This window comes from Lepisma saccharinum, unplaced genomic scaffold, assembly GCF_977018435.1.
Source record: "Lepisma saccharinum unplaced genomic scaffold, izLepSacc3.1 HAP1_SCAFFOLD_35, whole genome shotgun sequence".
Lineage (NCBI taxonomy): Eukaryota > Metazoa > Arthropoda > Insecta > Zygentoma > Lepismatidae > Lepisma > Lepisma saccharinum.
Genome location: NW_028142899.1, coordinates 2229994 through 2518351, shown reverse-complemented (window position 1 = coordinate 2518351; position 288358 = coordinate 2229994).

Genomic DNA, 288358 nt, shown 5'->3' with positions numbered 1-288358 from the left:
AGGAATCACGTTGTACAAAAACATTATATAAAATTTCAAACTCATATATCTCCGTTACTATAGAAGACACAGCTGTGATTTTACACTCAATGTAATCAGGTCGAAGCTCTCTATTGGCTCATACGAAAAAATTTAATCCATGTGTAATATTCATGCTTAGTTACCATGGAAACTCACATAACAATAAAGTAAACAATCTATTTGTGCATGATTGTAGTCGTCGTCGTGGAGATTTGAAATAACCACTTTGATTGTTGAAACAATGTAATACATCCTTGGAAACATGTTTTACAAAAACATTATATAAAATTTCAAACTCATATATCTCCGTTACTATAGAAGATACAGCTGTGATTTTACACTCAATGTAATCAGGTCGAAGCTCTCTATTGGCTCATACGAAAAAATTTAATCCATGTGTAATATTCATGCTTAGTTACCATGGAAACTCTCATAACAATAAAGTAAACAATCTATTTGTGCATGATTGTAGTCGTCGTCGTGGAGATTTGAAATAACCACTTTGATTGTTGAAACAATGTAATACATCCTAAGGAATCACGTTGTACAAAAACATTATATAAAATTTCAAACTCATATATCTCCATTACTATAGAAGATACAGCTGTGATTTTACACTCAATGTAATCAGGTCGAAGCTCTCTATTGGCTCATACGAAAAAATTTAATCCATGTGTAATATTCATGCTTAGTTACCATGGAAACTCCCATAACAATAAAGTAAACAATCAATTTGTGCATGATTGTAGTCGTCGTCGTGGAGATTTGAAATAACCACTTTGATTGTTGAAACAATGTAATACATCCTTAGAAACATGTTTTACAAAAACATTATATAAAATTTCAAACTCATATATCTCCGTTACTATAGAAGATACAGCTGTGATTTTACACTCAATGTAATCAGGTCGAAGCTCTCTATTGGCTCATACGAAAAAATTTAATCCATGTGTAATATTCATGCTTAGTTACCATGGAAACTCTCATAACAATAAAGTAAACAATCTATTTGTGCATGATTGTAGTCGTCGTCGTGGAGATTTGAAATAACCACTTTGATTGTTGAAACAATGTAATACATCCTTGGAAACATGTTTTACAAAAACATTATATAAAATTTCAAACTCATATATCTCCGTTACTATAGAAGATACAGCTGTGATTTTACACTCAATGTAATCAGGTCGAAGCTCTCTATTGGCTCATACGAAAAAATTTAATCCATGTGTAATATTCTTGCTTAGTTACCATGGAAACTCTCATAACAATAAAGTAAACAATCTATTTGTGCATGATTGTAGTCGTCGTCGTGGAGATTTGAAATAACCACTTTGATTGTTGAAACAATGTAATACATCCTAAGGAATCACGTTGTACAAAAACATTATATAAAATTTCAAACTCATATATCTCCATTACTATAGAAGATACAGCTGTGATTTTACACTCAATGTAATCAGGTCGAAGCTCTCTATTGGCTCATACGAAAAAATTTAATCCATGTGTAATATTCATGCTTAGTTACCATGGAAACTCTCATAACAATAAAGTAAACAATCTATTTGTGCATGATTGTAGTCGTCGTCGTGGAGATTTGAAATAACCACTTTGATTGTTGAAACAATGTAATACATCCTTGGAAACATGTTTTACAAAAACATTATATAAAATTTCAAACTCATATATCTCCGTTACTATAGAAGATACAGCTGTAATTTTACACTGAATGTAATCAGGTCGAAGCTCTCTATTTGCTCATACCAAAAAATTTAATCCATGTGTAATATTCATGCTTAGTTACCATGGAAACTCCCATAACAATAAAGTAAACAATCAATTTGTGCATGATTGTAGTCGTCGTCGTGGAGATTTGAAATAACCACTTTGATTGTTGAAACAATGTAATACATCCTAAGGAATCACGTTGTACAAAAACATTATATAAAATTTCAAACTCATATATCTCCGTTACTATAGAAGACACAGCTGTGATTTTACACTCAATGTAATCAGGTCGAAGCTCTCTATTGGCTCATACGAAAAAATTTAATCCATGTGTAATATTCATGCTTAGTTACCATGGAAACTCACATAACAATAAAGTAAACAATCTATTTGTGCATGATTGTAGTCGTCGTCGTGGAGATTTGAAATAACCACTTTGATTGTTGAAACAATGTAATACATCCTTGGAAACATGTTTTACAAAAACATTATATAAAATTTCAAACTCATATATCTCCGTTACTATAGAAGATACAGCTGTGATTTTACACTCAATGTAATCAGGTCGAAGCTCTCTATTGGCTCATACGAAAAAATTTAATCCATGTGTAATATTCATGCTTAGTTACCATGGAAACTCTCATAACAATAAAGTAAACAATCTATTTGTGCATGATTGTAGTCGTCGTCGTGGAGATTTGAAATAACCACTTTGATTGTTGAAACAATGTAATACATCCTAAGGAATCACGTTGTACAAAAACATTATATAAAATTTCAAACTCATATATCTCCGTTACTATAGAAGACACAGCTGTGATTTTACACTCAATGTAATCAGGTCGAAGCTCTCTATTGGCTCATACGAAAAAATTTAATCCATGTGTAATATTCTTGCTTAGTTACCATGGAAACTCTCATAACAATAAAGTAAACAATCTATTTGTGCATGATTGTAGTCGTCGTCGTGGAGATTTGAAATAACCACTTTGATTGTTGAAACAATGTAATACATCCTAAGGAATCACGTTGTACAAAAACATTATATAAAATTTCAAACTCATATATCTCCATTACTATAGAAGATACAGCTGTGATTTTACACTCAATGTAATCAGGTCGAAGCTCTCTATTGGCTCATACGAAAAAATTTAATCCATGTGTAATATTCATGCTTAGTTACCATGGAAACTCCCATAACAATAAAGTAAACAATCAATTTGTGCATGATTGTAGTCGTCGTCGTGGAGATTTGAAATAACCACTTTGATTGTTGAAACAATGTAATACATCCTTAGAAACATGTTTTACAAAAACATTATATAAAATTTCAAACTCATATATCTCCGTTACTATAGAAGATACAGCTGTGATTTTACACTCAATGTAATCAGGTCGAAGCTCTCTATTGGCTCATACGAAAAAATTTAATCCATGTGTAATATTCATGCTTAGTTACCATGGAAACTCTCATAACAATAAAGTAAACAATCTATTTGTGCATGATTGTAGTCGTCGTCGTGGAGATTTGAAATAACCACTTTGATTGTTGAAACAATGTAATACATCCTTGGAAACATGTTTTACAAAAACATTATATAAAATTTCAAACTCATATATCTCCGTTACTATAGAAGATACAGCTGTGATTTTACACTCAATGTAATCAGGTCGAAGCTCTCTATTGGCTCATACGAAAAAATTTAATCCATGTGTAATATTCATGCTTAGTTACCATGGAAACTCACATAACAATAAAGTAAACAATCTATTTGTGCATGATTGTAGTCGTCGTCGTGGAGATTTGAAATAACCACTTTGATTGTTGAAACAATGTAATACATCCTTGGAAACATGTTTTACAAAAACATTATATAAAATTTCAAACTCATATATCTCCGTTACTATAGAAAATACAGCTGTGATTTTACACTCAATGTAATCAGGTCGAAGCTCTCTATTGGCTCATACGAAAAAATTTAATCCATGTGTAATATTCATGCTTAGTTACCATGGAAACTCTCAAAACAATAAAGTAAACAATCTATTTGTGCATGATTGTAGTCGTCGTCGTGGAGATTTGAAATAACCACTTTGATTGTTGAAACAATGTAATACATCCTAAGGAATCACGTTGTACAAAAACATTATATAAAATTTCAAACTCATATATCTCCTTTACTATAGAAGATACAGCTGTGATTTTACACTCAATGTAATCAGGTCGAAGCTCTCTATTGGCTCATACGAAAAAATTTAATCCATGTGTAATATTCATGCTTAGTTACCATGGAAACTCCCATAACAATAAAGTAAACAATCAATTTGTGCATGATTGTAGTCGTCGTCGTGGAGATTTGAAATAACCACTTTGATTGTTGAAACAATGTAATACATCCTTGGAAACATGTTTTACAAAAACATTATATAAAATTTCAAACTCATATATCTCCGTTACTATAGAAGATACAGCTGTGATTTTACACTCAATGTAATCAGGTCGAAGCTCTCTATTGGCTCATACGAAAAAATTTAATCCATGTGTAATATTCATGCTTAGTTACCATGGAAACTCTCATAACAATAAAGTAAACAATCTATTTGTGCATGATTGTAGTCGTCGTCGTGGAGATTTGAAATAACCACTTTGATTGTTGAAACAATGTAATACATCCTTGGAAACATGTTTTACAAAAACATTATATAAAATTTTAAACTCATATATCTCCGTTACTATAGAAGATACAGCTGTAATTTTACACTGAATGTAATCAGGTCGAAGCTCTCTATTTGCTCATACCAAAAAATTTAATCCATGTGTAATATTCATGCTTAGTTACCATGGAAACTCCCATAACAATAAAGTAAACAATCAATTTGTGCATGATTGTAGTCGTCGTTGTGGAGATTTGAAATAACCACTTTGATTGTTGAAACAATGTAATACATCCTAAGGAATCACGTTGTACAAAAACATTATATAAAATTTCAAACTCATATATCTCCGTTACTATAGAAGACACAGCTGTGATTTTACACTCAATGTAATCAGGTCGAAGCTCTCTATTGGCTCATACGAAAAAATTTAATCCATGTGTAATATTCATGCTTAGTTACCATGGAAACTCACATAACAATAAAGTAAACAATCTATTTGTGCATGATTGTAGTCGTCGTCGTGGAGATTTGAAATAACCACTTTGATTGTTGAAACAATGTAATACATCCTAAGGAATCACGTTGTACAAAAACATTATATAAAATTTCAAACTCATATATCTCCGTTACTATAGAAGACACAGCTGTGATTTTACACTCAATGTAATCAGGTCGAAGCTCTCTATTGGCTCATACGAAAAAATTTAATCCATGTGTAATATTCTTGCTTAGTTACCATGGAAACTCTCATAACAATAAAGTAAACAATCTATTTGTGCATGATTGTAGTCGTCGTCGTGGAGATTTGAAATAACCACTTTGATTGTTGAAACAATGTAATACATCCTAAGGAATCACGTTGTACAAAAACATTATATAAAATTTCAAACTCATATATCTCCATTACTATAGAAGATACAGCTGTGATTTTACACTCAATGTAATCAGGTCGAAGCTCTCTATTGGCTCATACGAAAAAATTTAATCCATGTGTAATATTCATGCTTAGTTACCATGGAAACTCCCATAACAATAAAGTAAACAATCAATTTGTGCATGATTGTAGTCGTCGTCGTGGAGATTTGAAATAACCACTTTGATTGTTGAAACAATGTAATACATCCTTGGAAACATGTTTTACAAAAACATTATATAAAATTTCAAACTCATATATCTCCGTTACTATAGAAGATACAGCTGTGATTTTACACTCAATGTAATCAGGTCGAAGCTCTCTATTGGCTCATACGAAAAAATTTAATCCATGTGTAATATTCATGCTTAGTTACCATGGAAACTCTCATAACAATAAAGTAAACAATCTATTTGTGCATGATTGTAGTCGTCATCGTGGAGATTTGAAATAACCACTTTGATTGTTGAAACAATGTAATACATCCTTGGAAACATGTTTTACAAAAACATTATATAAAATTTCACACTCATATATCTCCGTTACTATAGAAGATACAGTTGTGATTTTACACTCAATGTAATCAGGTCGAAGCTCTCTATTGGCTCATACGAAAAAATTTAATCCATGTGTAATATTCATGCTTAGTTACCATGGAAACTCTCAAAACAATAAAGTAAACAATCTATTTGTGCATGATTGTAGTCGTCGTCGTGGAGATTTGAAATAACCACTTTGATTGTTGAAACAATGTAATACATCCTAAGGAATCACGTTGTACAAAAACATTATATAAAATTTCAAACTCATATATCTCCATTACTATAGAAGATACAGCTGTGATTTTACACTCAATGTAATCAGGTCGAAGCTCTCTATTGGCTCATACGAAAAAATTTAATCCATGTGTAATATTCATGCTTAGTTACCATGGAAACTCCCATAACAATAAAGTAAACAATCAATTTGTGCATGATTGTAGTCGTCGTCTTGGAGATTTGAAATAACCACTTTGATTGTTGAAACAATGTAATACATCCTTGGAAACATGTTTTACAAAAACATTATATAAAATTTCAAACTCATATATCTCCGTTACTATAGAAGATACAGCTGTGATTTTACACTCAATGTAATCAGGTCGAAGCTCTCTATTGGCTCATACCAAAAAATTTAATCCATGTGTAATATTCATGCTTAGTTACCATGGAAACTCACATAACAATAAAGTAAACAATCTATTTGTGCATGATTGTAGTCGTCGTCGTGGAGATTTGAAATAACCACTTTGATTGTTGAAACAATGTAATACATCCTTGGAAACATGTTTTACAAAAACATTATATAAAATTTCAAACTCATATATCTCCGTTACTATAGAAGATAGAGCTGTGATTTTACACTGAATGTAATCAGGTCGAAGCTCTCTATTTGCTCATACCAAAAAATTTAATCCATGTGTAATATTCATGCTTAGTTACCATGGAAACTCCCATAACAATAAAGTAAACAATCAATTTGTGCATGATTGTAGTCGTCGTCGTGGAGATTTGAAATAACCACTTTGATTGTTGAAACAATGTAATACATCCTAAGGAATCACGTTGTACAAAAACATTATATAAAATTTCAAACTCATATATCTCCGTTACTATAGAAGACACAGCTGTGATTTTACACTCAATGTAATCAGGTCGAAGCTCTCTATTGGCTCATACGAAAAAATTTAATCCATGTGTAATATTCATGCTTAGTTACCATGGAAACTCACATAACAATAAAGTAAACAATCTATTTGTGCATGATTGTAGTCGTCGTCGTGGAGATTTGAAATAACCACTTTGATTGTTGAAACAATGTAATACATCCTTGGAAACATGTTTTACAAAAACATTATATAAAATTTCAAACTCATATATCTCCGTTACTATAGAAGATACAGCTGTGATTTTACACTCAATGTAATCAGGTCGAAGCTCTCTATTGGCTCATACGAAAAAATTTAATCCATGTGTAATATTCATGCTTAGTTACCATGGAAACTCTCATAACAATAAAGTAAACAATCTATTTGTGCATGATTGTAGTCGTCGTCGTGGAGATTTGAAATAACCACTTTGATTGTTGAAACAATGTAATACATCCTTGGAAACATGTTTTACAAAAACATTATATAAAATTTTAAACTCATATATCTCCGTTACTATAGAAGATACAGCTGTAATTTTACACTGAATGTAATCAGGTCGAAGCTCTCTATTTGCTCATACCAAAAAATTTAATCCATGTGTAATATTCATGCTTAGTTACCATGGAAACTCCCATAACAATAAAGTAAACAATCAATTTGTGCATGATTGTAGTCGTCGTTGTGGAGATTTGAAATAACCACTTTGATTGTTGAAACAATGTAATACATCCTAAGGAATCACGTTGTACAAAAACATTATATAAAATGTCAAACTCATATATCTCCGTTACTATAGAAGACACAGCTGTGATTTTACACTCAATGTAATCAGGTCGAAGCTCTCTATTGGCTCATACGAAAAAATTTAATCCATGTGTAATATTCATGCTTAGTTACCATGGAAACTCACATAACAATAAAGTAAACAATCTATTTGTGCATGATTGTAGTCGTCGTCGTGGAGATTTGAAATAACCACTTTGATTGTTGAAACAATGTAATACATCCTAAGGAATCACGTTGTACAAAAACATTATATAAAATTTCAAACTCATATATCTCCGTTACTATAGAAGACACAGCTGTGATTTTACACTCAATGTAATCAGGTCGAAGCTCTCTATTGGCTCATACGAAAAAATTTAATCCATGTGTAATATTCTTGCTTAGTTACCATGGAAACTCTCATAACAATAAAGTAAACAATCTATTTGTGCATGATTGTAGTCGTCGTCGTGGAGATTTGAAATAACCACTTTGATTGTTGAAACAATGTAATACATCCTAAGGAATCACGTTGTACAAAAACATTATATAAAATTTCAAACTCATATATCTCCATTACTATAGAAGATACAGCTGTGATTTTACACTCAATGTAATCAGGTCGAAGCTCTCTATTGGCTCATACGAAAAAATTTAATCCATGTGTAATATTCATGCTTAGTTACCATGGAAACTCCCATAACAATAAAGTAAACAATCAATTTGTGCATGATTGTAGTCGTCGTCGTGGAGATTTGAAATAACCACTTTGATTGTTGAAACAATGTAATACATCCTTGGAAACATGTTTTACAAAAACATTATATAAAATTTCAAACTCATATATCTCCGTTACTATAGAAGATACAGCTGTGATTTTACACTCAATGTAATCAGGTCGAAGCTCTCTATAGGCTCATACGAAAAAATTTAATCCATGTGTAATATTCATGCTTAGTTACCATGGAAACTCTCATAACAATAAAGTAAACAATCTATTTGTGCATGATTGTAGTCGTCATCGTGGAGATTTGAAATAACCACTTTGATTGTTGAAACAATGTAATACATCCTTGGAAACATGTTTTACAAAAACATTATATAAAATTTCACACTCATATATCTCCGTTACTATAGAAGATACAGTTGTGATTTTACACTCAATGTAATCAGGTCGAAGCTCTCTATTGGCTCATACGAAAAAATTTAATCCATGTGTAATATTCATGCTTAGTTACCATGGAAACTCTCAAAACAATAAAGTAAACAATCTATTTGTGCATGATTGTAGTCGTCGTCGTGGAGATTTGAAATAACCACTTTGATTGTTGAAACAATGTAATACATCCTAAGGAATCACGTTGTACAAAAACATTATATAAAATTTCAAACTCATATATCTCCATTACTATAGAAGATACAGCTGTGATTTTACACTCAATGTAATCAGGTCGAAGCTCTCTATTGGCTCATACGAAAAAATTTAATCCATGTGTAATATTCATGCTTAGTTACCATGGAAACTCCCATAACAATAAAGTAAACAATCAATTTGTGCATGATTGTAGTCGTCGTCTTGGAGATTTGAAATAACCACTTTGATTGTTGAAACAATGTAATACATCCTTGGAAACATGTTTTACAAAAACATTATATAAAATTTCAAACTCATATATCTCCGTTACTATAGAAGATACAGCTGTGATTTTACACTCAATGTAATCAGGTCGAAGCTCTCTATTGGCTCATACCAAAAAATTTAATCCATGTGTAATATTCATGCTTAGTTACCATGGAAACTCACATAACAATAAAGTAAACAATCTATTTGTGCATGATTGTAGTCGTCGTCGTGGAGATTTGAAATAACCACTTTGATTGTTGAAACAATGTAATACATCCTTGGAAACATGTTTTACAAAAACATTATATAAAATTTCAAACTCATATATCTCCGTTACTATAGAAGATACAGCTGTGATTTTACACTGAATGTAATCAGGTCGAAGCTCTCTATTTGCTCATACCAAAAAATTTAATCCATGTGTAATATTCATGCTTAGTTACCATGGAAACTCCCATAACAATAAAGTAAACAATCAATTTGTGCATGATTGTAGTCGTCGTCGTGGAGATTTGAAATAACCACTTTGATTGTTGAAACAATGTAATACATCCTAAGGAATCACGTTGTACAAAAACATTATATAAAATTTCAAACTCATATATCTCCGTTACTATAGAAGACACAGCTGTGATTTTACACTCAATGTAATCAGGTCGAAGCTCTCTATTGGCTCATACGAAAAAATTTAATCCATGTGTAATATTCATGCTTAGTTACCATGGAAACTCACATAACAATAAAGTAAACAATCTATTTGTGCATGATTGTAGTCGTCGTCGTGGAGATTTGAAATAACCACTTTGATTGTTGAAACAATGTAATACATCCTTGGAAACATGTTTTACAAAAACATTATATAAAATTTCAAACTCATATATCTCCGTTACTATAGAAGATACAGCTGTGATTTTACACTCAATGTAATCAGGTCGAAGCTCTCTATTGGCTCATACGAAAAAATTTAATCCATGTGTAATATTCATGCTTAGTTACCATGGAAACTCTCATAACAATAAAGTAAACAATCTATTTGTGCATGATTGTAGTCGTCGTCGTGGAGATTTGAAATAACCACTTTGATTGTTGAAACAATGTAATACATCCTAAGGAATCACGTTGTACAAAAACATTATATAAAATTTCAAACTCATATATCTCCGTTACTATAGAAGACACAGCTGTGATTTTACACTCAATGTAATCAGGTCGAAGCTCTCTATTGGCTCATACGAAAAAATTTAATCCATGTGTAATATTCTTGCTTAGTTACCATGGAAACTCTCATAACAATAAAGTAAACAATCTATTTGTGCATGATTGTAGTCGTCGTCGTGGAGATTTGAAATAACCACTTTGATTGTTCAAACAATGTAATACATCCTAAGGAATCACGTTGTACAAAAACATTATATAAAATTTCAAACTCATATATCTCCATTACTATAGAAGATACAGCTGTGATTTTACACTCAATGTAATCAGGTCGAAGCTCTCTATTGGCTCATACGAAAAAATTTAATCCATGTGTAATATTCATGCTTAGTTACCATGGAAACTCCCATAACAATAAAGTAAACAATCAATTTGTGCATGATTGTAGTCGTCGTCGTGGAGATTTGAAATAACCACTTTGATTGTTGAAACAATGTAATACATCCTTAGAATGAATGTTTTACATTAAACATATTATAAATCTTACTATAGATCTCCGTCTTAGATACACTGATTGTAATCAGGTCAGTTAGTTCAGTCTCTCAATTGCTCATGTCGAAAATTTAATCCATGTCGTAATATTTCATGCTTAGTTACCATGGAAACTCTCATAACAATAAAGTAAACAATCTATTTGTGCATGATTGTAGTCGTCGTCGTGGAGATTTGAAATAACCACTTTGATTGTTGAAACAATGTAATACATCCTTGGAAACATGTTTTACAAAAACATTATATAAAATTTCAAACTCATATATCTCCGTTACTATAGAAGATACAGCTGTAATTTTACACTGAATGTAATCAGGTCGAAGCTCTCTATTTGCTCATACCAAAAAATTTAATCCATGTGTAATATTCATGCTTAGTTACCATGGAAACTCCCATAACAATAAAGTAAACAATCAATTTGTGCATGATTGTAGTCGTCGTCGTGGAGATTTGAAATAACCACTTTGATTGTTGAAACAATGTAATACATCCTAAGGAATCACGTTGTACAAAAACATTATATAAAATTTCAAACTCATATATCTCCGTTACTATAGAAGACACAGCTGTGATTTTACACTCAATGTAATCAGGTCGAAGCTCTCTATTGGCTCATACGAAAAAATTTAATCCATGTGTAATATTCATGCTTAGTTACCATGGAAACTCACATAACAATAAAGTAAACAATCTATTTGTGCATGATTGTAGTCGTCGTCGTGGAGATTTGAAATAACCACTTTGATTGTTGAAACAATGTAATACATCCTTGGAAACATGTTTTACAAAAACATTATATAAAATTTCAAACTCATATATCTCCGTTACTATAGAAGATACAGCTGTGATTTTACACTCAATGTAATCAGGTCGAAGCTCTCTATTGGCTCATACGAAAAAATTTAATCCATGTGTAATATTCATGCTTAGTTACCATGGAAACTCTCATAACAATAAAGTAAACAATCTATTTGTGCATGATTGTAGTCGTCATCGTGGAGATTTGAAATAACCACTTTGATTGTTGAAACAATGTAATACATCCTTGGAAACATGTTTTACAAAAACATTATATAAAATTTCACACTCATATATCTCCGTTACTATAGAAGATACAGTTGTGATTTTACACTCAATGTAATCAGGTCGAAGCTCTCTATTGGCTCATACGAAAAAATTTAATCCATGTGTAATATTCATGCTTAGTTACCATGGAAACTCTCAAAACAATAAAGTAAACAATCTATTTGTGCATGATTGTAGTCGTCGTCGTGGAGATTTGAAATAACCACTTTGATTGTTGAAACAATGTAATACATCCTAAGGAATCACGTTGTACAAAAACATTATATAAAATTTCAAACTCATATATCTCCATTACTATAGAAGATACAGCTGTGATTTTACACTCAATGTAATCAGGTCGAAGCTCTCTATTGGCTCATACGAAAAAATTTAATCCATGTGTAATATTCATGCTTAGTTACCATGGAAACTCCCATAACAATAAAGTAAACAATCAATTTGTGCATGATTGTAGTCGTCGTCTTGGAGATTTGAAATAACCACTTTGATTGTTGAAACAATGTAATACATCCTTGGAAACATGTTTTACAAAAACATTATATAAAATTTCAAACTCATATATCTCCGTTACTATAGAAGATACAGCTGTGATTTTACACTCAATGTAATCAGGTCGAAGCTCTCTATTGGCTCATACCAAAAAATTTAATCCATGTGTAATATTCATGCTTAGTTACCATGGAAACTCACATAACAATAAAGTAAACAATCTATTTGTGCATGATTGTAGTCGTCGTCGTGGAGATTTGAAATAACCACTTTGATTGTTGAAACAATGTAATACATCCTTGGAAACATGTTTTACAAAAACATTATATAAAATTTCAAACTCATATATCTCCGTTACTATAGAAGATAGAGCTGTGATTTTACACTGAATGTAATCAGGTCGAAGCTCTCTATTTGCTCATACCAAAAAATTTAATCCATGTGTAATATTCATGCTTAGTTACCATGGAAACTCCCATAACAATAAAGTAAACAATCAATTTGTGCATGATTGTAGTCGTCGTCGTGGAGATTTGAAATAACCACTTTGATTGTTGAAACAATGTAATACATCCTAAGGAATCACGTTGTACAAAAACATTATATAAAATTTCAAACTCATATATCTCCGTTACTATAGAAGACACAGCTGTGATTTTACACTCAATGTAATCAGGTCGAAGCTCTCTATTGGCTCATACGAAAAAATTTAATCCATGTGTAATATTCATGCTTAGTTACCATGGAAACTCACATAACAATAAAGTAAACAATCTATTTGTGCATGATTGTAGTCGTCGTCGTGGAGATTTGAAATAACCACTTTGATTGTTGAAACAATGTAATACATCCTTGGAAACATGTTTTACAAAAACATTATATAAAATTTCAAACTCATATATCTCCGTTACTATAGAAGATACAGCTGTGATTTTACACTCAATGTAATCAGGTCGAAGCTCTCTATTGGCTCATACGAAAAAATTTAATCCATGTGTAATATTCATGCTTAGTTACCATGGAAACTCTCATAACAATAAAGTAAACAATCTATTTGTGCATGATTGTAGTCGTCGTCGTGGAGATTTGAAATAACCACTTTGATTGTTGAAACAATGTAATACATCCTTGGAAACATGTTTTACAAAAACATTATATAAAATTTTAAACTCATATATCTCCGTTACTATAGAAGATACAGCTGTAATTTTACACTGAATGTAATCAGGTCGAAGCTCTCTATTTGCTCATACCAAAAAATTTAATCCATGTGTAATATTCATGCTTAGTTACCATGGAAACTCCCATAACAATAAAGTAAACAATCAATTTGTGCATGATTGTAGTCGTCGTTGTGGAGATTTGAAATAACCACTTTGATTGTTGAAACAATGTAATACATCCTAAGGAATCACGTTGTACAAAAACATTATATAAAATTTCAAACTCATATATCTCCGTTACTATAGAAGACACAGCTGTGATTTTACACTCAATGTAATCAGGTCGAAGCTCTCTATTGGCTCATACGAAAAAATTTAATCCATGTGTAATATTCATGCTTAGTTACCATGGAAACTCACATAACAATAAAGTAAACAATCTATTTGTGCATGATTGTAGTCGTCGTCGTGGAGATTTGAAATAACCACTTTGATTGTTGAAACAATGTAATACATCCTAAGGAATCACGTTGTACAAAAACATTATATAAAATTTCAAACTCATATATCTCCGTTACTATAGAAGACACAGCTGTGATTTTACACTCAATGTAATCAGGTCGAAGCTCTCTATTGGCTCATACGAAAAAATTTAATCCATGTGTAATATTCTTGCTTAGTTACCATGGAAACTCTCATAACAATAAAGTAAACAATCTATTTGTGCATGATTGTAGTCGTCGTCGTGGAGATTTGAAATAACCACTTTGATTGTTGAAACAATGTAATACATCCTAAGGAATCACGTTGTACAAAAACATTATATAAAATTTCAAACTCATATATCTCCATTACTATAGAAGATACAGCTGTGATTTTACACTCAATGTAATCAGGTCGAAGCTCTCTATTGGCTCATACGAAAAAATTTAATCCATGTGTAATATTCATGCTTAGTTACCATGGAAACTCCCATAACAATAAAGTAAACAATCAATTTGTGCATGATTGTAGTCGTCGTCGTGGAGATTTGAAATAACCACTTTGATTGTTGAAACAATGTAATACATCCTTGGAAACATGTTTTACAAAAACATTATATAAAATTTCAAACTCATATATCTCCGTTACTATAGAAGATACAGCTGTGATTTTACACTCAATGTAATCAGGTCGAAGCTCTCTATTGGCTCATACGAAAAAATTTAATCCATGTGTAATATTCATGCTTAGTTACCATGGAAACTCTCATAACAATAAAGTAAACAATCTATTTGTGCATGATTGTAGTCGTCATCGTGGAGATTTGAAATAACCACTTTGATTGTTGAAACAATGTAATACATCCTTGGAAACATGTTTTACAAAAACATTATATAAAATTTCACACTCATATATCTCCGTTACTATAGAAGATACAGTTGTGATTTTACACTCAATGTAATCAGGTCGAAGCTCTCTATTGGCTCATACGAAAAAATTTAATCCATGTGTAATATTCATGCTTAGTTACCATGGAAACTCTCAAAACAATAAAGTAAACAATCTATTTGTGCATGATTGTAGTCGTCGTCGTGGAGATTTGAAATAACCACTTTGATTGTTGAAACAATGTAATACATCCTAAGGAATCACGTTGTACAAAAACATTATATAAAATTTCAAACTCATATATCTCCATTACTATAGAAGATACAGCTGTGATTTTACACTCAATGTAATCAGGTCGAAGCTCTCTATTGGCTCATACGAAAAAATTTAATCCATGTGTAATATTCATGCTTAGTTACCATGGAAACTCCCATAACAATAAAGTAAACAATCAATTTGTGCATGATTGTAGTCGTCGTCTTGGAGATTTGAAATAACCACTTTGATTGTTGAAACAATGTAATACATCCTTGGAAACATGTTTTACAAAAACATTATATAAAATTTCAAACTCATATATCTCCGTTACTATAGAAGATACAGCTGTGATTTTACACTCAATGTAATCAGGTCGAAGCTCTCTATTGGCTCATACCAAAAAATTTAATCCATGTGTAATATTCATGCTTAGTTACCATGGAAACTCACATAACAATAAAGTAAACAATCTATTTGTGCATGATTGTAGTCGTCGTCGTGGAGATTTGAAATAACCACTTTGATTGTTGAAACAATGTAATACATCCTTGGAAACATGTTTTACAAAAACATTATATAAAATTTCAAACTCATATATCTCCGTTACTATAGAAGATACAGCTGTGATTTTACACTGAATGTAATCAGGTCGAAGCTCTCTATTTGCTCATACCAAAAAATTTAATCCATGTGTAATATTCATGCTTAGTTACCATGGAAACTCCCATAACAATAAAGTAAACAATCAATTTGTGCATGATTGTAGTCGTCGTCGTGGAGATTTGAAATAACCACTTTGATTGTTGAAACAATGTAATACATCCTAAGGAATCACGTTGTACAAAAACATTATATAAAATTTCAAACTCATATATCTCCGTTACTATAGAAGACACAGCTGTGATTTTACACTCAATGTAATCAGGTCGAAGCTCTCTATTGGCTCATACGAAAAAATTTAATCCATGTGTAATATTCATGCTTAGTTACCATGGAAACTCACATAACAATAAAGTAAACAATCTATTTGTGCATGATTGTAGTCGTCGTCGTGGAGATTTGAAATAACCACTTTGATTGTTGAAACAATGTAATACATCCTTGGAAACATGTTTTACAAAAACATTATATAAAATTTCAAACTCATATATCTCCGTTACTATAGAAGATACAGCTGTGATTTTACACTCAATGTAATCAGGTCGAAGCTCTCTATTGGCTCATACGAAAAAATTTAATCCATGTGTAATATTCATGCTTAGTTACCATGGAAACTCTCATAACAATAAAGTAAACAATCTATTTGTGCATGATTGTAGTCGTCGTCGTGGAGATTTGAAATAACCACTTTGATTGTTGAAACAATGTAATACATCCTAAGGAATCACGTTGTACAAAAACATTATATAAAATTTCAAACTCATATATCTCCGTTACTATAGAAGACACAGCTGTGATTTTACACTCAATGTAATCAGGTCGAAGCTCTCTATTGGCTCATACGAAAAAATTTAATCCATGTGTAATATTCTTGCTTAGTTACCATGGAAACTCTCATAACAATAAAGTAAACAATCTATTTGTGCATGATTGTAGTCGTCGTCGTGGAGATTTGAAATAACCACTTTGATTGTTCAAACAATGTAATACATCCTAAGGAATCACGTTGTACAAAAACATTATATAAAATTTCAAACTCATATATCTCCATTACTATAGAAGATACAGCTGTGATTTTACACTCAATGTAATCAGGTCGAAGCTCTCTATTGGCTCATACGAAAAAATTTAATCCATGTGTAATATTCATGCTTAGTTACCATGGAAACTCCCATAACAATAAAGTAAACAATCAATTTGTGCATGATTGTAGTCGTCGTCGTGGAGATTTGAAATAACCACTTTGATTGTTGAAACAATGTAATACATCCTTAGAAACATGTTTTACAAAAACATTATATAAAATTTCAAACTCATATATCTCCGTTACTATAGAAGATACAGCTGTGATTTTACACTCAATGTAATCAGGTCGTAGCTCTCTATTGGCTCATACGAAAAAATTTAATCCATGTGTAATATTCATGCTTAGTTACCATGGAAACTCTCATAACAATAAAGTAAACAATCTATTTGTGCATGATTGTAGTCGTCGTCGTGGAGATTTGAAATAACCACTTTGATTGTTGAAACAATGTAATACATCCTTGGAAACATGTTTTACAAAAACATTATATAAAATTTCAAACTCATATATCTCCGTTACTATAGAAGATACAGCTGTAATTTTACACTGAATGTAATCAGGTCGAAGCTCTCTATTTGCTCATACCAAAAAATTTAATCCATGTGTAATATTCATGCTTAGTTACCATGGAAACTCCCATAACAATAAAGTAAACAATCAATTTGTGCATGATTGTAGTCGTCGTCGTGGAGATTTGAAATAACCACTTTGATTGTTGAAACAATGTAATACATCCTAAGGAATCACGTTGTACAAAAACATTATATAAAATTTCAAACTCATATATCTCCGTTACTATAGAAGACACAGCTGTGATTTTACACTCAATGTAATCAGGTCGAAGCTCTCTATTGGCTCATACGAAAAAATTTAATCCATGTGTAATATTCATGCTTAGTTACCATGGAAACTCACATAACAATAAAGTAAACAATCTATTTGTGCATGATTGTAGTCGTCGTCGTGGAGATTTGAAATAACCACTTTGATTGTTGAAAAAATGTAATACATCCTAAGGAATCACGTTGTACAAAAACATTATATAAAATTTCAAACTCATATATCTCCGTTACTATAGAAGACACAGCTGTGATTTTACACTCAATGTAATCAGGTCGAAGCTCTCTATTGGCTCATACGAAAAAATTTAATCCATGTGTAATATTCTTGCTTAGTTACCATGGAAACTCTCATAACAATAAAGTAAACAATCTATTTGTGCATGATTGTAGTCGTCGTCGTGGAGATTTGAAATAACCACTTTGATTGTTGAAACAATGTAATACATCCTAAGGAATCACGTTGTACAAAAACATTATATAAAATTTCAAACTCATATATCTCCATTACTATAGAAGATACAGCTGTGATTTTACACTCAATGTAATCAGGTCGAAGCTCTCTATTGGCTCATACGAAAAAATTTAATCCATGTGTAATATTCATGCTTAGTTACCATGGAAACTCCCATAACAATAAAGTAAACAATCAATTTGTGCATGATTGTAGTCGTCGTCGTGGAGATTTGAAATAACCACTTTGATTGTTGAAACAATGTAATACATCCTTGGAAACATGTTTTACAAAAACATTATATAAAATTTCAAACTCATATATCTCCGTTACTATAGAAGATACAGCTGTGATTTTACACTCAATGTAATCAGGTCGAAGCTCTCTATTGGCTCATACGAAAAAATTTAATCCATGTGTAATATTCATGCTTAGTTACAATGGAAACTCCCATAACAATAAAGTAAACAATCAATTTGTGCATGATTGTAGTCGTCGTCGTGGAGATTTGAAATAACCACTTTGATTGTTGAAACAATGTAATACATCCTAAGGAATCACGTTGTACAAAAACATTATATAAAATTTCAAACTCATATATCTCCGTTACTATAGAAGACACAGCTGTGATTTTACACTCAATGTAATCAGGTCGAAGCTCTCTATTGGCTCATACGAAAAAATTTAATCCATGTGTAATATTCATGCTTAGTTACCATGGAAACTCTCATAACAATAAAGTAAACAATCTATTTGTGCATGATTGTAGTCGTCGTCGTGGAGATTTGAAATAACCACTTTGATTGTTGAAACAATGTAATACATCCTTGGAAACATGTTTTACAAAAACATTATATAAAATTTCAAACTCATATATCTCCGTTACTATAGAAGATACAGCTGTGATTTTACACTCAATGTAATCAGGTCGAAGCTCTCTATTGGCTCATACGAAAAAATTTAATCCATGTGTAATATTCATGCTTAGTTACCATGGAAACTCCCATAACAATAAAGTAAACAATCAATTTGTGCATGATTGTAGTCGTCGTCTTGGAGATTTGAAATAACCACTTTGATTGTTGAAACAATGTAATACATCCTTGGAAACATGTTTTACAAAAACATTATATAAAATTTCAAACTCATATGTCTCCGTTACTATAGAAGATACAGCTGTGATTTTACACTCAATGTAATCAGGTCGAAGCTCTCTATTGGCTCATACGAAAAAATTTAATCCATGTGTAATATTCATGCTTAGTTACCATGGAAACTCTCATAACAATAAAGTAAACAATCTATTTGTGCATGATTGTAGTCGTCGTCGTGGAGATTTGAAATAACCACTTTGATTGTTGAAACAATGTAATACATCCTTGGAAACATGTTTTACAAACACATTTTATAAAATTTCAAACTCATATATCTCCGTTACTATAGAAGATACAGCTGTAATTTTACACTGAATGTAATCAGGTCGAAGCTCTCTATTTGCTCATACCAAAAAATTTAATCCATGTGTAATATTCATGCTTAGTTACCATGGAAACTCCCATAACAATAAAGTAAACAATCAATTTGTGCATGATTGTAGTCGTCGTCGTGGAGATTTGAAATAACCACTTTGATTGTTGAAACAATGTAATACATCCTAAGGAATCACGTTGTACAAAAACATTATATAAAATTTCAAACTCATATATCTCCGTTACTATAGAAGACACAGCTGTGATTTTACACTCAATGTAATCAGGTCGAAGCTCTCTATTGGCTCATACGAAAAAATTTAATCCATGTGTAATATTCATGCTTAGTTACCATGGAAACTCACATAACAATAAAGTAAACAATCTATTTGTGCATGATTGTAGTCGTCGTCGTGGAGATTTGAAATAACCACTTTGATTGTTGAAACAATGTAATACATCCTTGGAAACATGTTTTACAAAAACATTATATAAAATTTCAAACTCATATATCTCCGTTACTATAGAAGATACAGCTGTGATTTTACACTCAATGTAATCAGGTCGAAGCTCTCTATTGGCTCATACGAAAAAATTTAATCCATGTGTAATATTCATGCTTAGTTACCATGGAAACTCTCATAACAATAAAGTAAACAATCTATTTGTGCATGATTGTAGTCGTCGTCGTGGAGATTTGAAATAACCACTTTGATTGTTGAAACAATGTAATACATCCTAAGGAATCACGTTGTACAAAAACATTATATAAAATTTCAAACTCATATATCTCCGTTACTATAGAAGACACAGCTGTGATTTTACACTCAATGTAATCAGGTCGAAGCTCTCTATTGGCTCATACGAAAAAATTTAATCCATGTGTAATATTCTTGCTTAGTTACCATGGAAACTCTCATAACAATAAAGTAAACAATCTATTTGTGCATGATTGTAGTCGTCGTCGTGGAGATTTGAAATAACCACTTTGATTGTTCAAACAATGTAATACATCCTAAGGAATCACGTTGTACAAAAACATTATATAAAATTTCAAACTCATATATCTCCATTACTATAGAAGATACAGCTGTGATTTTACACTCAATGTAATCAGGTCGAAGCTCTCTATTGGCTCATACGAAAAAATTTAATCCATGTGTAATATTCATGCTTAGTTACCATGGAAACTCCCATAACAATAAAGTAAACAATCAATTTGTGCATGATTGTAGTCGTCGTCGTGGAGATTTGAAATAACCACTTTGATTGTTGAAACAATGTAATACATCCTTAGAAACATGTTTTACAAAAACATTATATAAAATTTCAAACTCATATATCTCCGTTACTATAGAAGATACAGCTGTGATTTTACACTCAATGTAATCAGGTCGAAGCTCTCTATTGGCTCATACGAAAAAATTTAATCCATGTGTAATATTCATGCTTAGTTACCATGGAAACTCTCATAACAATAAAGTAAACAATCTATTTGTGCATGATTGTAGTCGTCGTCGTGGAGATTTGAAATAACCACTTTGATTGTTGAAACAATGTAATACATCCTTGGAAACATGTTTTACAAAAACATTATATAAAATTTCAAACTCATATATCTCCGTTACTATAGAAGATACAGCTGTAATTTTACACTGAATGTAATCAGGTCGAAGCTCTCTATTTGCTCATACCAAAAAATTTAATCCATGTGTAATATTCATGCTTAGTTACCATGGAAACTCCCATAACAATAAAGTAAACAATCAATTTGTGCATGATTGTAGTCGTCGTCGTGGAGATTTGAAATAACCACTTTGATTGTTGAAACAATGTAATACATCCTAAGGAATCACGTTGTACAAAAACATTATATAAAATTTCAAACTCATATATCTCCGTTACTATAGAAGACACAGCTGTGATTTTACACTCAATGTAATCAGGTCGAAGCTCTCTATTGGCTCATACGAAAAAATTTAATCCATGTGTAATATTCATGCTTAGTTACCATGGAAACTCACATAACAATAAAGTAAACAATCTATTTGTGCATGATTGTAGTCGTCGTCGTGGAGATTTGAAATAACCACTTTGATTGTTGAAACAATGTAATACATCCTAAGGAATCACGTTGTACAAAAACATTATATAAAATTTCAAACTCATATATCTCCGTTACTATAGAAGACACAGCTGTGATTTTACACTCAATGTAATCAGGTCGAAGCTCTCTATTGGCTCATACGAAAAAATTTAATCCATGTGTAATATTCTTGCTTAGTTACCATGGAAACTCTCATAACAATAAAGTAAACAATCTATTTGTGCATGATTGTAGTCGTCGTCGTGGAGATTTGAAATAACCACTTTGATTGTTGAAACAATGTAATACATCCTAAGGAATCACGTTGTACAAAAACATTATATAAAATTTCAAACTCATATATCTCCATTACTATAGAAGAAACAGCTGTGATTTTACACTCAATGTAATCAGGTCGAAGCTCTCTATTGGCTCATACGAAAAAATTTAATCCATGTGTAATATTCATGCTTAGTTACCATGGAAACTCCCATAACAATAAAGTAAACAATCAATTTGTGCATGATTGTAGTCGTCGTCGTGGAGATTTGAAATAACCACTTTGATTGTTGAAACAATGTAATACATCCTTGGAAACATGTTTTACAAAAACATTATATAAAATTTCAAACTCATATATCTCCGTTACTATAGAAGATACAGCTGTGATTTTACACTCAATGTAATCAGGTCGAAGCTCTCTATTGGCTCATACGAAAAAATTTAATCCATGTGTAATATTCATGCTTAGTTACAATGGAAACTCCCATAACAATAAAGTAAACAATCAATTTGTGCATGATTGTAGTCGTCGTCGTGGAGATTTGAAATAACCACTTTGATTGTTGAAACAATGTAATACATCCTAAGGAATCACGTTGTACAAAAACATTATATAAAATTTCAAACTCATATATCTCCGTTACTATAGAAGACACAGCTGTGATTTTACACTCAATGTAATCAGGTCGAAGCTCTCTATTGGCTCATACGAAAAAATTTAATCCATGTGTAATATTCATGCTTAGTTACCATGGAAACTCTCATAACAATAAAGTAAACAATCTATTTGTGCATGATTGTAGTCGTCGTCGTGGAGATTTGAAATAACCACTTTGATTGTTGAAACAATGTAATACATCCTTGGAAACATGTTTTACAAAAACATTATATAAAATTTCAAACTCATATATCTCCGTTACTATAGAAGATACAGCTGTGATTTTACACTCAATGTAATCAGGTCGAAGCTCTCTATTGGCTCATACGAAAAAATTTAATCCATGTGTAATATTCATGCTTAGTTACCATGGAAACTCTCATAACAATAAAGTAAACAATCTATTTGTGCATGATTGTAGTCGTCGTCGTGGAGATTTGAAATAACCACTTTGATTGTTGAAACAATGTAATACATCCTTGGAAACATGTTTTACAAAAACATTATATAAAATTTCACACTCATATATCTCCGTTACTATAGAAGATACAGTTGTGATTTTACACTCAATGTAATCAGGTCGAAGCTCTCTATTGGCTCATACGAAAAAATTTAATCCATGTGTAATATTCATGCTTAGTTACCATGGAAACTCTCATAACAATAAAGTAAACAATCTATTTGTGCATGATTGTAGTCGTCGTCGTGGAGATTTGAAATAACCACTTTGATTGTTGAAACAATGTAATACATCCTTGGAAACATGTTTTACAAAAACATTATATAAAATTTCAAACTCATATATCTCCGTTACTATAGAAGATACAGCTGTAATTTTACACTGAATGTAATCAGGTCGAAGCTCTCTATTTGCTCATACCAAAAAATTTAATCCATGTGTAATATTCATGCTTAGTTACCATGGAAACTCCCATAACAATAAAGTAAACAATCAATTTGTGCATGATTGTAGTCGTCGTCGTGGAGATTTGAAATAACCACTTTGATTGTTGAAACAATGTAATACATCCTAAGGAATCACGTTGTACAAAAACATTATATAAAATTTCAAACTCATATATCTCCGTTACTATAGAAGACACAGCTGTGATTTTACACTCAATGTAATCAGGTCGAAGCTCTCTATTGGCTCATAAGAAAAAATTTAATCCATGTGTAATATTCATGCTTAGTTACCATGGAAACTCACATAACAATAAAGTAAACAATCTATTTGTGCATGATTGTAGTCGTCGTCGTGGAGATTTGAAATAACCACTTTGATTGTTGAAACAATGTAATACATCCTTGGAAACATGTTTTACAAAAACATTATATAAAATTTCAAACTCATATATCTCCGTTACTATAGAAGATACAGCTGTGATTTTACACTCAATGTAATCAGGTCGAAGCTCTCTATTGGCTCATACGAAAAAATTTAATCCATGTGTAATATTCATGCTTAGTTACCATGGAAACTCTCATAACAATAAAGTAAACAATCTATTTGTGCATGATTGTAGTCGTCGTCGTGGAGATTTGAAATAACCACTTTGATTGTTGAAACAATGTAATACATCCTAAGGAATCACGTTGTACAAAAACATTATATAAAATTTCAAACTCATATATCTCCGTTACTATAGAAGACACAGCTGTGATTTTACACTCAATGTAATCAGGTCGAAGCTCTCTATTGGCTCATACGAAAAAATTTAATCCATGTGTAATATTCTTGCTTAGTTACCATGGAAACTCTCATAACAATAAAGTAAACAATCTATTTGTGCATGATTGTAGTCGTCGTCGTGGAGATTTGAAATAACCACTTTGATTGTTGAAACAATGTAATACATCCTAAGGAATCACGTTGTACAAAAACATTATATAAAATTTCAAACTCATATATCTCCATTACTATAGAAGATACAGCTGTGATTTTACACTCAATGTAATCAGGTCGAAGCTCTCTATTGGCTCATACGAAAAAATTTAATCCATGTGTAATATTCATGCTTAGTTACCATGGAAACTCCCATAACAATAAAGTAAACAATCAATTTGTGCATGATTGTAGTCGTCGTCGTGGAGATTTGAAATAACCACTTTGATTGTTGAAACAATGTAATACATCCTTGGAAACATGTTTTACAAAAACATTATATAAAATTTCAAACTCATATATCTCCGTTACTATAGAAGATACAGCTGTGATTTTACACTCAATGTAATCAGGTCGAAGCTCTCTATTGGCTCATACGAAAAAATTTAATCCATGTGTAATATTCATGCTTAGTTACCATGGAAACTCCCATAACAATAAAGTAAACAATCAATTTGTGCATGATTGTAGTCGTCGTCGTGGAGATTTGAAATAACCACTTTGATTGTTGAAACAATGTAATACATCCTTGGAAACATGTTTTACAAAAACATTATATAAAATTTCAAACTCATATATCTCCGTTACTATAGAAGACACAGCTGTGATTTTACACTCAATGTAATCAGGTCGAAGCTCTCTATTGGCTCATACGAAAAAATTTAATCCATGTGTAATATTCATGCTTAGTTACCATGGAAACTCCCATAACAATAAAGTAAACAATCAATTTGTGCATGATTGTAGTCGTCGTCGTGGAGATTTGAAATAACCACTTTGATTGTTGAAACAATGTAATACATCCTTGGAAACATGTTTTACAAAAACATTATATAAAATTTCAAACTCATATATCTCCGTTACTATAGAAGATACAGCTGTGATTTTACACTCAATGTAATCAGGTCGAAGCTCTCTATTGGCTCATACGAAAAAATTTAATCCATGTGTAATATTCATGCTTAGTTACCATGGAAACTCTCATAACAATAAAGTAAACAATCTATTTGTGCATGATTGTAGTCGTCGTCGTGGAGATTTGAAATAACCACTTTGATTGTTGAAACAATGTAATACATCCTTGGAAACATGTTTTACAAAAACATTATATAAAATTTCAAACTCATATATCTCCGTTACTATAGAAGATACAGCTGTAATTTTACACTGAATGTAATCAGGTCGAAGCTCTCTATTTGCTCATACCAAAAAATTTAATCCATGTGTAATATTCATGCTTAGTTACCATGGAAACTCCCATAACAATAAAGTAAACAATCAATTTGTGCATGATTGTAGTCGTCGTTGTGGAGATTTGAAATAACCACTTTGATTGTTGAAACAATGTAATACATCCTAAGGAATCACGTTGTACAAAAACATTATATAAAATTTCAAACTCATATATCTCCGTTACTATAGAAGACACAGCTGTGATTTTACACTCAATGTAATCAGGTCGAAGCTCTCTATTGGCTCATACGAAAAAATTTAATCCATGTGTAATATTCATGCATAGTTACCATGGAAACTCACATAACAATAAAGTAAACAATCTATTTGTGCATGATTGTAGTCGTCGTCGTGGAGATTTGAAATAACCACTTTGATTGTTGAAACAATGTAATACATCCTAAGGAATCACGTTGTACAAAAACATTATATAAAATTTCAAACTCATATATCTCTGTTACTATAGAAGACACAGCTGTGATTTTACACTCAATGTAATCAGGTCGAAGCTCTCTATTGGCTCATACGAAAAAATTTAATCCATGTGTAATATTCTTGCTTAGTTACCATGGAAACTCTCATAACAATAAAGTAAACAATCTATTTGTGCATGATTGTAGTCGTCGTCGTGGAGATTTGAAATAACCACTTTGATTGTTGAAACAATGTAATACATCCTAAGGAATCACGTTGTACAAAAACATTATATAAAATTTCAAACTCATATATCTCCATTACTATAGAAGATACAGCTGTGATTTTACACTCAATGTAATCAGGTCGAAGCTCTCTATTGGCTCATACGAAAAAATTTAATCCATGTGTAATATTCATGCTTAGTTACCATGGAAACTCCCATAACAATAAAGTAAACAATCAATTTGTGCATGATTGTAGTCGTCGTCGTGGAGATTTGAAATAACCACTTTGATTGTTGAAACAATGTAATACATCCTTGGAAACATGTTTTACAAAAACATTATATAAAATTTCAAACTCATATATCTCCGTTGCTATAGAAGATACAGCTGTGATTTTACACTCAATGTAATCAGGTCGAAGCTCTCTATTGGCTCATACGAAAAAATTTAATCCATGTGTAATATTCATGCTTAGTTACCATGGAAACTCTCATAACAATAAAGTAAACAATCTATTTGTGCATGATTGTAGTCGTCATCGTGGAGATTTGAAATAACCACTTTGATTGTTGAAACAATGTAATACATCCTTGGAAACATGTTTTACAAAAACATTATATAAAATTTCACACTCATATATCTCCGTTACTATAGAAGATACAGTTGTGATTTTACACTCAATGTAATCAGGTCGAAGCTCTCTATTGGCTCATACGAAAAAATTTAATCCATGTGTAATATTCATGCTTAGTTACCATGGAAACTCTCAAAACAATAAAGTAAACAATCTATTTGTGCATGATTGTAGTCGTCGTCGTGGAGATTTGAAATAACCACTTTGATTGTTGAAACAATGTAATACATCCTAAGGAATCACGTTGTACAAAAACATTATATAAAATTTCAAACTCATATATCTCCATTACTATAGAAGATACAGCTGTGATTTTACACTCAATGTAATCAGGTCGAAGCTCTCTATTGGCTCATACGAAAAAATTTAATCCATGTGTAATATTCATGCTTAGTTACCATGGAAACTCCCATAACAATAAAGTAAACAATCAATTTGTGCATGATTGTAGTCGTCGTCGTGGAGATTTGAAATAACCACTTTGATTGTTGAAACAATGTAATACATCCTTGGAAACATGTTTTACAAAAACATTATATAAAATTTCAAACTCATATATCTCCGTTACTATAGAAGATACAGCTGTGATTTTACACTCAATGTAATCAGGTCGAAGCTCTCTATTGGCTCATACGAAAAAATTTAATCCATGTGTAATATTCATGCTTAGTTACCATGGAAACTCTCATAACAATAAAGTAAACAATCTATTTGTGCATGATTGTAGTCGTCGTCGTGGAGATTTGAAATAACCACTTTGATTGTTGAAACAATGTAATACATCCTTGGAAACATGTTTTACAAAAACATTATATAAAATTTCAAACTCATATATCTCCGTTACTATAGAAGATACAGCTGTAATTTTACACTGAATGTAATCAGGTCGAAGCTCTCTATTTGCTCATACCAAAAAATTTAATCCATGTGTAATATTCATGCTTAGTTACCATGGAAACTCCCATAACAATAAAGTAAACAATCAATTTGTGCATGATTGTAGTCGTCGTCGTGGAGATTTGAAATAACCACTTTGATTGTTGAAACAATGTAATACATCCTAAGGAATCACGTTGTACAAAAACATTATATAAAATTTCAAACTCATATATCTCCGTTACTATAGAAGACACAGCTGTGATTTTACACTCAATGTAATCAGGTCGAAGCTCTCTATTGGCTCATACGAAAAAATTTAATCCATGTGTAATATTCATGCTTAGTTACTATGGAAACTCACATAACAATAAAGTAAACAATCTATTTGTGCATGATTGTAGTCGTCGTCGTGGAGATTTGAAATAACCACTTTGATTGTTGAAACAATGTAATACATCCTAAGGAATCACGTTGTACAAAAACATTATATAAAATTTCAAACTCATATATCTCCGTTACTATAGAAGACACAGCTGTGATTTTACACTCAATGTAATCAGGTCGAAGCTCTCTATTGGCTCATACGAAAAAATTTAATCCATGTGTAATATTCTTGCTTAGTTACCATGGAAACTCTCATAACAATAAAGTAAACAATCTATTTGTGCATGATTGTAGTCGTCGTCGTGGAGATTTGAAATAACCACTTTGATTGTTGAAACAATGTAATACATCCTAAGGAATCACGTTGTACAAAAACATTATATAAAATTTCAAACTCATATATCTCCATTACTATAGAAGATACAGCTGTGATTTTACACTCAATGTAATCAGGTCGAAGCTCTCTATTGGCTCATACGAAAAAATTTAATCCATGTGTAATATTCATGCTTAGTTACCATGGAAACTCCCATAACAATAAAGTAAACAATCAATTTGTGCATGATTGTAGTCGTCGTCGTGGAGATTTGAAATAACCACTTTGATTGTTGAAACAATGTAATACATCCTTAGAAACATGTTTTACAAAAACATTATATAAAATTTCAAACTCATATATCTCCGTTACTATAGAAGATACAGCTGTGATTTTACACTCAATGTAATCAGGTCGAAGCTCTCTATTGGCTCATACGAAAAAATTTAATCCATGTGTAATATTCATGCTTAGTTACCATGGAAACTCTCATAACAATAAAGTAAACAATCTATTTGTGCATGATTGTAGTCGTCGTCGTGGAGATTTGAAATAACCACTTTGATTGTTGAAACAATGTAATACATCCTTGGAAACATGTTTTACAAAAACATTATATAAAATTTCAAACTCATATATCTCCGTTACTATAGAAGATACAGCTGTAATTTTACACTGAATGTAATCAGGTCGAAGCTCTCTATTTGCTCATACCAAAAAATTTAATCCATGTGTAATATTCATGCTTAGTTACCATGGAAACTCCCATAACAATAAAGTAAACAATCAATTTGTGCATGATTGTAGTCGTCGTCGTGGAGATTTGAAATAACCACTTTGATTGTTGAAACAATGTAATACATCCTAAGGAATCACGTTGTACAAAAACATTATATAAAATTTCAAACTCATATATCTCCGTTACTATAGAAGACACAGCTGTGATTTTACACTCAATGTAATCAGGTCGAAGCTCTCTATTGGCTCATACGAAAAAATTTAATCCATGTGTAATATTCATGCTTAGTTACCATGGAAACTCACATAACAATAAAGTAAACAATCTATTTGTGCATGATTGTAGTCGTCGTCGTGGAGATTTGAAATAACCACTTTGATTGTTGAAACAATGTAATACATCCTAAGGAATCACGTTGTACAAAAACATTATATAAAATTTCAAACTCATATATCTCCGTTACTATAGAAGACACAGCTGTGATTTTACACTCAATGTAATCAGGTCGAAGCTCTCTATTGGCTCATACGAAAAAATTTAATCCATGTGTAATATTCTTGCTTAGTTACCATGGAAACTCTCATAACAATAAAGTAAACAATCTATTTGTGCATGATTGTAGTCGTCGTCGTGGAGATTTGAAATAACCACTTTGATTGTTGAAACAATGTAATACATCCTTGGAAACATGTTTTACAAAAACATTATATAAAATTTCAAACTCATATATCTCCGTTACTATAGAAGATACAGCTGTGATTTTACACTCAATGTAATCAGGTCGAAGCTCTCTATTGGCTCATACGAAAAAATTTAATCCATGTGTAATATTCATGCTTAGTTACCATGGAAACTCTCATAACAATAAAGTAAACAATCTATTTGTGCATGATTGTAGTCGTCATCGTGGAGATTTGAAATAACCACTTTGATTGTTGAAACAATGTAATACATCCTTGGAAACATGTTTTACAAAAACATTATATAAAATTTCAAACTCATATATCTCCGTTACTATAGAAGATACAGCTGTAATTTTACACTGAATGTAATCAGGTCGAAGCTCTCTATTTGCTCATACCAAAAAATTTAATCCATGTGTAATATTCATGCTTAATTACCATGGAAACTCCCATAACAATAAAGTAAACAATCAATTTGTGCATGATTGTAGTCGTCGTCGTGGAGATTTGAAATAACCACTTTGATTGTTGAAACAATGTAATACATCCTAAGGAATCACGTTGTACAAAAACATTATATAAAATTTCAAACTCATATATCTCCGTTACTATAGAAGACACAGCTGTGATTTTACACTCAATGTAATCAGGTCGAAGCTCTCTATTGGCTCATACGAAAAAATTTAATCCATGTGTAATATTCATGCTTAGTTACCATGGAAACTCACATAACAATAAAGTAAACAATCTATTTGTGCATGATTGTAGTCGTCGTCGTGGAGATTTGAAATAACCACTTTGATTGTTGAAACAATGTAATACATCCTTGGAAACATGTTTTACAAAAACATTATATAAAATTTCAAACTCATATATCTCCGTTACTATAGAAGATACAGCTGTGATTTTACACTCAATGTAATCAGGTCGAAGCTCTCTATTGGCTCATACGAAAAAATTTAATCCATGTGTAATATTCATGCTTAGTTACCATGGAAACTCTCATAACAATAAAGTAAACAATCTATTTGTGCATGATTGTAGTCGTCGTCGTGGAGATTTGAAATAACCACTTTGATTGTTGAAACAATGTAATACATCCTAAGGAATCACGTTGTACAAAAACATTATATAAAATTTCAAACTCATATATCTCCGTTACTATAGAAGACACAGCTGTGATTTTACACTCAATGTAATCAGGTCGAAGCTCTCTATTGGCTCATACGAAAAAATTTAATCCATGTGTAATATTCTTGCTTAGTTACCATGGAAACTCTCATAACAATAAAGTAAACAATCTATTTGTGCATGATTGTAGTCGTCGTCGTGGAGATTTGAAATAACCACTTTGATTGTTGAAACAATGTAATACATCCTAAGGAATCACGTTGTACAAAAACATTATATAAAATTTCAAACTCATATATCTCCATTACTATAGAAGATACAGCTGTGATTTTACACTCAATGTAATCAGGTCGAAGCTCTCTATTGGCTCATACGAAAAAATTTAATCCATGTGTAATATTCATGCTTAGTTACCATGGAAACTCCCATAACAATAAAGTAAACAATCAATTTGTGCATGATTGTAGTCGTCGTCGTGGAGATTTGAAATAACCACTTTGATTGTTGAAACAATGTAATACATCCTTGGAAACATGTTTTACAAAAACATTATATAAAATTTCAAACTCATATATCTCCGTTACTATAGAAGATACAGCTGTGATTTTACACTCCATGTAATCAGGTCGAAGCTCTCTATTGGCTCATACGAAAAAATTTAATCCATGTGTAATATTCATGCTTAGTTACCATGGAAACTCTCATAACAATAAAGTAAACAATCTATTTGTGCATGATTGTAGTCGTCGTCGTGGAGATTTGAAATAACCACTTTGATTGTTGAAACAATGTAATACATCCTTGGAAACATGTTTTACAAAAACATTATATAAAATTTCAAACTCATATATCTCCGTTACTATAGAAGATACAGCTGTAATTTTACACTGAATGTAATCAGGTCGAAGCTCTCTATTTGCTCATACCAAAAAATTTAATCCATGTGTAATATTCATGCTTAGTTACCATGGAAACTCCCATAACAATAAAGTAAACAATCAATTTGTGCATGATTGTAGTCGTCGTCGTGGAGATTTGAAATAACCACTTTGATTGTTGAAACAATGTAATACATCCTAAGGAATCACGTTGTACAAAAACATTATATAAAATTTCAAACTCATATATCTCCGTTACTATAGAAGACACAGCTGTGATTTTACACTCAATGTAATCAGGTCGAAGCTCTCTATTGGCTCATACGAAAAAATTTAATCCATGTGTAATATTCATGCTTAGTTACCATGGAAACTCACATAACAATAAAGTAAACAATCTATTTGTGCATGATTGTAGTCGTCGTCGTGGAGATTTGAAATAACCACTTTGATTGTTGAAACAATGTAATACATCCTTGGAAACATGTTTTACAAAAACATTATATAAAATTTCAAACTCATATATCTCCGTTACTATAGAAGATACAGCTGTGATTTTACACTCAATGTAATCAGGTCGAAGCTCTCTATTGGCTCATACGAAAAAATTTAATCCATGTGTAATATTCATGCTTAGTTACCATGGAAACTCTCATAACAATAAAGTAAACAATCTATTTGTGCATGATTGTAGTCGTCGTCGTGGAGATTTGAAATAACCACTTTGATTGTTGAAACAATGTAATACATCCTAAGGAATCACGTTGTACAAAAACATTATATAAAATTTCAAACTCATATATCTCCGTTACTATAGAAGACACAGCTGTGATTTTACACTCAATGTAATCAGGTCGAAGCTCTCTATTGGCTCATACGAAAAAATTTAATCCATGTGTAATATTCTTGCTTAGTTACCATGGAAACTCTCATAACAATAAAGTAAACAATCTATTTGTGCATGATTGTAGTCGTCGTCGTGGAGATTTGAAATAACCACTTTGATTGTTGAAACAATGTAATACATCCTAAGGAATCACGTTGTACAAAAACATTATATAAAATTTCAAACTCATATATCTCCATTACTATAGAAGATACAGCTGTGATTTTACACTCAATGTAATCAGGTCGAAGCTCTCTATTGGCTCATACGAAAAAATTTAATCCATGTGTAATATTCATGCTTAGTTACCATGGAAACTCCCATAACAATAAAGTAAACAATCAATTTGTGCATGATTGTAGTCGTCGTCGTGGAGATTTGAAATAACCACTTTGATTGTTGAAACAATGTAATACATCCTTAGAAACATGTTTTACAAAAACATTATATAAAATTTCAAACTCATATATCTCCGTTACTATAGAAGATACAGCTGTGATTTTACACTCAATGTAATCAGGTCGAAGCTCTCTATTGGCTCATACGAAAAAATTTAATCCATGTGTAATATTCATGCTTAGTTACCATGGAAACTCTCATAACAATAAAGTAAACAATCTATTTGTGCATGATTGTAGTCGTCGTCGTGGAGATTTGAAATAACCACTTTGATTGTTGAAACAATGTAATACATCCTTGGAAACATGTTTTACAAAAACATTATATAAAATTTCAAACTCATATATCTCCGTTACTATAGAAGATACAGCTGTGATTTTACACTCAATGTAATCAGGTCGAAGCTCTCTATTGGCTCATACGAAAAAATTTAATCCATGTGTAATATTCATGCTTAGTTACCATGGAAACTCACATAACAATAAAGTAAACAATCTATTTGTGCATGATTGTAGTCGTCGTCGTGGAGATTTGAAATAACCACTTTGATTGTTGAAACAATGTAATACATCCTTGGAAACATGTTTTACAAAAACATTATATAAAATTTCAAACTCATATATCTCCGTTACTATAGAAGATACAGCTGTGATTTTACACTCAATGTAATCAGGTCGAAGCTCTCTATTGGCTCATACGAAAAAATTTAATCCATGTGTAATATTCTTGCTTAGTTACCATGGAAACTCTCATAACAATAAAGTAAACAATCTATTTGTGCATGATTGTAGTCGTCGTCGTGGAGATTTGAAATAACCACTTTGATTGTTGAAACAATGTAATACATCCTAAGGAATCACGTTGTACAAAAACATTATATAAAATTTCAAACTCATATATCTCCATTACTATAGAAGATACAGCTGTGATTTTACACTCAATGTAATCAGGTCGAAGCTCTCTATTGGCTCATACGAAAAAATTTAATCCATGTGTAATATTCATGCTTAGTTACCATGGAAACTCCCATAACAATAAAGTAAACAATCAATTTGTGCATGATTGTAGTCGTCGTCGTGGAGATTTGAAATAACCACTTTGATTGTTGAAACAATGTAATACATCCTTGGAAACATGTTTTACAAAAACATTATATAAAATTTCAAACTCATATATCTCCGTTACTATAGAAGATACAGCTGTGATTTTACACTCAATGTAATCAGGTCGAAGCTCTCTATTGGCTCATACGAAAAAATTTAATCCATGTGTAATATTCGTGCTTAGTTACCATGGAAACTCTCATAACAATAAAGTAAACAATCTATTTGTGCATGATTGTAGTCGTCGTCGTGGAGATTTGAAATAACCACTTTGATTGTTGAAACAATGTAATACATCCTTGGAAACATGTTTTACAAAAACATTATATAAAATTTCACACTCATATATCTCCGTTACTATAGAAGATACAGTTGTGATTTTACACTCAATGTAATCAGGTCGAAGCTCTCTATTGGCTCATACGAAAAAATTTAATCCATGTGTAATATTCATGCTTAGTTACCATGGAAACTCTCAAAACAATAAAGTAAACAATCTATTTGTGCATGATTGTAGTCGTCGTCGTGGAGATTTGAAATAACCACTTTGATTGTTGAAACAATGTAATACATCCTAAGGAATCACGTTGTACAAAAACATTATATAAAATTTCAAACTCATATATCTCCATTACTATAGAAGATACAGCTGTGATTTTACACTCAATGTAATCAGGTCGAAGCTCTCTATTGGCTCATACGAAAAAATTTAATCCATGTGTAATATTCATGCTTAGTTACCATGGAAACTCCCATAACAATAAAGTAAACAATCAATTTGTGCATGATTGTAGTCGTCGTCGTGGAGATTTGAAATAACCACTTTGATTGTTGAAACAATGTAATACATCCTTGGAAACATGTTTTACAAAAACATTATATAAAATTTCAAACTCATATATCTCCGTTACTATAGAAGACACAGCTGTGATTTTACACTCAATGTAATCAGGTCGAAGCTCTCTATTGGCTCATACGAAAAAATTTAATCCATGTGTAATATTCATGCTTAGTTACCATGGAAACTCTCATAACAATAAAGTAAACAATCTATTTGTGCATGATTGTAGTCGTCGTCGTGGAGATTTGAAATAACCACTTTGATTGTTGAAACAATGTAATACATCCTTGGAAACATGTTTTACAAAAACATTATATAAAATTTCAAACTCATATATCTCCGTTACTATAGAAGATACAGCTGTAATTTTACACTGAATGTAATCAGGTCGAAGCTCTCTATTTGCTCATACCAAAAAATTTAATCCATGTGTAATATTCATGCTTAGTTACCATGGAAACTCCCATAACAATAAAGTAAACAATCAATTTGTGCATGATTGTAGTCGTCGTCGTGGAGATTTGAAATAACCACTTTGATTGTTGAAACAATGTAATACATCCTAAGGAATCACGTTGTACAAAAACATTATATAAAATTTCAAACTCATATATCTCCGTTACTATAGAAGACACAGCTGTGATTTTACACTCAATGTAATCAGGTCGAAGCTCTCTATTGGCTCATACGAAAAAATTTAATCCATGTGTAATATTCATGCTTAGTTACCATGGAAACTCACATAACAATAAAGTAAACAATCTATTTGTGCATGATTGTAGTCGTCGTCGTGGAGATTTGAAATAACCACTTTGATTGTTGAAACAATGTAATACATCCTAAGGAATCACGTTGTACAAAAACATTATATAAAATTTCAAACTCATATATCTCCGTTACTATAGAAGACACAGCTGTGATTTTACACTCAATGTAATCAGGTCGAAGCTCTCTATTGGCTCATACGAAAAAATTTAATCCATGTGTAATATTCTTGCTTAGTTACCATGGAAACTCTCATAACAATAAAGTAAACAATCTATTTGTGCATGATTGTAGTCGTCGTCGTGGAGATTTGAAATAACCACTTTGATTGTTGAAACAATGTAATACATCCTTGGAAACATGTTTTACAAAAACATTATATAAAATTTCAAACTCATATATCTCCGTTACTATAGAAGATACAGCTGTGATTTTACACTCAATGTAATCAGGTCGAAGCTCTCTATTGGCTCATACGAAAAAATTTAATCCATGTGTAATATTCATGCTTAGTTACCATGGAAACTCTCATAACAATAAAGTAAACAATCTATTTGTGCATGATTGTAGTCGTCATCGTGGAGATTTGAAATAACCACTTTGATTGTTGAAACAATGTAATACATCCTTGGAAACATGTTTTACAAAAACATTATATAAAATTTCAAACTCATATATCTCCGTTACTATAGAAGATACAGCTGTAATTTTACACTGAATGTAATCAGGTCGAAGCTCTCTATTTGCTCATACCAAAAAATTTAATCCATGTGTAATATTCATGCTTAATTACCATGGAAACTCCCATAACAATAAAGTAAACAATCAATTTGTGCATGATTGTAGTCGTCGTCGTGGAGATTTGAAATAACCACTTTGATTGTTGAAACAATGTAATACATCCTAAGGAATCACGTTGTACAAAAACATTATATAAAATTTCAAACTCATATATCTCCGTTACTATAGAAGACACAGCTGTGATTTTACACTCAATGTAATCAGGTCGAAGCTCTCTATTGGCTCATACGAAAAAATTTAATCCATGTGTAATATTCATGCTTAGTTACCATGGAAACTCACATAACAATAAAGTAAACAATCTATTTGTGCATGATTGTAGTCGTCGTCGTGGAGATTTGAAATAACCACTTTGATTGTTGAAACAATGTAATACATCCTTGGAAACATGTTTTACAAAAACATTATATAAAATTTCAAACTCATATATCTCCGTTACTATAGAAGATACAGCTGTGATTTTACACTCAATGTAATCAGGTCGAAGCTCTCTATTGGCTCATACGAAAAAATTTAATCCATGTGTAATATTCATGCTTAGTTACCATGGAAACTCTCATAACAATAAAGTAAACAATCTATTTGTGCATGATTGTAGTCGTCGTCGTGGAGATTTGAAATAACCACTTTGATTGTTGAAACAATGTAATACATCCTAAGGAATCACGTTGTACAAAAACATTATATAAAATTTCAAACTCATATATCTCCGTTACTATAGAAGACACAGCTGTGATTTTACACTCAATGTAATCAGGTCGAAGCTCTCTATTGGCTCATACGAAAAAATTTAATCCATGTGTAATATTCTTGCTTAGTTACCATGGAAACTCTCATAACAATAAAGTAAACAATCTATTTGTGCATGATTGTAGTCGTCGTCGTGGAGATTTGAAATAACCACTTTGATTGTTGAAACAATGTAATACATCCTAAGGAATCACGTTGTACAAAAACATTATATAAAATTTCAAACTCATATATCTCCATTACTATAGAAGATACAGCTGTGATTTTACACTCAATGTAATCAGGTCGAAGCTCTCTATTGGCTCATACGAAAAAATTTAATCCATGTGTAATATTCATGCTTAGTTACCATGGAAACTCCCATAACAATAAAGTAAACAATCAATTTGTGCATGATTGTAGTCGTCGTCGTGGAGATTTGAAATAACCACTTTGATTGTTGAAACAATGTAATACATCCTTGGAAACATGTTTTACAAAAACATTATATAAAATTTCAAACTCATATATCTCCGTTACTATAGAAGATACAGCTGTGATTTTACACTCCATGTAATCAGGTCGAAGCTCTCTATTGGCTCATACGAAAAAATTTAATCCATGTGTAATATTCATGCTTAGTTACCATGGAAACTCTCATAACAATAAAGTAAACAATCTATTTGTGCATGATTGTAGTCGTCGTCGTGGAGATTTGAAATAACCACTTTGATTGTTGAAACAATGTAATACATCCTTGGAAACATGTTTTACAAAAACATTATATAAAATTTCAAACTCATATATCTCCGTTACTATAGAAGATACAGCTGTAATTTTACACTGAATGTAATCAGGTCGAAGCTCTCTATTTGCTCATACCAAAAAATTTAATCCATGTGTAATATTCATGCTTAGTTACCATGGAAACTCCCATAACAATAAAGTAAACAATCAATTTGTGCATGATTGTAGTCGTCGTCGTGGAGATTTGAAATAACCACTTTGATTGTTGAAACAATGTAATACATCCTAAGGAATCACGTTGTACAAAAACATTATATAAAATTTCAAACTCATATATCTCCGTTACTATAGAAGACACAGCTGTGATTTTACACTCAATGTAATCAGGTCGAAGCTCTCTATTGGCTCATACGAAAAAATTTAATCCATGTGTAATATTCATGCTTAGTTACCATGGAAACTCACATAACAATAAAGTAAACAATCTATTTGTGCATGATTGTAGTCGTCGTCGTGGAGATTTGAAATAACCACTTTGATTGTTGAAACAATGTAATACATCCTTGGAAACATGTTTTACAAAAACATTATATAAAATTTCAAACTCATATATCTCCGTTACTATAGAAGATACAGCTGTGATTTTACACTCAATGTAATCAGGTCGAAGCTCTCTATTGGCTCATACGAAAAAATTTAATCCATGTGTAATATTCATGCTTAGTTACCATGGAAACTCTCATAACAATAAAGTAAACAATCTATTTGTGCATGATTGTAGTCGTCGTCGTGGAGATTTGAAATAACCACTTTGATTGTTGAAACAATGTAATACATCCTAAGGAATCACGTTGTACAAAAACATTATATAAAATTTCAAACTCATATATCTCCGTTACTATAGAAGACACAGCTGTGATTTTACACTCAATGTAATCAGGTCGAAGCTCTCTATTGGCTCATACGAAAAAATTTAATCCATGTGTAATATTCTTGCTTAGTTACCATGGAAACTCTCATAACAATAAAGTAAACAATCTATTTGTGCATGATTGTAGTCGTCGTCGTGGAGATTTGAAATAACCACTTTGATTGTTGAAACAATGTAATACATCCTAAGGAATCACGTTGTACAAAAACATTATATAAAATTTCAAACTCATATATCTCCATTACTATAGAAGATACAGCTGTGATTTTACACTCAATGTAATCAGGTCGAAGCTCTCTATTGGCTCATACGAAAAAATTTAATCCATGTGTAATATTCATGCTTAGTTACCATGGAAACTCCCATAACAATAAAGTAAACAATCAATTTGTGCATGATTGTAGTCGTCGTCGTGGAGATTTGAAATAACCACTTTGATTGTTGAAACAATGTAATACATCCTTAGAAACATGTTTTACAAAAACATTATATAAAATTTCAAACTCATATATCTCCGTTACTATAGAAGATACAGCTGTGATTTTACACTCAATGTAATCAGGTCGAAGCTCTCTATTGGCTCATACGAAAAAATTTAATCCATGTGTAATATTCATGCTTAGTTACCATGGAAACTCTCATAACAATAAAGTAAACAATCTATTTGTGCATGATTGTAGTCGTCGTCGTGGAGATTTGAAATAACCACTTTGATTGTTGAAACAATGTAATACATCCTTGGAAACATGTTTTACAAAAACATTATATAAAATTTCAAACTCATATATCTCCGTTACTATAGAAGATACAGCTGTAATTTTACACTGAATGTAATCAGGTCGAAGCTCTCTATTTGCTCATACCAAAAAATTTAATCCATGTGTAATATTCATGCTTAGTTACCATGGAAACTCCCATAACAATAAAGTAAACAATCAATTTGTGCATGATTGTAGTCGTCGTCGTGGAGATTTGAAATAACCACTTTGATTGTTGAAACAATGTAATACATCCTAAGGAATCACGTTGTACAAAAACATTATATAAAATTTCAAACTCATATATCTCCGTTACTATAGAAGACACAGCTGTGATTTTACACTCAATGTAATCAGGTCGAAGCTCTCTATTGGCTCATACGAAAAAATTTAATCCATGTGTAATATTCATGCTTAGTTACCATGGAAACTCACATAACAATAAAGTAAACAATCTATTTGTGCATGATTGTAGTCGTCGTCGTGGAGATTTGAAATAACCACTTTGATTGTTGAAACAATGTAATACATCCTAAGGAATCACGTTGTACAAAAACATTATATAAAATTTCAAACTCATATATCTCCGTTACTATAGAAGACACAGCTGTGATTTTACACTCAATGTAATCAGGTCGAAGCTCTCTATTGGCTCATACGAAAAAATTTAATCCATGTGTAATATTCTTGCTTAGTTACCATGGAAACTCTCATAACAATAAAGTAAACAATCTATTTGTGCATGATTGTAGTCGTCGTCGTGGAGATTTGAAATAACCACTTTGATTGTTGAAACAATGTAATACATCCTTGGAAACATGTTTTACAAAAACATTATATAAAATTTCAAACTCATATATCTCCGTTACTATAGAAGATACAGCTGTGATTTTACACTCAATGTAATCAGGTCGAAGCTCTCTATTGGCTCATACGAAAAAATTTAATCCATGTGTAATATTCATGCTTAGTTACCATGGAAACTCTCATAACAATAAAGTAAACAATCTATTTGTGCATGATTGTAGTCGTCATCGTGGAGATTTGAAATAACCACTTTGATTGTTGAAACAATGTAATACATCCTTGGAAACATGTTTTACAAAAACATTATATAAAATTTCAAACTCATATATCTCCGTTACTATAGAAGATACAGCTGTAATTTTACACTGAATGTAATCAGGTCGAAGCTCTCTATTTGCTCATACCAAAAAATTTAATCCATGTGTAATATTCATGCTTAATTACCATGGAAACTCCCATAACAATAAAGTAAACAATCAATTTGTGCATGATTGTAGTCGTCGTCGTGGAGATTTGAAATAACCACTTTGATTGTTGAAACAATGTAATACATCCTAAGGAATCACGTTGTACAAAAACATTATATAAAATTTCAAACTCATATATCTCCGTTACTATAGAAGACACAGCTGTGATTTTACACTCAATGTAATCAGGTCGAAGCTCTCTATTGGCTCATACGAAAAAATTTAATCCATGTGTAATATTCATGCTTAGTTACCATGGAAACTCACATAACAATAAAGTAAACAATCTATTTGTGCATGATTGTAGTCGTCGTCGTGGAGATTTGAAATAACCACTTTGATTGTTGAAACAATGTAATACATCCTTGGAAACATGTTTTACAAAAACATTATATAAAATTTCAAACTCATATATCTCCGTTACTATAGAAGATACAGCTGTGATTTTACACTCAATGTAATCAGGTCGAAGCTCTCTATTGGCTCATACGAAAAAATTTAATCCATGTGTAATATTCATGCTTAGTTACCATGGAAACTCTCATAACAATAAAGTAAACAATCTATTTGTGCATGATTGTAGTCGTCGTCGTGGAGATTTGAAATAACCACTTTGATTGTTGAAACAATGTAATACATCCTAAGGAATCACGTTGTACAAAAACATTATATAAAATTTCAAACTCATATATCTCCGTTACTATAGAAGACACAGCTGTGATTTTACACTCAATGTAATCAGGTCGAAGCTCTCTATTGGCTCATACGAAAAAATTTAATCCATGTGTAATATTCTTGCTTAGTTACCATGGAAACTCTCATAACAATAAAGTAAACAATCTATTTGTGCATGATTGTAGTCGTCGTCGTGGAGATTTGAAATAACCACTTTGATTGTTGAAACAATGTAATACATCCTAAGGAATCACGTTGTACAAAAACATTATATAAAATTTCAAACTCATATATCTCCATTACTATAGAAGATACAGCTGTGATTTTACACTCAATGTAATCAGGTCGAAGCTCTCTATTGGCTCATACGAAAAAATTTAATCCATGTGTAATATTCATGCTTAGTTACCATGGAAACTCCCATAACAATAAAGTAAACAATCAATTTGTGCATGATTGTAGTCGTCGTCGTGGAGATTTGAAATAACCACTTTGATTGTTGAAACAATGTAATACATCCTTGGAAACATGTTTTACAAAAACATTATATAAAATTTCAAACTCATATATCTCCGTTACTATAGAAGATACAGCTGTGATTTTACACTCCATGTAATCAGGTCGAAGCTCTCTATTGGCTCATACGAAAAAATTTAATCCATGTGTAATATTCATGCTTAGTTACCATGGAAACTCTCATAACAATAAAGTAAACAATCTATTTGTGCATGATTGTAGTCGTCGTCGTGGAGATTTGAAATAACCACTTTGATTGTTGAAACAATGTAATACATCCTTGGAAACATGTTTTACAAAAACATTATATAAAATTTCAAACTCATATATCTCCGTTACTATAGAAGATACAGCTGTAATTTTACACTGAATGTAATCAGGTCGAAGCTCTCTATTTGCTCATACCAAAAAATTTAATCCATGTGTAATATTCATGCTTAGTTACCATGGAAACTCCCATAACAATAAAGTAAACAATCAATTTGTGCATGATTGTAGTCGTCGTCGTGGAGATTTGAAATAACCACTTTGATTGTTGAAACAATGTAATACATCCTAAGGAATCACGTTGTACAAAAACATTATATAAAATTTCAAACTCATATATCTCCGTTACTATAGAAGACACAGCTGTGATTTTACACTCAATGTAATCAGGTCGAAGCTCTCTATTGGCTCATACGAAAAAATTTAATCCATGTGTAATATTCATGCTTAGTTACCATGGAAACTCACATAACAATAAAGTAAACAATCTATTTGTGCATGATTGTAGTCGTCGTCGTGGAGATTTGAAATAACCACTTTGATTGTTGAAACAATGTAATACATCCTTGGAAACATGTTTTACAAAAACATTATATAAAATTTCAAACTCATATATCTCCGTTACTATAGAAGATACAGCTGTGATTTTACACTCAATGTAATCAGGTCGAAGCTCTCTATTGGCTCATACGAAAAAATTTAATCCATGTGTAATATTCATGCTTAGTTACCATGGAAACTCTCATAACAATAAAGTAAACAATCTATTTGTGCATGATTGTAGTCGTCGTCGTGGAGATTTGAAATAACCACTTTGATTGTTGAAACAATGTAATACATCCTAAGGAATCACGTTGTACAAAAACATTATATAAAATTTCAAACTCATATATCTCCGTTACTATAGAAGACACAGCTGTGATTTTACACTCAATGTAATCAGGTCGAAGCTCTCTATTGGCTCATACGAAAAAATTTAATCCATGTGTAATATTCTTGCTTAGTTACCATGGAAACTCTCATAACAATAAAGTAAACAATCTATTTGTGCATGATTGTAGTCGTCGTCGTGGAGATTTGAAATAACCACTTTGATTGTTGAAACAATGTAATACATCCTAAGGAATCACGTTGTACAAAAACATTATATAAAATTTCAAACTCATATATCTCCATTACTATAGAAGATACAGCTGTGATTTTACACTCAATGTAATCAGGTCGAAGCTCTCTATTGGCTCATACGAAAAAATTTAATCCATGTGTAATATTCATGCTTAGTTACCATGGAAACTCCCATAACAATAAAGTAAACAATCAATTTGTGCATGATTGTAGTCGTCGTCGTGGAGATTTGAAATAACCACTTTGATTGTTGAAACAATGTAATACATCCTTAGAAACATGTTTTACAAAAACATTATATAAAATTTCAAACTCATATATCTCCGTTACTATAGAAGATACAGCTGTGATTTTACACTCAATGTAATCAGGTCGAAGCTCTCTATTGGCTCATACGAAAAAATTTAATCCATGTGTAATATTCATGCTTAGTTACCATGGAAACTCTCATAACAATAAAGTAAACAATCTATTTGTGCATGATTGTAGTCGTCGTCGTGGAGATTTGAAATAACCACTTTGATTGTTGAAACAATGTAATACATCCTTGGAAACATGTTTTACAAAAACATTATATAAAATTTCAAACTCATATATCTCCGTTACTATAGAAGATACAGCTGTGATTTTACACTCAATGTAATCAGGTCGAAGCTCTCTATTGGCTCATACGAAAAAATTTAATCCATGTGTAATATTCATGCTTAGTTACCATGGAAACTCACATAACAATAAAGTAAACAATCTATTTGTGCATGATTGTAGTCGTCGTCGTGGAGATTTGAAATAACCACTTTGATTGTTGAAACAATGTAATACATCCTTGGAAACATGTTTTACAAAAACATTATATAAAATTTCAAACTCATATATCTCCGTTACTATAGAAGATACAGCTGTGATTTTACACTCAATGTAATCAGGTCGAAGCTCTCTATTGGCTCATACGAAAAAATTTAATCCATGTGTAATATTCTTGCTTAGTTACCATGGAAACTCTCATAACAATAAAGTAAACAATCTATTTGTGCATGATTGTAGTCGTCGTCGTGGAGATTTGAAATAACCACTTTGATTGTTGAAACAATGTAATACATCCTAAGGAATCACGTTGTACAAAAACATTATATAAAATTTCAAACTCATATATCTCCATTACTATAGAAGATACAGCTGTGATTTTACACTCAATGTAATCAGGTCGAAGCTCTCTATTGGCTCATACGAAAAAATTTAATCCATGTGTAATATTCATGCTTAGTTACCATGGAAACTCCCATAACAATAAAGTAAACAATCAATTTGTGCATGATTGTAGTCGTCGTCGTGGAGATTTGAAATAACCACTTTGATTGTTGAAACAATGTAATACATCCTTGGAAACATGTTTTACAAAAACATTATATAAAATTTCAAACTCATATATCTCCGTTACTATAGAAGATACAGCTGTGATTTTACACTCAATGTAATCAGGTCGAAGCTCTCTATTGGCTCATACGAAAAAATTTAATCCATGTGTAATATTCGTGCTTAGTTACCATGGAAACTCTCATAACAATAAAGTAAACAATCTATTTGTGCATGATTGTAGTCGTCGTCGTGGAGATTTGAAATAACCACTTTGATTGTTGAAACAATGTAATACATCCTTGGAAACATGTTTTACAAAAACATTATATAAAATTTCACACTCATATATCTCCGTTACTATAGAAGATACAGTTGTGATTTTACACTCAATGTAATCAGGTCGAAGCTCTCTATTGGCTCATACGAAAAAATTTAATCCATGTGTAATATTCATGCTTAGTTACCATGGAAACTCTCAAAACAATAAAGTAAACAATCTATTTGTGCATGATTGTAGTCGTCGTCGTGGAGATTTGAAATAACCACTTTGATTGTTGAAACAATGTAATACATCCTAAGGAATCACGTTGTACAAAAACATTATATAAAATTTCAAACTCATATATCTCCATTACTATAGAAGATACAGCTGTGATTTTACACTCAATGTAATCAGGTCGAAGCTCTCTATTGGCTCATACGAAAAAATTTAATCCATGTGTAATATTCATGCTTAGTTACCATGGAAACTCCCATAACAATAAAGTAAACAATCAATTTGTGCATGATTGTAGTCGTCGTCGTGGAGATTTGAAATAACCACTTTGATTGTTGAAACAATGTAATACATCCTTGGAAACATGTTTTACAAAAACATTATATAAAATTTCAAACTCATATATCTCCGTTACTATAGAAGACACAGCTGTGATTTTACACTCAATGTAATCAGGTCGAAGCTCTCTATTGGCTCATACGAAAAAATTTAATCCATGTGTAATATTCATGCTTAGTTACCATGGAAACTCTCATAACAATAAAGTAAACAATCTATTTGTGCATGATTGTAGTCGTCGTCGTGGAGATTTGAAATAACCACTTTGATTGTTGAAACAATGTAATACATCCTTGGAAACATGTTTTACAAAAACATTATATAAAATTTCAAACTCATATATCTCCGTTACTATAGAAGATACAGCTGTAATTTTACACTGAATGTAATCAGGTCGAAGCTCTCTATTTGCTCATACCAAAAAATTTAATCCATGTGTAATATTCATGCTTAGTTACCATGGAAACTCCCATAACAATAAAGTAAACAATCAATTTGTGCATGATTGTAGTCGTCGTCGTGGAGATTTGAAATAACCACTTTGATTGTTGAAACAATGTAATACATCCTAAGGAATCACGTTGTACAAAAACATTATATAAAATTTCAAACTCATATATCTCCGTTACTATAGAAGACACAGCTGTGATTTTACACTCAATGTAATCAGGTCGAAGCTCTCTATTGGCTCATACGAAAAAATTTAATCCATGTGTAATATTCTTGCTTAGTTACCATGGAAACTCTCATAACAATAAAGTAAACAATCTATTTGTGCATGATTGTAGTCGTCGTCGTGGAGATTTGAAATAACCACTTTGATTGTTGAAACAATGTAATACATCCTAAGGAATCACGTTGTACAAAAACATTATATAAAATTTCAAACTCATATATCTCCATTACTATAGAAGATACAGCTGTGATTTTACACTCAATGTAATCAGGTCGAAGCTCTCTATTGGCTCATACGAAAAAATTTAATCCATGTGTAATATTCATGCTTAGTTACCATGGAAACTCCCATAACAATAAAGTAAACAATCAATTTGTGCATGATTGTAGTCGTCGTCGTGGAGATTTGAAATAACCACTTTGATTGTTGAAACAATGTAATACATCCTTAGAAACATGTTTTACAAAAACATTATATAAAATTTCAAACTCATATATCTCCGTTACTATAGAAGATACAGCTGTGATTTTACACTCAATGTAATCAGGTCGAAGCTCTCTATTGGCTCATACGAAAAAATTTAATCCATGTGTAATATTCATGCTTAGTTACCATGGAAACTCTCATAACAATAAAGTAAACAATCTATTTGTGCATGATTGTAGTCGTCGTCGTGGAGATTTGAAATAACCACTTTGATTGTTGAAACAATGTAATACATCCTTGGAAACATGTTTTACAAAAACATTATATAAAATTTCAAACTCATATATCTCCGTTACTATAGAAGATACAGCTGTAATTTTACACTGAATGTAATCAGGTCGAAGCTCTCTATTTGCTCATACCAAAAAATTTAATCCATGTGTAATATTCATGCTTAGTTACCATGGAAACTCCCATAACAATAAAGTAAACAATCAATTTGTGCATGATTGTAGTCGTCGTCGTGGAGATTTGAAATAACCACTTTGATTGTTGAAACAATGTAATACATCCTAAGGAATCACGTTGTACAAAAACATTATATAAAATTTCAAACTCATATATCTCCGTTACTATAGAAGACACAGCTGTGATTTTACACTCAATGTAATCAGGTCGAAGCTCTCTATTGGCTCATACGAAAAAATTTAATCCATGTGTAATATTCATGCTTAGTTACCATAGAAACTCACATAACAATAAAGTAAACAATCTATTTGTGCATGATTGTAGTCGTCGTCGTGGAGATTTGAAATAACCACTTTGATTGTTGAAACAATGTAATACATCCTAAGGAATCACGTTGTACAAAAACATTATATAAAATTTCAAACTCATATATCTCCGTTACTATAGAAGACACAGCTGTGATTTTACACTCAATGTAATCAGGTCGAAGCTCTCTATTGGCTCATACGAAAAAATTTAATCCATGTGTAATATTCTTGCTTAGTTACCATGGAAACTCTCATAACAATAAAGTAAACAATCTATTTGTGCATGATTGTAGTCGTCGTCGTGGAGATTTGAAATAACCACTTTGATTGTTGAAACAATGTAATACATCCTTGGAAACATGTTTTACAAAAACATTATATAAAATTTCAAACTCATATATCTCCGTTACTATAGAAGATACAGCTGTGATTTTACACTCAATGTAATCAGGTCGAAGCTCTCTATTGGCTCATACGAAAAAATTTAATCCATGTGTAATATTCATGCTTAGTTACCATGGAAACTCTCATAACAATAAAGTAAACAATCTATTTGTGCATGATTGTAGTCGTCATCGTGGAGATTTGAAATAACCACTTTGATTGTTGAAACAATGTAATACATCCTTGGAAACATGTTTTACAAAAACATTATATAAAATTTCAAACTCATATATCTCCGTTACTATAGAAGATACAGCTGTAATTTTACACTGAATGTAATCAGGTCGAAGCTCTCTATTTGCTCATACCAAAAAATTTAATCCATGTGTAATATTCATGCTTAGTTACCATGGAAACTCCCATAACAATAAAGTAAACAATCAATTTGTGCATGATTGTAGTCGTCGTCGTGGAGATTTGAAATAACCACTTTGATTGTTGAAACAATGTAATACATCCTAAGGAATCACGTTGTACAAAAACATTATATAAAATTTCAAACTCATATATCTCCGTTACTATAGAAGACACAGCTGTGATTTTACACTCAATGTAATCAGGTCGAAGCTCTCTATTGGCTCATACGAAAAAATTTAATCCATGTGTAATATTCATGCTTAGTTACCATGGAAACTCACATAACAATAAAGTAAACAATCTATTTGTGCATGATTGTAGTCGTCGTCGTGGAGATTTGAAATAACCACTTTGATTGTTGAAACAATGTAATACATCCTTGGAAACATGTTTTACAAAAACATTATATAAAATTTCAAACTCATATATCTCCGTTACTATAGAAGATACAGCTGTGATTTTACACTCAATGTAATCAGGTCGAAGCTCTCTATTGGCTCATACGAAAAAATTTAATCCATGTGTAATATTCATGCTTAGTTACCATGGAAACTCTCATAACAATAAAGTAAACAATCTATTTGTGCATGATTGTAGTCGTCGTCGTGGAGATTTGAAATAACCACTTTGATTGTTGAAACAATGTAATACATCCTAAGGAATCACGTTGTACAAAAACATTATATAAAATTTCAAACTCATATATCTCCGTTACTATAGAAGACACAGCTGTGATTTTACACTCAATGTAATCAGGTCGAAGCTCTCTATTGGCTCATACGAAAAAATTTAATCCATGTGTAATATTCTTGCTTAGTTACCATGGAAACTCTCATAACAATAAAGTAAACAATCTATTTGTGCATGATTGTAGTCGTCGTCGTGGAGATTTGAAATAACCACTTTGATTGTTGAAACAATGTAATACATCCTAAGGAATCACGTTGTACAAAAACATTATATAAAATTTCAAACTCATATATCTCCATTACTATAGAAGATACAGCTGTGATTTTACACTCAATGTAATCAGGTCGAAGCTCTCTATTGGCTCATACGAAAAAATTTAATCCATGTGTAATATTCATGCTTAGTTACCATGGAAACTCCCATAACAATAAAGTAAACAATCAATTTGTGCATGATTGTAGTCGTCGTCGTGGAGATTTGAAATAACCACTTTGATTGTTGAAACAATGTAATACATCCTTGGAAACATGTTTTACAAAAACATTATATAAAATTTCAAACTCATATATCTCCGTTACTATAGAAGATACAGCTGTGATTTTACACTCAATGTAATCAGGTCGAAGCTCTCTATTGGCTCATACGAAAAAATTTAATCCATGTGTAATATTCATGCTTAGTTACCATGGAAACTCCCATAACAATAAAGTAAACAATCAATTTGTGCATGATTGTAGTCGTCGTCGTGGAGATTTGAAATAACCACTTTGATTGTTGAAACAATGTAATACATCCTTGGAAACATGTTTTACAAAAACATTATATAAAATTTCAAACTCATATATCTCCGTTACTATAGAAGATACAGCTGTGATTTTACACTCAATGTAATCAGGTCGAAGCTCTCTATTGGCTCATACGAAAAAATTTAATCCATGTGTAATATTCATGCTTAGTTACCATGGAAACTCTCATAACAATAAAGTAAACAATCTATTTGTGCATGATTGTAGTCGTCGTCGTGGAGATTTGAAATAACCACTTTGATTGTTGAAACAATGTAATACATCCTTGGAAACATGTTTTACAAAAACATTATATAAAATTTCAAACTCATATATCTCCGTTACTATAGAAGATACAGCTGTAATTTTACACTGAATGTAATCAGGTCGAAGCTCTCTATTTGCTCATACCAAAAAATTTAATCCATGTGTAATATTCATGCTTAGTTACCATGGAAACTCCCATAACAATAAAGTAAACAATCAATTTGTGCATGATTGTAGTCGTCGTCGTGGAGATTTGAAATAACCACTTTGATTGTTGAAACAATGTAATACATCCTAAGGAATCACGTTGTACAAAAACATTATATAAAATTTCAAACTCATATATCTCCGTTACTATAGAAGACACAGCTGTGATTTTACACTCAATGTAATCAGGTCGAAGCTCTCTATTGGCTCATACGAAAAAATTTAATCCATGTGTAATATTCATGCTTAGTTACCATGGAAACTCACATAACAATAAAGTAAACAATCTATTTGTGCATGATTGTAGTCGTCGTCGTGGAGATTTGAAATAACCACTTTGATTGTTGAAACAATGTAATACATCCTTGGAAACATGTTTTACAAAAACATTATATAAAATTTCAAACTCATATATCTCCGTTACTATAGAAGATACAGCTGTGATTTTACACTCAATGTAATCAGGTCGAAGCTCTCTATTGGCTCATACGAAAAAATTTAATCCATGTGTAATATTCATGCTTAGTTACCATGGAAACTCTCATAACAATAAAGTAAACAATCTATTTGTGCATGATTGTAGTCGTCGTCGTGGAGATTTGAAATAACCACTTTGATTGTTGAAACAATGTAATACATCCTAAGGAATCACGTTGTACAAAAACATTATATAAAATTTCAAACTCATATATCTCCGTTACTATAGAAGACACAGCTGTGATTTTACACTCAATGTAATCAGGTCGAAGCTCTCTATTGGCTCATACGAAAAAATTTAATCCATGTGTAATATTCTTGCTTAGTTACCATGGAAACTCTCATAACAATAAAGTAAACAATCTATTTGTGCATGATTGTAGTCGTCGTCGTGGAGATTTGAAATAACCACTTTGATTGTTGAAACAATGTAATACATCCTAAGGAATCACGTTGTACAAAAACATTATATAAAATTTCAAACTCATATATCTCCATTACTATAGAAGATACAGCTGTGATTTTACACTCAATGTAATCAGGTCGAAGCTCTCTATTGGCTCATACGAAAAAATTTAATCCATGTGTAATATTCATGCTTAGTTACCATGGAAACTCCCATAACAATAAAGTAAACAATCAATTTGTGCATGATTGTAGTCGTCGTCGTGGAGATTTGAAATAACCACTTTGATTGTTGAAACAATGTAATACATCCTTAGAAACATGTTTTACAAAAACATTATATAAAATTTCAAACTCATATATCTCCGTTACTATAGAAGATACAGCTGTGATTTTACACTCAATGTAATCAGGTCGAAGCTCTCTATTGGCTCATACGAAAAAATTTAATCCATGTGTAATATTCATGCTTAGTTACCATGGAAACTCTCATAACAATAAAGTAAACAATCTATTTGTGCATGATTGTAGTCGTCGTCGTGGAGATTTGAAATAACCACTTTGATTGTTGAAACAATGTAATACATCCTTGGAAACATGTTTTACAAAAACATTATATAAAATTTCAAACTCATATATCTCCGTTACTATAGAAGATACAGCTGTGATTTTACACTCAATGTAATCAGGTCGAAGCTCTCTATTGGCTCATACGAAAAAATTTAATCCATGTGTAATATTCATGCTTAGTTACCATGGAAACTCACATAACAATAAAGTAAACAATCTATTTGTGCATGATTGTAGTCGTCGTCGTGGAGATTTGAAATAACCACTTTGATTGTTGAAACAATGTAATACATCCTTGGAAACATGTTTTACAAAAACATTATATAAAATTTCAAACTCATATATCTCCGTTACTATAGAAGATACAGCTGTAATTTTACACTGAATGTAATCAGGTCGAAGCTCTCTATTTGCTCATACCAAAAAATTTAATCCATGTGTAATATTCATGCTTAGTTACCATGGAAACTCCCATAACAATAAAGTAAACAATCAATTTGTGCATGATTGTAGTCGTCGTCGTGGAGATTTGAAATAACCACTTTGATTGTTGAAACAATGTAATACATCCTAAGGAATCACGTTGTACAAAAACATTATATAAAATTTCAAACTCATATATCTCCGTTACTATAGAAGACACAGCTGTGATTTTACACTCAATGTAATCAGGTCGAAGCTCTCTATTGGCTCATACGAAAAAATTTAATCCATGTGTAATATTCATGCTTAGTTACCATGGAAACTCACATAACAATAAAGTAAACAATCTATTTGTGCATGATTGTAGTCGTCGTCGTGGAGATTTGAAATAACCACTTTGATTGTTGAAACAATGTAATACATCCTTGGAAACATGTTTTACAAAAACATTATATAAAATTTCAAACTCATATATCTCCGTTACTATAGAAGATACAGCTGTGATTTTACACTCAATGTAATCAGGTCGAAGCTCTCTATTGGCTCATACGAAAAAATTTAATCCATGTGTAATATTCATGCTTAGTTACCATGGAAACTCTCATAACAATAAAGTAAACAATCTATTTGTGCATGATTGTAGTCGTCGTCGTGGAGATTTGAAATAACCACTTTGATTGTTGAAACAATGTAATACATCCTAAGGAATCACGTTGTACAAAAACATTATATAAAATTTCAAACTCATATATCTCCGTTACTATAGAAGACACAGCTGTGATTTTACACTCAATGTAATCAGGTCGAAGCTCTCTATTGGCTCATACGAAAAAATTTAATCCATGTGTAATATTCTTGCTTAGTTACCATGGAAACTCTCATAACAATAAAGTAAACAATCTATTTGTGCATGATTGTAGTCGTCGTCGTGGAGATTTGAAATAACCACTTTGATTGTTGAAACAATGTAATACATCCTAAGGAATCACGTTGTACAAAAACATTATATAAAATTTCAAACTCATATATCTCCATTACTATAGAAGATACAGCTGTGATTTTACACTCAATGTAATCAGGTCGAAGCTCTCTATTGGCTCATACGAAAAAATTTAATCCATGTGTAATATTCATGCTTAGTTACCATGGAAACTCCCATAACAATAAAGTAAACAATCAATTTGTGCATGATTGTAGTCGTCGTCGTGGAGATTTGAAATAACCACTTTGATTGTTGAAACAATGTAATACATCCTTAGAAACATGTTTTACAAAAACATTATATAAAATTTCAAACTCATATATCTCCGTTACTATAGAAGATACAGCTGTGATTTTACACTCAATGTAATCAGGTCGAAGCTCTCTATTGGCTCATACGAAAAAATTTAATCCATGTGTAATATTCATGCTTAGTTACCATGGAAACTCTCATAACAATAAAGTAAACAATCTATTTGTGCATGATTGTAGTCGTCGTCGTGGAGATTTGAAATAACCACTTTGATTGTTGAAACAATGTAATACATCCTTGGAAACATGTTTTACAAAAACATTATATAAAATTTCAAACTCATATATCTCCGTTACTATAGAAGATACAGCTGTGATTTTACACTCAATGTAATCAGGTCGAAGCTCTCTATTGGCTCATACGAAAAAATTTAATCCATGTGTAATATTCATGCTTAGTTACCATGGAAACTCACATAACAATAAAGTAAACAATCTATTTGTGCATGATTGTAGTCGTCGTCGTGGAGATTTGAAATAACCACTTTGATTGTTGAAACAATGTAATACATCCTTGGAAACATGTTTTACAAAAACATTATATAAAATTTCAAACTCATATATCTCCGTTACTATAGAAGATACAGCTGTGATTTTACACTCAATGTAATCAGGTCGAAGCTCTCTATTGGCTCATACGAAAAAATTTAATCCATGTGTAATATTCATGCTTAGTTACCATGGAAACTCACATAACAATAAAGTAAACAATCTATTTGTGCATGATTGTAGTCGTCGTCGTGGAGATTTGAAATAACCACTTTGATTGTTGAAACAATGTAATACATCCTTGGAAACATGTTTTACAAAAACATTATATAAAATTTCAAACTCATATATCTCCGTTACTATAGAAGATACAGCTGTAATTTTACACTGAATGTAATCAGGTCGAAGCTCTCTATTTGCTCATACCAAAAAATTTAATCCATGTGTAATATTCATGCTTAGTTACCATGGAAACTCCCATAACAATAAAGTAAACAATCAATTTGTGCATGATTGTAGTCGTCGTCGTGGAGATTTGAAATAACCACTTTGATTGTTGAAACAATGTAATACATCCTAAGGAATCACGTTGTACAAAAACATTATATAAAATTTCAAACTCATATATCTCCGTTACTATAGAAGACACAGCTGTGATTTTACACTCAATGTAATCAGGTCGAAGCTCTCTATTGGCTCATACGAAAAAATTTAATCCATGTGTAATATTCATGCTTAGTTACCATGGAAACTCACATAACAATAAAGTAAACAATCTATTTGTGCATGATTGTAGTCGTCGTCGTGGAGATTTGAAATAACCACTTTGATTGTTGAAACAATGTAATACATCCTTGGAAACATGTTTTACAAAAACATTATATAAAATTTCAAACTCATATATCTCCGTTACTATAGAAGATACAGCTGTGATTTTACACTCAATGTAATCAGGTCGAAGCTCTCTATTGGCTCATACGAAAAAATTTAATCCATGTGTAATATTCATGCTTAGTTACCATGGAAACTCTCATAACAATAAAGTAAACAATCTATTTGTGCATGATTGTAGTCGTCGTCGTGGAGATTTGAAATAACCACTTTGATTGTTGAAACAATGTAATACATCCTAAGGAATCACGTTGTACAAAAACATTATATAAAATTTCAAACTCATATATCTCCGTTACTATAGAAGACACAGCTGTGATTTTACACTCAATGTAATCAGGTCGAAGCTCTCTATTGGCTCATACGAAAAAATTTAATCCATGTGTAATATTCTTGCTTAGTTACCATGGAAACTCTCATAACAATAAAGTAAACAATCTATTTGTGCATGATTGTAGTCGTCGTCGTGGAGATTTGAAATAACCACTTTGATTGTTGAAACAATGTAATACATCCTAAGGAATCACGTTGTACAAAAACATTATATAAAATTTCAAACTCATATATCTCCATTACTATAGAAGATACAGCTGTGATTTTACACTCAATGTAATCAGGTCGAAGCTCTCTATTGGCTCATACGAAAAAATTTAATCCATGTGTAATATTCATGCTTAGTTACCATGGAAACTCCCATAACAATAAAGTAAACAATCAATTTGTGCATGATTGTAGTCGTCGTCGTGGAGATTTGAAATAACCACTTTGATTGTTGAAACAATGTAATACATCCTTAGAAACATGTTTTACAAAAACATTATATAAAATTTCAAACTCATATATCTCCGTTACTATAGAAGATACAGCTGTGATTTTACACTCAATGTAATCAGGTCGAAGCTCTCTATTGGCTCATACGAAAAAATTTAATCCATGTGTAATATTCATGCTTAGTTACCATGGAAACTCTCATAACAATAAAGTAAACAATCTATTTGTGCATGATTGTAGTCGTCGTCGTGGAGATTTGAAATAACCACTTTGATTGTTGAAACAATGTAATACATCCTTGGAAACATGTTTTACAAAAACATTATATAAAATTTCAAACTCATATATCTCCGTTACTATAGAAGATACAGCTGTGATTTTACACTCAATGTAATCAGGTCGAAGCTCTCTATTGGCTCATACGAAAAAATTTAATCCATGTGTAATATTCATGCTTAGTTACCATGGAAACTCACATAACAATAAAGTAAACAATCTATTTGTGCATGATTGTAGTCGTCGTCGTGGAGATTTGAAATAACCACTTTGATTGTTGAAACAATGTAATACATCCTTGGAAACATGTTTTACAAAAACATTATATAAAATTTCAAACTCATATATCTCCGTTACTATAGAAGATACAGCTGTGATTTTACACTCAATGTAATCAGGTCGAAGCTCTCTATTGGCTCATACGAAAAAATTTAATCCATGTGTAATATTCTTGCTTAGTTACCATGGAAACTCTCATAACAATAAAGTAAACAATCTATTTGTGCATGATTGTAGTCGTCGTCGTGGAGATTTGAAATAACCACTTTGATTGTTGAAACAATGTAATACATCCTAAGGAATCACGTTGTACAAAAACATTATATAAAATTTCAAACTCATATATCTCCATTACTATAGAAGATACAGCTGTGATTTTACACTCAATGTAATCAGGTCGAAGCTCTCTATTGGCTCATACGAAAAAATTTAATCCATGTGTAATATTCATGCTTAGTTACCATGGAAACTCCCATAACAATAAAGTAAACAATCAATTTGTGCATGATTGTAGTCGTCGTCGTGGAGATTTGAAATAACCACTTTGATTGTTGAAACAATGTAATACATCCTTGGAAACATGTTTTACAAAAACATTATATAAAATTTCAAACTCATATATCTCCGTTACTATAGAAGATACAGCTGTGATTTTACACTCAATGTAATCAGGTCGAAGCTCTCTATTGGCTCATACGAAAAAATTTAATCCATGTGTAATATTCGTGCTTAGTTACCATGGAAACTCTCATAACAATAAAGTAAACAATCTATTTGTGCATGATTGTAGTCGTCGTCGTGGAGATTTGAAATAACCACTTTGATTGTTGAAACAATGTAATACATCCTTGGAAACATGTTTTACAAAAACATTATATAAAATTTCACACTCATATATCTCCGTTACTATAGAAGATACAGTTGTGATTTTACACTCAATGTAATCAGGTCGAAGCTCTCTATTGGCTCATACGAAAAAATTTAATCCATGTGTAATATTCATGCTTAGTTACCATGGAAACTCTCAAAACAATAAAGTAAACAATCTATTTGTGCATGATTGTAGTCGTCGTCGTGGAGATTTGAAATAACCACTTTGATTGTTGAAACAATGTAATACATCCTAAGGAATCACGTTGTACAAAAACATTATATAAAATTTCAAACTCATATATCTCCATTACTATAGAAGATACAGCTGTGATTTTACACTCAATGTAATCAGGTCGAAGCTCTCTATTGGCTCATACGAAAAAATTTAATCCATGTGTAATATTCATGCTTAGTTACCATGGAAACTCCCATAACAATAAAGTAAACAATCAATTTGTGCATGATTGTAGTCGTCGTCGTGGAGATTTGAAATAACCACTTTGATTGTTGAAACAATGTAATACATCCTTGGAAACATGTTTTACAAAAACATTATATAAAATTTCAAACTCATATATCTCCGTTACTATAGAAGATACAGCTGTGATTTTACACTCAATGTAATCAGGTCGAAGCTCTCTATTGGCTCATACGAAAAAATTTAATCCATGTGTAATATTCATGCTTAGTTACCATGGAAACTCTCATAACAATAAAGTAAACAATCTATTTGTGCATGATTGTAGTCGTCGTCGTGGAGATTTGAAATAACCACTTTGATTGTTGAAACAATGTAATACATCCTTGGAAACATGTTTTACAAAAACATTATATAAAATTTCAAACTCATATATCTCCGTTACTATAGAAGATACAGCTGTAATTTTACACTGAATGTAATCAGGTCGAAGCTCTCTATTTGCTCATACCAAAAAATTTAATCCATGTGTAATATTCATGCTTAGTTACCATGGAAACTCCCATAACAATAAAGTAAACAATCAATTTGTGCATGATTGTAGTCGTCGTCGTGGAGATTTGAAATAACCACTTTGATTGTTGAAACAATGTAATACATCCTAAGGAATCACGTTGTACAAAAACATTATATAAAATTTCAAACTCATATATCTCCGTTACTATAGAAGACACAGCTGTGATTTTACACTCAATGTAATCAGGTCGAAGCTCTCTATTGGCTCATACGAAAAAATTTAATCCATGTGTAATATTCTTGCTTAGTTACCATGGAAACTCTCATAACAATAAAGTAAACAATCTATTTGTGCATGATTGTAGTCGTCGTCGTGGAGATTTGAAATAACCACTTTGATTGTTGAAACAATGTAATACATCCTAAGGAATCACGTTGTACAAAAACATTATATAAAATTTCAAACTCATATATCTCCATTACTATAGAAGATACAGCTGTGATTTTACACTCAATGTAATCAGGTCGAAGCTCTCTATTGGCTCATACGAAAAAATTTAATCCATGTGTAATATTCATGCTTAGTTACCATGGAAACTCCCATAACAATAAAGTAAACAATCAATTTGTGCATGATTGTAGTCGTCGTCGTGGAGATTTGAAATAACCACTTTGATTGTTGAAACAATGTAATACATCCTTAGAAACATGTTTTACAAAAACATTATATAAAATTTCAAACTCATATATCTCCGTTACTATAGAAGATACAGCTGTGATTTTACACTCAATGTAATCAGGTCGAAGCTCTCTATTGGCTCATACGAAAAAATTTAATCCATGTGTAATATTCATGCTTAGTTACCATGGAAACTCTCATAACAATAAAGTAAACAATCTATTTGTGCATGATTGTAGTCGTCGTCGTGGAGATTTGAAATAACCACTTTGATTGTTGAAACAATGTAATACATCCTTGGAAACATGTTTTACAAAAACATTATATAAAATTTCAAACTCATATATCTCCGTTACTATAGAAGATACAGCTGTAATTTTACACTGAATGTAATCAGGTCGAAGCTCTCTATTTGCTCATACCAAAAAATTTAATCCATGTGTAATATTCATGCTTAGTTACCATGGAAACTCCCATAACAATAAAGTAAACAATCAATTTGTGCATGATTGTAGTCGTCGTCGTGGAGATTTGAAATAACCACTTTGATTGTTGAAACAATGTAATACATCCTAAGGAATCACGTTGTACAAAAACATTATATAAAATTTCAAACTCATATATCTCCGTTACTATAGAAGACACAGCTGTGATTTTACACTCAATGTAATCAGGTCGAAGCTCTCTATTGGCTCATACGAAAAAATTTAATCCATGTGTAATATTCATGCTTAGTTACCATGGAAACTCACATAACAATAAAGTAAACAATCTATTTGTGCATGATTGTAGTCGTCGTCGTGGAGATTTGAAATAACCACTTTGATTGTTGAAACAATGTAATACATCCTTGGAAACATGTTTTACAAAAACATTATATAAAATTTCAAACTCATATATCTCCGTTACTATAGAAGATACAGCTGTGATTTTACACTCAATGTAATCAGGTCGAAGCTCTCTATTGGCTCATACGAAAAAATTTAATCCATGTGTAATATTCATGCTTAGTTACCATGGAAACTCTCATAACAATAAAGTAAACAATCTATTTGTGCATGATTGTAGTCGTCGTCGTGGAGATTTGAAATAACCACTTTGATTGTTGAAACAATGTAATACATCCTAAGGAATCACGTTGTACAAAAACATTATATAAAATTTCAAACTCATATATCTCCGTTACTATAGAAGACACAGCTGTGATTTTACACTCAATGTAATCAGGTCGAAGCTCTCTATTGGCTCATACGAAAAAATTTAATCCATGTGTAATATTCTTGCTTAGTTACCATGGAAACTCTCATAACAATAAAGTAAACAATCTATTTGTGCATGATTGTAGTCGTCGTCGTGGAGATTTGAAATAACCACTTTGATTGTTGAAACAATGTAATACATCCTAAGGAATCACGTTGTACAAAAACATTATATAAAATTTCAAACTCATATATCTCCATTACTATAGAAGATACAGCTGTGATTTTACACTCAATGTAATCAGGTCGAAGCTCTCTATTGGCTCATACGAAAAAATTTAATCCATGTGTAATATTCATGCTTAGTTACCATGGAAACTCCCATAACAATAAAGTAAACAATCAATTTGTGCATGATTGTAGTCGTCGTCGTGGAGATTTGAAATAACCACTTTGATTGTTGAAACAATGTAATACATCCTTGGAAACATGTTTTACAAAAACATTATATAAAATTTCAAACTCATATATCTCCGTTACTATAGAAGATACAGCTGTGATTTTACACTCAATGTAATCAGGTCGAAGCTCTCTATTGGCTCATACGAAAAAATTTAATCCATGTGTAATATTCATGCTTAGTTACCATGGAAACTCCCATAACAATAAAGTAAACAATCAATTTGTGCATGATTGTAGTCGTCGTCGTGGAGATTTGAAATAACCACTTTGATTGTTGAAACAATGTAATACATCCTTGGAAACATGTTTTACAAAAACATTATATAAAATTTCAAACTCATATATCTCCGTTACTATAGAAGATACAGCTGTGATTTTACACTCAATGTAATCAGGTCGAAGCTCTCTATTGGCTCATACGAAAAAATTTAATCCATGTGTAATATTCATGCTTAGTTACCATGGAAACTCTCATAACAATAAAGTAAACAATCTATTTGTGCATGATTGTAGTCGTCGTCGTGGAGATTTGAAATAACCACTTTGATTGTTGAAACAATGTAATACATCCTAAGGAATCACGTTGTACAAAAACATTATATAAAATTTCAAACTCATATATCTCCGTTACTATAGAAGACACAGCTGTGATTTTACACTCAATGTAATCAGGTCGAAGCTCTCTATTGGCTCATACGAAAAAATTTAATCCATGTGTAATATTCTTGCTTAGTTACCATGGAAACTCTCATAACAATAAAGTAAACAATCTATTTGTGCATGATTGTAGTCGTCGTCGTGGAGATTTGAAATAACCACTTTGATTGTTGAAACAATGTAATACATCCTAAGGAATCACGTTGTACAAAAACATTATATAAAATTTCAAACTCATATATCTCCATTACTATAGAAGATACAGCTGTGATTTTACACTCAATGTAATCAGGTCGAAGCTCTCTATTGGCTCATACGAAAAAATTTAATCCATGTGTAATATTCATGCTTAGTTACCATGGAAACTCCCATAACAATAAAGTAAACAATCAATTTGTGCATGATTGTAGTCGTCGTCGTGGAGATTTGAAATAACCACTTTGATTGTTGAAACAATGTAATACATCCTTAGAAACATGTTTTACAAAAACATTATATAAAATTTCAAACTCATATATCTCCGTTACTATAGAAGATACAGCTGTGATTTTACACTCAATGTAATCAGGTCGAAGCTCTCTATTGGCTCATACGAAAAAATTTAATCCATGTGTAATATTCATGCTTAGTTACCATGGAAACTCTCATAACAATAAAGTAAACAATCTATTTGTGCATGATTGTAGTCGTCGTCGTGGAGATTTGAAATAACCACTTTGATTGTTGAAACAATGTAATACATCCTTGGAAACATGTTTTACAAAAACATTATATAAAATTTCAAACTCATATATCTCCGTTACTATAGAAGATACAGCTGTGATTTTACACTCAATGTAATCAGGTCGAAGCTCTCTATTGGCTCATACGAAAAAATTTAATCCATGTGTAATATTCATGCTTAGTTACCATGGAAACTCTCATAACAATAAAGTAAACAATCTATTTGTGCATGATTGTAGTCGTCGTCGTGGAGATTTGAAATAACCACTTTGATTGTTGAAACAATGTAATACATCCTTGGAAACATGTTTTACAAAAACATTATATAAAATTTCAAACTCATATATCTCCGTTACTATAGAAGATACAGCTGTGATTTTACACTCAATGTAATCAGGTCGAAGCTCTCTATTGGCTCATACGAAAAAATTTAATCCATGTGTAATATTCTTGCTTAGTTACCATGGAAACTCTCATAACAATAAAGTAAACAATCTATTTGTGCATGATTGTAGTCGTCGTCGTGGAGATTTGAAATAACCACTTTGATTGTTGAAACAATGTAATACATCCTAAGGAATCACGTTGTACAAAAACATTATATAAAATTTCAAACTCATATATCTCCATTACTATAGAAGATACAGCTGTGATTTTACACTCAATGTAATCAGGTCGAAGCTCTCTATTGGCTCATACGAAAAAATTTAATCCATGTGTAATATTCATGCTTAGTTACCATGGAAACTCCCATAACAATAAAGTAAACAATCTATTTGTGCATGATTGTAGTCGTCGTCGTGGAGATTTGAAATAACAACTTTGATTGTTGAAACAATGTAATACATCCTTGGAAACATGTTTTACAAAAACATTATATAAAATTTCACACTCATATATCTCCGTTACTATAGAAGATACAGTTGTGATTTTACACTCAATGTAATCAGGTCGAAGCTCTCTATTGGCTCATACGAAAAAATTTAATCCATGTGTAATATTCATGCTTAGTTACCATGGAAACTCTCAAAACAATAAAGTAAACAATCTATTTGTGCATGATTGTAGTCGTCGTCGTGGAGATTTGAAATAACCACTTTGATTGTTGAAACAATGTAATACATCCTAAGGAATCACGTTGTACAAAAACATTATATAAAATTTCAAACTCATATATCTCCATTACTATAGAAGATACAGCTGTGATTTTACACTCAATGTAATCAGGTCGAAGCTCTCTATTGGCTCATACGAAAAAATTTAATCCATGTGTAATATTCATGCTTAGTTACCATGGAAACTCCCATAACAATAAAGTAAACAATCAATTTGTGCATGATTGTAGTCGTCGTCGTGGAGATTTGAAATAACCACTTTGATTGTTGAAACAATGTAATACATCCTTGGAAACATGTTTTACAAAAACATTATATAAAATTTCAAACTCATATATCTCCGTTACTATAGAAGATACAGCTGTAATTTTACACTCAATGTAATCAGGTCGAAGCTCTCTATTGGCTCATACGAAAAAATTTAATCCATGTGTAATATTCATGCTTAGTTACCATGGAAACTCTCATAACAATAAAGTAAACAATCTATTTGTGCATGATTGTAGTCGTCGTCGTGGAGATTTGAAATAACCACTTTGATTGTTGAAACAATGTAATACATCCTTGGAAACATGTTTTACAAAAACATTATATAAAATTTCAAACTCATATATCTCCGTTACTATAGAAGATACAGCTGTAATTTTACACTGAATGTAATCAGGTCGAAGCTCTCTATTTGCTCATACCAAAAAATTTAATCCATGTGTAATATTCATGCTTAGTTACCATGGAAACTCCCATAACAATAAAGTAAACAATCAATTTGTGCATGATTGTAGTCGTCGTCGTGGAGATTTGAAATAACCACTTTGATTGTTGAAACAATGTAATACATCCTAAGGAATCACGTTGTACAAAAACATTATATAAAATTTCAAACTCATATATCTCCGTTACTATAGAAGACACAGCTGTGATTTTACACTCAATGTAATCAGGTCGAAGCTCTCTATTGGCTCATACGAAAAAATTTAATCCATGTGTAATATTCTTGCTTAGTTACCATGGAAACTCTCATAACAATAAAGTAAACAATCTATTTGTGCATGATTGTAGTCGTCGTCGTGGAGATTTGAAATAACCACTTTGATTGTTGAAACAATGTAATACATCCTAAGGAATCACGTTGTACAAAAACATTATATAAAATTTCAAACTCATATATCTCCATTACTATAGAAGATACAGCTGTGATTTTACACTCAATGTAATCAGGTCGAAGCTCTCTATTGGCTCATACGAAAAAATTTAATCCATGTGTAATATTCATGCTTAGTTACCATGGAAACTCCCATAACAATAAAGTAAACAATCAATTTGTGCATGATTGTAGTCGTCGTCGTGGAGATTTGAAATAACCACTTTGATTGTTGAAACAATGTAATACATCCTTGGAAACATGTTTTACAAAAACATTATATAAAATTTCAAACTCATATATCTCCGTTACTATAGAAGACACAGCTGTGATTTTACACTCAATGTAATCAGGTCGAAGCTCTCTATTGGCTCATACGAAAAAATTTAATCCATGTGTAATATTCATGCTTAGTTACCATGGAAACTCTCATAACAATAAAGTAAACAATCTATTTGTGCATGATTGTAGTCGTCATCGTGGAGATTTGAAATAACCACTTTGATTGTTGAAACAATGTAATACATCCTTGGAAACATGTTTTACAAAAACATTATATAAAATTTCACACTCATATATCTCCGTTACTATAGAAGATACAGCTGTAATTTTACACTCAATGTAATCAGGTCGAAGCTCTCTATTGGCTCATACGAAAAAATTTAATCCATGTGTAATATTCATGCTTAGTTACCATGGAAACTCCCATAACAATAAAGTAAACAATCAATTTGTGCATGATTGTAGTCGTCGTCGTGGAGATTTGAAATAACCACTTTGATTGTTGAAACAATGTAATACATCCTTGGAAACATGTTTTACAAAAACATTATATAAAATTTCAAACTCATATATCTCCGTTACTATAGAAGATACAGCTGTGATTTTACACTCAATGTAATCAGGTCGAAGCTCTCTATTGGCTCATACGAAAAAATTTAATCCATGTGTAATATTCATGCTTAGTTACCATGGAAACTCTCATAACAATAAAGTAAACAATCTATTTGTGCATGATTGTAGTCGTCGTCGTGGAGATTTGAAATAACCACTTTGATTGTTGAAACAATGTAATACATCCTTGGAAACATGTTTTACAAAAACATTATATAAAATTTCAAACTCATATATCTCCGTTACTATAGAAGATACAGCTGTAATTTTACACTGAATGTAATCAGGTCGAAGCTCTCTATTTGCTCATACCAAAAAATTTAATCCATGTGTAATATTCATGCTTAGTTACCATGGAAACTCCCATAACAATAAAGTAAACAATCAATTTGTGCATGATTGTAGTCGTCGTCGTGGAGATTTGAAATAACCACTTTGATTGTTGAAACAATGTAATACATCCTAAGGAATCACGTTGTACAAAAACATTATATAAAATTTCAAACTCATATATCTCCGTTACTATAGAAGACACAGCTGTGATTTTACACTCAATGTAATCAGGTCGAAGCTCTCTATTGGCTCATACGAAAAAATTTAATCCATGTGTAATATTCATGCTTAGTTACCATGGAAACTCCCATAACAATAAAGTAAACAATCAATTTGTGCATGATTGTAGTCGTCGTCGTGGAGATTTGAAATAACCACTTTGATTGTTGAAACAATGTAATACATCCTAAGGAATCACGTTGTACAAAAACATTATATAAAATTTCAAACTCATATATCTCCGTTACTATAGAAGACACAGCTGTGATTTTACACTCAATGTAATCAGGTCGAAGCTCTCTATTGGCTCATACGAAAAAATTTAATCCATGTGTAACATTCATGCTTAGTTACCATGGAAACTCCCATAACAATAAAGTAAACAATCAATTTGTGCATGATTGTAGTCGTCGTCGTGGAGATTTGAAATAACCACTTTGATTGTTGAAACAATGTAATACATCCTTGGAAACATGTTTTACAAAAACATTATATAAAATTTCAAACTCATATATCTCCGTTACTATAGAAGACACAGCTGTGATTTTACACTCAATGTAATCAGGTCGAAGCTCTCTATTGGCTCATACGAAAAAATTTAATCCATGTGTAATATTCATGCTTAGTTACCATGGAAACTCTCATAACAATAAAGTAAACAATCTATTTGTGCATGATTGTAGTCGTCATCGTGGAGATTTGAAATAACCACTTTGATTGTTGAAACAATGTAATACATCCTTGGAAACATGTTTTACAAAAACATTATATAAAATTTCACACTCATATATCTCCGTTACTATAGAAGATACAGCTGTAATTTTACACTCAATGTAATCAGGTCGAAGCTCTCTATTGGCTCATACGAAAAAATTTAATCCATGTGTAATATTCATGCTTAGTTACCATGGAAACTCCCATAACAATAAAGTAAACAATCAATTTGTGCATGATTGTAGTCGTCGTCGTGGAGATTTGAAATAACCACTTTGATTGTTGAAACAATGTAATACATCCTTGGAAACATGTTTTACAAAAACATTATATAAAATTTCAAACTCATATATCTCCGTTACTATAGAAGATACAGCTGTGATTTTACACTCAATGTAATCAGGTCGAAGCTCTCTATTGGCTCATACGAAAAAATTTAATCCATGTGTAATATTCATGCTTAGTTACCATGGAAACTCTCATAACAATAAAGTAAACAATCTATTTGTGCATGATTGTAGTCGTCGTCGTGGAGATTTGAAATAACCACTTTGATTGTTGAAACAATGTAATACATCCTTGGAAACATGTTTTACAAAAACATTATATAAAATTTCAAACTCATATATCTCCGTTACTATAGAAGATACAGCTGTAATTTTACACTGAATGTAATCAGGTCGAAGCTCTCTATTTGCTCATACCAAAAAATTTAATCCATGTGTAATATTCATGCTTAGTTACCATGGAAACTCCCATAACAATAAAGTAAACAATCAATTTGTGCATGATTGTAGTCGTCGTCGTGGAGATTTGAAATAACCACTTTGATTGTTGAAACAATGTAATACATCCTAAGGAATCACGTTGTACAAAAACATTATATAAAATTTCAAACTCATATATCTCCGTTACTATAGAAGACACAGCTGTGATTTTACACTCAATGTAATCAGGTCGAAGCTCTCTATTGGCTCATACGAAAAAATTTAATCCATGTGTAATATTCATGCTTAGTTACCATGGAAACTCACATAACAATAAAGTAAACAATCTATTTGTGCATGATTGTAGTCGTCGTCGTGGAGATTTGAAATAACCACTTTGATTGTTGAAACAATGTAATACATCCTTGGAAACATGTTTTACAAAAACATTATATAAAATTTCAAACTCATATATCTCCGTTACTATAGAAGATACAGCTGTGATTTTACACTCAATGTAATCAGGTCGAAGCTCTCTATTGGCTCATACGAAAAAATTTAATCCATGTGTAATATTCATGCTTAGTTACCATGGAAACTCTCATAACAATAAAGTAAACAATCTATTTGTGCATGATTGTAGTCGTCGTCGTGGAGATTTGAAATAACCACTTTGATTGTTGAAACAATGTAATACATCCTAAGGAATCACGTTGTACAAAAACATTATATAAAATTTCAAACTCATATATCTCCGTTACTATAGAAGACACAGCTGTGATTTTACACTCAATGTAATCAGGTCGAAGCTCTCTATTGGCTCATACGAAAAAATTTAATCCATGTGTAATATTCTTGCTTAGTTACCATGGAAACTCTCATAACAATAAAGTAAACAATCTATTTGTGCATGATTGTAGTCGTCGTCGTGGAGATTTGAAATAACCACTTTGATTGTTGAAACAATGTAATACATCCTTGGAAACATGTTTTACAAAAACATTATATAAAATTTCAAACTCATATATCTCCGTTACTATAGAAGATACAGCTGTGATTTTACACTCAATGTAATCAGGTCGAAGCTCTCTATTGGCTCATACGAAAAAATTTAATCCATGTGTAATATTCATGCTTAGTTACCATGGAAACTCTCATAACAATAAAGTAAACAATCTATTTGTGCATGATTGTAGTCGTCGTCGTGGAGATTTGAAATAACCACTTTGATTGTTGAAACAATGTAATACATCCTTGGAAACATGTTTTACAAAAACATTATATAAAATTTCAAACTCATATATCTCCGTTACTATAGAAGATACAGCTGTAATTTTACACTGAATGTAATCAGGTCGAAGCTCTCTATTTGCTCATACCAAAAAATTTAATCCATGTGTAATATTCATGCTTAGTTACCATGGAAACTCCCATAACAATAAAGTAAACAATCAATTTGTGCATGATTGTAGTCGTCGTCGTGGAGATTTGAAATAACCACTTTGATTGTTGAAACAATGTAATACATCCTAAGGAATCACGTTGTACAAAAACATTATATAAAATTTCAAACTCATATATCTCCGTTACTATAGAAGACACAGCTGTGATTTTACACTCAATGTAATCAGGTCGAAGCTCTCTATTGGCTCATACGAAAAAATTTAATCCATGTGTAATATTCATGCTTAGTTACCATGGAAACTCTCATAACAATAAAGTAAACAATCTATTTGTGCATGATTGTAGTCGTCATCGTGGAGATTTGAAATAACCACTTTGATTGTTGAAACAATGTAATACATCCTTGGAAACATGTTTTACAAAAACATTATATAAAATTTCACACTCATATATCTCCGTTACTATAGAAGATACAGCTGTAATTTTACACTCAATGTAATCAGGTCGAAGCTCTCTATTGGCTCATACGAAAAAATTTAATCCATGTGTAATATTCATGCTTAGTTACCATGGAAACTCCCATAACAATAAAGTAAACAATCAATTTGTGCATGATTGTAGTCGTCGTCGTGGAGATTTGAAATAACCACTTTGATTGTTGAAACAATGTAATACATCCTTGGAAACATGTTTTACAAAAACATTATATAAAATTTCAAACTCATATATCTCCGTTACTATAGAAGATACAGCTGTGATTTTACACTCAATGTAATCAGGTCGAAGCTCTCTATTGGCTCATACGAAAAAATTTAATCCATGTGTAATATTCATGCTTAGTTACCATGGAAACTCTCATAACAATAAAGTAAACAATCTATTTGTGCATGATTGTAGTCGTCGTCGTGGAGATTTGAAATAACCACTTTGATTGTTGAAACAATGTAATACATCCTTGGAAACATGTTTTACAAAAACATTATATAAAATTTCAAACTCATATATCTCCGTTACTATAGAAGATACAGCTGTAATTTTACACTGAATGTAATCAGGTCGAAGCTCTCTATTTGCTCATACCAAAAAATTTAATCCATGTGTAATATTCATGCTTAGTTACCATGGAAACTCCCATAACAATAAAGTAAACAATCAATTTGTGCATGATTGTAGTCGTCGTCGTGGAGATTTGAAATAACCACTTTGATTGTTGAAACAATGTAATACATCCTAAGGAATCACGTTGTACAAAAACATTATATAAAATTTCAAACTCATATATCTCCGTTACTATAGAAGACACAGCTGTGATTTTACACTCAATGTAATCAGGTCGAAGCTCTCTATTGGCTCATACGAAAAAATTTAATCCATGTGTAATATTCATGCTTAGTTACCATGGAAACTCCCATAACAATAAAGTAAACAATCAATTTGTGCATGATTGTAGTCGTCGTCGTGGAGATTTGAAATAACCACTTTGATTGTTGAAACAATGTAATACATCCTAAGGAATCACGTTGTACAAAAACATTATATAAAATTTCAAACTCATATATCTCCGTTACTATAGAAGACACAGCTGTGATTTTACACTCAATGTAATCAGGTCGAAGCTCTCTATTGGCTCATACGAAAAAATTTAATCCATGTGTAACATTCATGCTTAGTTACCATGGAAACTCCCATAACAATAAAGTAAACAATCAATTTGTGCATGATTGTAGTCGTCGTCGTGGAGATTTGAAATAACCACTTTGATTGTTGAAACAATGTAATACATCCTTGGAAACATGTTTTACAAAAACATTATATAAAATTTCAAACTCATATATCTCCGTTACTATAGAAGACACAGCTGTGATTTTACACTCAATGTAATCAGGTCGAAGCTCTCTATTGGCTCATACGAAAAAATTTAATCCATGTGTAATATTCATGCTTAGTTACCATGGAAACTCTCATAACAATAAAGTAAACAATCTATTTGTGCATGATTGTAGTCGTCATCGTGGAGATTTGAAATAACCACTTTGATTGTTGAAACAATGTAATACATCCTTGGAAACATGTTTTACAAAAACATTATATAAAATTTCACACTCATATATCTCCGTTACTATAGAAGATACAGCTGTAATTTTACACTCAATGTAATCAGGTCGAAGCTCTCTATTGGCTCATACGAAAAAATTTAATCCATGTGTAATATTCATGCTTAGTTACCATGGAAACTCCCATAACAATAAAGTAAACAATCAATTTGTGCATGATTGTAGTCGTCGTCGTGGAGATTTGAAATAACCACTTTGATTGTTGAAACAATGTAATACATCCTTGGAAACATGTTTTACAAAAACATTATATAAAATTTCAAACTCATATATCTCCGTTACTATAGAAGATACAGCTGTGATTTTACACTCAATGTAATCAGGTCGAAGCTCTCTATTGGCTCATACGAAAAAATTTAATCCATGTGTAATATTCATGCTTAGTTACCATGGAAACTCTCATAACAATAAAGTAAACAATCTATTTGTGCATGATTGTAGTCGTCGTCGTGGAGATTTGAAATAACCACTTTGATTGTTGAAACAATGTAATACATCCTTGGAAACATGTTTTACAAAAACATTATATAAAATTTCAAACTCATATATCTCCGTTACTATAGAAGATACAGCTGTAATTTTACACTGAATGTAATCAGGTCGAAGCTCTCTATTTGCTCATACCAAAAAATTTAATCCATGTGTAATATTCATGCTTAGTTACCATGGAAACTCCCATAACAATAAAGTAAACAATCAATTTGTGCATGATTGTAGTCGTCGTCGTGGAGATTTGAAATAACCACTTTGATTGTTGAAACAATGTAATACATCCTAAGGAATCACGTTGTACAAAAACATTATATAAAATTTCAAACTCATATATCTCCGTTACTATAGAAGACACAGCTGTGATTTTACACTCAATGTAATCAGGTCGAAGCTCTCTATTGGCTCATACGAAAAAATTTAATCCATGTGTAATATTCATGCTTAGTTACCATGGAAACTCACATAACAATAAAGTAAACAATCTATTTGTGCATGATTGTAGTCGTCGTCGTGGAGATTTGAAATAACCACTTTGATTGTTGAAACAATGTAATACATCCTTGGAAACATGTTTTACAAAAACATTATATAAAATTTCAAACTCATATATCTCCGTTACTATAGAAGATACAGCTGTGATTTTACACTCAATGTAATCAGGTCGAAGCTCTCTATTGGCTCATACGAAAAAATTTAATCCATGTGTAATATTCATGCTTAGTTACCATGGAAACTCTCATAACAATAAAGTAAACAATCTATTTGTGCATGATTGTAGTCGTCGTCGTGGAGATTTGAAATAACCACTTTGATTGTTGAAACAATGTAATACATCCTAAGGAATCACGTTGTACAAAAACATTATATAAAATTTCAAACTCATATATCTCCGTTACTATAGAAGACACAGCTGTGATTTTACACTCAATGTAATCAGGTCGAAGCTCTCTATTGGCTCATACGAAAAAATTTAATCCATGTGTAATATTCTTGCTTAGTTACCATGGAAACTCTCATAACAATAAAGTAAACAATCTATTTGTGCATGATTGTAGTCGTCGTCGTGGAGATTTGAAATAACCACTTTGATTGTTGAAACAATGTAATACATCGTTGGAAACATGTTTTACAAAAACATTATATAAAATTTCAAACTCATATATCTCCGTTACTATAGAAGATACAGCTGTGATTTTACACTCAATGTAATCAGGTCGAAGCTCTCTATTGGCTCATACGAAAAAATTTAATCCATGTGTAATATTCATGCTTAGTTACCATGGAAACTCTCATAACAATAAAGTAAACAATCTATTTGTGCATGATTGTAGTCGTCGTCGTGGAGATTTGAAATAACCACTTTGATTGTTGAAACAATGTAATACATCCTTGGAAACATGTTTTACAAAAACATTATATAAAATTTCAAACTCATATATCTCCGTTACTATAGAAGATACAGCTGTAATTTTACACTGAATGTAATCAGGTCGAAGCTCTCTATTTGCTCATACCAAAAAATTTAATCCATGTGTAATATTCATGCTTAGTTACCATGGAAACTCCCATAACAATAAAGTAAACAATCAATTTGTGCATGATTGTAGTCGTCGTCGTGGAGATTTGAAATAACCACTTTGATTGTTGAAACAATGTAATACATCCTAAGGAATCACGTTGTACAAAAACATTATATAAAATTTCAAACTCATATATCTCCGTTACTATAGAAGACACAGCTGTGATTTTACACTCAATGTAATCAGGTCGAAGCTCTCTATTGGCTCATACGAAAAAATTTAATCCATGTGTAATATTCATGCTTAGTTACCATGGAAACTCTCATAACAATAAAGTAAACAATCTATTTGTGCATGATTGTAGTCGTCGTCGTGGAGATTTGAAATAACCACTTTGATTGTTGAAACAATGTAATACATCCTAAGGAATCACGTTGTACAAAAACATTATATAAAATTTCAAACTCATATATCTCCATTACTATAGAAGATACAGCTGTGATTTTACACTCAATGTAATCAGGTCGAAGCTCTCTATTGGCTCATACGAAAAAATTTAATCCATGTGTAATATTCATGCTTAGTTACCATGGAAACTCCCATAACAATAAAGTAAACAATCAATTTGTGCATGATTGTAGTCGTCGTCGTGGAGATTTGAAATAACCACTTTGATTGTTGAAACAATGTAATACATCCTTGGAAACATGTTTTACAAAAACATTATATAAAATTTCAAACTCATATATCTCCGTTACTATAGAAGACACAGCTGTGATTTTACACTCAATGTAATCAGGTCGAAGCTCTCTATTGGCTCATACGAAAAAATTTAATCCATGTGTAATATTCATGCTTAGTTACCATGGAAACTCTCATAACAATAAAGTAAACAATCTATTTGTGCATGATTGTAGTCGTCATCGTGGAGATTTGAAATAACCACTTTGATTGTTGAAACAATGTAATACATCCTTGGAAACATGTTTTACAAAAACATTATATAAAATTTCACACTCATATATCTCCGTTACTATAGAAGATACAGCTGTAATTTTACACTCAATGTAATCAGGTCGAAGCTCTCTATTGGCTCATACGAAAAAATTTAATCCATGTGTAATATTCATGCTTAGTTACCATGGAAACTCCCATAACAATAAAGTAAACAATCAATTTGTGCATGATTGTAGTCGTCGTCGTGGAGATTTGAAATAACCACTTTGATTGTTGAAACAATGTAATACATCCTTGGAAACATGTTTTACAAAAACATTATATAAAATTTCAAACTCATATATCTCCGTTACTATAGAAGATACAGCTGTGATTTTACACTCAATGTAATCAGGTCGAAGCTCTCTATTGGCTCATACGAAAAAATTTAATCCATGTGTAATATTCATGCTTAGTTACCATGGAAACTCTCATAACAATAAAGTAAACAATCTATTTGTGCATGATTGTAGTCGTCGTCGTGGAGATTTGAAATAACCACTTTGATTGTTGAAACAATGTAATACATCCTTGGAAACATGTTTTACAAAAACATTATATAAAATTTCAAACTCATATATCTCCGTTACTATAGAAGATACAGCTGTAATTTTACACTGAATGTAATCAGGTCGAAGCTCTCTATTTGCTCATACCAAAAAATTTAATCCATGTGTAATATTCATGCTTAGTTACCATGGAAACTCCCATAACAATAAAGTAAACAATCAATTTGTGCATGATTGTAGTCGTCGTCGTGGAGATTTGAAATAACCACTTTGATTGTTGAAACAATGTAATACATCCTAAGGAATCACGTTGTACAAAAACATTATATAAAATTTCAAACTCATATATCTCCGTTACTATAGAAGACACAGCTGTGATTTTACACTCAATGTAATCAGGTCGAAGCTCTCTATTGGCTCATACGAAAAAATTTAATCCATGTGTAATATTCTTGCTTAGTTACCATGGAAACTCTCATAACAATAAAGTAAACAATCTATTTGTGCATGATTGTAGTCGTCGTCGTGGAGATTTGAAATAACCACTTTGATTGTTGAAACAATGTAATACATCCTAAGGAATCACGTTGTACAAAAACATTATATAAAATTTCAAACTCATATATCTCCATTACTATAGAAGATACAGCTGTGATTTTACACTCAATGTAATCAGGTCGAAGCTCTCTATTGGCTCATACGAAAAAATTTAATCCATGTGTAATATTCATGCTTAGTTACCATGGAAACTCCCATAACAATAAAGTAAACAATCAATTTGTGCATGATTGTAGTCGTCGTCGTGGAGATTTGAAATAACCACTTTGATTGTTGAAACAATGTAATACATCCTTGGAAACATGTTTTACAAAAACATTATATAAAATTTCAAACTCATATATCTCCGTTACTATAGAAGACACAGCTGTGATTTTACACTCAATGTAATCAGGTCGAAGCTCTCTATTGGCTCATACGAAAAAATTTAATCCATGTGTAATATTCATGCTTAGTTACCATGGAAACTCTCATAACAATAAAGTAAACAATCTATTTGTGCATGATTGTAGTCGTCATCGTGGAGATTTGAAATAACCACTTTGATTGTTGAAACAATGTAATACATCCTTGGAAACATGTTTTACAAAAACATTATATAAAATTTCACACTCATATATCTCCGTTACTATAGAAGATACAGCTGTAATTTTACACTCAATGTAATCAGGTCGAAGCTCTCTATTGGCTCATACGAAAAAATTTAATCCATGTGTAATATTCATGCTTAGTTACCATGGAAACTCCCATAACAATAAAGTAAACAATCAATTTGTGCATGATTGTAGTCGTCGTCGTGGAGATTTGAAATAACCACTTTGATTGTTGAAACAATGTAATACATCCTTGGAAACATGTTTTACAAAAACATTATATAAAATTTCAAACTCATATATCTCCGTTACTATAGAAGATACAGCTGTGATTTTACACTCAATGTAATCAGGTCGAAGCTCTCTATTGGCTCATACGAAAAAATTTAATCCATGTGTAATATTCATGCTTAGTTACCATGGAAACTCTCATAACAATAAAGTAAACAATCTATTTGTGCATGATTGTAGTCGTCGTCGTGGAGATTTGAAATAACCACTTTGATTGTTGAAACAATGTAATACATCCTTGGAAACATGTTTTACAAAAACATTATATAAAATTTCAAACTCATATATCTCCGTTACTATAGAAGATACAGCTGTAATTTTACACTGAATGTAATCAGGTCGAAGCTCTCTATTTGCTCATACCAAAAAATTTAATCCATGTGTAATATTCATGCTTAGTTACCATGGAAACTCCCATAACAATAAAGTAAACAATCAATTTGTGCATGATTGTAGTCGTCGTCGTGGAGATTTGAAATAACCACTTTGATTGTTGAAACAATGTAATACATCCTAAGGAATCACGTTGTACAAAAACATTATATAAAATTTCAAACTCATATATCTCCGTTACTATAGAAGACACAGCTGTGATTTTACACTCAATGTAATCAGGTCGAAGCTCTCTATTGGCTCATACGAAAAAATTTAATCCATGTGTAATATTCATGCTTAGTTACCATGGAAACTCACATAACAATAAAGTAAACAATCTATTTGTGCATGATTGTAGTCGTCGTCGTGGAGATTTGAAATAACCACTTTGATTGTTGAAACAATGTAATACATCCTTGGAAACATGTTTTACAAAAACATTATATAAAATTTCAAACTCATATATCTCCGTTACTATAGAAGATACAGCTGTGATTTTACACTCAATGTAATCAGGTCGAAGCTCTCTATTGGCTCATACGAAAAAATTTAATCCATGTGTAATATTCATGCTTAGTTACCATGGAAACTCTCATAACAATAAAGTAAACAATCTATTTGTGCATGATTGTAGTCGTCGTCGTGGAGATTTGAAATAACCACTTTGATTGTTGAAACAATGTAATACATCCTAAGGAATCACGTTGTACAAAAACATTATATAAAATTTCAAACTCATATATCTCCGTTACTATAGAAGACACAGCTGTGATTTTACACTCAATGTAATCAGGTCGAAGCTCTCTATTGGCTCATACGAAAAAATTTAATCCATGTGTAATATTCTTGCTTAGTTACCATGGAAACTCTCATAACAATAAAGTAAACAATCAATTTGTGCATGATTGTAGTCGTCGTCGTGGAGATTTGAAATAACCACTTTGATTGTTGAAACAATGTAATACATCCTAAGGAATCACGTTGTACAAAAACATTATATAAAATTTCAAACTCATATATCTCCGTTACTATAGAAGACACAGCTGTGATTTTACACTCAATGTAATCAGGTCGAAGCTCTCTATTGGCTCATACGAAAAAATTTAATCCATGTGTAATATTCATGCTTAGTTACCATGGAAACTCACATAACAATAAAGTAAACAATCTATTTGTGCATGATTGTAGTCGTCGTCGTGGAGATTTGAAATAACCACTTTGATTGTTGAAACAATGTAATACATCCTAAGGAATCACGTTGTACAAAAACATTATATAAAATTTCAAACTCATATATCTCCGTTACTATAGAAGACACAGCTGTGATTTTACACTCAATGTAATCAGGTCGAAGCTCTCTATTGGCTCATACGAAAAAATTTAATCCATGTGTAATATTCTTGCTTAGTTACCATGGAAACTCTCATAACAATAAAGTAAACAATCTATTTGTGCATGATTGTAGTCGTCGTCGTGGAGATTTGAAATAACCACTTTGATTGTTGAAACAATGTAATACATCCTAAGGAATCACGTTGTACAAAAACATTATATAAAATTTCAAACTCATATATCTCCATTACTATAGAAGATACAGCTGTGATTTTACACTCAATGTAATCAGGTCGAAGCTCTCTATTGGCTCATACGAAAAAATTTAATCCATGTGTAATATTCATGCTTAGTTACCATGGAAACTCCCATAACAATAAAGTAAACAATCAATTTGTGCATGATTGTAGTCGTCGTCGTGGAGATTTGAAATAACCACTTTGATTGTTGAAACAATGTAATACATCCTTGGAAACATGTTTTACAAAAACATTATATAAAATTTCAAACTCATATATCTCCGTTACTATAGAAGATACAGCTGTGATTTTACACTCAATGTAATCAGGTCGAAGCTCTCTATTGGCTCATACGAAAAAATTTAATCCATGTGTAATATTCATGCTTAGTTACCATGGAAACTCTCATAACAATAAAGTAAACAATCTATTTGTGCATGATTGTAGTCGTCATCGTGGAGATTTGAAATAACCACTTTGATTGTTGAAACAATGTAATACATCCTTGGAAACATGTTTTACAAAAACATTATATAAAATTTCACACTCATATATCTCCGTTACTATAGAAGATACAGCTGTAATTTTACACTCAATGTAATCAGGTCGAAGCTCTCTATTGGCTCATACGAAAAAATTTAATCCATGTGTAATATTCATGCTTAGTTACCATGGAAACTCCCATAACAATAAAGTAAACAATCAATTTGTGCATGATTGTAGTCGTCGTCGTGGAGATTTGAAATAACCACTTTGATTGTTGAAACAATGTAATACATCCTTGGAAACATGTTTTACAAAAACATTATATAAAATTTCAAACTCATATATCTCCGTTACTATAGAAGATACAGCTGTGATTTTACACTCAATGTAATCAGGTCGAAGCTCTCTATTGGCTCATATGAAAAAATTTAATCCATGTGTAATATTCATGCTTAGTTACCATGGAAACTCTCATAACAATAAAGTAAACAATCTATTTGTGCATGATTGTAGTCGTCGTCGTGGAGATTTGAAATAACCACTTTGATTGTTGAAACAATGTAATACATCCTTGGAAACATGTTTTACAAAAACATTATATAAAATTTCAAACTCATATATCTCCGTTACTATAGAAGATACAGCTGTAATTTTACACTGAATGTAATCAGGTCGAAGCTCTCTATTTGCTCATACCAAAAAATTTAATCCATGTGTAATATTCATGCTTAGTTACCATGGAAACTCCCATAACAATAAAGTAAACAATCAATTTGTGCATGATTGTAGTCGTCGTCGTGGAGATTTGAAATAACCACTTTGATTGTTGAAACAATGTAATACATCCTAAGGAATCACGTTGTACAAAAACATTATATAAAATTTCAAACTCATATATCTCCGTTACTATAGAAGACACAGCTGTGATTTTACACTCAATGTAATCAGGTCGAAGCTCTCTATTGGCTCATACGAAAAAATTTAATCCATGTGTAATATTCATGCTTAGTTACCATGGAAACTCTCATAACAATAAAGTAAACAATCTATTTGTGCATGATTGTAGTCGTCGTCGTGGAGATTTGAAATAACCACTTTGATTGTTGAAACAATGTAATACATCCTAAGGAATCACGTTGTACAAAAACATTATATAAAATTTCAAACTCATATATCTCCGTTACTATAGAAGACACAGCTGTGATTTTACACTCAATGTAATCAGGTCGAAGCTCTCTATTGGCTCATACGAAAAAATTTAATCCATGTGTAATATTCTTGCTTAGTTACCATGGAAACTCTCATAACAATAAAGTAAACAATCTATTTGTGCATGATTGTAGTCGTCGTCGTGGAGATTTGAAATAACCACTTTGATTGTTGAAACAATGTAATACATCCTAAGGAATCACGTTGTACAAAAACATTATATAAAATTTCAAACTCATATATCTCCATTACTATAGAAGATACAGCTGTGATTTTACACTCAATGTAATCAGGTCGAAGCTCTCTATTGGCTCATACGAAAAAATTTAATCCATGTGTAATATTCATGCTTAGTTACCATGGAAACTCCCATAACAATAAAGTAAACAATCAATTTGTGCATGATTGTAGTCGTCGTCGTGGAGATTTGAAATAACCACTTTGATTGTTGAAACAATGTAATACATCCTTAGAAACATGTTTTACAAAAACATTATATAAAATTTCAAACTCATATATCTCCGTTACTATAGAAGATACAGCTGTAATTTTACACTGAATGTAATCAGGTCGAAGCTCTCTATTTGCTCATACCAAAAAATTTAATCCATGTGTAATATTCATGCTTAGTTACCATGGAAACTCCCATAACAATAAAGTAAACAATCAATTTGTGCATGATTGTAGTCGTCGTCGTGGAGATTTGAAATAACCACTTTGATTGTTGAAACAATGTAATACATCCTAAGGAATCACGTTGTACAAAAACATTATATAAAATTTCAAACTCATATATCTCCGTTACTATAGAAGACACAGCTGTGATTTTACACTCAATGTAATCAGGTCGAAGCTCTCTATTGGCTCATACGAAAAAATTTAATCCATGTGTAATATTCATGCTTAGTTACCATGGAAACTCACATAACAATAAAGTAAACAATCTATTTGTGCATGATTGTAGTCGTCGTCGTGGAGATTTGAAATAACCACTTTGATTGTTGAAACAATGTAATACATCCTAAGGAATCACGTTGTACAAAAACATTATATAAAATTTCAAACTCATATATCTCCGTTACTATAGAAGACACAGCTGTGATTTTACACTCAATGTAATCAGGTCGAAGCTCTCTATTGGCTCATACGAAAAAATTTAATCCATGTGTAATATTCTTGCTTAGTTACCATGGAAACTCTCATAACAATAAAGTAAACAATCTATTTGTGCATGATTGTAGTCGTCGTCGTGGAGATTTGAAATAACCACTTTGATTGTTGAAACAATGTAATACATCCTAAGGAATCACGTTGTACAAAAACATTATATAAAATTTCAAACTCATATATCTCCATTACTATAGAAGATACAGCTGTGATTTTACACTCAATGTAATCAGGTCGAAGCTCTCTATTGGCTCATACGAAAAAATTTAATCCATGTGTAATATTCATGCTTAGTTACCATGGAAACTCCCATAACAATAAAGTAAACAATCAATTTGTGCATGATTGTAGTCGTCGTCGTGGAGATTTGAAATAACCACTTTGATTGTTGAAACAATGTAATACATCCTTGGAAACATGTTTTACAAAAACATTATATAAAATTTCAAACTCATATATCTCCGTTACTATAGAAGATACAGCTGTGATTTTACACTCAATGTAATCAGGTCGAAGCTCTCTATTGGCTCATACGAAAAAATTTAATCCATGTGTAATATTCATGCTTAGTTACCATGGAAACTCTCATAACAATAAAGTAAACAATCTATTTGTGCATGATTGTAGTCGTCATCGTGGAGATTTGAAATAACCACTTTGATTGTTGAAACAATGTAATACATCCTTGGAAACATGTTTTACAAAAACATTATATAAAATTTCACACTCATATATCTCCGTTACTATAGAAGATACAGTTGTGATTTTACACTCAATGTAATCAGGTCGAAGCTCTCTATTGGCTCATACGAAAAAATTTAATCCATGTGTAATATTCATGCTTAGTTACCATGGAAACTCTCAAAACAATAAAGTAAACAATCTATTTGTGCATGATTGTAGTCGTCGTCGTGGAGATTTGAAATAACAACTTTGATTGTTGAAACAATGTAATACATCCTAAGGAATCACGTTGTACAAAAACATTATATAAAATTTCAAACTCATATATCTCCATTACTATAGAAGATACAGCTGTGATTTTACACTCAATGTAATCAGGTCGAAGCTCTCTATTGGCTCATACGAAAAAATTTAATCCATGTGTAATATTCATGCTTAGTTACCATGGAAACTCCCATAACAATAAAGTAAACAATCAATTTGTGCATGATTGTAGTCGTCGTCGTGGAGATTTGAAATAACCACTTTGATTGTTGAAACAATGTAATACATCCTTGGAAACATGTTTTACAAAAACATTATATAAAATTTCAAACTCATATATCTCCGTTACTATAGAAGATACAGCTGTGATTTTACACTCAATGTAATCAGGTCGAAGTTCTCTATTGGCTCATACGAAAAAATTTAATCCATGTGTAATATTCATGCTTAGTTACCATGGAAACTCTCATAACAATAAAGTAAACAATCTATTTGTGCATGATTGTAGTCGTCGTCGTGGAGATTTGAAATAACCACTTTGATTGTTGAAACAATGTAATACATCCTTGGAAACATGTTTTACAAAAACATTATATAAAATTTCAAACTCATATATCTCCGTTACTATAGAAGATTCAGCTGTAATTTTACACTGAATGTAATCAGGTCGAAGCTCTCTATTTGCTCATACCAAAAAATTTAATCCATGTGTAATATTCATGCTTAGTTACCATGGAAACTCCCATAACAATAAAGTAAACAATCAATTTGTGCATGATTGTAGTCGTCGTCGTGGAGATTTGAAATAACCACTTTGATTGTTGAAACAATGTAATACATCCTAAGGAATCACGTTGTACAAAAACATTATATAAAATTTCAAACTCATATATCTCCGTTACTATAGAAGACACAGCTGTGATTTTACACTCAATGTAATCAGGTCGAAGCTCTCTATTGGCTCATAGGAAAAAATTTAATCCATGTGTAATATTCATGCTTAGTTACCATGGAAACTCACATAACAATAAAGTAAACAATCTATTTGTGCATGATTGTAGTCGTCGTCGTGGAGATTTGAAATAACCACTTTGATTGTTGAAACAATGTAATACATCCTAAGGAATCACGTTGTACAAAAACATTATATAAAATTTCAAACTCATATATCTCCGTTACTATAGAAGACACAGCTGTGATTTTACACTCAATGTAATCAGGTCGAAGCTCTCTATTGGCTCATACGAAAAAATTTAATCCATGTGTAATATTCTTGCTTAGTTACCATGGAAACTCTCATAACAATAAAGTAAACAATCTATTTGTGCATGATTGTAGTCGTCGTCGTGGAGATTTGAAATAACCACTTTGATTGTTGAAACAATGTAATACATCCTAAGGAATCACGTTGTACAAAAACATTATATAAAATTTCAAACTCATATATCTCCATTACTATAGAAGATACAGCTGTGATTTTACACTCAATGTAATCAGGTCGAAGCTCTCTATTGGCTCATACGAAAAAATTTAATCCATGTGTAATATTCATGCTTAGTTACCATGGAAACTCACATAACAATAAAGTAAACAATCTATTTGTGCATGATTGTAGTCGTCGTCGTGGAGATTTGAAATAACCACTTTGATTGTTGAAACAATGTAATACATCCTAAGGAATCACGTTGTACAAAAACATTATATAAAATTTCAAACTCATATATCTCCGTTACTATAGAAGACACAGCTGTGATTTTACACTCAATGTAATCAGGTCGAAGCTCTCTATTGGCTCATACGAAAAAATTTAATCCATGTGTAATATTCTTGCTTAGTTACCATGGAAACTCTCATAACAATAAAGTAAACAATCTATTTGTGCATGATTGTAGTCGTCGTCGTGGAGATTTGAAATAACCACTTTGATTGTTGAAACAATGTAATACATCCTAAGGAATCACGTTGTACAAAAACATTATATAAAATTTCAAACTCATATATCTCCATTACTATAGAAGATACAGCTGTGATTTTACACTCAATGTAATCAGGTCGAAGCTCTCTATTGGCTCATACGAAAAAATTTAATCCATGTGTAATATTCATGCTTAGTTACCATGGAAACTCCCATAACAATAAAGTAAACAATCAATTTGTGCATGATTGTAGTCGTCGTCGTGGAGATTTGAAATAACCACTTTGATTGTTGAAACAATGTAATACATCCTTGGAAACATGTTTTACAAAAACATTATATAAAATTTCAAACTCATATATCTCCGTTACTATAGAAGATACAGCTGTGATTTTACACTCAATGTAATCAGGTCGAAGCTCTCTATTGGCTCATACGAAAAAATTTAATCCATGTGTAATATTCATGCTTAGTTACCATGGAAACTCTCATAACAATAAAGTAAACAATCTATTTGTGCATGATTGTAGTCGTCATCGTGGAGATTTGAAATAACCACTTTGATTGTTGAAACAATGTAATACATCCTTGGAAACATGTTTTACAAAAACATTATATAAAATTTCACACTCATATATCTCCGTTACTATAGAAGATACAGTTGTGATTTTACACTCAATGTAATCAGGTCGAAGCTCTCTATTGGCTCATACGAAAAAATTTAATCCATGTGTAATATTCATGCTTAGTTACCATGGAAACTCTCAAAACAATAAAGTAAACAATCTATTTGTGCATGATTGTAGTCGTCGTCGTGGAGATTTGAAATAACAACTTTGATTGTTGAAACAATGTAATACATCCTAAGGAATCACGTTGTACAAAAACATTATATAAAATTTCAAACTCATATATCTCCATTACTATAGAAGATACAGCTGTGATTTTACACTCAATGTAATCAGGTCGAAGCTCTCTATTGGCTCATACGAAAAAATTTAATCCATGTGTAATATTCATGCTTAGTTACCATGGAAACTCCCATAACAATAAAGTAAACAATCAATTTGTGCATGATTGTAGTCGTCGTCGTGGAGATTTGAAATAACCACTTTGATTGTTGAAACAATGTAATACATCCTTGGAAACATGTTTTACAAAAACATTATATAAAATTTCAAACTCATATATCTCCGTTACTATAGAAGATACAGCTGTGATTTTACACTCAATGTAATCAGGTCGAAGTTCTCTATTGGCTCATACGAAAAAATTTAATCCATGTGTAATATTCATGCTTAGTTACCATGGAAACTCTCATAACAATAAAGTAAACAATCTATTTGTGCATGATTGTAGTCGTCGTCGTGGAGATTTGAAATAACCACTTTGATTGTTGAAACAATGTAATACATCCTTGGAAACATGTTTTACAAAAACATTATATAAAATTTCAAACTCATATATCTCCGTTACTATAGAAGATTCAGCTGTAATTTTACACTGAATGTAATCAGGTCGAAGCTCTCTATTTGCTCATACCAAAAAATTTAATCCATGTGTAATATTCATGCTTAGTTACCATGGAAACTCCCATAACAATAAAGTAAACAATCAATTTGTGCATGATTGTAGTCGTCGTCGTGGAGATTTGAAATAACCACTTTGATTGTTGAAACAATGTAATACATCCTAAGGAATCACGTTGTACAAAAACATTATATAAAATTTCAAACTCATATATCTCCGTTACTATAGAAGACACAGCTGTGATTTTACACTCAATGTAATCAGGTCGAAGCTCTCTATTGGCTCATAGGAAAAAATTTAATCCATGTGTAATATTCATGCTTAGTTACCATGGAAACTCACATAACAATAAAGTAAACAATCTATTTGTGCATGATTGTAGTCGTCGTCGTGGAGATTTGAAATAACCACTTTGATTGTTGAAACAATGTAATACATCCTAAGGAATCACGTTGTACAAAAACATTATATAAAATTTCAAACTCATATATCTCCGTTACTATAGAAGACACAGCTGTGATTTTACACTCAATGTAATCAGGTCGAAGCTCTCTATTGGCTCATACGAAAAAATTTAATCCATGTGTAATATTCTTGCTTAGTTACCATGGAAACTCTCATAACAATAAAGTAAACAATCTATTTGTGCATGATTGTAGTCGTCGTCGTGGAGATTTGAAATAACCACTTTGATTGTTGAAACAATGTAATACATCCTAAGGAATCACGTTGTACAAAAACATTATATAAAATTTCAAACTCATATATCTCCATTACTATAGAAGATACAGCTGTGATTTTACACTCAATGTAATCAGGTCGAAGCTCTCTATTGGCTCATACGAAAAAATTTAATCCATGTGTAATATTCATGCTTAGTTACCATGGAAACTCCCATAACAATAAAGTAAACAATCAATTTGTGCATGATTGTAGTCGTCGTCGTGGAGATTTGAAATAACCACTTTGATTGTTGAAACAATGTAATACATCCTTAGAAACATGTTTTACAAAAACATTATATAAAATTTCAAACTCATATATCTCCGTTACTATAGAAGATACAGCTGTAATTTTACACTGAATGTAATCAGGTCGAAGCTCTCTATTTGCTCATACCAAAAAATTTAATCCATGTGTAATATTCATGCTTAGTTACCATGGAAACTCCCATAACAATAAAGTAAACAATCAATTTGTGCATGATTGTAGTCGTCGTCGTGGAGATTTGAAATAACCACTTTGATTGTTGAAACAATGTAATACATCCTAAGGAATCACGTTGTACAAAAACATTATATAAAATTTCAAACTCATATATCTCCGTTACTATAGAAGACACAGCTGTGATTTTACACTCAATGTAATCAGGTCGAAGCTCTCTATTGGCTCATAGGAAAAAATTTAATCCATGTGTAATATTCATGCTTAGTTACCATGGAAACTCACATAACAATAAAGTAAACAATCTATTTGTGCATGATTGTAGTCGTCGTCGTGGAGATTTGAAATAACCACTTTGATTGTTGAAACAATGTAATACATCCTAAGGAATCACGTTGTACAAAAACATTATATAAAATTTCAAACTCATATATCTCCGTTACTATAGAAGACACAGCTGTGATTTTACACTCAATGTAATCAGGTCGAAGCTCTCTATTGGCTCATACGAAAAAATTTAATCCATGTGTAATATTCTTGCTTAGTTACCATGGAAACTCTCATAACAATAAAGTAAACAATCTATTTGTGCATGATTGTAGTCGTCGTCGTGGAGATTTGAAATAACCACTTTGATTGTTGAAACAATGTAATACATCCTAAGGAATCACGTTGTACAAAAACATTATATAAAATTTCAAACTCATATATCTCCATTACTATAGAAGATACAGCTGTGATTTTACACTCAATGTAATCAGGTCGAAGCTCTCTATTGGCTCATACGAAAAAATTTAATCCATGTGTAATATTCATGCTTAGTTACCATGGAAACTCCCATAACAATAAAGTAAACAATCAATTTGTGCATGATTGTAGTCGTCGTCGTGGAGATTTGAAATAACCACTTTGATTGTTGAAACAATGTAATACATCCTTAGAAACATGTTTTACAAAAACATTATATAAAATTTCAAACTCATATATCTCCGTTACTATAGAAGATACAGCTGTAATTTTACACTGAATGTAATCAGGTCGAAGCTCTCTATTTGCTCATACCAAAAAATTTAATCCATGTGTAATATTCATGCTTAGTTACCATGGAAACTCCCATAACAATAAAGTAAACAATCAATTTGTGCATGATTGTAGTCGTCGTCGTGGAGATTTGAAATAACCACTTTGATTGTTGAAACAATGTAATACATCCTAAGGAATCACGTTGTACAAAAACATTATATAAAATTTCAAACTCATATATCTCCGTTACTATAGAAGACACAGCTGTGATTTTACACTCAATGTAATCAGGTCGAAGCTCTCTATTGGCTCATACGAAAAAATTTAATCCATGTGTAATATTCATGCTTAGTTACCATGGAAACTCACATAACAATAAAGTAAACAATCTATTTGTGCATGATTGTAGTCGTCGTCGTGGAGATTTGAAATAACCACTTTGATTGTTGAAACAATGTAATACATCCTAAGGAATCACGTTGTACAAAAACATTATATAAAATTTCAAACTCATATATCTCCGTTACTATAGAAGACACAGCTGTGATTTTACACTCAATGTAATCAGGTCGAAGCTCTCTATTGGCTCATACGAAAAAATTTAATCCATGTGTAATATTCTTGCTTAGTTACCATGGAAACTCTCATAACAATAAAGTAAACAATCTATTTGTGCATGATTGTAGTCGTCGTCGTGGAGATTTGAAATAACCACTTTGATTGTTGAAACAATGTAATACATCCTAAGGAATCACGTTGTACAAAAACATTATATAAAATTTCAAACTCATATATCTCCATTACTATAGAAGATACAGCTGTGATTTTACACTCAATGTAATCAGGTCGAAGCTCTCTATTGGCTCATACGAAAAAATTTAATCCATGTGTAATATTCATGCTTAGTTACCATGGAAACTCCCATAACAATAAAGTAAACAATCAATTTGTGCATGATTGTAGTCGTCGTCGTGGAGATTTGAAATAACCACTTTGATTGTTGAAACAATGTAATACATCCTTGGAAACATGTTTTACAAAAACATTATATAAAATTTCAAACTCATATATCTCCGTTACTATAGAAGATACAGCTGTGATTTTACACTCAATGTAATCAGGTCGAAGCTCTCTATTGGCTCATACGAAAAAATTTAATCCATGTGTAATATTCATGCTTAGTTACCATGGAAACTCTCATAACAATAAAGTAAACAATCTATTTGTGCATGATTGTAGTCGTCATCGTGGAGATTTGAAATAACCACTTTGATTGTTGAAACAATGTAATACATCCTTGGAAACATGTTTTACAAAAACATTATATAAAATTTCACACTCATATATCTCCGTTACTATAGAAGATACAGTTGTGATTTTACACTCAATGTAATCAGGTCGAAGCTCTCTATTGGCTCATACGAAAAAATTTAATCCATGTGTAATATTCATGCTTAGTTACCATGGAAACTCTCAAAACAATAAAGTAAACAATCTATTTGTGCATGATTGTAGTCGTCGTCGTGGAGATTTGAAATAACAACTTTGATTGTTGAAACAATGTAATACATCCTAAGGAATCACGTTGTACAAAAACATTATATAAAATTTCAAACTCATATATCTCCATTACTATAGAAGATACAGCTGTGATTTTACACTCAATGTAATCAGGTCGAAGCTCTCTATTGGCTCATACGAAAAAATTTAATCCATGTGTAATATTCATGCTTAGTTACCATGGAAACTCCCATAACAATAAAGTAAACAATCAATTTGTGCATGATTGTAGTCGTCGTCGTGGAGATTTGAAATAACCACTTTGATTGTTGAAACAATGTAATACATCCTTGGAAACATGTTTTACAAAAACATTATATAAAATTTCAAACTCATATATCTCCGTTACTATAGAAGATACAGCTGTGATTTTACACTCAATGTAATCAGGTCGAAGTTCTCTATTGGCTCATACGAAAAAATTTAATCCATGTGTAATATTCATGCTTAGTTACCATGGAAACTCTCATAACAATAAAGTAAACAATCTATTTGTGCATGATTGTAGTCGTCGTCGTGGAGATTTGAAATAACCACTTTGATTGTTGAAACAATGTAATACATCCTTGGAAACATGTTTTACAAAAACATTATATAAAATTTCAAACTCATATATCTCCGTTACTATAGAAGATTCAGCTGTAATTTTACACTGAATGTAATCAGGTCGAAGCTCTCTATTTGCTCATACCAAAAAATTTAATCCATGTGTAATATTCATGCTTAGTTACCATGGAAACTCCCATAACAATAAAGTAAACAATCAATTTGTGCATGATTGTAGTCGTCGTCGTGGAGATTTGAAATAACCACTTTGATTGTTGAAACAATGTAATACATCCTAAGGAATCACGTTGTACAAAAACATTATATAAAATTTCAAACTCATATATCTCCGTTACTATAGAAGACACAGCTGTGATTTTACACTCAATGTAATCAGGTCGAAGCTCTCTATTGGCTCATAGGAAAAAATTTAATCCATGTGTAATATTCATGCTTAGTTACCATGGAAACTCACATAACAATAAAGTAAACAATCTATTTGTGCATGATTGTAGTCGTCGTCGTGGAGATTTGAAATAACCACTTTGATTGTTGAAACAATGTAATACATCCTTGGAAACATGTTTTACAAAAACATTATATAAAATTTCAAACTCATATATCTCCGTTACTATAGAAGATACAGCTGTGATTTTACACTCAATGTAATCAGGTCGAAGCTCTCTATTGGCTCATACGAAAAAATTTAATCCATGTGTAATATTCATGCTTAGTTACCATGGAAACTCTCATAACAATAAAGTAAACAATCTATTTGTGCATGATTGTAGTCGTCGTCGTGGAGATTTGAAATAACCACTTTGATTGTTGAAACAATGTAATACATCCTAAGGAATCACGTTGTACAAAAACATTATATAAAATTTCAAACTCATATATCTCCGTTACTATAGAAGACACAGCTGTGATTTTACACTCAATGTAATCAGGTCGAAGCTCTCTATTGGCTCATACGAAAAAATTTAATCCATGTGTAATATTCTTGCTTAGTTACCATGGAAACTCTCATAACAATAAAGTAAACAATCTATTTGTGCATGATTGTAGTCGTCGTCGTGGAGATTTGAAATAACCACTTTGATTGTTGAAACAATGTAATACATCCTAAGGAATCACGTTGTACAAAAACATTATATAAAATTTCAAACTCATATATCTCCATTACTATAGAAGATACAGCTGTGATTTTACACTCAATGTAATCAGGTCGAAGCTCTCTATTGGCTCATACGAAAAAATTTAATCCATGTGTAATATTCATGCTTAGTTACCATGGAAACTCCCATAACAATAAAGTAAACAATCAATTTGTGCATGATTGTAGTCGTCGTCGTGGAGATTTGAAATAACCACTTTGATTGTTGAAACAATGTAATACATCCTTGGAAACATGTTTTACAAAAACATTATATAAAATTTCACACTCATATATCTCCGTTACTATAGAAGATACAGTTGTGATTTTACACTCAATGTAATCAGGTCGAAGCTCTCTATTGGCTCATACGAAAAAATTTAATCCATGTGTAATATTCATGCTTAGTTACCATGGAAACTCTCAAAACAATAAAGTAAACAATCTATTTGTGCATGATTGTAGTCGTCGTCGTGGAGATTTGAAATAACCACTTTGATTGTTGAAACAATGTAATACATCCTAAGGAATCACGTTGTACAAAAACATTATATAAAATTTCAAACTCATATATCTCCATTACTATAGAAGATACAGCTGTGATTTTACACTCAATGTAATCAGGTCGAAGCTCTCTATTGGCTCATACGAAAAAATTTAATCCATGTGTAATATTCATGCTTAGTTACCATGGAAACTCCCATAACAATAAAGAAACAATCAATTTGTGCATGATTGTAGTCGTCATCGTGGAGATTTGAAATAACCACTTTGATTGTTGAAACAATGTAATACATCCTTGGAAACATGTTTTACAAAAACATTATATAAAATTTCACACTCATATATCTCCGTTACTATAGAAGATACAGCTGTAATTTTACACTCAATGTAATCAGGTCGAAGCTCTCTATTGGCTCATACGAAAAAATTTAATCCATGTGTAATATTCATGCTTAGTTACCATGGAAACTCCCATAACAATAAAGTAAACAATCAATTTGTGCATGATTGTAGTCGTCGTCGTGGAGATTTGAAATAACCACTTTGATTGTTGAAACAATGTAATACATCCTTGGAAACATGTTTTACAAAAACATTATATAAAATTTCAAACTCATATATCTCCGTTACTATAGAAGATACAGCTGTGATTTTACACTCAATGTAATCAGGTCGAAGCTCTCTATTGGCTCATACGAAAAAATTTAATCCATGTGTAATATTCATGCTTAGTTACCATGGAAACTCTCATAACAATAAAGTAAACAATCTATTTGTGCATGATTGTAGTCGTCGTCGTGGAGATTTGAAATAACCACTTTGATTGTTGAAACAATGTAATACATCCTTGGAAACATGTTTTACAAAAACATTATATAAAATTTCAAACTCATATATCTCCGTTACTATAGAAGATACAGCTGTAATTTTACACTGAATGTAATCAGGTCGAAGCTCTCTATTTGCTCATACCAAAAAATTTAATCCATGTGTAATATTCATGCTTAGTTACCATGGAAACTCCCATAACAATAAAGTAAACAATCAATTTGTGCATGATTGTAGTCGTCGTCGTGGAGATTTGAAATAACCACTTTGATTGTTGAAACAATGTAATACATCCTAAGGAATCACGTTGTACAAAAACATTATATAAAATTTCAAACTCATATATCTCCGTTACTATAGAAGACACAGCTGTGATTTTACACTCAATGTAATCAGGTCGAAGCTCTCTATTGGCTCATACGAAAAAATTTAATCCATGTGTAATATTCATGCTTAGTTACCATGGAAACTCACATAACAATAAAGTAAACAATCTATTTGTGCATGATTGTAGTCGTCGTCGTGGAGATTTGAAATAACCACTTTGATTGTTGAAACAATGTAATACATCCTTGGAAACATGTTTTACAAAAACATTATATAAAATTTCAAACTCATATATCTCCGTTACTATAGAAGATACAGCTGTGATTTTACACTCAATGTAATCAGGTCGAAGCTCTCTATTGGCTCATACGAAAAAATTTAATCCATGTGTAATATTCATGCTTAGTTACCATGGAAACTCTCATAACAATAAAGTAAACAATCTATTTGTGCATGATTGTAGTCGTCGTCGTGGAGATTTGAAATAACCACTTTGATTGTTGAAACAATGTAATACATCCTAAGGAATCACGTTGTACAAAAACATTATATAAAATTTCAAACTCATATATCTCCGTTACTATAGAAGACACAGCTGTGATTTTACACTCAATGTAATCAGGTCGAAGCTCTCTATTGGCTCATACGAAAAAATTTAATCCATGTGTAATATTCTTGCTTAGTTACCATGGAAACTCTCATAACAATAAAGTAAACAATCTATTTGTGCATGATTGTAGTCGTCGTCGTGGAGATTTGAAATAACCACTTTGATTGTTGAAACAATGTAATACATCCTAAGGAATCACGTTGTACAAAAACATTATATAAAATTTCAAACTCATATATCTCCATTACTATAGAAGATACAGCTGTGATTTTACACTCAATGTAATCAGGTCGAAGCTCTCTATTGGCTCATACGAAAAAATTTAATCCATGTGTAATATTCATGCTTAGTTACCATGGAAACTCCCATAACAATAAAGTAAACAATCAATTTGTGCATGATTGTAGTCGTCGTCGTGGAGATTTGAAATAACCACTTTGATTGTTGAAACAATGTAATACATCCTTAGAAACATGTTTTACAAAAACATTATATAAAATTTCAAACTCATATATCTCCGTTACTATAGAAGATACAGCTGTGATTTTACACTCAATGTAATCAGGTCGAAGCTCTCTATTGGCTCATACGAAAAAATTTAATCCATGTGTAATATTCATGCTTAGTTACCATGGAAACTCTCATAACAATAAAGTAAACAATCTATTTGTGCATGATTGTAGTCGTCGTCGTGGAGATTTGAAATAACCACTTTGATTGTTGAAACAATGTAATACATCCTTGGAAACATGTTTTACAAAAACATTATATAAAATTTCAAACTCATATATCTCCGTTACTATAGAAGATACAGCTGTAATTTTACACTGAATGTAATCAGGTCGAAGCTCTCTATTTGCTCATACCAAAAAATTTAATCCATGTGTAATATTCATGCTTAGTTACCATGGAAACTCCCATAACAATAAAGTAAACAATCAATTTGTGCATGATTGTAGTCGTCGTCGTGGAGATTTGAAATAACCACTTTGATTGTTGAAACAATGTAATACATCCTAAGGAATCACGTTGTACAAAAACATTATATAAAATTTCAAACTCATATATCTCCGTTACTATAGAAGACACAGCTGTGATTTTACACTCAATGTAATCAGGTCGAAGCTCTCTATTGGCTCATACGAAAAAATTTAATCCATGTGTAATATTCATGCTTAGTTACCATGGAAACTCACATAACAATAAAGTAAACAATCTATTTGTGCATGATTGTAGTCGTCGTCGTGGAGATTTGAAATAACCACTTTGATTGTTGAAACAATGTAATACATCCTAAGGAATCACGTTGTACAAAAACATTATATAAAATTTCAAACTCATATATCTCCGTTACTATAGAAGACACAGCTGTGATTTTACACTCAATGTAATCAGGTCGAAGCTCTCTATTGGCTCATACGAAAAAATTTAATCCATGTGTAATATTCTTGCTTAGTTACCATGGAAACTCTCATAACAATAAAGTAAACAATCTATTTGTGCATGATTGTAGTCGTCGTCGTGGAGATTTGAAATAACCACTTTGATTGTTGAAACAATGTAATACATCCTAAGGAATCACGTTGTACAAAAACATTATATAAAATTTCAAACTCATATATCTCCATTACTATAGAAGATACAGCTGTGATTTTACACTCAATGTAATCAGGTCGAAGCTCTCTATTGGCTCATACGAAAAAATTTAATCCATGTGTAATATTCATGCTTAGTTACCATGGAAACTCCCATAACAATAAAGTAAACAATCAATTTGTGCATGATTGTAGTCGTCGTCGTGGAGATTTGAAATAACCACTTTGATTGTTGAAACAATGTAATACATCCTTGGAAACATGTTTTACAAAAACATTATATAAAATTTCAAACTCATATATCTCCGTTACTATAGAAGATACAGCTGTGATTTTACACTCAATGTAATCAGGTCGAAGCTCTCTATTGGCTCATACGAAAAAATTTAATCCATGTGTAATATTCATGCTTAGTTACCATGGAAACTCTCATAACAATAAAGTAAACAATCTATTTGTGCATGATTGTAGTCGTCATCGTGGAGATTTGAAATAACCACTTTGATTGTTGAAACAATGTAATACATCCTTGGAAACATGTTTTACAAAAACATTATATAAAATTTCACACTCATATATCTCCGTTACTATAGAAGATACAGTTGTGATTTTACACTCAATGTAATCAGGTCGAAGCTCTCTATTGGCTCATACGAAAAAATTTAATCCATGTGTAATATTCATGCTTAGTTACCATGGAAACTCTCAAAACAATAAAGTAAACAATCTATTTGTGCATGATTGTAGTCGTCGTCGTGGAGATTTGAAATAACAACTTTGATTGTTGAAATCATGTAATACATCCTAAGGAATCACGTTGTACAAAAACATTATATAAAATTTCAAACTCATATATCTCCATTACTATAGAAGATACAGCTGTGATTTTACACTCAATGTAATCAGGTCGAAGCTCTCTATTGGCTCATACGAAAAAATTTAATCCATGTGTAATATTCATGCTTAGTTACCATGGAAACTCCCATAACAATAAAGTAAACAATCAATTTGTGCATGATTGTAGTCGTCGTCGTGGAGATTTGAAATAACCACTTTGATTGTTGAAACAATGTAATACATCCTTGGAAACATGTTTTACAAAAACATTATATAAAATTTCAAACTCATATATCTCCGTTACTATAGAAGATACAGCTGTGATTTTACACTCAATGTAATCAGGTCGAAGCTCTCTATTGGCTCATACCAAAAAGTTTAATCCATGTGTAATATTCATGCTTAGTTACCATGGAAACTCCCATAACAATAAAGTAAACAATCAATTTGTGCATGATTGTAGTCGTCGTCGTGGAGATTTGAAATAACCACTTTGATTGTTGAAACAATGTAATACATCCTAAGGAATCACGTTGTACAAAAACATTATATAAAATTTCAAACTCATATATCTCCGTTACTATAGAAGACACAGCTGTGATTTTACACTCAATGTAATCAGGTCGAAGCTCTCTATTGGCTCATAGGAAAAAATTTAATCCATGTGTAATATTCATGCTTAGTTACCATGGAAACTCACATAACAATAAAGTAAACAATCTATTTGTGCATGATTGTAGTCGTCGTCGTGGAGATTTGAAATAACCACTTTGATTGTTGAAACAATGTAATACATCCTTGGAAACATGTTTTACAAAAACATTATATAAAATTTCAAACTCATATATCTCCGTTACTATAGAAGATACAGCTGTGATTTTACACTCAATGTAATCAGGTCGAAGCTCTCTATTGGCTCATACGAAAAAATTTAATCCATGTGTAATATTCATGCTTAGTTACCATGGAAACTCTCATAACAATAAAGTAAACAATCTATTTGTGCATGATTGTAGTCGTCGTCGTGGAGATTTGAAATAACCACTTTGATTGTTGAAACAATGTAATACATCCTAAGGAATCACGTTGTACAAAAACATTATATAAAATTTCAAACTCATATATCTCCGTTACTATAGAAGACACAGCTGTGATTTTACACTCAATGTAATCAGGTCGAAGCTCTCTATTGGCTCATACGAAAAAATTTAATCCATGTGTAATATTCTTGCTTAGTTACCATGGAAACTCTCATAACAATAAAGTAAACAATCTATTTGTGCATGATTGTAGTCGTCGTCGTGGAGATTTGAAATAACCACTTTGATTGTTGAAACAATGTAATACATCCTAAGGAATCACGTTGTACAAAAACATTATATAAAATTTCAAACTCATATATCTCCATTACTATAGAAGATACAGCTGTGATTTTACACTCAATGTAATCAGGTCGAAGCTCTCTATTGGCTCATACGAAAAAATTTAATCCATGTGTAATATTCATGCTTAGTTACCATGGAAACTCCCATAACAATAAAGTAAACAATCAATTTGTGCATGATTGTAGTCGTCGTCGTGGAGATTTGAAATAACCACTTTGATTGTTGAAACAATGTAATACATCCTTGGAAACATGTTTTACAAAAACATTATATAAAATTTCACACTCATATATCTCCGTTACTATAGAAGATACAGTTGTGATTTTACACTCAATGTAATCAGGTCGAAGCTCTCTATTGGCTCATACGAAAAAATTTAATCCATGTGTAATATTCATGCTTAGTTACCATGGAAACTCTCAAAACAATAAAGTAAACAATCTATTTGTGCATGATTGTAGTCGTCGTCGTGGAGATTTGAAATAACCACTTTGATTGTTGAAACAATGTAATACATCCTAAGGAATCACGTTGTACAAAAACATTATATAAAATTTCAAACTCATATATCTCCATTACTATAGAAGATACAGCTGTGATTTTACACTCAATGTAATCAGGTCGAAGCTCTCTATTGGCTCATACGAAAAAATTTAATCCATGTGTAATATTCATGCTTAGTTACCATGGAAACTCCCATAACAATAAAGAAACAATCAATTTGTGCATGATTGTAGTCGTCGTCGTGGAGATTTGAAATAACCACTTTGATTGTTGAAACAATGTAATACATCCTTGGAAACATGTTTTACAAAAACATTATATAAAATTTCAAACTCATATATCTCCGTTACTATAGAAGATACAGTTGTGATTTTACACTCAATGTAATCAGGTCGAAGCTCTCTATTGGCTCATACGAAAAAATTTAATCCATGTGTAATATTCATGCTTAGTTACCATGGAAACTCCCATAACAATAAAGTAAACAATCAATTTGTGCATGATTGTAGTCGTCGTCGTGGAGATTTGAAATAACCACTTTGATTGTTGAAACAATGTAATACATCCTTGGAAACATGTTTTACAAAAACATTATATAAAATTTCAAACTCATATATCTCCGTTACTATAGAAGATACAGCTGTGATTTTACACTCAATGTAATCAGGTCGAAGCTCTCTATTGGCTCATACGAAAAAATTTAATCCATGTGTAATATTCATGCTTAGTTACCATGGAAACTCTCATAACAATAAAGTAAACAATCTATTTGTGCATGATTGTAGTCGTCGTCGTGGAGATTTGAAATAACCACTTTGATTGTTGAAACAATGTAATACATCCTTGGAAACATGTTTTACAAAAACATTATATAAAATTTCAAACTCATATATCTCCGTTACTATAGAAGATACAGCTGTAATTTTACACTGAATGTAATCAGGTCGAAGCTCTCTATTTGCTCATACCAAAAAATTTAATCCATGTGTAATATTCATGCTTAGTTACCATGGAAACTCCCATAACAATAAAGTAAACAATCAATTTGTGCATGATTGTAGTCGTCGTCGTGGAGATTTGAAATAACCACTTTGATTGTTGAAACAATGTAATACATCCTAAGGAATCACGTTGTACAAAAACATTATATAAAATTTCAAACTCATATATCTCCGTTACTATAGAAGACACAGCTGTGATTTTACACTCAATGTAATCAGGTCGAAGCTCTCTATTGGCTCATACGAAAAAATTTAATCCATGTGTAATATTCATGCTTAGTTACCATGGAAACTCACATAACAATAAAGTAAACAATCTATTTGTGCATGATTGTAGTCGTCGTCGTGGAGATTTGAAATAACCACTTTGATTGTTGAAACAATGTAATACATCCTTGGAAACATGTTTTACAAAAACATTATATAAAATTTCAAACTCATATATCTCCGTTACTATAGAAGATACAGCTGTGATTTTACACTCAATGTAATCAGGTCGAAGCTCTCTATTGGCTCATACGAAAAAATTTAATCCATGTGTAATATTCATGCTTAGTTACCATGGAAACTCTCATAACAATAAAGTAAACAATCTATTTGTGCATGATTGTAGTCGTCGTCGTGGAGATTTGAAATAACCACTTTGATTGTTGAAACAATGTAATACATCCTAAGGAATCACGTTGTACAAAAACATTATATAAAATTTCAAACTCATATATCTCCGTTACTATAGAAGACACAGCTGTGATTTTACACTCAATGTAATCAGGTCGAAGCTCTCTATTGGCTCATACGAAAAAATTTAATCCATGTGTAATATTCTTGCTTAGTTACCATGGAAACTCTCATAACAATAAAGTAAACAATCTATTTGTGCATGATTGTAGTCGTCGTCGTGGAGATTTGAAATAACCACTTTGATTGTTGAAACAATGTAATACATCCTAAGGAATCACGTTGTACAAAAACATTATATAAAATTTCAAACTCATATATCTCCATTACTATAGAAGATACAGCTGTGATTTTACACTCAATGTAATCAGGTCGAAGCTCTCTATTGGCTCATACGAAAAAATTTAATCCATGTGTAATATTCATGCTTAGTTACCATGGAAACTCCCATAACAATAAAGTAAACAATCAATTTGTGCATGATTGTAGTCGTCGTCGTGGAGATTTGAAATAACCACTTTGATTGTTGAAACAATGTAATACATCCTTAGAAACATGTTTTACAAAAACATTATATAAAATTTCAAACTCATATATCTCCGTTACTATAGAAGATACAGCTGTAATTTTACACTGAATGTAATCAGGTCGAAGCTCTCTATTTGCTCATACCAAAAAATTTAATCCATGTGTAATATTCATGCTTAGTTACCATGGAAACTCCCATAACAATAAAGTAAACAATCAATTTGTGCATGATTGTAGTCGTCGTCGTGGAGATTTGAAATAACCACTTTGATTGTTGAAACAATGTAATACATCCTAAGGAATCACGTTGTACAAAAACATTATATAAAATTTCAAACTCATATATCTCCGTTACTATAGAAGACACAGCTGTGATTTTACACTCAATGTAATCAGGTCGAAGCTCTCTATTGGCTCATACGAAAAAATTTAATCCATGTGTAATATTCATGCTTAGTTACCATGGAAACTCACATAACAATAGTGTAAACAATCTATTTGTGCATGATTGTAGTCGTCGTCGTGGAGATTTGAAATAACCACTTTGATTGTTGAAACAATGTAATACATCCTAAGGAATCACGTTGTACAAAAACATTACATAAAATTTCAAACTCATATATCTCCGTTACTATAGAAGACACAGCTGTGATTTTACACTCAATGTAATCAGGTCGAAGCTCTCTATTGGCTCATACGAAAAAATTTAATCCATGTGTAATATTCTTGCTTAGTTACCATGGAAACTCTCATAACAATAAAGTAAACAATCTATTTGTGCATGATTGTAGTCGTCATCGTGGAGATTTGAAATAACCACTTTGATTGTTGAAACAATGTAATACATCCTTGGAAACATGTTTTACAAAAACATTATATAAAATTTCACACTCATATATCTCCGTTACTATAGAAGATACAGTTGTGATTTTACACTCAATGTAATCAGGTCGAAGCTCTCTATTGGCTCATACGAAAAAATTTAATCCATGTGTAATATTCATGCTTAGTTACCATGGAAACTCTCAAAACAATAAAGTAAACAATCTATTTGTGCATGATTGTAGTCGTCGTCGTGGAGATTTGAAATAACAACTTTGATTGTTGAAACAATGTAATACATCCTAAGGAATCACGTTGTACAAAAACATTATATAAAATTTCAAACTCATATATCTCCATTACTATAGAAGATACAGCTGTGATTTTACACTCAATGTAATCAGGTCGAAGCTCTCTATTGGCTCATACGAAAAAATTTAATCCATGTGTAATATTCATGCTTAGTTACCATGGAAACTCCCATAACAATAAAGTAAACAATCAATTTGTGCATGATTGTAGTCGTCGTCGTGGAGATTTGAAATAACCACTTTGATTGTTGAAACAATGTAATACATCCTTGGAAACATGTTTTACAAAAACATTATATAAAATTTCAAACTCATATATCTCCGTTACTATAGAAGATACAGCTGTGATTTTACACTCAATGTAATCAGGTCGAAGCTCTCTATTGGCTCATACCAAAAAATTTAATCCATGTGTAATATTCATGCTTAGTTACCATGGAAACTCCCATAACAATAAAGTAAACAATCAATTTGTGCATGATTGTAGTCGTCGTTGTGGAGATTTGAAATAACCACTTTGATTGTTGAAACAATGTAATACATCCTAAGGAATCACGTTGTACAAAAACATTATATAAAATTTCAAACTCATATATCTCCGTTACTATAGAAGACACAGCTGTGATTTTACACTCAATGTAATCAGGTCGAAGCTCTCTATTGGCTCATACGAAAAAATTTAATCCATGTGTAATATTCATGCTTAGTTACCATGGAAACTCCCATAACAATAAAGTAAACAATCAATTTGTGCATGATTGTAGTCGTCGTCGTGGAGATTTGAAATAACCACTTTGATTGTTGAAACAATGTAATACATCCTTGGAAACATGTTTTACAAAAACATTATATAAAATTTCACACTCATATATCTCCGTTACTATAGAAGATACAGTTGTGATTTTACACTCAATGTAATCAGGTCGAAGCTCTCTATTGGCTCATACGAAAAAATTTAATCCATGTGTAATATTCATGCTTAGTTACCATGGAAACTCTCAAAACAATAAAGTAAACAATCTATTTGTGCATGATTGTAGTCGTCGTCGTGGAGATTTGAAATAACCACTTTGATTGTTGAAACAATGTAATACATCCTAAGGAATCACGTTGTACAAAAACATTATATAAAATTTCAAACTCATATATCTCCATTACTATAGAAGATACAGCTGTGATTTTACACTCAATGTAATCAGGTCGAAGCTCTCTATTGGCTCATACGAAAAAATTTAATCCATGTGTAATATTCATGCTTAGTTACCATGGAAACTCCCATAACAATAAAGAAACAATCAATTTGTGCATGATTGTAGTCGTCGTCGTGGAGATTTGAAATAACCACTTTGATTGTTGAAACAATGTAATACATCCTTGGAAACATGTTTTACAAAAACATTATATAAAATTTCAAACTCATATATCTCCGTTACTATAGAAGATACAGTTGTGATTTTACACTCAATGTAATCAGGTCGAAGCTCTCTATTGGCTCATACGAAAAAATTTAATCCATGTGTAATATTCATGCTTAGTTACCATGGAAACTCCCATAACAATAAAGTAAACAATCAATTTGTGCATGATTGTAGTCGTCGTCGTGGAGATTTGAAATAACCACTTTGATTGTTGAAACAATGTAATACATCCTTGGAAACATGTTTTACAAAAACATTATATAAAATTTCAAACTCATATATCTCCGTTACTATAGAAGATACAGCTGTGATTTTACACTCAATGTAATCAGGTCGAAGCTCTCTATTGGCTCATACGAAAAAATTTAATCCATGTGTAATATTCATGCTTAGTTACCATGGAAACTCTCATAACAATAAAGTAAACAATCTATTTGTGCATGATTGTAGTCGTCGTCGTGGAGATTTGAAATAACCACTTTGATTGTTGAAACAATGTAATACATCCTTGGAAACATGTTTTACAAAAACATTATATAAAATTTCAAACTCATATATCTCCGTTACTATAGAAGATACAGCTGTAATTTTACACTGAATGTAATCAGGTCGAAGCTCTCTATTTGCTCATACCAAAAAATTTAATCCATGTGTAATATTCATGCTTAGTTACCATGGAAACTCCCATAACAATAAAGTAAACAATCAATTTGTGCATGATTGTAGTCGTCGTCGTGGAGATTTGAAATAACCACTTTGATTGTTGAAACAATGTAATACATCCTAAGGAATCACGTTGTACAAAAACATTATATAAAATTTCAAACTCATATATCTCCGTTACTATAGAAGACACAGCTGTGATTTTACACTCAATGTAATCAGGTCGAAGCTCTCTATTGGCTCATACGAAAAAATTTAATCCATGTGTAATATTCATGCTTAGTTACCATGGAAACTCACATAACAATAAAGTAAACAATCTATTTGTGCATGATTGTAGTCGTCGTCGTGGAGATTTGAAATAACCACTTTGATTGTTGAAACAATGTAATACATCCTTGGAAACATGTTTTACAAAAACATTATATAAAATTTCAAACTCATATATCTCCGTTACTATAGAAGATACAGCTGTGATTTTACACTCAATGTAATCAGGTCGAAGCTCTCTATTGGCTCATACGAAAAAATTTAATCCATGTGTAATATTCATGCTTAGTTACCATGGAAACTCTCATAACAATAAAGTAAACAATCTATTTGTGCATGATTGTAGTCGTCGTCGTGGAGATTTGAAATAACCACTTTGATTGTTGAAACAATGTAATACATCCTAAGGAATCACGTTGTACAAAAACATTATATAAAATTTCAAACTCATATATCTCCGTTACTATAGAAGACACAGCTGTGATTTTACACTCAATGTAATCAGGTCGAAGCTCTCTATTGGCTCATACGAAAAAATTTAATCCATGTGTAATATTCTTGCTTAGTTACCATGGAAACTCTCATAACAATAAAGTAAACAATCTATTTGTGCATGATTGTAGTCGTCGTCGTGGAGATTTGAAATAACCACTTTGATTGTTGAAACAATGTAATACATCCTAAGGAATCACGTTGTACAAAAACATTATATAAAATTTCAAACTCATATATCTCCATTACTATAGAAGATACAGCTGTGATTTTACACTCAATGTAATCAGGTCGAAGCTCTCTATTGGCTCATACGAAAAAATTTAATCCATGTGTAATATTCATGCTTAGTTACCATGGAAACTCCCATAACAATAAAGTAAACAATCAATTTGTGCATGATTGTAGTCGTCGTCGTGGAGATTTGAAATAACCACTTTGATTGTTGAAACAATGTAATACATCCTTAGAAACATGTTTTACAAAAACATTATATAAAATTTCAAACTCATATATCTCCGTTACTATAGAAGATACAGCTGTGATTTTACACTCAATGTAATCAGGTCGAAGCTCTCTATTGGCTCATACGAAAAAATTTAATCCATGTGTAATATTCATGCTTAGTTACCATGGAAACTCTCATAACAATAAAGTAAACAATCTATTTGTGCATGATTGTAGTCGTCGTCGTGGAGATTTGAAATAACCACTTTGATTGTTGAAACAATGTAATACATCCTTGGAAACATGTTTTACAAAAACATTATATAAAATTTCAAACTCATATATCTCCGTTACTATAGAAGATACAGCTGTAATTTTACACTGAATGTAATCAGGTCGAAGCTCTCTATTTGCTCATACCAAAAAATTTAATCCATGTGTAATATTCATGCTTAGTTACCATGGAAACTCCCATAACAATAAAGTAAACAATCAATTTGTGCATGATTGTAGTCGTCGTCGTGGAGATTTGAAATAACCACTTTGATTGTTGAAACAATGTAATACATCCTAAGGAATCACGTTGTACAAAAACATTATATAAAATTTCAAACTCATATATCTCCGTTACTATAGAAGACACAGCTGTGATTTTACACTCAATGTAATCAGGTCGAAGCTCTCTATTGGCTCATACGAAAAAATTTAATCCATGTGTAATATTCATGCTTAGTTACCATGGAAACTCACATAACAATAAAGTAAACAATCTATTTGTGCATGATTGTAGTCGTCGTCGTGGAGATTTGAAATAACCACTTTGATTGTTGAAACAATGTAATACATCCTAAGGAATCACGTTGTACAAAAACATTATATAAAATTTCAAACTCATATATCTCCGTTACTATAGAAGACACAGCTGTGATTTTACACTCAATGTAATCAGGTCGAAGCTCTCTATTGGCTCATACGAAAAAATTTAATCCATGTGTAATATTCTTGCTTAGTTACCATGGAAACTCTCATAACAATAAAGTAAACAATCTATTTGTGCATGATTGTAGTCGTCGTCGTGGAGATTTGAAATAACCACTTTGATTGTTGAAACAATGTAATACATCCTAAGGAATCACGTTGTACAAAAACATTATATAAAATTTCAAACTCATATATCTCCATTACTATAGAAGATACAGCTGTGATTTTACACTCAATGTAATCAGGTCGAAGCTCTCTATTGGCTCATACGAAAAAATTTAATCCATGTGTAATATTCATGCTTAGTTACCATGGAAACTCCCATAACAATAAAGTAAACAATCAATTTGTGCATGATTGTAGTCGTCGTCGTGGAGATTTGAAATAACCACTTTGATTGTTGAAACAATGTAATACATCCTTGGAAACATGTTTTACAAAAACATTATATAAAATTTCAAACTCATATATCTCCGTTACTATAGAAGATACAGCTGTGATTTTACACTCAATGTAATCAGGTCGAAGCTCTCTATTGGCTCATACGAAAAAATTTAATCCATGTGTAATATTCATGCTTAGTTACCATGGAAACTCTCATAACAATAAAGTAAACAATCTATTTGTGCATGATTGTAGTCGTCATCGTGGAGATTTGAAATAACCACTTTGATTGTTGAAACAATGTAATACATCCTTGGAAACATGTTTTACAAAAACATTATATAAAATTTCACACTCATATATCTCCGTTACTATAGAAGATACAGTTGTGATTTTACACTCAATGTAATCAGGTCGAAGCTCTCTATTGGCTCATACGAAAAAATTTAATCCATGTGTAATATTCATGCTTAGTTACCATGGAAACTCTCAAAACAATAAAGTAAACAATCTATTTGTGCATGATTGTAGTCGTCGTCGTGGAGATTTGAAATAACAACTTTGATTGTTGAAACAATGTAATACATCCTAAGGAATCACGTTGTACAAAAACATTATATAAAATTTCAAACTCATATATCTCCATTACTATAGAAGATACAGCTGTGATTTTACACTCAATGTAATCAGGTCGAAGCTCTCTATTGGCTCATACGAAAAAATTTAATCCATGTGTAATATTCATGCTTAGTTACCATGGAAACTCCCATAACAATAAAGTAAACAATCAATTTGTGCATGATTGTAGTCGTCGTCGTGGAGATTTGAAATAACCACTTTGATTGTTGAAACAATGTAATACATCCTTGGAAACATGTTTTACAAAAACATTATATAAAATTTCAAACTCATATATCTCCGTTACTATAGAAGATACAGCTGTAATTTTACACTGAATGTAATCAGGTCGAAGCTCTCTATTTGCTCATACCAAAAAATTTAATCCATGTGTAATATTCATGCTTAGTTACCATGGAAACTCCCATAACAATAAAGTAAACAATCTATTTGTGCATGATTGTAGTCGTCATCGTGGAGATTTGAAATAACCACTTTGATTGTTGAAACAATGTAATACATCCTTGGAAACATGTTTTACAAAAACATTATATAAAATTTCAAACTCATATATCTCCGTTACTATAGAAGATACAGCTGTAATTTTACACTCAATGTAATCAGGTCGAAGCTCTCTATTGGCTCATACGAAAAAATTTAATCCATGTGTAATATTCATGCTTAGTTACCATGGAAACTCTCATAACAATAAAGTAAACAATCTATTTGTGCATGATTGTAGTCGTCATCGTGGAGATTTGAAATAACCACTTTGATTGTTGAAACAATGTAATACATCCTTGGAAACATGTTTTACAAAAACATTATATAAAATTTCACACTCATATATCTCCGTTACTATAGAAGATACAGTTGTGATTTTACACTCAATGTAATCAGGTCGAAGCTCTCTATTGGCTCATACGAAAAAATTTAATCCATGTGTAATATTCATGCTTAGTTACCATGGAAACTCTCAAAACAATAAAGTAAACAATCTATTTGTGCATGATTGTAGTCGTCGTCGTGGAGATTTGAAATAACAACTTTGATTGTTGAAACAATGTAATACATCCTAAGGAATCACGTTGTACAAAAACATTATATAAAATTTCAAACTCATATATCTCCATTACTATAGAAGATACAGCTGTGATTTTACACTCAATGTAATCAGGTCGAAGCTCTCTATTGGCTCATACGAAAAAATTTAATCCATGTGTAATATTCATGCTTAGTTACCATGGAAACTCTCATAACAATAAAGTAAACAATCTATTTGTGCATGATTGTAGTCGTCGTCGTGGAGATTTGAAATAACCACTTTGATTGTTGAAACAATGTAATACATCCTTGGAAACATGTTTTACAAAAACATTATATAAAATTTCAAACTCATATATCTCCGTTACTATAGAAGATACAGCTGTAATTTTACACTGAATGTAATCAGGTCGAAGCTCTCTATTTGCTCATACCAAAAAATTTAATCCATGTGTAATATTCATGCTTAGTTACCATGGAAACTCCCATAACAATAAAGTAAACAATCAATTTGTGCATGATTGTAGTCGTCGTCGTGGAGATTTGAAATAACCACTTTGATTGTTGAAACAATGTAATACATCCTAAGGAATCACGTTGTACAAAAACATTATATAAAATTTCAAACTCATATATCTCCGTTACTATAGAAGACACAGCTGTGATTTTACACTCAATGTAATCAGGTCGAAGCTCTCTATTGGCTCATAGGAAAAAATTTTATCCATGTGTAATATTCATGCTTAGTTACCATGGAAACTCACATAACAATAAAGTAAACAATCTATTTGTGCATGATTGTAGTCGTCGTCGTGGAGATTTGAAATAACCACTTTGATTGTTGAAACAATGTAATACATCCTTGGAAACATGTTTTACAAAAACATTATATAAAATTTCAAACTCATATATCTCCGTTACTATAGAAGATACAGCTGTGATTTTACACTCAATGTAATCAGGTCGAAGCTCTCTATTGGCTCATACGAAAAAATTTAATCCATGTGTAATATTCATGCTTAGTTACCATGGAAACTCTCATAACAATAAAGTAAACAATCTATTTGTGCATGATTGTAGTCGTCGTCGTGGAGATTTGAAATAACCACTTTGATTGTTGAAACAATGTAATACATCCTAAGGAATCACGTTGTACAAAAACATTATATAAAATTTCAAACTCATATATCTCCGTTACTATAGAAGACACAGCTGTGATTTTACACTCAATGTAATCAGGTCGAAGCTCTCTATTGGCTCATACGAAAAAATTTAATCCATGTGTAATATTCATGCTTAGTTACCATGGAAACTCTCATAACAATAAAGTAAACAATCTATTTGTGCATGATTGTAGTCGTCGTCGTGGAGATTTGAAATAACCACTTTGATTGTTGAAACAATGTAATACATCCTAAGGAATCACGTTGTACAAAAACATTATATAAAATTTCAAACTCATATATCTCCATTACTATAGAAGATACAGCTGTGATTTTACACTCAATGTAATCAGGTCGAAGCTCTCTATTGGCTCATACGAAAAAATTTAATCCATGTGTAATATTCATGCTTAGTTACCATGGAAACTCCCATAACAATAAAGTAAACAATCAATTTGTGCATGATTGTAGTCGTCGTCGTGGAGATTTGAAATAACCACTTTGATTGTTGAAACAATGTAATACATCCTTGGAAACATGTTTTACAAAAACATTATATAAAATTTCACACTCATATATCTCCGTTACTATAGAAGATACAGTTGTGATTTTACACTCAATGTAATCAGGTCGAAGCTCTCTATTGGCTCATACGAAAAAATTTAATCCATGTGTAATATTCATGCTTAGTTACCATGGAAACTCTCAAAACAATAAAGTAAACAATCTATTTGTGCATGATTGTAGTCGTCGTCGTGGAGATTTGAAATAACCACTTTGATTGTTGAAACAATGTAATACATCCTAAGGAATCACGTTGTACAAAAACATTATATAAAATTTCAAACTCATATATCTCCATTACTATAGAAGATACAGCTGTGATTTTACACTCAATGTAATCAGGTCGAAGCTCTCTATTGGCTCATACGAAAAAATTTAATCCATGTGTAATATTCATGCTTAGTTACCATGGAAACTCCCATAACAATAAAGAAACAATCAATTTGTGCATGATTGTAGTCGTCGTCGTGGAGATTTGAAATAACCACTTTGATTGTTGAAACAATGTAATACATCCTTGGAAACATGTTTTACAAAAACATTATATAAAATTTCAAACTCATATATCTCCGTTATTATAGAAGATACAGTTGTGATTTTACACTCAATGTAATCAGGTCGAAGCTCTCTATTGGCTCATACGAAAAAATTTAATCCATGTGTAATATTCATGCTTAGTTACCATGGAAACTCTCATAACAATAAAGTAAACAATCTATTTGTGCATGATTGTAGTCGTCGTCGTGGAGATTTGAAATAACCACTTTGATTGTTGAAACAATGTAATACATCCTTGGAAACATGTTTTACAAAAACATTATATAAAATTTCAAACTCATATATCTCCGTTACTATAGAAGATACAGCTGTAATTTTACACTGAATGTAATCAGGTCGAAGCTCTCTATTGGCTCATACGAAAAAATTTAATCCATGTGTAATATTCATGCTTAGTTACCATGGAAACTCTCAAAACAATAAAGTAAACAATCTATTTGTGCATGATTGTAGTCGTCGTCGTGGAGATTTGAAATAACCACTTTGATTGTTGAAACAATGTAATACATCCTAAGGAATCACGTTGTACAAAAACATTATATAAAATTTCAAACTCATATATCTCCGTCACTATAGAAGACACAGCTGTGATTTTACACTCAATGTAATCAGGTCGAAGCTCTCTATTGGCTCATAGGAAAAAATTTAATCCGTGTGTAATATTCATGCTTAGTTATCATGGAAACTCTCATAACAATAAAGTAAACAATCAATTTGTGCATGATTGTAGTCGTCGTCGTGGAGATTTGAAATAACCACTTTGATTGTTGAAACAATGTAATACGTCCTTGGAAACATGTTTTACAAAAACATTATATAAAATTTCAAACTCATATATCTACGTTACTATAGAAGATACAGCTGTGATTTTACACTCAATGTAATCAGGTCGAAGCTCTCTATTGGCTCATACGAAAAAATTTAATCCATGTGTAATATTCATGCTTAGTTACCATGGAAACTCTCAAAACAATAAAGTAAACAATCTATTTGTGCATGATTGTAGTCGTCGTCGTGGAGATTTGAAATAACCACTTTGATTGTTGAAACAATGTAATACATCCTTGGAAACATGTTTTACAAAAACATTATATAAAATTTCACACTCATATATCTCCGTTACTATAGAAGATACAGTTGTGATTTTACACTCAATGTAATCAGGTCGAAGCTCTCTATTGGCTCATACGAAAAAATTTAATCCATGTGTAATATTCATGCTTAGTTACCATGGAAACTCTCAAAACAATAAAGTAAACAATCTATTTGTGCATGATTGTAGTCGTCGTCGTGGAGATTTGAAATAACAACTTTGATTGTTGAAACAATGTAATACATCCTAAGGAATCACGTTGTACAAAAACATTATATAAAATTTCAAACTCATATATCTCCATTACTATAGAAGATACAGCTGTGATTTTACACTCAATGTAATCAGGTCGAAGCTCTCTATTGGCTCATACGAAAAAATTTAATCCATGTGTAATATTCATGCTTAGTTACCATGGAAACTCCCATAACAATAAAGTAAACAATCAATTTGTGCATGATTGTAGTCGTCGTCGTGGAGATTTGAAATAACCACTTTGATTGTTGAAACAATGTAATACATCCTTGGAAACATGTTTTACAAAAACATTATATAAAATTTCAAACTCATATATCTCCGTTACTATAGAAGATACAGCTGTGATTTTACACTCAATGTAATCAGGTCGAAGCTCTCTATTGGCTCATACGAAAAAATTTAATCCATGTGTAATATTCATGCTTAGTTACCATGGAAACTCTCATAACAATAAAGTAAACAATCTATTTGTGCATGATTGTAGTCGTCGTCGTGGAGATTTGAAATAACCACTTTGATTGTTGAAACAATGTAATACATCCTTGGAAACATGTTTTACAAAAACATTATATAAAATTTCAAACTCATATATCTCCGTTACTATAGAAGATACAGCTGTAATTTTACACTGAATGTAATCAGGTCGAAGCTCTCTATTTGCTCATACCAAAAAATTTAATCCATGTGTAATATTCATGCTTAGTTACCATGGAAACTCCCATAACAATAAAGTAAACAATCAATTTGTGCATGATTGTAGTCGTCGTCGTGGAGATTTGAAATAACCACTTTGATTGTTGAAACAATGTAATACATCCTAAGGAATCACGTTGTACAAAAACATTATATAAAATTTCAAACTCATATATCTCCGTTACTATAGAAGACACAGCTGTGATTTTACACTCAATGTAATCAGGTCGAAGCTCTCTATTGGCTCATAGGAAAAAATTTAATCCATGTGTAATATTCATGCTTAGTTACCATGGAAACTCACATAACAATAAAGTAAACAATCTATTTGTGCATGATTGTAGTCGTCGTCGTGGAGATTTGAAATAACCACTTTGATTGTTGAAACAATGTAATACATCCTTGGAAACATGTTTTACAAAAACATTATATAAAATTTCAAACTCATATATCTCCGTTACTATAGAAGATACAGCTGTGATTTTACACTCAATGTAATCAGGTCGAAGCTCTCTATTGGCTCATACGAAAAAATTTAATCCATGTGTAATATTCATGCTTAGTTACCATGGAAACTCTCATAACAATAAAGTAAACAATCTATTTGTGCATGATTGTAGTCGTCGTCGTGGAGATTTGAAATAACCACTTTGATTGTTGAAACAATGTAATACATCCTAAGGAATCACGTTGTACAAAAACATTATATAAAATTTCAAACTCATATATCTCCGTTACTATAGAAGACACAGCTGTGATTTTACACTCAATGTAATCAGGTCGAAGCTCTCTATTGGCTCATACGAAAAAATTTAATCCATGTGTAATATTCTTGCTTAGTTACCATGGAAACTCTCATAACAATAAAGTAAACAATCTATTTGTGCATGATTGTAGTCGTCGTCGTGGAGATTTGAAATAACCACTTTGATTGTTGAAACAATGTAATACATCCTAAGGAATCACGTTGTACAAAAACATTATATAAAATTTCAAACTCATATATCTCCATTACTATAGAAGATACAGCTGTGATTTTACACTCAATGTAATCAGGTCGAAGCTCTCTATTGGCTCATACGAAAAAATTTAATCCATGTGTAATATTCATGCTTAGTTACCATGGAAACTCCCATAACAATAAAGTAAACAATCAATTTGTGCATGATTGTAGTCGTCGTCGTGGAGATTTGAAATAACCACTTTGATTGTTGAAACAATGTAATACATCCTTGGAAACATGTTTTACAAAAACATTATATAAAATTTCACACTCATATATCTCCGTTACTATAGAAGATACAGTTGTGATTTTACACTCAATGTAATCAGGTCGAAGCTCTCTATTGGCTCATACGAAAAAATTTAATCCATGTGTAATATTCATGCTTAGTTACCATGGAAACTCTCAAAACAATAAAGTAAACAATCTATTTGTGCATGATTGTAGTCGTCGTCGTGGAGATTTGAAATAACCACTTTGATTGTTGAAACAATGTAATACATCCTAAGGAATCACGTTGTACAAAAACATTATATAAAATTTCAAACTCATATATCTCCATTACTATAGAATATACAGCTGTGATTTTACACTCAATGTAATCAGGTCGAAGCTCTCTATTGGCTCATACGAAAAAATTTAATCCATGTGTAATATTCATGCTTAGTTACCATGGAAACTCCCATAACAATAAAGAAACAATCAATTTGTGCATGATTGTAGTCGTCGTCGTGGAGATTTGAAATAACCACTTTGATTGTTGAAACAATGTAATACATCCTTGGAAACATGTTTTACAAAAACATTATATAAAATTTCAAACTCATATATCTCCGTTACTATAGAAGATACAGTTGTGATTTTACACTCAATGTAATCAGGTCGAAGCTCTCTATTGGCTCATACGAAAAAATATAATCCATGTGTAATATTCATGCTTAGTTACCATGGAAACTCTCATAACAATAAAGTAAACAATCTATTTGTGCATGATTGTAGTCGTCGTCGTGGAGATTTGAAATAACCACTTTGATTGTTGAAACAATGTAATACATCCTTGGAAACATGTTTTACAAAAACATTATATAAAATTTCAAACTCATATATCTCCGTTACTATAGAAGATACAGCTGTAATTTTACACTGAATGTAATCAGGTCGAAGCTCTCTATTGGCTCATACGAAAAAATTTAATCCATGTGTAATATTCATGCTTAGTTACCATGGAAACTCTCAAAACAATAAAGTAAACAATCTATTTGTGCATGATTGTAGTCGTCGTCGTGGAGATTTGAAATAACCACTTTGATTGTTGAAACAATGTAATACATCCTAAGGAATCACGTTGTACAAAAACATTATATAAAATTTCAAACTCATATATCTCCGTCACTATAGAAGACACAGCTGTGATTTTACACTCAATGTAATCAGGTCGAAGCTCTCTATTGGCTCATAGGAAAAAATTTAATCCGTGTGTAATATTCATGCTTAGTTATCATGGAAACTCTCATAACAATAAAGTAAACAATCAATTTGTGCATGATTGTAGTCGTCGTCGTGGAGATTTGAAATAACCACTTTGATTGTTGAAACAATGTAATACGTCCTTGGAAACATGTTTTACAAAAACATTATATAAAATTTCAAACTCATATATCTACGTTACTATAGAAGATACAGCTGTGATTTTACACTCAATGTAATCAGGTCGAAGCTCTCTATTGGCTCATACGAAAAAATTTAATCCATGTGTAATATTCATGCTTAGTTACCATGGAAACTCTCAAAACAATAAAGTAAACAATCTATTTGTGCATGATTGTAGTCGTCGTCGTGGAGATTTGAAATAACCACTTTGATTGTTGAAACAATGTAATACATCCTTGGAAACATGTTTTACAAAAACATTATATAAAATTTCAAACTCATATATCTCCGTTACTATAGAAGATACAGCTGTGATTTTACACTCAATGTAATCAGGTCGAAGCTCTCTATTGGCTCATACGAAAAAATTTAATCCATGTGTAATATTCATGCTTAGTTACCATGGAAACTCTCATAACAATAAAGTAAACAATCTATTTGTGCATGATTGTAGTCGTCGTCGTGGAGATTTGAAATAACCACTTTGATTGTTGAAACAATGTAATACATCCTAAGGAATCACGTTGTACAAAAACATTATATAAAATTTCAAACTCATATATCTCCGTTACTATAGAAGACACAGCTGTGATTTTACACTCAATGTAATCAGGTCGAAGCTCTCTATTGGCTCATACGAAAAAATTTAATCCATGTGTAATATTCTTGCTTAGTTACCATGGAAACTCTCATAACAATAAAGTAAACAATCTATTTGTGCATGATTGTAGTCGTCGTCGTGGAGATTTGAAATAACCACTTTGATTGTTGAAACAATGTAATACATCCTAAGGAATCAGGTTGTACAAAAACATTATATAAAATTTCAAACTCATATATCTCCATTACTATAGAAGATACAGCTGTGATTTTACACTCAATGTAATCAGGTCGAAGCTCTCTATTGGCTCATACGAAAAAATTTAATCCATGTATAATATTCATGCTTAGTTACCATGGAAACTCCCATAACAATAAAGTAAACAATCAATTTGTGCATGATTGTAGTCGTCGTCGTGGAGATTTGAAATAACCACTTTGATTGTTGAAACAATGTAATACATCCTTGGAAACATGTTTTACAAAAACATTATATAAAATTTCAAACTCATATATCTCCGTTACTATAGAAGATACAGCTGTGATTTTACACTCAATGTAATCAGGTCGAAGCTCTCTATTGGCTCATACGAAAAAATTTAATCCATGTGTAATATTCATGCTTAGTTACCATGGAAACTCTCATAACAATAAAGTAAACAATCTATTTGTGCATGATTGTAGTCGTCGTCGTGGAGATTTGAAATAACCACTTTGATTGTTGAAACAATGTAATACATCCTTGGAAACATGTTTTACAAAAACATTATATAAAATTTCAAACTCATATATCTCCGTTACTATAGTAGATACAGCTGTAATTTTACACTGAATGTAATCAGGTCGAAGCTCTCTATTGGCTCATACGAAAAAATTTAATCCATGTGTAATATTCATGCTTAGTTACCATGGAAACTCTCAAAACAATAAAGTAAACAATCTATTTGTGCATGATTGTAGTCGTCGTCGTGGAGATTTGAAATAACCACTTTGATTGTTGAAACAATGAAATACATCCTAAGGAATCACGTTGTACAAAAACATTATATAAAATTTCAAACTCATATATCTCCGTTACTATAGAAGACACAGCTGTGATTTTACACTCAATGTAATCAGGTCGAAGCTCTCTATTGGCTCATACGAAAAAATTTAATCCATGTGTAATATTCATGCTTAGTTACCATGGAAACTCTCATAACAATAAAGTAAACAATCTATTTGTGCATGATTGTAGTCGTCGTCGTGGAGATTTGAAATAACCACTTTGATTGTTGAAACAATGTAATACATCCTTGGAAACATGTTTTACAAAAACATTATATAAAATTTCACACTCATATATCTCCGTTACTATAGAAGATACAGTTGTGATTTTACACTCAATGTAATCAGGTCGAAGCTCTCTATTGGCTCATACGAAAAAATTTAATCCATGTGTAATATTCATGCTTAGTTACCATGGAAACTCTCATAACAATAAAGTAAACAATCTATTTGTGCATGATTGTAGTCGTCGTCGTGGAGATTTGAAATAACCACTTTGATTGTTGAAACAATGTAATACATCCTTGGAAACATGTTTTACAAAAACATTATATAAAATTTCAAACTCATATATCTCCGTTACTATAGAAGATACAGCTGTAATTTTACACTCAATGTAATCAGGTCGAAGCTCTCTATTGGCTCATACGAAAAAATTTAATCCATGTGTAATATTCATGCTTAGTTACCATGGAAACTCTCAAAACAATAAAGTAAACAATCTATTTGTGCATGATTGTAGTCGTCGTCGTGGAGATTTGAAATAACCACTTTGATTGTTGAAACAATGTAATACATCCTAAGGAATCACGTTGTACAAAAACATTATATAAAATTTCAAACTCATATATCTCCGTTACTATAGAAGACACAGCTGTGATTTTACACTCAATGTAATCAGGTCGAAGCTCTCTATTGGCTCATAGGAAGAAATTTAATCCGTGTGTAATATTCATGCTTAGTTATCATGGAAACTCTCATAACAATAAAGTAAACAATCAATTTGTGCATGATTGTAGTCGTCGTCGTGGAGATTTGAAATAACCACTTTGATTGTTGAAACAATGTAATACGTCCTTGGAAACATGTTTTACAAAAACATTATATAAAATTTCAAACTCATATATCTACGTTACTATAGAAGATACAGCTGTGATTTTACACTCAATGTAATCAGGTCGAAGCTCTCTATTGGCTCATACGAAAAAATTTAATCCATGTGTAATATTCATGCTTAGTTACCATGGAAACTCTCAAAACAATAAAGTAAACAATCTATTTGTGCATGATTGTAGTCGTCGTCGTGGAGATTTGAAATAACCACTTTGATTGTTGAAACAATGTAATACATCCTAAGGAATCACGTTGTACAAAAACATTATATAAAATTTCAAACTCATATATCTCCATTACTATAGAAGATACAGCTGTGATTTTACACTCAATGTAATCAGGTCGAAGCTCTCTATTGGCTCATACGAAAAAATTTAATCCATGTGTAATATTCATGCTTAGTTACCATGGAAACTCCCATAACAATAAAGTAAACAATCAATTTGTGCATGATTGTAGTCGTCGTCGTGGAGATTTGAAATAACCACTTTGATTGTTGAAACAATGTAATACATCCTTGGAAACATGTTTTACAAAAACATTATATAAAATTTCACACTCATATATCTCCGTTACTATAGAAGATACAGTTGTGATTTTACACTCAATGTAATCAGGTCGAAGCTCTCTATTGGCTCATACGAAAAAATTTAATCCATGTGTAATATTCATGCTTAGTTACCATGGAAACTCTCAAAACAATAAAGTAAACAATCTATTTGTGCATGATTGTAGTCGTCGTCGTGGAGATTTGAAATAACCACTTTGATTGTTGAAACAATGTAATACATCCTAAGGAATCACGTTGTACAAAAACATTATATAAAATTTCAAACTCATATATCTCCATTACTATAGAATATACAGCTGTGATTTTACACTCAATGTAATCAGGTCGAAGCTCTCTATTGGCTCATACGAAAAAATTTAATCCATGTGTAATATTCATGCTTAGTTACCATGGAAACTCCCATAACAATAAAGAAACAATCAATTTGTGCATGATTGTAGTCGTCGTCGTGGAGATTTGAAATAACCACTTTGATTGTTGAAAAAATGTAATACATCCTTGGAAACATGTTTTACAAAAACATTATATAAAATTTCAAACTCATATATCTCCGTTACTATAGAAGATACAGTTGTGATTTTACACTCAATGTAATCAGGTCGAAGCTCTCTATTGGCTCATACGAAAAAATTTAATCCATGTGTAATATTCATGCTTAGTTACCATGGAAACTCTCAAAACAATAAAGTAAACAATCTATTTGTGCATGATTGTAGTCGTCGTCGTGGAGATTTGAAATAACCACTTTGATTGTTGAAACAATGTAATACATCCTAAGGAATCACGTTGTACAAAAACATTATATAAAATTTCAAACTCATATATCTCCGTCACTATAGAAGACACAGCTGTGATTTTACACTCAATGTAATCAGGTCGAAGCTCTCTATTGGCTCATAGGAAAAAATTTAATCCGTGTGTAATATTCATGCTTAGTTATCATGGAAACTCTCATAACAATAAAGTAAACAATCAATTTGTGCATGATTGTAGTCGTCGTCGTGGAGATTTGAAATAACCACTTTGATTGTTGAAACAATGTAATACGTCCTTGGAAACATGTTTTACAAAAACATTATATAAAATTTCAAACTCATATATCTACGTTACTATAGAAGATACAGCTGTGATTTTACACTCAATGTAATCAGGTCGAAGCTCTCTATTGGCTCATACGAAAAAATTTAATCCATGTGTAATATTCATGCTTAGTTACCATGGAAACTCTCAAAACAATAAAGTAAACAATCTATTTGTGCATGATTGTAGTCGTCGTCGTGGAGATTTGAAATAACCACTTTGATTGTTGAAACAATGTAATACATCCTTGGAAACATGTTTTACAAAAACATTATATAAAATTTCAAACTCATATATCTCCGTTACTATAGAAGATACAGCTGTGATTTTACACTCAATGTAATCAGGTCGAAGCTCTCTATTGGCTCATACGAAAAAATTTAATCCATGTGTAATATTCATGCTTAGTTACCATGGAAACTCTCATAACAATAAAGTAAACAATCTATTTGTGCATGATTGTAGTCGTCGTCGTGGAGATTTGAAATAACCACTTTGATTGTTGAAACAATGTAATACATCCTAAGGAATCACGTTGTACAAAAACATTATATAAAATTTCAAACTCATATATCTCCGTTACTATAGAAGACACAGCTGTGATTTTACACTCAATGTAATCAGGTCGAAGCTCTCTATTGGCTCATACGAAAAAATTTAATCCATGTGTAATATTCTTGCTTAGTTACCATGGAAACTCTCATAACAATAAAGTAAACAATCTATTTGTGCATGATTGTAGTCGTCGTCGTGGAGATTTGAAATAACCACTTTGATTGTTGAAACAATGTAATACATCCTAAGGAATCACGTTGTACAAAAACATTATATAAAATTTCAAACTCATATATCTCCATTACTATAGAAGATACAGCTGTGATTTTACACTCAATGTAATCAGGTCGAAGCTCTCTATTGGCTCATACGAAAAAATTTAATCCATGTATAATATTCATGCTTAGTTACCATGGAAACTCCCATAACAATAAAGTAAACAATCAATTTGTGCATGATTGTAGTCGTCGTCGTGGAGATTTGAAATAACCACTTTGATTGTTGAAACAATGTAATACATCCTTGGAAACATGTTTTACAAAAACATTATATAAAATTTCAAACTCATATATCTCCGTTACTATAGAAGATACAGCTGTGATTTTACACTCAATGTAATCAGGTCGAAGCTCTCTATTGGCTCATACGAAAAAATTTAATCCATGTGTAATATTCATGCTTAGTTACCATGGAAACTCTCATAACAATAAAGTAAACAATCTATTTGTGCATGATTGAAGTCGTCGTCGTGGAGATTTGAAATAACCACTTTGATTGTTGAAACAATGTAATACATCCTTGGAAACATGTTTTACAAAAACATTATATAAAATTTCAAACTCATATATCTCCGTTACTATAGTAGATACAGCTGTAATTTTACACTGAATGTAATCAGGTCGAAGCTCTCTATTGGCTCATACGAAAAAATTTAATCCATGTGTAATATTCATGCTTAGTTACCATGGAAACTCTCAAAACAATAAAGTAAACAATCTATTTGTGCATGATTGTAGTCGTCGTCGTGGAGATTTGAAATAACCACTTTGATTGTTGAAACAATGAAATACATCCTAAGGAATCACGTTGTACAAAAACATTATATAAAATTTCAAACTCATATATCTCCGTTACTATAGAAGACACAGCTGTGATTTTACACTCAATGTAATCAGGTCGAAGCTCTCTATTGGCTCATACGAAAAAATTTAATCCATGTGTAATATTCATGCTTAGTTACCATGGAAACTCTCATAACAATAAAGTAAACAATCTATTTGTGCATGATTGTAGTCGTCGTCGTGGAGATTTGAAATAACCACTTTGATTGTTGAAACAATGTAATACATCCTTGGAAACATGTTTTACAAAAACATTATATAAAATTTCACACTCATATATCTCCGTTACTATAGAAGATACAGTTGTGATTTTACACTCAATGTAATCAGGTCGAAGCTCTCTATTGGCTCATACGAAAAAATTTAATCCATGTGTAATATTCATGCTTAGTTACCATGGAAACTCTAATAACAATAAAGTAAACAATCTATTTGTGCATGATTGTAGTCGTCGTCGTGGAGATTTGAAATAACCACTTTGATTGTTGAAACAATGTAATACATCCTTGGAAACATGTTTTACAAAAACATTATATAAAATTTCAAACTCATATATCTCCGTTACTATAGAAGATACAGCTGTAATTTTACACTCAATGTAATCAGGTCGAAGCTCTCTATTGGCTCATACGAAAAAATTTAATCCATGTGTAATATTCATGCTTAGTTACCATGGAAACTCTCAAAACAATAAAGTAAACAATCTATTTGTGCATGATTGTAGTCGTCGTCGTGGAGATTTGAAATAACCACTTTGATTGTTGAAACAATGTAATACATCCTAAGGAATCACGTTGTACAAAAACATTATATAAAATTTCAAACTCATATATCTCCGTTACTATAGAAGACACAGCTGTGATTTTACACTCAATGTAATCAGGTCGAAGCTCTCTATTGGCTCATAGGAAGAAATTTAATCCGTGTGTAATATTCATGCTTAGTTATCATGGAAACTCTCATAACAATAAAGTAAACAATCAATTTGTGCATGATTGTAGTCGTCGTCGTGGAGATTTGAAATAACCACTTTGATTGTTGAAACAATGTAATACGTCCTTGGAAACATGTTTTACAAAAACATTATATAAAATTTCAAACTCATATATCTACGTTACTATAGAAGATACAGCTGTGATTTTACACTCAATGTAATCAGGTCGAAGCTCTCTATTGGCTCATACGAAAAAATTTAATCCATGTGTAATATTCATGCTTAGTTACCATGGAAACTCTCAAAACAATAAAGTAAACAATCTATTTGTGCATGATTGTAGTCGTCGTCGTGGAGATTTGAAATAACCACTTTGATTGTTGAAACAATGTAATACATCCTAAGGAATCACGTTGTACAAAAACATTATATAAAATTTCAAACTCATATATCTCCATTACTATAGAAGATACAGCTGTGATTTTACACTCAATATAATCAGGTCGAAGCTCTCTATTGGCTCATACGAAAAAATTTAATCCATGTGTAATATTCATGCTTAGTTACCATGGAAACTCTCATAACAATAAAGTAAACAATCTATTTGTGCATGATTGTAGTCGTCGTCGTGGAGATTTGAAATAACCACTTTGATTGTTGAAACAATGTAATACATCCTTGGAAACATGTTTTACAAAAACATTATATAAAATTTCACACTCATATATCTCCGTTACTATAGAAGATACAGTTGTGATTTTACACTCAATGTAATCAGGTCGAAGCTCTCTATTGGCTCATACGAAAAAATTTAATCCATGTGTAATATTCATGCTTAGTTACCATGGAAACTCTCATAACAATAAAGTAAACAATCTATTTGTGCATGATTGTAGTCGTCGTCGTGGAGATTTGAAATAACCACTTTGATTGTTGAAACAATGTAATACATCCTTGGAAACATGTTTTACAAAAACATTATATAAAATTTCAAACTCATATATCTCCGTTACTATAGTAGATACAGCTGTAATTTTACACTGAATGTAATCAGGTCGAAGCTCTCTATTGGCTCATACGAAAAAATTTAATCCATGTGTAATATTCATGCTTAGTTACCATGGAAACTCTCAAAACAATAAAGTAAACAATCTATTTGTGCATGATTGTAGTCGTCGTCGTGGAGATTTGAAATAACCACTTTGATTGTTGAAACAATGAAATACATCCTAAGGAATCACGTTGTACAAAAACATTATATAAAATTTCAAACTCATATATCTCCGTTACTATAGAAGACACAGCTGTAATTTTACACTGAATGTAATCAGGTCGAAGCTCTCTATTGGCTCATACGAAAAAATTTAATCCATGTGTAATATTCATGCTTAGTTACCATGGAAACTCTCAAAACAATAAAGTAAACAATCTATTTGTGCATGATTGTAGTCGTCGTCGTGGAGATTTGAAATAACCACTTTGATTGTTGAAACAATGTAATACATCCTAAGGAATCACGTTGTACAAAAACATTATATAAAATTTCAAACTCATATATCTCCGTCACTACAGAAGACACAGCTGTGATTTTACACTCAATGTAATCAGGTCGAAGCTCTCTATTGGCTCATAGGAAAAAAATTAATCCGTGTGTAATATTCATGCTTAGCTATCATGGAAACTCTCATAACAATAAAGTAAACAATCAATTTGTGCATGATTGTAGTCGTCGTCGTGGAGATTTGAAATAACCACTTTGATTGTTGAAACAATGTAATACGTCCTTGGAAACATGTTTTACAAAAACATTATATAAAATTTCAAACTCATATATCTACGTTACTATAGAAGATACAGCTGTGATTTTACACTCAATGTAATCAGGTCGAAGCTCTCTATTGGCTCATACGAAAAAATTTAATCCATGTGTAATATTCATGCTTAGTTACCATGGAAACTCTCAAAACAATAAAGTAAACAATCTATTTGTGCATGATTGTAGTCGTCGTCGTGGAGATTTGAAATAACCACTTTGATTGTTGAAACAATGTAATACATCCTTGGAAACATGTTTTACAAAAACATTATATAAAATTTCAAACTCATATATCTCCGTTACTATAGAAGATACAGCTGTGATTTTACACTCAATGTAATCAGGTCGAAGCTCTCTATTGGCTCATACGAAAAAATTTAATCCATGTGTAATATTCATGCTTAGTTACCATGGAAACTCTCATAACAATAAAGTAAACAATCTATTTGTGCATGATTGTAGTCGTCGTCGTGGAGATTTGAAATAACCACTTTGATTGTTGAAACAATGTAATACATCCTAAGGAATCACGTTGTACAAAAACATTATATAAAATTTCAAACTCATATATCTCCGTTACTATAGAAGACACAGCTGTGATTTTACACTCAATGTAATCAGGTCGAAGCTCTCTATTGGCTCATACGAAAAAATTTAATCCATGTGTAATATTCTTCCTTAGTTACCATGGAAACTCTCATAACAATAAAGTAAACAATCTATTTGTGCATGATTGTAGTCGTCGTCGTGGAGATTTGAAATAACCACTTTGATTGTTGAAAAAATGTAATACATCCTAAGGAATCACGTTGTACAAAAACATTATATAAAATTTCAAACTCATATATCTCCATTACTATAGAAGATACAGCTGTGATTTTACACTCAATGTAATCAGGTCGAAGCTCTCTATTGGCTCATACGAAAAAATTTAATCCATGTGTAATATTCATGCTTAGTTACCATGGAAACTCTCATAACAATAAAGTAAACAATCTATTTGTGCATGATTGTAGTCGTCGTCGTGGAGATTTGAAATAACCACTTTGATTGTTGAAACAATGTAATACATCCTTGGAAACATGTTTTACAAAAACATTATATAAAATTTCAAACTCATATATCTCCGTTACTATAGAAGATACAGCTGTAATTTTACACTCAATGTAATCAGGTCGAAGCTCTCTATTGGCTCATACGAAAAAATTTAATCCATGTGTAATATTCATGCTTAGTTACCATGGAAACTCTCAAAACAATAAAGTAAACAATCTATTTGTGCATGATTGTAGTCGTCGTCGTGGAGATTTGAAATAACCACTTTGATTGTTGAAACAATGTAATACATCCTTGGAAACATGTTTTACAAAAACATTATATAAAATTTCAAACTCATATATCTCCGTTACTATAGAAGATACAGTTGTGATTTTACACTCAATGTAATCAGGTCGAAGCTCTCTATTGGCTCATACGAAAAAATTTAATCCATGTGTAATATTCATGCTTAGTTACCATGGAAACTCTCATAACAATAAAGTAAACAATCTATTTGTGCATGATTGTAGTCGTCGTCGTGGAGATTTGAAATAACCACTTTGATTGTTGAAACAATGTAATACATCCTTGGAAACATGTTTTACAAAAACATTATATAAAATTTCAAACTCATATATCTCCGTTACTATAGAAGATACAGCTGTAATTTTACACTGAATGTAATCAGGTCGAAGCTCTCTATTGGCTCATACGAAAAAATTTAATCCATGTGTAATATTCATGCTTAGTTACCATGGAAACTCTCAAAACAATAAAGTAAACAATCTATTTGTGCATGATTGTAGTCGTCGTCGTGGAGATTTGAAATAACCACTTTGATTGTTGAAACAATGTAATACATCCTAAGGAATCACGTTGTACAAAAACATTATATAAAATTTCAAACTCATATATCTCCGTCACTACAGAAGACACAGCTGTGATTTTACACTCAATGTAATCAGGTCGAAGCTCTCTATTGGCTCATAGGAAAAAAATTAATCCGTGTGTAATATTCATGCTTAGCTATCATGGAAACTCTCATAACAATAAAGTAAACAATCAATTTGTGCATGATTGTAGTCGTCGTCGTGGAGATTTGAAATAACCACTTTGATTGTTGAAACAATGTAATACGTCCTTGGAAACATGTTTTACAAAAACATTATATAAAATTTCAAACTCATATATCTACGTTACTATAGAAGATACAGCTGTGATTTTACACTCAATGTAATCAGGTCGAAGCTCTCTATTGGCTCATACGAAAAAATTTAATCCATGTGTAATATTCATGCTTAGTTACCATGGAAACTCTCAAAACAATAAAGTAAACAATCTATTTGTGCATGATTGTAGTCGTCGTCGTGGAGATTTGAAATAACCACTTTGATTGTTGAAACAATGTAATACATCCTTGGAAACATGTTTTACAAAAACATTATATAAAATTTCAAACTCATATATCTCCGTTACTATAGAAGATACAGCTGTGATTTTACACTCAATGTAATCAGGTCGAAGCTCTCTATTGGCTCATACGAAAAAATTTAATCCATGTGTAATATTCATGCTTAGTTACCATGGAAACTCTCATAACAATAAAGTAAACAATCTATTTGTGCATGATTGTAGTCGTCGTCGTGGAGATTTGAAATAACCACTTTGATTGTTGAAACAATGTAATACATCCTAAGGAATCACGTTGTACAAAAACATTATATAAAATTTCAAACTCATATATCTCCGTTACTATAGAAGACACAGCTGTGATTTTACACTCAATGTAATCAGGTCGAAGCTCTCTATTGGCTCATACGAAAAAATTTAATCCATGTGTAATATTCTTGCTTAGTTACCATGGAAACTCTCATAACAATAAAGTAAACAATCTATTTGTGCATGATTGTAGTCGTCGTCGTGGAGATTTGAAATAACCACTTTGATTGTTGAAAAAATGTAATACATCCTAAGGAATCACGTTGTACAAAAACATTATATAAAATTTCAAACTCATATATCTCCATTACTATAGAAGATACAGCTGTGATTTTACACTCAATGTAATCAGGTCGAAGCTCTCTATTGGCTCATACGAAAAAATTTAATCCATGTGTAATATTCATGCTTAGTTACCATGGAAACTCTCAAAACAATAAAGTAAACAATCTATTTGTGCATGATTGTAGTCGTCGTCGTGGAGATTTGAAATAACCACTTTGATTGTTGAAACAATGTAATACATCCTAAGGAATCACGTTGTACAAAAACATTATATAAAATTTCAAACTCATATATCTCCATTACTATAGAAGATACAGCTGTGATTTTACACTCAATATAATCAGGTCGAAGCTCTCTATTGGCTCATACGAAAAAATTTAATCCATGTGTAATATTCATGCTTAGTTACCATGGAAACTCTCATAACAATAAAGTAAACAATCTATTTGTGCATGATTGTAGTCGTCGTCGTGGAGATTTGAAATAACCACTTTGATTGTTGAAACAATGTAATACATCCTTGGAAACATGTTTTACAAAAACATTATATAAAATTTCACACTCATATATCTCCGTTACTATAGAAGATACAGTTGTGATTTTACACTCAATGTAATCAGGTCGAAGCTCTCTATTGGCTCATACGAAAAAATTTAATCCATGTGTAATATTCATGCTTAGTTACCATGGAAACTCTCATAACAATAAAGTAAACAATCTATTTGTGCATGATTGTAGTCGTCGTCGTGGAGATTTGAAATAACCACTTTGATTGTTGAAACAATGTAATACATCCTTGGAAACATGTTTTACAAAAACATTATATAAAATTTCAAACTCATATATCTCCGTTACTATAGTAGATACAGCTGTAATTTTACACTGAATGTAATCAGGTCGAAGCTCTCTATTGGCTCATACGAAAAAATTTAATCCATGTGTAATATTCATGCTTAGTTACCATGGAAACTCTCAAAACAATAAAGTAAACAATCTATTTGTGCATGATTGTAGTCGTCGTCGTGGAGATTTGAAATAACCACTTTGATTGTTGAAACAATGAAATACATCCTAAGGAATCACGTTGTACAAAAACATTATATAAAATTTCAAACTCATATATCTCCGTTACTATAGAAGACACAGCTGTGATTTTACACTCAATGTAATCAGGTCGAAGCTCTCTATTGGCTCATACGAAAAAATTTAATCCATGTGTAATATTCATGCTTAGTTACCATGGAAACTCTCATAACAATAAAGTAAACAATCTATTTGTGCATGATTGTAGTCGTCGTCGTGGAGATTTGAAATAACCACTTTGATTGTTGAAACAATGTAATACATCCTTGGAAACATGTTTTACAAAAACATTATATAAAATTTCACACTCATATATCTCCGTTACTATAGAAGATACAGTTGTGATTTTACACTCAATGTAATCAGGTCGAAGCTCTCTATTGGCTCATACGAAAAAATTTAATCCATGTGTAATATTCATGCTTAGTTACCATGGAAACTCTCATAACAATAAAGTAAACAATCTATTTGTGCATGATTGTAGTCGTCGTCGTGGAGATTTGAAATAACCACTTTGATTGTTGAAACAATGTAATACATCCTTGGAAACATGTTTTACAAAAACATTATATAAAATTTCAAACTCATATATCTCCGTTACTATAGAAGACACAGCTGTGATTTTACACTTAATGTAATCAGGTCGAAGCTCTCTATTGGCTCATACGAAAAAATTTAATCCATGTGTAATATTCTTGCTTAGTTACCATGGAAACTCTCATAACAATAAAGTAAACAATCTATTTGTGCATGATTGTAGTCGTCGTCGTGGAGATTTGAAATAACCACTTTGATTGTTGAAACAATGTAATACATCCTAAGGAATCACGTTGTACAAAAACATTATATAAAATTTCAAACTCATATATCTCCATTACTATAGAAGATACAGCTGTGATTTTACACTCAATGTAATCAGGTCGAAGCTCTCTATTGGCTCATACGAAAAAATTTAATCCATGTGTAATATTCATGCTTAGTTACCATGGAAACTCCCATAACAATAAAGTAAACAATCAATTTGTGCATGATTGTAGTCGTCGTCGTGGAGATTTGAAATAACCACTTTGATTGTTGAAACAATGTAATACATCCTTGGAAACATGTTTTACAAAAACATTATATAAAATTTCAAACTCATATATCTCCGTTACTATAGAAGATACAGCTGTGATTTTACACTCAATGTAATCAGGTCGAAGCTCTCTATTGGCTCATACGAAAAAATTTAATCCATGTGTAATATTCATGCTTAGTTACCATGGAAACTCTCATAACAATAAAGTAAACAATCTATTTGTGCATGATTGTAGTCGTCGTCGTGGAGATTTGAAATAACCACTTTGATTGTTGAAACAATGTAATACATCCTTGGAAACATGTTTTACAAAAACATTATATAAAATTTCACACTCATATATCTCCGTTACTATAGAAGATACAGTTGTGATTTTACACTCAATGTAATCAGGTCGAAGCTCTCTATTGGCTCATACGAAAAAATTTAATCCATGTGTAATATTCATGCTTAGTTACCATGGAAACTCTCAAAACAATAAAGTAAACAATCTATTTGTGCATGATTGTAGTCGTCGTCGTGGAGATTTGAAATAACCACTTTGATTGTTGAAACAATGTAATACATCCTAAGGAATCACGTTGTACAAAAACATTATATAAAATTTCAAACTCATATATATCTCCATTACTATAGAAGATACAGCTGTGATTTTACACTCAATGTAATCAGGTCGAAGCTCTCTATTGGCTCATACGAAAAAATTTAATCCATGTGTAATATTCATGCTTAGTTACCATGGAAACTCCCATAACAATAAAGTAAACAATCAATTTGTGCATGATTGTAGTCGTCGTCGTGGAGATTTGAAATAACCACTTTGATTGTTGAAACAATGTAATACATCCTTGGAAACATGTTTTACAAAAACATTATATAAAATTTCAAACTCATATATCTCCGTTACTATAGAAGATACAGTTGTGATTTTACACTCAATGTAATCAGGTCGAAGCTCTCTATTGGCTCATACGAAAAAATTTAATCCATGTGTAATATTCATGCTTAGTTACCATGGAAACTCTCATAACAATAAAGTAAACAATCTATTTGTGCATGATTGTAGTCGTCGTCGTGGAGATTTGAAATAACCACTTTGATTGTTGAAACAATGTAATACATCCTTGGAAACATGTTTTACAAAAACATTATATAAAATTTCAAACTCATATATCTCCGTTACTATAGAAGATACAGCTGTAATTTTACACTGAATGTAATCAGGTCGAAGCTCTCTATTGGCTCATACGAAAAAATTTAATCCATGTGTAATATTCATGCTTAGTTACCATGGAAACTCTCAAAACAATAAAGTAAACAATCTATTTGTGCATGATTGTAGTCGTCGTCGTGGAGATTTGAAATAACCACTTTGATTGTTGAAACAATGTAATACATCCTAAGGAATCACGTTGTACAAAAACATTATATAAAATTTCAAACTCATATATCTCCGTCACTACAGAAGACACAGCTGTGATTTTACACTCAATGTAATCAGGTCGAAGCTCTCTATTGGCTCATAGGAAAAAAATTAATCCGTGTGTAATATTCATGCTTAGCTATCATGGAAACTCTCATAACAATAAAGTAAACAATCAATTTGTGCATGATTGTAGTCGTCGTCGTGGAGATTTGAAATAACCACTTTGATTGTTGAAACAATGTAATACGTCCTTGGAAACATGTTTTACAAAAACATTATATAAAATTTCAAACTCATATATCTACGTTACTATAGAAGATACAGCTGTGATTTTACACTCAATGTAATCAGGTCGAAGCTCTCTATTGGCTCATACGAAAAAATTTAATCCATGTGTAATATTCATGCTTAGTTACCATGGAAACTCTCAAAACAATAAAGTAAACAATCTATTTGTGCATGATTGTAGTCGTCGTCGTGGAGATTTGAAATAACCACTTTGATTGTTGAAACAATGTAATACATCCTTGGAAACATGTTTTACAAAAACATTATATAAAATTTCAAACTCATATATCTCCGTTACTATAGAAGATACAGCTGTGATTTTACACTCAATGTAATCAGGTCGAAGCTCTCTATTGGCTCATACGAAAAAATTTAATCCATGTGTAATATTCATGCTTAGTTACCATGGAAACTCTCATAACAATAAAGTAAACAATCTATTTGTGCATGATTGTAGTCGTCGTCGTGGAGATTTGAAATAACCACTTTGATTGTTGAAACAATGTAATACATCCTAAGGAATCACGTTGTACAAAAACATTATATAAAATTTCAAACTCATATATCTCCGTTACTATAGAAGACACAGCTGTGATTTTACACTCAATGTAATCAGGTCGAAGCTCTCTATTGGCTCATACGAAAAAATTTAATCCATGTGTAATATTCTTGCTTAGTTACCATGGAAACTCTCATAACAATAAAGTAAACAATCTATTTGTGCATGATTGTAGTCGTCGTCGTGGAGATTTGAAATAACCACTTTGATTGTTGAAAAAATGTAATACATCCTAAGGAATCACGTTGTACAAAAACATTATATAAAATTTCAAACTCATATATCTCCATTACTATAGAAGATACAGCTGTGATTTTACACTCAATGTAATCAGGTCGAAGCTCTCTATTGGCTCATACGAAAAAATTTAATCCATGTGTAATATTCATGCTTAGTTACCATGGAAACTCTCATAACAATAAAGTAAACAATCTATTTGTGCATGATTGTAGTCGTCGTCGTGGAGATTTGAAATAACCACTTTGATTGTTGAAACAATGTAATACATCCTTGGAAACATGTTTTACAAAAACATTATATAAAATTTCAAACTCATATATCTCCGTTACTATAGAAGATACAGCTGTAATTTTACACTCAATGTAATCAGGTCGAAGCTCTCTATTGGCTCATACGAAAAAATTTAATCCATGTGTAATATTCATGCTTAGTTACCATGGAAACTCTCAAAACAATAAAGTAAACAATCTATTTGTGCATGATTGTAGTCGTCGTCGTGGAGATTTGAAATAACCACTTTGATTGTTGAAACAATGTAATACATCCTTGGAAACATGTTTTACAAAAACATTATATAAAATTTCAAACTCATATATCTCCGTTACTATAGAAGATACAGTTGTGATTTTACACTCAATGTAATCAGGTCGAAGCTCTCTATTGGCTCATACGAAAAAATTTAATCCATGTGTAATATTCATGCTTAGTTACCATGGAAACTCTCATAACAATAAAGTAAACAATCTATTTGTGCATGATTGTAGTCGTCGTCGTGGAGATTTGAAATAACCACTTTGATTGTTGAAACAATGTAATACATCCTTGGAAACATGTTTTACAAAAACATTATATAAAATTTCAAACTCATATATCTCCGTTACTATAGAAGATACAGCTGTAATTTTACACTGAATGTAATCAGGTCGAAGCTCTCTATTGGCTCATACGAAAAAATTTAATCCATGTGTAATATTCATGCTTAGTTACCATGGAAACTCTCAAAACAATAAAGTAAACAATCTATTTGTGCATGATTGTAGTCGTCGTCGTGGAGATTTGAAATAACCACTTTGATTGTTGAAACAATGTAATACATCCTAAGGAATCACGTTGTACAAAAACATTATATAAAATTTCAAACTCATATATCTCCGTCACTACAGAAGACACAGCTGTGATTTTACACTCAATGTAATCAGGTCGAAGCTCTCTATTGGCTCATAGGAAAAAATTTAATCCGTGTGTAATATTCATGCTTAGTTATCATGGAAACTCTCATAACAATAAAGTAAACAATCAATTTGTGCATGATTGTAGTCGTCGTCGTGGAGATTTGAAATAACCACTTTGATTGTTGAAACAATGTAATACGTCCTTGGAAACATGTTTTACAAAAACATTATATAAAATTTCAAACTCATATATCTACGTTACTATAGAAGATACAGCTGTGATTTTACACTCAATGTAATCAGGTCGAAGCTCTCTATTGGCTCATACGAAAAAATTTAATCCATGTGTAATATTCATGCTTAGTTACCATGGAAACTCTCAAAACAATAAAGTAAACAATCTATTTGTGCATGATTGTAGTCGTCGTCGTGGAGATTTGAAATAACCACTTTGATTGTTGAAACAATGTAATACATCCTTGGAAACATGTTTTACAAAAACATTATATAAAATTTCAAACTCATATATCTCCGTTACTATAGAAGATACAGCTGTGATTTTACACTCAATGTAATCAGGTCGAAGCTCTCTATTGGCTCATACGAAAAAATTTAATCCATGTGTAATATTCATGCTTAGTTACCATGGAAACTCTCATAACAATAAAGTAAACAATCTATTTGTGCATGATTGTAGTCGTCGTCGTGGAGATTTGAAATAACCACTTTGATTGTTGAAACAATGTAATACATCCTAAGGAATCACGTTGTACAAAAACATTATATAAAATTTCAAACTCATATATCTCCGTTACTATTGAAGACACAGCTGTGATTTTACACTCAATGTAATCAGGTCGAAGCTCTCTATTGGCTCATACGAAAAAATTTAATCCATGTGTAATATTCTTGCTTAGTTACCATGGAAACTCTCATAACAATAAAGTAAACAATCTATTTGTGCATGATTGTAGTCGTCGTCGTGGAGATTTGAAATAACCACTTTGATTGTTGAAACAATGTAATACATCCTAAGGAATCACGTTGTACAAAAACATTATATAAAATTTCAAACTCATATATCTCCATTACTATAGAAGATACAGCTGTGATTTTACACTCAATGTAATCAGGTCGAAGCTCTCTATTGGCTCATACGAAAAAATTTAATCCATGTGTAATATTCATGCTTAGTTACCATGGAAACTCCCATAACAATAAAGTAAACAATCAATTTGTGCATGATTGTAGTCGTCGTCGTGGAGATTTGAAATAACCACTTTGATTGTTGAAACAATGTAATACATCCTTGGAAACATGTTTTACAAAAACATTATATAAAATTTCAAACTCATATATCTCCGTTACTATAGAAGATACAGCTGTGATTTTACACTCAATGTAATCAGGTCGAAGCTCTCTATTGGCTCATACGAAAAAATTTAATCCATGTGTAATATTCATGCTTAGTTACCATGGAAACTCTCATAACAATAAAGTAAACAATCTATTTGTCCATGATTGTAGTCGTCGTCGTGGAGATTTGAAATAACCACTTTGATTGTTGAAACAATGTAATACATCCTTGGAAACATGTTTTACAAAAACATTATATAAAATTTCAAACTCATATATCTCCGTTACTACAGAAGACACAGCTGTGATTTTACACTCAATGTAATCAGGTCGAAACTCTCTATTGGCTCATACGAAAAAATTTAATCCATGTGTAATATTCATGCTTAGTTACCATGGAAACTCTCATAACAATAAAGTAAACAATCTATTTGTGCATGATTGTAGTCGTCGTCGTGGAGATTTGAAATAACCACTTTGATTGTTGAAACAATGTAATACATCCTTGGAAACATGTTTTACAAAAACATTATATAAAATTTCACACTCATATATCTCCGTTACTATAGAAGATACAGTTGTGATTTTACACTCAATGTAATCAGGTCGAAGCTCTCTATTGGCTCATACGAAAAAATTTAATCCATGTGTAATATTCATGCTTAGTTACCATGGAAACTCTCATAACAATAAAGTAAACAATCTATTTGTGCATGATTGTAGTCGTCGTCGTGGAGATTTGAAATAACCACTTTGATTGTTGAAACAATGTAATACATCCTTGGAAACATGTTTTACAAAAACATTATATAAAATTTCAAACTCATATATCTCCGTTACTATAGAAGATACATCTGTAATTTTACACTCAATGTAATCAGGTCGAAGCTCTCTATTGGCTCATACGAAAAAATTTAATCCATGTGTAATATTCATGCTTAGTTACCATGGAAACTCTCAAAACAATAAAGTAAACAATCTATTTGTGCATGATTGTAGTCGTCGTCGTGGAGATTTGAAATAACCACTTTGATTGTTGAAACAATGTAATACATCCTTGGAAACATGTTTTACAAAAACATTATATAAAATTTCAAACTCATATATCTCCGTTACTATAGAAGACACAGCTGTGATTTTACACTCAATGTAATCAGGTCGAAGCTCTCTATTGGCTCATAGGAAGAAATTTAATCCGTGTGTAATATTCATGCTTAGTTATCATGGAAACTCTCATAACAATAAAGTAAACAATCAATTTGTGCATGATTGTAGTCGTCGTCGTGGAGATTTGAAATAACCACTTTGATTGTTGAAACAATGTAATACGTCCTTGGAAACATGTTTTACAAAAACATTATATAAAATTTCAAACTCATATATCTACGTTACTATAGAAGATACAGCTGTGATTTTACACTCAATGTAATCAGGTCGAAGCTCTCTATTGGCTCATACGAAAAAATTTAATCCATGTGTAATATTCATGCTTAGTTACCATGGAAACTCTCAAAACAATAAAGTAAACAATCTATTTGTGCATGATTGTAGTCGTCGTCGTGGAGATTTGAAATAACCACTTTGATTGTTGAAACAATGTAATACATCCTTGGAAACATGTTTTACAAAAACATTATATAAAATTTCAAACTCATATATCTCCGTTACTATAGAAGATACAGCTGTGATTTTACACTCAATGTAATCAGGTCGAAGCTCTCTATTGGCTCATACGAAAAAATTTAATCCATGTGTAATATTCTTGCTTAGTTACCATGGAAACTCTCATAACAATAAAGTAAACAATCTATTTGTGCATGATTGTAGTCGTCGTCGTGGAGATTTGAAATAACCACTTTGATTGTTGAAACAATGTAATACATCCTAAGGAATCACGTTGTACAAAAACATTATATAAAATTTCAAACTCATATATCTCCATTACTATAGAAGATACAGCTGTGATTTTACACTCAATGTAATCAGGTCGAAGCTCTCTATTGGCTCATACGAAAAAATTTAATCCATGTGTAATATTCATGCTTAGTTACCATGGAAACTCCCATAACAATAAAGTAAACAATCAATTTGTGCATGATTGTAGTCGTCGTCGTGGAGATTTGAAATAACCACTTTGATTGTTGAAACAATGTAATACATCCTTGGAAACATGTTTTACAAAAACATTATATAAAATTTCACACTCATATATCTCCGTTACTATAGAAGATACAGTTGTGATTTTACACTCAATGTAATCAGGTCGAAGCTCTCTATTGGCTCATACGAAAAAATTTAATCCATGTGTAATATTCATGCTTAGTTACCATGGAAACTCTCATAACAATAAAGTAAACAATCTATTTGTGCATGATTGTAGTCGTCGTCGTGGAGATTTGAAATAACCACTTTGATTGTTGAAACAATGTAATACATCCTTGGAAACATGTTTTACAAAAACATTATATAAAATTTCAAACTCATATATCTCCGTTACTATAGTAGATACAGCTGTAATTTTACACTGAATGTAATCAGGTCGAAGCTCTCTATTGGCTCATACGAAAAAATTTAATCCATGTGTAATATTCATGCTTAGTTACCATGGAAACTCTCAAAACAATAAAGTAAACAATCTATTTGTGCATGATTGTAGTCGTCGTCGTGGAGATTTGAAATAACCACTTTGATTGTTGAAACAATGAAATACATCCTAAGGAATCACGTTGTACAAAAACATTATATAAAATTTCAAACTCATATATCTCCGTTACTACAGAAGACACAGCTGTGATTTTACACTCAATGTAATCAGGTCGAAACTCTCTATTGGCTCATACGAAAAAATTTAATCCATGTGTAATATTCATGCTTAGTTACCATGGAAACTCTCATAACAATAAAGTAAACAATCTATTTGTGCATGATTGTAGTCGTCGTCGTGGAGATTTGAAATAACCACTTTGATTGTTGAAACAATGTAATACATCCTTGGAAACATGTTTTACAAAAACATTATATAAAATTTCACACTCATATATCTCCGTTACTATAGAAGATACAGTTGTGATTTTACACTCAATGTAAACAGGTCGAAGCTCTCTATTGGCTCATACGAAAAAATTTAATCCATGTGTAATATTCATGCTTAGTTACCATGGAAACTCTCATAACAATAAAGTAAACAATCTATTTGTGCATGATTGTAGTCGTCGTCGTGGAGATTTGAAATAACCACTTTGATTGTTGAAACAATGTAATACATCCTTGGAAACATGTTTTACAAAAACATTATATAAAATTTCAAACTCATATATCTCCGTTACTATAGAAGATACAGCTGTGATTTTACACTCAATGTAATCAGGTCGAAGCTCTCTATTGGCTCATACGAAAAAATTTAATCCATGTGTAATATTCATGCTTAGTTACCATGGAAACTCTCATAACAATAAAGTAAACAATCTATTTGTGCATGATTGTAGTCGTCGTCGTGGAGATTTGAAATAACCACTTTGATTGTTGAAACAATGTAATACATCCTAAGGAATCACGTTGTACAAAAACATTATATAAAATTTCAAACTCATATATCTCCGTTACTATAGAAGACACAGCTGTGATTTTACACTCAATGTAATCAGGTCGAAGCTCTCTATTGGCTCATAGGAAGAAATTTAATCCGTGTGTAATATTCATGCTTAGTTATCATGGAAACTCTCATAACAATAAAGTAAACAATCAATTTGTGCATGATTGTAGTCGTCGTCGTGGAGATTTGAAATAACCACTTTGATTGTTGAAACAATGTAATACATCCTTGGAAACATGTTTTACAAAAACATTATATAAAATTTCAAACTCATATATCTCCGTTACTATAGAAGATACAGTTGTGATTTTACACTCAATGTAATCAGGTCGAAGCTCTCTATTGGCTCATAGGAAAAAATTTAATCCGTGTGTAATATTCATGCTTAGTTATCATGGAAACTCTCATAACAATAAAGTAAACAATCAATTTGTGCATGATTGTAGTCGTCGTCGTGGAGATTTGAAATAACCACTTTGATTGTTGAAACAATGTAATACGTCCTTGGAAACATGTTTTACAAAAACATTATATAAAATTTCAAACTCATATATCTACGTTACTATAGAAGATACAGCTGTGATTTTACACTCAATGTAATCAGGTCGAAGCTCTCTATTGGCTCATACGAAAAAATTTAATCCATGTGTAATATTCATGCTTAGTTACCATGGAAACTCTCAAAACAATAAAGTAAACAATCTATTTGTGCATGATTGTAGTCGTCGTCGTGGAGATTTGAAATAACCACTTTGATTGTTGAAACAATGTAATACATCCTTGGAAACATGTTTTACAAAAACATTATATAAAATTTCAAACTCATATATCTCCGTTACTATAGAAGATACAGCTGTGATTTTACACTCAATGTAATCAGGTCGAAGCTCTCTATTGGCTCATACGAAAAAATTTAATCCATGTGTAATATTCATGCTTAGTTACCATGGAAACTCTCATAACAATAAAGTAAACAATCTATTTGTGCATGATTGTAGTCGTCGTCGTGGAGATTTGAAATAACCACTTTGATTGTTGAAACAATGTAATACATCCTAAGGAATCACGTTGTACAAAAACATTATATAAAATTTCAAACTCATATATCTCCGTTACTATAGAAGACACAGCTGTGATTTTACACTCAATGTAATCAGGTCGAAGCTCTCTATTGGCTCATACGAAAAAATTTAATCCATGTGTAATATTCTTGCTTAGTTACCATGGAAACTCTCATAACAATAAAGTAAACAATCTATTTGTGCATGATTGTAGTCGTCGTCGTGGAGATTTGAAATAACCACTTTGATTGTTGAAACAATGTAATACATCCTAAGGAATCACGTTGTACAAAAACATTATATAAAATTTCAAACTCATATATCTCCATTACTATAGAAGATACAGCTGTGATTTTACACTCAATGTAATCAGGTCGAAGCTCTCTATTGGCTCATACGAAAAAATTTAATCCATGTGTAATATTCATGCTTAGTTACCATGGAAACTCCCATAACAATAAAGTAAACAATCAATTTGTGCATGATTGTAGTCGTCGTCGTGGAGATTTGAAATAACCACTTTGATTGTTGAAACAATGTAATACATCCTTGGAAACATGTTTTACAAAAACATTATATAAAATTTCAAACTCATATATCTCCGTTACTATAGAAGATACAGCTGTGATTTTACACTCAATGTAATCAGGTCGAAGCTCTCTATTGGCTCATACGAAAAAATTTAATCCATGTGTAATATTCATGCTTAGTTACCATGGAAACTCTCATAACAATAAAGTAAACAATCTATTTGTCCATGATTGTAGTCGTCGTCGTGGAGATTTGAAATAACCACTTTGATTGTTGAAACAATGTAATACATCCTTGGAAACATGTTTTACAAAAACATTATATAAAATTTCAAACTCATATATCTCCGTTACTATAGTAGATACAGCTGTAATTTTACACTGAATGTAATCAGGTCGAAGCTCTCTATTGGCTCATACGAAAAAATTTAATCCATGTGTAATATTCATGCTTAGTTACCATGGAAACTCTCAAAACAATAAAGTAAACAATCTATTTGTGCATGATTGTAGTCGTCGTCGTGGAGATTTGAAATAACCACTTTGATTGTTGAAACAATGAAATACATCCTAAGGAATCACGTTGTACAAAAACATTATATAAAATTTCAAACTCATATATCTCCGTTACTACAGAAGACACAGCTGTGATTTTACACTCAATGTAATCAGGTCGAAACTCTCTATTGGCTCATACGAAAAAATTTAATCCATGTGTAATATTCATGCTTAGTTACCATGGAAACTCTCATAACAATAAAGTAAACAATCTATTTGTGCATGATTGTAGTCGTCGTCGTGGAGATTTGAAATAACCACTTTGATTGTTGAAACAATGTAATACATCCTTGGAAACATGTTTTACAAAAACATTATATAAAATTTCAAACTCATATATCTCCGTTACTATAGAAGATACAGCTGTAATTTTACACTGAATGTAATCAGGTCGAAGCTCTCTATTGGCTCATACGAAAAAATTTAATCCATGTGTAATATTCATGCTTAGTTACCATGGAAACTCTCAAAACAATAAAGTAAACAATCTATTTGTGCATGATTGTAGTCGTCGTCGTGGAGATTTGAAATAACCACTTTGATTGTTGAAACAATGTAATACATCCTAAGGAATCACGTTGTACAAAAACATTATATAAAATTTCAAACTCATATATCTCCGTCACTACAGAAGACACAGCTGTGATTTTACACTCAATGTAATCAGGTCGAAGCTCTCTATTGGCTCATAGGAAAAAATTTAATCCGTGTGTAATATTCATGCTTAGTTATCATGGAAACTCTCATAACAATAAAGTAAACAATCAATTTGTGCATGATTGTAGTCGTCGTCGTGGAGATTTGAAATAACGACTTTGATTGTTGAAACAATGTAATACGTCCTTGGAAACATGTTTTACAAAAACATTATATAAAATTTCAAACTCATATATCTACGTTACTATAGAAGATACAGCTGTGATTTTACACTCAATGTAATCAGGTCGAAGCTCTCTATTGGCTCATACGAAAAAATTTAATCCATGTGTAATATTCATGCTTTGTTACCATGGAAACTCTCAAAACAATAAAGTAAACAATCTATTTGTGCATGATTGTAGTCGTCGTCGTGGAGATTTGAAATAACCACTTTGATTGTTGAAACAATGTAATACATCCTTGGAAACATGTTTTACAAAAACATTATATAAAATTTCAAACTCATATATCTCCGTTACTATAGAAGATACAGCTGTGATTTTACACTCAATGTAATCAGGTCGAAGCTCTCTATTGGCTCATACGAAAAAATTTAATCCATGTGTAATATTCATGCTTAGTTACCATGGAAACTCTCATAACAATAAAGTAAACAATCTATTTGTGCATGATTGTAGTCGTCGTCGTGGAGATTTGAAATAACCACTTTGATTGTTGAAACAATGTAATACATCCTAAGGAATCACGTTGTACAAAAACATTATATAAAATTTCAAACTCATATATCTCCGTTACTATAGAAGACACAGCTGTGATTTTACACTCAATGTAATCAGGTCGAAGCTCTCTATTGGCTCATACGAAAAAATTTAATCCATGTGTAATATTCTTGCTTAGTTACCATGGAAACTCTCATAACAATAAAGTAAACAATCTATTTGTGCATGATTGTAGTCGTCGTCGTGGAGATTTGAAATAACCACTTTGATTGTTGAAACAATGTAATACATCCTAAGGAATCACGTTGTACAAAAACATTATATAAAATTTCAAACTCATATATCTCCATTACTATAGAAGATACAGCTGTGATTTTACACTCAATGTAATCAGGTCGAAGCTCTCTATTGGCTCATACGAAAAAATTTAATCCATGTGTAATATTCATGCTTAGTTACCATGGAAACTCCCATAACAATAAAGTAAACAATCAATTTGTGCATGATTGTAGTCGTCGTCGTGGAGATTTGAAATAACCACTTTGATTGTTGAAACAATGTAATACATCCTTGGAAACATGTTTTACAAAAACATTATATAAAATTTCAAACTCATATATCTCCGTTACTATAGAAGATACAGCTGTGATTTTACACTCAATGTAATCAGGTCGAAGCTCTCTATTGGCTCATACGAAAAAATTTAATCCATGTGTAATATTCATGCTTAGTTACCATGGAAACTCTCATAACAATAAAGTAAACAATCTATTTGTCCATGATTGTAGTCGTCGTCGTGGAGATTTGAAATAACCACTTTGATTGTTGAAACAATGTAATACATCCTTGGAAACATGTTTTACAAAAACATTATATAAAATTTCAAACTCATATATCTCCGTTACTATAGTAGATACAGCTGTAATTTTACACTGAATGTAATCAGGTCGAAGCTCTCTATTGGCTCATACGAAAAAATTTAATCCATGTGTAATATTCATGCTTAGTTACCATGGAAACTCTCAAAACAATAAAGTAAACAATCTATTTGTGCATGATTGTAGTCGTCGTCGTGGAGATTTGAAATAACCACTTTGATTGTTGAAACAATGAAATACATCCTAAGGAATCACGTTGTACAAAAACATTATATAAAATTTCAAACTCATATATCTCCGTTACTACAGAAGACACAGCTGTGATTTTACACTCAATGTAATCAGGTCGAAACTCTCTATTGGCTCATACGAAAAAATTTAATCCATGTGTAATATTCATGCTTAGTTACCATGGAAACTCTCATAACAATAAAGTAAACAATCTATTTGTGCATGATTGTAGTCGTCGTCGTGGAGATTTGAAATAACCACTTTGATTGTTGAAACAATGTAATACATCCTTGGAAACATGTTTTACAAAAACATTATATAAAATTTCACACTCATATATCTCCGTTACTATAGAAGATACAGTTGTGATTTTACACTCAATGTAATCAGGTCGAAGCTCTCTATTGGCTCATACGAAAAAATTTAATCCATGTGTAATATTCATGCTTAGTTACCATGGAAACTCTCATAACAATAAAGTAAACAATCTATTTGTGCATGATTGTAGTCGTCGTCGTGGAGATTTGAAATAACCACTTTGATTGTTGAAACAATGTAATACATCCTTGGAAACATGTTTTACAAAAACATTATATAAAATTTCAAACTCATATATCTCCGTTACTATAGAAGATACAGCTGTAATTTTACACTCAATGTAATCAGGTCGAAGCTCTCTATTGGCTCATACGAAAAAATTTAATCCATGTGTAATATTCATGCTTAGTTACCATGGAAACTCTCAAAACAATAAAGTAAACAATCTATTTGTGCATGATTGTAGTCGTCGTCGTGGAGATTTGAAATAACCACTTTGATTGTTGAAACAATGTAATACATCCTAAGGAATCACGTTGTACAAAAACATTATATAAAATTTCAAACTCATATATCTCCGTTACTATAGAAGACACAGCTGTGATTTTACACTCAATGTAATCAGGTCGAAGCTCTCTATTGGCTCATAGGAAGAAATTTAATCCGTGTGTAATATTCATGCTTAGTTATCATGGAAACTCTCATAACAATAAAGTAAACAATCAATTTGTGCATGATTGTAGTCGTCGTCGTGGAGATTTGAAATAACCACTTTGATTGTTGAAACAATGTAATACGTCCTTGGAAACATGTTTTACAAAAACATTATATAAAATTTCAAACTCATATATCTACGTTACTATAGAAGATACAGCTGTGATTTTACACTCAATGTAATCAGGTCGAAGCTCTCTATTGGCTCATACGAAAAAATTTAATCCATGTGTAATATTCATGCTTAGTTACCATGGAAACTCTCAAAACAATAAAGTAAACAATCTATTTGTGCATGATTGTAGTCGTCGTCGTGGAGATTTGAAATAACCACTTTGATTGTTGAAACAATGTAATACATCCTTGGAAACATGTTTTACAAAAACATTATATAAAATTTCAAACTCATATATCTCCGTTACTATAGAAGATACAGCTGTGATTTTACACTCAATGTAATCAGGTCGAAGCTCTCTATTGGCTCATACGAAAAAATTTAATCCATGTGTAATATTCTTGCTTAGTTACCATGGAAACTCTCATAACAATAAAGTAAACAATCTATTTGTGCATGATTGTAGTCGTCGTCGTGGAGATTTGAAATAACCACTTTGATTGTTGAAACAATGTAATACATCCTAAGGAATCACGTTGTACAAAAACATTATATAAAATTTCAAACTCATATATCTCCATTACTATAGAAGATACAGCTGTGATTTTACACTCAATGTAATCAGGTCGAAGCTCTCTATTGGCTCATACGAAAAAATTTAATCCATGTGTAATATTCATGCTTAGTTACCATGGAAACTCCCATAACAATAAAGTAAACAATCAATTTGTGCATGATTGTAGTCGTCGTCGTGGAGATTTGAAATAACCACTTTGATTGTTGAAACAATGTAATACATCCTTGGAAACATGTTTTACAAAAACATTATATAAAATTTCACACTCATATATCTCCGTTACTATAGAAGATACAGTTGTGATTTTACACTCAATGTAATCAGGTCGAAGCTCTCTATTGGCTCATACGAAAAAATTTAATCCATGTGTAATATTCATGCTTAGTTACCATGGAAACTCTCAAAACAATAAAGTAAACAATCTATTTGTGCATGATTGTAGTCGTCGTCGTGGAGATTTGAAATAACCACTTTGATTGTTGAAACAATGAAATACATCCTAAGGAATCACGTTGTACAAAAACATTATATAAAATTTCAAACTCATATATCTCCGTTACTACAGAAGACACAGCTGTGATTTTACACTCAATGTAATCAGGTCGAAACTCTCTATTGGCTCATACGAAAAAATTTAATCCATGTGTAATATTCATGCTTAGTTACCATGGAAACTCTCATAACAATAAAGTAAACAATCTATTTGTGCATGATTGTAGTCGTCGTCGTGGAGATTTGAAATAACCACTTTGATTGTTGAAACAATGTAATACATCCTTGGAAACATGTTTTACAAAAACATTATATAAAATTTCACACTCATATATCTCCGTTACTATAGAAGATACAGTTGTGATTTTACACTCAATGTAATCAGGTCGAAGCTCTCTATTGGCTCATACGAAAAAATTTAATCCATGTGTAATATTCATGCTTAGTTACCATGGAAACTCTCATAACAATAAAGTAAACAATCTATTTGTGCATGATTGTAGTCGTCGTCGTGGAGATTTGAAATAACCACTTTGATTGTTGAAACAATGTAATACATCCTTGGAAACATGTTTTACAAAAACATTATATAAAATTTCAAACTCATATATCTCCGTTACTATAGAAGATACAGCTGTAATTTTACACTCAATGTAATCAGGTCGAAGCTCTCTATTGGCTCATACGAAAAAATTTAATCCATGTGTAATATTCATGCTTAGTTACCATGGAAACTCTCAAAACAATAAAGTAAACAATCTATTTGTGCATGATTGTAGTCGTCGTCGTGGAGATTTGAAATAACCACTTTGATTGTTGAAACAATGTAATACATCCTTGGAAACATGTTTTACAAAAACATTATATAAAATTTCAAACTCATATATCTCCGTTACTATAGAAGACACAGCTGTGATTTTACACTCAATGTAATCAGGTCGAAGCTCTCTATTGGCTCATAGGAAGAAATTTAATCCGTGTGTAATATTCATGCTTAGTTATCATGGAAACTCTCATAACAATAAAGTAAACAATCAATTTGTGCATGATTGTAGTCGTCGTCGTGGAGATTTGAAATAACCACTTTGATTGTTGAAACAATGTAATACGTCCTTGGAAACATGTTTTACAAAAACATTATATAAAATTTCAAACTCATATATCTACGTTACTATAGAAGATACAGCTGTGATTTTACACTCAATGTAATCAGGTCGAAGCTCTCTATTGGCTCATACGAAAAAATTTAATCCATGTGTAATATTCATGCTTAGTTACCATGGAAACTCTCAAAACAATAAAGTAAACAATCTATTTGTGCATGATTGTAGTCGTCGTCGTGGAGATTTGAAATAACCACTTTGATTGTTGAAACAATGTAATACATCCTTGGAAACATGTTTTACAAAAACATTATATAAAATTTCAAACTCATATATCTCCGTTACTATAGAAGATACAGTTGTGATTTTACACTCAATGTAATCAGGTCGAAGCTCTCTATTGGCTCATACGAAAAAATTTAATCCATGTGTAATATTCTTGCTTAGTTACCATGGAAACTCTCATAACAATAAAGTAAACAATCTATTTGTGCATGATTGTAGTCGTCGTCGTGGAGATTTGAAATAACCACTTTGATTGTTGAAACAATGTAATACATCCTAAGGAATCACGTTGTACAAAAACATTATATAAAATTTCAAACTCATATATCTCCATTACTATAGAAGATACAGCTGTGATTTTACACTCAATGTAATCAGGTCGAAGCTCTCTATTGGCTCATACGAAAAAATTTAATCCATGTGTAATATTCATGCTTAGTTACCATGGAAACTCCCATAACAATAAAGTAAACAATCAATTTGTGCATGATTGTAGTCGTCGTCGTGGAGATTTGAAATAACCACTTTGATTGTTGAAACAATGTAATACATCCTTGGAAACATGTTTTACAAAAACATTATATAAAATTTCACACTCATATATCTCCGTTACTATAGAAGATACAGTTGTGATTTTACACTCAATGTAATCAGGTCGAAGCTCTCTATTGGCTCATACGAAAAAATTTAATCCATGTGTAATATTCATGCTTAGTTACCATGGAAACTCTCATAACAATAAAGTAAACAATCTATTTGTGCATGATTGTAGTCGTCGTCGTGGAGATTTGAAATAACCACTTTGATTGTTGAAACAATGTAATACATCCTTGGAAACATGTTTTACAAAAACATTATATAAAATTTCAAACTCATATATCTCCGTTACTATAGTAGATACAGCTGTAATTTTACACTGAATGTAATCAGGTCGAAGCTCTCTATTGGCTCATACGAAAAAATTTAATCCATGTGTAATATTCATGCTTAGTTACCATGGAAACTCTCAAAACAATAAAGTAAACAATCTATTTGTGCATGATTGTAGTCGTCGTCGTGGAGATTTGAAATAACCACTTTGATTGTTGAAACAATGAAATACATCCTAAGGAATCACGTTGTACAAAAACATTATATAAAATTTCAAACTCATATATCTCCGTTACTACAGAAGACACAGCTGTGATTTTACACTCAATGTAATCAGGTCGAAACTCTCTATTGGCTCATACGAAAAAATTTAATCCATGTGTAATATTCATGCTTATTTACCATGGAAACTCTCATAACAATAAAGTAAACAATCTATTTGTGCATGATTGTAGTCGTCGTCGTGGAGATTTGAAATAACCACTTTGATTGTTGAAACAATGTAATACATCCTTGGAAACATGTTTTACAAAAACATTATATAAAATTTCACACTCATATATCTCCGTTACTATAGAAGATACAGTTGTGATTTTACACTCAATGTAATCAGGTCGAAGCTCTCTATTGGCTCATACGAAAAAATTTAATCCATGTGTAATATTCATGCTTAGTTACCATGGAAACTCTCATAACAATAAAGTAAACAATCTATTTGTGCATGATTGTAGTCGTCGTCGTGGAGAATTGAAATAACCACTTTGATTGTTGAAACAATGTAATACATCCTTGGAAACATGTTTTACAAAAACATTATATAAAATTTCAAACTCATATATCTCCGTTACTATAGAAGATACAGCTGTAATTTTACACTCAATGTAATCAGGTCGAAGCTCTCTATTGGCTCATACGAAAAAATTTAATCCATGTGTAATATTCATGCTTAGTTACCATGGAAACTCTCAAAACAATAAAGTAAACAATCTATTTGTGCATGATTGTAGTCGTCGTCGTGGAGATTTGAAATAACCACTTTGATTGTTGAAACAATGTAATACATCCTAAGGAATCACGTTGTACAAAAACATTATATAAAATTTCAAACTCATATATCTCCGTTACTATAGAAGACACAGCTGTGATTTTACACTCAATGTAATCAGGTCGAAGCTCTCTATTGGCTCATAGGAAGAAATTTAATCCGTGTGTAATATTCATGCTTAGTTATCATGGAAACTCTCATAACAATAAAGTAAACAATCAATTTGTGCATTATTGTAGGCGTCGTCGTGGAGATTTGAAATAACCACTTTGATTGTTGAAACAATGTAATACGTCCTTGGAAACATGTTTTACAAAAACATTATATAAAATTTCAAACTCATATATCTACGTTACTATAGAAGATACAGCTGTGATTTTACACTCAATGTAATCAGGTCGAAGCTCTCTATTGGCTCATACGAAAAAATTTAATCCATGTGTAATATTCATGCTTAGTTACCATGGAAACTCTCAAAACAATAAAGTAAACAATCTATTTGTGCATGATTGTAGTCGTCGTCGTGGAGATTTGAAATAACCACTTTGATTGTTGAAACAATGTAATACATCCTTGGAAACATGTTTTACAAAAACATTATATAAAATTTCAAACTCATATATCTCCGTTACTATAGAAGATACAGCTGTGATTTTACACTCAATGTAATCAGGTCGAAGCTCTCTATTGGCTCATACGAAAAAATTTAATCCATGTGTAATATTCATGCTTAGTTACCATGGAAACTCTCATAACAATAAAGTAAACAATCTATTTGTGCATGATTGTAGTCGTCGTCGTGGAGATTTGAAATAACCACTTTGATTGTTGAAACAATGTAATACATCCTAAGGAATCACGTTGTACAAAAACATTATATAAAATTTCAAACTCATATATCTCCATTACTATAGAAGATACAGCTGTGATTTTACACTCAATGTAATCAGGTCGAAGCTCTCTATTGGCTCATACGAAAAAATTTAATCCATGTGTAATATTCATGCTTAGTTACCATGGAAACTCCCATAACAATAAAGTAAACAATCAATTTGTGCATGATTGTAGTCGTCGTCGTGGAGATTTGAAATAACCACTTTGATTGTTGAAACAATGTAATACATCCTTGGAAACATGTTTTACAAAAACATTATATAAAATTTCAAACTCATATATCTCCGTTACTATAGAAGATACAGCTGTGATTTTACACTCAATGTAATCAGGTCGAAGCTCTCTATTGGCTCATACGAAAAAATTTAATCCATGTGTAATATTCATGCTTAGTTACCATGGAAACTCTCATAACAATAAAGTAAACAATCTATTTGTGCATGATTGTAGTCGTCGTCGTGGAGATTTGAAATAACCACTTTGATTGTTGAAACAATGTAATACATCCTTGGAAACATGTTTTACAAAAACATTATATAAAATTTCACACTCATATATCTCCGTTACTATAGAAGATACAGTTGTGATTTTACACTCAATGTAATCAGGTCGAAGCTCTCTATTGGCTCATACGAAAAAATTTAAGCCATGTGTAATATTCATGCTTAGTTACCATGGAAACTCTCATAACAATAAAGTAAACAATCTATTTGTGCATGATTGTAGTCGTCGTCGTGGAGATTTGAAATAACCACTTTGATTGTTGAAACAATGTAATACATCCTTGGAAACATGTTTTACAAAAACATTATATAAAATTTCTCACTCGTATATCTCCGTTACTATAGAAGATACAGTTGTGATTTTACACTCAATGTAATCAGGTCGAAGCTCTCTATTGGCTCATACGAAAAAATTTAATCCATGTGTAATATTCATGCTTAGTTACCATGGAAACTCTCATAACAATAAAGTAAACAATCTATTTGTGCATGATTGTAGTCGTCGTCGTGGAGATTTGAAATAACCACTTTGATTGTTGAAACAATGTAATACATCCTTGGAAACATGTTTTACAAAAACATTATATAAAATTTCAAACTCATATATCTCCGTTACTATAGAAGATACAGCTGTAATTTTACACTGAATGTAATCAGGTCGAAGCTCTCTATTGGCTCATACGAAAAAATTTAATCCATGTGTAATATTCATGCTTAGTTACCATGGAAACTCTCAAAACAATAAAGTAAACAATCTATTTGTGCATGATTGTAGTCGTCGTCGTGGAGATTTGAAATAACCACTTTGATTGTTGAAACAATGTAATACATCCTAAGGAATCACGTTGTACAAAAACATTATATAAAATTTCAAACTCATATATCTCCGTTACTATAGAAGACACAGCTGTGATTTTACACTCAATGTAATCAGGTCGAAGCTCTCTATTGGCTCATAGGAAAAAATTTAATCCGTGTGTAATATTCATGCTTAGTTATCATGGAAACTCTCATAACAATAAAGTAAACAATCTATTTGTGCATGATTGTAGTCGTCGTCGTGGAGATTTGAAATAACCACTTTGATTGTTGAAACAATGTAATACATCCTTGGAAACATGTTTTACAAAAACATTATATAAAATTTCAAACTCATATATCTCCGTTACTATAGAAGATACAGCTGTGATTTTACACTCAATGTAATCAGGTCGAAGCTCTCTATTGGCTCATACGAAAAAATTTAATCCATGTGTAATATTCATGCTTAGTTACCATGGAAACTCTCATAACAATAAAGTAAACAATCTATTTGTGCATGATTGTAGTCGTCGTCGTGGAGATTTGAAATAACCACTTTGATTGTTGAAACAATGTAATACATCCTTGGAAACATGTTTTACAAAAACATTATATAAAATTTCAAACTCATATATCTCCGTTACTATAGAAGATACAGCTGTGATTTTACACTCAATGTAATCAGGTCGAAGCTCTCTATTGGCTCATACGAAAAAATTTAATCCATGTGTAATATTCTTGCTTAGTTACCATGGAAACTCTCATAACAATAAAGTAAACAATCTATTTGTGCATGATTGTAGTCGTCGTCGTGGAGATTTGAAATAACCACTTTGATTGTTGAAACAATGTAATACATCCTAAGGAATCACGTTGTACAAAAACATTATATAAAATTTCAAACTCATATATCTCCATTACTATAGAAGATACAGCTGTGATTTTACACTCAATGTAATCAGGTCGAAGCTCTCTATTGGCTCATACGAAAAAATTTAATCCATGTGTAATATTCATGCTTAGTTACCATGGAAACTCCCATAACAATAAAGTAAACAATCAATTTGTGCATGATTGTAGTCGTCGTCGTGGAGATTTGAAATAACCACTTTGATTGTTGAAACAATGTAATACATCCTTGGAAACATGTTTTACAAAAACATTATATAAAATTTCAAACTCATATATCTCCGTTACTATAGAAGATACAGCTGTGATTTTACACTCAATGTAATCAGGTCGAAGCTCTCTATTGGCTCATACGAAAAAATTTAATCCATGTGTAATATTCATGCTTAGTTACCATGGAAACTCTCATAACAATAAAGTAAACAATCTATTTGTGCATGATTGTAGTCGTCGTCGTGGAGATTTGAAATAACCACTTTGATTGTTGAAACAATGTAATACATCCTTGGAAACATGTTTTACAAAAACATTATATAAAATTTCACACTCATATATCTCCGTTACTATAGAAGATACAGTTGTGATTTTACACTCAATGTAATCAGGTCGAAGCTCTCTATTGGCTCATACGAAAAAATTTAAGCCATGTGTAATATTCATGCTTAGTTACCATGGAAACTCTCATAACAATAAAGTAAACAATCTATTTGTGCTTGATTGTAGTCGTCGTCGTGGAGATTTGAAATAACCACTTTGATTGTTGAAACAATGTAATACATCCTTGGAAACATGTTTTACAAAAACATTATATAAAATTTCACACTCATATATCTCCGTTACTATAGAAGATACAGTTGTGATTTTACACTCAATGTAATCAGGTCGAAGCTCTCTATTGGCTCATACGAAAAAATTTAATCCATGTGTAATATTCATGCTTAGTTACCATGGAAACTCTCATAACAATAAAGTAAACAATCTATTTGTGCATGATTGTAGTCGTCGTCGTGGAGATTTGAAATAACCACTTTGATTGTTGAAACAATGTAATACATCCTAAGGAATCACGTTGTACAAAAACATTATATAAAATTTCAAACTCATATATCTCCGTTACTATAGAAGACACAGCTGTGATTTTACACTCAATGTAATCAGGTCGAAGCTCTCTATTGGCTCATAGGAAAAAATTTAATCCGTGTGTAATATTCATGCTTAGTTATCATGGAAACTCTCATAACAATAAAGTAAACAATCTATTTGTGCATGATTGTAGTCGTCGTCGTGGAGATTTGAAATAACCACTTTGATTGTTGAAACAATGTAATACATCCTTGGAAACATGTTTTACAAAAACATTATATAAAATTTCAAACTCATATATCTCCGTTACTATAGAAGATACAGCTGTGATTTTACACTCAATGTAATCAGGTCGAAGCTCTCTATTGGCTCATACGAAAAAATTTAATCCATGTGTAATATTCATGCTTAGTTACCATGGAAACTCTCATAACAATAAAGTAAACAATCTATTTGTGCATGATTGTAGTCGTCGTCGTGGAGATTTGAAATAACCACTTTGATTGTTGAAACAATGTAATACATCCTTGGAAACATGTTTTACAAAAACATTATATAAAATTTCAAACTCATATATCTCCGTTACTATAGAAGATACAGCTGTGATTTTACACTCAATGTAATCAGGTCGAAGCTCTCTATTGGCTCATACGAAAAAATTTTATCCATGTGTAATATTCATGCTTAGTTACCATGGAAACTCTCAAAACAATAAAGTAAACAATCTATTTGTGCATGATTGTAGTCGTCGTCGTGGAGATTTGAAATAACCACTTTGATTGTTGAAACAATGTAATACATCCTAAGGAATCACGTTGTACAAAAACATTATATAAAATTTCAAACTCATATATCTCCGTTACTATAGAAGACACAGCTGTGATTTTACACTCAATGTAATCAGGTCGAAGCTCTCTATTGGCTCATAGGAAAAAATTTAATCCGTGTGTAATATTCATGCTTAGTTATCATGGAAACTCTCATAACAATAAAGTAAACAATCTATTTGTGCATGATTGTAGTCGTCGTCGTGGAGATTTGAAATAACCACTTTGATTGTTGAAACAATGTAATACATCCTTGGAAACATGTTTTACAAAAACATTATATAAAATTTCAAACTCATATATCTCCGTTACTATAGAAGATACAGCTGTGATTTTACACTCAATGTAATCAGGTCGAAGCTCTCTATTGGCTCATACGAAAAAATTTAATCCATGTGTAATATTCATGCTTAGTTACCATGGAAACTCTCATAACAATAAAGTAAACAATCTATTTGTGCATGATTGTAGTCGTCGTCGTGGAGATTTGAAATAACCACTTTGATTGTTGAAACAATGTAATACATCCTAAGGAATCACGTTGTACAAAAACGTTATATAAAATTTCAAACTCATATATCTCCATTACTATAGAAGATACAGCTGTGATTTTACACTCAATGTAATCAGGTCGAAGCTCTCTATTGGCTCATACGAAAAAATTTAATCCATGTGTAATATTCATGCTTAGTTACCATGGAAACTCCCATAACAATAAAGTAAACAATCAATTTGTGCATGATTGTAGTCGTCGTCGTGGAGATTTGAAATAACCACTTTGATTGTTGAAACAATGTAATACATCCTTGGAAACATGTTTTACAAAAACATTATATAAAATTTCAAACTCATATATCTCCGTTACTATAGAAGATACAGCTGTGATTTTACACTCAATGTAATCAGGTCGAAGCTCTCTATTGGCTCATACGAAAAAATTTAATCCATGTGTAATATTCATGCTTAGTTACCATGGAAACTCTCATAACAATAAAGTAAACAATCTATTTGTGCATGATTGTAGTCGTCGTCGTGGAGATTTGAAATAACCACTTTGATTGTTGAAACAATGTAATACATCCTTGGAAACATGTTTTACAAAAACATTATATAAAATTTCACACTCATATATCTCCGTTACTATAGAAGATACAGTTGTGATTTTACACTCAATGTAATCAGGTCGAAGCTCTCTATTGGCTCATACGAAAAAATTTAATCCATGTGTAATATTCATGCTTAGTTACCATGGAAACTCTCATAACAATAAAGTAAACAATCTATTTGTGCATGATTGTAGTCGTCGTCGTGGAGATTTGAAATAACCACTTTGATTGTTGAAACAATGTAATACATCCTTGGAAACATGTTTTACAAAAACATTATATAAAATTTCAAACTCATATATCTCCGTTACTATAGTAGATACAGCTGTAATTTTACACTGAATGTAATCAGGTCGAAGCTCTCTATTGGCTCATACGAAAAAATTTAATCCATGTGTAATATTCATGCTTAGTTACCATGGAAACTCTCAAAACAATAAAGTAAACAATCTATTTGTGCATGATTGTAGTCGTCGTCGTGGAGATTTGAAATAACCACTTTGATTGTTGAAACAATGAAATACATCCTAAGGAATCACGTTGTACAAAAACATTATATAAAATTTCAAACTCATATATCTCCGTTACTATAGAAGACACAGCTGTGATTTTACACTCAATGTAATCAGGTCGAAGCTCTCTATTGGCTCATACGAAAAAATTTAATCCATGTGTAATATTCATGCTTAGTTACCATGGAAACTCTCATAACAATAAAGTAAACAATCTATTTGTGCATGATTGCAGTCGTCGTCGTGGAGATTTGAAATAACCACTTTGATTGTTGAAACAATGTAATACATCCTTGGAAACATGTTTTACAAAAACATTATATAAAATTTCACACTCATATATCTCCGTTACTATAGAAGATACAGTTGTGATTTTACACTCAATGTAATCAGGTCGAAGCTCTCTATTGGCTCATACGAAAAAATTTAATCCATGTGTAATATTCATGCTTAGTTACCATGGAAACTCTCATAACAATAAAGTAAACAATCTATTTGTGCATGATTGTAGTCGTCGTCGTGGAGATTTGAAATAACCACTTTGATTGTTGAAACAATGTAATACATCCTTGGAAACATGTTTTACAAAAACATTATATAAAATTTCAAACTCATATATCTCCGTTACTATAGAAGATACAGCTGTGATTTTACACTCAATGTAATCAGGTCGAAGCTCTCTATTGGCTCATACGAAAAAATTTAATCCATGTGTAATATTCATGCTTAGTTACCATGGAAACTCTCAAAACAATAAAGTAAACAATCTATTTGTGCATGATTGTAGTCGTCGTCGTGGAGATTTGAAATAACCACTTTGATTGTTGAAACAATGTAATACATCCTAAGGAATCACGTTGTACAAAAACATTATATAAAATTTCAAACTCATATATCTCCGTTACTATAGAAGACACAGCTGTGATTTTACACTCAATGTAATCAGGTCGAAGCTCTCTATTGGCTCATAGGAAAAAATTTAATCCGTGTGTAATATTCATGCTTAGTTATCATGGAAACTCTCATAACAATAAAGTAAACAATCTATTTGTGCATGATTGTAGTCGTCGTCGTGGAGATTTGAAATAACCACTTTGATTGTTGAAACAATGTAATACATCCTTGGAAACATGTTTTACAAAAACATTATATAAAATTTCAAACTCATATATCTCCGTTACTATAGAAGATACAGCTGTGATTTTACACTCAATGTAATCAGGTCGAAGCTCTCTATTGGCTCATACGAAAAAATTTAATCCATGTGTAATATTCATGCTTAGTTACCATGGAAACTCTCATAACAATAAAGTAAACAATCTATTTGTGCATGATTGTAGTCGTCGTCGTGGAGATTTGAAATAACCACTTTGATTGTTGAAACAATGTAATACATCCTAAGGAATCACGTTGTACAAAAACATTATATAAAATTTCAAACTCATATATCTCCGTTACTATAGAAGACACAGCTGTGATCTTACACTCAATGTAATCAGGTCGAAGCTCTCTATTGGCTCATACGAAAAAATTTAATCCATGTGTAATATTCTTGCTTAGTTACCATGGAAACTCTCATAACAATAAAGTAAACAATCTATTTGTGCATGATTGTAGTCGTCGTCGTGGAGATTTGAAATAACCACTTTGATTGTTGAAACAATGTAATACATCCTAAGGAATCACGTTGTACAAAAACGTTATATAAAATTTCAAACTCATATATCTCCATTACTATAGAAGATACAGCTGTGATTTTACACTCAATGTAATCAGGTCGAAGCTCTCTATTGGCTCATACGAAAAAATTTAATCCATGTGTAATATTCATGCTTAGTTACCATGGAAACTCCCATAACAATAAAGTAAACAATCAATTTGTGCATGATTGTAGTCGTCGTCGTGGAGATTTGAAATAACCACTTTGATTGTTGAAACAATGTAATACATCCTTGGAAACATGTTTTACAAAAACATTATATAAAATTTCAAACTCATATATCTCCGTTACTATAGAAGATACAGCTGTGATTTTACACTCAATGTAATCAGGTCGAAGCTCTCTATTGGCTCATACGAAAAAATTTAATCCATGTGTAATATTCATGCTTAGTTACCATGGAAACTCTCATAACAATAAAGTAAACAATCTATTTGTGCATGATTGTAGTCGTCGTCGTGGAGATTTGAAATAACCACTTTGATTGTTGAAACAATGTAATACATCCTTGGAAACATGTTTTACAAAAACATTATATAAAATTTCACACTCATATATCTCCGTTACTATAGAAGATACAGTTGTGATTTTACACTCAATGTAATCAGGTCGAAGCTCTCTATTGGCTCATACGAAAAAATTTAATCCATGTGTAATATTCATGCTTAGTTACCATGGAAACTCTCATAACAATAAAGTAAACAATCTATTTGTGCATGATTGTAGTCGTCGTCGTGGAGATTTGAAATAACCACTTTGATTGTTGAAACAATGTAATACATCCTTGGAAACATGTTTTACAAAAACATTATATAAAATTTCAAACTCATATATCTCCGTTACTATAGTAGATACAGCTGTAATTTTACACTGAATGTAATCAGGTCGAAGCTCTCTATTGGCTCATACGAAAAAATTTAATCCATGTGTAATATTCATGCTTAGTTACCATGGAAACTCTCAAAACAATAAAGTAAACAATCTATTTGTGCATGATTGTAGTCGTAGTCGTGGAGATTTGAAATAACCACTTTGATTGTTGAAACAATGAAATACATCCTAAGGAATCACGTTGTACAAAAACATTATATAAAATTTCAAACTCATATATCTCCGTTACTATAGAAGACACAGCTGTGATTTTACACTCAATGTAATCAGGTCGAAGCTCTCTATTGGCTCATACGAAAAAATTTAATCCATGTGTAATATTCATGCTTAGTTACCATGGAAACTCTCATAACAATAAAGTAAACAATCTATTTGTGCATGATTGCAGTCGTCGTCGTGGAGATTTGAAATAACCACTTTGATTGTTGAAACAATGTAATACATCCTTGGAAACATGTTTTACAAAAACATTATATAAAATTTCACACTCATATATCTCCGTTACTATAGAAGATACAGTTGTGATTTTACACTCAATGTAATCAGGTCGAAGCTCTCTATTGGCTCATACGAAAAAATTTAATCCATGTGTAATATTCATGCTTAGTTACCATGGAAACTCTCATAACAATAAAGTAAACAATCTATTTGTGCATGATTGTAGTCGTCGTCGTGGAGATTTGAAATAACCACTTTGATTGTTGAAACAATGTAATACATCCTTGGAAACATGTTTTACAAAAACATTATATAAAATTTCAAACTCATATATCTCCGTTACTATAGAAGATACAGCTGTAATTTTACACTGAATGTAATCAGGTCGAAGCTCTCTATTGGCTCATACGAAAAAATTTAATCCATGTGTAATATTCATGCTTAGTTACCATGGAAACTCTCAAAACAATAAAGTAAACAATCTATTTGTGCATGATTGTAGTCGTCGTCGTGGAGATTTGAAATAACCACTTTGATTGTTGAAACAATGTAATACATCCTAAGGAATCACGTTGTACAAAAACATTATATAAAATTTCAAACTCATATATCTCCGTTACTATAGAAGACACAGCTGTGATTTTACACTCAATGTAATCAGGTCGAAGCTCTCTATTGGCTCATAGGAAAAAATTTAATCCGTGTGTAATATTCATGCTTAGTTATCATGGAAACTCTCATAACAATAAAGTAAACAATCTATTTGTGCATGATTGTAGTCGTCGTCGTGGAGATTTGAAATAACCACTTTGATTGTTGAAACAATGTAATACATCCTTGGAAACATGTTTTACAAAAACATTATATAAAATTTCAAACTCATATATCTCCGTTACTATAGAAGATACAGCTGTGATTTTACACTCAATGTAATCAGGTCGAAGCTCTCTATTGGCTCATACGAAAAAATTTAATCCATGTGTAATATTCATGCTTAGTTACCATGGAAACTCTCATAACAATAAAGTAAACAATCTATTTGTGCATGATTGTAGTCGTCGTCGTGGAGATTTGAAATAACCACTTTGATTGTTGAAACAATGTAATACATCCTAAGGAATCACGTTGTACAAAAACATTATATAAAATTTCAAACTCATATATCTCCGTTACTATAGAAGACACAGCTGTGATTTTACACTCAATGTAATCAGGTCGAAGCTCTCTATTGGCTCATACGAAAAAATTTAATCCATGTGTAATATTCATGCTTAGTTACCATGGAAACTCTCATAACAATAAAGTAAACAATCTATTTGTGCATGATTGTAGTCGTCGTCGTGGAGATTTGAAATAACCACTTTGATTGTTGAAACAATGTAATACATCCTTGGAAACATGTTTTACAAAAACATTATATAAAATTTCAAACTCATATATCTCCGTTACTATAGTAGATACAGCTGTAATTTTACACTGAATGTAATCAGGTCGAAGCTCTCTATTGGCTCATACGAAAAAATTTAATCCATGTGTAATATTCATGCTTAGTTACCATGGAAACTCTCAAAACAATAAAGTAAACAATCTATTTGTGCATGATTGTAGTCGTCGTCGTGGAGATTTGAAATAACCACTTTGATTGTTGAAACAATGAAATACATCCTAAGGAATCACGTTGTACAAAAACATTATATAAAATTTCAAACTCATATATCTCCGTTACTATAGAAGACACAGCTGTGATTTTACACTCAATGTAATCAGGTCGAAGCTCTCTATTGGCTCATACGAAAAAATTTAATCCATGTGTAATATTCATGCTTAGTTACCATGGAAACTCTCATAACAATAAAGTAAAAAATCTATTTGTGCATGATTGCAGTCGTCGTCGTGGAGATTTGAAATAACCACTTTGATTGTTGAAACAATGTAATACATCCTTGGAAACATGTTTTACAAAAACATTATATAAAATTTCACACTCATATATCTCCGTTACTATAGAAGATACAGTTGTGATTTTACACTCAATGTAATCAGGTCGAAGCTCTCTATTGGCTCATACGAAAAAATTTAATCCATGTGTAATATTCATGCTTAGTTACCATGGAAACTCTCATAACAATAAAGTAAACAATCTATTTGTGCATGATTGTAGTCGTCGTCGTGGAGATTTGAAATAACCACTTTGATTGTTGAAACAATGTAATACATCCTTGGAAACATGTTTTACAAAAACATTATATAAAATTTCAAACTCATATATCTCCGTTACTATAGAAGATACAGCTGTAATTTTACACTGAATGTAATCAGGTCGAAGCTCTCTATTGGCTCATACGAAAAAATTTAATCCATGTGTAATATTCATGCTTAGTTACCATGGAAACTCTCAAAACAATAAAGTAAACAATCTATTTGTGCATGATTGTAGTCGTCGTCGTGGAGATTTGAAATAACCACTTTGATTGTTGAAACAATGTAATACATCCTAAGGAATCACGTTGTACAAAAACATTATATAAAATTTCAAACTCATATATCTCCGTTACTATAGAAGACACAGCTGTGATTTTACACTCAATGTAATCAGGTCGAAGCTCTCTATTGGCTCATAGGAAAAAATTTAATCCGTGTGTAATATTCATGCTTAGTTATCATGGAAACTCTCATAACAATAAAGTAAACAATCAATTTGTGCATGATTGTAGTCGTCGTCGTGGAGATTTGAAATAACCACTTTGATTGTTGAAACAATGTAATACATCCTTGGAAACATGTTTTACAAAACATTATATAAAATTTCAAACTCATATATCTCCGTTACTATAGAAGATACAGCTGTGATTTTACACTCAATGTAATCAGGTCGAAGCTCTCTATTTGCTCATACCAAAAAATTTAATCCATGTGTAATATTCATGCTTAGTTACCATGGAAACTCCCATAACAATAAAGTAAACAATCAATTTGTGCATGATTGTAGTCGTCGTCGTGGAGATTTGAAATAACCACTTTGATTGTTGAAACAATGTAATACATCCTAAGGAATCACGTTGTACAAAAACATTATATAAAATTTCAAACTCATATATCTCCGTTACTATAGAAGACACAGCTGTGATTTTACACTCAATGTAATCAGGTCGAAGCTCTCTATTGGCTCATACGAAAAAATTTAATCCATGTGTAATATTCATGCTTAGTTACCATGGAAACTCTCATAACAATAAAGTAAACAATCTATTTGTGCATGATTGTAGTCGTCGTCGTGGAGATTTGAAATAACCACTTTGATTGTTGAAACAATGTAATACATCCTTGGAAACATGTTTTACAAAAACATTATATAAAATTTCAAACTCATATATCTCCGTTACTATAGTAGATACAGCTGTAATTTTACACTGAATGTAATCAGGTCGAAGCTCTCTATTGGCTCATACGAAAAAATTTAATCCATGTGTAATATTCATGCTTAGTTACCATGGAAACTCTCAAAACAATAAAGTAAACAATCTATTTGTGCATGATTGTAGTCGTAGTCGTGGAGATTTGAAATAACCACTTTGATTGTTGAAACAATGAAATACATCCTAAGGAATCACGTTGTACAAAAACATTATATAAAATTTCAAACTCATATATCTCCGTTACTATAGAAGACACAGCTGTGATTTTACACTCAATGTAATCAGGTCGAAGCTCTCTATTGGCTCATACGAAAAAATTTAATCCATGTGTAATATTCATGCTTAGTTACCATGGAAACTCTCATAACAATAAAGTAAACAATCTATTTGTGCATGATTGCAGTCGTCGTCGTGGAGATTTGAAATAACCACTTTGATTGTTGAAACAATGTAATACATCCTTGGAAACATGTTTTACAAAAACATTATATAAAATTTCACACTCATATATCTCCGTTACTATAGAAGATACAGTTGTGATTTTACACTCAATGTAATCAGGTCGAAGCTCTCTATTGGCTCATACGAAAAAATTTAATCCATGTGTAATATTCATGCTTAGTTACCATGGAAACTCTCATAACAATAAAGTAAACAATCTATTTGTGCATGATTGTAGTCGTCGTCGTGGAGATTTGAAATAACCACTTTGATTGTTGAAACAATGTAATACATCCTTGGAAACATGTTTTACAAAAACATTATATAAAATTTCAAACTCATATATCTCCGTTACTATAGAAGATACAGCTGTAATTTTACACTGAATGTAATCAGGTCGAAGCTCTCTATTGGCTCATACGAAAAAATTTAATCCATGTGTAATATTCATGCTTAGTTACCATGGAAACTCTCAAAACAATAAAGTAAACAATCTATTTGTGCATGATTGTAGTCGTCGTCGTGGAGATTTGAAATAACCACTTTGATTGTTGAAACAATGTAATACATCCTAAGGAATCACGTTGTACAAAAACATTATATAAAATTTCAAACTCATATATCTCCGTTACTATAGAAGACACAGCTGTGATTTTACACTCAATGTAATCAGGTCGAAGCTCTCTATTGGCTCATAGGAAAAAATTTAATCCGTGTGTAATATTCATGCTTAGTTATCATGGAAACTCTCATAACAATAAAGTAAACAATCTATTTGTGCATGATTGTAGTCGTCGTCGTGGAGATTTGAAATAACCACTTTGATTGTTGAAACAATGTAATACATCCTTGGAAACATGTTTTACAAAAACATTATATAAAATTTCAAACTCATATATCTCCGTTACTATAGAAGATACAGCTGTGATTTTACACTCAATGTAATCAGGTCGAAGCTCTCTATTGGCTCATACGAAAAAATTTAATCCATGTGTAATATTCATGCTTAGTTACCATGGAAACTCTCATAACAATAAAGTAAACAATCTATTTGTGCATGATTGTAGTCGTCGTCGTGGAGATTTGAAATAACCACTTTGATTGTTGAAACAATGTAATACATCCTAAGGAATCACGTTGTACAAAAACATTATATAAAATTTCAAACTCATATATCTCCGTTACTATAGAAGACACAGCTGTGATTTTACACTCAATGTAATCAGGTCGAAGCTCTCTATTGGCTCATACGAAAAAATTTAATCCATGTGTAATATTCATGCTTAGTTACCATGGAAACTCTCATAACAATAAAGTAAACAATCTATTTGTGCATGATTGTAGTCGTCGTCGTGGAGATTTGAAATAACCACTTTGATTGTTGAAACAATGTAATACATCCTTGGAAACATGTTTTACAAAAACATTATATAAAATTTCAAACTCATATATCTCCGTTACTATAGTAGATACAGCTGTAATTTTACACTGAATGTAATCAGGTCGAAGCTCTCTATTGGCTCATACGAAAAAATTTAATCCATGTGTAATATTCATGCTTAGTTACCATGGAAACTCTCAAAACAATAAAGTAAACAATCTATTTGTGCATGATTGTAGTCGTCGTCGTGGAGATTTGAAATAACCACTTTGATTGTTGAAACAATGAAATACATCCTAAGGAATCACGTTGTACAAAAACATTATATAAAATTTCAAACTCATATATCTCCGTTACTATAGAAGACACAGCTGTGATTTTACACTCAATGTAATCAGGTCGAAGCTCTCTATTGGCTCATACGAAAAAATTTAATCCATGTGTAATATTCATGCTTAGTTACCATGGAAACTCTCATAACAATAAAGTAAAAAATCTATTTGTGCATGATTGCAGTCGTCGTCGTGGAGATTTGAAATAACCACTTTGATTGTTGAAACAATGTAATACATCCTTGGAAACATGTTTTACAAAAACATTATATAAAATTTCACACTCATATATCTCCGTTACTATAGAAGATACAGTTGTGATTTTACACTCAATGTAATCAGGTCGAAGCTCTCTATTGGCTCATACGAAAAAATTTAATCCATGTGTAATATTCATGCTTAGTTACCATGGAAACTCTCATAACAATAAAGTAAACAATCTATTTGTGCATGATTGTAGTCGTCGTCGTGGAGATTTGAAATAACCACTTTGATTGTTGAAACAATGTAATACATCCTTGGAAACATGTTTTACAAAAACATTATATAAAATTTCAAACTCATATATCTCCGTTACTATAGAAGATACAGCTGTAATTTTACACTGAATGTAATCAGGTCGAAGCTCTCTATTGGCTCATACGAAAAAATTTAATCCATGTGTAATATTCATGCTTAGTTACCATGGAAACTCTCAAAACAATAAAGTAAACAATCTATTTGTGCATGATTGTAGTCGTCGTCGTGGAGATTTGAAATAACCACTTTGATTGTTGAAACAATGTAATACATCCTAAGGAATCACGTTGTACAAAAACATTATATAAAATTTCAAACTCATATATCTCCGTTACTATAGAAGACACAGCTGTGATTTTACACTCAATGTAATCAGGTCGAAGCTCTCTATTGGCTCATAGGAAAAAATTTAATCCGTGTGTAATATTCATGCTTAGTTATCATGGAAACTCTCATAACAATAAAGTAAACAATCAATTTGTGCATGATTGTAGTCGTCGTCGTGGAGATTTGAAATAACCACTTTGATTGTTGAAACAATGTAATACATCCTTGGAAACATGTTTTACAAAACATTATATAAAATTTCAAACTCATATATCTCCGTTACTATAGAAGATACAGCTGTGATTTTACACTCAATGTAATCAGGTCGAAGCTCTCTATTTGCTCATACCAAAAAATTTAATCCATGTGTAATATTCATGCTTAGTTACCATGGAAACTCCCATAACAATAAAGTAAACAATCAATTTGTGCATGATTGTAGTCGTCGTCGTGGAGATTTGAAATAACCACTTTGATTGTTGAAACAATGTAATACATCCTAAGGAATCACGTTGTACAAAAACATTATATAAAATTTCAAACTCATATATCTCCGTTACTATAGAAGACACAGCTGTGATTTTACACTCAATGTAATCAGGTCGAAGCTCTCTATTGGCTCATACGAAAAAATTTAATCCATGTGTAATATTCATGCTTAGTTACCATGGAAACTCTCATAACAATAAAGTAAACAATCTATTTGTGCATGATTGTAGTCGTCGTCGTGGAGATTTGAAATAACCACTTTGATTGTTGAAACAATGTAATACATCCTTGGAAACATGTTTTACAAAAACATTATATAAAATTTCAAACTCATATATCTCCGTTACTATAGTAGATACAGCTGTAATTTTACACTGAATGTAATCAGGTCGAAGCTCTCTATTGGCTCATACGAAAAAATTTAATCCATGTGTAATATTCATGCTTAGTTACCATGGAAACTCTCAAAACAATAAAGTAAACAATCTATTTGTGCATGATTGTAGTCGTCGTCGTGGAGATTTGAAATAACCACTTTGATTGTTGAAACAATGAAATACATCCTAAGGAATCACGTTGTACAAAAACATTATATAAAATTTCAAACTCATATATCTCCGTTACTATAGAAGACACAGCTGTGATTTTACACTCAATGTAATCAGGTCGAAGCTCTCTATTGGCTCATACGAAAAAATTTAATCCATGTGTAATATTCATGCTTAGTTACCATGGAAACTCTCATAACAATAAAGTAAACAATCTATTTGTGCATGATTGTAGTCGTCGTCGTGGAGATTTGAAATAACCACTTTGATTGTTGAAACAATGTAATACATCCTTGGAAACATGTTTTACAAAAACATTATATAAAATTTCAAACTCATATATCTCCGTTACTATAGAAGATACAGCTGTAATTTTACACTGAATGTAATCAGGTCGAAGCTCTCTATTGGCTCATACGAAAAAATTTAATCCATGTGTAATATTCATGCTTAGTTACCATGGAAACTCTCAAAACAATAAAGTAAACAATCTATTTGTGCATGATTGTAGTCGTCGTCGTGGAGATTTGAAATAACCACTTTGATTGTTGAAACAATGTAATACATCCTAAGGAATCACGTTGTACAAAAACATTATATAAAATTTCAAACTCATATATCTCCGTTACTATAGAAGACACAGCTGTGATTTTACACTCAATGTAATCAGGTCGAAGCTCTCTATTGGCTCATAGGAAAAAATTTAATCCGTGTGTAATATTCATGCTTAGTTATCATGGAAACTCTCATAACAATAAAGTAAACAATCAATTTGTGCATGATTGTAGTCGTCGTCGTGGAGATTTGAAATAACCACTTTGATTGTTGAAACAATGTAATACATCCTTGGAAACATGTTTTACAAAACATTATATAAAATTTCAAACTCATATATCTCCGTTACTATAGAAGATACAGCTGTGATTTTACACTCAATGTAATCAGGTCGAAGCTCTCTATTTGCTCATACCAAAAAATTTAATCCATGTGTAATATTCATGCTTAGTTACCATGGAAACTCCCATAACAATAAAGTAAACAATCAATTTGTGCATGATTGTAGTCGTCGTCGTGGAGATTTGAAATAACCACTTTGATTGTTGAAACAATGTAATACATCCTAAGGAATCACGTTGTACAAAAACATTATATAAAATTTCAAACTCATATATCTCCGTTACTATAGAAGACACAGCTGTGATTTTACACTCAATGTAATCAGGTCGAAGCTCTCTATTGGCTCATAGGAAAAAAATTAATCCGTGTGTAATATTCATGCTTAGTTATCATGGAAACTCTCATAACAATAAAGTAAACAATCAATTTGTGCATGATTGTAGTCGTCGTCGTGGAGATTTGAAATAACCACTTTGATTGTTGAAACAATGTAATACATCCTTGGAAACATGTTTTACAAAACATTATATAAAATTTCAAACTCATATATCTCCGTTACTATAGAAGATACAGCTGTGATTTTACACTCAATGTAATCAGGTCGAAGCTCTCTATTTGCTCATACCAAAAAATTTAATCCATGTGTAATATTCATGCTTAGTTACCATGGAAACTCCCATAACAATAACGTAAACAATCAATTTGTGCATGATTGTAGTCGTCGTCGTGGAGATTTGAAATAACCACTTTGATTGTTGAAACAATGTAATACATCCTTGGAAACATGTTTTACAAAAACATTATATAAAATTTCACACTCATATATCTCCGTTACTATAGAAGATACAGTTGTGATTTTACACTCAATGTAATCAGGTCGAAGCTCTCTATTGGCTCATACGAAAAAATTTAATCCATGTGTAATATTCATGCTTAGTTACCATGGAAACTCTCATAACAATAAAGTAAACAATCTATTTGTGCATGATTGTAGTCGTCGTCGTGGAGATTTGAAATAACCACTTTGATTGTTGAAACAATGTAATACATCCTTGGAAACATGTTTTACAAAAACATTATATAAAATTTCACACTCATATATCTCCGTTACTATAGAAGATACAGTTGTGATTTTACACTCAATGTAATCAGGTCGAAGCTCTCTATTGGCTCATACGAAAAAATTTAATCCATGTGTAATATTCATGCTTAGTTACCATGGAAACTCTCATAACAATAAAGTAAACAATCTATTTGTGCATGATTGTAGTCGTCGTCGTGGAGATTTGAAATAACCACTTTGATTGTTGAAACAATGTAATACATCCTTGGAAACATGTTTTACAAAAACATTATATAAAATTTCAAACTCATATATCTCCGTTACTATAGTAGATACAGCTGTAATTTTACACTGAATGTAATCAGGTCGAAGCTCTCTATTGGCTCATACGAAAAAATTTAATCCATGTGTAATATTCATGCTTAGTTACCATGGAAACTCTCAAAACAATAAAGTAAACAATCTATTTGTGCATGATTGTAGTCGTCGTCGTGGAGATTTGAAATAACCACTTTGATTGTTGAAACAATGAAATACATCCTAAGGAATCACGTTGTACAAAAACATTATATAAAATTTCAAACTCATATATCTCCGTTACTATAGAAGACACAGCTGTGATTTTACACTCAATTTAATCAGGTCGAAGCTCTCTATTGGCTCATACGAAAAAATTTAATCCATGTGTAATATTCATGCTTAGTTACCATGGAAACTCTCATAACAATAAAGTAAACAATCTATTTGTGCATGATTGCAGTCGTCGTCGTGGAGATTTGAAATAACCACTTTGATTGTTGAAACAATGTAATACATCCTTGGAAACATGTTTTACAAAAACATTATATAAAATTTCACACTCATATATCTCCGTTACTATAGAAGATACAGTTGTGATTTTACACTCAATGTAATCAGGTCGAAGCTCTCTATTGGCTCATACGAAAAAATTTAATCCATGTGTAATATTCATGCTTAGTTACCATGGAAACTCTCATAACAATAAAGTAAACAATCTATTTGTGCATGATTGTAGTCGTCGTCGTGGAGATTTGAAATAACCACATTGATTGTTGAAACAATGTAATACATCCTTCGAAACATGTTTTACAAAAACATTATATAAAATTTCAAACTCATATATCTCCGTTACTATAGAAGATACAGCTGTGATTTTACACTCAATGTAATCAGGTCGAAGCTCTCTATTGGCTCATACGAAAAAATTTAATCCATGTGTAATATTCATGCTTAGTTACCATGGAAACTCTCAAAACAATAAAGTAAACAATCTATTTGTGCATGATTGTAGTCGTCGTCGTGGAGATTTGAAATAACCACTTTGATTGTTGAAACAATGTAATACATCCTAAGGAATCACGTTGTACAAAAACATTATATAAAATTTCAAACTCATATATCTCCGTTACTATAGAAGACACAGCTGTGATTTTACACTCAATGTAATCAGGTCGAAGCTCTCTATTGGCTCATAGGAAAAAATTTAATCCGTGTGTAATATTCATGCTTAGTTATCATGGAAACTCTCATAACAATAAAGTAAACAATCTATTTGTGCATGATTGTAGTCGTCGTCGTGGAGATTTGAAATAACCACTTTGATTGTTGAAACAATGTAATACATCCTTGGAAACATGTTTTACAAAAACATTATATAAAATTTCAAACTCATATATCTCCGTTACTATAGAAGATACAGCTGTGATTTTACACTCAATGTAATCAGGTCGAAGCTCTCTATTGGCTCATACGAAAAAATTTAATCCATGTGTAATATTCATGCTTAGTTACCATGGAAACTCTCATAACAATAAAGTAAACAATCTATTTGTGCATGATTGTAGTCGTCGTCGTGGAGATTTGAAATAACCACTTTGATTGTTGAAACAATGTAATACATCCTAAGGAATCACGTTGTACAAAAACATTATATAAAATTTCAAACTCATATATCTCCGTTACTATAGAAGACACAGCTGTGATCTTACACTCAATGTAATCAGGTCGAAGCTCTCTATTGGCTCATACGAAAAAATTTAATCCATGTGTAATATTCTTGCTTAGTTACCATGGAAACTCTCATAACAATAAAGTAAACAATCTATTTGTGCATGATTGTAGTCGTCGTCGTGGAGATTTGAAATAACCACTTTGATTGTTGAAACAATGTAATACATCCTAAGGAATCACGTTGTACAAAAACGTTATATAAAATTTCAAACTCATATATCTCCATTACTATAGAAGATACAGCTGTGATTTTACACTCAATGTAATCAGGTCGAAGCTCTCTATTGGCTCATACGAAAAAATTTAATCCATGTGTAATATTCATGCTTAGTTACCATGGAAACTCCCATAACAATAAAGTAAACAATCAATTTGTGCATGATTGTAGTCGTCGTCGTGGAGATTTGAAATAACCACTTTGATTGTTGAAACAATGTAATACATCCTTGGAAACATGTTTTACAAAAACATTATATAAAATTTCAAACTCATATATCTCCGTTACTATAGAAGATACAGCTGTGATTTTACACTCAATGTAATCAGGTCGAAGCTCTCTATTGGCTCATACGAAAAAATTTAATCCATGTGTAATATTCATGCTTAGTTACCATGGAAACTCTCATAACAATAAAGTAAACAATCTATTTGTGCATGATTGTAGTCGTCGTCGTGGAGATTTGAAATAACCACTTTGATTGTTGAAACAATGTAATACATCCTTGGAAACATGTTTTACAAAAACATTATATAAAATTTCACACTCATATATCTCCGTTACTATAGAAGATACAGTTGTGATTTTACACTCAATGTAATCAGGTCGAAGCTCTCTATTGGCTCATACGAAAAAATTTAATCCATGTGTAATATTCATGCTTAGTTACCATGGAAACTCTCATAACAATAAAGTAAACAATCTATTTGTGCATGATTGTAGTCGTCGTCGTGGAGATTTGAAATAACCACTTTGATTGTTGAAACAATGTAATACATCCTTGGAAACATGTTTTACAAAAACATTATATAAAATTTCAAACTCATATATCTCCGTTACTATAGTAGATACAGCTGTAATTTTACACTGAATGTAATCAGGTCGAAGCTCTCTATTGGCTCATACGAAAAAATTTAATCCATGTGTAATATTCATGCTTAGTTACCATGGAAACTCTCAAAACAATAAAGTAAACAATCTATTTGTGCATGATTGTAGTCGTAGTCGTGGAGATTTGAAATAACCACTTTGATTGTTGAAACAATGAAATACATCCTAAGGAATCACGTTGTACAAAAACATTATATAAAATTTCAAACTCATATATCTCCGTTACTATAGAAGACACAGCTGTGATTTTACACTCAATGTAATCAGGTCGAAGCTCTCTATTGGCTCATACGAAAAAATTTAATCCATGTGTAATATTCATGCTTAGTTACCATGGAAACTCTCATAACAATAAAGTAAACAATCTATTTGTGCATGATTGCAGTCGTCGTCGTGGAGATTTGAAATAACCACTTTGATTGTTGAAACAATGTAATACATCCTTGGAAACATGTTTTACAAAAACATTATATAAAATTTCACACTCATATATCTCCGTTACTATAGAAGATACAGTTGTGATTTTACACTCAATGTAATCAGGTCGAAGCTCTCTATTGGCTCATACGAAAAAATTTAATCCATGTGTAATATTCATGCTTAGTTACCATGGAAACTCTCATAACAATAAAGTAAACAATCTATTTGTGCATGATTGTAGTCGTCGTCGTGGAGATTTGAAATAACCACTTTGATTGTTGAAACAATGTAATACATCCTTGGAAACATGTTTTACAAAAACATTATATAAAATTTCAAACTCATATATCTCCGTTACTATAGAAGATACAGCTGTAATTTTACACTGAATGTAATCAGGTCGAAGCTCTCTATTGGCTCATACGAAAAAATTTAATCCATGTGTAATATTCATGCTTAGTTACCATGGAAACTCTCAAAACAATAAAGTAAACAATCTATTTGTGCATGATTGTAGTCGTCGTCGTGGAGATTTGAAATAACCACTTTGATTGTTGAAACAATGTAATACATCCTAAGGAATCACGTTGTACAAAAACATTATATAAAATTTCAAACTCATATATCTCCGTTACTATAGAAGACACAGCTGTGATTTTACACTCAATGTAATCAGGTCGAAGCTCTCTATTGGCTCATAGGAAAAAATTTAATCCGTGTGTAATATTCATGCTTAGTTATCATGGAAACTCTCATAACAATAAAGTAAACAATCTATTTGTGCATGATTGTAGTCGTCGTCGTGGAGATTTGAAATAACCACTTTGATTGTTGAAACAATGTAATACATCCTTGGAAACATGTTTTACAAAAACATTATATAAAATTTCAAACTCATATATCTCCGTTACTATAGAAGATACAGCTGTGATTTTACACTCAATGTAATCAGGTCGAAGCTCTCTATTGGCTCATACGAAAAAATTTAATCCATGTGTAATATTCATGCTTAGTTACCATGGAAACTCTCATAACAATAAAGTAAACAATCTATTTGTGCATGATTGTAGTCGTCGTCGTGGAGATTTGAAATAACCACTTTGATTGTTGAAACAATGTAATACATCCTAAGGAATCACGTTGTACAAAAACATTATATAAAATTTCAAACTCATATATCTCCGTTACTATAGAAGACACAGCTGTGATTTTACACTCAATGTAATCAGGTCGAAGCTCTCTATTGGCTCATACGAAAAAATTTAATCCATGTGTAATATTCATGCTTAGTTACCATGGAAACTCTCATAACAATAAAGTAAACAATCTATTTGTGCATGATTGTAGTCGTCGTCGTGGAGATTTGAAATAACCACTTTGATTGTTGAAACAATGTAATACATCCTTGGAAACATGTTTTACAAAAACATTATATAAAATTTCAAACTCATATATCTCCGTTACTATAGTAGATACAGCTGTAATTTTACACTGAATGTAATCAGGTCGAAGCTCTCTATTGGCTCATACGAAAAAATTTAATCCATGTGTAATATTCATGCTTAGTTACCATGGAAACTCTCAAAACAATAAAGTAAACAATCTATTTGTGCATGATTGTAGTCGTCGTCGTGGAGATTTGAAATAACCACTTTGATTGTTGAAACAATGAAATACATCCTAAGGAATCACGTTGTACAAAAACATTATATAAAATTTCAAACTCATATATCTCCGTTACTATAGAAGACACAGCTGTGATTTTACACTCAATGTAATCAGGTCGAAGCTCTCTATTGGCTCATACGAAAAAATTTAATCCATGTGTAATATTCATGCTTAGTTACCATGGAAACTCTCATAACAATAAAGTAAAAAATCTATTTGTGCATGATTGCAGTCGTCGTCGTGGAGATTTGAAATAACCACTTTGATTGTTGAAACAATGTAATACATCCTTGGAAACATGTTTTACAAAAACATTATATAAAATTTCACACTCATATATCTCCGTTACTATAGAAGATACAGTTGTGATTTTACACTCAATGTAATCAGGTCGAAGCTCTCTATTGGCTCATACGAAAAAATTTAATCCATGTGTAATATTCATGCTTAGTTACCATGGAAACTCTCATAACAATAAAGTAAACAATCTATTTGTGCATGATTGTAGTCGTCGTCGTGGAGATTTGAAATAACCACTTTGATTGTTGAAACAATGTAATACATCCTTGGAAACATGTTTTACAAAAACATTATATAAAATTTCAAACTCATATATCTCCGTTACTATAGAAGATACAGCTGTAATTTTACACTGAATGTAATCAGGTCGAAGCTCTCTATTGGCTCATACGAAAAAATTTAATCCATGTGTAATATTCATGCTTAGTTACCATGGAAACTCTCAAAACAATAAAGTAAACAATCTATTTGTGCATGATTGTAGTCGTCGTCGTGGAGATTTGAAATAACCACTTTGATTGTTGAAACAATGTAATACATCCTAAGGAATCACGTTGTACAAAAACATTATATAAAATTTCAAACTCATATATCTCCGTTACTATAGAAGACACAGCTGTGATTTTACACTCAATGTAATCAGGTCGAAGCTCTCTATTGGCTCATAGGAAAAAATTTAATCCGTGTGTAATATTCATGCTTAGTTATCATGGAAACTCTCATAACAATAAAGTAAACAATCAATTTGTGCATGATTGTAGTCGTCGTCGTGGAGATTTGAAATAACCACTTTGATTGTTGAAACAATGTAATACATCCTTGGAAACATGTTTTACAAAACATTATATAAAATTTCAAACTCATATATCTCCGTTACTATAGAAGATACAGCTGTGATTTTACACTCAATGTAATCAGGTCGAAGCTCTCTATTTGCTCATACCAAAAAATTTAATCCATGTGTAATATTCATGCTTAGTTACCATGGAAACTCCCATAACAATAAAGTAAACAATCAATTTGTGCATGATTGTAGTCGTCGTCGTGGAGATTTGAAATAACCACTTTGATTGTTGAAACAATGTAATACATCCTAAGGAATCACGTTGTACAAAAACATTATATAAAATTTCAAACTCATATATCTCCGTTACTATAGAAGACACAGCTGTGATTTTACACTCAATGTAATCAGGTCGAAGCTCTCTATTGGCTCATAGGAAAAAATTTAATCCGTGTGTAATATTCATGCTTAGTTATCATGGAAACTCTCATAACAATAAAGTAAACAATCAATTTGTGCATGATTGTAGTCGTCGTCGTGGAGATTTGAAATAACCACTTTGATTGTTGAAACAATGTAATACATCCTTGGAAACATGTTTTACAAAACATTATATAAAATTTCAAACTCATATATCTCCGTTACTATAGAAGATACAGCTGTGATTTTACACTCAATGTAATCAGGTCGAAGCTCTCTATTTGCTCATACCAAAAAATTTAATCCATGTGTAATATTCATGCTTAGTTACCATGGAAACTCCCATAACAATAAAGTAAACAATCAATTTGTGCATGATTGTAGTCGTCGTCGTGGAGATTTGAAATAACCACTTTGATTGTTGAAACAATGTAATACATCCTTGGAAACATGTTTTACAAAAACATTATATAAAATTTCACACTCATATATCTCCGTTACTATAGAAGATACAGTTGTGATTTTACACTCAATGTAATCAGGTCGAAGCTCTCTATTGGCTCATACGAAAAAATTTAATCCATGTGTAATATTCATGCTTAGTTACCATGGAAACTCTCATAACAATAAAGTAAACAATCTATTTGTGCATGATTGTAGTCGTCTTCGTGGAGATTTGAAATAACCACTTTGATTGTTGAAACAATGTAATACATCCTTGGAAACATGTTTTACAAAAACATTATATAAAATTTCAAACTCATATATCTCCGTTACTATAGTAGATACAGCTGTAATTTTACACTGAATGTAATCAGGTCGAAGCTCTCTATTGGCTCATACGAAAAAATTTAATCCATGTGTAATATTCATGCTTAGTTACCATGGAAACTCTCAAAACAATAAAGTAAACAATCTATTTGTGCATGATTGTAGTCGTCGTCGTGGAGATTTGAAATAACCACTTTGATTGTTGAAACAATGAAATACATCCTAAGGAATCACGTTGTACAAAAACATTATATAAAATTTCAAACTCATATATCTCCGTTACTATAGAAGACACAGCTGTGATTTTACACTCAATGTAATCAGGTCGAAGCTCTCTATTGGCTCATACGAAAAAATTTAATCCATGTGTAATATTCATGCTTAGTTACCATGGAAACTCTCATAACAATAAAGTAAACAATCTATTTGTGCATGATTGCAGTCGTCGTCGTGGAGATTTGAAATAACCACTTTGATTGTTGAAACAATGTAATACATCCTTGGAAACATGTTTTACAAAAACATTATATAAAATTTCACACTCATATATCTCCGTTACTATAGAAGATACAGTTGTGATTTTACACTCAATGTAATCAGGTCGAAGCTCTCTATTGGCTCATACGAAAAAATTTAATCCATGTGTAATATTCATGCTTAGTTACCATGGAAACTCTCATAACAATAAAGTAAACAATCTATTTGTGCATGATTGTAGTCGTCGTCGTGGAGATTTGAAATAACCACTTTGATTGTTGAAACAATGTAATACATCCTTGGAAACATGTTTTACAAAAACATTATATAAAATTTCAAACTCATATATCTCCGTTACTATAGAAGATACAGCTGTAATTTTACACTGAATGTAGTCAGGTCGAAGCTCTCTATTGGCTCATACGAAAAAATTTAATCCATGTGTAATATTCATGCTTAGTTACCATGGAAACTCTCAAAACAATAAAGTAAACAATCTATTTGAGCATGATTGTAGTCGTCGTCGTGGAGATTTGAAATAACCACTTTGATTGTTGAAACAATGTAATACATCCTAAGGAATCACGTTGTACAAAAACATTATATAAAATTTCAAACTCATATATCTCCGTTACTATAGAAGACACAGCTGTGATTTTACACTCAATGTAATCAGGTCGAAGCTCTCTATTGGCTCATAGGAAAAAATTTAATCCGTGTGTAATATTCATGCTTAGTTATCATGGAAACTCTCATAACAATAAAGTAAACAATCAATTTGTGCATGATTGTAGTCGTCGTCGTGGAGATTTGAAATAACCACTTTGATTGTTGAAACAATGTAATACATCCTTGGAAACATGTTTTACAAAACATTATATAAAATTTCAAACTCATATATCTCCGTTACTATAGAAGATACAGCTGTGATTTTACACTCAATGTAATCAGGTCGAAGCTCTCTATTTGCTCATACCAAAAAATTTAATCCATGTGTAATATTCATGCTTAGTTACCATGGAAACTCCCATAACAATAAAGTAAACAATCAATTTGTGCATGATTGTAGTCGTCGTCGTGGAGATTTGAAATAACCACTTTGATTGTTGAAACAATGTAATACATCCTAAGGAATCACGTTGTACAAAAACATTATATAAAATTTCAAACTCATATATCTCCGTTACTATAGAAGACACTGCTGTGATTTTACACTCAATGTAATCAGGTCGAAGCTCTCTATTGGCTCATACGAAAAAATTTAATCCATGTGTAATATTCATGCTTAGTTACCATGGAAACTCTCAAAACAATAAAGTAAACAATCTATTTGTGCATGATTGTAGTCGTCGTCGTGGAGATTTGAAATAACCACTTTGATTGTTGAAACAATGTAATACATCCTAAGGAATCACGTTGTACAAAAACATTATATAAAATTTCAAACTCATATATCTCCATTACTATAGAAGATACAGCTGTGATTTTACACTCAATGTAATCAGGTCGAAGCTCTCTATTGGCTCATACGAAAAAATTTAATCCATGTGTAATATTCATGCTTAGTTATCATGGAAACTCTCATAACAATAAAGTAAACAATCTATTTGTGCATGATTGTAGTCGTCGTCGTGGAGATTTGAAATAACCACTTTGATTGTTAAAACAATGTAATACATCCTTGGAAACATGTTTTACAAAAACATTATATAAAATTTCAAACTCATATATCTCCGTTACTATAGAAGATACAGCTGTGATTTTACACTCAATGTAATCAGGTCGAAGCTCTCTATTGGCTCATACGAAAAAATTTAATCCATGTGTAATATTCATGCTTAGTTACCATGGAAACTCTCATAACAATAAAGTAAACAATCTATTTGTGCATGATTGTAGTCGTCGTCGTGGAGATTTGAAATAACCACTTTGATTGTTGAAACAATGTAATACATCCTTGGAAACATGTTTTACAAAAACATTATATAAAATTTCAAACTCATATATCTCCGTTACTATAGAAGATACAGCTGTGATTTTACACTCAATGTAATCAGGTCGAAGCTCTCTATTGGCTCATACGAAAAAATTTAATCCATGTGTAATATTCATGCTTAGTTACCATGGAAACTCTCAAAACAATAAAGTAAACAATCTATTTGTGCATGATTGTAGTCGTCGTCGTGGAGATTTGAAATAACCACTTTGATTGTTGAAACAATGTAATACATCCTAAGGAATCACGTTGTACAAAAACATTATATAAAATTTCAAACTCATATATCTCCGTTACTATAGAAGACACAGCTGTGATTTTACACTCAATGTAATCAGGTCGAAGCTCTCTATTGGCTCATAGGAAAAAATTTAATCCGTGTGTAATATTCATGCTTAGTTATCATGGAAACTCTCATAACAATAAAGTAAACAATCTATTTGTGCATGATTGTAGTCGTCGTCGTGGAGATTTGAAATAACCACTTTGATTGTTGAAACAATGTAATACATCCTTGGAAACATGTTTTACAAAAACATTATATAAAATTTCAAACTCATATATCTCCGTTACTATAGAAGATACAGCTGTGATTTTACACTCAATGTAATCAGGTCGAAGCTCTCTATTGGCTCATACGAAAAAATTTAATCCATGTGTAATATTCATGCTTAGTTACCATGGAAACTCTCATAACAATAAAGTAAACAATCTATTTGTGTATGATTGTAGTCGTCGTCGTGGAGATTTGAAATAACCACTTTGATTGTTGAAACAATTTAATACATCCTAAGGAATCACGTTGTACAAAAACATTATATAAAATTTCAAACTCATATATCTCCATTACTATAGAAGATACAGCTGTGATTTTACACTCAATGTAATCAGGTCGAAGCTCTCTATTGGCTCATACGAAAAAATTTAATCCATGTGTAATATTCATGCTTAGTTACCATGGAAACTCCCATAACAATAAAGTAAACAATCAATTTGTGCATGATTGTAGTCGTCGTCGTGGAGATTTGAAATAACCACTTTGATTGTTGAAACAATGTAATACATCCTTGGAAACATGTTTTACAAAAACATTATATAAAATTTCACACTCATATATCTCCGTTACTATAGAAGATACAGTTGTGATTTTACACTCAATGTAATCAGGTCGAAGCTCTCTATTGGCTCATACGAAAAAATTTAATCCATGTGTAATATTCATGCTTAGTTACCATGGAAACTCTCATAACAATAAAGTAAACAATCTATTTGTGCATGATTGTAGTCGTCGTCGTGGAGATTTGAAATAACCACTTTGATTGTTGAAACAATGTAATACATCCTTGGAAACATGTTTTACAAAAACATTATATAAAATTTCACACTCATATATCTCCGTTACTATAGAAGATACAGTTGTGATTTTACACTCAATGTAATCAGGTCGAAGCTCTCTATTGGCTCATACGAAAAAATTTAATCCATGTGTAATATTCATGCTTAGTTACCATGGAAACTCTCATAACAATAAAGTAAACAATCTATTTGTGCATGATTGTAGTCGTCGTCGTGGAGATTTGAAATAACCACTTTGATTGTTGAAACAATGAAATACATCCTAAGGAATCACGTTGTACAAAAACATTATATAAAATTTCAAAACTCATATATCTCCGTTACTATAGAAGACACAGCTGTGATTTTACACTCAATGTAATCAGGTCGAAGCTCTCTATTGGCTCATACGAAAAAATTTAATCCATGTGTAATATTCATGCTTAGTTACCATGGAAACTCTCATAACAATAAAGTAAACAATCTATTTGTGCATGATTGTAGTCGTCGTCGTGGAGATTTGAAATAACCACTTTGATTGTTGAAACAATGTAATACATCCTTGGAAACATGTTTTACAAAAACATTATATAAAATTTCAAACTCATATATCTCCGTTACTATAGAAGATACAGCTGTGATTTTACACTCAATGTAATCAGGTCGAAGCTCTCTATTGGCTCATACGAAAAAATTTAATCCATGTGTAATATTCATGCTTAGTTACCATGGAAACTCTCATAACAATAAAGTAAACAATCTATTTGTGCATGATTGTAGTCGTCGTCGTGGAGATTTGAAATAACCACTTTGATTGTTGAAACAATGTAATACATCCTTGGAAACATGTTTTACAAAAACATTATATAAAATTTCAAACTCATATATCTCCGTTACTATAGAAGATACAGCTGTGATTTTACACTCAATGTAATCAGGTCGAAGCTCTCTATTGGCTCATACGAAAAAATTTAATCCATGTGTAATATTCATGCTTAGTTACCATGGAAACTCTCAAAACAATAAAGTAAACAATCTATTTGTGCATGATTGTAGTCGTCGTCGTGGAGATTTGAAATAACCACTTTGATTGTTGAAACAATGTAATACATCCTAAGGAATCACGTTGTACAAAAACATTATATAAAATTTCAAACTCATATATCTCCGTTACTATAGAAGACACAGCTGTGATTTTACACTCAATGTAATCAGGTCGAAGCTCTCTATTGGCTCATAGGAAAAAATTTAATCCGTGTGTAATATTCATGCTTAGTTATCATGGAAACTCTCATAACAATAAAGTAAACAATCTATTTGTGCATGATTGTAGTCGTCGTCGTGGAGATTTGAAATAACCACTTTGATTGTTGAAACAATGTAATACATCCTTGGAAACATGTTTTACAAAAACATTATATAAAATTTCAAACTCATATATCTCCGTTACTATAGAAGATACAGCTGTGATTTTACACTCAATGTAATCAGGTCGAAGCTCTCTATTGGCTCATACGAAAAAATTTAATCCATGTGTAATATTCTTGCTTAGTTACCATGGAAACTCTCATAACAATAAAGTAAACAATCTATTTGTGCATGATTGTAGTCGTCGTCGTGGAGATTTGAAATAACCACTTTGATTGTTGAAACAATGTAATACATCCTAAGGAATCACGTTGTACAAAAACATTATATAAAATTTCAAACTCATATATCTCCATTACTATAGAAGATACAGCTGTGATTTTACACTCAATGTAATCAGGTCGAAGCTCTCTATTGGCTCATACGAAAAAATTTAATCCATGTGTAATATTCATGCTTAGTTACCATGGAAACTCCCATAACAATAAAGTAAACAATCAATTTGTGCATGATTGTAGTCGTCGTCGTGGAGATTTGAAATAACCACTTTGATTGTTGAAACAATGTAATACATCCTTGGAAACATGTTTTACAAAAACATTATATAAAATTTCACACTCATATATCTCCGTTACTATAGAAGATACAGTTGTGATTTTACACTCAATGTAATCAGGTCGAAGCTCTCTATTGGCTCATACGAAAAAATTTAATCCATGTGTAATATTCATGCTTAGTTACCATGGAAACTCTCATAACAATAAAGTAAACAATCTATTTGTGTATGATTGTAGTCGTCGTCGTGGAGATTTGAAATAACCACTTTGATTGTTGAAACAATTTAATACATCCTAAGGAATCACGTTGTACAAAAACATTATATAAAATTTCAAACTCATATATCTCCATTACTATAGAAGATACAGCTGTGATTTTACACTCAATGTAATCAGGTCGAAGCTCTCTATTGGCTCATACGAAAAAATTTAATCCATGTGTAATATTCATGCTTAGTTACCATGGAAACTCCCATAACAATAAAGTAAACAATCAATTTGTGCATGATTGTAGTCGTCGTCGTGGAGATTTGAAATAACCACTTTGATTGTTGAAACAATGTAATACATCCTTGGAAACATGTTTTACAAAAACATTATATAAAATTTCACACTCATATATCTCCGTTACTATAGAAGATACAGTTGTGATTTTACACTCAATGTAATCAGGTCGAAGCTCTCTATTGGCTCATACGAAAAAATTTAATCCATGTGTAATATTCATGCTTAGTTACCATGGAAACTCTCATAACAATAAAGTAAACAATCTATTTGTGCATGATTGTAGTCGTCGTCGTGGAGATTTGAAATAACCACTTTGATTGTTGAAACAATGTAATACATCCTTGGAAACATGTTTTACAAAAACATTATATAAAATTTCACACTCATATATCTCCGTTACTATAGAAGATACAGTTGTGATTTTACACTCAATGTAATCAGGTCGAAGCTCTCTATTGGCTCATACGAAAAAATTTAATCCATGTGTAATATTCATGCTTAGTTACCATGGAAACTCTCATAACAATAAAGTAAACAATCTATTTGTGCATGATTGTAGTCGTCGTCGTGGAGATTTGAAATAACCACTTTGATTGTTGAAACAATGAAATACATCCTAAGGAATCACGTTGTACAAAAACATTATATAAAATTTCAAAACTCATATATCTCCGTTACTATAGAAGACACAGCTGTGATTTTACACTCAATGTAATCAGGTCGAAGCTCTCTATTGGCTCATACGAAAAAATTTAATCCATGTGTAATATTCATGCTTAGTTACCATGGAAACTCTCATAACAATAAAGTAAACAATCTATTTGTGCATGATTGTAGTCGTCGTCGTGGAGATTTGAAATAACCACTTTGATTGTTGAAACAATGTAATACATCCTAAGGAATCACGTTGTACAAAAACATTATATAAAATTTCAAACTCATATATCTCCATTACTATAGAAGATACAGCTGTGATTTTACACTCAATGTAATCAGGTCGAAGCTCTCTATTGGCTCATACGAAAAAATTTAATCCATGTGTAATATTCATGCTTAGTTACCATGGAAACTCCCATAACAATAAAGTAAACAATCAATTTGTGCATGATTGTAGTCGTCGTCGTGGAGATTTGAAATAACCACTTTGATTGTTGAAACAATGTAATACATCCTTGGAAACATGTTTTACAAAAACATTATATAAAATTTCAAACTCATATATCTCCGTTACTATAGAAGATACAGCTGTGATTTTACACTCAATGTAATCAGGTCGAAGCTCTCTATTGGCTCATACGAAAAAATTTAATCCATGTGTAATATTCATGCTTAGTTACCATGGAAACTCTCAAAACAATAAAGTAAACAATCTATTTGTGCATGATTGTAGTCGTCGTCGTGGAGATTTGAAATAACCACTTTGATTGTTGAAACAATGTAATACATCCTAAGGAATCACGTTGTACAAAAACATTATATAAAATTTCAAACTCATATATCTCCGTTACTATAGAAGACACAGCTGTGATTTTACACTCAATGTAATCAGGTCGAAGCTCTCTATTGGCTCATAGGAAAAAATTTAATCCGTGTGTAATATTCATGCTTAGTTATCATGGAAACTCTCATAACAATAAAGTAAACAATCTATTTGTGCATGATTGTAGTCGTCGTCGTGGAGATTTGAAATAACCACTTTGATTGTTGAAACAATGTAATACATCCTTGGAAACATGTTTTACAAAAACATTATATAAAATTTCAAACTCATATATCTCCGTTACTATAGAAGATACAGCTGTGATTTTACACTCAATGTAATCAGGTCGAAGCTCTCTATTGGCTCATACGAAAAAATTTAATCCATGTGTAATATTCTTGCTTAGTTACCATGGAAACTCTCATAACAATAAAGTAAACAATCTATTTGTGCATGATTGTAGTCGTCGTCGTGGAGATTTGAAATAACCACTTTGATTGTTGAAACAATGTAATACATCCTAAGGAATCACGTTGTACAAAAACATTATATAAAATTTCAAACTCATATATCTCCATTACTATAGAAGATACAGCTGTGATTTTACACTCAATGTAATCAGGTCGAAGCTCTCTATTGGCTCATACGAAAAAATTTAATCCATGTGTAATATTCATGCTTAGTTACCATGGAAACTCCCATAACAATAAAGTAAACAATCAATTTGTGCATGATTGTAGTCGTCGTCGTGGAGATTTGAAATAACCACTTTGATTGTTGAAACAATGTAATACATCCTTGGAAACATGTTTTACAAAAACATTATATAAAATTTCACACTCATATATCTCCGTTACTATAGAAGATACAGTTGTGATTTTACACTCAATGTAATCAGGTCGAAGCTCTCTATTGGCTCATACGAAAAAATTTAATCCATGTGTAATATTCATGCTTAGTTACCATGGAAACTCTCATAACAATAAAGTAAACAATCTATTTGTGTATGATTGTAGTCGTCGTCGTGGAGATTTGAAATAACCACTTTGATTGTTGAAACAATTTAATACATCCTAAGGAATCACGTTGTACAAAAACATTATATAAAATTTCAAACTCATATATCTCCATTACTATAGAAGATACAGCTGTGATTTTACACTCAATGTAATCAGGTCGAAGCTCTCTATTGGCTCATACGAAAAAATTTAATCCATGTGTAATATTCATGCTTAGTTACCATGGAAACTCCCATAACAATAAAGTAAACAATCAATTTGTGCATGATTGTAGTCGTCGTCGTGGAGATTTGAAATAACCACTTTGATTGTTGAAACAATGTAATACATCCTTGGAAACATGTTTTACAAAAACATTATATAAAATTTCACACTCATATATCTCCGTTACTATAGAAGATACAGTTGTGATTTTACACTCAATGTAATCAGGTCGAAGCTCTCTATTGGCTCATACGAAAAAATTTAATCCATGTGTAATATTCATGCTTAGTTACCATGGAAACTCTCATAACAATAAAGTAAACAATCTATTTGTGCATGATTGTAGTCGTCGTCGTGGAGATTTGAAATAACCACTTTGATTGTTGAAACAATGTAATACATCCTTGGAAACATGTTTTACAAAAACATTATATAAAATTTCACACTCATATATCTCCGTTACTATAGAAGATACAGTTGTGATTTTACACTCAATGTAATCAGGTCGAAGCTCTCTATTGGCTCATACGAAAAAATTTAATCCATGTGTAATATTCATGCTTAGTTACCATGGAAACTCTCATAACAATAAAGTAAACAATCTATTTGTGCATGATTGTAGTCGTCGTCGTGGAGATTTGAAATAACCACTTTGATTGTTGAAACAATGAAATACATCCTAAGGAATCACGTTGTACAAAAACATTATATAAAATTTCAAAACTCATATATCTCCGTTACTATAGAAGACACAGCTGTGATTTTACACTCAATGTAATCAGGTCGAAGCTCTCTATTGGCTCATACGAAAAAATTTAATCCATGTGTAATATTCATGCTTAGTTACCATGGAAACTCTCATAACAATAAAGTAAACAATCTATTTGTGCATGATTGTAGTCGTCGTCGTGGAGATTTGAAATAACCACTTTGATTGTTGAAACAATGTAATACATCCTAAGGAATCACGTTGTACAAAAACATTATATAAAATTTCAAACTCATATATCTCCATTACTATAGAAGATACAGCTGTGATTTTACACTCAATGTAATCAGGTCGAAGCTCTCTATTGGCTCATACGAAAAAATTTAATCCATGTGTAATATTCATGCTTAGTTACCATGGAAACTCCCATAACAATAAAGTAAACAATCAATTTGTGCATGATTGTAGTCGTCGTCGTGGAGATTTGAAATAACCACTTTGATTGTTGAAACAATGTAATACATCCTTGGAAACATGTTTTACAAAAACATTATATAAAATTTCACACTCATATATCTCCGTTACTATAGAAGATACAGTTGTGATTTTACACTCAATGTAATCAGGTCGAAGCTCTCTATTGGCTCATACGAAAAAATTTAATCCATGTGTAATATTCATGCTTAGTTACCATGGAAACTCTCATAACAATAAAGTAAACAATCTATTTGTGTATGATTGTAGTCGTCGTCGTGGAGATTTGAAATAACCACTTTGATTGTTGAAACAATTTAATACATCCTAAGGAATCACGTTGTACAAAAACATTATATAAAATTTCAAACTCATATATCTCCATTACTATAGAAGATACAGCTGTGATTTTACACTCAATGTAATCAGGTCGAAGCTCTCTATTGGCTCATACGAAAAAATTTAATCCATGTGTAATATTCATGCTTAGTTACCATGGAAACTCCCATAACAATAAAGTAAACAATCAATTTGTGCATGATTGTAGTCGTCGTCGTGGAGATTTGAAATAACCACTTTGATTGTTGAAACAATGTAATACATCCTTGGAAACATGTTTTACAAAAACATTATATAAAATTTCACACTCATATATCTCCGTTACTATAGAAGATACAGTTGTGATTTTACACTCAATGTAATCAGGTCGAAGCTCTCTATTGGCTCATACGAAAAAATTTAATCCATGTGTAATATTCATGCTTAGTTACCATGGAAACTCTCATAACAATAAAGTAAACAATCTATTTGTGCATGATTGTAGTCGTCGTCGTGGAGATTTGAAATAACCACTTTGATTGTTGAAACAATGTAATACATCCTTGGAAACATGTTTTACAAAAACATTATATAAAATTTCACACTCATATATCTCCGTTACTATAGAAGATACAGTTGTGATTTTACACTCAATGTAATCAGGTCGAAGCTCTCTATTGGCTCATACGAAAAAATTTAATCCATGTGTAATATTCATGCTTAGTTACCATGGAAACTCTCATAACAATAAAGTAAACAATCTATTTGTGCATGATTGTAGTCGTCGTCGTGGAGATTTGAAATAACCACTTTGATTGTTGAAACAATGAAATACATCCTAAGGAATCACGTTGTACAAAAACATTATATAAAATTTCAAAACTCATATATCTCCGTTACTATAGAAGACACAGCTGTGATTTTACACTCAATGTAATCAGGTCGAAGCTCTCTATTGGCTCATACGAAAAAATTTAATCCATGTGTAATATTCATGCTTAGTTACCATGGAAACTCTCATAACAATAAAGTAAACAATCTATTTGTGCATGATTGTAGTCGTCGTCGTGGAGATTTGAAATAACACTTTGATTGTTGAAACAATGTAATACATCCTTGGAAACATGTTTTACAAAAACATTATATAAAATTTCAAACTCATATATCTCCGTTACTATAGAAGATACAGCTGTGATTTTACACTCAATGTAATCAGGTCGAAGCTCTCTATTGGCTCATACGAAAAAATTTAATCCATGTGTAATATTCATGCTTAGTTACCATGGAAACTCTCATAACAATAAAGTAAACAATCTATTTGTGCATGATTGTAGTCGTCGTCGTGGAGATTTGAAATAACCACTTTGATTGTTGAAACAATGTAATACATCCTTGGAAACATGTTTTACAAAAACATTATATAAAATTTCAAACTCATATATCTCCGTTACTATAGAAGATACAGCTGTGATTTTACACTCAATGTAATCAGGTCGAAGCTCTCTATTGGCTCATACGAAAAAATTTAATCCATGTGTAATATTCATGCTTAGTTACCATGGAAACTCTCAAAACAATAAAGTAAACAATCTATTTGTGCATGATTGTAGTCGTCGTCGTGGAGATTTGAAATAACCACTTTGATTGTTGAAACAATGTAATACATCCTAAGGAATCACGTTGTACAAAAACATTATATAAAATTTCAAACTCATATATCTCCGTTACTATAGAAGACACAGCTGTGATTTTACACTCAATGTAATCAGGTCGAAGCTCTCTATTGGCTCATAGGAAAAAATTTAATCCGTGTGTAATATTCATGCTTAGTTATCATGGAAACTCTCATAACAATAAAGTAAACAATCTATTTGTGCATGATTGTAGTCGTCGTCGTGGAGATTTGAAATAACCACTTTGATTGTTGAAACAATGTAATACATCCTTGGAAACATGTTTTACAAAAACATTATATAAAATTTCAAACTCATATATCTCCGTTACTATAGAAGATACAGCTGTGATTTTACACTCAATGTAATCAGGTCGAAGCTCTCTATTGGCTCATACGAAAAAATTTAATCCATGTGTAATATTCTTGCTTAGTTACCATGGAAACTCTCATAACAATAAAGTAAACAATCTATTTGTGCATGATTGTAGTCGTCGTCGTGGAGATTTGAAATAACCACTTTGATTGTTGAAACAATGTAATACATCCTAAGGAATCACGTTGTACAAAAACATTATATAAAATTTCAAACTCATATATCTCCATTACTATAGAAGATACAGCTGTGATTTTACACTCAATGTAATCAGGTCGAAGCTCTCTATTGGCTCATACGAAAAAATTTAATCCATGTGTAATATTCATGCTTAGTTACCATGGAAACTCCCATAACAATAAAGTAAACAATCAATTTGTGCATGATTGTAGTCGTCGTCGTGGAGATTTGAAATAACCACTTTGATTGTTGAAACAATGTAATACATCCTTGGAAACATGTTTTACAAAAACATTATATAAAATTTCACACTCATATATCTCCGTTACTATAGAAGATACAGTTGTGATTTTACACTCAATGTAATCAGGTCGAAGCTCTCTATTGGCTCATACGAAAAAATTTAATCCATGTGTAATATTCATGCTTAGTTACCATGGAAACTCTCATAACAATAAAGTAAACAATCTATTTGTGCATGATTGTAGTCGTCGTCGTGGAGATTTGAAATAACCACTTTGATTGTTGAAACAATGTAATACATCCTTGGAAACATGTTTTACAAAAACATTATATAAAATTTCACACTCATATATCTCCGTTACTATAGAAGATACAGTTGTGATTTTACACTCAATGTAATCAGGTCGAAGCTCTCTATTGGCTCATACGAAAAAATTTAATCCATGTGTAATATTCATGCTTAGTTACCATGGAAACTCTCATAACAATAAAGTAAACAATCTATTTGTGCATGATTGTAGTCGTCGTCGTGGAGATTTGAAATAACCACTTTGATTGTTGAAACAATGTAATACATCCTTGGAAACATGTTTTACAAAAACATTATATAAAATTTCAAACTCATATATCTCCGTTACTATAGTAGATACAGCTGTAATTTTACACTGAATGTAATCAGGTCGAAGCTCTCTATTGGCTCATACGAATAAATTTAATCCATGTGTAATATTCATGCTTAGTTACCATGGAAACTCTCAAAACAATAAAGTAAACAATCTATTTGTGCATGATAGTAGTCGTCGTCGTGGAGATTTGAAATAACCACTTTGATTGTTGAAACAATGAAATACATCCTAAGGAATCACGTTGTACAAAAACATTATATAAAATTTCAAAACTCATATATCTCCGTTACTATAGAAGACACAGCTGTGATTTTACACTCAATGTAATCAGGTCGAAGCTCTCTATTGGCTCATACGAAAAAATTTAATCCATGTGTAATATTCATGCTTAGGTACCATGGAAACTCTCATAACAATAAAGTAAACAATCTATTTGTGCATGATTGTAGTCGTCGTCGTGGAGATTTGAAATAACCACTTTGATTGTTGAAACAATGTAATACATCCTTGGAAACATGTTTTACAAAAACATTATATAAAATTTCACACTCATATATCTCCGTTACTATAGAAGATACAGTTGTGATTTTACACTCAATGTAATCAGGTCGAAGCTCTCTATTGGCTCATACGAAAAAATTTAATCCATGTGTAATATTCATGCTTAGTTACCATGGAAACTCTCATAACAATAAAGTAAACAATCTATTTGTGCATGATTGTAGTCGTCGTCGTGGAGATTTGAAATAACCACTTTGATTGTTGAAACAATGTAATACATCCTTGGAAACATGTTTTACAAAAACATTATATAAAATTTCAAACTCATATATCTCCGTTACTATAGAAGATACAGCTGTAATTTTACACTGAATGTAATCAGGTCGAAGCTCTCTATTGGCTCATACGAAAAAATTTAATCCATGTGTAATATTCATGCTTAGTTACCATGGAAACTCTCAAAACAATAAAGTAAACAATCTATTTGTGCATGATTGTAGTCGTCGTCGTGGAGATTTGAAATAACCACTTTGATTGTTGAAACAATGTAATACATCCTAAGGAATCACGTTGTACAAAAACATTATATAAAATTTCAAACTCATATATCTCCGTTACTATAGAAGACACAGCTGTGATTTTACACTCAATGTAATCAGGTCGAAGCTCTCTATTGGCTCATAGGAAAAAATTTAATCCGTGTGTAATATTCATGCTTAGTTATCATGGAAACTCTCATAACAATAAAGTAAACAATCAATTTGTGCATGATTGTAGTCGTCGTCGTGGAGATTTGAAATAACCACTTTGATTGTTGAAACAATGTAATACGTCCTTGGAAACATGTTTTACAAAAACATTATATAAAATTTCAAACTCATATATCTACGTTACTATAGAAGATACAGCTGTGATTTTACACTCAATGTAATCAGGTCGAAGCTCTCTATTGGCTCATACGAAAAAATTTAATCCATGTGTAATATTCATGCTTAGTTACCATGGAAACTCTCAAAACAATAAAGTAAACAATCTATTTGTGCATGATTGTAGTCGTCGTCGTGGAGATTTGAAATAACCACTTTGATTGTTCAAACAATGTAATACATCCTAAGGAATCACGTTGTACAAAAACATTATATAAAATTTCAAACTCATATATCTCCGTTACTATAGAAGATACAGCTGTGATTTTACACTCAATGTAATCAGGTCGAAGCTCTCTATTGGCTCATACGAAAAAATTTAATCCATGTGTAATATTCATGCTTAGTTAACATGGAAACTCTCATAACAATAAAGTAAACAATCTATTTGTGCATGATTGTAGTCGTCGTCGTGGAGATTTGAAATAACCACTTTGATTGTTGAAACAATGTAATACGTCCTTGGAAACATGTTTTACAAAACATTATATAAAATTTCAAACTCATATATCTCCGTTACTATAGAAGATACAGCTGTGATTTTACACTCAATGTAATCAGGTCGAAGCTCTCTATTTGCTCATAATAAAAAATTTAATCCATGTGTAATATTCATGCTTAGTTACCATGGAAACTCCCATAACAATAAAGTAAACAATCAATTTGTGCATGATTGTAGTCGTCGTCGTGGAGATATGAAATAACCACTTTGATTGTTGAAACAATGTAATACATCCTAAGGAATCACGTTGTACAAAAACATTATATAAAATTTCAAACTCATATATCTCCGTTACTATAGAAGACACAGCTGTGATTTTACACTCAATGTAATCAGGTCGAAGCTCTCTATTGGCTCATACGAAAAAATTTAATCCATGTGTAATATTCATGCTTAGTTACCATGGAAACTCTCAAAACAATAAAGTAAACAATCTATTTGTGCATGATTGTAGTCGTCGTCGTGGAGATTTGAAATAACCACTTTGATTGTTGAAACAATGTAATACATCCTAAGGAATCACGTTGTACAAAAACATTATATAAAATTTCAAACTCATATATCTCCATTACTATAGAAGATACAGCTGTGATTTTACACTCAATGTAATCAGGTCGAAGCTCTCTATTGGCTCATACGAAAAAATTTAATCCATGTGTAATATTCATGCTTAGGTACCATGGAAACTCTCATAACAATAAAGTAAACAATCTATTTGTGCATGATTGTAGTCGTCGTCGTGGAGATTTGAAATAACCACTTTGATTGTTGAAACAATGTAATACATCCTTGGAAACATGTTTTACAAAAACATTATATAAAATTTCACACTCATATATCTCCGTTACTATAGAAGATACAGTTGTGATTTTACACTCAATGTAATCAGGTCGAAGCTCTCTATTGGCTCATACGAAAAAATTTAATCCATGTGTAATATTCATGCTTAGTTACCATGGAAACTCTCATAACAATAAAGTAAACAATCTATTTGTGCATGATTGTAGTCGTCGTCGTGGAGATTTGAAATAACCACTTTGATTGTTGAAACAATGTAATACATCCTTGGAAACATGTTTTACAAAAACATTATATAAAATTTCAAACTCATATATCTCCGTTACTATAGAAGATACAGCTGTAATTTTACACTGAATGTAATCAGGTCGAAGCTCTCTATTGGCTCATACGAAAAAATTTAATCCATGTGTAATATTCATGCTTAGTTACCATGGAAACTCTCAAAACAATAAAGTAAACAATCTATTTGTGCATGATTGTAGTCGTCGTCGTGGAGATTTGAAATAACCACTTTGATTGTTGAAACAATGTAATACATCCTAAGGAATCACGTTGTACAAAAACATTATATAAAATTTCAAACTCATATATCTCCGTTACTATAGAAGACACAGCTGTGATTTTACACTCAATGTAATCAGGTCGAAGCTCTCTATTGGCTCATAGGAAAAAATTTAATCCGTGTGTAATATTCATGCTTAGTTATCATGGAAACTCTCATAACAATAAAGTAAACAATCAATTTGTGCATGATTGTAGTCGTCGTCGTGGAGATTTGAAATAACCACTTTGATTGTTGAAACAATGTAATACGTCCTTGGAAACATGTTTTACAAAAACATTATATAAAATTTCAAACTCATATATCTACGTTACTATAGAAGATACAGCTGTGATTTTACACTCAATGTAATCAGGTCGAAGCTCTCTATTGGCTCATACGAAAAAATTTAATCCATGTGTAATATTCATGCTTAGTTACCATGGAAACTCTCAAAACAATAAAGTAAACAATCTATTTGTGCATGATTGTAGTCGTCGTCGTGGAGATTTGAAATAACCACTTTGATTGTTCAAACAATGTAATACATCCTAAGGAATCACGTTGTACAAAAACATTATATAAAATTTCAAACTCATATATCTCCGTTACTATAGAAGATACAGCTGTGATTTTACACTCAATGTAATCAGGTCGAAGCTCTCTATTGGCTCATACGAAAAAATTTAATCCATGTGTAATATTCATGCTTAGTTAACATGGAAACTCTCATAACAATAAAGTAAACAATCTATTTGTGCATGATTGTAGTCGTCGTCGTGGAGATTTGAAATAACCACTTTGATTGTTGAAACAATGTAATACGTCCTTGGAAACATGTTTTACAAAACATTATATAAAATTTCAAACTCATATATCTCCGTTACTATAGAAGATACAGCTGTGATTTTACACTCAATGTAATCAGGTCGAAGCTCTCTATTTGCTCATAATAAAAAATTTAATCCATGTGTAATATTCATGCTTAGTTACCATGGAAACTCCCATAACAATAAAGTAAACAATCAATTTGTGCATGATTGTAGTCGTCGTCGTGGAGATATGAAATAACCACTTTGATTGTTGAAACAATGTAATACATCCTAAGGAATCACGTTGTACAAAAACATTATATAAAATTTCAAACTCATATATCTCCGTTACTATAGAAGACACAGCTGTGATTTTACACTCAATGTAATCAGGTCGAAGCTCTCTATTGGCTCATACGAAAAAATTTAATCCATGTGTAATATTCATGCTTAGTTACCATGGAAACTCTCAAAACAATAAAGTAAACAATCTATTTGTGCATGATTGTAGTCGTCGTCGTGGAGATTTGAAATAACCACTTTGATTGTTGAAACAATGTAATACATCCTAAGGAATCACGTTGTACAAAAACATTATATAAAATTTCAAACTCATATATCTCCATTACTATAGAAGATACAGCTGTGATTTTACACTCAATGTAATCAGGTCGAAGCTCTCTATTGGCTCATACGAAAAAATTTAATCCATGTGTAATATTCATGCTTAGTTACCATGGAAACTCTCAAAACAATAAAGTAAACAATCTATTTGTGCATGATTGTAGTCGTCGTCGTGGAGATTTGAAATAACCACTTTGATTGTTGAAACAATGTAATACATCCTAAGGAATCACGTTGTACAAAAACATTATATAAAATTTCAAACTCATATATCTCCGTTACTATAGAAGACACAGCTGTGATTTTACACTCAATGTAATCAGGTCGAAGCTCTCTATTGGCTCATAGGAAAAAATTTAATCCGTGTGTAATATTCATGCTTAGTTATCATGGAAACTCTCATAACAATAAAGTAAACAATCTATTTGTGCATGATTGTAGTCGTCGTCGTGGAGATTTGAAATAACCACTTTGATTGTTGAAACAATGTAATACATCCTTGGAAACATGTTTTACAAAAACATTATATAAAATTTCAAACTCATATATCTCCATTACTATAGAAGATACAGCTGTGATTTTACACTCAATGTAATCAGGTCGAAGCTCTCTATTGGCTCATACGAAAAAATTTAATCCATGTGTAATATTCATGCTTAGTTACCATGGAAACTCCCATAACAATAAAGTAAACAATCAATTTGTGCATGATTGTAGTCGTCGTCGTGGAGATTTGAAATAACCACTTTGATTGTTGAAACAATGTAATACATCCTTGGAAACATGTTTTACAAAAACATTATATAAAATTTCACACTCATATATCTCCGTTACTATAGAAGATACAGTTGTGATTTTACACTCAATGTAATCAGGTCGAAGCTCTCTATTGGCTCATACGAAAAAATTTAATCCATGTGTAATATTCATGCTTAGTTACCATGGAAACTCTCATAACAATAAAGTAAACAATCTATTTGTGCATGATTGTAGTCGTCGTCGTGGAGATTTGAAATAACCACTTTGATTGTTGAAACAATGTAATACATCCTTGGAAACATGTTTTACAAAAACATTATATAAAATTTCACACTCATATATCTCCGTTACTATAGAAGATACAGTTGTGATTTTACACTCAATGTAATCAGGTCGAAGCTCTCTATTGGCTCATACGAAAAAATTTAATCCATGTGTAATATTCATGCTTAGTTACCATGGAAACTCTCATAACAATAAAGTAAACAAACTATTTGTGCATGATTGTAGTCGTCGTCGTGGAGATTTGAAATAACCACTTTGATTGTTGAAACAATGTAATACATCCTTGGAAACATGTTTTACAAAAACATTATATAAAATTTCAAACTCATATATCTCCGTTACTATAGTAGATACAGCTGTAATTTTACACTGAATGTAATCAGGTCGAAGCTCTCTATTGGCTCATACGAAAAAATTTAATCCATGTGTAATATTCATGCTTAGTTACCATGGAAACTCTCAAAACAATAAAGTAAACAATCTATTTGTGCATGATAGTAGTCGTCGTCGTGGAGATTTGAAATAACCACTTTGATTGTTGAAACAATGAAATACATCCTAAGGAATCACGTTGTACAAAAACATTATATAAAATTTCAAAACTCATATATCTCCGTTACTATAGAAGACACAGCTGTGATTTTACACTCAATGTAATCAGGTCGAAGCTCTCTATTGGCTCATACGAAAAAATTTAATCCATGTGTAATATTCATGCTTAGTTACCATGGAAACTCTCATAACAATAAAGTAAACAATCTATTTGTGCATGATTGTAGTCGTCGTCGTGGAGATTTGAAATAACCACTTTGATTGTTGAAACAATGTAATACATCCTTGGAAACATGTTTTACAAAAACATTATATAAAATTTCAAACTCATATATCTCCGTTACTATAGAAGATACAGCTGTGATTTTACACTCAATGTAATCAGGTCGAAGCTCTCTATTGGCTCATACGAAAAAATTTAATCCATGTGTAATATTCATGCTTAGTTACCATGGAAACTCTCATAACAATAAAGTAAACAATCTATTTGTGCATGATTGTAGTCGTCGTCGTGGAGATTTGAAATAACCACTTTGATTGTTGAAACAATGTAATACATCCTTGGAAACATGTTTTACAAAAACATTATATAAAATTTCAAACTCATATATCTCCGTTACTATAGAAGATACAGCTGTGATTTTACACTCAATGTAATCAGGTCGAAGCTCTCTATTGGCTCATACGAAAAAATTTAATCCATGTGTAATATTCATGCTTAGTTACCATGGAAACTCTCAAAACAATAAAGTAAACAATCTATTTGTGCATGATTGTAGTCGTCGTCGTGGAGATTTGAAATAACCACTTTGATTGTTGAAACAATGTAATACATCCTAAGGAATCACGTTGTACAAAAACATTATATAAAATTTCAAACTCATATATCTCCGTTACTATAGAAGACACAGCTGTGATTTTACACTCAATGTAATCAGGTCGAAGCTCTCTATTGGCTCATAGGAAAAAATTTAATCCGTGTGTAATATTCATGCTTAGTTATCATGGAAACTCTCATAACAATAAAGTAAACAATCTATTTGTGCATGATTGTAGTCGTCGTCGTGGAGATTTGAAATAACCACTTTGATTGTTGAAACAATGTAATACATCCTTGGAAACATGTTTTACAAAAACATTATATAAAATTTCAAACTCATATATCTCCGTTACTATAGAAGATACAGCTGTGATTTTACACTCAATGTAATCAGGTCGAAGCTCTCTATTGGCTCATACGAAAAAATTTAATCCATGTGTAATATTCTTGCTTAGTTACCATGGAAACTCTCATAACAATAAAGTAAACAATCTATTTGTGCATGATTGTAGTCGTCGTCGTGGAGATTTGAAATAACCACTTTGATTGTTGAAACAATGTAATACATCCTAAGGAATCACGTTGTACAAAAACATTATATAAAATTTCAAACTCATATATCTCCATTACTATAGAAGATACAGCTGTGATTTTACACTCAATGTAATCAGGTCGAAGCTCTCTATTGGCTCATACGAAAAAATTTAATCCATGTGTAATATTCATGCTTAGTTACCATGGAAACTCCCATAACAATAAAGTAAACAATCAATTTGTGCATGATTGTAGTCGTCGTCGTGGAGATTTGAAATAACCACTTTGATTGTTGAAACAATGTAATACATCCTTGGAAACATGTTTTACAAAAACATTATATAAAATTTCACACTCATATATCTCCGTTACTATAGAAGATACAGTTGTGATTTTACACTCAATGTAATCAGGTCGAAGCTCTCTATTGGCTCATACGAAAAAATTTAATCCATGTGTAATATTCATGCTTAGTTACCATGGAAACTCTCATAACAATAAAGTAAACAATCTATTTGTGCATGATTGTAGTCGTCGTCGTGGAGATTTGAAATAACCACTTTGATTGTTGAAACAATGTAATACATCCTTGGAAACATGTTTTACAAAAACATTATATAAAATTTCAAACTCATATATCTCCGTTACTATAGTAGATACAGCTGTAATTTTACACTGAATGTAATCAGGTCGAAGCTCTCTATTGGCTCATACGAATAAATTTAATCCATGTGTAATATTCATGCTTAGTTACCATGGAAACTCTCAAAACAATAAAGTAAACAATCTATTTGTGCATGATAGTAGTCGTCGTCGTGGAGATTTGAAATAACCACTTTGATTGTTGAAACAATGAAATACATCCTAAGGAATCACGTTGTACAAAAACATTATATAAAATTTCAAAACTCATATATCTCCGTTACTATAGAAGACACAGCTGTGATTTTACACTCAATGTAATCAGGTCGAAGCTCTCTATTGGCTCATACGAAAAAATTTAATCCATGTGTAATATTCATGCTTAGTTACCATGGAAACTCTCATAACAATAAAGTAAACAATCTATTTGTGCATGATTGTAGTCGTCGTCGTGGAGATTTGAAATAACCACTTTGATTGTTGAAACAATGTAATACATCCTTGGAAACATGTTTTACAAAAACATTATATAAAATTTCACACTCATATATCTCCGTTACTATAGAAGATACAGTTGTGATTTTACACTCAATGTAATCAGGTCGAAGCTCTCTATTGGCTCATACGAAAAAATTTAATCCATGTGTAATATTCATGCTTAGTTACCATGGAAACTCTCATAACAATAAAGTAAACAATCTATTTGTGCATGATTGTAGTCGTCGTCGTGGAGATTTGAAATAACCACTTTGATTGTTGAAACAATGTAATACATCCTTGGAAACATGTTTTACAAAAACATTATATAAAATTTCAAACTCATATATCTCCGTTACTATAGAAGATACAGCTGTAATTTTACACTGAATGTAATCAGGTCGAAGCTCTCTATTGGCTCATACGAAAAAATTTAATCCATGTGTAATATTCATGCTTAGTTACCATGGAAACTCTCAAAACAATAAAGTAAACAATCTATTTGTGCATGATTGTAGTCGTCGTCGTGGAGATTTGAAATAACCACTTTGATTGTTGAAACAATGTAATACATCCTAAGGAATCACGTTGTACAAAAACATTATATAAAATTTCAAACTCATATATCTCCGTTACTATAGAAGACACAGCTGTGATTTTACACTCAATGTAATCAGGTCGAAGCTCTCTATTGGCTCATAGGAAAAAATTTAATCCGTGTGTAATATTCATGCTTAGTTATCATGGAAACTCTCATAACAATAAAGTAAACAATCAATTTGTGCATGATTGTAGTCGTCGTCGTGGAGATTTGAAATAACCACTTTGATTGTTGAAACAATGTAATACGTCCTTGGAAACATGTTTTACAAAAACATTATATAAAATTTCAAACTCATATATCTACGTTACTATAGAAGATACAGCTGTGATTTTACACTCAATGTAATCAGGTCGAAGCTCTCTATTGGCTCATACGAAAAAATTTAATCCATGTGTAATATTCATGCTTAGTTACCATGGAAACTCTCAAAACAATAAAGTAAACAATCTATTTGTGCATGATTGTAGTCGTCGTCGTGGAGATTTGAAATAACCACTTTGATTGTTCAAACAATGTAATACATCCTAAGGAATCACGTTGTACAAAAACATTATATAAAATTTCAAACTCATATATCTCCGTTACTATAGAAGATACAGCTGTGATTTTACACTCAATGTAATCAGGTCGAAGCTCTCTATTGGCTCATACGAAAAAATTTAATCCATGTGTAATATTCATGCTTAGTTAACATGGAAACTCTCATAACAATAAAGTAAACAATCTATTTGTGCATGATTGTAGTCGTCGTCGTGGAGATTTGAAATAACCACTTTGATTGTTGAAACAATGTAATACGTCCTTGGAAACATGTTTTACAAAACATTATATAAAATTTCAAACTCATATATCTCCGTTACTATAGAAGATACAGCTGTGATTTTACACTCAATGTAATCAGGTCGAAGCTCTCTATTTGCTCATAATAAAAAATTTAATCCATGTGTAATATTCATGCTTAGTTACCATGGAAACTCCCATAACAATAAAGTAAACAATCAATTTGTGCATGATTGTAGTCGTCGTCGTGGAGATTTGAAATAACCACTTTGATTGTTGAAACAATGTAATACATCCTAAGGAATCACGTTGTACAAAAACATTATATAAAATTTCAAACTCATATATCTCCGTTACTATAGAAGACACAGCTGTGATTTTACACTCAATGTAATCAGGTCGAAGCTCTCTATTGGCTCATACGAAAAAATTTAATCCATGTGTAATATTCATGCTTAGTTACCATGGAAACTCTCAAAACAATAAAGTAAACAATCTATTTGTGCATGATCGTAGTCGTCGTCGTGGAGATTTGAAATAACCACTTTGATTGTTGAAACAATGTAATACATCCTAAGGAATCACGTTGTACAAAAACATTATATAAAATTTCAAACTCATATATCTCCATTACTATAGAAGATACAGCTGTGATTTTACACTCAATGTAATCAGGTCGAAGCTCTCTATTGGCTCATACGAAAAAATTTAATCCATGTGTAATATTCATGCTTAGTTACCATGGAAACTCCCATAACAATAAAGTAAACAATCAATTTGTGCATGATTGTAGTCGTCGTCCTGGAGATTTGAAATAACCACTTTGATTGTTGAAACAATGTAATACATCCTTGGAAACATGTTTTACAAAAACATTATATAAAATTTCAAACTCATATATCTCCGTTACTATAGAAGATACAGCTGTGATTTTACACTCAATGTAATCAGGTCGAAGCTCTCTATTGGCTCATACGAAAAAATTTAATCCATGTGTAATATTCATGCTTAGTTACCATGGAAACTCTCATAACAATAAAGTAAACAATCTATTTGTGCATGATTGTAGTCGTCGTCGTGGAGATTTGAAATAACCACTTTGATTGTTGAAACAATGTAATACATCCTTGGAAACATGTTTTACAAAAACATTATATAAAATTTCACACTCATATATCTCCGTTACTATAGAAGATACAGTTGTGATTTTACACTCAATGTAATCAGGTCGAAGCTCTCTATTGGCTCATACGAAAAAATTTAATCCATGTGTAATATTCATGCTTAGTTACCATGGAAACTCTCATAACAATAAAGTAAACAATCTATTTGTGCATGATTGTAGTCGTCGTCGTGGAGATTTGAAATAACCACTTTGATTGTTGAAACAATGTAATACATCCTTGGAAACATGTTTTACAAAAACATTATATAAAATTTCAAACTCATATATCTCCGTTACTATAGAAGATACAGCTGTAATTTTACACTGAATGTAATCAGGTCGAAGCTCTCTATTGGCTCATACGAAAAAATTTAATCCATGTGTAATATTCATGCTTAGTTACCATGGAAACTCTCAAAACAATAAAGTAAACAATCTATTTGTGCATGATTGTAGTCGTCGTCGTGGAGATTTGAAATAACCACTTTGATTGTTGAAACAATGTAATACATCCTAAGGAATCACGTTGTACAAAAACATTATATAAAATTTCAAACTCATATATCTCCATTACTATAGAAGATACAGCTGTGATTTTACACTCAATGTAATCAGGTCGAAGCTCTCTATTGGCTCATACGAAAAAATTTAATCCATGTGTAATATTCATGCTTAGTTACCATGGAAACTCCCATAACAATAAAGTAAACAATCAATTTGTGCATGATTGTAGTCGTCGTCGTGGAGATTTGAAATAACCACTTTGATTGTTGAAACAATGTAATACATCCTAAGGAATCACGTTGTACAAAAACATTATATAAAATTTCAAACTCATATATCTCCGTTACTATAGAAGACACAGCTGTGATTTTACACTCAATGTAATCAGGTCGAAGCTCTCTATTGGCTCATACGAAAAAATTTAATCCATGTGTAATATTCATGCTTAGTTACCATGGAAACTCACATAACAATAAAGTAAACAATCTATTTGTGCATGATTGTAGTCGTCGTCGTGGAGTTTTGAAATAACCACTTTGATTGTTGAAACAATGTAATACATCCTTGGAAACATGTTTTACAAAAACATTATATAAAATTTCAAACTCATATATCTCCGTTACTATAGAAGATACAGCTGTGATTTTACACTCAATGTAATCAGGTCGAAGCTCTCTATTGGCTCATACGAAAAAATTTAATCCATGTGTAATATTCTTGCTTAGTTACCATGGAAACTCTCATAACAATAAAGTAAACAATCTATTTGTGCATGATTGTAGTCGTTGTCGTGGAGATTTGAAATAACCACTTTGATTGTTGAAACAATGTAATACATCCTAAGGAATCACGTTGTACAAAAACATTATATAAAATTTCAAACTCATATATCTCCATTACTATAGAAGATACAGCTGTGATTTTACACTCAATGTAATCAGGTCGAAGCTCTCTATTGGCTCATACGAAAAAATTTAATCCATGTGTAATATTCATGCTTAGTTAACATGGAAACTCCCATAACAATAAAGTAAACAATCAATTTGTGCATGATTGTAGTCGTCGTCGTGGAGATTTGAAATAACCACTTTGATTGTTGAAACAATGTAATACATCCTTGGAAACATGTTTTACAAAAACATTATATAAAATTTCAAACTCATATATCTCCGTTACTATAGAAGATACAGCTGTGATTTTACACTCAATGTAATCAGGTCGAAGCTCTCTATTGGCTCATACGAAAAAATTTAATCCATGTGTAATATTCATGCTTAGTTACCATGGAAACTCTCATAACAATAAAGTAAACAATCTATTTGTGCATGATTGTAGTCGTCGTCGTGGAGATTTGAAATAACCACTTTGATTGTTGAAACAATGTAATACATCCTTGATAACATGTTTTACAAAAACATTATATAAAATTTCACACTCATATATCTCCGTTACTATAGAAGATACAGTTGTGATTTTACACTCAATGTAATCAGGTCGAAGCTCTCTATTGGCTCATACGAAAAAATTTAATCCATGTGTAATATTCATGCTTAGTTACCATGGAAACTCTCAAAACAATAAAGTAAACAATCTATTTGTGCATGATTGTAGTCGTCGTCGTGGAGATTTGAAATAACCACTTTGATTGTTGAAACAATGTAATACATCCTAAGGAATCACGTTGTACAAAAACATTATATAAAATTTCAAACTCATATATCTCCATTACTATAGAAGATACAGCTGTGATTTTACACTCAATGTAATCAGGTCGAAGCTCTCTATTGGCTCATACGAAAAAATTTAATCCATGTGTAATATTCATGCTTAGTTACCATGGAAACTCCCATAACATTAAAGTAAACAATCAATTTGTGCATGATTGTAGTCGTCGTCGTGGAGATTTGAAATAACCACTTTGATTGTTGAAACAATGTAATACATCCTTGGAAACATGTTTTACAAAAACATTATATAAAATTTCAAACTCATATATCTCCGTTACTATAGAAGATACAGCTGTGATTTTACACTCAATGTAATCAGGTCGAAGCTCTCTATTGGCTCATACGAAAAAATTTAATCCATGTGTAATATTCATGCTTAGTTAACATGGAAACTCTCATAACAATAAAGTAAACAATCTATTTGTGCATGATTGTAGTCGTCGTCGTGGAGATTTGAAATAACCACTTTGATTGTTGAAACAATGTAATACATCCTTGGAAACATGTTTTACAAAACATTATATAAAATTTCAAACTCATATATCTCCGTTACTATAGAAGATACAGCTGTGATTTTACACTCAATGTAATCAGGTCGAAGCTCTCTATTTGCTCATACCAAAAAATTTAATCCATGTGTAATATTCATGCTTAGTTACCATGGAAACTCCCATAACAATAAAGTAAACAATCAATTTGTGCATGATTGTAGTCGTCGTCGTGGAGATTTGAAATAACCACTTTGATTGTTGAAACAATGTAATACATCCTAAGGAATCACGTTGTACAAAAACATTATATAAAATTTCAAACTCATATATCTCCGTTACTATAGAAGACACAGCTGTGATTTTACACTCAATGTAATCAGGTCGAAGCTCTCTATTGGCTCATACGAAAAAATTTAATCCATGTGTAATATTCATGCTTAGTTACCATGGAAACTCTCAAAACAATAAAGTAAACAATCTATTTGTGCATGATTGTAGTCGTCGTCGTGGAGATTTGAAATAACCACTTTGATTGTTGAAACAATGTAATACATCCTAAGGAATCACGTTGTACAAAAACATTATATAAAATTTCAAACTCATTAATCTCCATTACTATAGAAGATACAGCTGTGATTTTACACTCAATGTAATCAGGTCGTAGCTCTCTATTGGCTCATACGAAAAAATTTAATCCATGTGTAATATTCATGCTTAGTTACCATGGAAACTCTCATAACAATAAAGTAAACAATCTATTTGTGCATGATTGTAGTCGTCGTCGTGGAGATTTGAAATAACCACTTTGATTGTTGAAACATTGTAATACATCCTTGGAAAAATGTTTTACAAAAACATTATATAAAATTTCAAACTCATATATCTCCGTTACTATAGAAGATACAGCTGTAATTTTACACTGAATGTAATCAGGTCGAAGCTCTCTATTGGCTCATACGAAAAAATTTAATCCATGTGTAATATTCATGCTTAGTTACCATGGAAACTCTCAAAACAATAAAGTAAACAATCTATTTGTGCATGATTGTAGTCGTCGTCGTGGAGATTTGAAATAACCACTTTGATTGTTGAAACAATGTAATACATCCTAAGGAATCACGTTGTACAAAAACATTATATAAAATTTCAAACTCATATATCTCCATTACTATAGAAGATACAGCTGTGATTTTACACTCAATGTAATCAGGTCGAAGCTCTCTATTGGCTCATACGAAAAAATTTAATCCATGTGTAATATTCATGCTTAGTTACCATGGAAACTCCCATAACAATAAAGTAAACAATCAATTTGTGCATGATTGTAGTCGTCGTCGTGGAGATTTGAAATAACCACTTTGATTGTTGAAACAATGTAATACATCCTAAGGAATCACGTTGTACAAAAACATTATATAAAATTTCAAACTCATATATCTCCGTTACTATAGAAGACACAGCTGTGATTTTACACTCAATGTAATCAGGTCGAAGCTCTCTATTGGCTCATACGAAAAAATTTAATCCATGTGTAATATTCATGCTTAGTTACCATGGAAACTCACATAACAATAAAGTAAACAATCTATTTGTGCATGATTGTAGTCGTCGTCGTGGAGATTTGAAATAACCACTTTGATTGTTGAAACAATGTAATACATCCTTGGAAACATGTTTTACAAAAACATTATATAAAATTTCAAACTCATATATCTCCGTTACTATAGAAGATACAGCTGTGATTTTACACTCAATGTAATCAGGTCGAAGCTCTCTATTGGCGCATACGAAAAAATTTAATCCATGTGTAATATTCATGCTTAGTTACCATGGAAACTCTCATAACAATAAAGTAAACAATCTATTTGTGCATGATTGTAGTCGTCGTCGTGGAGATTTGAAATAACCACTTTGATTGTTGAAACAATGTAATACATCCTAAGGAATCACGTTGTACAAAAACATTATATAAAATTTCAAACTCGCATATCTCCGTTACTATAGAAGATACAGCATTGATTTTACACTCAATGTAATCAGGTCGAAGCTCTCTATTGGCTCATACGAAAAAATTTAATCCATGTGTAATATTCTTGCTTAGTTACCATGGAAACTCTCATAACAATAAAGTAAACAATCTATTTGTGCATGATTGTAGTCGTCGTCGTGGAGATTTGAAATAACCACTTTGATTGTTGAAACAATGTAATACATCCTAAGGAATCACGTTGTACAAAAACATTATATAAAATTTCAAACTCATATATCTCCATTACTATAGAAGATACAGCTGTGATTTTACACTCAATGTAATCAGGTCGAAGCTCTCTATTGGCTCATACGAAAAAATTTAATCCATGTGTAATATTCATGCTTAGTTAACATGGAAACTCCCATAACAATAAAGTAAACAATCAATTTGTGCATGATTGTAGTCGTCGTCGTGGAGATTTGAAATAACCACTTTGATTGTTGAAACAATGTAATACATCCTTGGAAACATGTTTTACAAAAACATTATATAAAATTTCACACTCATATATCTCCGTTACTATAGAAGATACAGTTGTGATTTTACACTCAATGTAATCAGGTCGAAGCTCTCTATTGGCTCATACGAAAAAATTTAATCCATGTGTAATATTCATGCTTAGTTACCATGGAAACTCTCAAAACAATAAAGTAAACAATCTATTTGTGCATGATTGTAGTCGTCGTCGTGGAGATTTGAAATAACCACTTTGATTGTTGAAACAATGTAATACATCCTAAGGAATCACGTTGTACAAAAACATTATATAAAATTTCAAACTCATATATCTCCATTACTATAGAAGATACAGCTGTGATTTTACACTCAATGTAATCAGGTCGAAGCTCTCTATTGGCTCATACGAAAAAATTTAATCCATGTGTAATATTCATGCTTAGTTACCATGGAAACTCCCATAACATTAAAGTAAACAATCAATTTGTGCATGATTGTAGTCGTCGTCGCGGAGATTTGAAATAACCACTTTGATTGTTGAAACAATGTAATACATCCTTGGAAACATGTTTTACAAAAACATTATATAAAATTTCAAACTCATATATCTCCGTTACTATAGAAGATACAGCTGTGATTTTACACTCAATGTAATCAGGTCGAAGCTCTCTATTGGCTCATACGAAAAAATTTAATCCATGTGTAATATTCATGCTTAGTTAACATGGAAACTCTCATAACAATAAAGTAAACAATCTATTTGTGCATGATTGTAGTCGTCGTCGTGGAGATTTGAAATAACCACTTTGATTGTTGAAACAATGTAATACATCCTTGGAAACATGTTTTACAAAACATTATATAAAATTTCAAACTCATATATCTCCGTTACTATAGAAGATACAGCTTTGATTTTACACTCAATGTAATCAGGTCGAAGCTCTCTATTTGCTCATACCAAAAAATTTAATCCATGTGTAATATTCATGCTTAGTTACCATGGAAACTCCCATAACAATAAAGTAAACAATCAATTTGTGCATGATTGTAGTCGTCGTCGTGGAGATTTGAAATAACCACTTTGATTGTTGAAACAATGTAATACATCCTAAGGAATCACGTTGTACAAAAACATTATATAAAATTTCAAACTCATATATCTCCGTTACTATAGAAGACACAGCTGTGATTTTACACTCAATGTAATCAGGTCGAAGCTCTCTATTGGCTCATACGAAAAAATTTAATCCATGTGTAATATTCATGCTTAGTTACCATGGAAACTCTCAAAACAATAAAGTAAACAATCTATTTGTGCATGATTGTAGTCGTCGTCGTGGAGATTTGAAATAACCACTTTGATTGTTGAAACAATGTAATACATCCTTGGAAACATGTTTTACAAAAACATTATATAAAATTTCAAACTCATATATCTCCGTTACTATAGAAGATACAGCTGTGATTTTACACTCAATGTAATCAGGTCGAAGCTCTCTATTGGCTCATACGAAAAAATTTAATCCATGTGTAATATTCATGCTTAGTTACCATGGAAAATCTCATAACAATAAAGTAAACAATCTATTTGTGCATGATTGTAGTCGTCGTCGTGGAGATTTGAAATAACCACTTTGATTGTTGAAACAATGTAATACATCCTTGGAAACATGTTTTACAAAAACATTATATAAAATTTCACTCTCATATATCTCCGTTACTATAGAAGATACAGTTGTGATTTTACACTCAATGTAATCAGGTCGAAGCTCTCTATTGGCTCATACGAAAAAATTTAATCCATGTGTAATATTCATGCTTAGTTACCATGGAAACTCTCATAACAATAAAGTAAACAATCTATTTGTGCATGATTGTAGTCGTCGTCGTGGAGATTTGAAATAACCACTTTGATTGTTGAAACATTGTAATACATCCTTGGAAAAATGTTTTACAAAAACATTATATAAAATTTCAAACTCATATATCTCCGTTACTATAGAAGATACAGCTGTAATTTTACACTGAATGTAATCAGGTCGAAGCTCTCTATTGGCTCATACGAAAAAATTTAATCCATGTGTAATATTCATGCTTAGTTACCATGGAAACTCTCAAAACAATAAAGTAAACAATCTATTTGTGCATGATTGTAGTCGTCGTCGTGGAGATTTGAAATAACCACTTTGATTGTTGAAACAATGTAATACATCCTAAGGAATCACGTTGTACAAAAACATTATATAAAATTTCAAACTCATATATCTCCATTACTATAGAAGATACAGCTGTGATTTTACACTCAATGTAATCAGGTCGAAGCTCTCTATTGGCTCATACGAAAAAATTTAATCCATGTGTAATATTCATGCTTAGTTACCATGGAAACTCCCATAACAATAAAGTAAACAATCAATTTGTGCATGATTGTAGTCGTCGTCGTGGAGATTTGAAATAACCACTTTGATTGTTGAAACAATGTAATACATCCTAAGGAATCACGTTGTACAAAAACATTATATAAAATTTCAAACTCATATATCTCCGTTACTATAGAAGACACAGCTGTGATTTTACACTCAATGTAATCAGGTCGAAGCTCTCTATTGGCTCATACGAAAAAATTTAATCCATGTGTAATATTCATGCTTAGTTACCATGGAAACTCACATAACAATAAAGTAAACAATCTATTTGTGCATGATTGTAGTCGTCGTCGTGGAGATTTGAAATAACCACTTTGATTGTTGAAACAATGTAATACATCCTTGGAAACATGTTTTACAAAAACATTATATAAAATTTCAAACTCATATATCTCCGTTACTATAGAAGATACAGCTGTGATTTTACACTCAATGTAATCAGGTCGAAGCTCTCTATTGGCGCATACGAAAAAATTTAATCCATGTGTAATATTCATGCTTAGTTACCATGGAAACTCTCATAACAATAAAGTAAACAATCTATTTGTGCATGATTGTAGTCGTCGTCGTGGAGATTTGAAATAACCACTTTGATTGTTGAAACAATGTAATACATCCTAAGGAATCACGTTGTACAAAAACATTATATAAAATTTCAAACTCATATATCTCCATTACTATAGAAGATACAGCTGTGATTTTACACTCAATGTAATCAGGTCGAAGCTCTCTATTGGCTCATACGAAAAAATTTAATCCATGTGTAATATTCATGCTTAGTTAACATGGAAACTCTCATAACAATAAAGTAAACAATCTATTTGTGCATGATTGTAGTCGTCGTCGTGGAGATTTGAAATAACCACTTTGATTGTTGAAACAATGTAATACATCCTTGGAAACATGTTTTACAAAACATTATATAAAATTTCAAACTCATATATCTCCGTTACTATAGAAGATACAGCTTTGATTTTACACTCAATGTAATCAGGTCGAAGCTCTCTATTTGCTCATACCAAAAAATTTAATCCATGTGTAATATTCATGCTTAGTTACCATGGAAACTCCCATAACAATAAAGTAAACAATCAATTTGTGCATGATTGTAGTCGTCGTCGTGGAGATTTGAAATAACCACTTTGATTGTTGAAACAATGTAATACATCCTAAGGAATCACGTTGTACAAAAACATTATATAAAATTTCAAACTCATATATCTCCGTTACTATAGAAGACACAGCTGTGATTTTACACTCAATGTAATCAGGTCGAAGCTCTCTATTGGCTCATACGAAAAAATTTAATCCATGTGTAATATTCATGCTTAGTTACCATGGAAACTCTCAAAACAATAAAGTAAACAATCTATTTGTGCATGATTGTAGTCGTCGTCGTGGAGATTTGAAATAACCACTTTGATTGTTGAAACAATGTAATACATCCTTGGAAACATGTTTTACAAAAACATTATATAAAATTTCAAACTCATATATCTCCGTTACTATAGAAGATACAGCTGTGATTTTACACTCAATGTAATCAGGTCGAAGCTCTCTATTGGCTCATACGAAAAAATTTAATCCATGTGTAATATTCATGCTTAGTTACCATGGAAAATCTCATAACAATAAAGTAAACAATCTATTTGTGCATGATTGTAGTCGTCGTCGTGGAGATTTGAAATAACCACTTTGATTGTTGAAACAATGTAATACATCCTTGGAAACATGTTTTACAAAAACATTATATAAAATTTCACTCTCATATATCTCCGTTACTATAGAAGATACAGTTGTGATTTTACACTCAATGTAATCAGGTCGAAGCTCTCTATTGGCTCATACGAAAAAATTTAATCCATGTGTAATATTCATGCTTAGTTACCATGGAAACTCTCATAACAATAAAGTAAACAATCTATTTGTGCATGATTGTAGTCGTCGTCGTGGAGATTTGAAATAACCACTTTGATTGTTGAAACATTGTAATACATCCTTGGAAAAATGTTTTACAAAAACATTATATAAAATTTCAAACTCATATATCTCCGTTACTATAGAAGATACAGCTGTAATTTTACACTGAATGTAATCAGGTCGAAGCTCTCTATTGGCTCATACGAAAAAATTTAATCCATGTGTAATATTCATGCTTAGTTACCATGGAAACTCTCAAAACAATAAAGTAAACAATCTATTTGTGCATGATTGTAGTCGTCGTCGTGGAGATTTGAAATAACCACTTTGATTGTTGAAACAATGTAATACATCCTAAGGAATCACGTTGTACAAAAACATTATATAAAATTTCAAACTCATATATCTCCATTACTATAGAAGATACAGCTGTGATTTTACACTCAATGTAATCAGGTCGAAGCTCTCTATTGGCTCATACGAAAAAATTTAATCCATGTGTAATATTCATGCTTAGTTACCATGGAAACTCCCATAACAATAAAGTAAACAATCAATTTGTGCATGATTGTAGTCGTCGTCGTGGAGATTTGAAATAACCACTTTGATTGTTGAAACAATGTAATACATCCTAAGGAATCACGTTGTACAAAAACATTATATAAAATTTCAAACTCATATATCTCCGTTACTATAGAAGACACAGCTGTGATTTTACACTCAATGTAATCAGGTCGAAGCTCTCTATTGGCTCATACGAAAAAATTTAATCCATGTGTAATATTCATGCTTAGTTACCATGGAAACTCACATAACAATAAAGTAAACAATCTATTTGTGCATGATTGTAGTCGTCGTCGTGGAGATTTGAAATAACCACTTTGATTGTTGAAACAATGTAATACATCCTTGGAAACATGTTTTACAAAAACATTATATAAAATTTCAAACTCATATATCTCCGTTACTATAGAAGATACAGCTGTGATTTTACACTCAATGTAATCAGGTCGAAGCTCTCTATTGGCGCATACGAAAAAATTTAATCCATGTGTAATATTCATGCTTAGTTACCATGGAAACTCTCATAACAATAAAGTAAACAATCTATTTGTGCATGATTGTAGTCGTCGTCGTGGAGATTTGAAATAACCACTTTGATTGTTGAAACAATGTAATACATCCTAAGGAATCACGTTGTACAAAAACATTATATAAAATTTCAAACTCATATATCTCCATTACTATAGAAGATACAGCTGTGATTTTACACTCAATGTAATCAGGTCGAAGCTCTCTATTGGCTCATACGAAAAAATTTAATCCATGTGTAATATTCATGCTTAGTTAACATGGAAACTCCCATAACAATAAAGTAAACAATCAATTTGTGCATGATTGTAGTCGTCGTCGTGGAGATTTGAAATAACCACTTTGATTGTTGAAACAATGTAATACATCCTTGGAAACATGTTTTACAAAAACATTATATAAAATTTCACACTCATATATCTCCGTTACTATAGAAGATACAGTTGTGATTTTACACTCAATGTAATCAGGTCGAAGCTCTCTATTGGCTCATACGAAAAAATTTAATCCATGTGTAATATTCATGCTTAGTTACCATGGAAACTCTCAAAACAATAAAGTAAACAATCTATTTGTGCATGATTGTAGTCGTCGTCGTGGAGATTTGAAATAACCACTTTGATTGTTGAAACAATGTAATACATCCTAAGGAATCACGTTGTACAAAAACATTATATAAAATTTCAAACTCATATATCTCCATTACTATAGAAGATACAGCTGTGATTTTACACTCAATGTAATCAGGTCGAAGCTCTCTATTGGCTCATACGAAAAAATTTAATCCATGTGTAATATTCATGCTTAGTTACCATGGAAACTCCCATAACATTAAAGTAAACAATCAATTTGTGCATGATTGTAGTCGTCGTCGTGGAGATTTGAAATAACCACTTTGATTGTTGAAACAATGTAATACATCCTTGGAAACATGTTTTACAAAAACATTATATAAAATTTCAAACTCATATATCTCCGTTACTATAGAAGATACAGCTGTGATTTTACACTCAATGTAATCAGGTCGAAGCTCTCTATTGGCTCATACGAAAAAATTTAATCCATGTGTAATATTCATGCTTAGTTAACATGGAAACTCTCATAACAATAAAGTAAACAATCTATTTGTGCATGATTGTAGTCGTCGTCGTGGAGATTTGAAATAACCACTTTGATTGTTGAAACAATGTAATACATCCTTGGAAACATGTTTTACAAAACATTATATAAAATTTCAAACTCATATATCTCCGTTACTATAGAAGATACAGCTTTGATTTTACACTCAATGTAATCAGGTCGAAGCTCTCTATTTGCTCATACCAAAAAATTTAATCCATGTGTAATATTCATGCTTAGTTACCATGGAAACTCCCATAACAATAAAGTAAACAATCAATTTGTGCATGATTGTAGTCGTCGTCGTGGAGATTTGAAATAACCACTTTGATTGTTGAAACAATGTAATACATCCTAAGGAATCACGTTGTACAAAAACATTATATAAAATTTCAAACTCATATATCTCCGTTACTATAGAAGACACAGCTGTGATTTTACACTCAATGTAATCAGGTCGAAGCTCTCTATTGGCTCATACGAAAAAATTTAATCCATGTGTAATATTCATGCTTAGTTACCATGGAAACTCTCAAAACAATAAAGTAAACAATCTATTTGTGCATGATTGTAGTCGTCGTCGTGGAGATTTGAAATAACCACTTTGATTGTTGAAACAATGTAATACATCCTTGGAAACATGTTTTACAAAAACATTATATAAAATTTCAAACTCATATATCTCCGTTACTATAGAAGATACAGCTGTGATTTTACACTCAATGTAATCAGGTCGAAGCTCTCTATTGGCTCATACGAAAAAATTTAATCCATGTGTAATATTCATGCTTAGTTACCATGGAAAATCTCATAACAATAAAGTAAACAATCTATTTGTGCATGATTGTAGTCGTCGTCGTGGAGATTTGAAATAACCACTTTGATTGTTGAAACAATGTAATACATCCTTGGAAACATGTTTTACAAAAACATTATATAAAATTTCACTCTCATATATCTCCGTTACTATAGAAGATACAGTTGTGATTTTACACTCAATGTAATCAGGTCGAAGCTCTCTATTGGCTCATACGAAAAAATTTAATCCATGTGTAATATTCATGCTTAGTTACCATGGAAACTCTCATAACAATAAAGTAAACAATCTATTTGTGCATGATTGTAGTCGTCGTCGTGGAGATTTGAAATAACCACTTTGATTGTTGAAACATTGTAATACATCCTTGGAAAAATGTTTTACAAAAACATTATATAAAATTTCAAACTCATATATCTCCGTTACTATAGAAGATACAGCTGTAATTTTACACTGAATGTAATCAGGTCGAAGCTCTCTATTGGCTCATACGAAAAAATTTAATCCATGTGTAATATTCATGCTTAGTTACCATGGAAACTCTCAAAACAATAAAGTAAACAATCAATTTGTGCATGATTGTAGTCGTCGTCGTGGAGATTTGAAATAACCACTTTGATTGTTGAAACAATGTAATACATCCTAAGGAATCACGTTGTACAAAAACATTATATAAAATTTCAAACTCATATATCTCCATTACTATAGAAGATACAGCTGTGATTTTACACTCAATGTAATCAGGTCGAAGCTCTCTATTGGCTCATACGAAAAAATTTAATCCATGTGTAATATTCATGCTTAGTTACCATGGAAACTCCCATAACAATAAAGTAAACAATCAATTTGTGCATGATTGTAGTCGTCGTCGTGGAGATTTGAAATAACCACTTTGATTGTTGAAACAATGTAATACATCCTAAGGAATCACGTTGTACAAAAACATTATATAAAATTTCAAACTCATATATCTCCGTTACTATAGAAGACACAGCTGTGATTTTACACTCAATGTAATCAGGTCGAAGCTCTCTATTGGCTCATACGAAAAAATTTAATCCATGTGTAATATTCATGCTTAGTTACCATGGAAACTCACATAACAATAAAGTAAACAATCTATTTGTGCATGATTGTAGTCGTCGTCGTGGAGATTTGAAATAACCACTTTGATTGTTGAAACAATGTAATACATCCTTGGAAACATGTTTTACAAAAACATTATATAAAATTTCAAACTCATATATCTCCGTTACTATAGAAGATACAGCTGTGATTTTACACTCAATGTAATCAGGTCGAAGCTCTCTATTGGCGCATACGAAAAAATTTAATCCATGTGTAATATTCATGCTTAGTTACCATGGAAACTCTCATAACAATAAAGTAAACAATCTATTTGTGCATGATTGTAGTCGTCGTCGTGGAGATTTGAAATAACCACTTTGATTGTTGAAACAATGTAATACATCCTAAGGAATCACGTTGTACAAAAACATTATATAAAATTTCAAACTCGCATATCTCCGTTACTATAGAAGATACAGCATTGATTTTACACTCAATGTAATCAGGTCGAAGCTCTCTATTGGCTCATACGAAAAAATTTAATCCATGTGTAATATTCTTGCTTAGTTACCATGGAAACTCTCATAACAATAAAGTAAACAATCTATTTGTGCATGATTGTAGTCGTCGTCGTGGAGATTTGAAATAACCACTTTGATTGTTGAAACAATGTAATACATCCTAAGGAATCACGTTGTACAAAAACATTATATAAAATTTCAAACTCATATATCTCCATTACTATAGAAGATACAGCTGTGATTTTACACTCAATGTAATCAGGTCGAAGCTCTCTATTGGCTCATACGAAAAAATTTAATCCATGTGTAATATTCATGCTTAGTTAACATGGAAACTCCCATAACAATAAAGTAAACAATCAATTTGTGCATGATTGTAGTCGTCGTCGTGGAGATTTGAAATAACCACTTTGATTGTTGAAACAATGTAATACATCCTTGGAAACATGTTTTACAAAAACATTATATAAAATTTCACACTCATATATCTCCGTTACTATAGAAGATACAGTTGTGATTTTACACTCAATGTAATCAGGTCAAAGCTCTCTATTGGCTCATACGAAAAAATTTAATCCATGTGTAATATTCATGCTTAGTTACCATGGAAACTCTCAAAACAATAAAGTAAACAATCTATTTGTGCATGATTGTAGTCGTCGTCGTGGAGATTTGAAATAACCACTTTGATTGTTGAAACAATGTAATACATCCTAAGGAATCACGTTGTACAAAAACATTATATAAAATTTCAAACTCATATATCTCCATTACTATAGAAGATACAGCTGTGATTTTACACTCAATGTAATCAGGTCGAAGCTCTCTATTGGCTCATACGAAAAAATTTAATCCATGTGTAATATTCATGCTTAGTTACCATGGAAACTCCCATAACATTAAAGTAAACAATCAATTTGTGCATGATTGTAGTCGTCGTCGTGGAGATTTGAAATAACCACTTTGATTGTTGAAACAATGTAATACATCCTTGGAAACATGTTTTACAAAAACATTATATAAAATTTCAAACTCATATATCTCCGTTACTATAGAAGATACAGCTGTGATTTTACACTCAATGTAATCAGGTCGAAGCTCTCTATTGGCTCATACGAAAAAATTTAATCCATGTGTAATATTCATGCTTAGTTAACATGGAAACTCTCATAACAATAAAGTAAACAATCTATTTGTGCATGATTGTAGTCGTCGTCGTGGAGATTTGAAATAACCACTTTGATTGTTGAAACAATGTAATACATCCTTGGAAACATGTTTTACAAAACATTATATAAAATTTCAAACTCATATATCTCCGTTACTATAGAAGATACAGCTTTGATTTTACACTCAATGTAATCAGGTCGAAGCTCTCTATTTGCTCATACCAAAAAATTTAATCCATGTGTAATATTCATGCTTAGTTACCATGGAAACTCCCATAACAATAAAGTAAACAATCAATTTGTGCATGATTGTAGTCGTCGTCGTGGAGATTTGAAATAACCACTTTGATTGTTGAAACAATGTAATACATCCTAAGGAATCACGTTGTACAAAAACATTATATAAAATTTCAAACTCATATATCTCCGTTACTATAGAAGACACAGCTGTGATTTTACACTCAATGTAATCAGGTCGAAGCTCTCTATTGGCTCATACGAAAAAATTTAATCCATGTGTAATATTCATGCTTAGTTACCATGGAAACTCTCAAAACAATAAAGTAAACAATCTATTTGTGCATGATTGTAGTCGTCGTCGTGGAGATTTGAAATAACCACTTTGATTGTTGAAACAATGTAATACATCCTAAGGAATCACGTTGTACAAAAACATTATATAAAATTTCAAACTCATATATCTCCATTACTATAGAAGATACAGCTGTGATTTTACACTCAATGTAATCAGGTCGAAGCTCTCTATTGGCTCATACGAAAAAATTTAATCCATGTGTAATATTCATGCTTAGTTACCATGGAAACTCTCAAAACAATAAAGTAAACAATCTATTTGTGCATGATTGTAGTCGTCGTCGTGGAGATTTGAAATAACCACTTTGATTGTTGAAACAATGTAATACATCCTTGGAAACATGTTTTACAAAAACATTATATAAAATTTCAAACTCATATATCTCCGTTACTATAGAAGATACAGCTGTGATTTTACACTCAATGTAATCAGGTCGAAGCTCTCTATTGGCTCATACGAAAAAATTTAATCCATGTGTAATATTCATGCTTAGTTACCATGGAAACTCTCATAACAATAAAGTAAACAATCTATTTGTGCATGATTGTAGTCGTCGTCGTGGAGATTTGAAATAACCACTTTGATTGTTGAAACAATGTAATACATCCTTGGAAACATGTTTTACAAAAACATTATATAAAATTTCACACTCATATATCTCCGTTACTATAGAAGATACAGTTGTGATTTTACACTCAATGTAATCAGGTCGAAGCTCTCTATTGGCTCATACGAAAAAATTTAATCCATGTGTAATATTCATGCTTAGTTACCATGGAAACTCTCATAACAATAAAGTAAACAATCTATTTGTGCATGATTGTAGTCGTCGTCGTGGAGATTTGAAATAACCACTTTGATTGTTGAAACAATGTAATACATCCTTGGAAAAATGTTTTACAAAAACATTATATAAAATTTCAAACTCATATATCTCCGTTACTATAGAAGATACAGCTGTAATTTTACACTGAATGTAATCAGGTCGAAGCTCTCTATTGGCTCATACGAAAAAATTTAATCCATGTGTAATATTCATGCTTAGTTACCATGGAAACTCTCAAAACAATAAAGTAAACAATCTATTTGTGCATGATTGTAGTCGTCGTCGTGGAGATTTGAAATAACCACTTTGATTGTTGAAACAATGTAATACATCCTAAGGAATCACGTTGTACAAAAACATTATATAAAATTTCAAACTCATATATCTCCATTACTATAGAAGATACAGCTGTGATTTTACACTCAATGTAATCAGGTCGAAGCTCTCTATTGGCTCATACGAAAAAATTTAATCCATGTGTAATATTCATGCTTAGTTACCATGGAAACTCCCATAACAATAAAGTAAACAATCAATTTGTGCATGATTGTAGTCGTCGTCGTGGAGATTTGAAATAACCACTTTGATTGTTGAAACAATGTAATACATCCTAAGGAATCACGTTGTACAAAAACATTATATAAAATTTCAAACTCATATATCTCCGTTACTATAGAAGACACAGCTGTGATTTTACACTCAATGTAATCAGGTCGAAGCTCTCTATTGGCTCATACGAAAAAATTTAATCCATGTGTAATATTCATGCTTAGTTACCATGGAAACTCACATAACAATAAAGTAAACAATCTATTTGTGCATGATTGTAGTCGTCGTCGTGGAGATTTGAAATAACCACTTTGATTGTTGAAACAATGTAATACATCCTTGGAAACATGTTTTACAAAAACATTATATAAAATTTCAAACTCATATATCTCCGTTACTATAGAAGATACAGCTGTGATTTTACACTCAATGTAATCAGGTCGAAGCTCTCTATTGGCGCATACGAAAAAATTTAATCCATGTGTAATATTCATGCTTAGTTACCATGGAAACTCTCATAACAATAAAGTAAACAATCTATTTGTGCATGATTGTAGTCGTCGTCGTGGAGATTTGAAATAACCACTTTGATTGTTGAAACAATGTAATACATCCTAAGGAATCACGTTGTACAAAAACATTATATAAAATTTCAAACTCATATATCTCCATTACTATAGAAGATACAGCTGTGATTTTACACTCAATGTAATCAGGTCGAAGCTCTCTATTGGCTCATACGAAAAAATTTAATCCATGTGTAATATTCATGCTTAGTTACCATGGAAACTCCCATAACATTAAAGTAAACAATCAATTTGTGCATGATTGTAGTCGTCGTCGTGGAGATTTGAAATAACCACTTTGATTGTTGAAACAATGTAATACATCCTTGGAAACATGTTTTACAAAAACATTATATAAAATTTCAAACTCATATATCTCCGTTACTATAGAAGATACAGCTGTGATTTTACACTCAATGTAATCAGGTCGAAGCTCTCTATTGGCTCATACGAAAAAATTTAATCCATGTGTAATATTCATGCTTAGTTAACATGGAAACTCTCATAACAATAAAGTAAACAATCTATTTGTGCATGATTGTAGTCGTCGTCGTGGAGATTTGAAATAACCACTTTGATTGTTGAAACAATGTAATACATCCTTGGAAACATGTTTTACAAAACATTATATAAAATTTCAAACTCATATATCTCCGTTACTATAGAAGATACAGCTGTGATTTTACACTCAATGTAATCAGGTCGAAGCTCTCTATTTGCTCATACCAAAAAATTTAATCCATGTGTAATATTCATGCTTAGTTACCATGGAAACTCCCATAACAATAAAGTAAACAATCAATTTGTGCATGATTGTAGTCGTCGTCGTGGAGATTTGAAATAACCACTTTGATTGTTGAAACAATGTAATACATCCTAAGGAATCACGTTGTACAAAAACATTATATAAAATTTCAAACTCATATATCTCCGTTACTATAGAAGACACAGCTGTGATTTTACACTCAATGTAATCAGGTCGAAGCTCTCTATTGGCTCATACGAAAAAATTTAATCCATGTGTAATATTCATGCTTAGTTACCATGGAAACTCTCATAACAATAAAGTAAACAATCTATTTGTGCATGATTGTAGTCGTCGTCGTGGAGATTTGAAATAACCACTTTGATTGTTGAAACAATGTAATACATCCTAAGGAATCACGTTGTACAAAAACATTATATAAAATTTCAAACTCGCATATCTCCGTTACTATAGAAGATACAGCATTGATTTTACACTCAATGTAATCAGGTCGAAGCTCTCTATTGGCTCATACGAAAAAATTTAATCCATGTGTAATATTCTTGCTTAGTTACCATGGAAACTCTCATAACAATAAAGTAAACAATCTATTTGTGCATGATTGTAGTCGTCGTCGTGGAGATTTGAAATAACCACTTTGATTGTTGAAACAATGTAATACATCCTAAGGAATCACGTTGTACAAAAACATTATATAAAATTTCAAACTCATATATCTCCATTACTATAGAAGATACAGCTGTGATTTTACACTCAATGTAATCAGGTCGAAGCTCTCTATTGGCTCATACGAAAAAATTTAATCCATGTGTAATATTCATGCTTAGTTAACATGGAAACTCCCATAACAATAAAGTAAACAATCAATTTGTGCATGATTGTAGTCGTCGTCGTGGAGATTTGAAATAACCACTTTGATTGTTGAAACAATGTAATACATCCTTGGAAACATGTTTTACAAAAACATTATATAAAATTTCACACTCATATATCTCCGTTACTATAGAAGATACAGTTGTGATTTTACACTCAATGTAATCAGGTCAAAGCTCTCTATTGGCTCATACGAAAAAATTTAATCCATGTGTAATATTCATGCTTAGTTACCATGGAAACTCTCAAAACAATAAAGTAAACAATCTATTTGTGCATGATTGTAGTCGTCGTCGTGGAGATTTGAAATAACCACTTTGATTGTTGAAACAATGTAATACATCCTAAGGAATCACGTTGTACAAAAACATTATATAAAATTTCAAACTCATATATCTCCATTACTATAGAAGATACAGCTGTGATTTTACACTCAATGTAATCAGGTCGAAGCTCTCTATTGGCTCATACGAAAAAATTTAATCCATGTGTAATATTCATGCTTAGTTACCATGGAAACTCCCATAACATTAAAGTAAACAATCAATTTGTGCATGATTGTAGTCGTCGTCGTGGAGATTTGAAATAACCACTTTGATTGTTGAAACAATGTAATACATCCTTGGAAACATGTTTTACAAAAACATTATATAAAATTTCAAACTCATATATCTCCGTTACTATAGAAGATACAGCTGTGATTTTACACTCAATGTAATCAGGTCGAAGCTCTCTATTGGCTCATACGAAAAAATTTAATCCATGTGTAATATTCATGCTTAGTTAACATGGAAACTCTCATAACAATAAAGTAAACAATCTATTTGTGCATGATTGTAGTCGTCGTCGTGGAGATTTGAAATAACCACTTTGATTGTTGAAACAATGTAATACATCCTTGGAAACATGTTTTACAAAACATTATATAAAATTTCAAACTCATATATCTCCGTTACTATAGAAGATACAGCTTTGATTTTACACTCAATGTAATCAGGTCGAAGCTCTCTATTTGCTCATACCAAAAAATTTAATCCATGTGTAATATTCATGCTTAGTTACCATGGAAACTCCCATAACAATAAAGTAAACAATCAATTTGTGCATGATTGTAGTCGTCGTCGTGGAGATTTGAAATAACCACTTTGATTGTTGAAACAATGTAATACATCCTAAGGAATCACGTTGTACAAAAACATTATATAAAATTTCAAACTCATATATCTCCGTTACTATAGAAGACACAGCTGTGATTTTACACTCAATGTAATCAGGTCGAAGCTCTCTATTGGCTCATACGAAAAAATTTAATCCATGTGTAATATTCATGCTTAGTTACCATGGAAACTCTCAAAACAATAAAGTAAACAATCTATTTGTGCATGATTGTAGTCGTCGTCGTGGAGATTTGAAATAACCACTTTGATTGTTGAAACAATGTAATACATCCTAAGGAATCACGTTGTACAAAAACATTATATAAAATTTCAAACTCATATATCTCCATTACTATAGAAGATACAGCTGTGATTTTACACTCAATGTAATCAGGTCGAAGCTCTCTATTGGCTCATACGAAAAAATTTAATCCATGTGTAATATTCATGCTTAGTTACCATGGAAACTCTCAAAACAATAAAGTAAACAATCTATTTGTGCATGATTGTAGTCGTCGTCGTGGAGATTTGAAATAACCACTTTGATTGTTGAAACAATGTAATACATCCTTGGAAACATGTTTTACAAAAACATTATATAAAATTTCAAACTCATATATCGTAACGAACCTTAAAGTTCGTGGGATCTGAACCAGTTAACTGATGGGGTGATGTAAACTACTCATCATTCATCCTCTTGATGAGACCACTCGTCATTGACATGACGAGTTATTGCTTGGCATGCGAAAGGTACAAATTACACAAAGGAATTAAACTACTGAAAAGACAATGGCAACTCGTTGGATTTTGTGAACCGTTGAACCTGTATCATGGCTGGGTGTAGGATAATTACCTGTCTAACTGAAGTCTCTTAGCTGAATGAAAATAGCGAAGTCCTCTGTGCGCTTCTCTCCTATTTGTTGACCAGAGCGTGCTTCCACTATCGACCTCCTGCCTTGCTGACCTCCTCTCTCTACCAACTCAATTCCCAAAGTCCAGTCCCTTCCCAGCTTGTCTCACCTCTATATTCTCTGGCCATCGAGCTCTTCCTCGATGCCGAATCGCCGAATCGTGTTTATTATCATAATTGCTACCATGCAAACCGCTGACACCAAACCCAGAAGTGTTACCTATTTCCTGAATGCTCAGGAGGTTTGCATGGCACAACACAATGCATTGTAAACATGCCTAAGAGGCTTGAGACAGCTGAGAGAAAAACAAGTGAATGCCCTGGTCAACATGAAGCGTTCAGAGAGACTTAATAAAATAAACATACAATCCTATGGATTGATACGTTCGCGCCGCCTAGGAAAAATTTTCCTTTGAAAATTTAAAAGTCAAATCGCAAAGCTTGACATGACTCAGGTTCGCCAATTCCATATATTTTCTTAAAAAACCAAATATACAAAATAAATAAATCCACCAAAACATAACTTGTCTGTTGTTTGCCGTAGCCTGAATAAAAAAAATTTATTCCCTAAACTCTAAAAATGAATAATACCCTTAATACTAACAAATTCGTATGTTTATACGATGTAAAAACAATAATATATACTATTATAGGACTAGAAATCACAAACGTTCGTGTCGTTAAGCGAAAAAAACTCTTAATGTATCACATGTGCGTGTACGTAATGTTTTCATGTAGAATTGCTCATTAATCTGCTCCTAGTCAAGAGTCTGTGATCCCTCGCCACGCGATAACGACTCTGTGTGTTTCGCGAAGCAAGCGGTTGGAGCGTCGTGCAAGATGGAACGGAATTCACAATGTTGTTTATATTCCACTTGATATAGACTCTTCAAACACATAAAAAAAAAAAACCTTAAAAAAGTGCACAAGTAAGTACACGTAAGTAAGCATGCAAAACATTGTCACATCTCACTGTTTTGTCCGTGTGAAAACCTGATCATATCAAAGTGCGTATGTTTTACGAACTACGTAGCTAGTGCACTCCTAACATCGTTGAATATATGAACTTGCATGGCTGTGTTGCACATTCCAATGTAGTATTATACACTATTCAATGTATATAATTGGTTACTCTGATAACTGTCGCTGGTAAAAACTTAATTATAGCGTTCCATTTTCTCTTCTACATTAATCTGTACACTGTATACATATATATGGCTTGGTGAATACCTTTGTATGTCTGCACACACATAAAAAAAAATAATCTTGCAGTATTTTATCAACTGTCTACTCTGATTAAAAATATCAGAAAATGTTCAATGTGCAATTGTATTTCTAATTATGTACCATATTGGTGAAACACAATTAACTATTTGGAAAAAACATTTGCATAAAACTAAAGCATACTGTCTGCAATGTTTGAAAGTACTGTAGCTATGCTTGTTATAGCTTGCATGTGCAATTGGATATCCATTGTAAAAACTTCTTCTTAAAACAAAAATATGCACTAATTGATGCACTGATGCTTGTCGCTTCCTTGCAGTAAAATGTAAACTTAAATGCATATAAAACTAGTTCTTATGCATGACACAAAACTGAAAATGTATATAAGGACTATGGAAAAGTACTGTTTCCCATAATGCATGTTAAATGACCAAATAGATACACATGATAGGAGCTCACATGTGTATGTGTAGAAACACTGTAGCACAATTCTGTAATTATTGTTTGTGACCAGAACTGCTGTTTGTAGAATGTATGTTTTCTCTGCTTCCTCTTCTTTCTGGATTGCTTGTCGTCTTGACTGCATTGGGGCAATGTAAAAATGTAGTAAATTACCCGTAAAACTTCGGAGATGGGGAAAAGTTGTTGTTTTAACTGCAAACAGTGTGGAGGGGAATTTTATTTAGCTCCATCACTAGGTGTTGTTGATAATGTGTAGTCCGCTATATTGGGAAATGTATGGTTGTACATCCTTCATGTAAAAGGTAGTCTCCGTGCAGTAATAAGTAAAAATGTCTGCATGTCTCCCTCAAATTGGTGGTGACGAGTCTCTTCTTGAAATAGTACTTAAAATATCTGCATGTCTCCCTCGTAGAATGATACTCAGTCTTTCTGCCTGGTAATAGTAGACTGCTTGCGGATGTCCGTCATGAAAAATGCCCATGGATGGTGTAGGCATTGCTTGTCCATGGCGTTCCGTATAGACAGGTTAGGTTAAAAGGGAAAAATTATGACAAAGAAAGGAAATTGCAATAGGATGGGTATATATAATTCAAGTACGCATGTACACAAAACCAACTAATTTCCACTGCCTTTTCTTTTAAAATTAAATTAAATTGTCTCATCAAAAATAAAATATGATTAAAATAAATTGATAAAATAATTGCCATAACTTTTTGAAAATAAATAAGGAAAATTTAAATAAAATATCCAACCGTAATTAAAAATATTAATGTCCATGATTAATGTGTTGCCTTAACCTATTAATTATTACTGCGCTGCTCTGACTTAATCTGTTTAGAAAGCTGATAATGTTTATACAAATAATATCCTAGGGTTGCGGTTAATAAAACATTCCAAATAATAAAAACTAATATTGACATGGGCAAAGGGTTTAGAACTAATTCTTGAAATGAAATGTTCTTACTAATTGATTGATTAAGTTGTTTTAAAGCAAGTTCAAGCGGAGTCCATTGGGGAATAGTGAAATCAGATAAATTCTTGGGAATATTAGGTAGTAACTCAATTTCCTTCATTTTTACTTGTTCAAAAGCTAACATTCTTGTGTGTAAAATTTGTTGATCCACAATAATTTGCGAAAAATCCTGATAATTAAAAAATAAAGATTGGCCTTCGGTAAGCTGAACTGATCTATGCGTGTTCAAATTATTATTCAAATTCTGAATGACAATAAATTGACCTGAACCTGATATTAAAATACCATTGCGTGTTCTGATAAACTGAAATAATTTATTGTCAGTAATAGACTTTACTTCAAAATTACAAAATGTAGAATTAATAAACAAAGATAAGTGTTGCAAGCATGTTCTAAATGCTACTTCTGAGTTTCGTTGAAACTCCAGGTGGTAACAAATATAGCATTAGGGAATTAAAAAGGTGAAATTCAAATTTGAAACACAATAAAATTAATGAAAAACTTTCTCAATTTCAAATTTCCTTTAAACAAAAGAAATTTATCCACTCAAAACTTCTTGAGTCCGCCGTATACCTCAAATCACTTGGTCGTGTAAACAGACCCGCCGCGGAAAGGTATACTTGACCCATATAAGAATGGTGTGTCAATCCCTTCAGTATGTTTAAACAAAATAGATAGAGAATAGTTATGCTATATATTACAATATAAATACAAATTAATAGTTATTACCTACTGTACTAACATTAACATGAAGTTAATCAGTAAGAAGTAATGAATTTATTGCTGCATTGTCGAATAAGGTGCAAATTGGGTAAGTGAGCTAAATTTCCTAATAATAATTATTAATAATAATAATAAATTCTCAAATTCTAACATTTGTGGTAAACCACACTGTTTAAATTTGGACAGGCTAACGATGCCGTGGCGACTTTTGCTGCACATGCCTGTGCTAATCACCGAGGCTTAGCCTGGCATGTTGCTAATAATCTTGATTATTCTAAGTGCATAAAGTGCTAAAATTGCCCTTTTGTAGAAATTTCCCTGATTTTATCAAAATTTCGTTATCTCTATCCTGATTCAAACCAAATGTACGTCGATTTCCCTAAAATTTTACTTACTATAAATATATCTATGAAAAACGGGAAAATTTTGCGAGAAAAACGCAAAAAAAATTCGTCTTGTTGTTCCTTTGTAAAATTATTGGTCGTGATTAGTCTGAAGTGCATAAATGCGACGTTTTACGGAAAAAATTTATCTATATAGAACAAAATATCCCTAACATTGTTTACATGAACTTCTATCGTAAAAATCAAAGTCTGATGGCTATATGCGTAACTAAACTGATCCCCTAAAATTTTAATGGACGACCGCCCCTAATGCAAAAAAAAAATATGCAAAGCCTATGGTAAGTGTTTCTGAGCTTCTAACGTGCTCAAAGTACTCGGAAGAGAGCTTGAGTGCAGAAAAGGAATTCGCTGATACCAGACATTCTAAATTGTGCAAAGTTGCATTCTTCGTAGTCGCTTGGAAGGACTGAACTAATTTCTCTACAGCGAGGAAAATCGTAGGCTCGCTTGTCGTGTTCGGTCGACATCTTCGGGTATGTTCGGGTTCCGTTCGGGATAGCGAACGAAAAAAATCGTTGCTTCGAGCAGCAGGCAAAGGGATGGAGAGAGAAAATGCAAGGCGATGGTTCGCTGATACATTGAATGACGCGTAACTGTTTACAAAACTTTAACTTACTACGAACAAAGTCTAGTAAGCGCTGCGGGAGTTCGAAATAAAGTCAAGGACTTTGAAATGACGTAATAAATGGGATGGAAAGAGAAAAAACTTCGTTGTGCTTGCGACAGCGTGTTACTAGAACACTTCCGCGCTCGTAATAACAACAGTTGGGAAGCTGTTAGCAAACTAAATGACTAATAAACCTTGCATAAAGTACAATCAAACGTAAAAAATGAATTATACTTAAAATTTAAATCGTAATGAATATAAAATTCTAAGCGAACGTGAAGTCGTAAAAAATATGGTCTGTAAATGATACAACAGGTTCGGGAACCTGAAAATTTGGCTTACTTTCTGCTTTTAAAGTAACACTTGAAACTTTCTCGGCTTTTACTGGTGACTGATTCGCAAATAACTCTTTAACTCCTACAACTGGCTGAACACAGTGTGAAATAGGCAATTCACTTTCCATTTTGCGACTGTTGTGAATAAAATTAGGATCCTTGCTTACGGCAAATGTCTGAACTCTATCTTTAACGGATAAAATATTCTTCGGCAAATCTATACTGTCGTCTTTAGTGACTAAACTATTTCTGGATACGTCTTGAACTTCTTGTTGTACCCTGGGTTGAATAATAATGGACTGAGGCAGTGGTGGATTTATTGCTTTCAATGATACCACTTCAACAATCGGTGCAACATCGTCGTAAATCTGATCAATGGACGGTGAATCATTAAGTTTGCTTAACGGTAATTCGTTGGTACACTCATGGTCATAAATAATAGATTTCTTGCGTTGACATTGAAAATAACAGATTATGAAAATTATAAAAATACTAATAATAAATGTTGTTAATAATAAAATTGTAATTATATTATAAGGATAGTCAAAGGACTTGTTCAACAGATAAATAAAATTAGAAGCTTTTACGTGTGGAAGAAATCCGTTTAAAATAACTAAAATCGCGATGATTTTCATGTTGCTTAGGCAATCAAAACAAACAGTTCTTCAAAACTAACACGTACTTTAAGCCTGCCTAGTTTAATTAGTAGATATTTTAACTCAACTTTTAATTATTTCTGACTCTAGGCTCAATTTATCTGCGTAATGTATTTATTTATTCTCTAAATTTATTAGCACTGTTTGACTTATCTTATTTAATTTCAGGTGTTAACTTTACGTTTAAATTCTTTGAAATCAATCGAACCGTACTGAGGTACAAGGTAAGGAAAAAAATTGAGACTGATTTACTCCTGACTACCTGAAATAAAATAATAACTATTATTTATGCGATCTTTAAATGCATTAAAATACTAACATCACTAAAACTTGAAGAATCTTTAATTCTCTCTACTCATTCTAAAATATGCTTAGCATATTATTGTGGCAAAGCTTTAAACTAAAACCGTTGTGGTTTAATCATAATCATTCTGCGATGGCAGAATGGATTTCCAGGATTATCGGTAGCTATCCAATATCCGAAGGAAAATACTTGTTATTGGAGCGCAAAAAATCTTGACGTCGACGTCTACATATTCATATAGTATAAATATTCTCATAACTGGCGCTTAAAATTAAACTTTGCTAATATAATCATATACCTTCTTCTGAAGAGTAACTATAAAATTCTAGTGATGTATTCGCTGAGCTAGTATTATTACATACTGCAAAAAACTTTTGTGCCTAAAGCACATTATTAAATAATAAGTCTGCTTTTAATCTTTAATATTATTAGTGCTATTCTATGATAAATTATTATTATGTTACGCGAGTGGATTTAAAATATTAGACCTGTTTCACTTTAATAAATTCCGTAACTTGGAGCAAACTTGTAATATTTATAGTTAAAATTTTAAAACAATCTGCATTTTAAAGTTTTTAACATTCGAAGCTACAACGTGCTAAGGATAAATATTCAACTGTCAAACGAAACAATGTTTCGGACAGGAAAAAAAAATATAAATATATACTAACAAAAAAAATCTCGTTAATATGTGAGAAACGTCCACGCCGTGTAATGCTCTCATAATTCTCTTCTAGTTATTCAAAATAAGTTGGCTGTGCCTAACTTTGCTTAAAGCATATAAGTATATGTATATCTGTGTACGGACTCATTCTCGTCACTACTGCTTACCTGTGAACGGACATCTCTCGTCACTGCAGCCTAATTATACATCTATTACTTCTCAACTAGAACTTTTAATTAATCGGGCGGTTTATACCCTAAATCACGGTACGCCACTCTAACTATATACGCTTGGCGTAATAGCGGACATAATTGTACAGCGTGTCGAGGAATATAATTGGCGTTTCGTTTCTTTACATATTAACATGAATTAAAATTTTCAGGCAATGTATGCGTAAGTTAAGGTAACGTAAGGCAAGTGACTATCTCGTATAAACTTGACTATCTCCTTAATCTAAGCTCCCTTCATGAGGTGCTAGGAGACTTCAGTCATTAAGAATATAAATGAGTGGTCCTCGGGGCCTTATTCGTTCCCAAAACTATATATGTATAAAATGTAATATCCTCGTTGCAAAAGTCTTAGCAGTCATAGTTCAAGCATTCTAAATCCTTTACAAGTTACGGTCAGTTTTAAACAAAATTTAAATTAAACTTTTAAAAATTTCAATTAATAATAATAACAAAAACAAAATATTGACTCAAACAAGCATACTCTGTGCTATGACTCGTTAAAATGCACTATAGTGCCGATTGACTCTAACTCGGTGGCACTAATTTATTTTCCTCATTTATAAATAACTTTAAAATCCACTTTTAATCCACGTTGTTAATTAATTAAAATGTTAAGGGTAAAATCGTTTACTGTTCACTGTAGCTTACTGCATCCTCATAACCAACGTTGTAATAATTTTCGTATTCAAGATTATGTAAAAAAAATTCTAAAATCACTGTCAATGCAAGAAATCTTCAAATCTAAATGCCTTTTCCTTATTCCTTATTTAAAATTCTGGATGATAAAAATTTCCCAGGTGGGAATTTGTCGTAGCCATGGTACCGGGTTCGTGAGTGAACCACAGAGCTACCAGGAGCAGATTGATAAGGAATCGTCCACGGACGTCCCTGGGCCGGCCACATTTTTGATGAAATGGGCCTCCCTAAAATCCGACATCGAACCTTCCGCCACGCGGACTGCCGGACGCTCCTGATACCAAAGCGCCAGCCCGACGCGGGTAACCGCGACGGAGCTAGGGCGCAGTTCCTCCGCATTCTACATTTCGCTGATTACCGACCCAAACTTGAAGTCGATAAATTTAATCAAATTCATCCTCATGTTAGACTAAACATCTATCATGGCATATATAAATTCTTCTCCCCCCCATTAATGCAAAAAACTTTAAGCCCTATGTATTTTCAAAATTAATTTTGGCAAGGACATACTAACGAAACTAAATAAATGAGCAAAATTTTGGGATGGGATTGAATTTAAACTGGTTAAAAATTTCTTTTCATTTCTGAAAAAATGAAAAGACCCGCTAATCTCCACCACGTAACGAACCTTAAAGTTCGTGGGATCTGAACCAGTTAACTGATGGGGTGATGTAAACTACTCATCATTCATCCTCTTGATGAGACCACTCGTCATTGACATGACGAGTTATTGCTTGGCATGCGAAAGGTACAAATTACACAAAGGAATTAAACTACTGAAAAGACAATGGCAACTCGTTGGATTTTGTGAACCGTTGAACCTGTATCATGGCTGGGTGTAGGATAATTACCTGTCTAACTGAAGTCTCTTAGCTGAATGAAAATAGCGAAGTCCTCTGTGCGCTTCTCTCCTATTTGTTGACCAGAGCGTGCTTCCACTATCGACCTCCTGCCTTGCTGACCTCCTCTCTCTACCAACTCAATTCCCAAAGTCCAGTCCCTTCCCAGCTTGTCTCACCTCTATATTCTCTGGCCATCGAGCTCTTCCTCGATGCCGAATCGCCGAATCGTGTTTATTATCATAATTGCTACCATGCAAACCGCTGACACCAAACCCAGAAGTGTTACCTATTTCCTGAATGCTCAGGAGGTTTGCATGGCACAACACAATGCATTGTAAACATGCCTAAGAGGCTTGAGACAGCTGAGAGAAAAACAAGTGAATGCCCTGGTCAACATGAAGCGTTCAGAGAGACTTAATAAAATAAACATACAATCCTATGGATTGATACATATCTCCGTTACTATAGAAGATACAGCTGTGATTTTACACTCAATGTAATCAGGTCGAAGCTCTCTATTGGCTCATACGAAAAAATTTAATCCATGTGTAATATTCATGCTTAGTTACCATGGAAACTCTCATAACAATAAAGTAAACAATCTATTTGTGCATGATTGTAGTCGTCGTCGTGGAGATTTGAAATAACCACTTTGATTGTTGAAACAATGTAATACATCCTTGGAAACATGTTTTACAAAAACATTATATAAAATTTCACACTCATATATCTCCGTTACTATAGAAGATACAGTTGTGATTTTACACTCAATGTAATCAGGTCGAAGCTCTCTATTGGCTCATACGAAAAAATTTAATCCATGTGTAATATTCATGCTTAGTTACCATGGAAACTCTCATAACAATAAAGTAAACAATCTATTTGTGCATGATTGTAGTCGTCGTCGTGGAGATTTGAAATAACCACTTTGATTGTTGAAACAATGTAATACATCCTTGGAAAAATGTTTTACAAAAACATTATATAAAATTTCAAACTCATATATCTCCGTTACTATAGAAGATACAGCTGTAATTTTACACTGAATGTAATCAGGTCGAAGCTCTCTATTGGCTCATACGAAAAAATTTAATCCATGTGTAATATTCATGCTTAGTTACCATGGAAACTCTCAAAACAATAAAGTAAACAATCTATTTGTGCATGATTGTAGTCGTCGTCGTGGAGATTTGAAATAACCACTTTGATTGTTGAAACAATGTAATACATCCTAAGGAATCACGTTGTACAAAAACATTATATAAAATTTCAAACTCATATATCTCCATTACTATAGAAGATACAGCTGTGATTTTACACTCAATGTAATCAGGTCGAAGCTCTCTATTGGCTCATACGAAAAAATTTAATCCATGTGTAATATTCATGCTTAGTTACCATGGAAACTCCCATAACAATAAAGTAAACAATCAATTTGTGCATGATTGTAGTCGTCGTCGTGGAGATTTGAAATAACCACTTTGATTGTTGAAACAATGTAATACATCCTAAGGAATCACGTTGTACAAAAACATTATATAAAATTTCAAACTCATATATCTCCGTTACTATAGAAGACACAGCTGTGATTTTACACTCAATGTAATCAGGTCGAAGCTCTCTATTGGCTCATACGAAAAAATTTAATCCATGTGTAATATTCATGCTTAGTTACCATGGAAACTCACATAACAATAAAGTAAACAATCTATTTGTGCATGATTGTAGTCGTCGTCGTGGAGATTTGAAATAACCACTTTGATTGTTGAAACAATGTAATACATCCTTGGAAACATGTTTTACAAAAACATTATATAAAATTTCAAACTCATATATCTCCGTTACTATAGAAGATACAGCTGTGATTTTACACTCAATGTAATCAGGTCGAAGCTCTCTATTGGCGCATACGAAAAAATTTAATCCATGTGTAATATTCATGCTTAGTTACCATGGAAACTCTCATAACAATAAAGTAAACAATCTATTTGTGCATGATTGTAGTCGTCGTCGTGGAGATTTGAAATAACCACTTTGATTGTTGAAACAATGTAATACATCCTAAGGAATCACGTTGTACAAAAACATTATATAAAATTTCAAACTCATATATCTCCATTACTATAGAAGATACAGCTGTGATTTTACACTCAATGTAATCAGGTCGAAGCTCTCTATTGGCTCATACGAAAAAATTTAATCCATGTGTAATATTCATGCTTAGTTACCATGGAAACTCCCATAACATTAAAGTAAACAATCAATTTGTGCATGATTGTAGTCGTCGTCGTGGAGATTTGAAATAACCACTTTGATTGTTGAAACAATGTAATACATCCTTGGAAACATGTTTTACAAAAACATTATATAAAATTTCAAACTCATATATCTCCGTTACTATAGAAGATACAGCTGTGATTTTACACTCAATGTAATCAGGTCGAAGCTCTCTATTGGCTCATACGAAAAAATTTAATCCATGTGTAATATTCATGCTTAGTTAACATGGAAACTCTCATAACAATAAAGTAAACAATCTATTTGTGCATGATTGTAGTCGTCGTCGTGGAGATTTGAAATAACCACTTTGATTGTTGAAACAATGTAATACATCCTTGGAAACATGTTTTACAAAACATTATATAAAATTTCAAACTCATATATCTCCGTTACTATAGAAGATACAGCTGTGATTTTACACTCAATGTAATCAGGTCGAAGCTCTCTATTTGCTCATACCAAAAAATTTAATCCATGTGTAATATTCATGCTTAGTTACCATGGAAACTCCCATAACAATAAAGTAAACAATCAATTTGTGCATGATTGTAGTCGTCGTCGTGGAGATTTGAAATAACCACTTTGATTGTTGAAACAATGTAATACATCCTAAGGAATCACGTTGTACAAAAACATTATATAAAATTTCAAACTCATATATCTCCGTTACTATAGAAGACACAGCTGTGATTTTACACTCAATGTAATCAGGTCGAAGCTCTCTATTGGCTCATACGAAAAAATTTAATCCATGTGTAATATTCATGCTTAGTTACCATGGAAACTCTCAAAACAATAAAGTAAACAATCTATTTGTGCATGATTGTAGTCGTCGTCGTGGAGATTTGAAATAACCACTTTGATTGTTGAAACAATGTAATACATCCTAAGGAATCACGTTGTACAAAAGCATTATATAAAATTTCAAACTCATATATCTCCATTACTATAGAAGATACAGCTGTGATTTTACACTCAATGTAATCAGGTCGAAGCTCTCTATTGGCTCATACGAAAAAATTTAATCCATGTGTAATATTCATGCTTAGTTACCATGGAAACTCTCAAAACAATAAAGTAAACAATCTATTTGTGCATGATTGTAGTCGTCGTCGTGGAGATTTGAAATAACCACTTTGATTGTTGAAACAATGTAATACATCCTTGGAAACATGTTTTACAAAAACATTATATAAAATTTCAAACTCATATATCTCCGTTACTATAGAAGATACAGCTGTGATTTTACACTCAATGTAATCAGGTCGAAGCTCTCTATTGGCTCATACGAAAAAATTTAATCCATGTGTAATATTCATGCTTAGTTACCATGGAAACTCTCATAACAATAAAGTAAACAATCTATTTGTGCATGATTGTAGTCGTCGTCGTGGAGATTTGAAATAACCACTTTGATTGTTGAAACAATGTAATACATCCTTGGAAACATGTTTTACAAAAACATTATATAAAATTTCACACTCATATATCTCCGTTACTATAGAAGATACAGTTGTGATTTTACACTCAATGTAATCAGGTCGAAGCTCTCTATTGGCTCATACGAAAAAATTTAATCCATGTGTAATATTCATGCTTAGTTACCATGGAAACTCTCATAACAATAAAGTAAACAATCTATTTGTGCATGATTGTAGTCGTCGTCGTGGAGATTTGAAATAACCACTTTGATTGTTGAAACAATGTAATACATCCTTGGAAAAATGTTTTACAAAAACATTATATAAAATTTCAAACTCATATATCTCCGTTACTATAGAAGATACAGCTGTAATTTTACACTGAATGTAATCAGGTCGAAGCTCTCTATTGGCTCATACGAAAAAATTTAATCCATGTGTAATATTCATGCTTAGTTACCATGGAAACTCTCAAAACAATAAAGTAAACAATCTATTTGTGCATGATTGTAGTCGTCGTCGTGGAGATTTGAAATAACCACTTTGATTGTTGAAACAATGTAATACATCCTAAGGAATCACGTTGTACAAAAACATTATATAAAATTTCAAACTCATATATCTCCATTACTATAGAAGATACAGCATTGATTTTACACTCAATGTAATCAGGTCGAAGCTCTCTATTGGCTCATACGAAAAAATTTAATCCATGTGTAATATTCATGCTTAGTTACCATGGAAACTCCCATAACAATAAAGTAAACAATCAATTTGTGCATGATTGTAGTCGTCGTCGTGGAGATTTGAAATAACCACTTTGATTGTTGAAACAATGTAATACATCCTAAGGAATCACGTTGTACAAAAACATTATATAAAATTTCAAACTCATATATCTCCGTTACTATAGAAGACACAGCTGTGATTTTACACTCAATGTAATCAGGTCGAAGCTCTCTATTGGCTCATACGAAAAAATTTAATCCATGTGTAATATTCATGCTTAGTTACCATGGAAACTCACATAACAATAAAGTAAACAATCTATTTGTGCATGATTGTAGTCGTCGTCGTGGAGATTTGAAATAACCACTTTGATTGTTGAAACAATGTAATACATCCTTGGAAACATGTTTTACAAAAACATTATATAAAATTTCAAACTCATATATCTCCGTTACTATAGAAGATACAGCTGTGATTTTACACTCAATGTAATCAGGTCGAAGCTCTCTATTGGCGCATACGAAAAAATTTAATCCATGTGTAATATTCATGCTTAGTTACCATGGAAACTCTCATAACAATAAAGTAAACAATCAATTTGTGCATGATTGTAGTCGTCGTCGTGGAGATTTGAAATAACCACTTTGATTTTTGAAACAATGTAATACATCCTTGGAAACATGTTTTACAAAAACATTATATAAAATTTCAAACTCATATATCTCCGTTACTATAGAAGATACAGCTGTGATTTTACACTCAATGTAATCAAGTCGAAGCTCTCTATTTGCTCATACCAAAAAATTTAATCCATGTGTAATATTCATGCTTAGTTACCATGGAAACTCTCATAACAATAAAGTAAACAATCTATTTGTGCATGATTGTAGTCGTCGTCGTGGAGATTTGAAATAAGCACTTTGATTGTTGAAACAATGTAATACATCCTTGGAAACATGTTTTACAAAAACATTATATAAAATTTCAAACTCATATATCTCCGTTACTATAGAAGATACAGCTGTGATTTTACACTCAATGTAATCAGATCGAAGCTCTCTATTGGCTCATACGAAAAAATCTTAATCCATGTGTAATATTCATGCTTAGTTACCATGGAAACTCCCATAACAATAAAGTAAACAATCAATTTGTGCATGATTGTAGTCGTCGTCGTGGAGATTTGAAATAACCACTTTGATTGTTGAAACAATGTAATACATCCTAAGGAATCACGTTGTACAAAAACATTATATAAAATTTCAAACTCATATATCTCCGTTACTATAGAAGACACAGCTGTGATTTTACACTCAATGTAATCAGGTCGAAGCTCTCTATTGGCTCATACGAAAAAATTTAATCCATGTGTAATATTCATGCTTAGTTACCATGGAAACTCTCAAAACAATAAAGTAAACAATCTATTTGTGCATGATTGTAGTCGTCGTCGTGGAGATTTGAAATAACCACTTTGATTGTTGAAACAATGTAATACATCCTAAGGAATCACGTTGTACAAAAGCATTATATAAAATTTCAAACTCATATATCTCCATTACTATAGAAGATACAGCTGTGATTTTACACTCAATGTAATCAGGTCGAAGCTCTCTATTGGCTCATACGAAAAAATTTAATCCATGTGTAATATTCATGCTTAGTTACCATGGAAACTCTCAAAACAATAAAGTAAACAATCTATTTGTGCATGATTGTAGTCGTCGTCGTGGAGATTTGAAATAACCACTTTGATTGTTGAAACAATGTAATACATCCTTGGAAACATGTTTTACAAAAACATTATATAAAATTTCAAACTCATATATCTCCGTTACTATAGAAGATACAGCTGTAATTTTACACTGAATGTAATCAGGTCGAAGCTCTCTATTGGCTCATACGAAAAAATTTAATCCATGTGTAATATTCATGCTTAGTTACCATGGAAACTCTCAAAACAATAAAGTAAACAATCTATTTGTGCATGATTGTAGTCGTCGTCGTGGAGATTTGAAATAACCACTTTGATTGTTGAAACAATGTAATACATCCTTGGAAACATGTTTTACAAAAACATTATATAAAATTTCACACTCATATATCTCCGTTACTATAGAAGATACAGTTGTGATTTTACACTCAATGTAATCAGGTCGAAGCTCTCTATTGGCTCATACGAAAAAATTTAATCCATGTGTAATATTCATGCTTAGTTACCATGGAAACTCTCATAACAATAAAGTAAACAATCTATTTGTGCATGATTGTAGTCGTCGTCGTGGAGATTTGAAATAACCACTTTGATTGTTGAAACAATGTAATACATCCTTGGAAAAATGTTTTACAAAAACATTATATAAAATTTCAAACTCATATATCTCCGTTACTATAGAAGATACAGCTGTAATTTTACACTGAATGTAATCAGGTCGAAGCTCTCTATTGGCTCATACGAAAAAATTTAATCCATGTGTAATATTCATGCTTAGTTACCATGGAAACTCTCAAAACAATAAAGTAAACAATCTATTTGTGCATGATTGTAGTCGTCGTCGTGGAGATTTGAAATAACCACTTTGATTGTTGAAACAATGTAATACATCCTAAGGAATCACGTTGTACAAAAACATTATATAAAATTTCAAACTCATATATCTCCATTACTATAGAAGATACAGCTGTGATTTTACACTCAATGTAATCAGGTCGAAGCTCTCTATTGGCTCATACGAAAAAATATAATCCATGTGTAATATTCATGCTTAGTTACCATGGAAACTCCCATAACAATAAAGTAAACAATCAATTTGTGCATGATTGTAGTCGTCGTCGTGGAGATTTGAAATAACCACTTTGATTGTTGAAACAATGTAATACATCCTAAGGAATCACGTTGTACAAAAACATTATATAAAATTTCAAACTCATATATCTCCGTTACTATAGAAGACACAGCTGTGATTTTACACTCAATGTAATCAGGTCGAAGCTCTCTATTGGCTCATACGAAAAAATTTAATCCATGTGTAATATTCATGCTTAGTTACCATGGAAACTCACATAACAATAAAGTAAACAATCTATTTGTGCATGATTGTAGTCGTCGTCGTGGAGATTTGAAATAACCACTTTGATTGTTGAAACAATGTAATACATCCTTGGAAACATGTTTTACAAAAACATTATATAAAATTTCAAACTCATATATCTCCGTTACTATAGAAGATACAGCTGTGATTTTACACTCAATGTAATCAGGTCGAAGCTCTCTATTGGCGCATACGAAAAAATTTAATCCATGTGTAATATTCATGCTTAGTTACCATGGAAACTCTCATAACAATAAAGTAAACAATCAATTTGTGCATGATTGTAGTCGTCGTCGTGGAGATTTGAAATAACCACTTTGATTTTTGAAACAATGTAATACATCCTCGGAAACATGTTTTACAAAAACATTATATAAAATTTCAAACTCATATATCTCCGTTACTATAGAAGATACAGCTGTGATTTTACACTCAATGTAATCAAGTCGAAGCTCTCTATTTGCTCATACCAAAAAATTTAATCCATGTGTAATATTCATGCTTAGTTACCATGGAAACTCTCATAACAATAAAGTAAACAATCTATTTGTGCATGATTGTAGTCGTCGTCGTGGAGATTTGAAATAAGCACTTTGATTGTTGAAACAATGTAATACATCCTTGGAAACATGTTTTACAAAAACATTATATAAAATTTCAAACTCATATATCTCCGTTACTATAGAAGATACAGCTGTGATTTTACACTCAATGTAATCAGATCGAAGCTCTCTATTGGCTCATACGAAAAAATCTTAATCCATGTGTAATATTCATGCTTAGTTACCATGGAAACTCCCATAACAATAAAGTAAACAATCAATTTGTGCATGATTGTAGTCGTCGTCGTGGAGATTTGAAATAACCACTTTGATTGTTGAAACAATGTAATACATCCTAAGGAATCACGTTGTACAAAAACATTATATAAAATTTCAAACTCATATATCTCCGTTACTATAGAAGACACAGCTGTGATTTTACACTCAATGTAATCAGGTCGAAGCTCTCTATTGGCTCATACGAAAAAATTTAATCCATGTGTAATATTCATGCTTAGTTACCATGGAAACTCTCAAAACAATAAAGTAAACAATCTATTTGTGCATGATTGTAGTCGTCGTCGTGGAGATTTGAAATAACCACTTTGATTGTTGAAACAATGTAATACATCCTAAGGAATCACGTTGTACAAAAGCATTATATAAAATTTCAAACTCATATATCTCCATTACTATAGAAGATACAGCTGTGATTTTACACTCAATGTAATCAGGTCGAAGCTCTCTATTGGCTCATACGAAAAAATTTAATCCATGTGTAATATTCATGCTTAGTTACCATGGAAACTCTCAAAACAATAAAGTAAACAATCTATTTGTGCATGATTGTAGTCGTCGTCGTGGAGATTTGAAATAACCACTTTGATTGTTGAAACAATGTAATATATCCTTGGAAACATGTTTTACAAAAACATTATATAAAATTTCAAACTCATATATCTCCGTTACTATAGAAGATACAGCTGTGATTTTACACTCAATGTAATCAGGTCGAAGCTCTCTATTGGCTCATACGAAAAAATTTAATCCATGTGTAATATTCATGCTTAGTTACCATGGAAACTCTCATAACAATAAAGTAAACAATCTATTTGTGCATGATTGTAGTCGTCGTCGTGGAGATTTGAAATAACCACTTTGATTGTTGAAACAATGTAATACATCCTAAGGAATCACGTTGTACAAAAACATTATATAAAATTTCAAACTCATATATCTCCATTACTATAGAAGATACAGCTGTGATTTTACACTCAATGTAATCAGGTCGAAGCTCTCTATTGGCTCATACGAAAAAATTTAATCCATGTGTAATATTCATGCTTAGTTACCATGGAAACTCCCATAACAATAAAGTAAACAATCAATTTGTGCATGATTGTAGTCGTCGTCGTGGAGATTTGAAATAACCACTTTGATTGTTGAAACAATGTAATACATCCTAAGGAATCACGTTGTACAAAAACATTATATAAAATTTCAAACTCATATATCTCCGTTACTATAGAAGACACAGCTGTGATTTTACACTCAATGTAATCAGGTCGAAGCTCTCTATTGGCTCATACGAAAAAATTTAATCCATGTGTAATATTCATGCTTAGTTACCATGGAAACTCACATAACAATAAAGTAAACAATCTATTTGTGCATGATTGTAGTCGTCGTCGTGGAGATTTGAAATAACCACTTTGATTGTTGAAACAATGTAATACATCCTTGGAAACATGTTTTACAAAAACATTATATAAAATTTCAAACTCATATATCTCCGTTACTATAGAAGATACAGCTGTGATTTTACACTCAATGTAATCAGGTCGAAGCTCTCTATTGGCGCATACGAAAAAATTTAATCCATGTGTAATATTCATGCTTAGTTACCATGGAAACTCTCATAACAATAAAGTAAACAATCAATTTGTGCATGATTGTAGTCGTCGTCGTGGAGATTTGAAATAACCACTTTGATTTTTGAAACAATGTAATACATCCTTGGAAACATGTTTTACAAAAACATTATATAAAATTTCAAACTCATATATCTCCGTTACTATAGAAGATACAGCTGTGATTTTACACTCAATGTAATCAAGTCGAAGCTCTCTATTTGCTCATACCAAAAAATTTAATCCATGTGTAATATTCATGCTTAGTTACCATGGAAACTCTCATAACAATAAAGTAAACAATCTATTTGTGCATGATTGTAGTCGTCGTCGTGGAGATTTGAAATAAGCACTTTGATTGTTGAAACAATGTAATACATCCTTGGAAACATGTTTTACAAAAACATTATATAAAATTTCAAACTCATATATCTCCGTTACTATAGAAGATACAGCTGTGATTTTACACTCAATGTAATCAGATCGAAGCTCTCTATTGGCTCATACGAAAAAATCTTAATCCATGTGTAATATTCATGCTTAGTTACCATGGAAACTCTCATAACAATAAAGTAAACAATCTATTTGTGCATGATTGTAGTCGTCGTCGTGGAGATTTGAAATAACCACTTTGATTGTTGAAACAATGTAATACATCCTTGGAAACATGTTTTACAAAAACATTATATAAAATTTCAAACTCATATATCTCCGTTACTATAGAAGATACAGCTGTGATTTTACACTCAATGTAATCAGGTCGAAGCTCTCTATTGGCTCATATGAAAAAATTTAATCCATGTGTAATATTCATGCTTAGTTACCATGGAAACTCTCATAACAATAAAGTAAACAATCAATTTGTGCATGATTGTAGTCGTCGTCGTGGAGATTTGAAATAACCACTTTGATTGTTGAAACAATGTAATACATCCTTGGAAACATGTTTTACAAAAACATTATATAAAATTTCAAACTCATATATCTCCGTTACTATAGAAGATACAGCTGTGATTTTACACTCAATGTAATCAGGTCGAAGCTCTCTATTGGCTCATACGAAAAAATTTAATCCATGTGTAATATTCATGCTTAGTTAACATGGAAACTCTCATAACAATAAAGTAAACAATCTATTTGTGCATGATTGTAGTCGTCGTAGTGGAGATTTGAAATAACCACTTTGATTGTTGAAACAATGTAATACATCCTTGGAAACATGTTTTACAAAACATTATATAAAATTTCAAACTCATATATCTCCGTTACTATAGAAGATACAGCTGTGATTTTACACTCAATGTAATTAGGTCGAAGCTCTCTATTTGCTCATACCAAAAAATTTAATCCATGTGTAATATTCATGCTTAGTTACCATGGAAACTCCCATAACAATAAAGTAAACAATCAATTTGTGCATGATTGTAGTCGTCGTCGTGGAGATTTGAAATAACCACTTTGATTGTTGAAACAATGTAATACATCCTAAGGAATCACGTTGTACAAAAACATTATATAAAATTTCAAACTCATATATCTCCGTTACTATAGAAGACACAGCTGTGATTTTACACTCAATGTAATCAGGTCGAAGCTCTCTATTGGCTCATACGAAAAAATTTAATCCATGTGTAATATTCATGCTTAGTTACCATGGAAACTCTCATAACAATAAAGTAAACAATCTATTTGTGCATGATTGTAGTCGTCGTCGTGGAGATTTGAAATAACCACTTTGATTGTTGAAACAATGTAATACATCCTAAGGAATCACGTTGTACAAAAACATTATATAAAATTTCAAACTCATATATCTCCATTACTATAGAAGATACAGCTGTGATTTTACACTCAATGTAATCAGGTCGAAGCTCTCTATTGGCTCATACGAAAAAATTTAATCCATGTGTAATATTCATGCTTAGTTACCATGGAAACTCTCAAAACAATAAAGTAAACAATCTATTTGTGCATGATTGTAGTCGTCGTCGTGGAGATTTGAAATAACCACTTTGATTGTTGAAACAATGTAATACATCCTTGGAAACATGTTTTACAAAAACATTATATAAAATTTCAAACTCATATATCTCCGTTACTATAGAAGATACAGCTGTGATTTTACACTCAATGTAATCAGATCGAAGCTCTCTATTGGCTCATACGAAAAAATTTAATCCATGTGTAATATTCATGCTTAGTTACCATGGAAACTCTCATAACAATAAAGTAAACAATCTATTTGTGCATGATTGTAGTCGTCGTCGTGGAGATTTGAAATAACCACTTTGATTGTTGAAACAATGTAATACATCCTTGGAAACATGTTTTACAAAAACATTATATAAAATTTCACACTCATATATCTCCGTTACTATAGAAGATACAGTTGTGATTTTACACTCAATGTAATCAGGTCGAAGCTCTCTATTGGCTCATACGAAAAAATTTAATCCATGTGTAATATTCATGCTTAGTTACCATGGAAACTCTCATAACAATAAAGTAAACAATCTATTTGTGCATGATTGTAGTCGTCGTCGTGGAGATTTGAAATAACCACTTTGATTGTTGAAACAATGTAATACATCCTTGGAAAAATGTTTTACAAAAACATTATATAAAATTTCAAACTCATATATCTCCGTTACTATAGAAGATACAGCTGTAATTTTACACTGAATGTTATCAGGTCGAAGCTCTCTATTGGCTCATACGAAAAAATTTAATCCATGTGTAATATTCATGCTTAGTTACCATGGAAACTCTCAAAACAATAAAGTAAACAATCTATTTGTGCATGATTGTAGTCGTCGTCGTGGAGATTTGAAATAACCACTTTGATTGTTGAAACAATGTAATACATCCTAAGGAATCACGTTGTACAAAAACATTATATAAAATTTCAAACTCATATATCTCCATTACTATAGAAGATACAGCTGTGATTTTACACTCAATGTAATCAGGTCGAAGCTCTCTATTGGCTCATACGAAAAAATTTAATCCATGTGTAATATTCATGCTTAGTTACCATGGAAACTCCCATAACAATAAAGTAAACAATCAATTTGTGCATGATTGTAGTCGTCGTCGTGGAGATTTGAAATAACCACTTTGATTGTTGAAACAATGTAATACATCCTAAGGAATCACGTTGTACAAAAACATTATATAAAATTTCAAACTCATATATCTCCGTTACTATAGAAGACACAGCTGTGATTTTACACTCAATGTAATCAGGTCGAAGCTCTCTATTGGCTCATACGAAAAAATTTAATCCATGTGTAATATTCATGCTTAGTTACCATGGAAACTCACATAACAATAAAGTAAACAATCTATTTGTGCATGATTGTAGTCGTCGTCGTGGAGATTTGAAATAACCACTTTGATTGTTGAAACAATGTAATACATCCTTGGAAACATGTTTTACAAAAACATTATATAAAATTTCAAACTCATATATCTCCGTTACTATAGAAGATACAGCTGTGATTTTACACTCAATGTAATCAGGTCGAAGCTCTCTATTGGCGCATACGAAAAAATTTAATCCATGTGTAATATTCATGCTTAGTTACCATGGAAACTCTCATAACAATAAAGTAAACAATCTATTTGTGCATGATTGTAGTCGTCGTCGTGGAGATTTGAAATAACCACTTTGATTGTTGAAACAATGTAATACATCCTAAGGAATCACGTTGTACAAAAACATTATATAAAATTTCAAACTCGCATATCTCCGTTACTATAGAAGATACAGCATTGATTTTACACTCAATGTAATCAGGTCGAAGCTCTCTATTGGCTCATACGAAAAAATTTAATCCATGTGTAATATTCTTGCTTAGTTACCATGGAAACTCTCATAACAATAAAGTAAACAATCTATTTGTGCATGATTGTAGTCGTCGTCGTGGAGATTTGAAATAACCACTTTGATTGTTGAAACAATGTAATACATCCTTGGAAACATGTTTTACAAAAACATTATATAAAATTTCAAACTCATATATCTCCGTTACTATAGAAGATACAGCTGTGATTTTACACTCAATGTAATCAGGTCGAAGCTCTCTATTGGCTCATACGAAAAAATTTAATCCATGTGTAATATTCATGCTTAGTTAACATGGAAACTCCCATAACAATAAAGTAAACAATCAATTTGTGCATGATTGTAGTCGTCGTCGTGGAGATTTGAAATAACCACTTTGATTGTTGAAACAATGTAATACATCCTTGGAAACATGTTTTACAAAAACATTATATAAAATTTCAAACTCATATATCTCCGTTACTATAGAAGATACAGCTGTGATTTTACACTCAATGTAATCAGGTCGAAGCTCTCTATTGGCTCATACGAAAAAATTTAATCCATGTGTAATATTCATGCTTAGTTACCATGGAAACTCTCATAACAATAAAGTAAACAATCTATTTGTGCATGATTGTAGTCGTCGTCGTGGAGATTTGAAATAACCACTTTGATTGTTGAAACAATGTAATACATCCTTGGAAACATGTTTTACAAAAACATTATATAAAATTTCACACTCATATATCTCCGTTACTATAGAAGATACAGTTGTGATTTTACACTCAATGTAATCAGGTCGAAGCTCTCTATTGGCTCATACGAAAAAATTTAATCCATGTGTAATATTCATGCTTAGTTACCATGGAAACTCTCAAAACAATAAAGTAAACAATCTATTTGTGCATGATTGTAGTCGTCGTCGTGGAGATTTGAAATAACCACTTTGATTGTTGAAACAATGTAATACATCCTAAGGAATCACGTTGTACAAAAACATTATATAAAATTTCAAACTCATATATCTCCATTACTATAGAAGATACAGCTGTGTTTTTACACTCAATGTAATCAGGTCGAAGCTCTCTATTGGCTCATACGAAAAAATTTAATCCATGTGTTATATTCATGCTTAGTTACCATGGAAACTCCCATAACATTAAAGTAAACAATCAATTTGTGCATGATTGTAGTCGTCGTCGTGGAGATTTGAAATAACCACTTTGATTGTTGAAACAATGTAATACATCCTTGGAAACATGTTTTACAAAAACATTATATAAAATTTCAAACTCATATATCTCCGTTACTATAGAAGATACAGCTGTGATTTTACACTCATTGTAATCAGGTCGAAGCTCTCTATTGGCTCATACGAAAAAATTTAATCCATGTGTAATATTCATGCTTAGTTAACATGGAAACTCTCATAACAATAAAGTAAACAATCTATTTGTGCATGATTGTAGTCGTCGTCGTGGAGATTTGAAATAACCACTTTGATTGTTGAAACAATGTAATACATCCTTGGAAACATGTTTTACAAAACATTATATAAAATTTCAAACTCATATATCTCCGTTACTATAGAAGATACAGCTGTGATTTTACACTCAATGTAATCAGGTCGAAGCTCTCTATTTGCTCATACCAAAAAATTTAATCCATGTGTAATATTCAAGCTTAGTTACCATGGAAACTCCCATAACAATAAAGTAAACAATCAATTTGTGCATGATTGTAGTCGTCGTCGTGGAGATTTGAAATAACCACTTTGATTGTTGAAACAATGTAATACATCCTAAGGAATCACGTTGTACAAAAACATTATATAAAATTTCAAACTCATATATCTCCGTTACTATAGAAGACACAGCTGTGATTTTACACTCAATGTAATCAGGTCGAAGCTCTCTATTGGCTCATACGAAAAAATTTAATCCATGTGTAATATTCATGCTTAGTTACCATGGAAACTCTCAAAACAATAAAGTAAACAATCTATTTGTGCATGATTGTAGTCGTCGTCGTGGAGATTTGAAATAACCACTTTGATTGTTGAAACAATGTAATACATCCTAAGGAATCACGTTGTACAAAAACATTATATAAAATTTCAAACTCATATATCTCCATTACTATAGAAGATACAGCTGTGATTTTACACTCAATGTAATCAGGTCGAAGCTCTCTATTGGCTCATACGAAAAAATTTAATCCATGTGTAATATTCATGCTTAGTTACCATGGAAACTCTCAAAACAATAAAGTAAACAATCTATTTGTGCATGATTGTAGTCGTCGTCGTGGAGATTTGAAATAACCACTTTGATTGTTGAAACAATGTAATACATCCTTGGAAACATGTTTTACAAAAACATTATATAAAATTTCAAACTCATATATCTCCGTTACTATAGAAGATACAGCTGTGATTTTACACTCAATGTAATCAGGTCGAAGCTCTCTATTGGCTCATACGAAAAAATTTAATCCATGTGTAATATTCATGCTTAGTTACCATGGAAACTCTCATAACAATAAAGTAAACAATCTATTTGTGCATGATTGTAGTCGTCGTCGTGGAGATTTGAAATAACCACTTTGATTGTTGAAACAATGTAATACATCCTTGGAAACATGTTTTACAAAAACATTATATAAAATTTCACACTCATATATCTCCGTTACTATAGAAGATACAGTTGTGATTTTACACTCAATGTAATCAGGTCGAAGCTCTCTATTGGCTCATACGAAAAAATTTAATCCATGTGTAATATTCATGCTTAGTTACCATGGAAACTCTCATAACAATAAAGTAAACAATCTATTTGTGCATGATTGTAGTCGTCGTCGTGGAGATTTGAAATAACCACTTTGATTGTTGAAACAATGTAATACATCCTTGGAAAAATGTTTTACAAAAACATTATATAAAATTTCAAACTCATATATCTCCGTTACTATAGAAGATACAGCTGTAATTTTACACTGAATGTAATCAGGTCGAAGCTCTCTATTGGCTCATACGAAAAAATTTAATCCATGTGTAATATTCATGCTTAGTTACCATGGAAACTCTCAAAACAATAAAGTAAACAATCTATTTGTGCATGATTGTAGTCGTCGTCGTGGAGATTTGAAATAACCACTTTGATTGTTGAAACAATGTAATACATCCTAAGGAATCACGTTGTACAAAAACATTATATAAAATTTCAAACTCATATATCTCCATTACTATAGAAGATACAGCTGTGATTTTACACTCAATGTAATCAGGTCGAAGCTCTCTATTGGCTCATACGAAAAAATTTAATCCATGTGTAATATTCATGCTTAGTTAACATGGAAACTCCCATAACAATAAAGTAAACAATCAATTTGTGCATGATTGTAGTCGTCGTCGTGGAGATTTGAAATAACCACTTTGATTGTTGAAACAATGTAATACATCCTTGGAAACATGTTTTACAAAAACATTATATAAAATTTCAAACTCATATATCTCCGTTACTATAGAAGATACAGCTGTGATTTTACACTCAATGTAATCAGGTCGAAGCTCTCTATTGGCTCATACGAAAAAATTTAATCCATGTGTAATATTCATGCTTAGTTACCATGGAAACTCTCATAACAATAAAGTAAACAATCTATTTGTGCATGATTGTAGTCGTCGTCGTGGAGATTTGAAATAACCACTTTGATTGTTGAAACAATGTAATACATCCTTGGAAACATGTTTTACAAAAACATTATATAAAATTTCACACTCATATATCTCCGTTACTATAGAAGATACAGCTGTGATTTTACACTCAATGTAATCAGGTCGAAGCTCTCTATTGGCTCATACGAAAAAATTTAATCCATGTGTAATATTCATGCTTAGTTACCATGGAAACTCTCAAAACAATAAAGTAAACAATCTATTTGTGCATGATTGTAGTCGTCGTCGTGGAGATTTGAAATAACCACTTTGATTGTTGAAACAATGTAATACATCCTAAGGAATCACGTTGTACAAAAACATTATATAAAATTTCAAACTCATATATCTCCATTACTATAGAAGATACAGCTGTGATTTTACACTCAATGTAATCAGGTCGAAGCTCTCTATTGGCTCATACGAAAAAATTTAATCCATGTGTAATATTCATGCTTAGTTACCATGGAAACTCCCATAACATTAAAGTAAACAATCAATTTGTGCATGATTGTAGTCGTCGTCGTGGAGATTTGAAATAACCACTTTGATTGTTGAAACAATGTAATACATCCTTGGAAACATGTTTTACAAAAACATTATATAAAATTTCAAACTCATATATCTCCGTTACTATAGAAGATACAGCTGTGATTTTACACTCAATGTAATCAGGTCGAAGCTCTCTATTTGCTCATACCAAAAAATTTAATCCATGTGTAATATTCATGCTTAGTTACCATGGAAACTCCCATAACAATAAAGTAAACAATCAATTTGTGCATGATTGTAGTCGTCGTCGTGGAGATTTGAAATAACCACTTTGATTGTTGAAACAATGTAATACATCCTAAGGAATCACGTTGTACAAAAACATTATATAAAATTTCAAACTCATATATCTCCGTTACTATAGAAGACACAGCTGTGATTTTACACTCAATGTAATCAGGTCGAAGCTCTCTATTGGCTCATACGAAAAAATTTAATCCATGTGTAATATTCATGCTTAGTTACCATGGAAACTCTCAAAACAATAAAGTAAACAATCTATTTGTGCATGATTGTAGTCGTCGTCGTGGAGATTTGAAATAACCACTTTGATTGTTGAAACAATGTAATACATCCTAAGGAATCACGTTGTACAAAAACATTATATAAAATTTCAAACTCATATATCTCCATTACTATAGAAGATACAGCTGTGATTTTACACTCAATGTAATCAGGTCGAAGCTCTCTATTGGCTCATACGAAAAAATTTAATCCATGTGTAATATTCATGCTTAGTTACCATGGAAACTCTCAAAACAATAAAGTAAACAATCTATTTGTGCATGATTGTAGTCGTCGTCGTGGAGATTTGAAATAACCACTTTGATTGTTGAAACAATGTAATACATCCTTGGAAACATGTATTACAAAAACATTATATAAAATTTCAAACTCATATATCTCCGTTACTATAGAAGATACAGCTGTGATTTTACACTCAATGTAATCAGGTCGAAGCTCTCTATTGGCTCATACGAAAAAATTTAATCCATGTGTAATATTCATGCTTAGTTACCATGGAAACTCTCATAACAATAAAGTAAACAATCTATTTGTGCATGATTGTAGTCGTCGTCGTGGAGATTTGAAATAACCACTTTGATTGTTGAAACAATGTAATACATCCTTGGAAACATGTTTTACAAAAACATTATATAAAATTTCACACTCATATATCTCCGTTACTATAGAAGATACAGTTGTGATTTTACACTCAATGTAATCAGGTCGAAGCTCTCTATTGGCTCATACGAAAAAATTTAATCCATGTGTAATATTCATGCTTAGTTACCATGGAAACTCTCATAACAATAAAGTAAACAATCTATTTGTGCATGATTGTAGTCGTCGTCGTGGAGATTTGAAATAACCACTTTGATTGTTGAAACAATGTAATACATCCTTGGAAAAATGTTTTACAAAAACATTATATAAAATTTCAAACTCATATATCTCCGTTACTATAGAAGATACAGCTGTAATTTTACACTGAATGTAATCAGGTCGAAGCTCTCTATTGGCTCATACGAAAAAATTTAATCCATGTGTAACATTCATGCTTAGTTACCATGGAAACTCTCAAAACAATAAAGTAAACAATCTATTTGTGCATGATTGTAGTCGTCGTCGTGGAGATTTGAAATAACCACTTTGATTGTTGAAACAATGTAATACATCCTAAGGAATCACGTTGTACAAAAACATTATATAAAATTTCAAACTCATATATCTCCATTACTATAGAAGATACAGCTGTGATTTTACACTCAATGTAATCAGGTCGAAGCTCTCTATTGGCTCATACGAAAAAATTTAATCCATGTGTAATATTCATGCTTAGTTACCATGGAAACTCCCATAACAATAAAGTAAACAATCAATTTGTGCATGATTGTAGTCGTCGTCGTGGAGATTTGAAATAACCACTTTGATTGTTGAAACAATGTAATACATCCTAAGGAATCACGTTGTACAAAAACATTATATAAAATTTCAAACTCATATATCTCCGTTACTATAGAAGACACAGCTGTGATTTTACACTCAATGTAATCAGGTCGAAGCTCTCTATTGGCTCATACGAAAAAATTTAATCCATGTGTAATATTCATGCTTAGTTACCATGGAAACTCACATAACAATAAAGTAAACAATCTATTTGTGCATGATTGTAGTCGTCGTCGTGGAGATTTGAAATAACCACTTTGATTGTTGAAACAATGTAATACATCCTTGGAAACATGTTTTACAAAAACATTATATAAAATTTCAAACTCATATATCTCCGTTACTATAGAAGATACAGCTGTGATTTTACACTCAATGTAATCAGGTCGAAGCTCTCTATTGGCGCATACGAAAAAATTTAATCCATGTGTAATATTCATGCTTAGTTACCATGGAAACTCTCATAACAATAAAGTAAACAATCTATTTGTGCATGATTGTAGTCGTCGTCGTGGAGATTTGAAATAACCACTTTGATTGTTGAAACAATGTAATACATCCTAAGGAATCACGTTGTACAAAAACATTATATAAAATTTCAAACTCGCATATCTCCGTTACTATAGAAGATACAGCATTGATTTTACACTCAATGTAATCAGGTCGAAGCTCTCTATTGGCTCATACGAAAAAATTTAATCCATGTGTAATATTCATGCTTAGTTACCATGGAAACTCTCATAACAATAAAGTAAACAATCAATTTGTGCATGATTGTAGTCGTCGTCGTGGAGATTTGAAATAACCACTTTGATTTTTGAAACAATGTAATACATCCTTGGAAACATGTTTTACAAAAACATTATATAAAATTTCAAACTCATATATCTCCGTTACTATAGAAGATACAGCTGTGATTTTACACTCAATGTAATCAAGTCGAAGCTCTCTATTTGCTCATACCAAAAAATTTAATCCATGTGTAATATTCATGCTTAGTTACCATGGAAACTCTCATAACAATAAAGTAAACAATCTATTTGTGCATGATTGTAGTCGTCGTCGTGGAGATTTGAAATAAGCACTTTGATTGTTGAAACAATGTAATACATCCTTGGAAACATGTTTTACAAAAACATTATATAAAATTTCAAACTCATATATCTCCGTTACTATAGAAGATACAGCTGTGATTTTACACTCAATGTAATCAGATCGAAGCTCTCTATTGGCTCATACGAAAAAATCTTAATCCATGTGTAATATTCATGCTTAGTTACCATGGAAACTCTCATAACAATAAAGTAAACAATCTATTTGTGCATGATTGTAGTCGTCGTCGTGGAGATTTGAAATAACCACTTTGATTGTTGAAACAATGTAATACATCCTTGGAAACATGTTTTACAAAAACATTATATAAAATTTCAAACTCATATATCTCCGTTACTATAGAAGATACAGCTGTGATTTTACACTCAATGTAATCAGGTCGAAGCTCTCTATTGGCTCATATGAAAAAATTTAATCCATGTGTAATATTCATGCTTAGTTACCATGGAAACTCTCATAACAATAAAGTAAACAATCAATTTGTGCATGATTGTAGTCGTCGTCGTGGAGATTTGAAATAACCACTTTGATTGTTGAAACAATGTAATACATCCTTGGAAACATGTTTTACAAAAACATTATATAAAATTTCAAACTCATATATCTCCGTTACTATAGAAGATACAGCTGTGATTTTACACTCAATGTAATCAGGTCGAAGCTCTCTATTGGCTCATACGAAAAAATTTAATCCATGTGTAATATTCATGCTTAGTTACCATGGAAACTCTCATAACAATAAAGTAAACAATCAATTTGTGCATGATTGTAGTCGTCGTCGTGGAGATTTGAAATAACCACTTTGATTGTTGAAACAATGTAATACATCCTAAGGAATTACGTTGTACTTGAACATTATATAAAATTTCAAACTCGCATATCTCCGTTACTATAGAAGATACAGCATTGATTTTACACTCAATGTAATCAGGTTGAAGCTCTCTATTGGCTCATACGAAAAAATTTAATCCATGTGTAATATTCATGCTTAGTTACCATGGAAACTCTCATAACAATAAAGTAAACAATCAATTTGTGCATGATTGTAGTCGTCGTCGTGGAGATTTGAAATAACCACTTTGATTGTTGAAACAATGTAATACATCCTAAGGAATTACGTTGTACTTGAACATTATATAAAATTTCAAACTCGCATATCTCCGTTACTATAGAAGATACAGCTGTGATTTTACACTCAATGTAATCAGGTCGAAGCTCTCTATTGGCTCATATGAAAAAATTTAATCCATGTGTAATATTCATGCTTATTTACCATGGAAACTCTCATAACAATAAAGTAAACAATCTATTTTTGCATGATTGTAGTCGTCGTCGTGGAGATTTGAAATAACCACTTTGATTGTTGAAACAATGTAATACATCCTTTGAAACATGTTTTACAAAAACATTATATAAAATTTCAAACTCATATATCTCCGTTACTATAGAAGATACAGCTGTGATTTTACACTCAATGTAATCAGGTCGAAGCTCTCTATTTGCTCATACCAAAAAATTTAATCCATGTGTAATATTCATGCTTAGTTACCATGGAAACTCTCAAAACAATAAAGTAAACAATCTATTTGTGCATGATTGTAGTCGTCGTCTTGGAGATTTGAAATAACCACTTTGATTGTTGAAACAATGTAATACATCCTAAGGAATCACGTTGTACAAAAACATTATATAAAATTTCAAACTCGCATATCTCCGTTACTATAGAAGATACAGCTGTGATTTTACACTCAATGTAATCAGGTCGAAGCTCTCTATTGGCGCATACGAAAAAATTTAATCCATGTGTAATATTCATGCTTAGTTACCATGGAAACTCTCATAACAATAAAGTAAACAATCTATTTGTGCATGATTGTAGTCGTCGTCGTGGAGATTTGAAATAACCACTTTGATTGTTGAAACAATGTAATACATCCTAAGGAATCACGTTGTACAAAAACATTATATAAAATTTCAAACTCGCATATCTCCGTTACTATAGAAGATACAGCATTGATTTTACACTCAATGTAATCAGGTCGAAGCTCTCTATTGGCTCATACGAAAAAATTTAATCCATGTGTAATATTCATGCTTAGTTACCATGGAAACTCTCATAACAATAAAGTAAACAATCAATTTGTGCATGATTGTAGTCGTCGTCGTGGAGATTTGAAATAACCACTTTGATTTTTGAAACAATGTAATACATCCTTGGAAACATGTTTTACAAAAACATTATATAAAATTTCAAACTCATATATCTCCGTTACTATAGAAGATACAGCTGTGATTTTACACTCAATGTAATCAAGTCGAAGCTCTCTATTTGCTCATACCAAAAAATTTAATCCATGTGTAATATTCATGCTTAGTTACCATGGAAACTCTCATAACAATAAAGTAAACAATCTATTTGTGCATGATTGTAGTCGTCGTCGTGGAGATTTGAAATAAGCACTTTGATTGTTGAAACAATGTAATACATCCTTGGAAACATGTTTTACAAAAACATTATATAAAATTTCAAACTCATATATCTCCGTTACTATAGAAGATACAGCTGTGATTTTACACTCAATGTAATCAGATCGAAGCTCTCTATTGGCTCATACGAAAAAATCTTAATCCATGTGTAATATTCATGCTTAGTTACCATGGAAACTCTCATAACAATAAAGTAAACAATCTATTTGTGCATGATTGTAGTCGTCGTCGTGGAGATTTGAAATAACCACTTTGATTGTTGAAACAATGTAATACATCCTTGGAAACATGTTTTACAAAAACATTATATAAAATTTCAAACTCATATATCTCCGTTACTATAGAAGATACAGCTGTGATTTTACACTCAATGTAATCAGGTCGAAGCTCTCTATTGGCTCATATGAAAAAATTTAATCCATGTGTAATATTCATGCTTAGTTACCATGGAAACTCTCATAACAATAAAGTAAACAATCAATTTGTGCATGATTGTAGTCGTCGTCGTGGAGATTTGAAATAACCACTTTGATTGTTGAAACAATGTAATACATCCTTGGAAACATGTTTTACAAAAACATTATATAAAATTTCAAACTCATATATCTCCGTTACTATAGAAGATACAGCTGTGATTTTACACTCAATGTAATCAGGTCAAAGCTCTCTATTGGCTCATACGAAAAAATTTAATCCATGTGTAATATTCATGCTTAGTTACCATGGAAACTCTCATAACAATAAAGTAAACAATCAATTTGTGCATGATTGTAGTCGTCGTCGTGGAGATTTGAAATAACCACTTTGATTGTTGAAACAATGTAATACATCCTAAGGAATTACGTTGTACTTGAACATTATATAAAATTTCAAACTCGCATATCTCCGTTACTATAGAAGATACAGCTGTGATTTTACACTCAATGTAATCAGGTCGAAGCTCTCTATTAGCTCATACGAAAAAATTTAATCCATGTGTAATATTCATGCTTATTTACCATGGAAACTCTCATAACAATAAAGTAAACAATCTATTTTTGCATGATTGTAGTCGTCGTCGTGGAGATTTGAAATAACCACTTTGATTGTTGAAACAATGTAATACATCCTTGGAAACATGTTTTACAAAAACATTATATAAAATTTCAAACTCATATATCTCCGTTACTATAGAAGATACAGCTGTGATTTTACACTCAATGTAATCAGGTCGAAGCTCTCTATTTGCTCATACCAAAAAATTTAATCCATGTGTAATATTCATGCTTAGTTACCATGGAAACTCTCAAAACAATAAAGTAAACAATCTATTTGGGCATGATTGTAGTCGTCGTCTTGGAGATTTGAAATAACCACTTTGATTGTAGAAACAATGTAATACATCCTAAGGAATCACGTTGTACAAAAACATTATATAAAATTTCAAACTCGCATATCTCCGTTACTATAGAAGATACAGCTCTGATTTTACACTCAATGTAATCAGGTCGAAGCTCTCTATTGGCTCATACGAAAAAATTTAATCCATGTGTAATATTCATGCTTAGTTAACATGGAAACTCTCATAACAATAAAGTAAACAATCTATTTGTGCATGATTGTAGTCGTCGTCGTGGAGATTTGAAATAACCACTTTGATTGTTGAAACAATGTAATACATCCTTGGAAACATGTTTTACAAAACATTATATAAAATTTCAAACTCATATATCTCCGTTACTATAGAAGATACAGCTGTGATTTTACACTCAATGTAATCAGGTCGAAGCTCTCTATTTGCTCATACCAAAAAATTTAATCCATGTGTAATATTCATGCTTAGTTACCATGGAAACTCCCATAACAATAAAGTAAACAATCAATTTGTGCATGATTGTAGTCGTCGTCGTGGAGATTTGAAATAACCACTTTGATTGTTGAAACAATGTAATACATCCTAAGGAATCACGTTGTACAAAAACATTATATAAAATTTCAAACTCGCATATCTCCGTTACTATAGAAGATACAGCATTGATTTTACACTCAATGTAATCAGGTCGAAGCTCTCTATTGGCTCATACGAAAAAATTTAATCCATGTGTAAAATTCATGCTTAGTTACCATGGAAACTCTCATAACAATAAAGTAAACAATCAATTTGTGCATGATTGTAGTCGTCGTCGTGGAGATTTGAAATAACCACTTTGATTTTTGAAACAATGTAATACATCCTTGGAAACATGTTTTACAAAAACATTATATAAAATTTCAAACTCATATATCTCCGTTACTATAGAAGATACAGCTGTGATTTTACACTCAATGTAATCAAGTCGAAGCTCTCTATTTGCTCATACCAAAAAATTTAATCCATGTGTAATATTCATGCTTAGTTACCATGGAAACTCTCATAACAATAAAGTAAACAATCTATTTGTGCATGATTGTAGTCGTCGTCGTGGAGATTTGAAATAAGCACTTTGATTGTTGAAACAATGTAATACATCCTTGGAAACATGTTTTACAAAAACATTATATAAAATTTCAAACTCATATATCTCCGTTACTATAGAAGATACAGCTGTGATTTTACACTCAATGTAATCAGATCGAAGCTCTCTATTGGCTCATACGAAAAAATCTTAATCCATGTGTAATATTCATGCTTAGTTACCATGGAAACTCTCATAACAATAAAGTAAACAATCTATTTGTGCATGATTGTAGTCGTCGTCGTGGAGATTTGAAATAACCACTTTGATTGTTGAAACAATGTAATACATCCTTGGAAACATGTTTTACAAAAACATTATATAAAATTTCAAACTCATATATCTCCGTTACTATAGAAGATACAGCTGTGATTTTACACTCAATGTAATCAGGTCGAAGCTCTCTATTGGCTCATATGAAAAAATTTAATCCATGTGTAATATTCATGCTTAGTTACCATGGAAACTCTCATAACTATAAAGTAAACAATCAATTTGTGCATGATTGTAGTCGTCGTCGTGGAGATTTGAAATAACCACTTTGATTGTTGAAACAATGTAATACATCCTTGGAAACATGTTTTACAAAAACATTATATAAAATTTCAAACTCATATATCTCCGTTACTATAGAAGATACAGCTGTGATTTTACACTCAATGTAATCAGGTCGAAGCTCTCTATTGGCTCATACGAAAAAATTTAATCCATGTGTAATATTCATGCTTAGTTACCATGGAAACTCTCATAACAATAAAGTAAACAATCAATTTGTGCATGATTGTAGTCGTCGTCGTGGAGATTTGAAATAACCACTTTGATTGTTGAAACAATGTAATACATCCTAAGGAATTACGTTGTACTTGAACATTATATAAAATTTCAAACTCGCATATCTCCGTTACTATAGAAGATACAGCTGTGATTTTACACTCAATGTAATCAGGTCGAAGCTCTCTATTGGCTCATACGAAAAAATTTAATCCATGTGTAATATTCATGCTTATTTACCATGGAAACTCTCATAACAATAAAGTAAACAATCTATTTTTGCATGATTGTAGTCGTCGTCGTGGAGATTTGAAATAACCACTTTGATTGTTGAAACAATGTAATACATCCTTGGAAACATGTTTTACAAAAACATTATATAAAATTTCAAACTCATATATCTCCGTTACTATAGAAGATACAGCTGTGATTTTACACTCAATGTAATCAGGTCGAAGCTCTCTATTTGCTCATACCAAAAAATTTAATCCATGTGTAATATTCATGCTTAGTTACCATGGAAACTCTCAAAACAATAAAGTAAACAATCTATTTGTGCATGATTGTAGTCGTCGTCTTGGAGATTTGAAATAACCACTTTGATTGTAGAAACAATGTAATACATCCTAAGGAATCACGTTGTACAAAAACATTATATAAAATTTCAAACTCGCATATCTCCGTTACTATAGAAGATACAGCTCTGATTTTACACTCAATGTAATCAGGTCGAAGCTCTCTATTGGCTCATACGAAAAAATTTAATCCATGTGTAATATTCATGCTTAGTTAACATGGAAACTCTCATAACAATAAAGTAAACAATCTATTTGTGCATGATTGTAGTCGTCGTCGTGGAGATTTGAAATAACCACTTTGATTGTTGAAACAATGTAATACATCCTTGGAAACATGTTTTACAAAACATTATATAAAATTTCAAACTCATATATCTCCGTTACTATAGAAGATACAGCTGTGATTTTACACTCAATGTAATCAGGTCGAAGCTCTCTATTTGCTCATACCAAAAAATTTAATCCATGTGTAATATTCATGCTTAGTTACCATGGAAACTCCCATAACAATAAAGTAAACAATCAATTTGTGCATGATTGTAGTCGTCGTCGTGGAGATTTGAAATAACCACTTTGATTGTTGAAACAATGTAATACATCCTAAGGAATCACGTTGTACAAAAACATTATATAAAATTTCAAACTCATATATCTCCGTTACTATAGAAGACACAGCTGTGATTTTACACTCAATGTAATCAGGTCGAAGCTCTCTATTGGCTCATACGAAAAAATTTAATCCATGTGTAATATTCATGCTTAGTTACCATGGAAACTCTCAAAACAATAAAGTAAACAATCTATTTGTGCATGATTGTAGTCGTCGTCGTGGAGATTTGAAATAACCACTTTGATTGTTGAAACAATGTAATACATCCTAAGGAATCACGTTGTACAAAAACATTATATAAAATTTCAAACTCATATATCTCCATTACTATAGAAGATACAGCTGTGATTTTACACTCAATGTAATCAGGTCGAAGCTCTCTATTGGCTCATACGAAAAAATTTAATCCATGTGTAATATTCATGCTTAGTTACCATGGAAACTCTCATAACAATAAAGTAAACAATCTATTTGTGCATGATTGTAGTCGTCGTCGTGGAGATTTGAAATAACCACTTTGATTGTTGAAACAATGTAATACATCCTAAGGAATCACGTTGTACAAAAACATTATATAAAATTTCAAACTCGCATATCTCCGTTACTATAGAAGATACAGCTCTGATTTTACACTCAATGTAATCAGGTCGAAGCTCTCTATTGGCTCATACGAAAAAATTTAATCCATGTGTAATATTCATGCTTAGTTAACATGGAAACTCTCATAACAATAAAGTAAACAATCTATTTGTGCATGATTGTAGTCGTCGTCGTGGAGATTTGAAATAACCACTTTGATTGTTGAAACAATGTAATACATCCTTGGAAACATGTTTTACAAAACATTATATAAAATTTCAAACTCATATATCTCCGTTACTATAGAAGATACAGCTGTGATTTTACACTCAATGTAATCAGGTCGAAGCTCTCTATTTGCTCATACCAAAAAATTTAATCCATGTGTAATATTCATGCTTAGTTACCATGGAAACTCCCATAACAATAAAGTAAACAATCAATTTGTGCATGATTGTAGTCGTCGTCGTGGAGATTTGAAATAACCACTTTGATTGTTGAAACAATGTAATACATCCTAAGGAATCACGTTGTACAAAAACATTATATAAAATTTCAAACTCATATATCTCCGTTACTATAGAAGACACAGCTGTGATTTTACACTCAATGTAATCAGGTCGAAGCTCTCTATTGGCGCATACGAAAAAATTTAATCCATGTGTAATATTCATGCTTAGTTACCATGGAAACTCTCATAACAATAAAGTAAACAATCAATTTGTGCATGATTGTAGTCGTCGTCGTGGAGATTTGAAATAACCACTTTGATTTTTGAAACAATGTAATACATCCTTGGAAACATGTTTTACAAAAACATTATATAAAATTTCAAACTCATATATCTCCGTTACTATAGAAGATACAGCTGTGATTTTACACTCAATGTAATCAAGTCGAAGCTCTCTATTTGCTCATACCAAAAAATTTAATCCATGTGTAATATTCATGCTTAGTTACCATGGAAACTCTCATAACAATAAAGTAAACAATCTATTTGTGCATGATTGTAGTCGTCGTCGTGGAGATTTGAAATAAGCACTTTGATTGTTGAAACAATGTAATACATCCTTGGAAACATGTTTTACAAAAACATTATATAAAATTTCAAACTCATATATCTCCGTTACTATAGAAGATACAGCTGTGATTTTACACTCAATGTAATCAGATCGAAGCTCTCTATTGGCTCATACGAAAAAATCTTAATCCATGTGTAATATTCATGCTTAGTTACCATGGAAACTCTCATAACAATAAAGTAAACAATCTATTTGTGCATGATTGTAGTCGTCGTCGTGGAGATTTGAAATAACCACTTTGATTGTTGAAACAATGTAATACATCCTTGGAAACATGTTTTACAAAAACATTATATAAAATTTCAAACTCATATATCTCCGTTACTATAGAAGATACAGCTGTGATTTTACACTCAATGTAATCAGGTCGAAGCTCTCTATTGGCTCATATGAAAAAATTTAATCCATGTGTAATATTCATGCTTAGTTACCATGGAAACTCTCATAACAATAAAGTAAACAATCAATTTGTGCATGATTGTAGTCGTCGTCGTGGAGATTTGAAATAACCACTTTGATTGTTGAAACAATGTAATACATCCTTGGAAACATGTTTTACAAAAACATTATATAAAATTTCAAACTCATATATCTCCGTTACTATAGAAGATACAGCTGTGATTTTACACTCAATGTAATCAGGTCGAAACTCTCTATTGGCTCATACGAAAAAAATTAATCCATGTGTAATATTCATGCTTAGTTAACATGGAAACTCTCATAACAATAAAGTAAACAATCTATTTGTGCATGATTGTAGTCGTCGTAGTGGAGATTTGAAATAACCACTTTGATTGTTGAAACAATGTAATACATCCTTGGAAACATGTTTTACAAAACATTATATAAAATTTCAAACTCATATATCTCCGTTACTATAGAAGATACAGCTGTGATTTTACACTCAATGTAATTAGGTCGAAGCTCTCTATTTGCTCATACCAAAAAATTTAATCCATGTGTAATATTCATGCTTAGTTACCATGGAAACTCCCATAACAATAAAGTAAACAATCAATTTGTGCATGATTGTAGTCGTCGTCGTGGAGATTTGAAATAACCACTTTGATTGTTGAAACAATGTAATACATCCTAAGGAATCACGTTGTACAAAAACATTATATAAAATTTCAAACTCATATATCTCCGTTACTATAGAAGACACAGCTGTGATTTTACACTCAATGTAATCAGGTCGAAGCTCTCTATTGGCTCATACGAAAAAATTTAATCCATGTGTAATATTCATGCTTAGTTACCATGGAAACTCTCATAACAATAAAGTAAACAATCTATTTGTGCATGATTGTAGTCGTCGTCGTGGAGATTTGAAATAACCACTTTGATTGTTGAAACAATGTAATACATCCTTGGAAACATGTTTTACAAAAACATTATATAAAATTTCAAACTCATATATCTCCGTTACTATAGAAGATACAGCTGTGATTTTACACTCAATGTAATCAGGTCGAAGCTCTCTATTTGCTCATACCAAAAAATTTAATCCATGTGTAATATTCATGCTTAGTTACCATGGAAACTCTCAAAACAATAAAGTAAACAATCTATTTGTGCATGATTGTAGTCGTCGTCTTGGAGATTTGAAATAACCACTTTGATTGTAGAAACAATGTAATACATCCTAAGGAATCACGTTGTACAAAAACATTATATAAAATTTCAAACTCGCATATCTCCGTTACTATAGAAGATACAGCTCTGATTTTACACTCAATGTAATCAGGTCGAAGCTCTCTATTGGCTCATACGAAAAAATTTAATCCATGTGTAATATTCATGCTTAGTTAACATGGAAACTCTCATAACAATAAAGTAAACAATCTATTTGTGCATGATTGTAGTCGTCGTCGTGGAGATTTGAAATAACCACTTTGATTGTTGAAACAATGTAATACATCCTTGGAAACATGTTTTACAAAACATTATATAAAATTTCAAACTCATATATCTCCGTTACTATAGAAGATACAGCTGTGATTTTACACTCAATGTAATCAGGTCGAAGCTCTCTATTTGCTCATACCAAAAAATTTAATCCATGTGTAATATTCATGCTTAGTTACCATGGAAACTCCCATAACAATAAAGTAAACAATCAATTTGTGCATGATTGTAGTCGTCGTCGTGGAGATTTGAAATAACCACTTTGATTGTTGAAACAATGTAATACATCCTAAGGAATCACGTTGTACAAAAACATTATATAAAATTTCAAACTCATATATCTCCGTTACTATAGAAGACACAGCTGTGATTTTACACTCAATGTAATCAGGTCGAAGCTCTCTATTGGCTCATACGAAAAAATTTAATCCATGTGTAATATTCATGCTTAGTTACCATGGAAACTCTCAAAACAATAAAGTAAACAATCTATTTGTGCATGATTGTAGTCGTCGTCGTGGAGATTTGAAATAACCACTTTGATTGTTGAAACAATGTAATACATCCTAAGGAATCACGTTGTACAAAAACATTATATAAAATTTCAAACTCATATATCTCCATTACTATAGAAGATACAGCTGTGATTTTACACTCAATGTAATCAGGTCGAAGCTCTCTATTGGCTCATACGAAAAAATTTAATCCATGTGTAATATTCATGCTTAGTTACCATGGAAACTCTCATAACAATAAAGTAAACAATCTATTTGTGCATGATTGTAGTCGTCGTCGTGGAGATTTGAAATAACCACTTTGATTGTTGAAACAATGTAATACATCCTAAGGAATCACGTTGTACAAAAACATTATATAAAATTTCAAACTCGCATATCTCCGTTACTATAGAAGATACAGCTCTGATTTTACACTCAATGTAATCAGGTCGAAGCTCTCTATTGGCTCATACGAAAAAATTTAATCCATGTGTAATATTCATGCTTAGTTAACATGGAAACTCTCATAACAATAAAGTAAACAATCTATTTGTGCATGATTGTAGTCGTCGTCGTGGAGATTTGAAATAACCACTTTGATTGTTGAAACAATGTAATACATCCTTGGAAACATGTTTTACAAAACATTATATAAAATTTCAAACTCATATATCTCCGTTACTATAGAAGATACAGCTGTGATTTTACACTCAATGTAATCAGGTCGAAGCTCTCTATTTGCTCATACCAAAAAATTTAATCCATGTGTAATATTCATGCTTAGTTACCATGGAAACTCCCATAACAATAAAGTAAACAATCAATTTGTGCATGATTGTAGTCGTCGTCGTGGAGATTTGAAATAACCACTTTGATTGTTGAAACAATGTAATACATCCTAAGGAATCACGTTGTACAAAAACATTATATAAAATTTCAAACTCATATATCTCCGTTACTATAGAAGACACAGCTGTGATTTTACACTCAATGTAATCAGGTCGAAGCTCTCTATTGGCGCATACGAAAAAATTTAATCCATGTGTAATATTCATGCTTAGTTACCATGGAAACTCTCATAACAATAAAGTAAACAATCAATTTGTGCATGATTGTAGTCGTCGTCGTGGAGATTTGAAATAACCACTTTGATTTTTGAAACAATGTAATACATCCTTGGAAACATGTTTTACAAAAACATTATATAAAATTTCAAACTCATATATCTCCGTTACTATAGAAGATACAGCTGTGATTTTACACTCAATGTAATCAAGTCGAAGCTCTCTATTTGCTCATACCAAAAAATTTAATCCATGTGTAATATTCATGCTTAGTTACCATGGAAACTCTCATAACAATAAAGTAAACAATCTATTTGTGCATGATTGTAGTCGTCGTCGTGGAGATTTGAAATAAGCACTTTGATTGTTGAAACAATGTAATACATCCTTGGAAACATGTTTTACAAAAACATTATATAAAATTTCAAACTCATATATCTCCGTTACTATAGAAGATACAGCTGTGATTTTACACTCAATGTAATCAGATCGAAGCTCTCTATTGGCTCATACGAAAAAATCTTAATCCATGTGTAATATTCATGCTTAGTTACCATGGAAACTCTCATAACAATAAAGTAAACAATCTATTTGTGCATGATTGTAGTCGTCGTCGTGGAGATTTGAAATAACCACTTTGATTGTTGAAACAATGTAATACATCCTTGGAAACATGTTTTACAAAAACATTATATAAAATTTCAAACTCATATATCTCCGTTACTATAGAAGATACAGCTGTGATTTTACACTCAATGTAATCAGGTCGAAGCTCTCTATTGGCTCATATGAAAAAATTTAATCCATGTGTAATATTCATGCTTAGTTACCATGGAAACTCTCATAACAATAAAGTAAACAATCAATTTGTGCATGATTGTAGTCGTCGTCGTGGAGATTTGAAATAACCACTTTGATTGTTGAAACAATGTAATACATCCTTGGAAACATGTTTTACAAAAACATTATATAAAATTTCAAACTCATATATCTCCGTTACTATAGAAGATACAGCTGTGATTTTACACTCAATGTAATCAGGTCGAAACTCTCTATTGGCTCATACGAAAAAAATTAATCCATGTGTAATATTCATGCTTAGTTAACATGGAAACTCTCATAACAATAAAGTAAACAATCTATTTGTGCATGATTGTAGTCGTCGTAGTGGAGATTTGAAATAACCACTTTGATTGTTGAAACAATGTAATACATCCTTGGAAACATGTTTTACAAAACATTATATAAAATTTCAAACTCATATATCTCCGTTACTATAGAAGATACAGCTGTGATTTTACACTCAATGTAATTAGGTCGAAGCTCTCTATTTGCTCATACCAAAAAATTTAATCCATGTGTAATATTCATGCTTAGTTACCATGGAAACTCCCATAACAATAAAGTAAACAATCAATTTGTGCATGATTGTAGTCGTCGTCGTGGAGATTTGAAATAACCACTTTGATTGTTGAAACAATGTAATACATCCTAAGGAATCACGTTGTACAAAAACATTATATAAAATTTCAAACTCATATATCTCCGTTACTATAGAAGACACAGCTGTGATTTTACACTCAATGTAATCAGGTCGAAGCTCTCTATTGGCTCATACGAAAAAATTTAATCCATGTGTAATATTCATGCTTAGTTACCATGGAAACTCTCATAACAATAAAGTAAACAATCTATTTGTGCATGATTGTAGTCGTCGTCGTGGAGATTTGAAATAACCACTTTGATTGTTGAAACAATGTAATACATCCTAAGGAATCACGTTGTACAAAAACATTATATAAAATTTCAAACTCATATATCTCCATTACTATAGAAGATACAGCTGTGATTTTACACTCAATGTAATCAGGTCGAAGCTCTCTATTGGCTCATACGAAAAAATTTAATCCATGTGTAATATTCATGCTTAGTTACCATGGAAACTCTCAAAACAATAAAGTAAACAATCTATTTGTGCATGATTGTAGTCGTCGTCGTGGAGATTTGAAATAACCACTTTGATTGTTGAAACAATGTAATACATCCTTGGAAACATGTTTTACAAAAACATTATATAAAATTTCAAACTCATATATCTCCGTTACTATAGAAGATACAGCTGTGATTTTACACTCAATGTAATCAGATCGAAGCTCTCTATTGGCTCATACGAAAAAATTTAATCCATGTGTAATATTCATGCTTAGTTACCATGGAAACTCTCATAACAATAAAGTAAACAATCTATTTGTGCATGATTGTAGTCGTCGTCGTGGAGATTTGAAATAACCACTTTGATTGTTGAAACAATGTAATACATCCTTGGAAACATGTTTTACAAAAACATTATATAAAATTTCACACTCATATATCTCCGTTACTATAGAAGATACAGTTGTGATTTTACACTCAATGTAATCAGGTCGAAGCTCTCTATTGGCTCATACGAAAAAATTTAATCCATGTGTAATATTCATGCTTAGTTACCATGGAAACTCTCATAACAATAAAGTAAACAATCTATTTGTGCATGATTGTAGTCGTCGTCGTGGAGATTTGAAATAACCACTTTGATTGTTGAAACAATGTAATACATCCTTGGAAAAATGTTTTACAAAAACATTATATAAAATTTCAAACTCATATATCTCCGTTACTATAGAAGATACAGCTGTAATTTTACACTGAATGTTATCAGGTCGAAGCTCTCTATTGGCTCATACGAAAAAATTTAATCCATGTGTAATATTCATGCTTAGTTACCATGGAAACTCTCAAAACAATAAAGTAAACAATCTATTTGTGCATGATTGTAGTCGTCGTCGTGGAGATTTGAAATAACCACTTTGATTGTTGAAACAATGTAATACATCCTAAGGAATCACGTTGTACAAAAACATTATATAAAATTTCAAACTCATATATCTCCATTACTATAGAAGATACAGCTGTGATTTTACACTCAATGTAATCAGGTCGAAGCTCTCTATTGGCTCATACGAAAAAATTTAATCCATGTGTAATATTCATGCTTAGTTAACATGGAAACTCTCATAACAATAAAGTAAACAATCTATTTGTGCATGATTGTAGTCGTCGTCGTGGAGATTTGAAATAACCACTTTGATTGTTGAAACAATGTAATACATCCTTGGAAACATGTTTTACAAAACATTATATAAAATTTCAAACTCATATATCTCCGTTACTATAGAAGATACAGCTGTGATTTTACACTCAATGTAATCAGGTCGAAGCTCTCTATTTGCTCATACCAAAAAATTTAATCCATGTGTAATATTCATGCTTAGTTACCATGGAAACTCCCATAACAATAAAGTAAACAATCAATTTGTGCATGATTGTAGTCGTCGTCGTGGAGATTTGAAATAACCACTTTGATTGTTGAAACAATGTAATACATCCTAAGGAATCACGTTGTACAAAAACATTATATAAAATTTCAAACTCATATATCTCCGTTACTATAGAAGACACAGCTGTGATTTTACACTCAATGTAATCAGGTCGAAGCTCTCTATTGGCGCATACGAAAAAATTTAATCCATGTGTAATATTCATGCTTAGTTACCATGGAAACTCTCATAACAATAAAGTAAACAATCAATTTGTGCATGATTGTAGTCGTCGTCGTGGAGATTTGAAATAACCACTTTGATTTTTGAAACAATGTAATACATCCTTGGAAACATGTTTTACAAAAACATTATATAAAATTTCAAACTCATATATCTCCGTTACTATAGAAGATACAGCTGTGATTTTACACTCAATGTAATCAAGTCGAAGCTCTCTATTTGCTCATACCAAAAAATTTAATCCATGTGTAATATTCATGCTTAGTTACCATGGAAACTCTCATAACAATAAAGTAAACAATCTATTTGTGCATGATTGTAGTCGTCGTCGTGGAGATTTGAAATAAGCACTTTGATTGTTGAAACAATGTAATACATCCTTGGAAACATGTTTTACAAAAACATTATATAAAATTTCAAACTCATATATCTCCGTTACTATAGAAGATACAGCTGTGATTTTACACTCAATGTAATCAGATCGAAGCTCTCTATTGGCTCATACGAAAAAATCTTAATCCATGTGTAATATTCATGCTTAGTTACCATGGAAACTCTCATAACAATAAAGTAAACAATCTATTTGTGCATGATTGTAGTCGTCGTCGTGGAGATTTGAAATAACCACTTTGATTGTTGAAACAATGTAATACATCCTTGGAAACATGTTTTACAAAAACATTATATAAAATTTCAAACTCATATATCTCCGTTACTATAGAAGATACAGCTGTGATTTTACACTCAATGTAATCAGGTCGAAGCTCTCTATTGGCTCATATGAAAAAATTTAATCCATGTGTAATATTCATGCTTAGTTACCATGGAAACTCTCATAACAATAAAGTAAACAATCAATTTGTGCATGATTGTAGTCGTCGTCGTGGAGATTTGAAATAACCACTTTGATTGTTGAAACAATGTAATACATCCTTGGAAACATGTTTTACAAAAACATTATATAAAATTTCAAACTCATATATCTCCGTTACTATAGAAGATACAGCTGTGATTTTACACTCAATGTAATCAGGTCGAAACTCTCTATTGGCTCATACGAAAAAAATTAATCCATGTGTAATATTCATGCTTAGTTAACATGGAAACTCTCATAACAATAAAGTAAACAATCTATTTGTGCATGATTGTAGTCGTCGTAGTGGAGATTTGAAATAACCACTTTGATTGTTGAAACAATGTAATACATCCTTGGAAACATGTTTTACAAAACATTATATAAAATTTCAAACTCATATATCTCCGTTACTATAGAAGATACAGCTGTGATTTTACACTCAATGTAATTAGGTCGAAGCTCTCTATTTGCTCATACCAAAAAATTTAATCCATGTGTAATATTCATGCTTAGTTACCATGGAAACTCCCATAACAATAAAGTAAACAATCAATTTGTGCATGATTGTAGTCGTCGTCGTGGAGATTTGAAATAACCACTTTGATTGTTGAAACAATGTAATACATCCTAAGGAATCACGTTGTACAAAAACATTATATAAAATTTCAAACTCATATATCTCCGTTACTATAGAAGACACAGCTGTGATTTTACACTCAATGTAATCAGGTCGAAGCTCTCTATTGGCTCATACGAAAAAATTTAATCCATGTGTAATATTCATGCTTAGTTACCATGGAAACTCTCATAACAATAAAGTAAACAATCTATTTGTGCATGATTGTAGTCGTCGTCGTGGAGATTTGAAATAACCACTTTGATTGTTGAAACAATGTAATACATCCTAAGGAATCACGTTGTACAAAAACATTATATAAAATTTCAAACTCATATATCTCCATTACTATAGAAGATACAGCTGTGATTTTACACTCAATGTAATCAGGTCGAAGCTCTCTATTGGCTCATACGAAAAAATTTAATCCATGTGTAATATTCATGCTTAGTTACCATGGAAACTCTCAAAACAATAAAGTAAACAATCTATTTGTGCATGATTGTAGTCGTCGTCGTGGAGATTTGAAATAACCACTTTGATTGTTGAAACAATGTAATACATCCTTGGAAACATGTTTTACAAAAACATTATATAAAATTTCAAACTCATATATCTCCGTTACTATAGAAGATACAGCTGTGATTTTACACTCAATGTAATCAGATCGAAGCTCTCTATTGGCTCATACGAAAAAATTTAATCCATGTGTAATATTCATGCTTAGTTACCATGGAAACTCTCATAACAATAAAGTAAACAATCTATTTGTGCATGATTGTAGTCGTCGTCGTGGAGATTTGAAATAACCACTTTGATTGTTGAAACAATGTAATACATCCTTGGAAACATGTTTTACAAAAACATTATATAAAATTTCACACTCATATATCTCCGTTACTATAGAAGATACAGTTGTGATTTTACACTCAATGTAATCAGGTCGAAGCTCTCTATTGGCTCATACGAAAAAATTTAATCCATGTGTAATATTCATGCTTAGTTACCATGGAAACTCTCATAACAATAAAGTAAACAATCTATTTGTGCATGATTGTAGTCGTCGTCGTGGAGATTTGAAATAACCACTTTGATTGTTGAAACAATGTAATACATCCTTGGAAAAATGTTTTACAAAAACATTATATAAAATTTCAAACTCATATATCTCCGTTACTATAGAAGATACAGCTGTAATTTTACACTGAATGTTATCAGGTCGAAGCTCTCTATTGGCTCATACGAAAAAATTTAATCCATGTGTAATATTCATGCTTAGTTACCATGGAAACTCTCAAAACAATAAAGTAAACAATCTATTTGTGCATGATTGTAGTCGTCGTCGTGGAGATTTGAAATAACCACTTTGATTGTTGAAACAATGTAATACATCCTAAGGAATCACGTTGTACAAAAACATTATATAAAATTTCAAACTCATATATCTCCATTACTATAGAAGATACAGCTGTGATTTTACACTCAATGTAATCAGGTCGAAGCTCTCTATTGGCTCATACGAAAAAATTTAATCCATGTGTAATATTCATGCTTAGTTACCATGGAAACTCCCATAACAATAAAGTAAACAATCAATTTGTGCATGATTGTAGTCGTCGTCGTGGAGATTTGAAATAACCACTTTGATTGTTGAAACAATGTAATACATCCTAAGGAATCACGTTGTACAAAAACATTATATAAAATTTCAAACTCATATATCTCCGTTACTATAGAAGACACAGCTGTGATTTTACACTCAATGTAATCAGGTCGAAGCTCTCTATTGGCTCATACGAAAAAATTTAATCCATGTGTAATATTCATGCTTAGTTACCATGGAAACTCACATAACAATAAAGTAAACAATCTATTTGTGCATGATTGTAGTCGTCGTCGTGGAGATTTGAAATAACCACTTTGATTGTTGAAACAATGTAATACATCCTTGGAAACATGTTTTACAAAAACATTATATAAAATTTCAAACTCATATATCTCCGTTACTATAGAAGATACAGCTGTGATTTTACACTCAATGTAATCAGGTCGAAGCTCTCTATTGGCTCATACGAAAAAATTTAATCCATGTGTAATATTCATGCTTAGTTAACATGGAAACTCCCATAACAATAAAGTAAACAATCAATTTGTGCATGATTGTAGTCGTCGTCGTGGAGATTTGAAATAACCACTTTGATTGTTGAAACAATGTAATACATCCTTGGAAACATGTTTTACAAAAACATTATATAAAATTTCAAACTCATATATCTCCGTTACTATAGAAGATACAGCTGTGATTTTACACTCAATGTAATCAGGTCGAAGCTCTCTATTGGCTCATACGAAAAAATTTAATCCATGTGTAATATTCATGCTTAGTTACCATGGAAACTCTCATAACAATAAAGTAAACAATCTATTTGTGCATGATTGTAGTCGTCGTCGTGGAGATTTGAAATAACCACTTTGATTGTTGAAACAATGTAATACATCCTTGGAAACATGTTTTACAAAAACATTATATAAAATTTCACACTCATATATCTCCGTTACTATAGAAGATACAGTTGTGATTTTACACTCAATGTAATCAGGTCGAAGCTCTCTATTGGCTCATACGAAAAAATTTAATCCATGTGTAATATTCATGCTTAGTTACCATGGAAACTCTCAAAACAATAAAGTAAACAATCTATTTGTGCATGATTGTAGTCGTCGTCGTGGAGATTTGAAATAACCACTTTGATTGTTGAAACAATGTAATACATCCTAAGGAATCACGTTGTACAAAAACATTATATAAAATTTCAAACTCATATATCTCCATTACTATAGAAGATACAGCTGTGTTTTTACACTCAATGTAATCAGGTCGAAGCTCTCTATTGGCTCATACGAAAAAATTTAATCCATGTGTTATATTCATGCTTAGTTACCATGGAAACTCCCATAACATTAAAGTAAACAATCAATTTGTGCATGATTGTAGTCGTCGTCGTGGAGATTTGAAATAACCACTTTGATTGTTGAAACAATGTAATACATCCTTGGAAACATGTTTTACAAAAACATTATATAAAATTTCAAACTCATATATCTCCGTTACTATAGAAGATACAGCTGTGATTTTACACTCATTGTAATCAGGTCGAAGCTCTCTATTGGCTCATACGAAAAAATTTAATCCATGTGTAATATTCATGCTTAGTTAACATGGAAACTCTCATAACAATAAAGTAAACAATCTATTTGTGCATGATTGTAGTCGTCGTCGTGGAGATTTGAAATAACCACTTTGATTGTTGAAACAATGTAATACATCCTTGGAAACATGTTTTACAAAACATTATATAAAATTTCAAACTCATATATCTCCGTTACTATAGAAGATACAGCTGTGATTTTACACTCAATGTAATCAGGTCGAAGCTCTCTATTTGCTCATACCAAAAAATTTAATCCATGTGTAATATTCAAGCTTAGTTACCATGGAAACTCCCATAACAATAAAGTAAACAATCAATTTGTGCATGATTGTAGTCGTCGTCGTGGAGATTTGAAATAACCACTTTGATTGTTGAAACAATGTAATACATCCTAAGGAATCACGTTGTACAAAAACATTATATAAAATTTCAAACTCATATATCTCCGTTACTATAGAAGACACAGCTGTGATTTTACACTCAATGTAATCAGGTCGAAGCTCTCTATTGGCTCATACGAAAAAATTTAATCCATGTGTAATATTCATGCTTAGTTACCATGGAAACTCTCAAAACAATAAAGTAAACAATCTATTTGTGCATGATTGTAGTCGTCGTCGTGGAGATTTGAAATAACCACTTTGATTGTTGAAACAATGTAATACATCCTAAGGAATCACGTTGTACAAAAACATTATATAAAATTTCAAACTCATATATCTCCATTACTATAGAAGATACAGCTGTGATTTTACACTCAATGTAATCAGGTCGAAGCTCTCTATTGGCTCATACGAAAAAATTTAATCCATGTGTAATATTCATGCTTAGTTACCATGGAAACTCTCAAAACAATAAAGTAAACAATCTATTTGTGCATGATTGTAGTCGTCGTCGTGGAGATTTGAAATAACCACTTTGATTGTTGAAACAATGTAATACATCCTTGGAAACATGTTTTACAAAAACATTATATAAAATTTCAAACTCATATATCTCCGTTACTATAGAAGATACAGCTGTGATTTTACACTCAATGTAATCAGGTCGAAGCTCTCTATTGGCTCATACGAAAAAATTTAATCCATGTGTAATATTCATGCTTAGTTACCATGGAAACTCTCATAACAATAAAGTAAACAATCTATTTGTGCATGATTGTAGTCGTCGTCGTGGAGATTTGAAATAACCACTTTGATTGTTGAAACAATGTAATACATCCTTGGAAACATGTTTTACAAAAACATTATATAAAATTTCACACTCATATATCTCCGTTACTATAGAAGATACAGTTGTGATTTTACACTCAATGTAATCAGGTCGAAGCTCTCTATTGGCTCATACGAAAAAATTTAATCCATGTGTAATATTCATGCTTAGTTACCATGGAAACTCTCATAACAATAAAGTAAACAATCTATTTGTGCATGATTGTAGTCGTCGTCGTGGAGATTTGAAATAACCACTTTGATTGTTGAAACAATGTAATACATCCTTGGAAAAATGTTTTACAAAAACATTATATAAAATTTCAAACTCATATATCTCCGTTACTATAGAAGATACAGCTGTAATTTTACACTGAATGTAATCAGGTCGAAGCTCTCTATTGGCTCATACGAAAAAATTTAATCCATGTGTAATATTCATGCTTAGTTACCATGGAAACTCTCAAAACAATAAAGTAAACAATCTATTTGTGCATGATTGTAGTCGTCGTCGTGGAGATTTGAAATAACCACTTTGATTGTTGAAACAATGTAATACATCCTAAGGAATCACGTTGTACAAAAACATTATATAAAATTTCAAACTCATATATCTCCATTACTATAGAAGATACAGCTGTGATTTTACACTCAATGTAATCAGGTCGAAGCTCTCTATTGGCTCATACGAAAAAATTTAATCCATGTGTAATATTCATGCTTAGTTAACATGGAAACTCCCATAACAATAAAGTAAACAATCAATTTGTGCATGATTGTAGTCGTCGTCGTGGAGATTTGAAATAACCACTTTGATTGTTGAAACAATGTAATACATCCTTGGAAACATGTTTTACAAAAACATTATATAAAATTTCAAACTCATATATCTCCGTTACTATAGAAGATACAGCTGTGATTTTACACTCAATGTAATCAGGTCGAAGCTCTCTATTGGCTCATACGAAAAAATTTAATCCATGTGTAATATTCATGCTTAGTTACCATGGAAACTCTCATAACAATAAAGTAAACAATCTATTTGTGCATGATTGTAGTCGTCGTCGTGGAGATTTGAAATAACCACTTTGATTGTTGAAACAATGTAATACATCCTTGGAAACATGTTTTACAAAAACATTATATAAAATTTCACACTCATATATCTCCGTTACTATAGAAGATACAGCTGTGATTTTACACTCAATGTAATCAGGTCGAAGCTCTCTATTGGCTCATACGAAAAAATTTAATCCATGTGTAATATTCATGCTTAGTTACCATGGAAACTCTCAAAACAATAAAGTAATCAATCTATTTGTGCATGATTGTAGTCGTCGTCGTGGAGATTTGAAATAACCACTTTGATTGTTGAAACAATGTAATACATCCTAAGGAATCACGTTGTACAAAAACATTATATAAAATTTCAAACTCATATATCTCCATTACTATAGAAGATACAGCTGTGATTTTACACTCAATGTAATCAGGTCGAAGCTCTCTATTGGCTCATACGAAAAAATTTAATCCATGTGTAATATTCATGCTTAGTTACCATGGAAACTCCCATAACATTAAAGTAAACAATCAATTTGTGCATGATTGTAGTCGTCGTCGTGGAGATTTGAAATAACCACTTTGATTGTTGAAACAATGTAATACATCCTTGGAAACATGTTTTACAAAAACATTATATAAAATTTCAAACTCATATATCTCCGTTACTATAGAAGATACAGCTGTGATTTTACACTCAATGTAATCAGGTCGAAGCTCTCTATTTGCTCATACCAAAAAATTTAATCCATGTGTAATATTCATGCTTAGTTACCATGGAAACTCCCATAACAATAAAGTAAACAATCAATTTGTGCATGATTGTAGTCGTCGTCGTGGAGATTTGAAATAACCACTTTGATTGTTGAAACAATGTAATACATCCTAAGGAATCACGTTGTACAAAAACATTATATAAAATTTCAAACTCATATATCTCCGTTACTATAGAAGACACAGCTGTGATTTTACACTCAATGTAATCAGGTCGAAGCTCTCTATTGGCTCATACGAAAAAATTTAATCCATGTGTAATATTCATGCTTAGTTACCATGGAAACTCTCAAAACAATAAAGTAAACAATCTATTTGTGCATGATTGTAGTCGTCGTCGTGGAGATTTGAAATAACCACTTTGATTGTTGAAACAATGTAATACATCCTAAGGAATCACGTTGTACAAAAACATTATATAAAATTTCAAACTCATATATCTCCATTACTATAGAAGATACAGCTGTGATTTTACACTCAATGTAATCAGGTCGAAGCTCTCTATTGGCTCATACGAAAAAATTTAATCCATGTGTAATATTCATGCTTAGTTACCATGGAAACTCTCAAAACAATAAAGTAAACAATCTATTTGTGCATGATTGTAGTCGTCGTCGTGGAGATTTGAAATAACCACTTTGATTGTTGAAACAATGTAATACATCCTTGGAAACATGTTTTACAAAAACATTATATAAAATTTCAAACTCATATATCTCCGTTACTATAGAAGATACAGCTGTGATTTTACACTCAATGTAATCAGGTCGAAGCTCTCTATTGGCTCATACGAAAAAATTTAATCCATGTGTAATATTCATGCTTAGTTACCATGGAAACTCTCATAACAATAAAGTAAACAATCTATTTGTGCATGATTGTAGTCGTCGTCGTGGAGATTTGAAATAACCACTTTGATTGTTGAAACAATGTAATACATCCTTGGAAACATGTTTTACAAAAACATTATATAAAATTTCACACTCATATATCTCCGTTACTATAGAAGATACAGTTGTGATTTTACACTCAATGTAATCAGGTCGAAGCTCTCTATTGGCTCATACGAAAAAATTTAATCCATGTGTAATATTCATGCTTAGTTACCATGGAAACTCTCATAACAATAAAGTAAACAATCTATTTGTGCATGATTGTAGTCGTCGTCGTGGAGATTTGAAATAACCACTTTGATTGTTGAAACAATGTAATACATCCTTGGAAAAATGTTTTACAAAAACATTATATAAAATTTCAAACTCATATATCTCCGTTACTATAGAAGATACAGCTGTAATTTTACACTGAATGTAATCAGGTCGAAGCTCTCTATTGGCTCATACGAAAAAATTTAATCCATGTGTAACATTCATGCTTAGTTACCATGGAAACTCTCAAAACAATAAAGTAAACAATCTATTTGTGCATGATTGTAGTCGTCGTCGTGGAGATTTGAAATAACCACTTTGATTGTTGAAACAATGTAATACATCCTAAGGAATCACGTTGTACAAAAACATTATATAAAATTTCAAACTCATATATCTCCATTACTATAGAAGATACAGCTGTGATTTTACACTCAATGTAATCAGGTCGAAGCTCTCTATTGGCTCATACGAAAAAATTTAATCCATGTGTAATATTCATGCTTAGTTACCATGGAAACTCCCATAACAATAAAGTAAACAATCAATTTGTGCATGATTGTAGTCGTCGTCGTGGAGATTTGAAATAACCACTTTGATTGTTGAAACAATGTAATACATCCTAAGGAATCACGTTGTACAAAAACATTATATAAAATTTCAAACTCATATATCTCCGTTACTATAGAAGACACAGCTGTGATTTTACACTCAATGTAATCAGGTCGAAGCTCTCTATTGGCTCATACGAAAAAATTTAATCCATGTGTAATATTCATGCTTAGTTACCATGGAAACTCACATAACAATAAAGTAAACAATCTATTTGTGCATGATTGTAGTCGTCGTCGTGGAGATTTGAAATAACCACTTTGATTGTTGAAACAATGTAATACATCCTTGGAAACATGTTTTACAAAAACATTATATAAAATTTCAAACTCATATATCTCCGTTACTATAGAAGATACAGCTGTGATTTTACACTCAATGTAATCAGGTCGAAGCTCTCTATTGGCGCATACGAAAAAATTTAATCCATGTGTAATATTCATGCTTAGTTACCATGGAAACTCTCATAACAATAAAGTAAACAATCTATTTGTGCATGATTGTAGTCGTCGTCGTGGAGATTTGAAATAACCACTTTGATTGTTGAAACAATGTAATACATCCTAAGGAATCACGTTGTACAAAAACATTATATAAAATTTCAAACTCGCATATCTCCGTTACTATAGAAGATACAGCATTGATTTTACACTCAATGTAATCAGGTCGAAGCTCTCTATTGGCTCATACGAAAAAATTTAATCCATGTGTAATATTCATGCTTAGTTACCATGGAAACTCTCATAACAATAAAGTAAACAATCAATTTGTGCATGATTGTAGTCGTCGTCGTGGAGATTTGAAATAACCACTTTGATTTTTGAAACAATGTAATACATCCTTGGAAACATGTTTTACAAAAACATTATATAAAATTTCAAACTCATATATCTCCGTTACTATAGAAGATACAGCTGTGATTTTACACTCAATGTAATCAAGTCGAAGCTCTCTATTTGCTCATACCAAAAAATTTAATCCATGTGTAATATTCATGCTTAGTTACCATGGAAACTCTCATAACAATAAAGTAAACAATCTATTTGTGCATGATTGTAGTCGTCGTCGTGGAGATTTGAAATAAGCACTTTGATTGTTGAAACAATGTAATACATCCTTGGAAACATGTTTTACAAAAACATTATATAAAATTTCAAACTCATATATCTCCGTTACTATAGAAGATACAGCTGTGATTTTACACTCAATGTAATCAGATCGAAGCTCTCTATTGGCTCATACGAAAAAATCTTAATCCATGTGTAATATTCATGCTTAGTTACCATGGAAACTCTCATAACAATAAAGTAAACAATCTATTTGTGCATGATTGTAGTCGTCGTCGTGGAGATTTGAAATAACCACTTTGATTGTTGAAACAATGTAATACATCCTTGGAAACATGTTTTACAAAAACATTATATAAAATTTCAAACTCATATATCTCCGTTACTATAGAAGATACAGCTGTGATTTTACACTCAATGTAATCAGGTCGAAGCTCTCTATTGGCTCATATGAAAAAATTTAATCCATGTGTAATATTCATGCTTAGTTACCATGGAAACTCTCATAACAATAAAGTAAACAATCAATTTGTGCATGATTGTAGTCGTCGTCGTGGAGATTTGAAATAACCACTTTGATTGTTGAAACAATGTAATACATCCTTGGAAACATGTTTTACAAAAACATTATATAAAATTTCAAACTCATATATCTCCGTTACTATAGAAGATACAGCTGTGATTTTACACTCAATGTAATCAGGTCGAAGCTCTCTATTGGCTCATACGAAAAAATTTAATCCATGTGTAATATTCATGCTTAGTTACCATGGAAACTCTCATAACAATAAAGTAAACAATCAATTTGTGCATGATTGTAGTCGTCGTCGTGGAGATTTGAAATAACCACTTTGATTGTTGAAACAATGTAATACATCCTAAGGAATTACGTTGTACTTGAACATTATATAAAATTTCAAACTCGCATATCTCCGTTACTATAGAAGATACAGCATTGATTTTACACTCAATGTAATCAGGTTGAAGCTCTCTATTGGCTCATACGAAAAAATTTAATCCATGTGTAATATTCATGCTTAGTTACCATGGAAACTCTCATAACAATAAAGTAAACAATCAATTTGTGCATGATTGTAGTCGTCGTCGTGGAGATTTGAAATAACCACTTTGATTGTTGAAACAATGTAATACATCCTAAGGAATTACGTTGTACTTGAACATTATATAAAATTTCAAACTCGCATATCTCCGTTACTATAGAAGATACAGCTGTGATTTTACACTCAATGTAATCAGGTCGAAGCTCTCTATTGGCTCATATGAAAAAATTTAATCCATGTGTAATATTCATGCTTATTTACCATGGAAACTCTCATAACAATAAAGTAAACAATCTATTTTTGCATGATTGTAGTCGTCGTCGTGGAGATTTGAAATAACCACTTTGATTGTTGAAACAATGTAATACATCCTTGGAAACATGTTTTACAAAAACATTATATAAAATTTCAAACTCATATATCTCCGTTACTATAGAAGATACAGCTGTGATTTTACACTCAATGTAATCAGGTCGAAGCTCTCTATTTGCTCATACCAAAAAATTTAATCCATGTGTAATATTCATGCTTAGTTACCATGGAAACTCTCAAAACAATAAAGTAAACAATCTATTTGTGCATGATTGTAGTCGTCGTCTTGGAGATTTGAAATAACCACTTTGATTGTTGAAACAATGTAATACATCCTAAGGAATCACGTTGTACAAAAACATTATATAAAATTTCAAACTCGCATATCTCCGTTACTATAGAAGATACAGCTGTGATTTTACACTCAATGTAATCAGGTCGAAGCTCTCTATTGGCGCATACGAAAAAATTTAATCCATGTGTAATATTCATGCTTAGTTACCATGGAAACTCTCATAACAATAAAGTAAACAATCTATTTGTGCATGATTGTAGTCGTCGTCGTGGAGATTTGAAATAACCACTTTGATTGTTGAAACAATGTAATACATCCTAAGGAATCACGTTGTACAAAAACATTATATAAAATTTCAAACTCGCATATCTCCGTTACTATAGAAGATACAGCATTGATTTTACACTCAATGTAATCAGGTCGAAGCTCTCTATTGGCTCATACGAAAAAATTTAATCCATGTGTAATATTCATGCTTAGTTACCATGGAAACTCTCATAACAATAAAGTAAACAATCAATTTGTGCATGATTGTAGTCGTCGTCGTGGAGATTTGAAATAACCACTTTGATTTTTGAAACAATGTAATACATCCTTGGAAACATGTTTTACAAAAACATTATATAAAATTTCAAACTCATATATCTCCGTTACTATAGAAGATACAGCTGTGATTTTACACTCAATGTAATCAAGTCGAAGCTCTCTATTTGCTCATACCAAAAAATTTAATCCATGTGTAATATTCATGCTTAGTTACCATGGAAACTCTCATAACAATAAAGTAAACAATCTATTTGTGCATGATTGTAGTCGTCGTCGTGGAGATTTGAAATAAGCACTTTGATTGTTGAAACAATGTAATACATCCTTGGAAACATGTTTTACAAAAACATTATATAAAATTTCAAACTCATATATCTCCGTTACTATAGAAGATACAGCTGTGATTTTACACTCAATGTAATCAGATCGAAGCTCTCTATTGGCTCATACGAAAAAATCTTAATCCATGTGTAATATTCATGCTTAGTTACCATGGAAACTCTCATAACAATAAAGTAAACAATCTATTTGTGCATGATTGTAGTCGTCGTCGTGGAGATTTGAAATAACCACTTTGATTGTTGAAACAATGTAATACATCCTTGGAAACATGTTTTACAAAAACATTATATAAAATTTCAAACTCATATATCTCCGTTACTATAGAAGATACAGCTGTGATTTTACACTCAATGTAATCAGGTCGAAGCTCTCTATTGGCTCATATGAAAAAATTTAATCCATGTGTAATATTCATGCTTAGTTACCATGGAAACTCTCATAACAATAAAGTAAACAATCAATTTGTGCATGATTGTAGTCGTCGTCGTGGAGATTTGAAATAACCACTTTGATTGTTGAAACAATGTAATACATCCTTGGAAACATGTTTTACAAAAACATTATATAAAATTTCAAACTCATATATCTCCGTTACTATAGAAGATACAGCTGTGATTTTACACTCAATGTAATCAGGTCGAAGCTCTCTATTGGCTCATACGAAAAAATTTAATCCATGTGTAATATTCATGCTTAGTTACCATGGAAACTCTCATAACAATAAAGTAAACAATCAATTTGTGCATGATTGTAGTCGTCGTCGTGGAGATTTGAAATAACCACTTTGATTGTTGAAACAATGTAATACATCCTAAGGAATTACGTTGTACTTGAACATTATATAAAATTTCAAACTCGCATATCTCCGTTACTATAGAAGATACAGCTGTGATTTTACACTCAATGTAATCAGGTCGAAGCTCTCTATTAGCTCATACGAAAAAATTTAATCCATGTGTAATATTCATGCTTATTTACCATGGAAACTCTCATAACAATAAAGTAAACAATCTATTTTTGCATGATTGTAGTCGTCGTCGTGGAGATTTGAAATAACCACTTTGATTGTTGAAACAATGTAATACATCCTTGGAAACATGTTTTACAAAAACATTATATAAAATTTCAAACTCATATATCTCCGTTACTATAGAAGATACAGCTGTGATTTTACACTCAATGTAATCAGGTCGAAGCTCTCTATTTGCTCATACCAAAAAATTTAATCCATGTGTAATATTCATGCTTAGTTACCATGGAAACTCTCAAAACAATAAAGTAAACAATCTATTTGTGCATGATTGTAGTCGTCGTCTTGGAGATTTGAAATAACCACTTTGATTGTTGAAACAATGTAATACATCCTAAGGAATCACGTTGTACAAAAACATTATATAAAATTTCAAACTCGCATATCTCCGTTACTATAGAAGATACAGCTGTGATTTTACACTCAATGTAATCAGGTCGAAGCTCTCTATTGGCGCATACGAAAAAATTTAATCCATGTGTAATATTCATGCTTAGTTACCATGGAAACTCTCATAACAATAAAGTAAACAATCTATTTGTGCATGATTGTAGTCGTCGTCGTGGAGATTTGAAATAACCACTTTGATTGTTGAAACAATGTAATACATCCTAAGGAATCACGTTGTACAAAAACATTATATAAAATTTCAAACTCGCATATCTCCGTTACTATAGAAGATACAGCATTGATTTTACACTCAATGTAATCAGGTCGAAGCTCTCTATTGGCTCATACGAAAAAATTTAATCCATGTGTAATATTCATGCTTAGTTACCATGGAAACTCTCATAACAATAAAGTAAACAATCAATTTGTGCATGATTGTAGTCGTCGTCGTGGAGATTTGAAATAACCACTTTGATTTTTGAAACAATGTAATACATCCTTGGAAACATGTTTTACAAAAACATTATATAAAATTTCAAACTCATATATCTCCGTTACTATAGAAGATACAGCTGTGATTTTACACTCAATGTAATCAAGTCGAAGCTCTCTATTTGCTCATACCAAAAAATTTAATCCATGTGTAATATTCATGCTTAGTTACCATGGAAACTCTCATAACAATAAAGTAAACAATCTATTTGTGCATGATTGTAGTCGTCGTCGTGGAGATTTGAAATAAGCACTTTGATTGTTGAAACAATGTAATACATCCTTGGAAACATGTTTTACAAAAACATTATATAAAATTTCAAACTCATATATCTCCGTTACTATAGAAGATACAGCTGTGATTTTACACTCAATGTAATCAGATCGAAGCTCTCTATTGGCTCATACGAAAAAATCTTAATCCATGTGTAATATTCATGCTTAGTTACCATGGAAACTCTCATAACAATAAAGTAAACAATCTATTTGTGCATGATTGTAGTCGTCGTCGTGGAGATTTGAAATAACCACTTTGATTGTTGAAACAATGTAATACATCCTTGGAAACATGTTTTACAAAAACATTATATAAAATTTCAAACTCATATATCTCCGTTACTATAGAAGATACAGCTGTGATTTTACACTCAATGTAATCAGGTCGAAGCTCTCTATTGGCTCATATGAAAAAATTTAATCCATGTGTAATATTCATGCTTAGTTACCATGGAAACTCTCATAACAATAAAGTAAACAATCAATTTGTGCATGATTGTAGTCGTCGTCGTGGAGATTTGAAATAACCACTTTGATTGTTGAAACAATGTAATACATCCTTGGAAACATGTTTTACAAAAACATTATATAAAATTTCAAACTCATATATCTCCGTTACTATAGAAGATACAGCTGTGATTTTACACTCAATGTAATCAGGTCGAAGCTCTCTATTGGCTCATACGAAAAAATTTAATCCATGTGTAATATTCATGCTTAGTTACCATGGAAACTCTCATAACAATAAAGTAAACAATCAATTTGTGCATGATTGTAGTCGTCGTCGTGGAGATTTGAAATAACCACTTTGATTGTTGAAACAATGTAATACATCCTAAGGAATTACGTTGTACTTGAACATTATATAAAATTTCAAACTCGCATATCTCCGTTACTATAGAAGATACAGCTGTGATTTTACACTCAATGTAATCAGGTCGAAGCTCTCTATTAGCTCATACGAAAAAATTTAATCCATGTGTAATATTCATGCTTATTTACCATGGAAACTCTCATAACAATAAAGTAAACAATCTATTTTTGCATGATTGTAGTCGTCGTCGTGGAGATTTGAAATAACCACTTTGATTGTTGAAACAATGTAATACATCCTTGGAAACATGTTTTACAAAAACATTATATAAAATTTCAAACTCATATATCTCCGTTACTATAGAAGATACAGCTGTGATTTTACACTCAATGTAATCAGGTCGAAGCTCTCTATTTGCTCATACCAAAAAATTTAATCCATGTGTAATATTCATGCTTAGTTACCATGGAAACTCTCAAAACAATAAAGTAAACAATCTATTTGTGCATGATTGTAGTCGTCGTCTTGGAGATTTGAAATAACCACTTTGATTGTAGAAACAATGTAATACATCCTAAGGAATCACGTTGTACAAAAACATTATATAAAATTTCAAACTCGCATATCTCCGTTACTATAGAAGATACAGCTCTGATTTTACACTCAATGTAATCAGGTCGAAGCTCTCTATTGGCTCATACGAAAAAATTTAATCCATGTGTAATATTCATGCTTAGTTAACATGGAAACTCTCATAACAATAAAGTAAACAATCTATTTGTGCATGATTGTAGTCGTCGTCGTGGAGATTTGAAATAACCACTTTGATTGTTGAAACAATGTAATACATCCTTGGAAACATGTTTTACAAAACATTATATAAAATTTCAAACTCATATATCTCCGTTACTATAGAAGATACAGCTGTGATTTTACACTCAATGTAATCAGGTCGAAGCTCTCTATTTGCTCATACCAAAAAATTTAATCCATGTGTAATATTCATGCTTAGTTACCATGGAAACTCCCATAACAATAAAGTAAACAATCAATTTGTGCATGATTGTAGTCGTCGTCGTGGAGATTTGAAATAACCACTTTGATTGTTGAAACAATGTAATACATCCTAAGGAATCACGTTGTACAAAAACATTATATAAAATTTCAAACTCGCATATCTCCGTTACTATAGAAGATACAGCATTGATTTTACACTCAATGTAATCAGGTCGAAGCTCTCTATTGGCTCATACGAAAAAATTTAATCCATGTGTAATATTCATGCTTAGTTACCATGGAAACTCTCATAACAATAAAGTAAACAATCAATTTGTGCATGATTGTAGTCGTCGTCGTGGAGATTTGAAATAACCACTTTGATTTTTGAAACAATGTAATACATCCTTGGAAACATGTTTTACAAAAACATTATATAAAATTTCAAACTCATATATCTCCGTTACTATAGAAGATACAGCTGTGATTTTACACTCAATGTAATCAAGTCGAAGCTCTCTATTTGCTCATACCAAAAAATTTAATCCATGTGTAATATTCATGCTTAGTTACCATGGAAACTCTCATAACAATAAAGTAAACAATCTATTTGTGCATGATTGTAGTCGTCGTCGTGGAGATTTGAAATAAGCACTTTGATTGTTGAAACAATGTAATACATCCTTGGAAACATGTTTTACAAAAACATTATATAAAATTTCAAACTCATATATCTCCGTTACTATAGAAGATACAGCTGTGATTTTACACTCAATGTAATCAGATCGAAGCTCTCTATTGGCTCATACGAAAAAATCTTAATCCATGTGTAATATTCATGCTTAGTTACCATGGAAACTCTCATAACAATAAAGTAAACAATCTATTTGTGCATGATTGTAGTCGTCGTCGTGGAGATTTGAAATAACCACTTTGATTGTTGAAACAATGTAATACATCCTTGGAAACATGTTTTACAAAAACATTATATAAAATTTCAAACTCATATATCTCCGTTACTATAGAAGATACAGCTGTGATTTTACACTCAATGTAATCAGGTCGAAGCTCTCTATTGGCTCATATGAAAAAATTTAATCCATGTGTAATATTCATGCTTAGTTACCATGGAAACTCTCATAACAATAAAGTAAACAATCAATTTGTGCATGATTGTAGTCGTCGTCGTGGAGATTTGAAATAACCACTTTGATTGTTGAAACAATGTAATACATCCTTGGAAACATGTTTTACAAAAACATTATATAAAATTTCAAACTCATATATCTCCGTTACTATAGAAGATACAGCTGTGATTTTACACTCAATGTAATCAGGTCGAAGCTCTCTATTGGCTCATACGAAAAAATTTAATCCATGTGTAATATTCATGCTTAGTTACCATGGAAACTCTCATAACAATAAAGTAAACAATCAATTTGTGCATGATTGTAGTCGTCGTCGTGGAGATTTGAAATAACCACTTTGATTGTTGAAACAATGTAATACATCCTAAGGAATTACGTTGTACTTGAACATTATATAAAATTTCAAACTCGCATATCTCCGTTACTATAGAAGATACAGCTGTGATTTTACACTCAATGTAATCAGGTCGAAGCTCTCTATTGGCTCATACGAAAAAATTTAATCCATGTGTAATATTCATGCTTATTTACCATGGAAACTCTCATAACAATAAAGTAAACAATCTATTTTTGCATGATTGTAGTCGTCGTCGTGGAGATTTGAAATAACCACTTTGATTGTTGAAACAATGTAAAACATCCTTGGAAACATGTTTTACAAAAACATTATATAAAATTTCAAACTCATATATCTCCGTTACTATAGAAGATACAGCTGTGATTTTACACTCAATGTAATCAGGTCGAAGCTCTCTATTTGCTCATACCAAAAAATTTAATCCATGTGTAATATTCATGCTTAGTTACCATGGAAACTCTCAAAACAATAAAGTAAACAATCTATTTGTGCATGATTGTAGTCGTCGTCTTGGAGATTTGAAATAACCACTTTGATTGTAGAAACAATGTAATACATCCTAAGGAATCACGTTGTACAAAAACATTATATAAAATTTCAAACTCGCATATCTCCGTTACTATAGAAGATACAGCTCTGATTTTACACTCAATGTAATCAGGTCGAAGCTCTCTATTGGCTCATACGAAAAAATTTAATCCATGTGTAATATTCATGCTTAGTTAACATGGAAACTCTCATAACAATAAAGTAAACAATCTATTTGTGCATGATTGTAGTCGTCGTCGTGGAGATTTGAAATAACCACTTTGATTGTTGAAACAATGTAATACATCCTTGGAAACATGTTTTACAAAACATTATATAAAATTTCAAACTCATATATCTCCGTTACTATAGAAGATACAGCTGTGATTTTACACTCAATGTAATCAGGTCGAAGCTCTCTATTTGCTCATACCAAAAAATTTAATCCATGTGTAATATTCATGCTTAGTTACCATGGAAACTCCCATAACAATAAAGTAAACAATCAATTTGTGCATGATTGTAGTCGTCGTCGTGGAGATTTGAAATAACCACTTTGATTGTTGAAACAATGTAATACATCCTAAGGAATCACGTTGTACAAAAACATTATATAAAATTTCAAACTCATATATCTCCGTTACTATAGAAGACACAGCTGTGATTTTACACTCAATGTAATCAGGTCGAAGCTCTCTATTGGCTCATACGAAAAAATTTAATCCATATGTAATATTCATGCTTAGTTACCATGGAAACTCTCAAAACAATAAAGTAAACAATCTATTTGTGCATGATTGTAGTCGTCGTCGTGGAGATTTGAAATAACCACTTTGATTGTTGAAACAATGTAATACATCCTAAGGAATCACGTTGATCAAAAAAAAATTATATAAAATTTCAAACTCATATATCTCCATTACTATAGAAGATACAGCTGTGATTTTACACTCAATGTAATCAGGTCGAAGCTCTCTATTGGCTCATACGAAAAAATTTAATCCATGTGTAATATTCATGCTTAGTTACCATGGAAACTCTCATAACAATAAAGTAAACAATCTATTTGTGCATGATTGTAGTCGTCGTCGTGGAGATTTGAAATAACCACTTTGATTGTTGAAACAATGTAATACATCCTAAGGAATCACGTTGTACAAAAACATTATATAAAATTTCAAACTCGCATATCTCCGTTACTATAGAAGATACAGCTCTGATTTTACACTCAATGTAATCAGGTCGAAGCTCTCTATTGGCTCATACGAAAAAATTTAATCCATGTGTAATATTCATGCTTAGTTAACATGGAAACTCTCATAACAATAAAGTAAACAATCTATTTGTGCATGATTGTAGTCGTCGTCGTGGAGATTTGAAATAACCACTTTGATTGTTGAAACAATGTAATACATCCTTGGAAACATGTTTTACAAAACATTATATAAAATTTCAAACTCATATATCTCCGTTACTATAGAAGATACAGCTGTGATTTTACACTCAATGTAATCAGGTCGAAGCTCTCTATTTGCTCATACCAAAAAATTTAATCCATGTGTAATATTCATGCTTAGTTACCATGGAAACTCCCATAACAATAAAGTAAACAATCAATTTGTGCATGATTGTAGTCGTCGTCGTGGAGATTTGAAATAACCACTTTGATTGTTGAAACAATGTAATACATCCTAAGGAATCACGTTGTACAAAAACATTATATAAAATTTCAAACTCATATATCTCCGTTACTATAGAAGACACAGCTGTGATTTTACACTCAATGTAATCAGGTCGAAGCTCTCTATTGGCTCATACGAAAAAATTTAATCCATGTGTAATATTCATGCTTAGTTACCATGGAAACTCTCAAAACAATAAAGTAAACAATCTATTTGTGCATGATTGTAGTCGTCGTCGTGGAGATTTGAAATAACCACTTTGATTGTTGAAACAATGTAATACATCCTAAGGAATCACGTTGTACAAAAACATTATATAAAATTTCAAACTCATATATCTCCATTACTATAGAAGATACAGCTGTGATTTTACACTCAATGTAATCAGGTCGAAGCTCTCTATTGGCTCATACGAAAAAATTTAATCCATGTGTAATATTCATGCTTAGTTACCATGGAAACTCTCATAACAATAAAGTAAACAATCTATTTGTGCATGATTGTAGTCGTCGTCGTGGAGATTTGAAATAACCACTTTGATTGTTGAAACAATGTAATACATCCTAAGGAATCACGTTGTACAAAAACATTATATAAAATTTCAAACTCGCATATCTCCGTTACTATAGAAGATACAGCATTGATTTTACACTCAATGTAATCAGGTCGAAGCTCTCTATTGGCTCATACGAAAAAATTTAATCCATGTGTAATATTCATGCTTAGTTACCATGGAAACTCTCATAACAATAAAGTAAACAATCAATTTGTGCATGATTGTAGTCGTCGTCGTGGAGATTTGAAATAACCACTTTGATTTTTGAAACAATGTAATACATCCTTGGAAACATGTTTTACAAAAACATTATATAAAATTTCAAACTCATATATCTCCGTTACTATAGAAGATACAGCTGTGATTTTACACTCAATGTAATCAAGTCGAAGCTCTCTATTTGCTCATACCAAAAAATTTAATCCATGTGTAATATTCATGCTTAGTTACCATGGAAACTCTCATAACAATAAAGTAAACAATCTATTTGTGCATGATTGTAGTCGTCGTCGTGGAGATTTGAAATAAGCACTTTGATTGTTGAAACAATGTAATACATCCTTGGAAACATGTTTTACAAAAACATTATATAAAATTTCAAACTCATATATCTCCGTTACTATAGAAGATACAGCTGTGATTTTACACTCAATGTAATCAGATCGAAGCTCTCTATTGGCTCATACGAAAAAATCTTAATCCATGTGTAATATTCATGCTTAGTTACCATGGAAACTCTCATAACAATAAAGTAAACAATCTATTTGTGCATGATTGTAGTCGTCGTCGTGGAGATTTGAAATAACCACTTTGATTGTTGAAACAATGTAATACATCCTTGGAAACATGTTTTACAAAAACATTATATAAAATTTCAAACTCATATATCTCCGTTACTATAGAAGATACAGCTGTGATTTTACACTCAATGTAATCAGGTCGAAGCTCTCTATTGGCTCATATGAAAAAATTTAATCCATGTGTAATATTCATGCTTAGTTACCATGGAAACTCTCATAACAATAAAGTAAACAATCAATTTGTGCATGATTGTAGTCGTCGTCGTGGAGATTTGAAATAACCACTTTGATTGTTGAAACAATGTAATACATCCTTGGAAACATGTTTTACAAAAACATTATATAAAATTTCAAACTCATATATCTCCGTTACTATAGAAGATACAGCTGTGATTTTACACTCAATGTAATCAGGTCGAAGCTCTCTATTGGCTCATACGAAAAAATTTAATCCATGTGTAATATTCATGCTTAGTTACCATGGAAACTCTCATAACAATAAAGTAAACAATCAATTTGTGCATGATTGTAGTCGTCGTCGTGGAGATTTGAAATAACCACTTTGATTGTTGAAACAATGTAATACATCCTAAGGAATTACGTTGTACTTGAACATTATATAAAATTTCAAACTCGCATATCTCCGTTACTATAGAAGATACAGCTGTGATTTTACACTCAATGTAATCAGGTCGAAGCTCTCTATTGGCTCATACGAAAAAATTTAATCCATGTGTAATATTCATGCTTATTTACCATGGAAACTCTCATAACAATAAAGTAAACAATCTATTTTTGCATGATTGTAGTCGTCGTCGTGGAGATTTGAAATAACCACTTTGATTGTTGAAACAATGTAATACATCCTTGGAAACATGTTTTACAAAAACATTATATAAAATTTCAAACTCATATATCTCCGTTACTATAGAAGATACAGCTGTGATTTTACACTCAATGTAATCAGGTCGAAGCTCTCTATTTGCTCATACCAAAAAATTTAATCCATGTGTAATATTCATGCTTAGTTACCATGGAAACTCTCAAAACAATAAAGTAAACAATCTATTTGTGCATGATTGTAGTCGTCGTCTTGGAGATTTGAAATAACCACTTTGATTGTAGAAACAATGTAATACATCCTAAGGAATCACGTTGTACAAAAACATTATATAAAATTTCAAACTCGCATATCTCCGTTACTATAGAAGATACAGCTCTGATTTTACACTCAATGTAATCAGGTCGAAGCTCTCTATTGGCTCATACGAAAAAATTTAATCCATGTGTAATATTCATGCTTAGTTAACATGGAAACTCTCATAACAATAAAGTAAACAATCTATTTGTGCATGATTGTAGTCGTCGTCGTGGAGATTTGAAATAACCACTTTGATTGTTGAAACAATGTAATACATCCTTGGAAACATGTTTTACAAAACATTATATAAAATTTCAAACTCATATATCTCCGTT